The 243,793-nt window shown below is 45.2% G+C and overlaps 5 protein-coding genes and 1 non-coding gene across 13 annotated transcripts; 4 read left to right on the top strand and 2 right to left on the bottom strand.

Moving 5' to 3' along the window:
- Window positions 1-1,300: 1,300 nt before the first annotated feature.
- Window positions 1,301-7,124, bottom strand: ccdc51 (coiled-coil domain containing 51). 4 transcript variants are annotated; one of them, XM_078209818.1, is made up of 5 exons: window positions 6,877-7,070; window positions 6,334-6,839; window positions 4,783-5,134; window positions 3,595-3,759; window positions 1,301-3,259 (listed from the first exon to the last, which is right to left on the bottom strand). In XM_078209818.1, exons 3-5 carry the CDS (start codon window positions 5,071-5,073, stop codon window positions 2,486-2,488), a joined length of 1,230 nt encoding a protein of 409 aa, XP_078065944.1. In that variant the 5' UTR covers window positions 5,074-5,134; window positions 6,334-6,839; window positions 6,877-7,070; the 3' UTR covers window positions 1,301-2,485. The 4 variants fall into 4 exon arrangements, with proteins under 4 accessions (XP_078065944.1, XP_078065947.1, XP_078065946.1 ...); XM_078209821.1 differs by having other exon boundaries at window positions 1,622-3,259; window positions 6,673-6,839; window positions 6,877-7,124; XM_078209820.1 differs by having other exon boundaries at window positions 1,622-3,259; window positions 6,285-6,839; window positions 6,877-7,113.
- A 449-nt stretch (window positions 7,125-7,573) lies between these two features.
- brpf1 (bromodomain and PHD finger containing, 1) lies at window positions 7,574-50,622 on the top strand. Of its 4 annotated transcripts, XM_078209814.1 has the most exons (15): window positions 7,574-8,138; window positions 12,665-14,212; window positions 20,813-20,969; window positions 21,445-21,576; window positions 24,146-24,274; window positions 24,407-24,719; window positions 27,442-27,753; window positions 31,864-32,151; window positions 33,989-34,136; window positions 35,173-35,306; window positions 36,742-36,857; window positions 39,501-39,655; window positions 42,085-42,226; window positions 50,050-50,169; window positions 50,369-50,444. In XM_078209814.1, the coding sequence occupies exons 2-14, from the start codon at window positions 12,675-12,677 to the stop codon at window positions 50,164-50,166; spliced, it is 3,681 nt and encodes a 1,226-aa protein (XP_078065940.1). In that variant the 5' UTR covers window positions 7,574-8,138; window positions 12,665-12,674; the 3' UTR covers window positions 50,167-50,169; window positions 50,369-50,444. The 4 variants fall into 4 exon arrangements, with proteins under 4 accessions (XP_078065940.1, XP_078065939.1, XP_078065941.1 ...); XM_078209813.1 differs by having other exon boundaries at window positions 50,050-50,622; XM_078209815.1 differs by having other exon boundaries at window positions 27,445-27,753; window positions 50,050-50,616.
- A 3,418-nt stretch (window positions 50,623-54,040) lies between these two features.
- Window positions 54,041-82,860, top strand: ogg1 (8-oxoguanine DNA glycosylase). 2 transcript variants are annotated; one of them, XM_078209844.1, is made up of 8 exons: window positions 54,041-54,162; window positions 57,385-57,534; window positions 60,334-60,800; window positions 64,673-64,852; window positions 72,246-72,424; window positions 73,782-73,929; window positions 78,480-78,529; window positions 80,772-82,860. In XM_078209844.1, exons 2-8 carry the CDS (start codon window positions 57,425-57,427, stop codon window positions 80,853-80,855), a joined length of 1,218 nt encoding a protein of 405 aa, XP_078065970.1. In that variant the 5' UTR covers window positions 54,041-54,162; window positions 57,385-57,424; the 3' UTR covers window positions 80,856-82,860. The 2 variants fall into 2 exon arrangements, with proteins under 2 accessions (XP_078065970.1, XP_078065971.1); XM_078209845.1 differs by having other exon boundaries at window positions 72,246-72,367; window positions 80,772-82,377.
- trnap-ugg (transfer RNA proline (anticodon UGG)) lies at window positions 79,298-79,369 on the bottom strand. The gene has a single exon. It is a non-coding gene; the product is annotated as a tRNA-Pro (tRNA).
- LOC144491674 (elongation factor 1-alpha, oocyte form-like) lies at window positions 81,993-110,307 on the top strand. Its single transcript, XM_078209842.1, has 8 exons — window positions 81,993-82,033; window positions 101,120-101,291; window positions 102,905-103,084; window positions 104,497-104,793; window positions 106,217-106,367; window positions 106,450-106,706; window positions 107,751-107,985; window positions 110,186-110,307. The coding sequence occupies exons 2-8, from the start codon at window positions 101,148-101,150 to the stop codon at window positions 110,305-110,307; spliced, it is 1,386 nt and encodes a 461-aa protein (XP_078065968.1). The 5' UTR covers window positions 81,993-82,033; window positions 101,120-101,147.
- A 22,713-nt stretch (window positions 110,308-133,020) lies between these two features.
- LOC144485102 (uncharacterized) lies at window positions 133,021-228,086 on the top strand. Its single transcript, XM_078203376.1, has 4 exons — window positions 133,021-133,265; window positions 187,934-189,890; window positions 191,811-191,900; window positions 225,276-228,086. The coding sequence occupies exons 2-4, from the start codon at window positions 188,009-188,011 to the stop codon at window positions 227,336-227,338; spliced, it is 4,035 nt and encodes a 1,344-aa protein (XP_078059502.1). The 5' UTR covers window positions 133,021-133,265; window positions 187,934-188,008; the 3' UTR covers window positions 227,339-228,086.
- The last annotated feature ends 15,707 nt before the right edge of the window (window positions 228,087-243,793 follow it).

Raw genomic sequence — 243,793 nt, 5'->3', positions numbered from 1 at the left:
TTAAAAATACAAGAAACTGTGACTTGGCACACATTGTTCTGTCTCAGTGAAGGACATGGTGCAGAGTCCTACGATAGCAGTGCAGGCTAACTCAGCAGCATACTGCACACACATGGTACGTGCTGAAACGAAACTGGATACCATTTAAACAAAAACTAAAATATGTAAAGATCTAGGCCAGAGTTCAAAGAAGTTTAAAACAAAAAGTCAAATGAGAGTTAATTTGGATTATTCATACACATTCCCCAATGTACAGATTGGCACAAGAGGATCCAGGAGGAGATACCAGAAATATAGGGCAACCAAGAGGCTAAGAAGAGTGATGAGCTTAAGGTAATTAATATCAGCAGAGAAAAAGTATTGAACAAACTTAAGAGACTAAAAATCGACAACTTCCCAGGACCTGATAACTGATATCTTTGGGTTCTATAGGAGGTAGCTGTAGAGATAGTGGATACATAGATTATGATTTTTCAAAATTCCCGAGGTTCTAGAACAGTTTCAATGGATTGGAAGTTAGCAAATGCAATGCCACTATTCAATGAAGGAGGGAGGGGAAGATCAGGAAACTACGGGTCAGTTATCCTGGTATCAGTTGTTAGGAAGATGCTGGAATCTAGTAACAAAGTCTTGAAATTGCACTTAAAAAATCATGTCTTCAGATAAAGTCAAGGTGGATTAATGAAAGGAACATAATGTTTGACAAATTGAGGCGGCAACTAGTAGGGTAGACAAATGTGAACCAGTAGATGAAGTATACTTGAGATTTCCAAAAGGTATTCAATAAGGTGTCACACAAAAGGTTAATGTCCAAGATAAAGGTCATGGAATTGGAGGCAATATATTAGCATCGATAGAGGATTGGTTAACAGACAGGATATGGAGATGCCGGCGTTGGACAGGAAGGAGACAGGAAGCAGAGATAAGGATAAACAAGGTATTTTTCAGTTGGCAGGCTGTAATTAGCAGAGTTAGCTGGGGCCTCAGCATTTACAATTTCTATGACTCACTAAGATGAAGTGACTGAAAGTAATGAATTTAAGTTTGTTGATGATAGAAAGCGAAGTGGAAATGTACGCTCTGAGGAGGACACAAAGAGGCTGCCAAAATATATAGGCAGGTTGAGTGAGTGGGCAACAAGATGGCAGATGGAATATAATGTGGGGAAGTGTGAGGTTATTCACTTTGACAGCAAGAACGGCAGAATATTTTATAAAAGACATGAAACTTCTAAATGCTGATATTCAGAGAAACTTAGGTGTAATTGGACAAGGAACAGAAAGTTAACATGCAGGTGAAGGAAGGAAAATAGCATGTTGGTTTTTATTGCAAGAGGTTTGGAGTACAAGAATGAGGAAGCCTTGTTACAATTGTATAGTGCTTGAACAAGACCATACCATATTGGGTAACTACGTGCATTTTTGATATCCATATTTAAGGAAGGATATAATTGCCTTGGACAATGCACAGTGAAGGTTGACTTTAGTCCCTGGGATGACAGGGTTGTCCTGAGGGACTGAGTAAATTAGGTTTATACTCACTGAAGTTTAGAAGGATGAGAGGTCATTTTATTGGAACATACGAGCTTGGACGCTCCATTGTTGAGTTTATTTATTCTTTTGGTCTCTTGGGGAATCAAGGATATGAGGAAAGTGGAGTTCAGCCAGAAGATCAGTCATGATCTTACTGAATGGAGAAATAGGCTTGAGGAGCTGCATGGTCTACTCCTGCTCCTATTTCTCATGTTCTTATCTTTCATCCTTTCAGAAGAGGGTGCAAGACATGAGGCAAAACTGTTTTAAAATTCCCAACTCCCTAGCAAATTGCCAATACAAGATGTGTTTGAATGCAGAACAAGAATGAGTGATTAAATTGCCCTTTGCCTCCTTGTACCAAATGGGGTTACATTATCAACCTACTTAATGCTTTCTTAATGCCACGGAACTAAACAAGTGAATCAAGCTATGATGCTTTTGCAAAAGCCTGAAGTGAATCTCCCTGAACACAGAAGAGAAATCTCATAGAAGGGTGGAATATTCTAAAGGACAATTACTGCTCTATCATAGATGGGAAATGATGTCAAGATACAGCAGCACATGAGAATTTACATGAACGCTCCATGGACGTATTGATACATGGACGTCGGTGCTACTGAAGGACCTTTAAGAGCATTTGTATTGTGATGATCCTGGTAAGTTTAAGCAAGGTTTGGGAATGAGGACTAACGCATTCTACAAGTTATCATTTTATTCTTGGGTTTGGAGCTTTTTCCAGTGTTCAGACTGCTAGCAATATCGAATGATCTGCATAACAACAGTGTTTGCATTTCCAAGGTAATCCATTGCAGGTCAAGCACTTTCTGGTTGCCCTAATGGCATGAGATGCTATTAAAATGCAGGTTCTTTCCTTTGAGAGAGAGAAGAAAATGATCAAGACATTGGGGAAATAGTATCCTGCTTGCAGCATCCATGCAATACAGCTTCTTTCAATTTCCTTTGAAGAGCACATACAAGACAGGCAGCGTGAGGGCAAATGCAGCATACGTCAGCACTGTGTTATACACAGAATTTGCCCTGATATGAGATTCCAGCCTCTTCTCGGTCTCTGCTAATTCATCAATCATATTCTCTGTTGCAAGAATCTGCCAATCCTGCTTCGTTGCTGAAGAAACTGTTTGTGACGGCCTAACCTGTGTGACGAGTTTCACTGTCCTCATGTCAGAAGCCACTTTCCCAATAACTTGTTCCAGAGCAGTTAACTTCTGTTCCAGCCCTTCTAATGCTGTACTGGTCTGTTTCGAGGCGCTTGCTTGTTCCTTCAAAGCATTCAGGACGGGATCGGGTTTGAAACCAGATTCTGCTTTTTTAGGTTTAGCGGTGGCCTCCTTACCTGCTTGTTTCACTGTAGTGTCCTCACGCACCAGTTCTTTCAGGTTTGTTACAAGTGTATTGAGTTCCTTATTTTGAATTTGGTGTACGGAGGCCTGCTCTTTAAGGGCTTCCTGCAAGTTAAGTGGCCCTTTCTGTGCCTCAAGAAGTAATGCCTTTAGCTCCTGCAGCCGAACTCTGTTGATGTAGGTTGATCCGAGGACCCCGATCATTGCACCTAACACAGATCCCATCACAGACCAGTTTTTTGTTCTCTCTGCTCTGGTCCGCTCTTTCTCATGGCTTTCTCTCACTGCCGCTGAAAAGAGAGCAAACGTCTCACGCTCCAACTCCTCTGCACTTTCGTGAGCCGTTCGGTGTCTTCTCTCCTCCTGATTTTAGGATAGAGAAAGAAAATTACATGGAAGCTTAATTTTATTCCTGCTTTTTCCATTTAGCTGATGAAGGCAGATGACGTTAAGTCTGGAAGAACTGTAAGTAATGCAGATGAAAGCAGGGAGTTTGGCCTAGATGTTTCAAAACCTCAAGTGAAGTCTCCTTGAAGGAGCAGAACCTGAATTCTATCATGCATGACCATTATTTATTTTTAAATGTGCTGGATGAAAGTTTTGTAATATTTCTATTTACAAGCAGCTTGCATCTTACCAGCAACAGACAATTAAAAGATGACAGCAGTAAAAAGGCAAAAATATGGCTGTTTTCTCACCTGCAACAGTTTATGTTCCTGGGTGGCCAGTTCTAGATAGTGATTGTCCTCCCGTGAGACTCTGTCCAATCTGTCCCGAACCTCCTTCAATTTTAACTGTTGACTTTCAAGGGTTTCCCGGCTTTGCCGAACAACACCGCGAGCCACCATGAATGCTTTCTCTGCCTGATAGAAACAGCACATCTGTCAGTCACTCACAACACATTTGTTACGCTGAGACTTCCTGCTCTAGAACTTTGGTTGATCTTGGACAATTCCAGCATCTCGTAGAGACTAAAACATTCATCTGATGTACCAGTACCGGAATAATTTCACATTTCTCTTTAACCCTTAGTGCAGCAAAACATCTCATAGGAATATTAATAAACAAGATCTGATACTAGCCACAGGTGGCCAAACGCTTGGTAAAAAAATAATCGTGAGATAGCATTTCCTCATTTTTAGCAGTTAATAGTTGTGCAAGCTTCAAGAGATGTGGTACTCAATGACTGGCTTTCAGTTAGCTTTGACATTGAACAGTGACAAAGCTTGCTCCCGACTTCTATTATCAAAGTTTCGTTTTAACAGCTGACAGACCAGAATTCAAGGATGAAAAGTATTAACTCAATGTTTTAGTTCCAATATTGGAATGGCTATACCTGAAAAGTTAACTTATTTTGTTTCTTTCCAGATGCTATCTGATCTGCCGAGCACTTCCACCATTTTTAGTTAATTCCGACATCCACCATTAGCAGTTTTTGAAACATGCATTTGGATATGATAAAATTACCGCGGGTATACATTTTTAATGGAACCTTATGTCTACCTGATGTTTGCACACATACATATTGCAACAGGGGCCATTCAATGGAGGTAGATTATGCACAGGACCCCTGACGTTTACCCACACTTCGCAAACAGTGTTAAGAGCATTTAATATGCCTTCTCCCGAAAGCACTGAACTCAGCACAGATCAGGAATAAAACCTGGGGATTTTTCCGTTCTTTCAGTCCTTCACAGTATTAGGCAGCAATCTATTATACAGATTACCTTCTTAAAATTTTTGATTGTGCCCCTTTCCCTTTTGTCTCCAGTTAGAAGAGATTTACCCTTCTTAGGCCCTCTTCAGAGAGTCAGTGCTACCTTCACCACAACAAATATATAGCATCAGCCTATTGTTGCAAATTGCATCTGGAAACAGCACAATACCTCGGTGACTTTCAGCTGTGCCACTTGCACATCCTTGAGTCCAACAAACTCCTCGTATTTCTCCCACAAGGAATTGGTTGTAGTTCGAATATGCTCCACAGTCCTTTTGCTGAAATCCTTACTCAGTTCCACCCACTTCACCTGTGCAGCATCATTAGTCTCACTCAGAGTCTTGGTAACTGTTTTCTGCGTGGGCTGCAAGCAGTAAAGTCGCACCCGGAGGTTGGTGCTTCTTGCAATTTGGAAGTGGGAAGCACGGGAGCACATCACACCGACTAGCTGCCTCTTCATTATGGGGCGGGGGGGGATTCACTTCAAAAGTGATGTTTATTCAGCCAGTTCTGCAAACAGCCTGTAAATACAGTGACAAATGTTACTTCCAAAACTCAACAGCAATTTGAATAGTAGCCAACAACATTTTCTATAAAACCTTTAATGTGGTAAAACAACAAAAGGCACTTCACCAAAATATTATCAAATAAAATCTGGCATCACTTAAGATGATATTAAGAGAGAACCTTGGACAATGAGGGAAGCAGAAAGGAAAAAAAAAAGCAAGGTCGAGAGGTTAGGAATTCCATAGCGCAGTACCTTGACTGCTGGAAGCACAATAACCATGATGCAGTAATTAAAATTGGGGATGTTCACGAGAGCAGACAGAATTGAAGCAGATACCCGAGGGTTGTCAGGCCGAAGGAGACTATAGAGATAGGAAGGGGAGAAGTCATGGCGGGATTTGTAAACAAAAATGAGAACTTAAAAAATTGATGTGCTGCTGAAGCAGGAGCCAATGTGGTCAGTGGGCACAGGCTGTGGGGTTTTGGATGACAGCTTTATGGACGGTAGATGTGGAAGGGCAGCTGGAAGACTTTTGGAATAGTCAAGGCTAGAAAGTGTGGACAAGGGTTTCAGCACAAGAACTGAATCATAGAATCCGACAGTGCAGAAGGAGGCCATTCTGCCCATCAATTCTGCACCAACCACAATCCCACCCAGGCCCTATCCCCACAACCCCATGCATTTGCCCTAGTCCCCCTGACATTAAGGGGCAATTTAACATGGCCAATCCACCTAACACCCACATCTTTGGAGTGTGGAAGGAAACCGGAGCACCTGGTGGAAACCCACGCAGACACAGAGAGCATGTGCAAACTCCACACAGACAGTGACCCAAGACGGGAATCGAGGTCCCTGGCACTGTAAGGCAGCAGTGCTAATCATTGTGCCACCGTGCCGCCCTGAGTGATGTTACAGAGGTAGAACTAGGTGATTTAAGTGATGGCATGGATATGTGGCTGGAAGCTCATGTCGGCTTCAACCAAGGTTCCAAAAAAGTCCCTCGTCAACTGGCAGTGAAAGGCACCAATTCTCAGTTATTTTGCATTCTACATACCATTTTTCCTAAATGATCCATTCAAGGCATCATCTACCTGCAACTGAGTCGGTCTAAAAGCATGATAAACTATGTAAGTCATTCATGCATTTGCTTCAAACCATCTCACCTCCTTTTAACAGTGCCCAGTAAAAAAATGAAAACTCTTGCCCACAAACCTCACGTCCAGTCATTACAACTTAAAATCTGGTGCGGATGTTGCCCACTATCTCTGTTACAGCAATAAGCACAGAGCGATGAAAGTAGGATGATCTCTCACTTTCTCCAACGTCAGGCTTTAATTTTTTTGCCCCCCCCCCATGATCTTTCTCTACACCCTATCTATAACTGCAACACTATATTCTGCACCCTCGCCTTTCCTTCTCCCCTAGGTACTCTGTGAATGGTATGCTTTGTTTGTATAGCACTCAAAAAACATTACTTTTCACTGTGTTCCAATACATGTGGCAATAATAAATCAAATCAAATGACAGTGATCACTGCTCTCCTGCATTCACCTCTCAGTGCTCCTGGTGGGACAAGGGCAGCTTTGCTGGATGTCAATGGCAGTGAAGGGTGCGGGCTGCTGGAGAGGGTTTGGGTTTTTTTGTGATTGAGCCTCTCCCAGTGTGAGCATTGATGACTGTGTGTCTCCCCTCACCCCCCACTACCCCCTCACCCCCCACTACCCCCTCACCCCCCACTACCCCCTCACCCCCCACTACCTCTGGCCCAGTGACCTTTACTCCACTTCCCTCTGACCTTTCACCCTCGCCCCAATGGCTGCGCCTCTGGGAGACCCGATCAAACCGCCCGTTGCCCTGGAAACCGGGCCCACTTCTCCTGGCCGCCCCCCGTCCGGCCTGGCCTGGGGGATTACTGCTCTCCCCACCCCCTGCGCTCCACTGACAGACCCGGCAGCTGGCAGAGGCGGCAGGCTAAAGTTCCCCCTTATTCACACCGGCTCCTCCTCCTGCTGAACCAGTCCTCCCAACCACCTCACCATCCTCAACCGCCGATTCGTCTCATTCGGCCCTTTCAAAACGGAGAAAAATAAACACTTCCTCTTGAAAAAAAACAGTATTTTTATTTACTCCCCGGGGTGGGCCCGCTGCTGCTGCTGAATATCTTTATTGCGGGGAACGCTGGTTTGGAATGTGCCGAGCTGGAATGAGAGACCGGGTTTACTCTCGGCACTGTCACTCTGTTCTGTCGCCGGCAGATTCGCCACTCTCCCTCACTCCTAGCAGCCCAACTGCTGCTCACATATAACCGGCTGTGGGAGCTCCCAATAAATCCAACACGGCCCCTCGCCCCGCCACTGACATTTCTAGTTGGGTTCTCCTGCTCTCCCCCCTGCCTGAGTATTTTATCACAGGGGTTGGAGGCTGTGTTGAATGTGCTGTGGTCACCAAGTGCAGGCAGTTGTTGGTGGAGGAGGCGCCTTTGTTCCATCTTGTGAGTGGAACCCTGGCTTCACATTCAAACTGAGGGAGAGAGACACTGGGCAACAGTGAGGGGGCAGGAGAGGCCGGGGCTGTGCCTTGGGGGGAGGTCTGCACGGTGTGTCTGTGTGTGTGAGGGGGTGGGGGGGTCTCTGTGTGTGTGTATGTGTGTGGAGCCTTCCACCTGGACCCTGGCTTTCCTCTGTGTGGGTGAGGGTGTCTGTGTGTGGGTGAGGGTCTCTGTGTGAAGGTGTGGGGTCTCTCTCCCTCTCTCTGTGAAAGCCTTTTCTCCTGGACTCTGACTTTTCTGTGTGTGTGTGAGTGAGAGAGGGAGGGAGGGGGCTGGGGTTACCCACCCTGGCAGAGATGCTGTTGTTATGGAGCTCACAGCCTGGCTCCTTCACTGACTGCCTGCTGGTGATGGGCCTGCTCTGGAGCAGCAAACAGCAAACCCCCATCATCTAATCACACACACCATCACCCATCTGTACTGACGCCACCACAGGAGCACACCAGAAATGATCCACCCTCTTAACTTGGTAATATGCATTTTTAAAAAAAATATTCTGTTCTTTAAATGCTTAACCAGTTCAACTCGTCCCTCATAAATATTAACTGTGAAATAACCTGATAAACGTGTCACGATGAAACTTTGAAGAACAGCAGCACTGATTTTGATGCATTTTACCATTTTATTTGCAGAACTGATGTTTTGGTGAGGTTGCTTTAAAAAAAAAATGATCCAAGCGTCCAAGATTGGTTGTGGTGATTAGTAGCGACATCACAACTGAAAATCCAGATCAGATATTTATTTTACTGTTATGGTCTGTTTTGCATGCTGATTCTTGGAAGGTCAGACCATTGGCTGGCTATGCTCATGTGCTGTGCCATGGGAATTGTGGTAAACTGAGAACAATCTTCCCGATGCATCAGTGATGGAGTTAAATGTTAATTACATTAACACTTAATTAACAGCAGACTCCGTTTCCATCGGGATGATTTGTTTTCTGTCTTGTTCTCTGCCATATATACGCAAGGAGAATTGTATTTGAAGTACCATAGCAAATGTCACAATGCTTTGCAGAATGATGTCTCAACTTATTGTGTTCTGTATTTGGATGGAATTGAAAGATCTCTCTGGTTGTTGTGCTATCTGTCCAATGTTTGGTGATCACTGTGCCATGTACACGACACTGAACTTGGAAAAAGTTTGTAGTATTGCAGAACTTTCAAGAAGATGTCCAGGCATGTCAGCTCTACACAGCATTGGGTATGACATGCCTGAGTCATCGCAGTGCTGCATGCAGTGTTGGATATGATGTGCCTATGTGCTCACTGCACTTCGTGTGCAGAGTTGGTTATCACATGGAATTGCATCTGTTGCTACCCATTTGCTCAAGGAAGCATGCTTGTGTGCTAATTTTAAAAATTCCACTTGGCTCAAAAGCAAGTTCAATTTTCAAGTCTTTTATTGATTACTAGCTGATCTTCCTGTCAGTGGATATTAGTGGGGTTAACTTGTGTGTAAGAGAGGAATGGATTGAAAATGCATACTAACATCTACAAGCGACAGGCCAGAGGCTGGGCTTTCTCAAAATGTGCATTTGCTATTTGAAATCATGGTGCTGGGGTGGCCTATAGTGTGACTGGAGCTGTTTGAAATGTTCAGCTGCTGAGTCAGTCTGTGTCGGACCACTGCTGAGGTACTTCATGTTAAGAAATTGTTTCCATAGTAACACCTTTGGCGCAATTGGAACATAAGTGTTTGAGTTTTCACATAGCTGATTAACTACTGCCCTGGTGGGAAAGAATGGAAGAGGGGTGACACGGCGGCACAGTGGCTAGCACTGCTGCCTCACAGCGCCTAGCACTGCTGCCTCACAGCGCCGAGCACTGCTGCCTCACAGCGCCAGGGACCCGGGTTCAATTCCAGGCTTGGGTCACTCTCTGTGTGGAGTCTGCACATTCTCCCTGTGTCTGTGTGGGTTTCCTCTGGGTGCTCTGGTTTCCTCCCACAGTCTGAAAGATGTGCTGCTTAGGTGGATTGGCCATGCTAAATTGCCCTCAGTGTCAGGGAGACTAGCTAGGGTAAATGCATGGGGTTATGGGGATAGGGCCTGGGTGAGATTGTGGTCCATGCAGACTCGATGAGCTGAATGGCCTCCTTCTGCACTGAAGGATTCTATGATGCTAACTGGTGGGAAGAGTATTCAGTTGATATGTTTTTTGCAAAATAACATGTCTGCAATGTAATGAAAAATATGACTTTAGATGATGCACTCATGGGTATAGCCCTTCTATTAAAAAAAGGTGGATCACTGATTGTTATGTATGTCCCTATTTTTTTGTTTGCAAAGCAAGAGCTTTAGCTACCTGTGCCACGGTGATAATCTGTGATTCTGAAAAGGGTCTTACTTTCTACAGTCAAATCACTTGCTATTTTGCTCTGATGAATCTAATTGGTGTGTTCCAAAGTCTAGTCCAGTGCTCTCGTGGTCAGCCTCCTAATTTGGGCCCTTGTGAACTTGAGCTGCTGCCCGTATCCTAACTCGCAATATCCTGCTCACCATCGCTGACCAACGCTGCTTTCCAGAGCGGCAGAATCTTGATTCTTACAAGACTCATCCTTGCCTTCAAATCCATCCATGGCCTCACTCCAGCCCAATAACCCTCAGTCAGCGACGCACCCCAAATTCTTTGTCCTTCCCTAATCAAAGCTGTTCTGCATATTCTATTAGGTAACCAGTGAAATCAGAGGACCAGTTTGCACCTCATGCTCAAACGTTACTAGATGGGGCCTGGGTACATAAAGGGAGGAATAAATGTATTTTACAGAATAAAATTAAAAATTAAAATTAAGATAAAAATGCCAAAACATTTCCCTGATTTTGTAAGTGTTTGGGTTGTGTTATACTGGGGGAAGGCAGTGGCATAGTGGTATTGTCACAGGACTAGTAATCCCCAGAGCATTATCCTGGTTAATGGTAATGGGAGTTCTGGGCAATGGTAATGGGGTAAACGGGACCAAGGTTCAAATCCCACCATGGCAGATGGTGAAATTTAAACTCAGTAAAAATCTGGAATTAAAAGTCTAATGATTGTCAATTGCCATAATTCCCATCTGGTTCACTAATGTCCTTTAGGGAAGGAAATCTGCTGTCGTTACTTGGCCTGGCCTACATGTGACTCCAGATCCACTGCGATGTGGTTGTCTCTTGAATGCCTTCCGGGATGGGCAATAAATGTTGGCCTAGCCAGTGACACCCACATCCCGTGAATGATTTAAAAGAAATGAGGCAAATCCTTGTAAATTCCCTCCTTTCTTTCCTGGCAAGTGAAACTCTCCCTGGGGAATGATATGTTCAGTGACTGAGCTGTTTGTTTCATTTCGTGGCAGAAGTGTTGTATTCTGAAATGTCAGCAGCAAGCTTCCATTCCTAATTCCTGTAAGCAATCAGAACTAAAGACAGGATCAGTAAGTGGAGAAGTAGAAGACAAAATGTGGATTGTTGATGTGAGTTTAATGCTGTCTGTGGATTCATTAAATCATCCGATTGGTGCAACTTCCTGGTTCAGTCATCTTTTGGATGTCTTATACTTTGACCTCCTAAAGTGTTTTCCAGTATGAGTCAAACATACAGATTCAGGCACAGTGCTGAATGAAACTTCACTCTGTCAGACACAGTAATGAAGTGCTACATTTAACATATTTATTAAGACCCAGGTATGTACTATGGTCACCCAAGACTAAATGAAGACTAGATTATTTAGGTACTGTAGTAACATTGCTGTCATAAAGAGCTGAATATTCTCCAGTTCAGTGGTGTTCCAGATGCACAGCACTGAAAGAGCATGGGCTGGTTCAAACAGCAATTGCCACAGCTATCTGACACTGGATGAAGATTTGCTTGAATCATGGAATCCCTACAGTGGAGAAGGAGGCCATTCAGCCCATCGAATCTGCACCGACCATAATCTCACCTAGGCCCTATTCCCGTAACCCCACACATTTACCCTGCTAATCCCCTGACACTACGATCAATTTAGCATGACCAATCCATCTAACCCGCACATCTTTGGACTGTGGGAGAAAACGGGAGCACCTGGAGGAAACCCACACAGACACGGGGAGAATGTGCAAACTCCGCACAGACAATGACCCGAGGCCGGAATCGAACCCGGGCCCTTGGCGCTGTGAGGCAGCAGTGCTAACCGCTGTGAGGCAGCAGTGCTAACCACTGTGCCACCATGTTTGGTTGGACAGAGCGATGTGTTTGTATCAGACTGTGCAGAGTGAACCCCAGCTCATTTGAGAGCATCATGATGTATTTGCATTGAGCGACTTGTGGCGATTTTGTTTGTGTTCTTATCAAAGTTGCTACTTTCTATTGAGTAAGATGCGATTGTGTGATCAGCCTTGTGGCATACTGAAAATCTGTTATTAAATTGGTTACGTATTTCAAATACAATACTTTGTTTCATTTGTTTTTCCCCATGTACCTACTCAGCATGGGCAGTGAATAACTATATGTTGCCATCACATCTCCTGATGGCACTTTTGGTGGCTACGTGATGGGTATCAACATGTGGCTGAGGCAGAGTTCTGCGAATGTTTACCCCAGTGCTTTGGCTAATGACCCCACAATTTGCCATCTAAACAGACCTGTTTTGTTCTAGCATCCGTAGCTGGCACTTAACCTGTTCTCCAAATCTGTCCCCTGTAATTGTGCAGTATGCCCTGGATTTTATTTCCCCATCGGTGGGGTGGGATGGGGTGGGGGGGGGGGGGGGGGCACACGGAACTATTGATTGATGAGCTCAAGATCCAAAGAGCTCAGCTTAGAAAGGTGCATCACAGATGTCCAGAAAGGGTTACCATCTCATGAATTTCTCCTTCATGTTGGAGTCCTTTCCCTCGTGGCACAACTCCATATGTTGTACTCTGCAATACATTTAGAGCTCTGGTGAACTATACTGTCTGACGATGTTAAAGGTGTGTATCTAGTGAAGCTGTCCTGTCGATATATATAGCATTGTAACTCTGCATTTCTGTTTCTGTTTTCAGGAATAGCAGGATGGGTCTGGACTTTGATGTGAAAACATTTTGTCACAACCTGCGTGCAACCAAGCCTCCCTATGAATGCCCGGTGGAGAGCTGTCGGAAAATTTACAAAAGCTACAGTGGCATTGAGTACCACTTGTACCACTATGACCATGACAACCCAGCCCAACAGACCCCAGTGCGGAAACCTAAGAAGAAGGGGCGTAACTCGCGGACGGGCACACAGCAGTCTCCGAACCCGTCGGAGATATCACAGTCGCCGAGTCGGGAGATGCTGACGTACGCTCAGGCGCAGCGCTTGGTTGAGGTGGACATTGAAGGACGGCTGCACAGGATTAGCATTTTTGATAATCTGGAGGTGCTGTCCGAGGATGACACGACAGCGGAAGATATTGTCGAGTGCAACAGCAACAAGGAGAACGCAGAGACGCCAACGGCAACGCCGAAGGCTAACAAGCACAAAAACAAGGACAAACGCAAGGACTCCAGCCATAACAGCACTGCTTCTGCCACCAAACTGCCAGAGGTAATCTACCGTGAAATTGACCACAGTGCGTCAGATGCTCCACCCCGCCCATTGTCTTATTACCGCTACATTGAGAAGTCAGTTGAGGAACTGGATGAGGAGGTTGAATATGACATGGATGAGGAGGACTATGTGTGGCTTGACATCATGAATGAGAAAAGGAAAATTGAAGGCGTGAACTTCATCCCACAGGAGGTGTTTGAGTACCTCATGGATCGGCTGGAAAAGGAATCATACTTCGAAAGCCACAACAAGGGAGACCCGAACACGTTGATTGATGAGGATGCCGTTTGCTGTATCTGCAATGATGGTGAATGCCAGAATAGCAATGTCATTCTTTTCTGTGACATGTGTAACTTGGCCGTTCACCAGGAATGCTACGGGGTCCCCTATATCCCCGAGGGACAGTGGCTATGCCGCAGGTGTCTGCAGTCTCCATCGCGGGCTGTAGACTGTGCGCTATGCCCCAACAAGGGTGGTGCATTTAAACAGACAGACGATGGGCGATGGGCACATGTGGTCTGTGCCCTGTGGATCCCAGAAGTCTGCTTTGCAAACACTGTTTTCCTTGAGCCAATTGACAGTATTGAGCACATCCCACCAGCACGCTGGAAGTTGACTTGTTATATCTGTAAGCAGCGAGGGTCAGGGGCATGTATTCAGTGCCACAAAGCCAACTGTTACACAGCATTCCATGTAACCTGTGCGCAGCAGGCAGGACTGTACATGAAGATGGAGCCTGTGCGGGAAACTGGTGCGAATGGCACCTCGTTCAGCGTACGGAAGACGGCATACTGTGACATTCACACACCACCGGGGTCAGTACGCAAGCCCCCAGCTCTCTCCCATAGTGAAGGTGAGGAGGAGGAGGACGAGGAAGGAGAGGACGGGAAGGGGCCCAGTTCGGAGAAAGTGAAGAAAGCCAAAGCTAAGTCGAGGCTAAAAATGAAGAAAGCACGGAAGATTCTTGCAGAAAAGCGGGCGGCAGCACCTGTGGTTTCGGTGCCCTGTATTCCACCTCACAGGTAAGCCTTTTGGAGTGTGCGCTTGCTTATCACGGATACATGTTGGACTGGGGATTGGAGCTGAGTTGTAATGGGCTATGACAAAATAATACAAAGCCGTCAATGGATGTTGGACTTGTGTATGCTGATGGGAGAAGGATGGTTTGAAAATGCATTTGAACATCGCATAGGGGAGGGCACCAGATGGGTTTTCTCAAAACATGCACACACTACTCAAAATCATTCAGGCATTTGCTTAGCTAACAGTTGCTAATGATACTGATTAATAATATTTTATTAAAGCTCTATTTTACCTGCGTTGTATTTGAGGACAGAGATAATTTATGGAATGAGCATTGTATGAAACAGTTGTTCATTGCAAAGGGTGTTATCTGTGGATGGAAACTGATGGAACAGGCTCATGTTGAACAGTGACTGCATTGGGCAAAGAGACTGTGAGGAGTGACTAAATCTGACAGCATGAAAGAGACGAAGAAGCAAACACCAGCTGACGGCAATTTACCCCTGGAGACCTGGATTAATTATTGCACCTATGTTCGTGTTAACTTACTAGCTCAATAAATCCTGGCTAAATTCTCCAGAAAATATGAGTAGCAGGCAGGATAATATTCCATAATATGTCAATCATTAAGAATATTCCAAATTAGGATATTAAGATAGCAATTTAGTGATTTTTAGGGATGCATAATTGTAAAAAGGACATGGTTGTGCTGATGCAGTTATTAATTATAGGAATATAGTGGGTAGAACAAAGCCGTTGTCCCTCCAGGCTATGTTCGCACACTTCCTAGTCATTGTTACAGAACAGCAGGAAGCAGGTTGCCTGCTCATTTACGATTTGGTCAGAAATCGGATAGGATATGGATCATTGTGGAGGAAACAAACTGTATGTTCACTGTTCTTTGGGTGATGTTTGTTCGAGACTGTGGTTTAGGACTTGTCTTAGATATGGCTGTTTGTGTGAGATAAAGGTGGTAACCGATAGAAACAGGAATGGAGCTTGTGCTTTTATCTGACCCATCTCACGCCACAGCAATAGTTGCTGCTTTTAAATTTATTGCTCAGGATTTCACAGAGGCTGTGACTGTGAAACTGCCAGCGTTCGTTGCCATTACTCCGCCGAAACTGATGGCAACTCCTGGAGTCCGCATGTACGCAGAATAACGTGGAAATCCAGAAGCTGCTGTCAGTGAGTTTACCCTCCTCAATGGCATGCACTGTAGAGACTGCTACCTCCATTGCAATCGTGAATTGACGAAAACGTGCACTTCCTTCCTGTTTGTCTCATCGTCCAAAAGCTGGGGAAAGTTGCACCTTGTTGAATGAAGTGTGACTGGGTTTGTGACTGGGTTTGTAACAGTGTTATAACTTCATAATTACTGCTAAAGACAATCACAAAAAGCTAATATTATGTTCGTGGAATGTCAGATTTCTCTATAATGATAAATAACTTCCAGATATTTAAAAAGATATACAAACCTTTTCTTTTTGGAAGCTTCTAACTTAACCCAATCACAATCATTTAGTTTGCAAACTGAAAACTTGAATTAAAATGAAGGGATTTGGTGGTTTTAACAGCCTGCTTAGCTGTCTGCAAATACTTCAGTGCTCACCCTGCTTGCTAACATCACTACTTTTGCACAGCAAGGCATCCATTTGACTTGGTGGGAGAGAGGAAGACTATGTCACAGAGGTGGCTAGATCTTTATAAGCCACTTTTCTTCAGTGGGGAATGCTGTTACTTCGCTGTTAACTGCAAAATCTGGGCTGCTGTTTCAGTCTAAAAAATCTTGATGTTTAAACAAATCTGTGCTTGAGAGGAGAAACAATTCTCACTTGCAGTAATCCATTTTTTTCCCTTTTGACCTGAATGGGGTAGACTGGGCTGACTGGCCTCCAGTGAGTGGGTACTTATGACTCTATGGAAGTGTTGACTGGTGGTGCTGTGTGTTTCCAGAAGTCGGCGGCTCTCTGGTCTCCTATCCATTCAGCCTTTCTTCACTCTACAATTTATATCTAAGCTATTTAACCGTGAGGTTACAATGGGCTGCCCTGACCAGGATCCCAGGAGTAGGAAGGATGCTGAGAGCTGCCTCTTGATGGACACATCACACAAACTAGTGAATCAGCTCTTCCAACCATAGTCCCAATGGCTATGGCAGCTTCCCTCAGGTTTTCCTCACAGACTGAAGAAATTAAAAACTAGTGCAGGGCGTACTTTAAAGTAAAGTTAAAGTTTATTTATTAGTCACAAGTAAGGCTTACATTAACACTGCAATGAAATTACTGTGAAATTCCCCTAGTTGCCACACTCCGCCGCCTATTCGGGTCAATGCACCTAACCAGCATGTCTTTCAGACTGTGGGAGGAAATCGGAGCACCTAGAAGAAACCCACGCAGACACGGGGAGAATGTGCAAACTCCGCACAGACAGTGACCCAAGCCGGGAATTGAACCTGGATCCCTGGCAGTGCTAACCACTGTGCCACCCTGCTGCCTTTATAATGTCCATCACGATATTGGACTGAAGGCAGGGGACGAGAGAGAGCTAATCTTTGGCTAAATGCTCTGTTTTTATTTGCATGATCATGGTTGTAGATATTTAGCTATTTCTTGTTTGAGTGCTTCGAGTGCTTTGTGCTCACTTCAAGGAAGGCCACACCCTTTTCAGTTACTCACTTGTCCGTGCAGCCTGCAACCTCACAGCTCCGCCTTGCTGAATTGTTTCACTGATTGCAAGATTCACCTCTTCCCCATTCTTTTGGATTAGTACAATCTATTGAATTAGTAAGAAGGCCCTATTTAATATACTAACTCTTCCTGGTAGGATAGTAGAAGCAAAAAAAGGAACCGTTTAGAAGGCAGTTGGATAGTGTGATGGGAGACCAGAGGTTTCTATGTAAAATTGTCCTTAGATGTGCTCAATGGGCTTGTTGATCTTTCCTTTTGATTTGCGTTCTTTATATGTCTGTCCGTATCACTATGCTAATGACGCCAACGCTGAAAGGATTTACAGTTTTAAATTGCTCTGCGTGTCATGCTGTATCACGCTGTTTATATTGGTGAGATTTAAAATGATGCACTTTGTCAGTTACCTGTTTCTCATTGTGTCTGTAGCTGTGCTGAATCACAAGTAATTTGAATAAATAACTGTTGAAGAGACACATATTGGTGGCACAGTGGCTAGCACTGCTGCCTCACAGCGCCAGGGACACGGGTTTGATTCCCGGTTTGGGTTACTGTCTGTGTGGAGTTTGCACATTCTCCCCGTGTCTGCGTGGGTTTCCTCCTACAGTCCAAAGATGTGTGCAGGTTAGGTGAATTGGCCATGCTAAATTCTCCCTCGGTGTACCCGAACAGGCGCCGGAATGTGGCAACGAGGGGATTTTCGCAGTAACTTCATTGCAGTGTGAATGTAACCTATTTGCGACACTAATAAATTAACTTTTAAGCGATTGTTTTTCACCTTAATTCTTTCTATCCTGAAGATAGTGGCTTGTGTTGGCGTAACTTGGATGCTTCTACAGTGAGATTGATTTAAAGCATATCACTTCATTTCTATTCCAAAAAGAGCGTTTTCGGAAAAGTTGTCGTTGTAGGGTTAAATCCAGTAAAGTGATTAGATGGGAGCCAAGGTAATCTCCCATATTTTTGGCATTCGATTATAGTAGTGTAAGGGAATGACTGATATTGCAAAAGGAGGTGACAGCATAGAACATTCAGGAGGGAAATGTATTGTGTGAATGAAGGCTCCAGACACTTTGTGTTCTTGGATAGCAGCTGGGTATTGGTATTTTGTACTTTATTGTATCAGTGAAAATACCATGTTAGCTTGTGCATCTGTACATAAGGTAGTGTGGGCCAGACAAGACAGATTTTCGCTGGAAGTGAGAGCTGGTACTCACGAAACTCAATTTTGTGGTTATATTGGTCATAAATGTGTGTCCTATCTCTTTAGATTGCTTTTAATAACTATTTCTAACTTCAGCAAGCATTTTTTAAAAAAAAGTGAAACGAACAAGCGGATTCAAAGCCTGTGGTTTAAGATTTAGGAGCGCATGGTTGCCCATGCATGGATTAATTACTGCTGAATAGTCTGGTGAACAGAGTGTCTGTCTTTGTCATCGATGCTACAGATGTGGTTTCTAGTTTTGCATTGCAAACAGACAGATATTTAAAACCAGGATTTTAAAAAGATGGAGAGGCCAAGCGCAACGGGAAAGGATGTCTAAAATGGGAAAGAGTGTAATTAACTCCGAAAATGAAAGATGTGAGTTCATAGAAATAAACAAGTGCATCGTCCACAGGGCTCATCGAACATCTGAACTGTAGGGCAGTGGTAGCAACCTATCTTCTAATAGCCCGTTTTTGTTGTTCATAAGAAACCTGATCATTCGAGAAGATTAGAGAACCTGTGGTGTGGTATGTGTCATCGTGCATGCAAGGACTTGGAGAGGTGTAGCTGATTTTCTTATTTTATGCAAAATGCACTTTGGGAGGTGGAACAGAAGGGAAGCCCGGTATAAATGTATTGGTTAAAAAGACTGAAGTATTTTTTAACATGATAAATGTGTAGGGTTATGGGATGGTGGGCCTGGCTAAGATACCCTCCCAGAGATTCGGTGCAGATGCAATGGGCCAAGTGGCCTCCTTCTGCACTGTAAGGATTCCATGATATGCATGTGTTTTTGAGACATGGACTTTAATGGCAAGGATGGGTTTTACAGAATCATACAGTGCAGAAGGAGGCCATTCGGCCCATCGAGTCTGCACCGATCACAATCCCACCCAGGCCCTAATGTCCAGCTGTAGTTGTCCTGAGAAGGTGGCGGTGGCCCTTCTTCTTGAACCATGCAGTCCATGAGCTGATGCTGTTTCTGTGACGAAAGGGCTGATCTATTGCCTGATAATTGAGAGAGTATTTAACAACATGTTTCTGGGCCAACATCCAGTGTTCCAGGTGAAAGGTTTAAGTAAGAAAAGAGCTGACTGAAGGAAAATAAAAGATACAAAGTAATGGGTTATGTAAAAAAAAAAAATAGCATGATTAATAAACGCCTGCTTTGGTTATGAACCAGAACGTCGCCCAGCTTTAGCACACTGTGATCAGACCAGCAATTGTAATAATTTACTCAGCACTTCTGGTACTCCAGTGAAACAAGGGCATAATCAAAAAAGCTGAATATCTCTGAGATGTCAGGAACGTAATGGAGCAACAAGTGCAGTTAGATTGCAGGATATGTCTGTACCTTGTCTTCCCTCATAGTTCAGTGTTAGCTCAAGTATATGAATATCTGCTGTAAAAATAAAAGAGACCGCGTTCTCCCCCTTTGAATGAATGCAGAACATTAGATCAGAGATTATATAGCTGAGTAATTTGTTTAAAATGTCATTACTTTCAAACAGCTTTCTTTAAGAGTGTACTTCTGGAAAGCTGATAAAATGATGTCCCCCACACTCTATCACCCCCCACCCGCGCGTGTGCGCACACACTCTGTCACGCCCCCCTACACACTCTCCCTCTCCTCCACATAGTCTCTAATCACTTCTGATGCACCTCTGCTCTCCAGCACCTGTGCTTCCTGGGCCCTGCACCTTGGCACTTCAGCTCCCTTGGCCTTTCCCCTGGATACCAGGCCCTAGGCTCTCCGGCCCTTGGCTCCCCAGGTACTGCTCCTTAGCTCCTGCTTCTCGGCTACTTGGCCCTGAGCTCTCTGAAATCCTGCTTCTTGGTTACCCGCCCTTGGTTCCCCAGCCCAGGATATGCTGCCAATGGTGTTCACTGCTCCTCCAATCACAGATTGTTTCTCTCTCTCATTTGCCGCTGATAGGTTCACTCTGAGAAACAAACATGGGAAAGAAACGGCCTGTGATTGGACAAGCAGCTCTATGTAGATTCCTCCATTCGAACCTAGCTGTTTGACTGGCATTTTGAAAACTGGCTTGGGGGGGGCTGCAGAGTGGGGCTTTGGCTCTCTGGCTGCATGTTGGACAAGCCTGCTCTAGTTGGTAATAGACAAGTGAGATAATCAGGTAAGTAATTCTCACCCTCTCACAGTGGGAATATCTTCCTCCGCCGCCCCACAGTTTTGCCAAATAGAACTGGCATCGCTAGATAAGAAATTTGGTGGTGGATCGAAGCAGTCCCTAACATAAAGGGAAGAAAAGGATTGGGGTAATGGAGACCCCCATCGGTAGTAGGTAAAGCAGGACCACCACCACTGGGTGACCTGAGTCACAGTATGGGCTGCAGTACGCTGGGGTAAGGGAAGCAGACGGTGTTTGGAGGTCCTTTTTCTTATCATGCCCTTTCTCTCTGTCAGACTCTTGTCCTTTGTTAGGATGGTAAACTCACGTTCTCCATGACTATAGTTAAAACTAGCCTAAGGTCACGATATTCCATAGCAACGCACAACTTGATCTCTTCAGATAATCTAATCAAGACTGAGATGTTAACTTTGGTATTTTAACTAACAACACACTGTTTTTTGTATTGAAGCTTTTCACCGTCTGCTTATGCTAATGAAACTTATATGTTCCTTTCCCAGTACCGTTACCCCTTTATAGGAGTAAACATTACATCTCATTTCTTATTTTTAGGCTAAGTAAAATCACAGGTCGATTATCTATTCAGCGTAAGAGCCAGTTCATGCAGCGACTTCACAGTTATTGGACGTTAAAGCGACAGTCGAGAAATGGTGTCCCACTCCTTCGGCGATTACAGTCCCATTTACAATCTCAGCGAAACGCAGAACAGGTACATGGGTGCTTTGTGTAAATGGTTTTACGAGATAACGCACTTAAGCTTGTAATGATAGCTAGCACAACTTGTTAGAAACTAAAATGGCAAATCCAGTATATTGGGTGTTCGATTCGGAGTGTTTTGATTCCCTGGCATTAGACTCTCCTGCAGCTAACATGTTTCTTTTGTATTTGTTCATGTGCCAGTAATTATAGACAAACAGTAAAGCAGGAAGTTGAGAAAAGCTCAATCATCTTACTCGGTTTACTCATTGAGGTCCTGTTTTACAGCAAACACAGACTAATTGTCATCCCCTCCTCAGCCCAGGCGCAAAATTAATGTTCATTCAGCAAGAGATACCAAAGTTCAACTGCGCCTCCCCCGTCTAAAACAAGTTTAAATCCATTTGCCCAAGTGTTTCCTTTATCTGTTCTGTTACATGCACAGGAAGTGAGAAAGTATTTAATTCTGCTTTTCTTGCTACCTTCAGAGAGAGTCCGAGGAGAAAAACTGCGCGCTGAAGGAGCAGCTGAAATCGTGGCAGCGACTGCGACATGATTTGGAAAGAGCACGACTGCTGGTGGAGCTGATCCGTAAACGAGAAAAGTTAAAGCGAGAGGAGGTTGGACAGCTCTTCAAATTCAATTTTAAAAGTGACCTGCTGTGGTGCTAGGTTGTGATCCATTTTAGATTTAGTTATGTACCCTTCGGTTAAACGTCCTGTTTCAGGATGAACAAGCAATGAGCAATTGGGCTCATGATCTTCAATTCAGGTTAATGCCATTGAAATAAGGAGACCAGCACTGCGTATAGCATTCCAGATGTGGTCTCGCCAATGACTGAAGCATAACCTACATCCTTTTGTAATCAATTCCCTGAGAGCTGAGAGGATTTACTGATCAGGAAAGTGAGTCGGGGAATTAATAACGGAAAATAAGGAGCTGGCAGATGAATTGAACAGGTGTTTTGCTTTGGTCTTCACTCCAGGGGATACAAGTAATATCCCAGAAATAGTTGTAAATCAGGAAACGGGAGGGAGGGAGGAACTCAGGGAAAATTGCAATCACCAGGGAAGTGGTCCTGAGCAAATTGTTGGAGCTGCAGGCTGACAAGTCCCCAGGTGCTGATAAACTTCATCCTCGGGTCTTCATCAGCGAAAGAGATAGTTGATGCGTTAGTTTTAGTTTTCCAAAATTCTCTCGATTTGGGGAAGGTTCCATTAGATTGAAAAGTAGTGAATATAACTCCTTTATTCCAAAAAAGGAAGGGAGACAGAAAGCAGGCCAGTTAGCTTAGTATCTGTCATCAGGAAAAAGTTAACAAGCTATTATTAAAAACATTGTAGCAGGGAACTTGGATAAATTCAAGATAATCAGGCAGAGTCAACACAGTTCTATCATTTGGAAATCATGTTTAACCAATTTATTGGAGTTATTTGAAGAACTTAACATGTGCTGTGGATAACGGAGAACCAATGGATGTACTGTACTTAGATTTCCAGAAGACATTTCGTAAGGTGCCACATCAAACGGTTATTGCGGAAAATAAAAATTTATGATGAGAGAAGGTAATTTTCTGGTTTGCATTATGTAACAAGTGGTGCACAGGAATCCATGCTGTGGCCTCAGCATTTTACAATTTATATAAATGACTTGGATGAAAGAACCCTTGGTGTGGTTGCTAAATTTGCTGATGATACAAAAATAGATAACAAAGGAAGTTGTGAAGTGGATGTAAGGAGGTTAGATAGAAAGAGATACAGAAAGGTTAAAGTCTATTTATTATTTATTAGTCACAAGTAGGCTCACATTCACTGCCGTGAAGTTACTTTGAAAATCCCCTAGTCGCCACACTTCGGCACCTGTTCGGATACACGGAGGGAGAATTTAGCACGGCCAATCCACCTAACCAGCACATCTTTTGGACTGTGGGGGGAAACCAGTGCACCCGGAGGAAACCCACGCAGACATTGGGAGAACGTGCAGACTCCGCACGGACAGTGACCCAAGCTGGGAATCGAACCCGGGTCCCTGGTGCTGTGAGGCAGTAGTTCTAACCACTGTGCCACCATGCCACCCAAGTGAGTGGGCAAAGATCTGACAATGGAGTATTATGTGGGAAAATGGCCATATTGGTGGTGTGGGAGTGTATGACAGCTGAGGTGCAGAATGGCATACTTTGCTGTCTGTTCCCTTACCAGACAAGGATTCCAGAAGATCTAGGGAAGAATCAGTGAACTATATTATTTCCAGGGTATTGTAGCACACACAGCATTAATTCCGTGCTCCTTGCTGGAATTGTATGAAACATTTTGCAGAGAGAAAACTAATCAGACAGAGAAGACTGACATGCATTTATATTGCAATGCATGCTCCAGAAATAAATCAAAGTGCTCACCGGGTGAATTATTTTTTGAAGCTCGGTATTTTATGTGGTTACAAAAGCTCAGTCCTTGATCCCACAAACAGCAATGAGCAAAGTGGTCAATTGACAATGTTGGTTGAGAGGGAAGTGTTGTTCAGAGCGCCAAGGATCCCTTTTTTTGTGAATGGTGCCATGGGATCTTTAATATCAACTGAGGCAGTAGATGGAGCTTCTGTTTAATGTCTCATCTGAATGACAACACTTTGTACAATGCAGCACTCCTTGAGTACAGTGCTGAAAGGTCAACCGATGCAATGTGCTTGGGTCCTGAAGTGAGGTTTCAACTTGCAAATTTTGGTTCAGATATGAAATTTATAAACTACGGTAAGAAAGGCACTGAATGCTTGAACTAATAGGGGATTTGATTTATTATTGTGACATGTATTAATATGAAAAGCATTGTTTCTTGCGCGCTGTACAGACCAAGCATACCGTTCATAGAGATGGAAAGGAAAGGGTGCACAATGTAGTGTTACAGTCATAGCTAGGGTGTAGAGAAAGATCAACTTAATATAAAGTAGATCCATTCAAAACTCTGATGGCAGCAGGGAAAAAGCTGTTCTTGAGCCGGTTGGTACGTGACCTCAGACTTTTGTATCTTTTTCCCGACGGAAGAAGGTGGAAGAGAGTATGTCCGGGGTGCATGGGGTCCTTGACTATGCTGGCTGCTTTTCCGAGGATGCGTTATTTGTTACAAGAAAGATACCAATTTTATTCACTGCAAATTTTATTTCTAATTCATACCTTTCTGATTTGGTTCTGACCAGCTAAAGATACAACAGTTTGCAATGGAGCTGCAGCTGACCCCTTTCCTGATCCTTCTCCGTAAGACGCTTGAACAGCTCCAGGAGAAAGACACAGGAAACATCTTTGGCGAGCCTGTGCCACTAAAAGAGGTACGCTTTTTTGATTCTGGTAATTGCCTTTGGCGTTTGAATGAATTCCTAGCTTCAGAATGTTAATTAAATAGATGAAGTTAAATTAAATGCCATTACTTAATATTAATTTACATTTTAAATTGTGATCAGGTTCCGGATTATTTGGATCACATTAAAAAACCAATGGATTTCCAGACCATGAAGACGCAGCTTGAGGGCCATCACTATCGGACGTTTGACCAGTTTGAAGAAGATTTTAGCTTGATTGTGAACAACTGCTTACAGTACAATGCCAAGGATACAATATTTTACCGTGCAGCAATCAGGCTAAGAGACCAAGGCGGTGCAGTGCTGAAATATGCTCGCAGGCAAGCAGAGAAAATTAGCTTTGATTATGAGACAGGAATGCATGTGCCTGAACCCGTGCCAGCAGAAGATACAGGACAGCTCTTCTGGGAAGAAGGTAAGTGCAGTTTCAACATGCAGTATTATGTATTAGTTTTAATTTTTTTTTAAATCGTTCATGGGATGTTCATGGGCATCTCTCTGGCTGGGCCAGCATTTATTGCCTATGCCCAAGGGCAGTTGAGAGTCAACCACATTGCTGTGGCTGTGGAGTCGTAAGCCAGACCAGGTAAGGATGGCCTACATGTGACATTAGTGAACCAGATGGGTTTTTACAACAATTGATGATGGTTTCATACTCATTAAACTTTTAATTCCAGATTTTTATTGAATTCAGATTTCACCATCTCCATGGTGGGATTTGAACCCAGGTCCCCAGAGCATTACTCTGGGTCTCTGGATTACTAGTCCAGCGATAATGCCACTACGCCACTGCCGCTCATTATTGCTTGGGAAGAATTAGCATATCATACCCGTAAGTTTTATAATGACCTGTGATACAGTACTTTGTCGCTATCCAGCGAGCTTGTACTTTGTTCAATTCAAGAAACCAGACAAAGCTTTTGGAGTTATAAAATTGACCTTTATTCCAGCTGTAGCAGGGAAGTATGCCTTCCACAAGGTGGCGTACAGACTTCCTCAATGTTACATGGTATGAGCATTTATACCTTTGGTTATCTTACAAGTAATTTGCATATACCAATCACAAGTGTACATTTGTTCTGAAGTCATTGACATCCAATTATATCGAAGTTCTGATTACTTCACTAATGTTAGGTGAATATAGTTAACCAATTATAGCCTCTATATGCTTGTCTAATTATAATGATTAATTATTGATGAAGCACGCGTATAGGGCTACACCATCCAAGCATTCACACCTGCTGTTGTGACTACTACCTTGTGGTTACCAGAGCTCTCATCCTCTTGTCTTTTGTTCAACTTGTTTGGGCTGCCCATCTGTAGGTGTGGGAACTGCGCTGAAATGTCTTCATAGCAGCTTCCCAGGGAACTGTGCTGTACTCAATTCCCAGATAAACTCTGCTGCTCCCAGCGATGTTCACCCTTTTTACTGATTTTTAACTCTTTCAACCTGCTTTCCAAATTTGGTAGCTCATTGCATTCAGTTTTACCGTGAAGCCCAGTTTCTGTTCTCGAATCAATTTCTGCAGTCCTTCTTGTTCGTAGATTATATCCAAAACCGAGAGAAGGCAAAGGTTTGATAGTTGCAGTGGTTTTATGAATTTCAGCTATTCATTTTTCATAGTCAATGTTCTCCCTTGTTTGTCATGAAGGTTCTCGTTCATGCTGGGGCCTAATTCCATGGCAGATAAGCAGCCTGAGTGCCGAGTCTTTACATGCAATCCTAGATAGGGAGTGTTGCGCAACCTTTCCATTTTGAAGGGTATCAATACAGAGATTAATCCTGTCCTCACCTGACCTGTGGAATTCTTTACTGCAGAAGAGTGTAGAGGCTGGGTTGTTAAGTATGTTCAAGGCTGAGCTAGACAGATTTTTAATCAGTAAGGAAATCAAGAGTTATGGGGATAAGGTGGGAAAGTGGAGTTGAGGATTATCATATCAGGTCAGTCATGGTCTCATTGAATGGCGGAGCATCAGTTCACCAGATTCTCTATCATTCCTGTACCATGTCTCGTCATTGTTTGAGATCCAACCCACAACAGTGGTGTCATCGGCAAATTTGAAAATCGAGTTGGAGGGGAATTTGGCCACACAGTCATAGGTGTATAAGGAGTATAGTAAGGTGGCTGAGGACACAGCCTTGTGGAGCACCAGTGTTTAGGATGATTGTGGAGGAGGTGTTGTTGCCTATCCTTACTGACTGCAGTCTGTGGGTTAGGAAGTCTAGGATCCAGTTGCAGAGGGAGGAACCGAGCCCCAGGCCATGAGTTTGTTGATAAGTCTCGTAGGAATAATGGTGTTAAAGGCTGAGCTGTAGTCTATGAATAGGAGTCTGACATAGGTGTTTGTTATCTAGGTGTTCCAGGGTTGAGTGTAGGACCAGGGAGATGCCGTCTGCTGTGGATCTGTTGCGGTGATAGGCGAACTATAGTGGATCCAGGCAGCCTGGTAGGTAGGAATTGATTTGTGCCATGACTAACCTTACGAAGTACTTCATAACGATGAATGTCAGCCACTGGATGATAGTCATTTGAATAGATGGCAGGAACCTGCGGAACTATTCCTCAGCAAGAATCGATATTTTCCAAAGAAGGAACTCACCAAGAGAAAAATGACAAAAAAAAATTACATTGAGGTCTTTGGAGATTCATAACATTGTTACATGAGTGCCTGTCCTTCCTATATAATAATGGGGTTGGGTATTGGTGTGGCATATCTTATAACCTGCACTTGAATGTCTGTAAATTTTGTATCCTATCATTAAAATTGTTCAAGAATTGTTATATTTTAACAATTGTTATATTGAAACAAAATAGGAGCTGTTAATGTGGTGTGCATTCTTGAATCTAATTGTTGTTCTAGGTATTTACACAGTACATAAACACAAAATGTACGAACAATAATTGTCAATGAGATCTTGCCACTGCTCTATCACTTTGTCTGTACTGGTCAGTCTTAAAGATCATGATAAAATAATTGTAATGTAACTTTACAGTCATATCCATCATTAGAAACCTGATTGTGAATGTTTTCTTTGGCTTGCTTCCTTTCTATCTGTCTGTTTCTTTCTTGTTTTCCCTCTCACAAACAACTTCTCTGTTTGCCTTGGTCTTTCTCTGGTCTCCATGTCTTGCCAGAAGTGGACCGACTGCTGGTCCCTGAGAACAGATCGCATATGCCATTGGAGGAACAGTTGAAAGTACTTCTCGACAAACTGGACACAATGGGCTCCACAAAGCAGAACAATGGGCGATCACGTCGAGCCAAGCTCCTGCGGAAGGAGATCGCCATGATTCGACGGAAACTTGGTCAGCACAGAGAGGCAAATGCAGGATCAGACCGGCATGGTGCACCGGGTCGTGGGTCTGCGGCTGGACTTAACCCGTCTGCTAAAGATGGGCAGACAGACAGTGCCGCTGAGGAAAGCAGTAGCCACGAGACTGGGAAAGGTATGGATGAAACCAAGTTCCCAACAATCCTGATTTTCTTTTAACCCAGAGTCTGCAGAGAATTTTTTTCAAAAGCTGGATGAGGAACCACTAAGTTATTTTATGCTTTAAAAAATGAATTAAAAAAAAAAATCTATGGCTAGATGGCAAGTTTGGAGTATTGAGATTTATTAATTAGATTGTGGGAAGATAAGTTTTCTCCAGTGATTGGGAGTCTTCAAAAATTATTTCAGCCAATATTTCTCTCTCAACACAACGTTAGAAATTGCTGACATTTATCTCCCCAACCTTCATTTATGGTACAGGGGAACCGAATGCCTGCTTCAGTTTAACACCGAGTGTGAAGCCACACATCCCACTATCTACACAAAGCTTTGATATAAGCTTAATAAAAGGGAAGTAACACTCAGTGGGTTTTCGTATAGTCCTAAAGGTTACAAAGGGATGGTCTCATCACAATTATTAATGTCTCTTAGCTGCCCATTGTTCCAATGTTTTAGGGTTTAAAACTCCTGGCTAAGCAGCCAGGGAGCAGACAGATGACTGTGAAATTCACTGCCAAAACATTGAATGTATTCAAGAGGCAGCTGGATATAGCACTTGGGGCGAATGGGATCAAAGGATATGGGGAGAAAGCAGGATTAGGCTTTGACAAAGGGTCGTCTGGACTCGAAACGTCAGATCTTTTCTCACCTTACAGATGCTGCCGGACCTGCTGAGATTTTCCAGCATTTTCTCTTTTGGTTTTAGGCTATTGAGTTGGACGATCAGCCACAATCGTAATGAATGACAGAGCAGGCTCGAAGGGCCAAATGGCCTCCTCCTGCTCCTATCTTCTATGTTTCTATGTAAATCTCTAGCATTGTCAGTAGAATGGAGCAGGATGTGGATGTCAGCTTTTGCATGGGGTCCATCTTAACCTGGCATGGAATTGTGCCTAACACCCTATTTTTATGTAGTAATTACTATTCTTTAAGGGAGATCGGGCTGTTGGCCTAGCCATGGACAGAAAATGTCAACAGTTTTAGCTCTGGCAAACCCAGAAAATCCAGTTCTCTTTAGCCACGCTGTGTTATCTTACAGTTTGTAAAAGCAAATTAAGGTGATAAGGAGTGACCGAGAAACAATGAATATACAAATGCTTCAACTTTTGATGCGAAATTGGTACAAAGCATGCCATTAGTATTCAGCAGTTATCTTTTACAATGCGGGAAAACAAAGGAAATATATGCCTTTTGATGAAGATCTGATTTTGATGGGGAAAATATGTGTTCAAATGACAAGAGTATGTTGCCTCCATTGTGTCTTTTACTCTGGTCCCTGTTGGGGTGTTTAAACTTCATGCGTTTACTCTTTCCTGTCTCCAATTTTCCAGATTACTGGTACCATCATGCAAATGTGGTGCCAACTGCAGACTTTATCTCCATAAAGCAGCTAGTAGTGAATTAGAATTTGATCTTTTTAATAATTGAGCTGAATGTTTATTCAATGACTTGCTGATGAATTGAGATCTGTTTGGGTTTGGCTAAACTTGCAAATTCCCTGCAGTGGAAATATCAGTCAGTGACTGCTGTTCTTAGCAGAGTTCTCATTGGTGCAGAGCCTGTAAAGCATCTGCTTCCAGTCACCCCTTAGAATGTTAATTGAAATAAAAATCATTTGCGACTAAAGTTGAAGAGGATTGTCAAATGTTAGATATGGAATAATCTACAGAAAATGTGGTATGCAAATATATGCATACACTTGGGAATTAGTTATAGCTCCTGGCTGTATGATACTTGTCAAGACCCATTAGACGCCCAAGAGTATTGTCAGGATGCAATTATGTATGCTTGTGCAGAGAAGAAAATCAAGGAGGAAAGAAATTGAAGGGGGCAGGGCTTAATAAGCTCCAAGACTACGGTAAAATATTATGACCAGCTTTCTTAAGTCCTATTTGAGTCTGATTTTGGGTTTTAAGGGCCAATTTCAACTCCCAATGAGGAACAAATGGCAATCCAGTAGATAGAAAGCATGTTTGGAGTGTGGCGGGGAAAGGGGAAGGGCTGGTGGGAAGGGGAGAGTGGTGATGGGGACAAAATCTAAGAAATGAAAGATGTGCCATTACGCCATTACACTACTGGGTGCAGTCTGTAGACCATTACCTTGTGGGAATGATGTAGAGGAGCAAATTTGCAAGTAAGTTACAGAGAGATGGAAGAACTTTGGAGAAGTGAAAATGGAGGGAGGATTCAAGTTTTCCCTCTATAGACTGGGATGAAAATACTGTAAAGCCATGATGTGGAGATGCCGGCGTTGGACTGGGGAAACACAGTAAGAAGTCTCACAACACCAGGTTAAAGTTCATGAGATTTATTTGGTAGCACAAGCCACTAGCTTTCGGAGCGCTGCTCCTTCATCAGGAATCACCTGATGAAGGAGCGGCGCTCCGAAAGCTAGTGGCTTGTGCTACCAAATAAATCTCATGAACTTTAACCTGGTGTTGTGAGACTTCTTACAATGCTGTAAAGAACAGAGAGAGAGAAGAGTTTCTGGTATGTTCAATATGTTACTGGTATAACCAAGAAGGAGGCATTGCTTGATCTGGTTCTGGGAATGAGATTGGGTCAGGTGGATCCAAGTGTCTGTTGAAGCACATTTAGGGAACAGTGATCATATTATTTGTAAGGTTTAGATTAGTTAGGACAAGGGACAATCGAGAAGAAAGATTCTTCATTGGAGGAGGGCCACTTTCAGTGGCATGACAACAGACCAGTTCTGGATGAATTGGAACCAAGGATTGGAGACAATATTGTTGCTGAACAATGGGCTGCCTTTAAAAAGGAGATAGTTCAGGTACAGTCCCACGAGGGGGAAAGATAGGACAAACAAAGCCAGAGCTTCTTGGGTGATGAAAGCAATGAAGCAGAAAATGGGTGTGTATGACAAATTTCAGATTGATAATACAAGTGAGAACCAGACTGAATATAGAAAATCCAGACAGGAAGTGAAAACAAAATGAGAAGCAAAAAGGGAGTGTGGAAAGAGGTGGCATCTGAACATAAAAGAGAATCCAAAATTCTTCTAAATGCATACAAGTAATAAAGGGTAGTAAAAGGATGGGTGGGCTGATTAGGGATCAAAAAAGGGATTAATGTATCAAAAGAGATAAGCTGGTCCCATTGGCGGACAGGCCAAGAAACAGAGGACACAGATTTAAGGTCAATGGTGGAAGGATCAAAACTGACATGAGTCATAGAGATTTTACAGCACAGAAAGAGGCCCTTCAACCCATCATGTCTGTGCTCGTCATCAAGCACCTATCTATCCTAATCCCATTTTCCAGCCCTTGGTCTGTAGCCTTGGATGTTGTGGCATTTCAAGTGCTTCTTAAATGTTGCGAGGATTCTCACCTCTACCACCGTTTCAGACAGTGTGTTCCAGATTCCCACCACACTCCGGGTGAAGGGGTGTTTCCTCAAATCCTCTCTAAACCTCTTGCCCATGAACATAAATCTACACCCCCTGGCTATTGACCCGTCCACTAAAAGGAAACATTTCTTCCTAACTACTTTATCTATGTCCTTCATAATGTACTACATCTTAATCAGGTCCCCCCTTCAGCCTTCTCTGCTCTAAGGAGAACAGCCCCAGACTATCCAGCCTCTCTCGTAGCTGAAATCTACCAGCCCAGGCAACATCCTGGTGAATCTCCTCTGCACCCTTTCTAAGTGCAATCACAGGTAAAATCTTTTCACACAGCTAGTGGTTAGGATCTGGAACGCATTGCCTGCGAGTGTAGTGGAGGTAGATTGAATTCTGGCTTTCAGAAGGAAATTGGATAAACTCCTGAATGATGTTTGCAGGACAACCAGGAAAGGGCTTTTGCAGAGATCTGGCACAGACACAATGGGCCAAATGGCCTCCTTCCATGCTATAGCCATTCTATGAATTTAAAAATAATCCCTGTGCTACGACGTGAATTTGATTCTACTTAATTTAGTTTTGGAAACTTTTAGGTAGTCATTTGATTGTATATTTTTAGTGATGTAAAGGATGTTCTTCTCTCAAAGGGTCATAGAGTGTTGACTTTTATCACTTGGCCTTTATTGAAAAATGTTCCTCTTCTAGGTCTTGGCACTACCTCTTCATCAGCCTCGGCAGCAGAAGTTGGTAGACGGACAAAATTCCTTTTCACAGCAAAATCCAAAAACAAATGTGTGGGTTTGCCCAAACGTCCAGGGCGGCCACCCAAGAATCGCGACACTCAGCTCCCACCCAACCAAGGCAGTAGCCCTCAGAACCCGACAGCACCACAAACTCTGACCAAATCCAGCCAGCTGAGGAAACGAGGCCGCAGCCCAAGCACGAGCTCCGAAAGCGACAGTGACAAGTCAGCTGAAGGCGACGCGCACATAGGTAAAAATGGTGCTTCACAGCGACTTTATGTAAATTTGCCTGTCTAGATTACCACTGCTAAGCATTTAAAATTCTGACAGTGAAGCTCTGATTAAAATGCTGAAGGACCGGTTGGAACAGTCAGTTGGAATGATGGACAAAGTTAACCACCATTTATAGTCAATAGGCAGAAGGAAAATGCATCCCAATGACTTTACAACTCTGGAACCTGATGTTGTAACTACCTGGTGTTGTATCTATTCATTCCTGATGGAATGCACATCATCTTTGTATGCGGTTCATGCAGTTCCAATGTAAAGTGCATTCTTGGCAATCTCAGCCTACTTGTTAGTGAAGTTGAATTCACAGTACAAAGCTAAGAAATTGTAACTAAACCATAAGTTTAGCTTTTTAGACTGTAAATCTAGTGGCATGGATTGCTTGCATTCATAGTACTTATAAAGAGCCGGCAATATGTTTCATCAGATTGCCTTCCAAACAGTGAAGATGAAAATCTGCTCACCAATGGACTTGGAAAGGCTGCACCTTTTGAGGCAGTGTGGAGGCTATGTGTCCTGATCAAACCTGACAATATTCAGTCTGGGAGCACTTACTGTTGGCACTGCAAATAGCAGGCATGAAATAGTCCGTTTGCCAACACTGACATCTGTAATCAAGAAGACTACCTAAAAACAAAAGGTTTCTTGGCTATGTAGCTTTTAACTTGTGTTGAGAAATTGTAGTTTTCTTTTGTTCTCAGTGGAAATTACTGTCTCCCCACATAATCAATATTCCTATATTCAATGCACACTAATCGTAGAATCCCTACAGTGCAGAAGGAGGCCGTTCGGCCCATCTAGCAACAATCCCACCCATGTCCTATGCCCGTAACTCCATGTATTTACCCTGCTAATCCCATTGACAATAAGGGGCAATTTAACATGGTCAATCACCCTAACCCACATATCTTTGGACTGTGGGAGGAAACCGGAGCATCCGGAGGAAACCCACACAGACACTGGGAGAATGTGCAAACTCCACACAGACAGTGGCCCGAGTCCTTCGCGCTGTAAGGCAGCACCAAAGCAAGCTAACCACTGTGCCACCATGCCACCCTACGTGTTAAAATGTTCAATATTTTGAGCTCTTGCTGGTGTGCCTAACTGGTGTTCTAATATGCTGCAGTTGTGTTCAGACTTTCATTTGCAATTTTCACTGTGTTGTTTGTTGGTGGCAGAGAGATAATTGACTGATACTTGCGCCACAGAAAGGGAGGGAAAAATATGTTGTGGTTTGCTGTTCTCTGTCAGTCTCCAAGAGCACCATCGGAATGATGGCAAAAATATTTGGGGAGAAAGCCTTGGGTAGAACAAAGGGTAGAAAGGAAAACCATTTAGTTCATCAAACTGGGTTTTCCTTTGACCACTGGCCTGTAGGCCAAGTCAGGCCTTTTCTGTGCTGGAATGTACCCAAGCTTTAAACATTTAAGAAGGTAAAGTTCTTTGAAATGCCTTCTTAATTCCGAAATTTAATCAAGCAAAATTCTGGGATCAGGTTGCACCTCGAGATATCTGTACGATTGTGGCCCTTATTACGAGTGTGACCCAAAGTATAAAATGTTAACTCGACTTTGGTAACATGGGGGATATGATTTTGTGCTTGGTGGAACCACAGGCTTGCGAGCGAAGATCTGATTATGACGTAAAAACCGACCTGTAAGATGCTGTGGGAGAAATTAAGAGGGAAATGACCATTAACAAAACAAACTGTGCTTATTGTGTGGGTACACTGAGACATCTCACAACACCAGGTTATTATGTGGTTGGCAGATCTTTTCTAATCTGGTTTGCATTTTCAGGTTTGCCAACAAATGGGTTTGATGGGGGCAACCAACCCGTGAATGAGAGCTTCCGTGTGTATCGCAACGAGCGAAGCCTCCCACGGAGCAGTTCTGACACTGAGTCCAGTTCCAGCACCAGTAGCAGTGCAGCCTCAGACCGCACTAGGTAACTGAGTTTTCTTTTGTGCATTTATTACCAAGGTAAACAGTGTATTGGGTGTCTGTGTAGCTCAGCATCTTTCCTGTCATTTCTCATGTCTGGGTTTGCAGCCTTTTGCGAGGCAGGTTTTCTATGTATACCCATAGTTAGGGTCCTACTCAGGCAGTGTGATTTTAGTGGGCACAAGCCTATTACACTAAGATTGGGACTAAAATTTTTCTTAAAACTAATAAATTTACTAAATGAAACAAAGATTTGGCACTCAAGTGATCAGTCTTATTCAGAAAAGCTATAATAATAGCTGATTGAATTTGTACTGTTTCAGTGGGTGTGCAAAGGTTTAAGATGTGTTGTTCAAAGTATTTTCTCTGCTTTTTGGCATTGCTGTGTCTGACCTCGGTTTATTGGTGCGAAATATGTGTACCTGTACTCATTGTATAGGATAAATTGTATTGACTGTTACCTACAGTAACAGTTAGTTATATTTTTTATTGGTAAAAGTAAACTGATCAGAATAAATCAACAGAATCTAAATCACCTTCGGTACAACAGGCTGCCTTAGCTGGGTTTATGATAGCAGTGTAACAAAGTCACATTTGCTGCTCAAAGCACCAATACAGACTTAAAAAGCATCTGTTCAAAGTCTATATCCACCATATCATTGGTAGGCTTCCAGTGTTCACAATCTTCCTTGAGTCACACAGAGTTAATGACACATGCTTTCTCTGAATGGCAGTCTAGCTGGAGTGTTGAGTTATTGCGTTTTGCTCTCTGATGCTCTATTTTACTGGCTGGGTTAGATCTGCGATGTACTGGTTAGGTTAAAATGGTCCCCTATGCCTCACCATACTGCGACATATTTTGTACCACTGTTCTCTAACATAATGTCAACGTTTGCAGATGAGAGGTACATGCAAGAGTGAGTAACACCCACCTCCCCGGAGGGTGGCAAGTAGAGTGCGGGCCTAGAGGAAATTATAGCATTTTCCAAGCATTCCCCACTGGAACTTTCATCCTAAAGGAATTTTCTTTCTCGCACTAGCACAACCCCTTCGAAGCAGGGTCGAGGGAAACCTTCTTTTTCTCGAGTGAACTTCCATGAAGATAGCAGCGAGGACACTTCCTGTACAGAGAATGAGTCCTATCCAATCGGATCAAGCAGGCATGGACATGGTGGTGAGTCCACTTTTGGAGGGGGTAAAAATTTTTTAGAATTTGTCACTTAAGTTCTAAAACATTTTCCTTCTATCAAGTCATAATCACAAACGGGTGCTGTCAAGTAAGGAAGATTAAAGTGTTTTGCTAAATGAGGTATGTGAAAAGGTTGTTGTGTACTATCAAAAGTGTTGTGTGTACTATCAAGTCTGACAACAGCAGTAGCACCTGACATTTTAGTAGCAGAATAAATGAAAACATAATGTTTATACACATGTCTATGTGCATGCATATGCATGTAATACGACATTGTATAAGATGCCACCATTTGTATTAAATGTGCTGCATGTTATATTAGGACATATATTGCATCACAATGTCACACATGATATAGGAAAAATGTAAGTTCCTATAAGTAACAAAAATGGAATTGTATAAAGATTACAAAGCATTAGATCAAGGTTTGTTATGAGGCCAGAATATAATGGCAAGACAGAAAGTGTGAGAAGCGCACAATAGAAAAGAAAGGTTAACATTTTGGGTGTACACCGTCAAAAGGATAATGCATCTTTTCTTTTTGCAGCTGCTGATGGACCTGCTTTGTGTTTCCAGCATTTTCTGCTCTAATTGTAATTCCCAGCAACAGTATATTTTTTTACATTACTTTATGTTCGATAATTATATCCAGTCACCATTCAGAGGAAGGCCGGTGTTTTAATTGCTCTGATCAGTCGTGCGTGTTACATGCCTTTCAACAGGTCCTTGAATATGTCCATTGCATGCACTCTCTCTGCTATCAGTTTTTCCTCAGTTCTAATGCGGAATATAATCTTTGTGCACATCTTGCTTCAGCTCATCCCACCAGCATCACATTAGTTAATACAAATAGGTTGGACATCATCCTGTGAAAACTATTGGCAGAAATATTTGCACTTTGTTCTGGTTTTATAGCATTTCTCCCTCATGCTTGTAGAAATAACCCAGATTCCAAGTGGAAGGATCTTCTTTAGCAAACCTTAACTTGACTTCCCGTTGTATGGTATTACTTGGAAAGGAGCTTGTTCATCATAACTGTTTTTAACATTTCGAAAGTGGGCTTAGTGCCTTTTATTTTAATGTATTATTCTCCAATATCTCTTTGTCCAGTGTACTAAAGGACTTCAAACTATATAAATATGAGCTGGATTGCATGTGGGTGTGAGGGCAAGTAGCATTTTGAATGTGGCAAAGCACTTGATTTGGAATGGAAGATCAGAACCTAACTCATAATGCAATAAGTGACTTCAGTTATCTGTAAAAACAAGTTTTCTACCCTCCATGTTGAGAGAAGTTTGAATGATTCCTGAATTTCATTTGAATTTTTAAGCAGTTAGAATTCTTGCCACATGGCGCCACTGCATTCGGAACTGCCTTTCAAATCTCTACTGAATGTGCTAAATCTCTTTTTTTATAATAGTGCGCAAGGAACTGAGCCGGTCCACAGGCTGGATGTCAGATGATGAGGACAGTCCGTTGGAGTCTCTGGATTTGGTCTGGGCAAAGTGTAGGGGATACCCATCCTACCCAGCTTTGGTATGTCCTTTGACAATGGCGAACAAGCAGTTTGCCTCTGAGCAATTCCTCGCTGGTCCTTTTACTATGTGCCGCTTCTTATCATTGCCATTTAATTTCTGCAAGTTATAACATTGCACAAAGGGTGAGATGAGTGCATTTTTCACAAGATATTTTAGTGTGTTTGTTTGTGGACAGCACCTCCCATTAGGAAATAGAATGAATAAGCTAAACTCTGGTTTGTAAATCAAAGAAGAAAAAAGACTTGCATTTATATGGTGCCTTTCACAACCACAGGACATCCCAAAGCACTTTTCAAAATAAAAACTTCATCGGCTGTAGTGTGGTCATTGTTACATTGTTGTAAATGTGGCAGTCAATTTGCACCCAGCAAATGCCACAAATAGCAATGTGATCTGATAGGCAAGTTAGGTGGACCTGCGATGCTAAATTTCCCCTTAGTGTCAGAGGATTAATAGGATAAATATATGGGGTTACAGGGATAGGGTCTGGGTGGGATTATTGTCAGTGCAGGCTCGATGGGTCGAATGGCCTCCTGCACTGTGGAGATTCTATTCTATGAAAATAAACTTTCCAAATTTTCTACAACGCGCAACAAATTAAAGTGATTCTCTGCCGCATAATACTCTCACTAGAAATCTATTGCTTCCATTTGAAAAATCGGAGAGATGGCACGGCCAAGATTCAGGAAGTTACCACACAGAGAATCATTGGTGCAGTTCCATGTCTCACCACTCTGTGGTGCTGTACGTCTGTGCTCGAACATCTTGCATTGCCATTTATAAAATAGTTAAGAGCCGTCCAGGATTCCTCCAAACACACGGTGGTTGATAGACCTTAACAGGATCTAGCCACAAACATTAATATGAAGTGGCACTTACAAAGGAATTAGGCAGAGCATACTCCCGAATGCCTGCTACTACTTGCTGTTCGCTTCTAATGGGACAAACTCCAACTGATACAGAGGAATCTGGACTGAAAATGTCAAAGAACAAAGAAAATTACAGCACAGGAACAGGCCCTTCGGCCCTCCACGCCTGCACCGACCATGCTGCCCCACTGAACTAAAACCCGCTACCCTTCCGGGGACCATATCCCTCTACTCCCATCCTATTCATGTAATTGTCCAGACGCCCCTTAAAACTCATTATCGTATCTATAGCTTATTAGTCACGATCCTTGTAGGGATTGATAACTTAAAAAGATGTTTAAATTTCCAGTGTCTGACTGGAATGATCACATGATGAAATGTAAAGTTTTATGACTTATACTCCAACAAACGAACTAAAAACAACATTGACTAAACACTATTTTTATAGCCAACTTAAACTCTAGAGTACAGAAAGTTTTCCTTATTTAATTTTTAAAATGACTATAAATCCCCAGCCATGATTATACTTTACACTGTCCCTTAGATGGTCGCTCTTCTTCCAGAACCAGTCCAAAGCTATTCTCCGTTCGAATTGCCAGCTTCCTTTTTTCTTTCCCAGTCAGGTAACGTCTAATCTCAGGGCTGACTTTCATGATGAGGTTTACCCTGGAGATTCCTCATGCCAGCCAAAGATAGGCAAATCTTCCAATCTCTTTTAAATCCTCACAAGCTGGATCGCTTCAATCTGAGAGTGAGCTCCCACCTGCCTTCTGTGTGGTGAATAATGAAGACAAAAAAGTTTTCCCTGCTTTGGGTGTCGGACTGCCTCTTTGTCTCGGATCCTTGCAGACTTCCTCTTCTCTGAGTTTCAGGCATATTAGAAAATCCCTATAACCCAATTTTACAATTATTTGCTCTGGACTTTTTCCCCACTCAAAGCCAGCCTCCATGGCAATATGAATCACATGGCCTTGTATCCAAGTGGAAATGCTAATTAGCTATCCTCTGGATCCCAGTTCCATTCTAGCTTGGAATTAAATAGTCAGTTTAAAGAATCATAGAATCCTCACCGTGCTGAAGGAGGCCATTCGGCCCGTCGAGGCTGCACCAACATCAATTCCACCCAGACCCTATCCCCACAACCCCACGCATTTAACCCTGCGAATCTCCCTGACACTAAGGGGCAATTTAGCATGGCCAATCAACCTAACCCACACATCTTGGAAGTGTGGGAAGAAACCGGAGCACCCGGAGGAAATCCACGCAGACACAGGGAGAATGTGCAAACTCCACACAGACAGTCATCCAAGGCCGGAATTGAACCCGGGTCCCTGGCACCGTGAAGCAGCAGTGCTAACCACTGCGCCACCGTGCCGCCCTTAAAGTACAACAGTTCATAAAAACTGACATTCCCGACACCTCCTGGTGAGACCTGGAGACTGATGGTCTATCTACAATCAGCACGGATGCGCTTGCCATTGTCTAGAATGCACAGGTGTGAACATCTTGCATTTCCTTCCTCTTTTAACAGCCAAACCACCCAGGGCTTGTTGTGGGACAGAATTCAGAGCATGTCACATGGCCCCACTCCATGCCTCCATTTTAGCCTAAATTAAAGTTCCCAAAACATAACAAACTTTTAAGAGTTTGTATTTGTAACATTGCTGAGAAGAAAAATAAATTATTTTGAACCACCTTGTACAGAAGATCGCAAAGATTCTCAAGAATGTAGTTATTAAGATGCCGTTGTAAATCCATATCTACTTCCACAGATTATAGATCCGAAGATGCCTCGGGAAGGGCTGTACCATCACGGTGTTCCAATCCCTGTTCCACCACTGGACGTGCTCAAACTGGGAGAACAAATGACTGTGGAAGCACGGGAACACCTCTACCTCGTCCTTTTCTTTGACAACAAGAGAACATGGTAATATTGAAAGAACTGTTCCTTCTTGCTCAGCCCACAGGGTTGAAACAGATTAATTTGAGATGATGTAGATTCTGGGAAATCACCAAGTTAAAATAGTCAATGAGAGTAAGGAGAAATGTTTGGAGGAATGTATTTATCTCGAACAGTGAAAAATTTGCCACAGGAGTGACTGAGCAGAATTCACTGCATCGTTTAAGGGAACGTTAGGTAAATATTTGAAACAGGGTAAGATATCGGGAGATATAAAATAGCAAGGTAATGGGATTAAGTTCAGATTGCTCTAGCAAAGAGCACCTTGAATCATTTTATTTCCTTGTGGTTATTCACATCTCTAGGACTAAATCAATCAGTAGATTCTATAGTTGTGTAAGTTGCATATGATCTGTCAAAAGGAGAGGCCTAAGTGAATTAAGTGGCCTCTTACCTGTACATATTTTCTTACCCATTTACTCTGATGGATCACATTTCAGCTTTGTATAAGAAGTACTTGGTGAATCTGTTGAACTCTGCAACACAATGGAAATGGGAGATCAAGTCAAATATATGATTGAAGTTTTCCCTTAAACATATGGCTTTAAACTACACAAGTTAATTATATTATTAATCTTGCAGTAATATCGACCAAATACAGAGCATGCTTTGAGACTGTGAACCCCATTAATAAAGCTCCAGTTTGTACGTAGATGTTTACAAACACACAAGGGAGATATTTGGCCCATTGTATCTATACTGACTCTCTGCCAGAGCAATCTGAACATAATTCTTTCACTCTCGTATCTCCCAATATCGTGCTGTGCTTCAAATAATTATTTACTTTTCCCTGAAGAGATGCCATGCATTCTTCTTCAGTTACTCCTGTGACAAATTCTTCGCTGCTCTGGATAACTACATTTTTCCTAAATCTCTCCTTATTTTCAGTGACAATTTTAAATTGGTTAACCATCATTAGAGAGTTCTACGCACAAAGAAATTAGTATTTTCCTGTGCACGCTATCAAAATAGTTTAACAATTTTATAGTCTCGATTAAATCTCCTAGTTTCTTTATCTGTTGTAATCTCGATTTACAATCCCCCCCCCCCCCCCCCCGTCGCTCTATCTAATCAGATTAAAATTGCTTAAACATTTCAATATATTAAGAATAGATTTATTCAGTAAAACAATGAAAATGATTGTTTCTCAGATATGGGTTACCAGACAAGTAATCCAGATGCCTTCATTAATAACCCAAACAACATGATTTCTCCTCTCAGTCAGAGAATTTTAATTCCGTTTTTAAAAAGCTGGTATCAATAAAAGTTACGATGAAGTTCTCGGATTAGCACTTTAACCCAACTAGTCACTTGTTTCATTTGGAGAAGAACACTTAGCATCTTTTAACAGGTCTGGCCCCACCTTTCCAGGTGTCTTCAATTCCACTCCAGTGTGGTTGACTCTAATGTGCCCTCTGAAGGAGTTTAGCAAACCATTCAATTGTATCAAACTGGCACACAGTGGTTCAAGATGGCCCATTGCCATCTTCTCAGGATGCCGAGGAATGGACAATAACTACTGATTTTGCCATGAGTACCCATATCTGAGAATTATTTTTCCAAAAATACACACAGTGTACCGTATAAACCCCAGTAAAGGTCAATCTCATGTAAACATTGATCTCTTACTTTTGGCCAAAAAAACTCGTATTCACTAAAATAGTACTGTTCGATTATTCATTAAAACAGTACATTCTCCAATGGCGCCACCCTTCACTTCCCTCCCCTTCCCTTCCTCAACACCAAGCAGCATTGAAACTGCAGGCCCATCCGATGCCACCTCTCCTTCACCCGGGCTGTCAGGGGGGGTTGGGAAGACTTTCCAAAGTGGGAGCACCGCCTGATGAAACCGTATCACACAGCGGCCTCCAGTTTGATGCCTGTATGGGATTTTGGTGGGAGCACCGTTCACCTAACATTCAATGAGTGCAGTAAAAGCAGATCAGGCTGGATACGAGTGCCGTGCCACCTTAAAGTCCAGGTGCTCCAAATCCAGTTCAAAATCCACGGAACTGGAAAAAAGGATCTTCAGGGACTGATTAAGCCCTGGTGCTGTGTTTAGAAGCAAAGATAAGTTCCACAGTTTGGAGCTGTTCTTAGGCATGTACCCAATTCTGTACGTCTCATCGATAGCTTTCCCCCACTTTGAACTGGAACTAAGTCCCTTGAAAACATTACCCGTGTAAAAGTCCCCTAACCTTTTTGCCTAAAAATGGGTCTCAGAAATTTGACTTCGACACAAGTGTATTGACTGGTGGGAGCAGGGGGGGGAAACAGAGGAAGAGGAGATTGAATCTGAATGTTTAGTGGAAAATAAAGTGCTGGTGAAAATATTTACATATTTAAGTAGGCCACTTGTCTATAACGCTGGTACATAATGTGTTCTTATTACCCAGGCAATGGCTCCCTCGAACAAAACTTGTTCCTCTTGGTGTGGACCAGACCCTGGATAAAATGAAGATGCTGGAGGGGAGGAAATCAAACATCAGGAAATCGGTGCAGATTGCATATCATCGTGCCATGCAGCATCGAAGCAAGGTGCAGGGCGAACAGAGCAGCGATTCCAGTGACACTGACTGACCATAGAAAGCTCATTCATTTTTTTTAATGTTTTATTTTTTTAAAATAAAAATGGACCTGCAGCTCAGTGATACTGAGTGTAAAATGCAGAAGACAGCAGCGTCTCAAAAGCACTGAATTTTAAACTATAAAATATGGAGCAGAGACAGAACAGTGCTGGCCGCTAGACGTGAGCTGATGGACAGCCGAGGGTTCTGAAAGCAGGAAGCAGAGCAGCTATTCCAGCAGCACTAAAACGTGTTAAGCAAGAGTCAAACCATTCTTTAAAACACAAAATTAAAGCAAGCGACAGAGTCATCAGATCTGGCTAAACCCAAGTCTAGATTTTTTTTCTCATAAAGTTGGCAAAATCAGAAGCCATATAATTTGCTTTAATTAAATTGAGAGCATAAAAAATGAGCAATATAGAACATCGGATACTGTGAAGCCATGGATTGCCTTAATTCATTTACTTGCTTAGAATTATAAATAAGTGATATTATGGACTCGCGATTCCTGCATAAAGTCCATCTCATCACATTCACACAGTGAAAAGCCTGCTTATAGACAGGTCTATACCAGAACTTAAAACCTCTCCATTACGTTACTTATCCATAATTTTCAGTTGAAAAATATACCCTGCCAATCCAGATGACCTAAAAAAAGAAGGAAATGAGCACGGGGAGTTCTGATCAGAGGGGAGTAATAGCCGAAAACCATTGACAGTAATTAAATGGGGAGTAAAGCGACTAATAATGGAAGTGAATGAGTTCACTGCTAGATTTCAGTTCCACTTCTCAAGTACGTAAAGACAACTCTATATTTGTTTTGGGACGGTAATTGTGATTTTAAACTTGCTGCTAAATACCACACTTCAAACCATACATAATTGTGATTATATACTCGGCAACTTAATCAAAGTAAAAGTCTGCTATACCTTCCTATAAAATCAGTGAAGACTTGTGCTATTGAAGTGACAGACCCTGACTACGCTTATCTACATTGCATTCATGTTTACAGTTGCACACACTTATCTGTAACTCTGGAGTTTCTCACACGTGATCACATTTGTATGTTCAGATTTAGCCTTAGACATGCCTACTATGTTGCAGGGAAAGTGTTACTGTCTGACCTTCTGCAAAACAAACTTAAGCATAGAACTTACCTAAAGACAATAAGGTGTCCCATTCAACTTTTTCTTTTGTTAGTTGGCTTAAATTATGCTGACAGTACTTTGGAAACTGCTGGACAGAAGTGTTTTTCTCGACAGAACAGTGTGTGTGTGTGAGAGCCAGTTACCGGAGCTTTACAGACCGCTAGAGCTGCATATTGGGTTTGTGAACCGTTTGCACAGGTGGGGTGATTAAAATGATCATCTTCTGCACTCCCGTTCACAGCCGTATCCTCACCTGAGAGTGCTTTAGTGGGGTCAGGGATGTGGAATCTGCTCAGTGAAGGCACTTTAATTAATGGGGATGATTAACTGGTAAAAGTAGGCTACATAAGCCGTTGAATAAACCTATGAGCTCAATTGTTTCCTGCTCTGAGTTGGAATTTTAGTCCGTTTTTTAAAAATTAGACTGCGAGGAGCTTAGTAGAATTATTGGGTTTTTAACTCTTGCGTGCATTCCGGAAAGGCGAATTACTAAAGGGACATGGAAAGAAAGACTGTGCCACGGGTAATGTTACCTTTAAAACAATTCACAGCCACAGCTGAGCGCACAATTAATTTTGATAGAATTTTCCTGGTGTTAGATTGTTTACAATTTTCAATTAATTTGCCGCCAATTTCTGACTGAAATAGACATCATATTTGGTCATGGGTGAGTAATTTAAGGGCACTTTGTGTTGTACCAATAGCAGGCAGATGGATGCTGTCGGGCCTTCTGTTTTGAGGCAACTTCTGCACTAATAGAGGCCGAAAAGAGTAAATCAGCCAGCCCTGTGAGTAGCTAGATGGATACAGAAATCCATAGGTACAGTGCTGTGAATGGAACATGAGGCCCCCATTGAAGTAATGAGTGCTGAAAGTCTGCTTTTGTGTTACTTTAAGCGGAAATCTGTGATTGAAAGCTAAAGCTTTTTTGAAGAGCATTGGCACACTTTCTATATTTGTCTCCCCAGCAAAGAGAGGAGTACTTTTAGTGTAAAGTATTCCAATGCCCCCCAGAATAAATGGAAAATGATGAATTAGATTATTTCATTTCTTGGGTGGTCTGATATACTGAGCCGCACAAACCAAGAACGTCCCAGTTCACTCCCTGGTCTGTGCTGATTTGGTACAGTGGAGGTGGAGATGCTACAGTTGATGTCAATGTTGGGTGTTGAGTGTAAGGGGAATTATTTATCTAGGGTTTCTGCCTCTGATCTCAATCCAGTGACACGCCTGCCCTTGTCCAGCGAATCGCTATTGAAAAACACATACAGTAAATGGTGCCAATATCAATTTTTTCTGGTTGTGCCCAATAGAACGCAATAGAATAGACTTGCCATTAAAGTTTAGCAACTTATAAGGTTGTGCGTGTCTGCGGAACTCAGAAAAAGGCCTCCTGTACGGGAAAGAAGCAGAAATGAAATCCTTTCCAAGAGTAGATATTCCCATTTATATCCCTGGGAAAGCAATGTGATGATTCGTTCATTTTGGTTGTTTGTGTAGGGAAAATATCATAAGTGGGTGGCATATCCAGTCAGTTGTCCTAAGTTGTGCTGCTATGGTGGACAGGAATGGTATCTTGCTGGTCTTAGAGCGGTTGTCAATCCAATGATGCTATTAAAAGTGTCTGCCCTTGTCAGTATTTCTAATAGTAATACATGCACACAATCATGTTCAAATGCCAAAAGCTCTTCATGTTTTACTTTTTTTTGAAGTACGGTAGCAATGTCAGCTAACGTGATAGTGCCACACCAGGATTGAAATCGGAGCCTGGGAGAAATCCTGATCTCCATTCTCAGCTTTTTGCCGGGCTCCTGTGAAGGAGATGTTTTAAGTTTCGTTCTAGGTTTTCTGGGGGTCAGACTTTAAATAGGAAGTATTATCCTCTCTTCTCCACCTGGCATTATTGCTGTTTAAGGAGATCCAAAGGAGAGAGTATGGTCTCTCCATTAAGTGCTCGTGGATTCTAATGTAGAATCACTGACTGCCTTTTGAACCCTAGCTTATGTTAGACACATACCAAGGAGAAGAATTATTGGACAAAACCCCAATGCAATTTCATCCTTAAGTATTTTTCTACAAAATAAGATCCTGAATCTAATTTTTTACAAAGGTTATTTTTTAAAAGTATGAGTTTATTGATCTTTCAGTTGGGTTTATCATCATCTATTTGTTTTCCCCAGAGACTCAGCATGAAAACACTATATTTCATTGCCTAACCTGGGGTGGCATGGTGGCACAGTGATTTAGCACTGCTGCCTCACAGTGCCATGGACCCAGGTTTGATTTCTGGCTTGGGTCACTGTCTGTATGGTGTCTGCACATTCTCCCGGTGTCTGCGTGAGTTTCCTCCGGGTGTTCCGGTTTCACCCCTCAGTCCGAAAGACGTGCTGGTTAGGTGCATTGGCCATGCTAAATTCTCCCTCAGGGAACCCGAACAGGTGCCAGAGAGTGGCGACTAGGGGATTTTCACAATAACTTCATTGCAGTGTTAATGTAAGCCTACTTGTGACTATAAATGAACTTTAACCTTAATTTAGGTGACAGTTACGTCAGCGTTTAAAATCAAATGAACAAAAGTGACCATTTTTAAAAGGGCCATGACAAATAAACCTCCAAATTATAAGAAAAGTATAAGGAAAATAATAAAGTTTAAATCATTAATACTGCCACCCATATCAACAATGTACTTCAGTCCCTCCTGTGCCTATTGGTTATTGAAGGCTTCAAGCAGATGCTGCTTGCTCCCCATCTGGGGAGACCCTGGCATGGACAGGGCCATGGAAGAAAGGCAATCAGTTGGGCCAAATGACCCTTTCAGTTAGTGATATCTATACTGCAACTGCATTGGAACTTTGGAAATTGCAGCCTAGAATTTATTGCTATCAGTATTAATGCATTAATGTCCAGTATATTAATTTTATATTCCGCTGTATGTTTCTTTAGAGGAAACATTACCGTGTCTATTAGATTCCACTTTCAAATAGCAAAAACAGTACTGTATTTGTCGAGTAAGATCACCAGCAGTATTTCTAGTTTTTACAGTGCACTCATATTTTTGTCCCATTCAAGGAATCAAAGTGGAAGTGTTTGTGTCATCATTGCTTTTCTCTGAGATACCTTTAGTGTACTTGCGAATGGATGACTGAGTGTACATTCAGTCGGCCAATGACCTCTGCTAAGAATGGTGCAAGGCTTTATTTGATGACACTGAGGAACTGTGTTAACTGGTCCATTTTTATGCTTTCCACACTACCTAATTGGACTAATGGCCACTATTTGGATATCTGCCCAGATCTAGCAATTAGGTGGGTGAATGAGACATGCACAAGCCAGAACTTTAAAGATACTCTATGTAGACAGATCTTTAATAATGTGTCCACAAAAAACATTTTGCAGCATCACTTTTTCAGCTTTGATTAACAGTGTGTGTGTTTTTCTATTTTAAAAAAAACAGTGAAAAATAAAGAGAAACTTTAAAATAACTTGCTAAAACATAAGTTAGCAAATCAGATTTTTAAAAAAAAGAGGAACAGAACCAATCAAATATAGATCCTATTAATTTTTTGAGTTTCCTATCTGTACCTACTCAGTAACAGTTACTTTGTGTCTTGTTGCAAAACTAAATTACAATCAACATCAAATATTATGTTGAATTGCGATAGTGAACTTCCTTGATTGAAATATGTGGTTTTAATTCATTGTAACTTTGCTCTTTAATTTAATTTGTCCTCTTTTTCACCCCAACCTTTTTCCACGGTGGCACAGTGGTTAGCACTGTACCTCACAGCACCAGGGACCCGGGTTCGATTCCTGGCTTGGGTCACTGTCTGTGCGGAGTCTGCAAGTTCTCCCCATGTCTGCGTGGGGTTTCCTCGCACAGTCCGAAAAATGTGCTGGCTAGGTGCGTTGGCCATGCTAAATTCTCCCTCCGTGTACCCAAACAGGCGCCGGAGTGTGGCGGCTGGAGGATTTTCACAGTAACTTCATTGCAGTGTTAATGTAAGCCTACTTGTGACACTAGTAAATAAACTTAACTTTTTTTCTCTGCTGGGTCACTCTGCCCTGGGTCGCCCTCCTGAGCGTACAGTTTGGAATTTCTCAAATTTTTACATGAGAGCAGAAGGATTCTTGTTTCAAGGTGGTGGTGGGGGGGTGGGGGGTGGGGGGGGGGGGGGGGGGGGGGGTGGAGAGATGTTTACTTCCTGCTCATCGAGGTTGGAGTATCATAACGTGTAATGGCCTCGGGGTATCTAAACCAAAAAGAAGCTTGTCTTTTGGGAGCATTTGACCCTTTGGATGTTGATGGAACATTTAGTGCTTGAACGCTGAGCTTCCCCTGCCATGTTTGTTTCTAGTCACTCATTGTATATTAGACCAAATTGGAACACACATAATAATCCTCTGTTACAAAAGATCTTGTTTATATGGCGACCTTACGATGCAACACCCGCACCGAGCTTTAAATTAGGGTTAAGTAATCTAAGCCAGTTTCCTATACAGCCCAGCTCTTTTTACTTCTCACTGTTCAAGGATTTTTTTGTGGAGATAAGTTCAATCTAATTTAGTTAGACCAACAAATAAAGGATTCTGTTTGCTTAATAATGACTGCATCTCAACAGACAGGCCGCGATTTAGACTCTCAGCCGTTATTGGGGAATTGGATTGTTTAAGGTGTTTCAGATAAAGTAATCTTTCAGAACCCATAACTCCATTTGTGCCAAGTTTGTATACCATAGAGCCCATGTCGTGAATCCCCATGTTATTTAAAACTCGTTCCAGAATACACTAGGAAGGGCTGTCCTGGAATGGGGACGGGTGCCACAGTGAAGCTTTTCATAGTTTAAATTTAATTCAGGGATCTTTCACTTGCTCACGTGATTTAAGTTTGCAATTTGCTTTCCTGATATTAAAAAAAATAGTAAGAAGTTTAACAACACCAGGTTAAAGTCCAACAGGTTTATTTGGTGGCATTTGCTACCAAATAAACCTGTTGGACTTTAACCTGGTGTTGTTAAACTTCTTACTGTGTTTACCCCAGTCCAACGCCGGCATCTCCACATCATAAAAAAAATGCCAGCACACAGCAACAGCAGGAAAATTGTAAATGCTCAGACTATTGGCACTGGTTAGAGGCTGTGAAATTGGGCAGTGATTCAGAACACTAGGCTTTATGGCACTAATGTTCAGTTTATGTTTGACAGCTCAACCATTTCCTATTGAAACAATGTCATACATACTTTACAGCTGACCACAGCTAACCCTGAGTTTAACAAGATGACTCACCTTGGGTAAGAAGGAATGGTTTGATTATTTGTCTTGCAGAATAAATTTGTATGTTTTAAAGAAAAATGAAATCCATTTCTTTAATTGTTCCCATCTATTTTGTAACGTTTCCGACAATTGGTTTATTCTCACGTTGTATATCTAACTCTTAGTTTTTGTTATTTTTGTACAAGCTCAGCTTGATATAAGTGTGATGTTAGATCTCAAACGAGAGGCGGACCATGAGTGTTGCTGTTGCTGACTGTCTCTAAAGCTTTGTTGATGTTTCCGTTCTCATGGAATCTGGGCAGAATCTTCTCCCAAGTGGTCCATTTTGGAATTCCGCATTGAATGGAATTTTACTGTAACCCTAGCGATTTACAAATCCTAATCAAATCAAACTAGTGGATTCCACTTGCAGGCTTGAGCAGAATGTTGTGTTTGCTGTTTGTGGATAAGTACAAACCCTTCGCTCCAAAACAAAATGTATCTCACTAAGTTAAAAGTTTTGAAAAAAGGAGTGGTTTAGAAGGATAAGAGTGCTGAGCATGTTTTGCCACTACATGAGACTGTTTAGTGTGGTAAGTCATTCCAGGGAGAATAACCATGATCAGTGAAAGAATGAGAGGGCTAAACTGAACATCCATCTGAGGTCATTGAGCATTTTGGGAGGTTGTTAAATTGCAATTGTAACTATCAGGAGAAGTAGTTTCAGTATAAAGACATCCTGCTCCCCTGCACAGCTTATATCTTTTTAATGGAGTTGTCATGGCCATCGGTATACACCAGGAAAAATAGTTGTAAATGGGAAACTCCATTTTAAAGTTAAACCTGTACAGGAAGACAAAAGGATTTTCTTAATCTTCACCGTTCTTCCCTGAAAAATAGCCATCTACTTCAACTTTAATAGTTCACTTTTAATGTTTAGTTTGAGTGGCACTAATTTGGCAGAGTTGATGTGTACTCTTGATTCAGTGCCCTCCTCAATCTGGAAATGCTTAAGCCTGTCATTTTGCACGGTAGAAAAGTGGTTATCTCTTTCCTCTCTATCTCTTTTACCCTTTAAGAAGCCCTCTTTTCCCCCAACAAGCATACAAAAGCACTTTTCTGCATGAAGGTTCAGACAGTCGACGTAACACCCCATTTGACCAAGCTCTAAGCTATCAACAAAGTGTGATATTTTGCAGCGTCCCTCATTACATTTGCATCAGGTCTAAAATTACATTTAAATTGTAATATGGATTATATTGAATTCTGCTAGTTTTGTTGGGTAGACTTCCCCCTCCCCCCTCCCAAGTGGAGATATATTTTTTTTAATGTAATTTGCTTTCCAAAAGGAGAAGAAACATTTAAAAAAACAAACCCTCTGGTTTTTTACACACAGGACATGGGTACCAAAATTGGTGGTTCATTGGTGGAGAACAAGGACACCAAACAGTGCAATGCAGAAGGAAGTTGTCTACCTGGAAAACGCATTTTATATAAAAGCTCTGTCTGTTAACAGGTGAACATGAACGATGACTCAGTCAGCTCAAGGTTATGCCCTAGGCAAATCCATTGTAAATAATGTACATTGTTATGTTAAGGATTTTTAAATTATTTTTTGTTTGTAAACATCTCTTGACATTTCTAGGCTTTCAGCGAAAACACTTCTTTGAGTACATTAAAATGGACATCATGAAATCTTTTCTAAATTTTTGCAGGTAACTCTAGTGGGCAGCAAACTGATGTGGTGTGATAGCAGAAGCACCCTTTTAAACAAGTACATTAAAAAAAAAACAATTGTACTACAAACCCTTTCATACCTTGGGCTAGGAGCACAGTACTCCAATCCAGCAAAAAAAAACTCTAGATACTCCTTTTAATTTCTAGAATGTTTTTTCAGTTTGTATTTATTTTGGAAGAAAAAGATCTATCTGATTCTTAGGAAAATAAATAAATGGCTATTTGAAAACCTGCGTCAGCTGCCTCACATTATTCAAACTTTTCCCGAATTCTACCTCTCATTAGACCCCAAGGGTGGGGTTTTCTGGCCGTGTTCATCCCAAAACTGGAAAATTCTGCCCGAGATCAACGGACCTTTGCATGGTCCGCCCTGGGATGGGGCAGACGGGACGGGAAAATTCCCCCAAGACTCAAAGGAAGATTGATTACAACCACTTGAGAAAACCACAAATCAGAAAATACCAACATCATGTTATAATTAGTTCATATCTGATGAGGGAAAATTAACATTGGGTGTCTATGGTGCTATTTTGAATGGGCTCGAGCAGAGGGACCCGGGAGTGCAGATGCACAAATCCTTGACTGTGGCAGGACAAGTTGATAAGGTAATTAGGAAAGCATACGCACTTTGCAAATGAGGGCATTGACTACAAAAAGGAAGCCATGTTAAACCTGGGAACACTTGCATTTATTTGGCACTTTGAGACACAGGATATCCCAAAGCACTTTACATCAATGAGGTGCAGACTTGATTTGATTTATTATTGTCACATGTATTGTTTCTTGAGCGCTACACAGACAAAGCACACCGTACATAGAGAAGGAAAGGAGAGAGTGCAGAATGTAGTGTTACTGTCACAGCTGGGGTGTAGAGAAAGATCAACTTAGCGTGAGATAGGTCCATTCAAAAGTCTGATGGCAGCAGGGAAGAAGCTGTTCTTGAGTCGGTTGGTACGTGACTTCAGACTTTTGTACCTTTTTCCCAAGGGAAGAGGTGGAAGAGAGTATGTCCGGTGTACTGTAGGAAATAGTAACCAATTTGCACACCATAACTTCCCACAAACAGCAATGTGACGATTTTTCTTTTGTGACATTTTTTGAGAGAAAAATAGTGGCAAGGATACTTGCTGTTTTTCAGAATAGTGTAACAGAAGTTTTTGCACCTCCCTGAGAGTGGATGGGGCCTCAGTTAAACATCTAATCCGAGAGACAGCACACCCAACAGTTCAGTGTTCCCTCAGTACTGTACTGCATCCTCAGCTTTTGTTTTTATGTTCAAGTCCTGGAGTAGAATTTGAACCCAGGATCTTCTGATTCATGAGAGAACTACCAGCAGAACCACAGTTGGCACTGTATACAATTCTGGGCACCAAACTTTAAGAAGGATGCCAAAAGCTTGGGAGGCTTTGGAGGGCGTCTACCAGGATGGCACCAGGGACATAGTTATGTGGATAGATTGAAGAGGATTTGTTTCTCTAGACAGAGAAGGTTAAGAGGTGACCAAATAGAATGATTCAAAATTATGAAGGGTCTGGAGAGAATACCTCAGGAGATTTGTTTAGCAAATGGGTTGGTGACCGAAGGTCTTGGATATGAAACAATTGGCAAAGGAACTGGAGGAGAAATTGGCCAGAATTCTCCAGCCATTCACATCCCACTGCTGCTGCCAGTGAGGGTGGAGAATTTGGTGCCCAATCGCATTTATGGGTTCTCCAGATAGGTCATAAACACTAAAGTAGGAGTAAGTTGTCTTTTTTTTTGCTTTAGTTTCTTCTGTGTACCAATGACACCTGGGCCAATATCGAACTTCTTTAATTTTTTGATACAAGAACGTGACATAATCAGAGGGGAGATGAACATTATTTTTTATTGCATAGCTAGTTGTTACTGAATCATAGAACCCCTACTGTGCAGAAGGAGGCCATTTGGCCCATCGAGCCTGCAGCAACAACAATCCCACCCAGGCCCTATCCCTGGAACCCCATGTATTCACCCTGCTAATTCCCCTCACACTCAAGGCAATTTTAGAATGGCCAATCCACCTAACCCACACATCTTTAAAGTTTATTTATTAGCCACAAGTAACACTGCAATGAAGTTACTGTAAAATTCCCCTAGTCGTCAGTCTGACAATGCCTGTTCGGGTCAATGTACCTAACCAGCACATCTTTCAGAACGTGGGAGGAAACCAGAGCACTCGGAGGAAACCCACGCAGATACAGGGAGAACATGCAAACTCCACACAGATAGTGACCCAAGCTGAGAATCGAACCCAGGTCCCTGGCGTTGTGAAGCAGCAGTGCTAACCACTGCTACCGTGCTGCCCATCTTTGGAGTGTGTGAGGAAACCAGAGCACCCCTGAGGAAACCCATGCAGACACGGGGAGGACGTGTAGACTCCAGACAGAGTGATCCAAGGCCAGAATTGAACCCGGGTCGCTGGCACTGTGAGGCAGCAGTGCTAACCACTGAATCATAGAATCATAGAAACCCTACAGTGCAGAAGGAGGCCATTCGGCCCATCGAGTCTGCACCGACCACAATCCCACCCAGGCCCTACCCCCACATATTTACCCGCTAATCCCTCTAACTACACATCTCAGGGACAATTTTTAACCTGGCCAATGAACCTAACTCGCACATCTTTGGACTGTGGGAGGAAACCGGAGCACCCGGAGGAAACCCACGCAGACACGAGGAGAATGTGCAAACTCCACACAGACAGTGACCCGAGCCGGGAATCGAACCGGGGACCCTGGAGCTGTGAAGCAGCAGTGCTAACCACTGTGCTACCGTGCCGCCCACTGTGCCACTGCTTCAAAGAATGTGGCAAGCAGATCGAACCAATGAAGTCATCTTCCTCAAATTAATATATTTCACAAACTTTATATTGGATTGCAAGCCAAAGGAATTGCTTTAAGAAATACTCAAACTTGGACTCTCTGGGGTGTCTCCTAATATCACAATTGTGGCGGCTTTGAACACAAAATGCTTCTGAAATAGAGGGTAATGCTTCTGCTGGTAACAGTTACTGAGTCACTGGGATTTATTTATAGGAAGTACTGGAGGTGATGGTTAGGAGCTATTGGGAGTGATTATTCAGCTTCACACTTTAGAGACTATATTGAGGTTTCAAGGCAGGGCCACCACATGAGGAAACACTAATTTTCACACAGTGAAAGCTGCAATTGAAGTATTCAGAAGTAAATTAGACTGTTCCCTGAAAAGGACGAATGTGCAGAGTTACGGGATGAAGGTGGGGGAATGGCAATAGGTGTATTGTTTATTTGGAGAGCCAGTGCAGTCATGATGGGTCGAATGGCCTCATTTAGAGCTGATTTAGTGGTGGTCCAATGCAGATTCACTCTTCTTTTGAAATGAGTTATTCAGTCAGATGAGTAAGATGTTATGTTTTTAAACTAATTGAGTGTTTTTAAAAATGAATGCATCAAAAAAAGATAATTTTAAAAATAAATCACAAGTAATTTTCCTCATGGATAAATGGCCAGGCTCTTATAGAGCAGGTGCTGCTTTGAACTGCTGGATGTGGCTGGTACAAAGTGAAACTTCGGGAGACGCACACTCGGCCAACATTCATCAGCATTGCAGCCGGGTTGAAGCAGACACTCCGCAAAAAGCTTCACTCGGCCACCACGGGCTGAGGTTGTAGGGCCCAGGTAGCAGAGCGGCGGATTGCCGCTGACTCAGCACCGGAACCGGCCCGGAGATACAGCTCCGCGGCCCGGAGAGAAATACACCGAATAAAGCTTTGGTAAATGGGAACTTCACTTCAACATAATGAAGAAAGGCGGAGCCACTGAGAGCAAGTGGCAAGAACCGCGTTGATGGACAAAGGACGGGATCGATGTTGATGGACAGGGGGCGGGGTCGGTGTTGATAGTCAGGGGGTGGGGTCGGTGTTGATGGACAGGGGGCGGGGTCGGTGTTGATAGACAGGGGGTGGGGTCGATGTTGATGGATAGGAGGCGGGGTCGGTGTTGATGGACAGGAGGCGGGGTCGGTGTTGATGGACAGGAGGCGGGGTCGGTGTTGATGGACAGGGGGCGGGGTCGGTGTTGATAGACAGGGGGCGAGGTCGGTGTTGATGGACAGGAGGCGGGGTCGGTGTTGATGGACAGGGGGCGGGGTCGGTTTGATGGACAGGGGGCGGGGTCGGTTTGATGGACAGGGGGCGGGGTTAGTGTTGATGGACAGGGGGCGGGGTCAGTGTTGATGGGCAGGGGGCGGGGTCAGTGTTGATGGGCAGGGGGCGGGGTGGGTGTTGATGGACAGGGGGCGGGGTCAAACAGAACGATACAGCACAGGAACAGGCCCTTCGGCCCTCCAAGCCCGTGCTGCTCCCTGATCCAAGCTAGACCATTCTTTTGTATCCCTCCATTCCCACTCCGTTCATGTGGCTATCCAGATAAGTCTTAAACGTTCCCAGTGTGTCCGCCTCCACCACCTTGCCTGGCAGCGCATTCCAGGCCCCCACCACCCTCTGTGTAAAATATGTCCTTCTGATACCCGTGTTAAACCTCCCCCCGCCTCACCTTGAACCTATGATCCCTCGTGAACGTCACCACCGATCTGGGAAAAAGCTTCCCACCGTTCACCCTTTCCCGCCTTTCATAATTTTATACACCTCTATTAGGTCACCCCTCATCCTCTGTCTTTCCAGTGAGAACAACCCCAGTTTACCCAATCTCTCCTCATAACTAAGCCCTTCCATACCAGGCAACATCCTGGTAAACCTCCTCGGCACTCTCTCTAAAGCCTCCACGTCTTTCTGGTAGTGTGGCAAGCAGAACTGGGCGCAGTATTCCAAATGCGGCCGAACCAACGTTCTATACAACTGCAACATCAGACCCCAACTTTTATACTCTATGCCCCGTCCTATAAAGGCAAGCTTTCCATGTGCCTTATTCACTACCTTCTCCACCTGTGACGTCACCTTCAAGGATCTGTGGACTTGCACACCCAGGTCCCTCTGCGTATCTACACCCTTTATGGTTCTGCCATTTATCGTATAGCTCCCCCCTATGTTAGTTCTACCAAAATGCATCACTTGGCATTTATCTGGATTGAACTCCATCTGCCATTTCTTTGCCCAAATTTCCAGCCTATCTATATGCTTCTATAGCCTCTGACAATGTTCCTCACTATCTGCAAGTCCAGCCATTTTCGTGTCGTCCGCAAACTTACTGATCACCCCAGTTACACTTTCTTCCAGATCGTTTATATAAATCACAAACAGCAGAGGTCCCAATACAGAGCCCTGCGGAACACCACTAGTCACAAGCATCCAGCCGGAAAAAGACCCTTCCACTACCACCCTCTGTCTTCTGTGACCAAGCCAGTTCTCCACCCATCTAGCCACCTCCCCCTTTATCCCATGAGATCCAACCTTTTGCACCAACCTACCATGAGGGACTTTGTCAAACGCTTTACTAAAGTCCATATAGACGACATCCACGGCCCTTCCCTCGTCAACCATCCTAGTCACCTCTTCAAAAAACTCCACCAGGTTAGTGAGGCATGACCTCCCTCTCACAAAACTATGCTGACTATCGTTAATGAGTTTATTCCTTTCTAAATGTGCATACATCCTATCTCTAAGAATCCTCTCCAACAACTTCCCTACCACGGACATCAAGCTCACCGGCCTATAATTACCCGGGTTATCCTTCCTACCCTTCTGAAATAACGGGACCACATTAGCTATCCTCCAATCCTCTGGGACCTCACTTGTGTCCAGTGACGAGACAAAGATTTGCATCAGAGGCCCAGCAATTTCATCTCTCATCTCCCTGAGATGGTGTTGATGGACAGGGGGCGGGGGTGGTGTTGATGGACAGAGGGCGAGGGTGGTGTTGATGGACAGGGGGCGGGGTCAGTGTTGATGGGACAGGGGCGGGGTCAGTGTTGATGGACAGGGGGCGGGGTTGGTGTTGATGGACAGTGGTGGGGGCGGGGATTGTACCGTGATTGATGGCTGGACCTAATGGTGATTGACAGGGAGAGGGTTGTCCAGTCCTTCATTGGCTTCCAACATCTTGATCTTGAAATTCTCATTCTTGTTTTCAAAACCTTCCATGATCTTTCACCTCCTTATCTCTCATCCCCCCCAACCACACTAATCAGCATGTCCCCGACAACTCTCACCAACTTTTAAAGATGCACCATAGAAAGCATTCTTTCTGGTTGTATCACAGCTCGGAGAGTCCAGAACCAGGGGTCACAGTCTGAGAATTCGGGGTAGACCATTTAGGACAGAGGTGAGGAGACATTTCTTCACCCAAAGAATGGTGAGCCTGTGGAATTCATTACCACAGGAAGTAGTTGATGCCAAAACATTGAATGTATTCAGGAGGCGGCTGGATCCAGCACTTGGAGCGAATGGGATCAAAGGTTATGGGGAGAAAACAGGATTAGACTATTGAGTTAGACGATCAGCCATAATCATATTGAATGGCGGAGCAGGCTCAATGGGTCAAATGGCCTCCTCCTCCTATTGTCTATGTTTCTATGACTTGATTGATGTATGTAAGATCCTGAATGGTCTTGACAATGTGGATGTGGAAAAGATGCTTCCTCTTGTGTGTGAGTCCAGAACTAGAGGGCACTGTTTTAAAATTAGGGGTCATCCCCTTAGGAGATGAGGAGAACTTTTTTCTCTGAGGGTTGTGCAAATTTGGAACTCTCTGCCCCAGAAAGCTGTGGAGGCGGGGGTCACTGAATATTTCTTGAGTGGAGATTCTTGTTAGGCAAGGGAATCAAAGATTATCTGGGATAGGTGGGGATGTGGAATTTGAAACACAATCAGATCAACCATTAACTTATTGAATGGCAGGGCAGGCTTGAGGGGCCGAATGGCCTACTTCTTCCCCTATTTCATACCTTTATATGCTGAAACATTAACTCTGTTTCCCTGATCTGCAGTAAGCTTTCGCATTAGTTGTAGTAACATCCCTTCATTCTATGAATTTTACAGGGTCACTGGGATCATCTCTGGTCAACTTGCTGATAAAGCCATGCAGCGACACGCTATACTGAGCTCATGCCCAGCAGTGTGGCGCTCACTGCCTTGCACTCGCTCTGAGCTAAGGCTAGACATCGTGCTTTCTTGTGGTCAGTCGTTCCGGTGAGTATTCGATGTTGTTGGAAATGGGATGAGTGTGTTTTAGCATTGTAGAATTAATTCTAGTTATATACAGGCACTTGTGAGCAACGCAACTTGTTATAATCCTGAGTAACTTCTTTAAAAAAATATTCATTCACAAGATGTGGGCATCCCTGGCTTGGCCAGCATTTGTTGCCCATCTCTAATTGCCCTTGAGAAGGTGAGGTGAGACACCTTGGACCGCTGCAATCCATGTGGTGTAGATGCAGCCACAGTGCTGTTAGGGAGGTGGCTCAAAGATTTTGACGCAGTGACAGTGAAGGTGATGTTGTTCAAAGTCAGGACAGTGATTGGCTTGGAGGTGACATTGCAGGTGATGGTGTTCCCAGAAATCTGCTGCCCTTGTCCTTCTAGGTGGTAGAGGTTGTGGCTTTGGAAGGCGCTGTTTAAGGAGCCTTGGTGAGTTGCTGCATTGCATTTTGTATAGGGTACACACGCTGCCACTGTACATCGGTGGTGGAGGGAGTGAATTTTTAAGGTGATGGATGGGCTGCTTTGTCTTGTCGAACTCATTGAATGTTGTTGGAACTGCACTCATCCAGGTAAGTGGAGAGTATTCCATCACACTCCTGACTTGTAAATATTGGACAGACTTGGGGGAGTCTGGATGTGAGTTCCTTGATGCAGAATTCCCAGCCTCTTGTTGGAGATGTTCATTGCCTGGCAATTGTGTGGTTGTGAATGTTACTTGTCACTTACCAGCATGGTGCTGAACAATGTGCAATCACCAATGAATATCCTCACTACTGACCCTGTGATGGAAGGAAGGTCATTGATGAAGCAGCTGAAGATGGTTGGGCCTGGGACACTCCCCTGAGCAACTCCCACAGTGATTTCCTGGGACTGAGATGGTTGATCTCCAACAACCCACAACCATCTTCCTTTGTGCCAGGTACAAGTCCAACCAGTGGAAAGTTTTCCCCTTGATTCCCATTGACTGTAGTTTTGTTAGAACTTCCTGATGGCACACTCTGTCAAATGCTGTCCTGATGTCAATTTCAGAAAGCGAGGAGGCTTGGGTCAGATGTCGATTAGGTTTAGGGTAAAGAGCTCTCTGCTTTGTCAAGCACTCCAAAGCCAGTTATCACATGGCTCTGATGGAAAGTCACTGGATTGAATCGTGAACTCCGTTTCTAGCTCCACAGATGCTACCTGGCCTGCTGAGAATTTCCAGCATTTTCCTTCTTTACTTTAATTATAACATGGGTTGAATGTCAAGTGAAGATTTAATCTCCTTTAACACTTGCTCCACTTCACAAGACTATTCCCACTGGAACTGTTTAACATTACAGAGAATGGCAAGGTGGCACAGTGGTTAGCACTGCTGCCTCACAGTGCCAGGGATCCGAGTTCAATTCCCGGCTTAGGTCACTGTCTGTGTGGAGTCTGCACGTTTTCCCTGTGTCTGCGTGGGTTTCCTCCGGGTGCTGCAGTTTCCTCCCACGGGCCTGAAAGACGTGCTGGCTAGGTGCATTGACCATGCTAAATTCTCCCTCAGTGTACCCGAACAGGCACCGGGGTGTGGCGATTAGGGGATTTTCACAGTAATTCATTGCAGTGTTAATGTAAGACTACTTGTGACAAATAAATACATTTTAACTTCAAACTTTATTAAAATTGTAATTACAGCCATTATTTGTCTTCCCTTCTCGGCTACTGGCATTGTGCCCTCGGACTGGATTTACCTCCAAAAGCCAGGGAGGGTAAGGGGAAGAAAATGGAGCGAAACTGAGCACTAAAGCACCCTGCCCTGGGCTGAGTTTAGCTCCTAGCCCCTCCAGCAATGGGACGCTGGCATTGCCTTCCCCAGTTGCCACATATAACTGCTCGTTAGGGAAATAGGAGATAGGGGCTGGGTTAGTGGGTTAGTCTGCTAATGTGGTGATGGGGGGTGGGGGGGTTTGAGGGACCGGGGGGGGGGGGGGGGGGGGGGGGTTGGGCGGAGGGGGGGTAGGGGTAGGTCTTGGGGGAGGAGTGGAGAGATGGGTGGGAGGGGGGTGGGTGGTGTGTGGGTGGGTGAGGGGGTTGTTGGGAGACACACCAAGTAATCAGAGGTGTCCATTTCTTGGTCCTAAGTTTGAGTTGCAGCATAGATTGGAAGCCCTGCCCCTGTTACTACAGAATGGAAAAAGAGAGGTTCAGTCCGAGGGCGGCACGGTGGCACAGTGGTTAGCACTGCTGCTTCACAGCTCCAGGGACCTGGGTTCGATTCCCGGCTTGGGTCACTGTCTGTATGGAGTTTGCACATTCTCCTCGTGTCGGCGTGGGTTTCCTCCGGGTGCTCCGGCTTCCTCCCACAGTCCAAAGATGTGCGAGTTAGGTTGATTGGTTATGCTAAAATTGCCCCTTAGTGTCCTGAGATGCGTAGGTTAGAGGGATTAGTGGATAAAATATGTAGGGATATGGGGGTAGGGCCTGGGTGGGATTGTGGTCGGTGCAGACTCGATGGGCCGAATGGCCTCTTTTTGTACTGTAGGGTTTCTATGATTCGATGATTCATTTGTTCTGACCTGGGACTGGGCTGGAAGTAAGCAGGAGAAATGTGTGTTGTAAGGGTGGCTCCTGATATTTTGATCATCTGGGTGTTTCTGTGTTTGAGAGCTGAAGCTTCAGGTTCAGCTGAGGACGAGATCGCAGGATTTGTAATTGAGGTAGAGGGCAATGGAACATGAAGGTTGAGGCACCAGCAGGCAGTTGGAACTAAAAGACAGTGCCTGCATTTAATCAGCGCCAGTCTGAACACCAATCCTCTTGTTGCAGGTGGCACGAGAGGAGCCCTGGGCACTGGACCGGAGTCTTAGCCAATCGTGTGTGGACCCTGACACAGACCAAGGATAAGGTCTGGTACCGGACCTATTCCAGGGAAGAAGAAGATGTCGCCCAAACATCAACCACACGTCACAGGAAGAGGAAAGAACCTTCCACGAACATGATTGGTGTTAAAGTAAAAAAGGAAAATGGAGTGAAAACTGAATTTAAAAGTGAAGCTGAAACCTTCGCAAAAACAGAGAGGACATTGCCTGAAGTGAAAATGGAGCCAGTGGAGGAAGAGCAGCAGATTAACATTACCACGCCGGGACTGTTCAAGTCGGAATGCAGTGCCGTGGATGAAGAGGAGTGCGGGATTTTAACCGACTATTTTCAGCTGCACGTGGCTCTCTCGGAGCTGTACTCACATTGGAGTCGAGCTGACAAACACTTTGAGCGAATAGCACAGGATTTCCCTGGTGGGTGGGTTTCTGAAGGAGCTCAATATTTGAGTCATAGAAATATACAGCATGGAAACAGGCCCTTCGGCCCAACTCGTCCGTGCCGACCAGGTTTCTAAACTAGTCCCATTTGCCTGCGTTTGGCCCACATCCTTCTAAACCTTTCCTATCCTTGTACCTGTTCAAATGTCTTATAAATATTGTAATTGTGCCCGCCTCTGCCACCTCCTCTGGCAGCTCATTCCATACACGCACCACCCTCTGTGTGAAGCAGTTGCCCCTCAGGTCCCTTTTAAATCTTTCCCCTCTCACCTTAAACCTATGCCCTCTAGTTTTGGACTCCCCTACCCTGGGGAAAAGACCTTGGCTATTCACCTTATCAACGCCTGTCATGATTTTATAAACCTCTACAAGGTCACCCCTCATCCTCTTATGCTCCAGGGAAAAATGTCCCAGCCTATCCAGCCTCTCCTTATAATTCAAACCTTTATATGCTAACTGAATGACGTGGAGGTTGTGTCCGTTTGATTTGATTTATGTATGGGGATACAGTGAAAAGTATTGTTTCTTGCACAATATACAGACAAAAACATACCGTTCATAGAGTATATAGGGCAGAAGGAAAGGAGAGGGTGCAGAATGTAGTGTTGCAGTTACAGATAGGGTGAAGAGAAAGATCAACTTAATATATAAGTTTGAAGGTTCAATTGATATTTTGAAACCAGCATTGCAGACAATATTTATACAGGAGGGAAACTAATTGTTAGAAGGTGCTTCCTATTAGAAGAATGAGAGGTGATCTTATTGAAACATATAAGGTTATGAAGGAGCTTGGCAGGGCAGACACTGAGAGGATGTTTTCCCTTGCGGGTGAATCTAGAACTAGGGGGCACAGTTTCAAAATAAGCGGTCTGCCACTTAAGACAAGACATGAGGAGATTTTTTTCTCTCTCAGAGGGTTGTTGATCTTTGGAATTCTTTATCCCCTACAGCACTGGAGGTTGGGGTTATTGAATGTCTCCGAGGTTACGTTAGACAGAATTTTAACCTACAAGGGAGTTGAGGATTACGGGGGACAGGCAGTAAAATGGAGGTAAGGCCACTATCAAATCAGCCATGATCTTATTGAATGGTGGAGCAGGCTCGATGGGCTGAATAGTCTACTGCTCCTATTTCTTCTGATCCACTACACCTAGTTAGGACATTTGGTGGCTTTAATGCAGTGATTCTAATGCTTAAAAATATGACACATTTAAAATAAATTGTGGCCGATTAATGCACTTGAAGTAAAGTGGGTGGGCTCAATGAGTGTTCAGTGGTCTGATCTCTTCTGACAAACACTATTCATGTCTGGATCAGTTTAGCTCAGTTGGCTTGACAGCTGGTTTGTGATGCAGAGCAACACCAACGGTTCAATTCCCGTACTGGCTGAGGTTATTCATGAAGGTTCCACTTTCCCAACCTTGCTCCTCGCCTGAAGTATGGTGATCCTCAGGTTAAATCACCACCAGTCAGCTCTCTCCCTCAAAGGTCATCTGGTTTCTTGGCAACTTGACTTTTTTACCTTATATCTTCATGCGATAATGAATTTGATTCCTTATTACTGGTAACAGTACACAGAAGATTACTTTGTGGTTTCTATGAGCTGTCTCTGTAAGGTATAGAAACACAATTCAGGATGTATCTGAGTTTTAGCTCCTCGTGAAACAAAAGGCGGTTCTAATAAGCTAATATCAGAGGCTTTGAACTCGAGAAATAGGAGCCGGAGGAGGTTACTAGGCCTCATGAGCCAGCTCCGTCATCCAATAAGATCATGGCTGATCTACCCCAGCCTCATCTTCCCGTGCTATCCCAATATCTTTTAATTCCCTTTGTATCCAAAAATCTATCAGTCTCTGACTTGAATAATGACTGACAAAGACTGAATATCCACAGCCCCCGGGGCAGAACAATTCCAAAAGTTCACAACCCTTTGAGTGAAGCAATTTCACCTCATTTCTGTCCTAAATGGCCAACCCCTCCTGAGACTGTGACCTCCTTGTTCGTAGGAAGGGGAAATGTGGATTGCACCCATTTCATTGACCCTTGGCTAGCTGGAGGGGTGAAGCCTTAATTTCCATCGATCACATGTTTTAACTCGGAGAATGGACTGCCTGTACCATCATGATCGCCTAGCCATCTGATTTAATTATGCTCACAAGGTAGACTGAATGCTTACAAGACTTAGCTGAGGACGCAGACAAGAAAAAAAGCCACCAATTTAAGAAAAAACATGGATGGTCCAGAGATCATGAAAGATGAACTAAGAACAGCAATAAATAAGATCAGAATCAATAAAACAAAAGGCCCAGAGGAAACAGTCACCAAGCAAATGAAAAGTTTGGAAGATTTTGGAATAGACAAACTGACTTTCACCTTTAGTTAAGTTGACAACACGGGAGAAATCCCAGAAGACTGATCAATAAAAACAAGTTTATTTATTAGTCACAAGTAGGCTTACATTAACACTGCAATGAAGTTACTGTGAAAATCCCCTAGTCGCCACACTCCAGTGCCTGTTCGGGTACACTGAGGGAGAACCTCACGCTCTGGATGGGATTGTTGCCAGTGCAGACATAACCAGCACGTCTTTCAGACTGTGGGAGGAAACCCACACAGACACAGGGAGAACGTGCAGACTCCGCACAGACAGTGACCCCAGCCGGGAATCGAACCTGGGTCCCTGGTGCTGTGAGGCAGCAGTGCTAACCACTTATTGTGCTCCCTAAAAAGGCCAGAGCAATTGAATGTGAACTCCATTACACTATCAGTCCGATGACTCAAATTACTAAGATCCTTCTTTGAGAACTGATGAATAGGGCCAAGAGCAAGATAAAGCCAAAGGTTTCAGCTCTTCAATGTGGTGTTGTGGAAGATAGAGGAAGGAGGAATACTAGATATACAGTACACATGCCATTAGAAAGAGCCGTAGAGATGAAAAAAGATGTAATCATTAAGTTTAGTGTCACAAGTAAGTTTACATTAACACTGCAATGAAGTTACTCCAGCACCTGTTCGGGTACACTAAGGGAGAATTTAGCATGGCTAATGCACCTAACCAGCACGTCTTTTGGACTGTGGGAGGAAACCGGAGCACCCGGAGGAAACTCATGCAAACACGGGGAGAACGTGCAGACTCCGCACAGACAGTGACCCAAGCCGGGAATTGAACACAGGTCTCTGGCGTTGTGAGGCAGCAGTGCGAACCATTATGGAACTGTGCCTCTGAAGTGGCCTAGCAATTTACTCAGTTGGAACAAGGTACGGGCAGCGAATCCAACCTTGCCAGCAATGTCCACATTCCAAGAATGTGGGGCATGATGGCACAGTGGTTAGCACTGCTGCCTCACAGCGCCAAGGACCTGGGTTCGATTCCCGGCTTGCATGTTCTCCCTGTGTCTGTGTGGGTTTTATCCGGGTGCTCCGGTTTCCTCCCACAGTGCAAAGATGTGCGAGTTAGGTGGATTGGCCATGCTAAATTGCCCCCTAGTGTCAGGGGGATTAATAGGGTAAATGGGGATAGGGCCTGGGTGAGATTGTGGGCAGTGCAGACTTGATGGGTCGAATGGCCTCCTTCTGCACTGTAGGATTCTATGAGTCAACATGTCTTTCATAATCACTTCATCTGTTGACAGTATAGCAGGAGCTGGGGGATTGGGGGCTGCACTACCCAGCACATTTTATAAGTTCTATTCGTTTGGGGAAAAGGTCTAAATTCCAAAATACCCTGAGATACATCCCGGTTTCACAGTGTGGGAAAGAGAAAGTGCTCGATTTATTTATTCATTCAGCTGGGCAGCGAGTGATGATTTTATCTCTAACCTGTGCCCCGGTGTTGTGTTCTGTCTCAGGTGTCCGCGTCCTGCGCCAGGATCCTACTGAGTGCCTCTTTTCTTTTATCTGCACCTCCAACAACCACATCTCGCGTATCACCGGAATGATTGAGCGCCTGTGCCAGACCTACGGAGAGAGGCTGTGTAAGCTGGACTCCGACACTTACTACTCGTTCCCGAGACTGCAGGCACTGGCAGGTTGGTGTCAGAGCAGGATGAGTCTGTGGGCCGGCGCTGGCAGGGGTGGGGGTTGGAGGGGGTGATATTTGGACGCAGTGTTGCTGTGTTAAAAGAGAGGATGAAAATAAAGCCAGGGAACTCAGTCCTTTTCACTCCCCAGTGAGCTGGAGCAGGCGAGCACAGATGCGTGAGGACGTGTACAAAGCTGAATTAGGGTTGGGGTACTAACGCTCAGCATCCAGGCTTAGAGATGAGGTGTGACTACTTGGCCTGGCTGTTACAATACAACATGTAGCCTGGTGATCTGAGCTGCTGCACTAGTCACTGGACTTGCTTTGTGTGCTACCCGAGAGAGGAACCAGGCACTCCTGATTTAAAGACTTACAAATAACTGTGTCCTTCACAAACACAGGACTCATAGAAACCCCACAGTGCAGAAGGAGGTCATTTGGCCCATTAAGTCTGCACCGGCAACAATCCCACCCAGGCCTTATACCCGTAACTCGCTGATCCCTCTAACCTACACATCCCGAGACATTAAGGGACAATTTAGCGTGGCCAATCAACCTAACCTGCACATCTTCAGACTGTGGGAAGAAACCGGAGCACCCCGAGGAAACCCATGCAGACACGGGGAGAATGTGCAAACCCCACACAGACAGTGACCCAAGCCGGGAATCGAACCCAGGTCCTTGGAGCTGTGAGGCAACAGTGCTAACCACTGTGCTACCGTGCCAGCCTAAAGCATGTGACAGCCAATGAAGTATCGTCACTCTATTGTCGCAGCAGCTGATTTGTGCACAGCAAGCTCCCACAAACTGAATGTCCGAATAACCAAATAAATCTGTTTGCAGCGATATGAAAGCTGGAAATAATCAGTAGTTCAGGCAGCATCTGTGGGTCGAGGAAAAGGATTAATGTTTCAGGTCGATGACCTGTTGTTGGGTGAGGGATAAATATTAGGCAGGATGTTGAGAATAACTTCTCTGCTGTTCTTCAGAATAGTGCAGCGGCATCTTTTACATCAGCTTGAGAGAGCTGACAGGACCTCGGATTATTGTCTGGCCAAAAAGGTGGCACCTCCGGCTGTGCAGCACTCCCACATTGCAGTGCAGCACTCCCACAGTGCTGGAGTGTCAGTCTGGAGTCTTGTGCTCAAGTCTCTGGAATGGGACTTGAACCCATAATCTTCTGAGTCAAGAAGGAAGAGTGCTTCCGACGGAGACATGACTGAAACATAGATTTTTTAAAATTCTTTTACAGAATGCGGGTGTCACTGGCTAGGCCAGCATTTATTGCCCATTCCTAATTGCCCTCGAGAAGGTGGTGGTGAGCTGCCATTTTGAATCCCTGCAGCCCCTGTACGATAACACATTGGTTAGAACTGCTGCCTCACAGCGCCAGGGACCCGGGTTCGATTCCTGGCTTGGGTCACTGTGTGGAGTTTGCATGTTCTCCCCGTGTCTGCGTGGGATTCCTCCAGGTGTTCCGGTTTCCTCCCACAGTCTGAAAGACGTGCTGGTTAGGTGCATTGACCTGAACAGGCGCCGGAGTGTGGTGACTGGGGGAATTTCACAGTAACTTCATTGCAGTGTTAATGTAAACATACTTGTGACACTAATAAATAAACATTCTAAAACTTTTAAGATTCTCCCTCAGTGTACCCGAACAGGCGTCGGAGTGTGGCAACTGGGGGATTTACACAGTAATTTCATTGCAGTGTTAATGTAAGCCTGCTTGTGACACTAATTTTTTTTAAAATGTAGTATAGGTACACCTTCAGTGCTGTTAGGGAGGGAGTTCCAGGATTTTGACCCAGCGACAGTGAAGGAACGGCGATATATTTCCAAGTCAGAATGGTGTGTGGCTTGGTGGAGAATTTACATGTCCCTATGCATCTGTTGCCCTCTCCTTCTCAGTGGTTTGGAAGGTGCTGCCTAAGAAACTTTGATGAGTTGTGGCAGTGCATCTTGGAGGTACATGCTTGCTGCCACTGAATGTCAGTGGTGGAGGGAGTGAATGTTTAAGCTGTTGGATGGGGTGCCAATCAAGCAGGCTTCTTTGTCCTGGATGATGTCAAGTTTCTTGAGTGTCGTTGGAGGTAAAGGGAAAGTAATCCATCACACTCCTGACTTGTACCTTGTACGTGCTCGATAGGATTTGGGGTGTCAGGAGGTGAGTTACTCACCACAGAAATCCCAACCACGACCTGCTGGTGTCAGTAGAATTTCCCAGCATTCAAAACGTCAAATGAATCTGGGGTGCAGTGTGCAACAAAATTGATAATCTTGTATCAGACAGTTGTGTTAAGAAAAGCATGAGCTTATACAGTGAAAGAACACAAGGATAGGAGTAGACCATTCAGCCCATTGAATATGGGGAGGCTCAGGGGGAGACCTTGTTAGAGTATTGAAGATTTTAATGGATAGTAAAAGTGGACCTTAACTTGGTTTGTGCAATCAGAAATGGTATAACACAGGAGCATGGATAACGGAAGGAAGCTTAAAAGAGGGAAGGTAATCAGTTCAGATTGAACAACTTTACACAGGGAATGCTCATTATTTAGAACAGATTACCTGAGAGGAAATGGAGACATGATACTGGCAACGTCGAGAGAAAATTGTTAGATATCGTCATCGTGTGCGCTCTGCCCAAAGGCAACTCCTTGGCTCATTGTCAACATCTCTTCACCCTTGTGCCAGTTTTTTTCATTTTCCAATAATTTCCTTCAGCTTTCAAACCATCCAACATTGATATTCTCTGCCTTCCTCTCTCTTTTCTCTTGCAACCTTCCCTCCACAGTGTCTCTTACAAGTCTGTTCCCTCTTCAAATGTGTCCTTCCCCATCAGTCTGCCTTTTCCTAATTACAGTCAGCAAATTTCTTTCTCCATTCACTCTCCACAGCACTTCATTGCTTGTTACTTTTTCTGCCCAGCAGATCCTTTCCATTCTCCCCCAAACCCACGTTTCAATACTATTTATTAAATTGGTGTCCTCCTCCTGTAAGGTCCAAAGTCTCACATCCATACGAAACAACACTCTAAATCAAACTCTTTCCAAGTGGCTTTTTGTGCTGTTTGTTCAGCCTTCTGGTCAGCAATGCTACTGAAAGAAATTGAGGAGTGAAGGATCATAGAAACCCGGCAGCGCAGGAGGAGGCCGTTCGGCCCATCAAGCCTGCGCCAACAACAATCCCACCCAGCCTTATCCCTGTAACCCCACATTTACCCTGCTTATCCCCCTGACGTGGAGATGCCGGCGTTGGACTGGGGTAAGCACAGTAAGAAGTCTCACAACACCAGGTTAAAGTCCAACAGGTTTGTTTGGTAGCAAATACCAGCAATACCAGCTTATGGTATTTGCTACCAAATAAACCTGTTGGACTTTAACCTGGTGTTGTGAGACTTCTTACTGTGCTATCCCCCTGACACTATGGGGCAATTTAGCATGGCCAATCAATCTAACTCGCACGTCTTTGAAGTGCGAGAGGAAACTGGAGCACCCGGAGGAAACACACACAGACACGGGGAGAACATGCAAACTCCACACAGGCAGTGACCTGAGGCCTGAATCGAACCCGGGTCCCTGGCGCTGTGAGGCAACAGTGCTAACCATTGTGCCACCATGCTGCCCCAGGATGGAAGAAGGTTTCACCCAGTCCTGCCCTTTATATTTCTTTGTTCTTGTCTGCATTCCTCTGAATTATTTATTTCCACTGAGCCCTCAGTCACGAACAGGAAACACGGCAATGGAACACGCAAATCAAACTGTTGACCTCTCCATGTACCCCTACAGCATAATCCATTCTCCGGTCATTTCAGACCTGGCCACACACATATGTTCAGGATGTCTCTAGTTTCTGGTTGTTGCAAAGTCAGTGAGGTTCTTTTGAAACGTTTTAAAGTTTAAAGTTTGTTTATTAGTGTCACAAGTTAACATTACAATGAAGTTACTGTGAAAATCCCCTAGTCGCCACACTCTGGCGCCTGTTCGGGTACACTGAGGGAGAATGGCCAATGCACCCAACCAGCATGTCTTTCAGACTGTGGGAAGAAACTGGAGCACCCGGAGGAAACCCACGCAGACACGGGGAGAATGTGCAGACTCCACGCAGACAGTGACCTAAGCCGGGAACCGAACCTGGTCCCTGGCACTGTGAGGCAGCAGTGCTAACCACTGTGCCACCGTGTCTCTGATTCTTTAGCAAACGCCAGTTGTGAAATGTTTCTGCTGAAAAAAAATTTTTCCCATGGCTTTGCGCGTTTATCAAGTGATCAGCTGACCAGCAAGATCCCACCTTTGCCCCCTGAGTTAGGCTGACAGTAAAGATTACTACAGCGAGGCCAGTCTCTGGGAAAGGGCAATTGTTTTCAGAGCTCAATTGCTATCCCGTGACTGCCCTCTGCTGGCTTGGATGATATCTGAGGACAAGCTTGGCTATGATACTGTCCATGATCAAATGCCCTGTTGGTCCTACTGGGTTCATTTATTCACACACGGATTGGTAACTACAGTTAACAACCCTTCTGGGTTGACCTAGAGTTTTCAGAATTAAAGATTAATCTCCCAGATTTAGCTTGGCCGCTAGGATGGCAGCAAGTTTAACAATGAACGCTTCCTCCATCTACCACCAAGGCTTAGATTATTTTTAGACGGAGATGAGTTATTATCAGTTATTACATGGGGTCACAGGCATCTGCAAATCATCAGCTCAACAATTTATCTGTGTAACTGCTGCCAGCTAAACATGTAACTGCTGCTGTATCACCAGTGGGGCGATGGCCTAGTGGTATTGCCATGAGACTATCAATCCAGGAACTCAGCTAATGTTCTGGGGGACCAGGGTTCGAATCCGCCACGGCAGATGGTGGAATTTGAATTCAATAAAAAATATCTGGAATTAAGAATTTACCATTGTCGATTGTCGGAAACACCCACTAATGACCTTTAGGGAAGGAAACCTGGTCTGACCTACGTGGCCTAGCCTAGGGCAACTAGGGATGGGCAACAAATGTTGGCCAGCTAGCGACGCCCATGTCCCACGAATGAATTACAAACAAAACACCATCCTATGACCACGACAAGCTATCTGGTCGTTATTTTCTGCCGGCGTAAATCTGTGGGATTTCCTGTGGGAAATCTGGTGGAAATCTGAGGCAAACTGCCTCATCCATAGTAAATTAGATTTGAGCAGCACAGCTCTTAAAACCATTATGTTGTTGACAGAAAATGTCCAACTATTAATAAACATTTGCAGGTTAGTCGTGTTGGTGGGGGCGTTTAACCATGGACCTCAACGATGTATCAGCACCTTGAGGCGATTGGGGTGAAAAGAGAATGCAAACAAGTCCCTAGATTATTGCCAACCAAGATTCGGTTGGCACAAATCTAGGTTAATAGCAGTGGGAGAGGAAGGAGCCAGTTTTATTTTGCCTGAGTGATTTTGCCTGTAGCATTTGTCTTTTACCACTAGGTGGTGATATCAGACTATTTAAGCGCAGTGCCTTCTTTTCATAACTAAAGTGCAAATGGTATTTCCAATAAACCCTTCAGGCAACATGAACAACAATGGACCAAGCTTCAGTTCTATTCCACGGAAGAAACTGGGCAATTCTTTGGTCTGGAACTTCTGTCTTGCTGCATTAACTTCAAATGTGAAAAATAAAATAAATCTTCCTGTTTTAAAATCAGACATCAGTGATGCCCGCTAGTTGAAGTTACTTTAAACTCTGTTACGACTGAGTTTCATCAGCCTGTGTCTGAATCTTGTATTGGTGTAGTGTTTATTTGTATGAGTTTGGTTTTCTGTTAGCAGCTGGGGCTAGTTATCCTGTAGCTGCATAAGAGTGTAATAAATAAGTTTTAAACACTAAAGTGTATAAATAATCAGTGCCAGCCTTGGTTCAGTAGTAGCACTTCCAGCTTTTAAGTTATCCTCCAACCAACACCACTTTAAACAGGGGAACTGGACTTCTGTCTCACCGCAGTTTGTGGGACCTTGTCATGTACACATCAGTCATGTTTTGCTATATTACAACAGTGAGTATGCTCCACGGTACTTCATTAGCTGTGAAGTGTTCTGGGACATCCTGAGAAAGTGAAAGGTGCTCTCTCTTTATCCCTCAATAAGTCAGACCAGTAGTCATAGAGGTTTACAGCATGGAAACAGGCCCTTCAGCCCAACTTGTCCATGCTGCCCAGTTTTTACCACTAAGCTAGTCCCAATTGCCCGCGTTTGGCCCATATCCCTCTATGCCCATCTTATCCATGTAACTGTCTAAATGCTTTTTAAAAAACAAAATTGTACCTGTCTCTACTGCTGCCTCTGGCAGCTCGTTCCAGATACTCCACTCTCTGAGTGGAAAAATAGCCCCTGGATCGTCTCCCCTCTCACGTTAAACCTATGCTCTCTAGTTTTCGACTCGACTACCTTTGGGAAAAGCTGTTGACTATCTAGCTGATCTATGCCTCTCATTATTTCATAGACCTCTATAAGATCACCCCTAAGCCTCCAGGGAAAAAAGTCCCAGCCTATCCAGCCTCTCCTTATAACTCAATCCACCAAGTCCCGGTAACATCCTAGTAAATCTTTTCGCACTCTTTCTAGTTTAATAATATCCTTTCTATAATTGGGTGACCAGAACTGCACACCGTATTCCAAGTGTGGCCTCAATGTCTTGTACAACTTCAACAAGACATCCCAACTCCTGTATTCAATGTTCTGACCGATGAAACCAAGCATGCCGAATGCCTTCTTCACCACTCTGTCCAGCTGTGACTCCACTTTCAAGGAGCTATGAACATGTACCCCTAGATCTCATTGTTCTGTAACTCTCCCCAACGCCCTACCATTAACTGAGTAACAAAGAGAGAGAAAAAGGCAGATTAATAGAAGCACATTGCTTTCATGACAACTCAACGAGACATTCTAGCATTGCAACTGGGGCCACTTTAATCAACTATATTTTACTGATGATCAAGAGTAGATCGATGGAGCAGTAATTGGCAGGGTTGTATATAGAATCATAGAATCCCTACAGTGCAGAAGGAGGCCATTCAGCCCATCGAGTCTGCACCGACCACAATCCCACCCAGGTTTTATTCCAGTAACCCCTCATATTTACCCTGCTAACCCCCCTGACACTAGGGTTAATTTAGCATGGCCAACCAACCTAACCCGCACATCTGTGGACTGTGGGAGGAAACCCACGCAGACACGGGGAGAATGTGCAAACTCCACACAGACAGTGGCCCAAGGCCGAAATTGAACCCAGGTCCCTGGCGCTGTGAGGCAGCAGTGCTAACCACTGTGCCAGCGTGCCACCCATATTTTGGATATGATGTGGAGAGGGCGATTGTGAGTACCGGATTGGAGTAAAGGCAAATGATTTCTTGTGATTTCCCACGCAGGAGAGGATGTAGAAAAACAGCTGCGGGTTCTGGGATTTGGATACAGAGCAAAGTTCGTCAATCAAAGTGCAAAGATGATACTGGAGACTCATGGTACCGACTGGCTGAATTCACTTCGCCAGGTACCATATGAGGAAGCAAAACGCGCACTGTGCACCTTACCTGGCGTGGGGGCAAAGGTGAAAGACTCAGTCAATGGCTGGGGTTTTTAAAGTTTTTACTTGCTGCTAATGGGTTTAGCTCAGTTGGCTGGACGGCTGGTTTGTGATGCAGAGCGATGCTAACAGCGCGGGTTCAATTCCTGTACCGGCTGATATTATCCATGAAGTCCCTGCCTTCTCAACCTTGCCCCTCGCCTCAGGTGCGGTGATCCCCATGTTCGATCACCAACCGGGGACTATGGTAACTTTACCTCACCTCTCCCAAAGTGAAAGAAAGTTGTTTCTTTTTTTTGACTTTGAATACTCTGATTGCTCCAAACTTGGTTCAGTTTTAACTGAAAGGAGAACATTTCCAGAAAGGAGCAATAATTGCCGCTCTTGTGTGTCTATTTTTCTTTTTGGATCACGTCCTTATCACAATGAGAGGTAATAATGCTAGGGGAATGAACTCCCACTTTAGGCAAAAAGCTGCTTTTTGACATTGAAGACGGACAGGGGTTTGTTATTTGTACCAATAGAATCCCTACAGTGCAGAAGGAAGCCATTCGGCCCATCGAGTCTGCAATGACTGCAAAGTCGGGTTTAATGAGTTTTCATTTTGTTTCCACCCCACTTCTCTGGAATGGAAGTGTAAAACTGAAGCCGTGTCTTGGCTGGGTATATAGATAGATCCAACTATGTAATTACACCATAGGAACAGGCATAGGCCATTCAGCCCCGCTCCACCATTCTATCAGATCATGGTTGATCTGTATCTTTGCTATATTTACCTGCCTTTGCTCTGCACCCCTGACCGAACGAGAATCCAATCATCTCAGTCTTTGAAATTTTAATGGATCCAGAATCTGCAGCTTTTTGGGGGAGTAATTTTAGAATTCTGCTACCTTTTGTGTAGAGAATGACGCTTCCTGATTTCCCCCCTAAATGATTGAGCTCCAATTTTGAGATTATGTCCATTTGTTCTGGATTCCTCCGCCAGAGGAAATAGTTTCTGTTCTGAATCCCTTTTTAAAAAAATACACCCCGATTAGATTACCCTCAGCATTCTAAATTCAGGGGAACGCGAACCAAGTTTATATTCCTATCTTTATCAGAGTAGTTTCAAAACATATTCTTCCCTTGTGATGTCCTAACTATGTTGTGGGTTTTAACAGAAAAAAAACAACTTGGTTTTCACACGTAGATTCAAATGAACACACAACAGGCTTTATTGAAGAGCTGCTGTCTGCTCTGCATCAGGTACAACACTGAGAGTGAAACTGTAGCCTGATGATATTGCTATCAAAGCGTTGTGATCAGCTGTTAAAGCAACTTGCAAACCCTTTTAAATATATAACATCCCTGTATTTACTAAGTCTCTGATCTCTGACTCTAGGTGGCTGACTGTGTTTGCTTGATGTCTCTGGATAAGCCGGAAGTTATCCCCGTGGACACGCACGTTTGGCAGATCACTAAGCGTGATTATCGCTCCCATCTGGGGGCAGGTCAAAAGACTCTCACTGACAAAGTATACCGAGAAATTGGTAAGAGAAAGATCGACCCAGGTTGTTAATGGGGCCAATAAACTGCACTGTGACATCCTCTATTTAGACAGCTAGTTATAGAATCTCTGAATCACAGAACTGTACAGCCCGGAAAGTGGCTATTCAACCCATCGAGCCTGTGCCAGCCCTTTGAAAGAACAATTTAGTTAGCCCCACTGTCCTGCTCTTTCCCCATATCTCTGCAACATTTCCTCAAGTATTTATCCAATTTCCTTTGGAAAACTACTGTTGAATTCCCCATCAGGCAAGATCCTAACCACACGTTGCATAACAAAGGTTTTCCTCAAGTTGTCTCTGGTTCTTCTGCCAGACACCTCATTGGGTGTCAACCCTCGAACCATTGGAAGCAGTTTCTCTTTCCGTCATCTAAACCGTTCAGGGTTTTAAACACCTCTATCCAAAGCCTCTGCTATTCTTGGGAATAAATCTATCTTCTCCGGTCTAACCATGTAACTGAAACCCCTCGCCCCGAAACCATTCTAGTAAATCTTTGCTGTACCCTTCTGTAATAAGAGGTCCCTTCAGCAAAAACCCTTTATTTACAATTCCAATAGCAGTACGCAGAGAGTCAGCAGTCTACCTTCATGAGTGCCAGAGGAACTGACACTCCCAGTTAAATACAAGGAAAAGACTCGCTGATTGGCCCATCAATTGACTTCTTAATCAGGGAGTTCACATTCCAATAGGCCAACCTCAATGGCCTGATTGAAGTCATTACACATTCCTAAAGTGTGATGTCCAGAATTGGCCACAGTGCTCTAGCTAAGGTGGAACCAGGATTTGATGTGGTCTTAGTAATTTCCTGGTGTTTGTACTCAGTGTCTCTCTTTCTAAAACCCAGGATTCCGTGTGCTGTACTGGCTACTTTGTTAACCTGTCCTGTCACCTACAAAGATTAGAACAAGAACAAAGAACAATACAGCACAGGAACAGGCCCTTCGGCCCTCCAAGCCTGCGCCGCTCATGTGCCCAACTAGACCATTCGTTTGTATCCCTCTATTCCCAGTCTGTTCATGTGGTTATCTAGATAAGTCTTAAACGATCCCAGCATGTCCGCCTCAATCACCTTGCTTGGCAGTGCATTCCAGGCCCCCACCTCTGTAAAATACGTCCCCCTGACATCTGTATTGAACCTTGCCCCCCTCACCTTGAACCCGTGACCCCTTGTGTTCGTCACCTCCGACCTGGGAAAAAGCTTCCCACTGTTCACCCTATCTATGCCCTTCATAATTTTATACACCTCTATTAGGTCGCCCCTCATCCTCCGTCTTTCCAGGGAGAACAACCCCAGTTTACCCAATCTGTCCTCATAGCTAAGACCCTCCATACCAGGCAACATCCTGGTAAACCTTTTCTGTACTCTCTCCAAAGCCTCCACGTCCTTCTGGTAGTGTGGCGACCAGAACTGGAGGCAGTATTCCAAATGTGGCCTAACCAACGTTCTATACAGCTGCAACAAAATATGCCAACTTTTATATTCTATGCCCCGTCCAATAAAGGCAAGCATGCCATATGCCTTCTTGACCACCCTCTCCACCTGTGCTGCCACCTTTAAGGATCTGTGGACTTGTACACCCAGGTCCCTCTGTGTGTCTATACTCCTGATGGTTCTGCCATTTATTGTATAGTTCCCCCTTACATTAGATCTACCGAAATGCATCACTTCGCATTTATCTGGATTAAATTCCATCTGCCATTTCTCCGCCCAATGTTCCAGCCTATCTATATCCTGCTGTATTCTCTGACAATGTTCATCACTACTCCACTAACATCCTGCCTTGGCCTCTCTGTTCTTGCAACCCCTTTAAAATTATATACGTCTTTTCTCATTCTTCCTCCTGCATTGTGTCCACTCATTCTTTTGTTCTTTCATGGGATGTGAGTGTTACAGGCAAAGCCAGCATTTGTTCCCCATTCCTAATTGCCTTCGAACTGAGTGGCTTGCCAGGCCATTTCAGGGGACATTTATCAGTCAACCACATTGCTGTTAGGCTGGAGTCACATGTAGGCCAGACCGGGTAAGGACGGCAGATTTCCTTCCCTAAAGGACATTAGTGAACCAGATGGGTCTTCGCAACCATCGATGGTAGTTTCATGGTCATTACTGAGGCTGGCTTCCGGCTCAAGATTTATTAATTGAATTTACTTCCCACCAGTTGCCGTGGTGGGATTTGAACGCCATGTCTGCAGAGCATTAGCCTGGGGCCTCTGGGTTACTAATCCAGTGACATTACCACAATGCCACCATCTCCCCATTCCACCAGCCCATTTGTATCTTCTTCCTCACTATTTACTACACTTGTGTTGCTCCATCAGCACATTTTGGAATTGTGTTCTGTACCTTCGGGTCCAAATCATTAATGCATAACAAAAGCAGCATTGGCTGTGGTACTGAACCTCGGGGGATGCTGCTGCAAACCTCCCTCCAACCCGGAAAACAGACACTGTCACAACTGTTTTATATCGCATGGCAAATCTCAGAATCGCAGAATTGTTACAGCGCAGAAGGAGGCCATTCAGCCCATCGTGTCTGAAACGGTTCTCTAAATGAGCATTGCACCTACTGCCATTGCCCTGCTTTCTCCCTGTAACCCCGCACAATCATTTTGTATCTATGCTGCTACTGCCCCTTTTATTCCACAAGCTTCAATTTTGTTTACAAACACAATATGTGGTACTTTATCAAATGCCTTTTGGAAGTCCAAATCACACATCCTTTACTGCACTGCCCTCATCCACTATCTCTGTTAATTCATCAGGAAACGGAGTGAGGTTGGTCGAGCATTTTCTTTTTATTCATTCATGGGACATGGGCATCGATCGCTGGCTCGTATTTATTGCCCGTCCCTAGTTGCCCTTGGAGGGTAGTTGACAGTCAGTCAACCACATTGCTGTGGCTCTGGAATCACATAGAAACATAGAAAAACTACAGCACAATACAGGCCCTTCAGCCCACAAAGTTGTGCCGAACATGTCCCTACCTTAGCATAGGCTAGACCAGGTAATGACTGCAGATTTCCTTCCCTAAAGGGCATTAGTGAACCAGATGGGTTAATATGATTTGCCCTTAACAAATCCACAATGGTTTTCCTTTCTTAGTCCATGTGGCTGCCAATTTTCACCCAGATTATTGCTTTGAAAAACCGTCCCAGCATCCAATTACTGCACTTATCCTTGTGTCCTTTTTTTTGAGCAAGTGTGTAACATTTGCAGTGCTTGGGTTCTTTGGCATCAATCGAAGGAGGATTGGAAGAACATGATCCGCAACTCTGTATTTTTCACCCCTCAGCAACCTAGGATGTATTCTACCTGGTCCAGGTGACTTAGCTGCTTTACCGCCAACTTTTCTAGCACCTCCATTAAACAATTTTTAAAATCTCAGTCAGTATCTTAGCAACCTCGTCATTTAGCATAACTTTAGCAAAGTGTTCATTTAGTGTGCCTCAGCCTTGTGTTGTGCCTATTCAGCATACAGAATCCACTCATTACAACAAATGTTCTCTTAGGTACGGTACTGCCATTTCTAATGCACTCTCTGCTGTCTCGCATGTCCTGTCTTGCGTGCTACAGGCTTCAGTTCAGCACTTTTCCATTCCGTGATCTCTGTTACAATGCTGTTATGTCCATTCACATTCATAAGAACATAAGAAACAGGAGCAGGAGTAGGCCATCTAGCCCCTCGAGCCTGCCCCGCCATTCAATAAGATCATGGCTGATCTGAAGTGGATCAGTTCCACTTACCCGCCTGATCCCTATAACCCCTAATTCCCTTACCGATCAGGAATCCATCTATCCGTGATTTAAACATATTCAACGAGGAAGCCTCCACCACTTCAGTGGGCAGAGAATTCCAGAGATTCACCACCCTCTGAGAGAAGAAGTTCCTCCTCAACTCTGTCCTAAACTGACCCCCCTTTATTTTGAGGCTGTGCCCTCTAGTTCTAGCTTCCTTTCTAAGTGGAAAGAATCTCTCCACCTCTACCCTATCCAGCCCCTTCATTATCTTATAGGTCTCTATAAGATCCCCCCTCAGCCTTCTAAAATTCAGCGAATACAAACCCAATCTGCTCAGTCTCTCCTCATAATCAACACTCCTCATCTCCGGTATCAACCTGGTGAACCTTCTCTGCACTCCCTCCAAGGCCAATATATCCTTTCGCAAATAAGGGGAATTCTCCCCGTGTCTGCGTGGGTTTCCTCCCACAGTCCAAAGATGGGCGGGTTAGGTTGATTGGCCGGGCTGAATTGACCCTAGTGTCAGGGGGATTAGCAGGGTAAATATGTGAGGTTATAGGGATAGGGCCAAGGTGGGATTGTGGTCAGTCCTGACTTGATGGGCTGAATGGCCTCCTCCTGCACTGTAGGGGTTCTATGATGGTTGAACTTATAAGAGCATATACAGGGCATTAATGCAGAGACCCCATCACCAGAGCATCATCTGTTGAGTATCATACACAACGCTTACAGCATGGAACAGCTTTTTGGTAATATCTGGGAACCTTCCTCTAACATCTCTGTTTTTATTTCAGGTGATTATTTTCGTAGCCTGTGGGGTCCTTTTGCTGGCTGGGCACATTCTGTAAGTAGTAAAAATGCACAACTGTAGACGACTAGAAGAAACATAATGATCAAAAGATCTAAAAGGGGAATACAAAAATTCTTACAACAAGAGATACAGAATATAATACCAAGAGGTAACGATGAGCCTATCTATATAAAACCTCAGTTACACCTCAGTTAGGTAGTGTGTGTGGTATTGGGTTTCACACTAAGTAAGAATATTGAGGCTTTAGTGAGGGTACAGTGCAGATTCAATAGGAAACTGGCAGTATGGTCAAATAGACATCCAAAGATAGATCTGAAAGATTAGAGTTTTTTTGATAGAACAGTGCAGATTATGGAGCGATGTGATAGAAGTGTTTAAAATTACAGAAGGATTGATAAGAACAGATTTATTTCTAGTAGTTAAGAGACCAAGGGCCCCATCAACAAATCCAGTCAACTGGCGACCGAGGAGGTTATTTAGAGTCATAGAGGTTTACAGCACGGAACAGGCCCTCCGGTCAAACTTGTCCATGCTGCCCTTTTCTATTTAACCCTCTAAGCTAGTCCCAATTGCCCACATTTGGCCCATATCCCTCTATACCCATCTTACCCATGTAACTGTCTAAACGCTTTGTAAAAGACAAAATTGTCCTTGCCTCTACTACTACCTCTGGCAGCTCGTTCCAGACACTCACCACCCTCTGCGTGAAAAAATTGCCCCTCTAGACACTTTTGTATTTCTCCCTTCTCACCTTAAACCTATGCCCTCTAGTTTTAGATTCCCCTACCTTTGGGAAAAGTGGGGCTCGTCCGGGATTTGAACCTGGGACCTCTCACACCCAAAGCGAGAATCATACCCCTAGATCAACGAGCCACTGTTGGTCCCTGTTGACCTGACTGCGGCTGGAATTTTACCGCCCCGCCCTCTCCCCCCCCCACGGGAATCAGAGTGGGTGAGGGGCGGACCATGGAAAGATCCGTTGACCTCGGTTGGGATTTTATGGTTTTGGGACAAATGAGGCTGTAAAAGCCCATCCTGCGTGTCTCTTTTTCGCAGTTACATTTGTGCCGGGGTGCTTGGAGGGTGGGAGAATCCGGTGCCCGCCCGCCTGCCTACACACTGAGGCCTTCCGTGACTGCTGGGCCACTGCGGGGGCAGGCGGAGGTGGGGATTGGAATGCTACATCAGCACCTGACAGCAAATTTTAATTCCATTGGTTAATTTTCCTTTAAATTTTTGGTTAAGCTGCATTATGTTATTTGAGAAGAGGACACCTATATCCGTTTAATCGATTGATGACAATACCTATCGATCACGGCTAATAAAAGATTTAGAACAAGAGAATAGGTACAAGAATAAATGTAAGACTTTTAGGACAGGGAGCAAGAGAGGCAATTGAATTCCCATCCAGGGTTAAATAGTTGAGGCAGAAATTGTCAACATTAAAGATTAGATTGGACAGGTGGATGAAGGCAAAGGAGATAAAGGGATATAGGGAAAGGATGGTGAAATGTGATTCAAGCTCCTTGCCGAGTTGAGGTGAATGCCAACTTGAATTGGGTAAACTGAATGACCTTCTTCCAAGTTGGAATTCCTATATAATCTGTGCACTATAATGTGATTGATGGGTTCAGATAGAGCACGGGGGAAAGATGACGCAAAACAACAATAGAGATTATAGTATAATTCATGGGTTCAGACTTGATATTGGACCCGGCAGAGTTATGAATGTGTATAATAAGAAAGAATCTGTGCCCGGGATGAATTAGTTGTGCAGTTTGCGATATCGCACACGCATCTTGGTTGATACATTGGTGAAAATCTAACGGGTAGCAACTATACGGTGGCACAGTGGTTAGCACTGCTGCCTCACAGCACCAGGGATCCAGGTTCAATTCCCGGCTTGGGTCACTGTGCGTGCAGAGTCAGCATGTTCTCCCCATGTCCTTGTGGGTTCCCTCCGGGTGCTCCGGTTTCCTCCCACAGTCCGAAAGATGTGCTGGTGAGGTGCACTGGCCATGCTAAATTCTCCCTCAGTGTACCCAAACAGGCGCCAGAGTGTGGCGACTAGGGGATTTTCACAGCAACTTCATTGCAGTGTTAATGTAAGCCTACTTTTGACACTAATAATAAAGTAAATAAATAAAAATATAGAATTACTGTTTCCTAGTAGCAAACTAAGTCTGGCTCGGACAGTCAATATTGACTGCTTTGCTGCCATTTCTGTGTGTTCTCTGTCTCTCAATAGCTAATTATTTGTACTTCTCCCTTCCAGGTTCTGTTTTCGGCAGATTTGAAGAAGTTTCAGGTGTACAAGTCCAAGCAAGAGCCGCAGCAGAACAGAGACACCAGGAGCTGACAGTGGAACTTAGTATTAATCCCTCATAATGCAGAGGATAATGTAATTACTATTTTACACTCTTCCAGTGATGTAGCTCCTGTGACCCCAGTCCTGTTTCACTGTTTAAACTTGCACCGTCTGCGGCCAATTCTTATCCCCTGTGACGGAACATAAACCTGTCTCTTTTTCTGGCCCTTTCATCAACCCAGCTTTTACTGTGCAAATGCTTTTCAGAATTATCAAAGCCAGAGCCCTTTGATCTTTTGCGGTTTGCTGTCATGACTTTCACACTGAGGAATGATCCAGTAAGAGCAACCAGAAGGCTGTGCTGCAATAAGGTGGCAAAATGATGAATCTGCAAATACTATTTTGGACTGGGGATAATTGATTCAGTGCGCACCTTGACAGAAGGCAGCCTGGGTGTTACTGTGGAATGGGAGAATTCTGCAAAGAACTGTTAAAAATCTGTTTCAGTTACAGGTGAGCATCTAGTTACGTTACTGTACAACCCACCAGGCACCCGGTTCTGCAATCCTCCCCAGCCCAACAAAAAGTACAGGAACATGTCTTTTTGAATTTTTGAGTCTACTCCACCATTCAACAAGATCAGATCTTGGCCACATTTCCATGTACTCCATAACCCTTCACTCCCCCTTTACAATCATGGAGAAGACCGGAGAAGATGTTTCTACTTGAGGAAGCTCCCACTAGGGTGGTTAAATATAAATTAGTCGCTAATAGGTCCAGTCGGTAATTCAGGGAGAGAGCGTTGAGTATGTGGAACTTGGCACCACATGCAATAGTTGAGACATTACCATAGATGGATTAAAGAGGAAGCTAGGTATGCACATGAGAGAGAAAGCAGTAGAAGGATCTGCTGATAGGGTTGGATGAAGAGGGAGGAGGCTTGTGTGGAGCATGAATAACAGTACAGACTGAGCCAAACAGTCTATTTCTGCTCTATGGGTTCTAAGTGACTACAGTGGTGACATGTCAAGTTGCCTTGGAAGGGAAAGTTTCTGGGAAGATGTACATATTTAAATGAATTTGCTACATCCATGGATAGATAAAGATTTTATTAATGTATTTTTGTAAATCTAATAAAGAATGATGATTATTCATGTCCGATTCTGCAACACTTCAATCAAGACTGTGAGGAATCCAGCTAGAGGCTATAGTGTCATCGAGAGGTTCAGGTAAAATATTAACAACATATTACTATTGGCAACTATAAATACTTGGTTGGAGAATATTTGTAGGGCTCTGGGAAAAGAGCATGGGAGTAGAATTCCTACAGTGCAGAAGGTGGTCATTTGGCCCATCGAGTCTGCACTGACCACAATCCCACCTAGGCCTTGTCCCTATAACCCCTTGCATTTACCCCTGCTAATTCCTGTGACACTAAGGGGCAATTTAGGATGGCCAATCCACCTAACCTGCACCAAAGAGGTGGCGCAGGCACCATGGGCCGAATGGCCACCTCCTGTGTTATGTCATTCTGATGTGGAGATTATGGTATTTGCTACCAAATAGACCTGTTGGACTTTAACCTGGTGTTGTGAGACTTCTTACTTATGTCATTCTAAGCAGCATCATGGAATGGTTACTGCAGAGAATGATGCAAATGTGGCCTGATGTCTGTAAGATTCATTTAGCTCGTCGCACCCACTCCTGCCCTGTCCCTGTAGCCCTGCACATTGGATTCCTCCAGCTTCTACTGGCGTGCCTTTTTGAAAGTCGCAATTGCATTTGCCTCCGTCACACTCAGGCAGCGCATTCTGAGAATCCCATTTCACCTTTAGTTCTTTCGCCAATCACCCGAGTTTGAAATGAATTAGCAGCGGGACTTGGAGGGGATGAGCGCGTTTGCAACTCAAATCGCCATCCCCAAAAAGCCTATCAACAGAAGAAATGTGGAGAAACAGCTACCTCATACAGTGAATATGAGCTCAACTGAATCAAAAATTTGTCAGCATAAAGGAGTAACTAAGATCATAAAAACAAATGCTTAAGACTGGGTCTCAAATGGTCTGGTTTCTCTCTGATGTTCTGAAGAATTTGTCCAACTCTTTAAGCTCAGCAACTCAGAACGTACAGCTCGGATCTGGAGATTATTACAGCTCAGTGCTGGGTGAATACTTGTGTACACATTTTTCTGAAGTCATTAGTTAAGGATTTTCAAAGATCCAAGCACTGAATCCATTGCCCAACAAGTGGTTACCATAGCAGCTCCAACTCACACAGTGGAATACATGTTCCAGGGCATTGCGCTGCTGGAGTGCTTGACCTCATAAAACCACACGTTAAAACCTAAAGCCGCTGCCATAGTGTTAGTTGGCGATGTTGCACAATACATCATGTGCTTCAGCCAAGGTGCAATGGACTGCGGGGAGTTTCAGTTCACTTACAAGGAATTCAGTACTAATTGAAATGCAAAATTCTCGCTGACACTTTTAAAGTTTGTTTATAAAAGTTAAAGTTTATTTATTAGTGTCACAAGTAAGGCTGACATTAACACTGCAATGAAGTTACTGTGAAATTCCCCTAGTCGCCACTCACCGGCGCCTGTTCAGGTCAATGCACCTAACCAGCATGTCTTTCAGACTGTGGGAGGAAACTGGAGCACCCGGAGGAAACCCACGCAGGCACGGGGAGAATGTGCAGACTCCGCACAGACGGTGACCCAAGCTGGGAATTGAACCCGGGTTCCTGGCGCTGTGATGCAGCAGTGCTAACCATTACGCCGCCCAGGTATGGTTCCTAAAGATAGTAACCGTAGCTTTAAGAGGTGGATTTATTCCAGAAGAAATTTACCATTTGGAATATGAAAATTCACCATTTGGAATAGGAGCTTATGCAAAGCTCTTGTTAATTCCATTTAGTGACATTGCTGCTCGTGGTTTGTTTAATCTGGAATACTTATTAGAGGGATTCATGTGGAGGCTCCATAGACCCAGGCAGGCTGCTCTTCTCTGTAAAAGCTTTAAACTGTTACACCAGCAAGATTCTTCTGTCACAGTTGGCTTTGTTTCATCCAGGCAATTTCTTTGCAACTGACTTTTTGATGAGAGTAGATATCAATGTTACAGTATCCTCAACCCTCACCACCCCAAGCAGCCATTAGGTGGATTGGCCATGGTAAATTGCCCCGTAAAGTTTACTTATTAGTGTCACAAGTAGGCTTACATTAACACTGCAACGAAGTTACTGTGAAAATCCTCTAGTCGCCACACTCCGACGCCTATTCGGGTACACTAAGGGGCAATTTAGCATAGCCAATGCACTTAACCAGCACAACTTTCGAACTGTGGGAGGACACTGGAGCACCCGGAGGAAACCCACGCAGACACGGGGTGGACGTGCAGACTCCGCACAGACAGTGACCCAAGCCGGGAATAGAACCTGGGTTCCTGGTGCTGTGAGGCAGCAGTGCTAACCACTGTGCCACCGTGCCGCCCTTAGTGTCCCAAGATGTGTGGTTTAGATGGATTAATCATGGGAAATGTGGCGGGTTACAGGGATAGGGCCTGTGTAAAATACTCTTGTCAGGTGCAGACATGCTGGCTGGAATTTTACCGCCCTGCCCATCACGGGAATCAGAGCGGGCGAGGGGCGGACAATGGGAAAATCCATTGACCTCGGGTGGGATTTTACAGTTTCAATATAAGTGAGGCCGTATCATCCTTCCCGATGGGCTAAATGGCCTATTCTACATTTTAGGGATCCTAGGCTTCCATTGTCTGCTCCAAACCGGCTTGCAAAGAGTCCAAGCAACCCGTCTTTCAAGACTTTAACAAATGACAATTGTATTTTTAAATTAGCCAAATTGAATGGAGTATCGCACATTTCTACAAACAACTTTGAGCTTCGCAATCTTGTTTGTACATGGCCAAGTATTTGGAGCCTTTAGACTTTTCTCCACAGGATTCTTCCAATGGGTAATGTAATGAAAGCTAAAAATGTAACCTGATCTGAACCTCTGTATAAATAGAAATCAAGGAACAGCACTCTACTGATTAAACATGACACAAGGAAGCCATGCATCCTATTATTCAGTTACCCACTGCATATGAATTGGATTTATCTAATGCAGATGAAAGTGTTTTGAGTTGTCAACACAACCTTGACTATTGCTGCATTTAGGCATTTTCTTCCCCACCATTGGAGGCTACCTGTTTTTGAGGCTCAATATTCAGGTCTGCACCTCTTCATTTATTTATTCATGGGACATGGGTGCCGATGGCTAGCCAGCATTTATTGCCCATCCCTCGTTGCCCAAGGGCAGTTAAGAGTCAACCACATTGCTTTATGGCTGTGGAATTACATGTAGGCCAGACCAGGTAAGGACGGAAGATTTCTTTCCCTAAAGGACATTAGTGAAACAGATGTTTTTTCCCTGACAATCGTTTCATGGTCATCATTAGATTCTTAATTCCAGGATATTTTTATTGAATTCAAATTCCAGCATCTGCCGTGGCGGGATTCGAATCCGGTTCCCCAGAACATTAACTGAATTTCTGGATTAATAGTCTAGCAATAATACCACTAGGCTATCGCCTCCCCCACTAACGAATGCTAATGAGATGGTACTTAAATTACTGAGAAGAATTTAATAATTTGTATTCAGCACTGTTTGGTTCGAATGCCTCTGATCAGGACCAGTTTAGCAAGGATGGCATAAGAACTGAATACTCCATTTGCAATTAGCCACCAACCCCGCATTGGAACCTTCAGGAAGTTCATTAACAACATGGTAAAATACATGTGCACCCCACGTTTATCTAAAACACTTTAGGGCTATTGCCTTTGGTCAATGTTATTGAAAATCCAGGTAGGCTTTGAGAGTCTCACAGGCCTCATTTGTACAGATCAATCAGGCCCTCTCCTGAGCCCCCAACCACCTCCAATAATAATTATCAAGTGTCCACATTCCCTGCTTGAAATTACGATTGTAAAACCGCTCGAAAGGATTGATGTTACTGGAACACTTCCATCAAAAGGAAGGGAAGAGAATCTGGGTAGAAATGGATTGTGTTTGACATAAAGGACCACCTGGGCTCTGCTTGCAGAAGGGAATTAGATGGGGAGCATTACGTGCCCATGACAGTGTCTCCCTCATTGCCCTCTGTTCAATGTGCTCCAGCAATCTTTTACACAACCATAGGAAAATCTACCCTGAGGTTTCCACACATGCACTACCTTAGGATCATGACAATAGTGTAAGTGTCAACACATTTCAGACTCCTTTCATTGGCCTTCAGTTTTTTTATCACCAGATCAAGAGTTGGACTTGAATGTCCTGCTTGCAGTATTCCTCCTGTTACAGTGAATGGGAGGAAAATTACAGATGCTGAAACTGCTGGTCTCAGTCTTCTACTGGATGGCAAGCGTTATCTGCTGACCACCTAGCTCATTGCTTCAATGTGTAACTCCCGAATGTGTGTAGCCTGCAAATAATAAGACCCGCTCTATCACACAAAATGTTATCAAGCAGAACACTGGATGCTTAGGCAATGCTTCTGCCGCCTAATCACTCTTGAGGAGGCCTACAGTGTTCATCATGGTCTAGTGCATTGTGTGCAACCTTGCCATCCTGAGAGCACAACCCTTGTTGTCAGGTATCGGTAAGTAACTGAGGAGAAGGACAAGGAGGAAGTGAGGAGACAACAAAAACATGCCCTCTCTGGCTGAGCTGCCCGTGATCAGTAAGTCTGACCCCACTTCCAGTGAGTACTACCCCAATTCCCCATACAACACTCCCTCACCTTATCTCTGTTACTGACCATCATGACAGAGTGGCACAATGGTTAACACTGCTCCCTCACAGCATCAGGGATTCCAGCCTTGGGTAACTGTCTGTGTGGAGTTTGCATGTTCTCCCTGTGTCTGTGTGGCCGGATGCTCCTTACTTATGGAAGGGTGTGGTGGCATTTGAGGCAGTTCAGAGGAGGTTCACCAGATTGATTCCAGGGATGGAAGAGTTGACATACGAAGTTTGGGCTTGAACTCGCTGGAGTTTAGAAGGACGAGAGGGGATCTGATCGAAGAATGTAAATTTTTAAAAGGGATTGATAAAGTGAATGTTGATTAAATGTTTCTTATTACAGGGCAATCTAGAACAAGAGGTCACAGGTATATCTTGAGAGGCGGTAGATTTAAAACTGAGATGAGGAGGAACTACTCACAGAGGGTTTTGAATTTATCGAACTCGCTGCACCATAGCGCGATGGAGTCTGAATCATTGAATGGTTTCAAGAAGGAAAGAGATACATTTTTAATTACAAAAAGGGACAAAGGGATATGGGGAACAGGTGGGGAGGTGGATTTGAGACGAGGGAGAGATCGGCCACGATCTGATTGAATGGCGGAGCAGGCTCAAAGGGCTGAATTTGCCTACTTCTGCTCCTAGTTCCTATGTACCTTTGTTCCAGTGAGATGTATTAGGATCTTAATTGAAAGCATTATGTTGACCTAACAGTGGTCCTCCAACAAAAGGGAATTGTTGGAATGCTTACCCTGAAGCATTTTTCAACAGCGAGATTTGCTCTTCCAGTTACTTTTAAGTTCTGGTAATTGCTCTGGATCAAAAGCACAATGGGAGAGCTTGTTTTTTTTCGAACTGTGGTTGGCGTGTGAATGTTTGGAAAATCAGGTGTTTACTTTTATAGGAAATGCTGAGAGGTCGTTCAGATTGAAGTGGAAAGTCACAATAGCGTCGACAACTTTTGAATATGGTGCGGGGTTCCTTCCAAAATTCCACACTTCACCATCGTTTGCAGCTGCCACACTGAAGATAAAACGATGTCATACATTGGGGTTGGGGGGTGGAAAGAAGCTAACATTACGGGATGTGAGTGGAACTAGGGAAAATAAACTAGAAAGAATTACCAACAAGAAATGAAATAGAATAGCAGTGGGAAACATTTAGTGAGAAAAATTTGATATTCCCCCCACAAGCGGACATAGGAATTGCAACGTAGGGTAAACCCAGTTGTTCTGACGCAGCCAGCAGACAAATATTGTGCTGCTTCTTCATTTAACCGTGCTATTGAAAGGCTGCAGCCTCAGCAGGGGGCCCCCTAGTTTGTGTGAGGCCTGCACCATTTAAACATAGCCAGCATTACTTAAAGCCGGCCTGTTCCTCTGTATTCTGACTATAGCCAGTGGTGGAAGTGACTGGCTGAGTTACGTAAGCCTACCAATGCGTCAACGTTCTCAGAAAGCTGAGGAAATTTGGCATGTCCACTGTGATTCTCACCAACTTTTACTGATGCACCATAGAAAGCTTTCCAGATGTCTCACAGCTTGGTACGGCTCCTGCTCTGACCAAGACCGCAAGAAACTACAAGGAGTTGTGAACGAAGCCCAGTCCATCACGCAAATAGCCTCCCATCCATTGACTCTGTCTACACTTCCCGCTGCCTCGGCAAAGCAGCCAGCATAATCAAGGACCCTGGACATGCTCTCTTCCACCTTCTTCCATCAGAAAAAAGATACAGGAGTATGAAAACACATAACAACAGCTTCTTTTCTGCTGTCATTAGACTTTTAAGTGGGCCTATCATATATTAAGCTGATCTTTCTCTTCACCATATCTGTAACTGCAACACTATATTCTGCACCCTATCCTTTCCTTCTCCCCATGCATTCTATGCTTTGTCTGTACAAGAAACAATACTTTTCACTGTATCCCAATACGTGTGACAATAATAAATCAAATATTTCAAATATTCGCTGATAATAATGAGAAGGTGTTGGGCATTCCACACCACTCCCTGCCTTCCTTTCCCATTTTACAGGATCTCCGTAGAGGGCTGGTAAAATCTAACTCATCCCACTTAAGTCATAGATGAGGATAATTTTTTTTCTCTCTGAGAGAAATTAATCTTTGGAACTCTCTTCCACAGAGACAGCAGAGGCTGGATCTTTGAATACATTCATGGGTGAGTTAGACAGGTTTCTGATCTACCCGGGAATCAAGGGTTACGGGAGAATCAGCTGGAAGATGGAGTTAAGGTCACAATCAGATCAGCCACGACCTTATTGAACGGTGGAGCAAGGCCCAAGGAGTTGAGTGGCTTAACGCAGCTCCAATTTCTTATGTTCAGCTGAACCGGTAGCACAGTGGTTAGCAATAAAACTGTGTTTGCAACAATGTACAGAAACGAGACAAAGGATTCCATTAACAAAAAGAAACCTCTTTCAATAATCTGCAGTTGGTGACAGGATAAATCCATTGGGAAGAGGCATGAACTTTGCTCTGCACAGTTACTGGAGTTGAGCTGTAATCAACCCATTGGTGTGATTCATTGGAATTACCAGGATATCATATTATAAATGGATCGGTTGGAATTTGGAAATATAAGAACACAAGTAGGCCATTCAACCCCTCAAGGCTGTTCTGCTTTTCAGTTAGAACATGGCTGATCTCACATCTCAATTCCATTTATCTTCCTTTGTTCCTTAGCCTTTGCTAACTTCACCACAAAAAGATCTATTGACTGCAGTCTTGACAATTTAAATTTTATGGGGACTGAATTCCAGATTCGAACCAAAGTAAACAACAACTTGCATTTACATAGCGTTTTATGTGGCAAGCGTCCCAAGTCAATTTACAGGTGTGTAATCAGGCAAAAGTTAGCACTAAGTCAGAGAATGCAAGATTCAGACTGGTCAGCAAAACCTTTATGAAAAAGGCAGGGGTTCCCAAATCATGGCTCACAAACTTGTGAACAATTGGGGTCACAAACTCCAAGGCAGACACTCTGGTGGGACAGCTCTGGGACTGAATCCATGATATGTGCACGCAGTTTTTTATCTCTACCTGTGATTCGAATGATGCATCCTAAGATCATTTCCTCTGAGGCCTTATCACCACCTGCAGAATGATCACTGAAAAAACACCATCAGTCTCTTGCTGCTCCCTTTCCCACTTGTAGTGTTATGGTTCAGATCAGAAACTCCAAAATGTTTTAAGAAGCCTGCCCAAATCCTACGTTTTGCATCTTGAATTTGACTAGGACAAGTGTGAGATGTTTCACTTCAGGTGTGATTCAAATGACCCACTAGGGGGCTTTTATCAAACAAAGTTTATTTAAGAATATAGTTAACATGTATAGAAAGAAAATTAGCAAGAACTTTTATCAATTACAAACAAGAAGCAAAACAACCACAATAATGTATAACTCTTAATAAATATCTCTAATGTGTTCCAATTAAAATCAAAACCCATAGACAAGAAAAAAACCCTTTTCACAGGTTTAACACAGCACAGACTAATGCTCACTTGATATTGGGATCGAGGCCTTTAGTTGAATTCTGCAGTCCAATGCTTTAGAGACTCAGAACAGTTTGGAGGCCAGACAGCTTTCCAAAGCATCAGAGAGACTCTGGTCCAACCCCCAAGAACAATAGATTTTCACTCTTCAGGAAAACCAACAGAACTTTCAAAACAACAGAGAGAGAGGGAAAACATATTTTAGCTTACTGTCCCTTCTAAAACCCAACTCTAACTTGCAGCCCCAACTAAACACAATCCTTGTCACCCTGACCTGCACACGGTTTTTTTCTCCTCCCACCAGTAACATCACCTAAGGCTGTGAGCATGAGACACGTCGACTTTGAGAGCTGCAGAGATCATGATTTTAAAAAAACATCTCCTAAAGGTACACTAATGTCACAGTAGTGCATTAGTGTTTTAAAATTGCAATATATACACATACAGGATTGTACCAGCAGAGCGAGTCTGTAAGCAGAAGCAGAGTCGGAAGAAGCCATTTTAATAAAGGACACATGTTGCTTGTGCACTTTTAATTCTGGCTGTTTCTAGTCACAAATCCCACACCACTTTGAAGGCTCCCCCTCCTCTACTCGGACAGCTTCCCCCTCACACTAACCATGATAGGGTCATGTCAATTTTCAAGCATAACAATGGGATCAATGTGGGAAAACGTTTGGGAAGCACCATTTTATAAAGTGCGTTAAAGAAATCAAGAGAGGGAGAGAGAGGGAATTTCAGGGTTTAGAGTCTAGATGGCTGAAGCTTGCCAATGTTGGGCTGGCGGATGTGGGGGCACATTGGAGGTCAGACTTGGAGGAACACAGAGCCTGTGTAGCATTGCAGAGCTTGAGGAGGGTAGAGAGATATGGAGGATCAAGGCTATGGATGGATTTGAATACAAGGATGAGATTTTTAAATCTGGGAAATTGCTGAGTTGGTTAGTGAGAACTGGGGTGATTGGTAAATGGTATTTGGAGTGAGTTTGAATGCGAAGAGCAGAGTTTTGGCTAAGCTAAAGTTAGGGAAGATGGGAAATGTGCTAGAAGAGCATTGGGATAATTAAGTCTGGGAGTGGAAAAAGTAAGAATAACAGTCCTTTGATTGGGAAAGTGCTTCCTGATCTCACTCCTACGTGGTCTGGCACATTTTGTAAGATTATGCTTCCTTTTTCTGGATTCCCCCATCAGAGGAAATCTCTTTATCTGCCCCATTCAATTACTTTATCATTTTACATGTTTTGATTCGATCAGCATTCAACTATGTCCACTTAATGCAAGACAAATTTCTGCTACGTGATCGAATAGTTTTACCTTATAGGCCCTGGCATCATTCTGATAAATCTGTGTTCTGTGATAAATCAAACTCATTTATCAACCTGAGGTTTAGTGTCCAAAACAGAACACAATGCTCCAGATTGTATGGTGTTGGAGTTCTGTGCAGCTGAGACACTCTCATTTTAAAATTTCAACCCCCTTGAGAGAAAGGCTACCATTTCATTTGATTTTTTCACATCTGTATTACCTCTGGAATTAATTTCTTCAATATCCTTCTTGCTGGCCTTCCATTTCCCTCCCCTCAATTCAGCTGTCATAGAATCCCTACAGTGCTGAAGAGGCCATTCAGCTCATCGAGACTGTGCCAGCTCTCTGACAGAGCATCTTACCCATGCCTTCCCCCACCCCATCCCCGCAACCCTGCACATTTACCATGGCTAATCCACCTAACCTGCACATCTTTGGAGTGTGGGAGAAAATCAGAGCACCCGGAGGAACCCACACAGACATGGGGAGAATGTGCAAACTCCACACAGACAGTCACCCAAGGCTGGAATTGAACCGGGTCCCTGGCCCTGTGAGGCAGCAGTGCTAACCACTGTGCCATCCATGTCCTGTTCTGCACTGAGTCCTGCTCATTCATCAACCCTATCTCCATTGCTCTATACTGGCACCTCACCTCCCAGTACATTGCATTCAAACTTCTTCTCAACATTTTTGGCCTTGCCTCACCCTATCCTTGTAACCTCTTCCAATATTCCTCTAACTTTGCCCTTTCATGCGTTCTCGCTCATTTGGTTTTACACAAGAATGGGGAGTAGACGCTTCATCACTTTGGCCCTAGTCTGTGGAGCTCCCTCTGTAAATTCTTCACCTTCCTACTTTAAAACAGGGAGCCTGTACATAGCAAGCTGCTGTTGCCACCAATTGTCCTATAAATAGTAATTGGCTTACCATCAGAGATATGGCTGACTAAAAGAGATATGGACATCCACCGGCTGAACAGAGAATGTTCTCTTGCTTGGTTTGATACATGCAAATGAGACAGGATTGCCATTACTGGCTTATATGGACCTTCCTCATTTATTGGATAGCTAGTGGCATTCAGTGAAGTTATGTCAATCTTTGCTTGATATTTCAAACAATTGGTCAAGTTTAAGCACACAGTGTCATTTCAATGCCTCTACTTTCTCAGGAGGCTAAGGAAATTTGGCATATCCGCCATGACTCTCACCAATTTTTGCAGATGCATCATAGAAAGCATCCTTTCCGGATATATCACAGCTTGGTATGCCTCCTGTTCTGACTAAGGCTGCAAGAAAGTACAAGGGTTGTGAATGTAGCCCAGTCCATTGCGCAAACCAGCCTCCCATCCATTGAATCCATCTACACTTCCCGCTGCCTCGGAAAAGCAGCCAGCATAATTAAGGACCCCATGCACCCCAAATATTTTCTCTTCCACCATCTTCCATCGGGAAAAAGATACAAAAGTCTGAGTTCATGTACCAACTGACACAAGAACAGCTTCTTCCCTGCTGCCATCAGACTTCTGAATGGACTAACCTTATATTAAGTTGATCTTTCTCTGCACCCTAGCTGTGATTGTAACACTACATTCTGCACTCTCTCATTTCCTTCTTCCCTAAGTATTCTATGAACAATATGTTTTGTCTATATAGCGTACAAGAAAAAATACTTTTCACTGTAAACCAATGCATGTGACAATAATAAGTCAATTCAAAATCAAAAAGTAAGTCCATCTGTGCTCAACGGCAGAATGGGCGGAGGAAGATGAACCATCTGGAATATCTCAGCAGGTTTTTCAGCAGACAAAGGCAGAATGAAACCCCCAATTTCCTTGGTTCCCTTGCCGTTGGGTCAAGGTTTCGCTCTATGTAAACTGCTGTGCAATGGTTTCTCTACACTACAAGATGTGAGGCACAGGTTTCTTTCGATGGCATGACCCAGACTGAGAATACACAGGCAGACATCTCATATGACAACACATACCCTCCATGGGAGAGAGACTGTAGATCCTGAATTGGCCCCATCAGCCATCTTCGAATTCATAGAAGACAATCATCCTCATTAGCGAGGGATAGCCAATTATAATAATCTGCAATAAAAGCTATGATGGCACAGTGATTAGCACTGCTGCCTCATAGCACCAGGGACCTGGGTTCAATTCTCAGCTTGGGTCACCGTCTGTGTGGAGTTTTGTACGTTCTCCTGGTGTCTGTGTGGGTTTCCTCCGGATGCTCCGGTTTCCTCCCACAGTCTGAAAGATGTGCTGGTTAGGTGCATTAGCCAAGCTAAATTCTCCCTCAGTGTACCCGAACAGGCGCCAAAGTGTGGCGACGAGGGGATTTTCACAGTAACTTCATTGCACTGTTAATGTTAGCCTACTTGTGACACTAATAAATAAACTTTAAACTTTTAAAAACTTTACCCTGTAAATTAAGGCGTGCGGCTCCGACAGAATTAGGAGTGGGTAACAGAGAATTGGTTCACCAGTGTAAATGCAAAATTAAATGAAAATGAATTTGACATACACTTTCCTGCACTACTCAGTCTGAGTAACATTAACTGCAACCAACTGGATAAAGTACTGCGGATGCTGGAATCTGAAACAAAAGCAGAAAATGCTGGAAAATCTCAGAGATCAGACAGCATCTGTGGGGAGAGAATAGAGCTAATGGCCGGAATTCTCCGATCTTGCACACCCCGTCACCGCTAACAGTGAGAACAGAGAACTTGGCACTCAGCCAAATCTCCATTCACTGCAGCGGGACTGGAGAATCCCAGCTGTGGGCGAGACCTGAGGATTCCAACCAACGTTTCAAGTCTAACAAATGGACTCATGTTGGTGGGGAGTGACTGGCCTACAAAACGTTGAGGTCGATCTGATTTGATTTGATTTCTTATTCTCACAAGTATTGGGATACAGTGAAAAGCATTGTTTCCTGCGCGCTATACAGACAATACATACTGTTCATAGAGTACACAAGGGAGAGGGAAAGGAGAGGGGACAGAATGTGGTATTATAGTCATAGCCAGGGTGTAGAGAAAGATCAACTTAATATGAGGTAAGTCCATTCAAAAGTCTGATGGCAGCAGGGAAGAAGCTGTTCTTGAATTGGTTGGTACATGATCTCAGACTTTTGTATCTTTTTCCCTGATGGAAGAAGGTGGAAGAGAGAATGTCCGGGGTGCGTGGGGTCATTGATTATGCTGGCTGCTTTTCTGAGGCAGTGGGAAATGTAGACGGAGTCAATGAATGGGAGGCTGGTTTGCGTGATGGACTGGGCTACATTCATGACCTTTTGTAGTTTCTTGCGGTCTTGGGCAGAACAAGAGCCATACCAAGCTGATCTATGAAACCTTCTGCAGGAAACTGTTTGTGAATTTTGCTATAATTTTACCTTCCTCCTCGAGTGCAGCTGCCTGGTGTGTGGTCAGGAACACCCTCTGCCCCGACCCCATAGGGTGGCCTTGTTGAGATTGGAAAGTTGGTTAATGATGACTTTTGACTACCAAATGACATCTAGCCAACATTACGGGCAGCATGTTGGGACTCCAGTGTGCTTTTCCACTCTGCTGCTAAGGTCCCTGATATTTAGCTGTATAGGGGCGGCACAGTGGCACAGTGGTTAGCACTGCTGCCCCACAGCTCCAGGGACCCAGGTTCGATTCCCGGCTCGGGTCACTGTCTGTGCAGATTTTGTACATTCTCCCCGTGTCTGCATGGGTTTCCTCCGGGTGCTCCAGTTTCCTCCCACAGTCCAAAGATGTGCAGGTTAGGTGCATTGGCTATACTAAATTGCCCCTTAGTGTCCTGGGATGCGTAGGTTAGAGGGATTAGTGGGGTAAATATGTGGGATTATGGAAATAGGGTCTAGGTGGGATTGTCGTTGGTGCAGACTTGATGGGCTGAATGGCCTGCTTCTGCACTGAAGGATTTCTATGGTTTCTATGACGATTCTAGTCTTTCATTGGTATTCAGCCAATTTGAGTTTTGACTGAGCTATTTTAGTATGCAATTGCCAGATGATTAGTACAGTATCATTGGAAATGATGAGCATTCCATGCTATAGCAATGTGTAACCCAGCAACAAAGACATGAGGAACATTGTTAGTTCTAAGGCTTGTTTTTCAATACATGCATAAGATTACATTTCTTTTCATAAGTGGCAAGGTGCGTTTATGGATTGGAAGATTAGCATGAGTTGTGGTGTTGGGAGAAGGTGTTGACTTTAATTCCATGTGCATTTAGAGTAGGATCAGGAGTCTGAGATTATGAAGCATTTCTGATCTATGATACACCCTGGAGATGGCTTATTGACATGATCCCTCTCTTCGATTTTTAACTTACATCTGTAACAATTACTGCAGAGGTATTCTCCCGGAATAGTAATTTAGTAAATTATGAAAGCCCACAACATATTATTTTGTTTTTAAATTCATTCATGGGACATGGGCGTCGCTGGCTGGCCAGAATTTATTGCCCATCCCCAGATGCTCTTGGAGGGCAGTTGGGAGTCAACCATATTGCTGTGGCTCTGGAGTCACATGTAGGCCAGATCAGGTAAGGACTGCAGATTTCCTTCCCTAAAGGACATTAGTGAACCAGATGGTTTTTTCCAACAATCAACAATAGTTTCAAGATCATCAGTAGATTCTTAATTCCAGATATTTTTTATTGAATTCAAATACCACCATCTGCTCTGGTGGGATTCAAACCCTGATCCCCAGATACATTAACTGAATTTCTGAATTAATAGCCCAGAGGTAATACCATAAGCCATCGCCTCCCCACTATTATTTGATTTGATTTGATTTATTATTGTCACATGTATTGGTATACAGTGAAAAGTATTGTTTCTTGCGCGCTATACAGACAAAGCATACCGTTCATAGAGAAGGAAAGGAGAGAGTGCAGAATATAGTGTTACAGTCATAGCTAGGGTGTAGAGAAAGATCAACTTAATGCAAGGTAGATCTATTCAAAAATCTGATGGCAGCAGGGAAGAAGCTGTTCTTGAGTCATTTGGTACATATCCCCAGACTTTTGTATCTTTTTCCCGACGGAACATGGTGGAAAAGGATACATCTGGGGTGCATGGGGTCCTTGATTATGCTGGCTGCTTTTCCAAAGCAGCAGAAAGTGTAGACAGTGTCAATGATTGGGAGGCTGGTTTGCATGATGGACTGGACTTCGTTCACGACTCTTCGTAATTTTTTGCGGTCTTGGAAAGAGCAAGAGCCATACCAAGCTGTGATACAACCAGAAAGAATGTTTTCTATGGGGCATCTGTAAAAGTTGGTGAGAGTCGCAGCGGACATGCCATATTTCCTTAGTCTGCTGAGAAAGTAGAGGCGTTGATGGGCTTTCTTAACTGTTGCGTCGGCATGGAGGGACCAGGACAGGATGTTGGTGATCTGGACACCCAGAAACTTGAAGCTCTCGACTATTTTCACTTTGTCCACTTTGTTGGATTGCGATGTTCAGAGTCACAGATAAGGGGCAACTCCTAAAACACAGGGGGCCAGCCAGATTTACTGTACAGGACCTATATGTGGATTCACAGAGATGTCTAGCTCATTTGACAACTGTGTAAAACTCGCTACTATTGCTTTACTTCTCTCAGAGCAGTCATATCCAACATTATCATGGAATATAACATGAGTGTGTTAAATGTTAACGTGAACTTTCCAAATCGGAAATTCTACGGTATGAAACTTTATTTACTCAGACATTACACATCATTAACACACGTGCAAAAATCAATGAGGTCGTACGAAAGCACAGCTCCCTGTGGGAAGCAGAATAGCCAGGAATATATCAGCAAAGTGTAATTGCTGCCATTACCTTTAGCAGGTGTGCAAACAGAGGTGTGCTTGGTAACGTGACTCATGCTGTGATAACAGCATTACATCAATGATCGTTGTTTGCCCAGGAAACCCGTGCAGCTTCAATCCAGAAATAAAAACCTTGAATTGCAAATTTGTTGCTGCAAATGTAACGCGGTCAGGCATGGACCTCTGTCAAAGGCCAACGTGACACTCTGGCCTGTACTCAGTCCTAAACCATTGCAATATGCCCAGGAAAAACCATTTCCTTTTTGTCTCTAGATATTTTCCCCTTTTGCCTCTGTCAGCCTTCCAATAGGAATAGATATCCCATAACTCTCATTCACCCTGCTAATCCCCCTGATTTGTGTCAGATATTTGTGACAGACAGTCCAAAGATGTGTAGGTTAGGTTGATTGGCCATGCTAAATTGACCGTAGAGTTAAGGGGATTAGCAGGCTAAATATGTGGGGTTACGGGAATAGGGCTTGGGTGGGATTGTGGTCAGTGCAGCCACGATGGGCCGAATGACCTCCTTCTGCACTGTAGGGATTCTATGATATAGAATGGCCAATCAACCTAACCCGCACATCTTTAGACTATGGGAGGAAATCGGAGCACCCGGAGAAAACCCACGTAGACATGGGGAGAACGTGCAAATTCCAGACAGACAGTGACAGAGGCTGGAATTGAACCTGGGTCCCTGACGCTGTGAGACAGCAGTGCTAACCATTGTGCCACCATGCTTTTAGTTAATCAAAAGTCAAGCAGTGTTACTCACGGTTTATCCTCTAATAGCGGATAGGGGGATTTTCCATGCCCTCTCTCTAAGATCTTGTACGTTGCATTCAATTATGTAATGCCATGCCGGCCGGGGGAATCCTAACATGGGGGGAGTAATAGACTGGAGAAGCTGCTAATGGGGTTAAAATGTATGATGTGGAGTTGCTGGCGTTGGACTGGGATAGGCACAGTAAGTAGTCTCACAACACCAGGTTAAAGTCCAACAGGTTTATTTGGTAGCACATTGTATGGTCAACTTAGACCCAAGAACAGACATAGGAGGAGATATGGTTTTGGTGTTCCTGACATTTTGTGGTGGGAACCCCATTTCATGATTGGCAGGGGATGGGGACATAGACATAGACATAGAAGATCAGAGCAGGAGGAGGCCATTTGGCCCTTCGAGCCTGCTCCACCATTCATCACGATCATGGCTGATCATCCAACTCAATAGCCTAATCCTGCTTTCTGCTCATAACCTTTGATCCCATTCGCCCCCAAAAATGGGACAGTGGGAACAGGGAGTCCCCTCAGCGCAAAAGCAGTTTGAGGAGTCCTGTTGGATTCTCTGCCCCACCGGGTTTGTGCCCATCGAAAACAAGGGGTAGAGAATCCCGGCTTGTGACCTCTGTAGCCTGGGTGAGGTCTGTGTTTCACATTTACACAGGAGCTTGGAGCCCTTTTCCCTTTTTGGGGCATTGGTGTTGCTAATCCTCATCTTTTAGCTCCACTTTAGTCCCATACATCTGATCTTTGGACACCCAGTGTGGACTGATAACACCGGGAATTCATGGGACCTCCTGCTGTGCCTATTCCTGGGCCCAAGTTGGCCGTCCGTTGATCCGGGTTGGACATGACCAGTGAGATTGGCCAGTCTGACTGCTCTTCTGCATCCCGGTTGGACCTGTTTTGTTCTTTTAATGATTCAGGAGAATGTTAAATAAGAGACTAGAATTAAAGTTTTAAAAGTTTATTTATTAGTGTCTCAAGTAGGCTTACATTGACACGCAATGAAGTTAGTGTGAAAATTATATTCTCTAAACTATCATGATGGTTTATTGAAAAATAATAAACAATGTGAAAGAAATACAAGGAACGAGTTCACTGCCTTCTGCCCGTCAGAGACCGAGTACTGACGGCTGGCCTGGAGCTCAAGAGGTCCTGGCACTGTTCGCAATCCCAGTCCGAGGTGAAATCCAATGTACCCAGGTCAAAGACCCCCTTTTACAATGTGGCACAAACAACTTATTTGGAAAACAATACACAAAACTATCATAGAATTATAGAATACCTACCATGTGGAAGGAGGCCATTCAGCCCATCGAGCCTGCACCAACAACAACCCCACCCAGGCCCCATCCCCGTAATCCCACATTTTTACCCTATTAATCCCCCTGACATCCCCCTATTACTAAGGAGCAATTTAGCATGGCCAATCAACCTAACCCGCACATCTTTAGTCTGTGGGAGGAATCCGGAGCACCCGGAGGAAACCCACGCAGACACGGGGAGAACGTGCAAACTCCACACAGACAGTAACCCAAGCCGGGAATCGAACCTGGGTCTCTGGCACTGTGAGACAGCAGTGCTAACCACTGTGCCACCCATGCCACCCCACTTGAAGGTCAGGTTGTTATTGGAGTGAAGCTGCATTTTTAAGTTTTCACAGTATGAATATTGCTGAGTTGACTGATGAATACCTTAACTGGTTTCTTTCTATACATCTGAGTGGCCCTGGAGCAGGAGCACGCACTGTCTCCTGGCTTGCCTGAGGCCTTCAGCTTCTAGTTAGTAGTGCAGGGACTGGCTTTGTGATGGATATAGTAAATAAATACATTTATATGTTTTCTTTGTTTAGATTTTCTGTTGGTTGTGACCCTCTAAGGAGGCACTTGGCTTAGGTTTTTCTCATTCGATGACTCTGAGGCAACCTGTTCTTATTATTAATTAAAGAGAGGACAAACGGATTCCTGCTGTACCAGGCTGTCTGGATATGTCAGTGTTTCAGATTTATACAGAATGGGACAGGTTGTGGTCCCATTATTTGAGGGGTGTGGGGTTGCTGCTCCTCTGTTTCAGAGCCTTGTTCCTGGCTTTTGGCCGCCTGCTGTGGAGGACAGCGGGTAGGCCTGAGGACTCCCTCGTAGGTCTGCTGCTGGTCCTCGTCAACATAGCAACATGGGAATTAGGAGCAGAAGTAGGCAAATTCAGTCCTTCAAGCCTGCACCGCCATTCAATCAGATCATGGCTGATCTCTCCCTGGTTTCAAATCCACCTCCCTACCTGTTCCCCATCTCCCTTTAACCCATTAAAAAAAAAATCAGAAATATATCTATCTCCTTCTTGAAACCATTCAAGGATTCAGACTCCACCGCGCTATGGAGCAGCGAGTTCCACAAATTCACCACCCTCTGCGAGAAGTAGTTCCTCCTCATCTCAATTTGAGGTCTACCGCCTCTCAATCTATACCTGTGACCTCTTCTTCTAGATTGCCCCATAAGAGGAAACATTTGGTCGACATTTACTTTATCAATCCCTTTTTAAATTTTATATTCCTCGATCAGATCCCCTCTCATCCTTCTGAATTCCAGCGTGTACAAGCCCAACTGTTTAATCTCTCCTCATACGTCAACCTTTTCATTCCCGGAATCAATCTGGCCATTAATGGCTCCAGACTGAGTGTTACTCAGCCTGACTGCCTGCTTCTGGCCTGCAGTTCTGTCTATGCCCAGGTGACCCTGGAGAAGGAGCACACAGTGTCTGCTGGTACCTTTAAGGTTGTCTATAACTGATGGACACAGGAAGGACCAGAGTGTCAAGTAGATAAAAAGGAAGACTGCTCTACCAATCTTTTTGGCTGGAAGACTCCTCTACCTTAAGAAGATTGTCTTAGAATTTGGTCATCATTGTCTGAGCCCCTTTAAAAAGGCCTTAATCATCCTCACTGATTAGCAAGAGTGTTGTATCAAGCTGCCTAATTGAACGTTGATCAGCCCAATTTGTTTGTTCATTCTATTCAGGTGCTGTGAGGGCCAAGAAACAGCTGATATAAATGCTGCTTTTGGTAGTAGTACCATTCTTCTATTTTTTTTAAGTTATTGTATTCTCTGAGTTACCATCACCATGGGTAAAGAGAAAATTCACATCAACATTGTGGTCATTGGCCATGTGGACTCTGGTAAATCTACCACCACCGGTCACTTGATCTACAAGTGTGGTGGCATTGACAAGAGGACTATTGAAAAATTTGAGAAAGAAGCTGCTGAGGTAAATGTGAATTTTGTTTTTAATTAAAGTTCTTCCACTCTGATATAGTTGTAGTAATTGTATTTCTTTCATCTAGCCTTGTCTTATTAAAGACTGATACTGAAAAAATTCTCTCCAGTTATAATGGTTAGTATGCTTGATTTGTGAATATGTTGGCGTCTCCTTTAAGCAGTTGGATTTGAAGTTTAATATTTTTATGGTCTGCTTTTTTTGTAAACAAAAAGACAAATTGTGAAATCCTGAAAATGCTTATTTTGGCATTAGTCTTTATCTATTTATGTCTACCTGCTTGGGCAATGGGCTGTTCATTCCATATGTGTAAATAATGAATATTGTGTGGAAACCTGAGATTTGAATTGTGGGTTTTAGTCACTAGTTTTGTTGATTTTATTATTGTCACATGTATTAGCATACAGTGAAAAGTATTCTTGTATGCTATACAGACAAAGCATACTCTTAGAGAAGGAGAGGGTGCAGAATGGAATGTTACAGTCATAGCGAGGGTGTAGAGAAAGATCACCTTAATGCAAGGTAGGTCCATTCAAAAGTCTGATGGCAGCAGGGAAGAAGCTGTTCTTGAGTCGGTTGGGATGTGACCTCAAGACTTTTGTATCTTCCCAACAGGAGAAGGTGGAAGAGAGAATGCGTGGGGTCCTTAATAATGCTGGCTGCTTCGCTAAGGAAATGTAGACAGTTTTTCATTATAAAGGAGTCACTTCAATTGCAGTTGGTTGTCCAGGGCTGTAATTGGAGTCCCCATAGTTTAATTCAGACTGACTCTAATCTTGGAGCATTTGAGCTGTTGAGAGAATACACTTTCCCCCTTCTCCTGACTTTTTTTAACCAAGATAATTCTACTCTCTCCCCTTGTGCTGGTCTTGACGACAAAATCTTCAAGTTACAGATTTAATGTTACTCACTTGCAAGTTGTCTTTTGCTAAATGTATTTATTAGTTGAAGGTCACTTTGGATGATCATCCCCTATAGTTCCACACCGTGCCCATCCTGTACATTCCCGTGCCAGAGTTAGTTCTGCATTGTCATCCTGCTCACCAAGTCAGATGTATGAAATTTTAATGACTATTCACTTAACAATGCAGCCAGAGTCTTTGATGAATATAGCTCATGGCAGGCCATGATTTCCTTTCCTATGTAGCTTGTATGCATGTGATCACAACTAAAATTGCCAAGTAATGTAACTATTAACACCCATACTTGGCTAAATCCTGTATTCCAGTACTGTTGAATACTAATCAATTGACTCATTTCAATTTCCCAAGGGTGCCCCTCAGCTTGGGTCTCCAGTGAATGAATCACCTCTTCCATAACATGGAGATGTCCGTGTTGGACTGGGGTGGGCACGGTAAGAAGTCTCTCAACACCAGGTTAAAGTCCAATAGGTTTATTTGGTATCACGAGCTTTCGGAGCGCTGCTGCTTCATCAGGTGAATGGCGAGATGAAGGAGCAGCGCTCAAAGCTCGATAACAAATAAACCTGGTGTTGAGACTTCTTTCATTTATAATGGACTTTGGGGGGGGAGAACCTGAAGTGCTACATGTAGTAGATGCAGAGAGGTCCAAGTGTTTTTCAGACTATTACTTGTGCCTTACAGATGGGAAAAGGCTCCTTCAAGTATGCCTGGGTGCTGGATAAACTGAAGGCCGAGAGGGAGCGTGGTATAACTATTGATATTTCCCTGTGGAAGTTTGAAACTACCAAATACTATATCACCATCATTGATGCACCTGGACATAGGGACTTCATAAAGAACATGATCACTGGGACCTCCCAGGTAAGCTTGCAGAAAACCATCAAATGTTTTGGTGTACAATGAGCTTTGGACTTTCTAAATATCCATGTTTGGGGGCAAAAAGCAAATTGTTCATTGCAATTATAAATTTTTGAACCTTTTAATCTAGTGACAAAAATCAGATGGCCACAACACGGTCACCCTTCCAAAGAACTTTGCTAATTTACAAGTCCCTTGTGTCGGTGATGCAGTATTCTAAATGTTCCCCACCCTCTTTTACAGCCTTCAACCCATTCATAATTGCTCTCATCTCTCCTAAAACCAGTTTTAAGTTTGAATTCTTTTCACAGTCTCTATCCTGCAACTGAACTAATTTATTATTGATGGCAAAAGGCATGGGAATAGTTTCATAGAATCCCTACAGTGCAGAAGGAGGCCATTTGGTCCATTGAGTCTGCACTGACCACAATCCCATGCATTTGCCCTAGCTAGTCCCCTTGACACTAGGGGGCAATTTCGCATGGCCAATCCACCTAACCTGCACATCTTTGGACAGTGGGAAGAAACTGGAGTACCCGGAGGAAATCCATACAGACACTGGGAGAATGTGCAAACTCCACACAGTGACCCAAGCCAGGAATCGAACCTGGGTTCCTGGTGTTGCAAGGCAGCAGTGCTTGCCACTGTGCCACCCCAAAAGATAGCATTTTTCCTTCCCTGAAGGAGATTAGCGAACCTGATGTGCTTTTATGATAACTGTCATTACTGAGACTAACTTTACATTCCAGATTCAGTAACTGAATTTAAATTCCACCATGCTGTGATTTGAACCCATGTCTCCAGAGCATTAGCCTGGGCTTCTGGATTACTTGTACAGTGACATTACCTTTTTTATGTTTTTCAGCATTGGGTTTGTGGGTTCTATAATACTATAAGCGGGCACTCCATGCTCCTTCCTGCAAAGGACAATTTGTATTCTTGACACTCTGATAGTTTGGCATTAGAAACCATAGAAACCCTACAGTGCAGAAGGAGGCCATTCGGCCCATCGAGTCTGCACCGACCACAATCCCACCCAGGCCCGACCCCCACATATTTACCTGCTAATCCCTCTAACCTACACAACTTAGGATTCTAAGGGGCAATTTTTAACCTGGCCAATCAACCTAACCTGCACATCTTTGGACTGTGGGAGGAAACCGGAGCACCCGGAGGAAACCCACGCAGACACGAGGAGAATGTGCAAACTCCACACAGACAGTGACCCGAGCCGGGAATCGAACCCGGGACCCTGGAGCTGTGAAGCAGCAGTGCTAACCACTGTGCTACCGTGCCGCCCCTTATCTTGGATAGCCCAAATGAATGTGAATCCTCCTTTGGTCCAGCACCACAATTCTGTCCAATGGCTAAGTGTTTTAATTATGATATCTAACAGCATTCCCATGTGTTGTCAGGCTGACTGTGCGGTGTTGATCGTGGCTGCTGGTGTTGGTGAATTTGAGGCTGGCATTTCAAAGAATGGACAGACCAGGGAGCATGCACTCTTGGCTTTCACCTTGGGGGTCAAACAGCTCATTGTTGGAGTCAACAAGATGGATTCCACAGAGCCCCACTTCAGCAACAAGAGATACGAAGAAATTGTGAAAGAAGTGAGTGCTTACATCAAGAAAATTGGCTACAATCCTGCGGGGGTGGCCTTTGTACCAATTTCTGGATGGCATGGGGACAACATGCTGGAACCCAGCAAAAAAGTAAGTGAAATTTTCACTTTTTTTGGCTCCAATTGGAAACAGTTGTGTGTGCATATATCTTAAAATTGAGGAGTAAACATCGGACTCTGCCTAATATTTACAATGTGGAGATGCTGGCGTTGGACTGGGGTAAGCACAGTAAGAAGTCTCTCAACACCAGGTTAAAGTCCAACAGGTTTATTTGGTAGCAAATACCATAAGCTTTCGGAGCACAGTGCTCTGAAAGCTTATGGTATTTGCTACCAAATAAACCTGTTGGACTTTAACCTGGTGTTGTGAGACTTCTTACTGTAATATTTACAAGCCCATGTTGATTTGTTCTGGGTATCTAACCTCTACATCCCATGCCTTTATCTAGCAGGATAGATCAACTGGCTGTACCTGCAAGGGTAGATGCCCTCTAAAATCAGCTTGCTGGGCAATAGAATTTCATAATGCTATGTTTTAAATGAACATGGTCTGATCTCTCCAGAAGACAATTGGAGCTAACTATCCTACAATTGTTACACTTCCATTTGGTGGTACTTGTCTTTCTGCAAATCTCCTGCTTTAAGTTGTTGCAAAATTAATAACTGGAATCCATCAGTTCTGCTGTCTGATCCTTTTCTTGCAATTCCAATAATCAATCCTAGGATTTAGCAACTTTTCAAAAACTGGATTGGAAGTTTTCAGTGAGGTGAGGCTGGTATCTTTTGTACCATGTCCTGGTGACTTAGACTTCATCTGAGCAGGACTAGTATGTGGGTGGCACATTGGTTATCACTGCTGCCTCACAGCACCAGGGTCCTAAGTTCAATTCTGGCCTTGAGTCACTGTCTGGAGTTTGCACAGTCCAAAAGACATGGGTTAGGTTGATTGGGCAGACTAAATTGACCCTAGTGTCGGGGATTAGCAGGGTGAATGTGAGATTATGGGAGTAGGGCCCAGGTGGGATTGTGGTTGGTACAGACTTGATGGGCCAAATGGCCTCTTGCACTGTAGGGATTCTATAAATGAGCTTAATGAAGACACTCTTGCAGCATTAAGCAAGGTTGGCATTTGCTTACTGACTGACCTGGGGGTAGGTTGGGATGTTAGTTGGTTTGATCCTCCTGCACCCTTGGTTAAAATAATTCAACCCCTTCAAGAATTACTCTTGTGGGATGTGGGTGTCACTACTTGACCAGCATTTATTGTCCATCCCTCGTCGCAGTACTTTGATCCAGTGACCGTGAAGCAATGGTGAATAGTGACTAGAACCGATGTGTATCTCTACGTTTGCTTTAACAATCCCTTTATAGGGTTCAAGTGCATTCTCATCAGAAATGTCAATAGACACTTTCCTGCATCTAAACCTTTCAAAACTTGGGTCTGTTAATTCCTCATGTCAGTCCATCTTCCTGAGGTGGATGTGCTGTGTATCTAATAACTATTGTTATTACAGATGCCTTGGTTCAAAGGTTGGAAAATGGACCGTAAGGAAGGCAATGCTATTGGTACCACCCTCTTGGAAGCTCTAGATGCTATCCTCCCCCCAACACGTCCCACAAACAAGCCCCTCCGCCTCCCCCTGCAAGATGTCTACAAGATTGGAGGTGAGTTCACACTTCTCATCTGTATATACAAGTCTACGTATTTCGAGAGTTAGAATTTGACTTTCTACCTCCATCTATTCAGGGATTGGTACTGTGCCAGTGGGCAGAGTAGAGACAGGAATTCTGAAGGCTGGCATGGTGGTGACCTTTGCTCCTGTTAACCTTTCCACTGAAGTGAAATCTGTCGAGATGCACCACGAGGCTCTAGTAGAAGCAGTGCCTGGGGACAATGTTGGGTTCAATGTCAAGAACGTATCAATAAAAGATATTCGACGTGGAAATGTGGCTGGAGACAGCAAGAATGATCCACCTCTGGAATCTGGAAGCTTCACAGCTCAGGTGAGCCAGCAGGCCATGATTTGGCCCCTCATCCTCCATGTTGGTAGTCAGCAACCAATTGTAGTACCTTGTAACATTAGTAGGAGAGCTGGAGTAGACCATATAGCCTGCTCTAGCTGACCATTGACTCCATTTTCCTGCTCACTCCCCATAATTCAAACCCAAAAATGGGGGCAGCACAGTGGTTAGCACTGCTGCCTCAGTGCCAGGAACATGGGTTCAGTTCCCCATTTGGGTCACGAGTCTGCACATTCTCCCCATGTCTGTGTGGGTTTCCTCCCACAGTCAAACATGTGCTGGTTACATGCATTGGCTATGCTAAATTTTTCCTGTGTACCTGAACAGGTGCTGGAGTGTGGTGCCCAGGGGATTTTCACTAACTACGCTAAAATTAAGTTCCGAGGCTGAAAATATGCACATTCCAAGGCATTGTCCAAATCTCTATGCCATCAGTATCTTGGTGGCAAGTAACTAAAACCTTGATGGCTAAGATCTTCTGTGCAAGTTGAAGTCCTCTGGCTTCAAGTAAACTAAATTAATATTCATCTCCCAATTTTGGCTTGCAAATTTTTTTATTTGTCAGAAGTAAGTCTTGCTTTAACACTGCAATGAAGTTACTGTGGAAAATCGCCTAGTCGCCACATTCCAGCACCTGTTCAGGTCAATGCACCTAACCAGCAGGTCTTTCAGGCTGGGAGGAAACGGGAACGCCCAGAGGAAACCCACGCAGACATGGAGAATGTGCAAACTCCACACAGATGCAAGCTGGGATTTGAACCCAGGTCCCTGGCACTGAAGCAGTAGTGCTTGCCACTGTACCACTGTGCCATTGTAACTTGGTACATGCACTGTATTGGCATTAATGCAAATCTTACTGTATCTAGTATGTACCAGAAATGGCTCAGTTGAATCTTGTGTACTAGCTTGGATTTCATCCCCCTTTATCTTAAAATAAACACGCATATAACAGATGTAAATACAAGGTGACCAGCTGTAGGAAGAATGTTCTGTGCTCTAATTGCTGACTCTGCTGTTGATTCCCAGGTGATCATTCTGAATCACCCAGGACAGATCAATGCTGGCTACTCGCCTGTACTAGATTGCCACACTGCACACATTGCCTGCAAATTCTCTGAACTGAAGCAGAAGATTGACCGTCGATCTGGTAAGAAACTGGAGGACAACCCAAAGAGTTTGAAATCAGGAGATGCTGGCATCATTGTGATGATTCCTGGGAAGCCTATGTGTGTGGAAACCTTCTCTACATATCCTCCACTTGGTGAGAATGACTTTTTTTTTCTTCACCCTCCAGTTTTGTATCTCCTCCTTCCATCCCATGAGTACAAATTAGCCAACTGGCAAGACTTGTACTCAGAACTTATTCATAGTGGTAAGAGCACAGAAGGAGGCCATTTGGCCCACTATCAGTGCTAGCCCTCCTGAAGGAGCAATTCACTTGGTGCCACTATGCAAATTTTTCATTTTCAGACATCACTCTCTCCTCCATCTCTTTGCTTGATCTCCAGATCCTAACCACCACTACATAACAATATTTTCCTCCTCCCATTTTGAATATCTACCTTTTTTGGTTCCTGATCCTTGATTTGGGATCTTTAAGATGGATGGGAATAGTGACTGCTTAGTTTCTGGAAACTGACTGAAACCAGTGATTGGCACTGCTGCCTCACAGTTCCAGGGACCCAGGCTCAACAATGACCATCTGTAGATTTTCTTCCACTGTCCCAAGATGTGCAGGTTAGGTGGATTGGCTGTGCTGAATTGCCCCTTGGGTTAGATGGATTTCACTCACCTGAAGAAGGGGCTTGGAGCTCCGAAAGCTTGTGTGGCTTTTGCTACCAAATAAACCTGTTGGACTTTAACCTGGTGTTGTTAAACTTCTTGCATTAGATGGATTAGCCATTGGTTACAGAGAAGGCCTGGGTAAGATGCATTCCCAAGTCAGTGTAGAAGAGGCCATTCAGCCCAATCGAGATTCTAATCTTAAAGTAGTAACTGGCTTTTGGTCTTGTGGCTTTTCATTTCTCTTGCAGAGGGGAAGGGGTAGGGAGAGAGAGATTCACTGATTTTTCAAGAAGGGGAATAGGGATAGCGCAGGTAATTACCGACTGGTGAGTCTAACCTCAGTGGTTGGTAAACTGATGGAGAAGATCCTGAGGGACAGGATATATGAGCATTGAGAGGTTTAGTATGCTCAAGAATACTCAGCATGGCTTTGTCAAGGGCAGATCGTGCCTTACGAGCCTGGTGGAGTTCTTCGAAAATGTGACTAAACACATTGACAAAGGGAAGGTGGTAGGTGTGGCTTATATGGATTTTAGCAAGGTGTTCAATAAGGTCCCCCATGCAAGGCTTCTAGAAAAAGTGAGGGCATGGGATCCAAGGGGCTGCTGCCCAGTGGATCCAGAACTGGCTTGCCCAAAGGAGGCAGAGTGTGGGAATAGATGGGTCTTTTTCTAATGGAGGTCGGTCACCAGTGGTGTGCCCCAGGGATCTGTTCTGGGACCCTTGCTGTTTGGCATTTTCATAAATGACCTGGATGAGGAAGTGGAGGGATGGGTTGGTAAGTTTGCCGACGACATGAAGGTTGGTGGGGTTGTGGATAGTCTGGAGGGATGTCAGAAGTTAGAGGGACATAGATAGGATGCAAGACTGGGCGGACAAGTGGCAGATTGACTTCAACCCAGATAAATGTGTCGTGGTCCATTTTGGTAGGTCAAATGGGATGAAGGACTACAATATAAAGGGAAAGACTCTTAGTACTGTGGAGGATCAGAAGGACCTTGGGGTCCAGGTCCATAGGACTCTAAAATCGGCCCCGCAGGTGGAGGAGGTGGCTAAGAAGGCGTATGGTGTGCTGGCCTTTATCAATCGAGGGATTGAGTTTAGGAGTCCGGGGATAATGATGCAGCTATATAAGACCCTCAGACCCCACTTGGAGTACTGTGCTCTGTTCTGGTCGCCTCATTACAGGAGGGATGTGGAAAAGATTGAAAGGGTGCAGAGGAGATTTACAAGGATGTTGCCTGGATTGAGTGGCATGCCTTATGAGGATAGGCTGAGGGAGCTCGGTCTTTTCTCCTTGGAGAGACGAAGGATGAGAGGAGACATAATAGAGGTGTATAAGATGTTGAGGCATAGATCGGGTGGACTCTCGGAGGCTTTTTCCCAGGGTGGAAATGTCTGCTACGAGAGGACATGGGTTTAAGATGCTGGGGGGTAGGTACAGGGGAGATGTTAGGGGTATGTTTTTTTTCAGAGGGTGGTGGGCCAGTGGAATCAGCTGCTGTTAGTGGTGGTGGAGGTGAACTCAATAGGGTCTTTTAAGAGACTCCTGGATGAGTACATGGAGTTTAATAGGATGGAGGGTTATAGGTAGGGAAGTGTTCAGCACAACTTGTGGGCCGAAGGGCCTGTTTGTGCTGTAGTTTTTCTATGTTCTATGAAACTTTATGTTGCAGGTCGTTTCGCAGTGCGGGACATGAGGCAGACGGTTGCAGTTGGTGTAATCAAGGCAGTAGATAAGAAAACAGCTGCAGCTGGTAAAGTGACCAAGTCAGCTTCAAAAGCCATGAAGAAATGAACCCAAATTGTAATCTGTTTGAAACTAGCTGTGCAATAAAGTCTCTAACCTCTATATACAATGTTTGGCCTGTATTTGTTGTTTGAATCTTGTCTCGAAATCTGGGGTGTTGGATTTCTCTTGGACCAACATTTCTCAATCGTCTTCCCTTAATCTGCTGACCTGTTGTGATTCCTTGTACTGGTTTGCAATTAATTAATTTAAGGCTTGCATTCATTCACCTTTTTAAATCCAGGTTCATTAATGGTAAAGGTGTACTTATACCTGTCCTGGAGTTTTGCTTCCTATGATTGTGCAGTTGGTTCTGCTATTATCTCTTGGCACTTTCCTTGAGTAAATGTTCCAGGTTTGGCTGTCCAGCAGCAACTGTTGGCTTTCTACCAATCAGCAGCACATGACTAAGTGCAGCAGCAGCTTTCAAATACTTTGCCACCTACTGAGGTGACTTTCTCCCTGGAATTCATTGGCACAGTGGTAGAAAATTTTAACCTGACAACATGTTTAATGAGGTCTGGTTTCTGCGTGTACAACAAATGTGCTTTCACCTGGTTGGGAAGCATGAAAGAACTGACTTGGGTCTTGTGGCATCTAATACATCAACTGAATTGTTTTGATCAGGTAAATTGATTCTGATGTAAAATTTTAGGAACAAGATGTTTTAAAAGTGGAATATGTGATGCTTTTTCTGAAATTCCTCTTAAACCATGACAAGAGGTCACACAACCCCAGGCTATAGTCCAACAGGTTTATTTGAAATTGCAAGCACTTGGAATACTGCTTCCTGATGAAGAAGTAGTGATCAAAGCTTGTGATTTCAAATAAACCTGTTGGACTATAACCTGGTGACATGAGATCAGACATGGGAGCAGAATTGGGCCACTCAGCCCATTTGAGTCTGCTCCACCATCCAATCATGACATTTTTCTCCATTCTCTTTTCACCCATTCTCTGGCCTTTTCACCATAACTCCTGATCCCCTTTATTGGTCAAGAACCTATCTATCTTTGTCTTAAACTGCACTCAATGACCTGGCTGCCACAGCCTTCTGCAGCAGAGTTCCACAGATTCACCACTCTGGGCTGAAGAAATTCCTCCTCGTCTGTTTTAAAGGATCATCCCTTTAGCCTGAGGTTGTGCTCTCCAGTTCTAGTTTTTCCTACTAGTGGAAACATCCTCTCCACATCCACTCTATCCAGGCCTCAATATCCGGTAAGTTTCAATAAGATTCCTTCCCCCTCATCCTTCTAAACTCCAAGTACAGACCCAGAGTCCTCAACCATTCCTCGTACAAGCTCTGCATTCCAGGGATCATTCTTGTGAACCTCGAGAGCCTTTCCAAGGTCAGCACATCCTTGGATATGGGGCCCAAAACTGCTCAATACTCCAAATGGGGTCTGACCAGAGCCTTATACAGCCTCAGAAGTACATCCCTGCTCTTGTATTCTAGCCCTCTTGACATGAATGCTAACATTGCATTTGCCTTCCTAACTGCTGACTGAACCTGCACATTAACCTTAAGAGAATCTTGAACAATGACTCCCAAGTCCCTTTTGTTTCTGATTTTCCTAAGCATTTTCCCATTTTCAAAAATAGTCTATGCCTCCATTCCTCCTTCCAAAATGCGTAACCTCTCTCTTTTCCACATTATTCCATCTGCCACTTTTTTGCCCACTCTCTCCTAACTTGTCCAAGTCCTTCTGCAACCCCCATGCTTCCTCAATACTATCTGTCCCTCTATCAGTATCATCTGCAAACTTGGCAACAGTTCCTTCCTCCAAATTGTTAATGTATATTGTGAAACGTTGTGGTCCCAGCACTGACCCCTGAGGCACACCACTAATCACCGGCTGCCATCCTGAAAAATACCCCTTTATCCCCACTCTCTGCCTTCTGCCAGTCAGCCAATCCTCTATCCATGCCAGGATCTTATCCTTGTCACCATGGGCTCTTAACTTATTTAACAGCGGCACCTTGTCAAAGGCCTTTTGGAAATCTAAAATCACGTCCACTGGTTCTCCTTTATCTAGCTTCCTTGCTACCTCCCCAAAGAACTCTAACAGATTTGTCAGACATGACTTCCCCTTGACGAAGCCATGCTGACTCAGTCCTATTTTATCATGTACTTCCAAGTACTCCACAGTACTTAACAACGGACTCCAATCTTGCCAATGACCAAAGTGGGGCTAACCGGCTTATAATTTTCCCATCTGCTGCCTGCCTCCCTCCTCGACCGCGGTGTTACATTAGCTACTTTCCAGTCCTCTGGGACCCTCTCTGCCTCCAGTGATTGCTGAAAGATCACCACCAATGCCTCCCTAATATCCTCCGCTTTCTTTTAGAACCCTGGGGTGCAGTCCAGGTGACTTATCCACCTTCAGACCATTCAGTTTCCCCAGAACCACCACCTTGGTGATGGCCACTACACTCTCTCCTGTGCCCCCAACTCTCGTGGAGCTCCAGCACCCCACTGGTGTTTTCCACCATGAAGATTGATGCAAAGTAACTATTCAGTTCCTCTGCCATTGCTTTGTTTCCTATTATTACTTCTCCCATCTCCTTTTCCAGGGGTCCAATGTCTATTTTTGCTTCATTTATACATTTGGGGGGAAAAAACTCTTCCTATCTTAAGCTTACACTCTTATTTCATCTTTCTGTCACCCACCCCCACGCCAACGTTTTGCTTTTTTTTTAGTTGTCCTCTGCTCACTTTTAAAGTCATGACACCACATCTTGTCCATCCCAGTCCAACAGTAGCATCCATTTTCCTTCCATACGTGAATAGAATGGGAATAGAGGGATATCATCCCCAGAAGGGTAGGGGGTTTTAGTTCAGTCGGGCAGCATAGTCGGTGCAGGCTTGGACAGTCAAAGAGCCTGTTCCTGTGGTGTAATTTTCTTTGTTCCGTGTCATGGCTGCTAACATTCAAAAGTGAGGCAAAGAATAGAGGACAAGTTGTAAAGCTTTCACTAGTTTATGGCAGAAATACAACAGTGCAATTTACATGAGGGTGTTTGCTTACATTAGATCTCTTGTAGACAAAGTGCTAGGTTCTGGTTCACATCGCTATTCGAACTCATGCGTATGAATTAGGAGCCAAGTTGGCTGCTTAACCCCTGAAGCTCTATCTGCTATTCAATAAGGTGATGTCTGATCTGATTGTTACCTCTCCACATCCCTCCCTACCCCCATAACCTTTCATTTCAGTTGCTTATCGACCTCTGACTTGAAGGCAGTGCAAGAAGGCCTTTGAATATTCTTAAGGAAGAGAGCTCCACAGCTTCTAAACCCTGAAGAAAAAATTCCTTTGCATCTGTCTTAAACCTTCGATTTGATTTATTATTGCACGTGTTAGCATACAGTGAAAAGTATTGTTTATTGCACGCTATGCAGATAAAGCATACCGTTCATAGAGAAGGAAAGGAGAGTGCAGGATGTAGTTAGTCATAGCTAGGGTGTAGAGAAAGATCAACTTAATGCAAGATAGGTCCATTCAAAAATCTGATGGCAGCAGGGAAGAAACTGTTCTTGAGTCGGTTGGTACGCGACCTCAGACTTTTGTACCTTTTTCCCAACGGCAAAAGGTGGAAGAGAATGTCTGGGGTGCTTGGGGTCCTTAATTATGCTGGCTGCTTTGCTGAGGCAGTGGGAAGTATTGGACAGTCAATGGATGGGAAGCTGGTTTGCATGATGGATTGGGCTACATTCATGACATTTTGTAGTTCTTTGTGATCTTGGGCAGAGCAGGAGCCTTACCAAGCTGTGATACAACCAGAAATAATGCTTTGTGGTGCATTTGTAAAAGTTGGTGAGAGTCGTAGCTGACATGCCAAATTTCCTTAGTCTTCTGAGAAAGTAGAGGCGTTGGTGGGCTTTCTTAACTATAGTGTCGGTGTGGGGGGACCAGAACAGGTTGTTGGTGATCTGGACACCTTAAAAACTTGAAGCTCTCGACCATTTCTACTTCTACCTAGAGGAAACATCCTCTCCCCTTCCACCCTGTCAAGATCTTCCTTCCAACTGCCTCACTCTCTCTCACTTTAGTAGATATAAGCGGCCGTGTCTAACCTTCCCAGTTCAGATATTAGTCTAGTTAAACCTTCTGAATGGCTTCTAATGCATTTGCATCTTTAAAGATACGAATACTATATACAACAGTGCCCTGTACGGACATAACCCCCCTCCCAGTAACATGAGCTGAATTGCCTAGTTCTTGAGCCTGTTCCACCATTAATACAATCATGGCTGATCTTGTCTCTACCTCAACTCTATTGTATACCTATTACCAATTAAAAATCTATCTCCTCAAATTTATGTTCCAACATGCTCTGGGATTCAAGATTCCCTGTCTTCTAATGACCACCTGTTCTAGATTGCCCCATGAGAGAGAACCTTATCAATCCCCTTAGCATTTTATATAGCTCTATATCTCTCCATAAAACAAACCCCTCATCAATCTAATGAACGGCCTCCAATGCAACTACATCCCCCCTCAAGGGGACCAAAACTATGTGTAATACTCCAGGTGTAGTCTCGCGAATGCCTTGTCTAGTTTGCAGCAATACTTCCCAACTTTATACTCCATTCCTTAGCAATAAATGCCAAAATTCTATTTGCCTTCCTTATTACCTGCATTCTAGTTTTCTGCGATTCATACACAAGGACACCCAGATCCCTCTGCAATGAAGATCTAAAGTTTCTCTCCATTTAGCCTCCTTATGTCCGCTTCACAATTTACTTTCCTACTTAACTTTGTCATCAACAAATCATTTATAAAAAGCAGTGGCCCCAGCACTCATTGCTCAGTACACCACTCATTACATCTTGGCAACCAGAAAAAGACTCATGTATGTCAATTATTCCCTGTTAGCTAGTCAATCTTTTATACCAGTATGTTACCCCCTATACCATGAACTTTCATTTTCCGCAATAGCCTTTGATATGGCACCTTATCAAATGCCTTCTGGAAATCTAAGTGCAGTACGTCCACTGGTTCCCTACCCACAGCACATGTTACTCCTTCAAAGAATTCCCATTCCAATAAATTGATTAAACATTGAGTTCCTATTCAAAAAACCATGTTGATGCTGCCTGATTGCCTTGAATATTTCTAAGTGCCCTATTATAACATGTTTATATTAGCTTCCAACATTTTCCTTCGGATAGATATTAGACTGACCGGTCTGTAGTTTCCTGCTCTTTGTCTCCCTTTTTTGAATAAAGGGAGTCACATTTGCTCTTTTCCAATCTAATGGAACTCTTGGCTTTCCAGCTGGCTTCTCCTGCCATGCGAGGCAGGAGGTTTAGGGTGGGATGAGAGGATAAACTTTTTTGCCCTGAGAGTGGTGACGGTCTGGAATGCGCTGCCTGGGAGAGTGGTAGAGGCGGGTTGCCTCATATCCTTTAAAAAGTACCTGGATGAACACTTGGCACATCATAACATTCAGGGCTATGGGCCAAGTGCTGGCAGATGGGATTAGGTGGGAGTTCAGGTGTTTCTAATGTGTCAATGCGGAGTCGATGGGCCGAAGGGAGTCTTCTGCACTTTATGATTCTATGGATGTTTCCATTGCAGAAGTGGAGATGGACAGGGAAGTGCTACTTGCTTTGAATAGACAAACTAGGGTGGACCAAATAGTCACTTTGAAGTATGTTGCTTTCCTAATTCCAGTTGGGGTACGATTGTGCTCTCCCACTAACATTTTACCATTTACCTTGCATATATTTCGAAACCACATTACATAAAAAAGCTTGGCTTATTCTTCAGATTTCATGGAGGCTGTGATTCTGAGCCACTCAGTAAGTTTCCAATCCAGTAGTGGGAATGGCTTCAGCATTCTTGTAGCAGGAGAGGGGGTGGGGAGGGAGGGGGGATTATACTTGTTGGACAGAGGGTGAAAAGAAACACCTACTGCAGGAATGTAGATAATGGATGGAATATGCTGTCATGGCTTTTTATCTGCTATCCATCAAATGTGGTGAATTTTTAAAGTTCTTTCACGGGACATGGGTGTCACTAGTTGGGCCAGCGTTTATTGCCCACACCTAATTGCCCTTGAACTGTGACTTCCACGGCCATTTCAGAGGGCATTAAAAATGTTTTAAAGTTTTTTTTAAAATTAGTGTCACAAGCAGACTTACATTAACACTGCAATGAAGTTACTGTGCAAATCCCCTAATTGCCACACTCCTGCGCCTGTTCGGGTACAAAGAACAAAGAAAATTACAGCACAGGAACAGGCCCTTCGGCCTTCCAAGCTTGCACCAACCATGCTGCCCGACTTAACTAAAACCCCCTACTTTTCCGGGGACCATATCCCTCTATTCCCATCCTATTCATGTATTTGTCAAGACGCCCCTTAAAAGTCACTACCGTATCCACTTCCACTACCTCCCCCAGCAACGAGTTCCAGGCACTCACTACTGTGTGTATATAAAAAAAAAATCTGCCTCGTACATCTCCTTTAAACCTTGCCCCTCACACCTTAAACCTGTGCCCCCTAGTAATTGACTCTTCCACCCTGGGAAAAAGCTTCTGACTATCCACTCTGTCCATGCCTCTCATAATCTTGTAGACTTCTATCAGGTCGTCCCTCAACCTCCATCATTCCAGTGAGAACAAACCAAGTTTCTCCAACCTCTCCTCATAGCTAATGCCCTCCATACCAGGCAACATCCTGGCAACTGAAGGAGAATTTAGCATAGCCAATGTACCTAACTAGCACATCTCTTGGACTGTGGGAGGAAACTGGAGCATTCCAAAGTCAAGCACATTATTGTGGGTTTGGAGTCAGCAGGTCAGACCAAGTAAGAACAGCAAATTTCCTTTATTCAAAGGCACTTCTGAGCTAGAGGGGTTTTTAATATGACAATCAACAATGGTCTCATGGTCACCATTTTCATTCCAGATTTTGATTGAATTCAAATTTCACCACCTGCTGTGGTGGGATTCAAACCCATTACCCCGGGTCTCTGGGCCAATGACAATACCACTATCCCACCATCCACCCTTGTGAATGGTGACTCGGGGAAAAGATTCCTATAACTCAAATCACCTTTCTTTTGGAGGAATGGAGTAAGAAAATTGGGGGTGGTGTTAACACCATTACATTCTCCTTACTGTGGAGAGGATCCTTGCTACAGGTACTGGCTTTGCTCCAATGGCTTGGACAGAACCCCAGAGTGCAGTCTGGCAGCATCTTAAACTACCCGGGGCAAGCTAATATCAGCAAGTGTGCCATGAAGCTTGGACGCCATGTGGAATTAATTTGCTGCAGTTAAAAATTCTTTCCCTATATTTAAATTCAACCTGAAGTGAAATCGTGCATGAGTTTCAACAGGAACTTGTTGGAGAATTTAAGGTCTGAATGTCATCTGGTGTTTCCTGAAAGTTGGGATGGTTTACTTTTAAAAAGTCAAAAGGGAATTTCTTGCAGGGTGGTGGAACTCTGTCAATTTTATGGAATGATAATTAGACCCTGATTCAGTGAATGCAACCAGCAAAATAATGCAACCTTAACTGTCACCTTTAAGTGGTAATCCCTTTGAGAGCTTCAGGTTGCTCCCACTATTCTGCGTTTCTCTGCCTGTTTGCCCCAAGTCAGTTTTCTCTTTATCTCCCAAGTTGCAGTGGCCTACTTAATGTAATTCCCATCTAAATCCCCCTGTGTAATTTAGCATCTCCATTTTGGATTTTGTTACACAGACTGCAGTTTGTTGGCCTTAGTTTGCTGTCTCTGAAACTAGTACTGTGACGAGCTCTTAGCAACGAATCTAAAATTATGTACACCCATTCATAACGGTTCCCCTGCCACCGGCGTTGGCATGTATTCCTTGAAGGTGAATCGGAGCTCACCTCTCAAAGGACAACAGTTAATCATAGCAGTCAACTATCTTTGGAATTTTAATTAAAATGCTGATTAGTTCTCGCATTGCTGACTTGAGAGAATGAGTTGCAGCTTTTCCCTTAAGGATTGAGGAAAATGATCAACTGCAGAGATTTTGTAATTTGGGAGGGGTATTTTTTTATTCATTCGCGGGACATGTGTGTCGCTGGCTGGCCAGCATTTATTGCCCAGCCCCAGTTGAGAGTCAACCACATTGCTGTGGCTCTGGAGTCACATGTGGCCATGATGTGGAGATGCTGGCGTTGGACTGGGGTAAGCACAGTAAGAAGTCTCACAACACCAGGTTAAAATCCAACAGATTTATTTGGTAGCACAAGCTTTCGGAGTGTCACTCCTTCTTCAGGTGAGTGAGGAGCTGTGTTCATAAACAGGGCATATATAGACACTTATAGCCAGTCACTTGTAGGCCAGGCCATGTAAGGACAGCAGATTTCATTCCCGAAAGGACATGAGTAAACCAGATGGGTTTTTCCGACAATCGACAATGGTTTCATGGTCATCAGTTGATTTTTAATTCCAGACGTTTTTATTGAATTCAAATTCCACCATCTGTCATGCCAGGATTTGAACCCGGGTCCCCAGAATATTAGCTGAGTTTCTTGGATTAATAGTCTAGCAATAATACCACTAGGCCATCACCTCCCCTGTTGATGCCAGATTTGATAGACAGGGTAGATGCAAGAAGGATGTTCCCAATGGTTGGGGTGTCCAGAACCAGGGGTCACAGTCTGAGGATACAGGATAGACTGTTTGTTTAGGACAGAGATGAGGAGAAATTTCTTCATCCAGACAGTGGTAAGCCTATGGAATTCTCTATCACAGGAAGTAGTTGAGGTCAAAACATTATATGTTTTCAAGAGGCAGTTAAATTTAGCTCTTGGGGCAAAGGGGATCAAAGGATACGGGGGGAAGAGAGGATCAGGCTATTGAATTGGATGACCAGCCATGATCATAATAAATGGTGGAGCGGGCTTTCCGCTGGCCAGTTGGATGAATGCAATTTGCAGTGTGAAATAATGTCAGTCTAAAATCTGATTGTTAAAGAGTAGTGTACACAAAGCAGTCCTCAGTTCACAAGAGACCTTGAGGTGAGCGCAACAAAACCTTTCTGGTGGTGACACAGTGGCACTGTCACTGGACCAGGAATCCAGAGACCCAGTGTAATGCTCGGTGGACCTGGGTTTGAATCCCACCACGGCAGATGATGAAATTTGAATTCAATAAAATATCTGAAATTAAAAGTCTAAATGGTTGTTGTAAAATCCCACCTGTTCACTGATGCCCTTTAGGAAAGGAAACCTGTCGTTCTTACCTTGTCTGGCCTACATGTGACTCTAGACCCCACAGCAATGACTCTTAAGTGCCTTCTTAAATGGTCTAGCAATCCACTCAGTTCAAAGGCAAATAGCTGATTGTTGCAAATACTTCAGCCTTATCTCTACACTGATGCGCTCGACTTCCCCATCATTGAGGATAGGGATATTTGTGAAGCCTCCTACTTCAGTGAGTTGTTTAATTGTCCACCACCATTCATGGCTAGATGTGGCAGAAGTGCAGATCTTAAATCTGTTCCATTAGTTGTGGAATCACTTAGCTCTGTCTATCACTTGCTGCTTATACTGTTTGGCATGCAAGTAGTCCTGTGTTGTAGCTTCACCAGGTTGACACCTCATGTTTAGGTATGCCTGGTGCTACTCCTGGCATGTACTCCTGCACTCTTCATTGAGCCAGTGTTGACCCCTGGCTTGGTGGAAATGCCTAGTCATGAGTTTACGGATTATAGTTAAGTACAATTCTGCTGCTGCTGATGGCCCACAGCACCTCATGGTTGCCCAGTCTTGAGTTGCAAGATCTGTTCAAAATCTACCCCATTTAGCACGGTGATAGTGCCACACAACACAATGGAGGGTATTCTCAATGTGAAGATGGGAGTTTATCTCCCGAAGTGATGGCCTAGTGGTATTATCGCTACACTATTAATCCAGAAGCTCAGCTAATGTTCTGGGGATCTGGGTTCAAATCCCGTCATGGCAGATGGTGGAATTTGAATTCAATAAAAAATATCTGGAATTAAAAATCTACTGATGACCATGAAAACATTGTCGATTGTCAGAAAAACCCATCTGGGTCACTAATGTCCTTTACGGGGGGAAATCTGCTGTCCTTACCCGGTCTGGCTTACATGTGACTCCAGACCCACAGCAATGTGGTTGACTCTCAACTGCCCTCGGGCAACCAGGGATGGGCAATAAATGCTGGCCAGTCAGCGACGCCCATATCCCATGAATGAATAAAAAAAGATGCTGTCGCAGACAGATGTATCTGCGGCAGGCTGGTTGCTGAGGATGAGGCGAAGTACATTTTTCCCTCATGTTGGTTCCCTCACCATCTGTCGCCGTCCAAGTCTAGAAATTATGCCCTTTAGGACCCTGCCAGCTCACTTTGTGGTGGTTCTATTGAGCCACCCTTGGTGATGGACATTTAAGTGCCCCACCCAGAGTATATTCTGCGCCCTTGTCACCCTCACTGCATCCTCCAAGAGATGTTCAACATAAGGAAGGAGATACATCAAAGCAGCACAAACAGTGATACTTTACCAGATCATTGTCATGGGAAGACATGATGTTGCACCACGGAGTGTTAGGGTTGGGATCCCTGTAATCTTGTTTTATAACCTGTCTTGCAACAAGAAAACACCAATGGAGTGGTTAAGGCAGAAGTCTGAGAATTGCTTCATTATCTCTGGGCCTTAGGGATTGGTGCTTGACAAGAGGAAATGCATTTTGAAAAGAAGACCATACAAGTTTCAGCACAGGTTCAGTTCCTGAAGTCATAGTCAAGACGTGATGGAAAATTTATATATATATTTATAAAGTCAATTTTCTCCCCCGTGCTTTTCAAAATGAACAGTTGTGAGCAGATAAAGCTCTCCAGCTGGTCACCTGGTGCCTTGAAGCAGTTTCAAAGTAACAATGGCCATGGGGATGGTGACACAAAAACAGAAAATGCTGGAAAATCTCAGCAGCTCTGACAGCATCTGTGGAGAGAGAATAGAGCCAACATTTCGAGTCCAGATGACCCTTCGTCAGAGCTTTGTTTCAGATTCCAGCATCCGCAGTATTTTGCATTTATCATGGGGATGGTGAGTCTGCTCCAGGCCGCTTTGAACAAAGGCAAGCCTTTACAGGTCTTAATCTCCCATTGTGCTACTAATGGCTGAAGCTTTAGCAGTCCGAATGTAAAGGTTTCAACAAGGGAGCTTCAGTTTACCAAGCCAGAACCATTGTCTCCTCGAACAAAGCAATCCCGACTCCAATTAAACACTTAGATTCCAGCCTTGGAAATATACATCCTGTGTCCAACAGGAGAAGGTATGTCACATGACCTTCCCCAAGCTGCATTGTCATATTGTTCAGTGGCACTGAATTCAAGCGGTTAAGTTTGACCTCCAAAGTGAACAGAACTCCAGGCAACAGCCTGTGCTGAATACTATCAAGCCAGTAGCAGCAGAAAGAACTCTAACCCGCATCCAACCTGCCAACTGCTGGGACCTCAGAACTCATGCCTCCTGACTGACTCACTCACTCTACGTGCCCTTCTCCCATCGTGGAAGTCTCATTCCGGAAAGACAAATTATTCTATAATCAGCCAACCTCCCTTCAGAAGGAACATTCTAATTGACCTCTGATTCTGGACTCCAGACACATGTGAAACCCGTACTTGCATTTTATTGCGGTCATGCCCTGAATCCTCTTCCTTTTTCCTTCTCCCCCATTTATTGTGTGAGTGTAAAAGGGGTGGATGTTGTGAAACCCCACTCTCATGTTTAGAACATAGAACATAGAACAGTACAGCACAGAACAGGCCTTTCGGCCCACGATATTGTGTCGAGCTTTATCTGAAACCACTGTGCGTGTGCGTGCGTGTGCGTCAATCCACCTTACCTCAAGTTCGAAAGCAAGTTATTTATAGAAGATTAGAACATTTGCAAAATTCAGAGTTGGGGAAAATACGCCACCAATTACAAAGGGAAAATGAGAAGAAAAAAAGCACCTTCCTGCTTACAGACGCGCAGAGAATGGGAAAATCAGGGCAGGTTCAAACTGACCCCCTCCTGTCTGTGACACTGAGGTGGCATGTTGTTAAAACTGCAGTTCCTGGATCTCGAGGTTGCAGTAGACGTTTATCTGACGCATTGTCAACACTTCACATGCATGCGCGCTTTTCAATTAAACCTAACCATGAACTATTCATCTGCTTGTTTTGAAGACAAGGTGGCTTTGGTGATTTGATAAGGTAAGAAGTTTAACAACACCAGGTTAAAGTCCAACAGGTTTATTTGGTAGCAAAAGCCACACAAGCTTTCGAGGCTCTAAGCCCCTTCTTCAGGTGAGTGGGAATTCTGTTCACAAACAGAACTTATAAAGACACAGACTCAATTTACATGAATAATGGTTGGAATGCGAATACTTACAACTAATCCAGTCTTTAAGAAACAAAACAATGGGAGTGGAGAGAGCATCAAGACAGGCTAAAAAGATGTGTATTGTCTCCAGACAAGACAGCCAGTGAAACTCTGCAGGTCTACGCAACTGTGGGAGTTACAAATAGTGTGACATAAACCCAATATCCCGGTTGAGGCCGTCCTTATGTGTGCGGAACTTTGATAAGGCACAGCTGCATTTGACTGCAGGGGTTGACGGTAAAGAGGAAAACATTGAAAGCAGACCATAAGACCACCCAGAACATGGGGCAGCACAGTGGCTAGCACTGCTGCCTCAGAGCGTCAGGGCCCTGGGTTCAATTCCGGCCTTGGGTCACTGTCTGTGCAGAGTTTGCACGTTCTCCCCATGTCTGCGTGGGTTTCCTCCGGTGCTTCGATTTCTTCCAACAGTCCAAAGATGTGTGGGTTAGGTTGATTGGTCATGATAAATTTCCCCTTAGTTTCAGAGGGATTAGGAGGGTAAATATGTGGGATTATGGAGATAGGGCCTGGGTGGGATTGTTGTTGGGGCAGTCTTGATGGGCCAAGTGGCCTCCTTCTGCCCTGTAGATTCTATATTTTCTAGAGCAATTTTCCATTTTTAAGTGGTTTGCAAACTTTGATAATGGGCTTCTCTTTAAGGCTCAATCGTGTTGATTTGATTTGATTTATTATTGTCACATGTACTAGTATACAGTGAAAAGTATTGTTTCTTGTGTGCCATACAGACAAAGCATACCATTCATAGAGAAGGAAAGGAAAGGGTGCAGAGTAAAGTGTTACAGTCATGGCTAGGGTGTAGAGAAAGATCAACTTAATATGAGGTAGGTCCATTCAAAAGTCTGACAGCAGCAGGGAAGAAGCTGTTCTTGAGTCGGTTGGTACGTGACCTCAGACCTTTGTAACTTTTTCCCAATGGAAGAAGGTGGAAGAGACTATGTCTGGGGTGCTTGAAGTCCTTAATTATGCTGGCTGCTTTTCCGAGGCAGCAGGATGTGTAGACAGTGTCAATGGATGGGAGGCTGGTTTGAGTGATGGACTGGGCTTTGTCCACGACCCTTTGTAGTTTCTTGCGATCTTGGACATGGCAGGAGCCATACCAAGCTGTGAAACAACAAGAAAGAATGCTTTCTATGGTGCATCTGTAGAAGTTGGTGAGAGTTGTAGCTGACATGCCAAATTTCCTTAGTCTCCTGAGAAAGTAGAGGCATTGGTGGGCTTTCTTAACTATAGTGTCAGCATGGGGGTATCAGGGCAGGTTGTTGGTGATCTGGACACATAAAAACTTGAAACTCTCGACCCTTTCTACTCCATCCCCATTGATGTAGACAGGGGCATGCTCTCCTTTACACTTCCTGAAGTCAATGACAATCTCCTTCATTTTGTTGACTTTGAGGGGGTGATTATTGTCATCGCACCAGTTCACCAGATTCTCTATCTCTTTCCAATACTGTGTCTCGTCATTGTTTGAGATCCCACCCACAACGGTGGTGTCATCAGCAACCTTGAAAATGGAGTTGGAGGGGAATTTGGCCACACAGTCAGAGTAATATAAGGAGTATAGTAGGGGGCTGAGGACACAGCCTTGCAGAGCACTGTTGTTGAGGATGATAGGGGAGGAGATGTTGTTGCCTATCCTTACTGACCGCGGTCTAGGATCCAGTTGCAGAGGGAGGAGCTGAACCCCAGGCCACGAAGATGAGTCTCGTAGGAATAATGGTGTTAAAGGCTGAGCTGTAGTCTATGAATAGGAGTCTGACATAAGTGTCCTTGTTATCTAGGTGTTCCAGGGTTGAGTGCAGGGCCAGGGAGATGGCGTCTGCTGTGGATCTGTTGCAGTGATAGGTGAACTATACTGGATCCAGGCAGTCTGGGAGGCAGGAATTGATTTGTGCCATGACTAACCTTTCGAAGCACTTCATAATGATGGATGTCAGAGCCATAGGTTGCCTGCTGCTAGATGTGCACTCTGGTACTACGCTCCAGTCTCTCATCTCACTCCAATACAAATTGCAAACGGGTGGACATACCTTTTGACAGTCCAGTTACCAAACGACCTCCAGCAGTGATGTGCTAGGGTGGAGATGATTGGCTTCCAACAATCACAACCATCTTCCTTTGCACTGGGTATGATCCCAGTGGGTGCCTGGCAGCTTTGAAAGTAAGGATTTAGCTGAGGTCTGTATATCCGCATTCAAAGTTATCCATGGGGCGGCACGGTGACACAGTGGTTAGCACTGCTGCCTCACAGCGCCAGGGACCCGGGTTCGATCCCCAGCTTGGGTGACTCTCTGTGTGGAGTCTGCACGTTCTCCCTGTGTCTGACAGCAGTCCAAAGATGTGTGGGTTAGGTTGATTGGTCATGATAAATTTCCCCTTAGTTTCAGAGGGATTAGGAGGGTAAATATGTGGGATTATGGAGATAGGACCTGGGTGGGATTGTTGTTGGGGCAGTCTTGATGGGCCAAGTGGCCTCCTTCTGCCCTGTAGATTCTATATTTTCTGCGTGGGTTTACTCCGGTTTCCTCCACATTCCGAAAGACGTGCTGGTTAGGCGTATTGGCCACGCTAAATTCTCCCTCAGTGTACCCAACCAGGGAATTTTCACAGTAACTTCATTGCAGTTTTAGGATAGACAAGAGACAGTGGCAGATGAAGATCATTACAATTCATTTCACTTTGTGATTAACAATTATCTGGGGATTGTTTATGATATATTCTGGAAATTCCCCAGTACAAGCTCCATTTCATGCCAAATCTTGCCTTACAGGGGAAGCTGTGATTCCTCAGCCTGTCATGGCAGTCACAAACACAACCCATACAGGGTCAAGTTTAGCTGTAACTGGATTAAAGGCAAAAACTGCTGGAGGCTCGTTCTGGGGGACATCTCTCCATCAGTCTTAATCAAAGACCTCGCTTATACTGTGCCATCTGTTCTACCAGAATTAAATGGTTTATCAGTTTGGTTCAGAATTGTGAGCAGAAACCTATTCTCTGTGCCCTTTATTACTATGTTTGATGTTCAGCTTGATGCTTGGTAATGGTACATCTGTTTTATCAGCAGCTTCACACAGTCTGCCGTGTGATACAAGAAAAAGGTGGACAGCAAAGGCCATTCCAACATTACTCTCTCCACTACTCAGAAGCACATTCTATGTGAAGTGTTGCATTCAAGATGTATTTTAATAGCCTCTGTTTAAAGTTTATTTATTACTGTCACAAGTAGGCTTACATTAACACTGCAATGAGGTTACTGTGAAAATCCCCTAGTCGCCACACTCCAGCGCCTGTTCGGGTACACTGAGGGAGAATTTAGCACGGCCAATGTCAGCGCCAGGATTGGCGTATGCGCAGTAGCCCCGCACTGCCGTCCTCCCGATTGCTGGCCAGCCCTGCGATCCTCGCATCGCCGGTCCTTCGTCCACCTCACGGCCCGATTGCTGGCCCCCTTGACCATTCCTAGGCCAGCCCCGATCTCCAGCCCCCCTCTCCCCGATGTCTCGACTACCCCCCACAGTTCCGACCCCCACCCCCCCCCCCTCAAGCAGGCTGATCCGCAGCCCGCCCCAATCACTGGCCTCCGTCTTTCCCCCACCAATCCTGTCTGCAGAATGGCAGTGGGACCCCCTGCTCCCATTGGTTGGCCCACCAGTCCCCATCCACCTCCGTCAGGTCCGCTTCCCCCCAGGTCTCGCCCTGCCCTCTTGGCACTGCCCCCTTGATACTGCCCCATGCTCAATGGGCAGTGCCAAGGTGCCTCCTGGGCATTTGCACTTTGCCCCTTGGGCAGTGCCAGGGGCCCAGGCTGGCACTGTCAAGGTGCGAAAGCCCAGGGGGCACCTCCCCCACTGCCCGATCCTCTGGGGGGCTTCAATTGCCCTCCCTTTACTCCAGTGGGGTTAGACCACTGGTTCCCCGTAAGTGGGGAGCTACTGTAATCCCCCTGGTGTAAAACACTCTGGCGGGGGCAGAGGGAATGCTAGCGGGTCCAGAGACGTCAGTCCCGGCCCCCGAATCACAAATTATATTAAAATGACTATTTAAATGGTCTTGGCGCCTCCCCACCGATTTCCGGCGTGGATATGACGCTGCCAGAAATCCAGTGCTGGGAGACGCTATCGGGGTGGGAATGCATGCGCGAATCCCGCGAATCAGCCGACGCGAGAATCTCCCCTCAATGTCTCGACTGGGCTAATAACTTTCAGAACCTGTCTTACTGTTTGTCGAATCTGGAAGATTTCACACTCTGTACCAATGTCATCAACATCCTTGATAGGCAGTATGGCTTTTGACAGCATGTTGGTGATGTACATCTGCTTCTCCTCCTCCAAATGATACCGCTGCAAACAAAATAACATCATTCGCAACCGCTTTGGAGCAGATAGAAGTGGTTTGAGAAAGATGCTTTGAAGTGGCTTGTGGTCAGACTCTGCCATCACTGTGAATCTCCCAAACAGCCACAGGTTAAAATGCTCACCAGCAAAGGCCGCAGCCAGGCGCTCTCTCTCAATCTGTGCCTAGTGTCGTTCAGTCTGTGCCAACACTCTGGATGCAAAGACAACTGGTTGTCTTTGCTGCATGAGGGTTACTCTAAGCCCTGTTTCACTGGCATCACACTACAGAGTGACTTTGTCATTGACATCACAGTACCTCAGCACTAATTGTTTGACGTGAGTGAAAGATGCTTCTCATAAGATATAGGAGCAGAATTAGGCCATTCGGTCCATCGGGTCTGCTCCGCCATTCAACCTTTTTTAAATTCATTCGTGGGACCATGGGTGTCACTGGCTGGCCAGCATTTATTGCCCATCCCTAATTGCCCTTGAGAAGGTGGTGGTGAGCTGCCTTCTTGAATTGCTGCAGTCTATGTTCTGTGGGTTGACCCACAATGCCGTTAGGGAGGGAATTCCAGGATTTTGACCCATGGCTGATAAGTTTCTCAACCCCATTCTCCCGCCCGCCTTTTCCCCATAACCTTTGATCCCCTTACCAATCAAGAACCTATCTGTCTCTGTCTCAAATACACTCAATGACCTGGCCTCCGCAGACTTCTGCGGCAATGAATTCCATAGATTCACCACCCTCTAGATGAAGAAATTCCTCCCCGTCTTGGCTCTAAAGGGTTGTCCCTTTACTCTGAGGCTGTGCCCTTGGATCCTAGTCTCTCCAACTAATGGAAACATCTTCCCCACGTCCACTCTATCCAGGCCTTTGAGTATTCTGTAAGTTTCAATGAGATCCCCCCCCATCCTTCTAAACTCCATCGAGTTCAGACCCAGAGTCCTCAAACACTCCTCACACGTCAAGCTTTTCGTTCCTGGGATCATTCTCGTGAACCTCCTCTGGACCCTCTCCAAGGCCAGCACATCCTTCCTTGGATACGGGGCCCAAAATTGCTCACAATACTCCAAATGTAGTCTGACCAGAGCCTTCTAAAACCTCAGCAGTGCACACCTGTTTTTGTATTCTCGTCCTCTCGAAATGAATTCTAACATTGCATTTGCCTCCATAACGACCAACTCAACCTGCAAGTTAACCTGAAGAGAATCCTGAACTAGGACTCCCAAGTCCCTTTGCGCTTCCAATTGTTCTGTGCCCCAATACCACTGAAAATTTGGGCAGCACGGTGGCACAGTGGTTAGCACTGCTGCCTCACAGCACAAGGGATCTGGGTTCAATTCCCAGCTTGGGTCACTGTTTGTGCGGATTCTGCACATTCTCCCCATGTCGGCGTGGGTTTCCTCCAGGTGCTCTGGTTTCCTCTCACAGTCCAAAAGACGTGCTGGTTAGGTGCATTGGCCACACTAAATTCTTCCTCAGTGTACCCAAACAGGCGCCGGAGGGGATTTTCACGGTAACTTCATTGCAATGTTAATGTAAGCCTACTTGTGACAAAGAAATAAACTTTTTCTTTGCAGTGAGCTTGAGGAGAGCTCCACACTCTAATGGTAAAGACTTGGTTAGGCAGTTCACATATCCTACTCGTGATTCTACTGCTTTCAAATCTGTTGGTTGTGACCTTGCTGCCACAGCTCTCACCTTTATGAGAATCAGAGTGAAATCCTTTCGCTGTCAGTCGTCTTCAGTTCCAGCTTCAGGGCGAGCTCTCTCTAGCAGTCTCACTAGATTCTGACCATGGTCTGCGAAGGCTTCTTCAATTGTATCCCCTCATCCATAAACTAGCACAATCATTTTCACTCCTGGAAGATCATTGACTTGCTCATGCTGTCTGTGTTGCTACTCTTGCAGAGCAGGGAAAATACCAAATGGTATCTACGCCCATCTGTACCTCTCAAGTCACATCCAGAACATAATTATGTACATGCTGCTTTCACCCAATGTCTCTTGCCAGTATCCATCCTTCACATATAAGGTGGTAAAGACCTATGCCTTGACAGGTTGTGGCAACATTTCTAAACGGGGTAGTGAAATGGGGTGGCATGATGGCACAGTGGTTAGCACTGCTGCCCCACAGTGCCAGGGACCTGGGTTCAATTCCAAATTGGGTCACTGTGTGTGCGGAGTCTGCACGTTCTCCCCATGTCTGCATGGGTTTCCTCCGGGTGCTCCGGTTTCCTCCCACAGTGCAAATGATGTGCTGGTTAGGTGCATTGGCTGTGCTAAGTTCTCCCTCAGTGTACCCGAACAGGTACCAGAATGTGGTGACTGGGAGATTTTCACAGTAACTTTGTTGCAGTGTTAATGTAAGCCTATTTTGTGACACTAATAAATACACTTTAAACTTTAAAGAAATATCTTTAAGTTTTATTTATTAGTCACAAGTTGGCCTACATTAACACTGCAATGAAGTTGCTGCGAAAGTCCCCTATCTTGAAAGTTTTATTGAGATCCTGTGGATCTGCGCACGTTCTCTCCAGATTTTTTCCACTGTTACCAAGCTGCCAATCCAGCCTGTAGGAGGTGTCACTTTCTTGGTTAATCCCATCTTTTCAAGTTCCTCCTCATTGTTTCAGGCTGGACTTGAAAGCGGCTGGAACTCAACTCGGAAGATGTTGAGTTGGTCTCACACTCTCGTCCAGGAAGACATCCAAGAGCCTGTGAAAATATCTTTGTAATTTGTCAAGACATGTTCAGCAGCCAATGTCTTGGTGTTGTGCGAAACCTGCAAAGCTCTTCTGGGTTACCAATCTGAACTTTTGACTTGATCCAGTTGAGACAAGTGGATTTTTCTCAGTGGCTACTGTCTGGAACTGTAAATCTTCTTTCTTCCCATTGCATTGGACTTTCAGCTTAGTTTGTCCTCTGGGGGTGAGCATTGTGTCATCATACAGCCACAACTTTATCTTTGACGGCTTTATTTTTAAGTCACAACCTTGGGCAACTTTGTGTAGATCTGTGAAGCTCAGGATGTTATACATAGCACCGTGTCTATCTGATGCGTCACATTAACTTGATGCTGTCCTTCTGCAGTCACAATCTCAATAATCACAGACCATTTTCTACCTTGAGACTTGATGATGCCGAACTGTACAAACGAAGGTGTGAGCGCTGTCTTAAGAGGCATGCTATCCTTCTTTCTAGCAAAACACCTGTATGCAAAGTGATTCAGCTCCTTGCAGTTGGAGCGCTGCTTTCCCCACACTGGACATGCTTCCATTTCCTTTTGTATCAAATTCCCTGCAATATTTATATACAGTTCTCTGGCTTTGATCTTTCAGATGGCTCTTTTGTAAATATTTTGTTTTTCTCCATTGTCATGTGCTCGATAGGCCTGACCTGCCTCTTAGTAGAGTGTGCACCCTCGTCGGTTCTCCCAACAATACCCTTCAGCTGATGATTAACCATCTCAGAGCTTCTACTTATTTCAAAGTTTTCTTGAGTAAGTTTTCTTCTCTCAGCAGACAGGTTCTCTTAGGACAACTCTATCTCTGATCAGATCATCCTTCAGTTGCCTAGACACTCAAGATTCAGCTAGATGTCTCAGCTCAGCCAGATACTGATCAACATTCTTTCTCTCTCCATGAGCTCTAGTGTTGAATGAGTAGCATTCATAAATAACATTTGTAAAAAGTTCAAAGTGGGTCTACAGGGCCTCCAAAATTTCACACCTCTGGCTTTTCTGCTCCTCAGTGAAGTCTGGGGTTTAATACAGTGTGTAGCACTCTGTCCCCAGCACCGATAACAGTGTTGCTACTTTTATTGTTCCCGTTTCTTGCTTAACTCTATGGCAATCTTGTAATTCTGCCATTGAGACTGGAAGAATCTCCAATTCATTTTCAAATTTGCCTTCATCTCTATAGGAGCCAGTACTGGAATACTCAAAGCCATTCTGACTCACCCAGCAGTCATTGTCCTGTACAAAGTTGCAGACTGAAGTTTTAGTTATTCTCTGCTGTGTCTTACAACTGTTGGCTCTCCTCCAGCTATCAAAATCTATTCAATTTCAACTGCACATTCCTGTTTCATTTGGTGGGTAGAAATGGCGTCTGCCTCAAACCTTTGTCTGACCCAAGACGACCTCTGAGGTCATATGACTATGGTAAGCCACTGTGCACAAAAGTGAACAGCAGGGTGCTGTGATGCCAGAGGACACTGGAGCACCACTCCGGCACCTCTAACCAGGCACCTCACTATTTTTCACTCATTCCCTGACCACAGGGGAGGATTTTACAGCTCGCTCGTCCCAAAACCATAAAATCCCACCCGAGGTCAATGGACCTTTCCATTGACCCCCCCCCCTCGCCCGCTCCAATTCTCGTGGCGGGTGGGATGGTAAAATTCTGGCCTTAATGTATCAAAGGTGAGATGCCGATTCTCATTTGCAAATTCCTCCATGACATTGCCTCACTGTAGCTGGAAACATCCTCCAGCCCTATGTCCCTGTTATATATTTTAGTTATCTCAGAGTAATGCAGCCATGAAATTAGTTTTTAATTGTGCACTAGGTTTATTTGTGAGAGTTTTAAAATAGCTCTGCAATCACAAAATGTCTACACCCAAGCTTGCAGCTCCATTTCTTCTATGGTGTCTGTTTAGTTAAGCTCAGAGTCCATGCCCAGGCTTAACCAATCAAGCACAGTGAGCATAGATCAGTTACCAGGCTCACATAATTGAACACAGAATAATTGAACACTGAAGTCCCAACCAATGTCATTTGGGTAGCCTCCTCTCATTGGTAGAATCATAGAATCCCTACAGTGCAGAAGGCGGCCATTTGGCCCATCAAGTCTGCACCGACCACAATCCCACCCAGACCCTATTCCCACAAATTTACCCTGCTAATCCCCTGACACTAGGGTCAATTTAAACTTGGCCAATCAACCTAACCCGCACATCTTTGGACTGTGGGAGGAAACAGGAGCACCCAGAGGAAACCCAGGGAGAAAGTGCAAACTTCACAAACTCCACACAGAGAGTGACCCGGGGCCAGAATTGAACCCGGGTCCTTGGCGCTATGAGGCAGCAGTGCTAACCACGGTGCCACCTGATGCACTATTGGTCGAGCCGAGACTAGTTGTGAGCAAGACAAATAGGATTTTATTAGCAAGAACTTGGAGCCATCCCTGTCGGTGATCTGGTCTGTACTGAGAGCAAGGGGGAGGAGCCACCGCCTTTATACCCAGACCAGGGGGAGGAGACTTGGGCGGAACCGACAGGGATGTGCCACATATACAGGTACTGAGAAATACTAACTACGGTGGTTAACCACTACAGATAACATATAACAGTGGTTTACCACACCACCATGCAGCCCCTATCAGTCCTTCAGAACCTTCAGTCATTTTGGCCCTACTCACTGGAACTCCCTCCCTGGACTATCTCTCCTGGTCTTTAAAAAGGTTTCTCAAAACCTTGCTACCTGTCAGCTCACCTACTGATGCCCAAGTGCCTGCCTCAGCCCTGTCATTGTCACGGAATGTTTTTGACATTGAAGTCGCAATGTGAGTTATCTTCTGCCGATCATGTTTGGAGGGAGAGTGATATCAAAATAAAAGTTGCTCCGCTCACTGTCCCAAACCACAGTGTTTCCCTCCTGAAAGGAGAGAAAGCGACTTGTTTCTATTCTGAGCGAGAGTGAGAGACAGATAGACAGCAGCTGCTTTAGGGAGGGGTACTGCCCCTGCTATAAAACTCTGTTTAAATCTTACCAGAGTGAGGCATGGGGGCTGGCTCAGATCTGGGCTAGAAGCAAATTAATTCTTTGGAGTCAAAGCCCTCTGTGATGTGTGAGGCAGCCTTCAGTCAGCACCACCCCCAACACATGGAGCCTTTGCCCATATGCAAACACACGTTCCAGCTGGTTGTGCTTATCCAGCTAACAGCAGCCAAGGGGAGGGAGACTGTCCGTTTGACATGTACTATACCGCTTGGAGCCACAGGAATCTCAGTTTTATACAAGGAAGCATCGGAGTTAGAAGCACAGAAATTTATTTCAAATTCAGAGGTGGAATTGAGTCGCTGATTGCATGCTCCAGTGGATAAAAAATCAGATCTGGGTCACAGATACCTGCTGCGGGGAGATAAAAAAAGAAGACAGATATCGAACTGAGCTCCCTATCAGGGAGAGGATTTTGAAAGTCAAAGAGATTTTCTGTCTCTGCAACACCAGGTGAGTCCGAATCTACAAAGCGCTTGCTTGCCACGTTACATGCTGTGTGACAAACACAAGGCAGGTATGCCATTAACCATTTCAGAGAATTGGTGTGCAGCCGAAGAAAGTTGCCAGTGGATAGGTAACCATGGAAACTCAATGGCAGCAAGGTGACCAAGGGTATGGGAGAGTAGATGTGCAATCAAGGGAACTGAGTGATGGCTGGGTAATCAAGGCACGAGATAGAGGCTTTGGGAGTGAGAGTGTGCGGTGGTCTGTGCACAGTGGGAGAGCGGCTATGTTTAAGACAGCAGCTGTGTAGCCAAGAATACATGGAAGCGGCTGCATGATGGAGAATCAGTAAGGATATGAGGCATTGGGCGGGATTTTACGGCCATGCTCATCCCGAAACCATAAAATCCTGCCCGAGGTCAACGGAGTTTCTCATTGTTTATCCCTTGCCCTCTCCAATTCCTGTGGCGGGCGGAGAGGCAGAATTCTGTCAAATGTCAAATTTGATTTGATTTATTATTGTCACATGTATTGGAATACAGTGAAAAGTATTGTTTCTTGCGCGCTATACAGACAAAACATACCATTCATAGAGAAGGAAAGGAGAGGGTGCAGACTATTGTGTCATAGTCATAGCTAGGGTGTAGAGAAAGATCAACTTCATATGAGGTAGGTCCATTCAAAAGTCTGATGGCAGCAGGGAAGAAGCTGTTCTTGAGTCAGTTGGCGCGTGACCTCAGACTTTTACACAGTGGTGGCACGATGATGGTTGCTATGCGACTGAGGGCACATGATAGTGACCAGGTGATAGTCGCTGTAGGCAGAAGGATGGGTGACATGTGACTGAAGAGGTGTGATAGTGATAGTGCTTGGGTGACAAAGGACATGTAACAGTTGTTAACTGTGCGAGGCTGTGGATAATGAGTGTCTCAAATCTGGCAGCCCAGAGGATGAGTCGTTTGAAAACTGGACATTTTTAGAAAGTGCAATGCATTCATTTTGATACTCCCCTGGATAATTTGGCTTGGAACTGCATTGGCGCGGTGTAGCGCCGGACTGTTTATCTGCTTCATCGCTCGCGTGCCAGTCTATTTCCACCTTCCAAGTGACCCTTAACCCCCACCCGACCCAGACTGGCAAAAACCGCCCACGGCCCAATCAGCCTGACCCAGCAAGATCCAGAATCCGGTGCGGCCTCAGTCCTGAAGTTGCTGGTTTTGAATTGCCCGTACTGTAAAGGACAAAATGAGAGCTACAGGTCAAAGGAGGTTTGATATTGGCTGTAAGACAGTGAATGAACAGTGAATGGGAGCAGGGAAATCCAGGGACACAGATTCCAGTCCTCAAAACATACATTCAATGGCTAAATATGAATATTCTTCTCTACCACAGTGCAGGTTGATATTCAATGGAAGGAAATTAATTTTTATTAATACTAAAATTGAATATATTTTTTAAAATTACAAGCACGTTCACCTCAGCAAAGGCACATGTGATGCCATGGTAACAATGATGTAACATGCAAATAGCATTAATGAGGCATAATTTGTAATCTAACTGTGCTGGATAACAGGGTCTCCCACTGACTTTACATGCACACTCCAGCTTTTAAAAATTCATACGGTTTAAATGTCTCAAATTTATTAACCCTGTGAAAGTAGCAGCAACAATCTGCCCATCACAGGACTATCACTATTGATAATTTAGCGTAGAATCATAGAATTCCTACAGTGCAAAAGAAGGCCATTCGGCCCATCGAGCCTGCACTGACTGCAATCCCACCCAGATCCTATAACCCCTCATATTTACCCTGCTAATCCCCCTGATTGTAAGGGGAAATTTAGCATGGCCAATCAACCTAGCCCACATATCTTTGGACTGTGGGAGGAAACTGGAGCACCCGGAGGAAACTCACACAGACACGGGGAGAATGTGCAAACTCCACACAGACAGTGACCCGAGGCCGGAATCGGACCCAGGTCCCTGGCGCTGTGAGGCAGCAGTGCTAACCACTGTGCCACCGCGCCGCTCAATATATCCACATAGGCAAAACAGTCAATAGGTCTGACTTGTTTAGTAATCTTTTTTAATTCTTTCATGGACTGTAGGAGTCGCTGGCTAGGCCAGCACATTTATTGCCTATCCCTAATTGCTACTTGAGAAGATGTTGGTGAGCTGCCTTCTTGAACTGCTGCAGCCCATGTGGTGTAGGTACACCCACAGTGCTGGTAGGGAGGGAGTCCCAAGATTTTGACCCAACAACAGTGAAGGAATGGCGATATATTTCCAAGTCAAGGTGGTGAATGACTTGGAGGGGACTTGCAGGTGATGGTAGTCCCGTGCATCTGCTACCCTTGACCTTCTAGGTGGTAGAGGTTGCGGTTTTGGAAGTTTCTGTTGAAGGAGTCTTGGTGAGTTGCTGCAATGTACTTTCTTGCTCCTGGTGTTAAAGGCCACATACCTGATCGCCTTCCCTAACTATCCTCCCAGTTTCCGCTTGCAGTCTGATCCCTCTCTCCCAATCACCACCTTTGTAGTGTTTTAGACTATTTTGTGACCTTGAAGTTGTTTTATAAGTGCAGATTGTTCTTGGTCTGTGAATTACTAAAAAAAACGTTGAATACTTTTCATATCTGAATGGTTTAATATTGTAAAGGATATGTCATAGCAGCTGATTTATAGCATTTTTAAAATAATGTTCTTTTTAACAATTTTAAAAATGAATCTCCTTAAGGGTTTGAGAGATTATTTTGGGCCTCTTTAGAACCAGCCCAGATTTACAGTGTCAACATCTGAGTTTGTACAAGCACTTGACAGTATTGGAGTGTACATACCTGAATGGATGTACTTACAGAATTATAGAATCCCTACAATGCAAAAGAAGGCCATTCAGCCCATTCACAGAGTGTCTCATCTAGACCCTGCCCTATTCCCATAACCCTGTGCATTCACCATGGCTAACCCATCTAACCTTCACACGTTGGGACACTAAGGGGCAATTTAGCATGGCCCAATCCACCTAAACTGAACATCTTTGGAGTGTGGGAGGAAACCGGAGCACCCGGAGGAAATCCAAGTAGACACGGGGAGAACATGCAAACTCCACACAGACAGTCACCTAAGGCTGGAATCGAACCTGGGGTCTCTGGCACTGGGAGGCAGCAGTACAAACCACTCTGCCACTGTGCCGCCCAGATATGTGGCTGAATATGTGTGAGTGTGGATGTCAGAAGGGGGAGTGAGGGGATTGGGCTGGGATTCAGAAACTTTTGAATGTGGGGCTCTTTGTGTCACCTCATTACCAGGGGTTGCTACTTGACCGAAAGACGTGCTGGTTAGGTGAATTGGCCATGCTAAATTCTCCCTCAGTGTACCCGAACAGGCGCTGGAGTGTGGCGACTGGGGATTTTCACAGTAACTTCATTGCAGTGTTAATGTAAACCTACTTGTGACATTAATAAATAAATAAACTTTAACTTTAAACAGCAAGGTGGCACAGTGGTTAGCACTGCTGCCTCACAGCGCCCGGCACCTGGGTTCAATTCCGGCTTCGGGTCACTGTCTGTGTGGAGTTTGCACATTCTCCCCATGTCTGCGTGGGTTTTCTCCGGGTGCTCTGGTTTCCTCCTACAGTCCAAAGATGTGTGGATTAGGTTGATTGGCCATGCAAACTTATCCCTTAGTGGCAGGGGGACTAGCAGGGTAGATATGTGAGGTTACAGGGATAGGGCCTGGGTGGGATTGTGGTCGGTGCAGACTCAATGGGCCAAATGGCCTCCTTCTGCATTGTAGGGGTTCTATGATGCTAAATTTGGAAGCCAGTCCTCTACCTCCCCTGTAACCATATCCTCTCTGGTGAAATGAGCTTCAGAACAAGGCAGATGAAGAAACATTTTGAATTAAAGTGAAGCAAGACTGATAGCTCTTGAGAAGTGGAATTGAAGGTTATGTCCAAATTGTGACACATTATTTAATTCCTCAGTTGAGATAAGTCTGGTAATTTAAGGGTGAATTTTAAGATTTAAAGCTCTTGGTACAGTGTTCCACTTAATGAGGCGCTGATTTAGAATTTGGATGTGGAGGTCAGTGTGACCAATTTACACTCCAATTGATTTTCCATTGGGTGTTTGCTGATCTCCTTTCCGCAAGCACGTTCCTTCTGTGGTGGATACAGGGGATCAGGCTGTTGGTGCGGATCCCAAGCCCATGATGAAGTAACCATGCATGAACTATTGATGAGGCAGGTTTGATTACGCACATTACTAATTTTAGCAAATTTATTAAACCAGTTGGAATCCTGACAGACAGAGGGACCAGAACACCATAAGATATAGGAGAGGATGGAGTGTTCCTCTTAGTCGAAGGGTCAGTTACGAGTGGACACAAGTTAAAAGTGAGGGGTGAGGGGTTGAGGGGGGATTTGAAGAAAAGCTTTTTTACCCAGAGGGTGGTGACGGTCTGGAATGCGCTGCCTGGGAGGGTGGTGGAGGCGGGATGCCTCACATCCTTTAAAAAGTACTTGGACGAATACTTGGCATGCCATAACATTCAAGGCTATGGGCCAAGTGCTGGTAAGTGGGATTAGGTGGGCAGGTCAGGGCATTTCGTGCGTCAGTGAAGACTCGATGACCCGAAGGACCTCTTCTGCACTGTAGTACTCTGTGACTCTGAGGAGCATAATTAGGCCATTCAGCCCATCGAGTCTGCTCCGGCATTCAATCATGGCTGATAAGATTCTCAACCCCATTATCCCACTTTTTCCCCTTTGATCCCTTTACAAAAAAAAAACTATCCATCTCTGTCTTAAGTGCACTCAATGACCTGGCTTCCACAACCTCTGTGGCAATGAGTTGGGTTCTGCACTCCACGGCCAGTATTTAACCGTCTCCGCCTGCCCACTACGGGAATCAGAACGGGCAAGGGGTGGAGCATGGGAAGGTCCGTTGGCCTCAGGTGGGATTTTATGGTTTTGGGATGAGTGAGGCCGTAAAGTCCTGCCCCACTTGCTAAGAATGCCACTCTACCCTGAAGTGGGCTGAACTCTGTGCCCGGGTGCAGTGTTTTCTCAGAGTGATAAACTGGGACCAATTTTCTTCTGCTTTAGTGCCCTGTTTATGCATCATTCCCAAGGGTTCGGGACCTACAGCGCCAGGACTTTATCCCATTTGGAGCTAGTATCCAATTTCGGGGGCACCGCCATGTGGGTGGGAAAGTCCAACCTGGGACCAGCGAGGACATTTAAATTGTATACAAGTGCCATGGGAGTGGCATCACAATGTCCCTTCCGTCATATCTCAGGATTCAACTGAGCAGGTGGCCTGTACTCTGAGCTAACTGGCTATTTGGATGGTGCAAGGTTGCCCCCTTGGATTAGGAGGACCTTTAGGGGGCTGTTTACATTTTTATTAGCCTCAGATAAATACATTTCGATCATCTTTTGGTGCAGCAGGTACTGAACCTGGGCATGGAAGCCATTATACTCATTCTGACACTGGAGAGCAGCACAATTCAGCCTGGTCATTTACTCTGCTAATGGCCTGATGTGTTTTAGACAAGCTGAGTGAGTGGGAAAATATCTGGCAAATGCAGTATAACATGGATAAATGTGAAGTTATCCACTTTGCAGGGAGAAACATAATTGCAGAGTATTAAGTTTTATTAGTGTCACAAGTAGACTTACATTAACACTTCAATGAAGTTACTGTGAAAATCTCCTAGTTGCCACACTCCGGCGCCTGTTCGGGTACACTGAGAGAGAATTTAGCACGGCCAATGCACCTAACCAGCACGTCTTTCGGACCGTGGGGCGAAACCGGAGCACTCGGAGGAAATCCACACAGACACAGGGAGAACGTGTAGACTTCGCACAGTGACCCAAGTCAGGAATCAAACCTGGGTCCCTAATGTTGTGAGGTAGCAGTGCTAACCACTGTGCTACCGTGCCACCCTAAAAATTCATTAATCACTGATGGAGACATCTGGATTTGAACTAGGGGCCTCGTTGATCTGCAGTCTAATGCTCTACCACTGAACTATACCCCCTTCGCCCCCTTGTTATTCAAATGGTGAGAGGTTGGGAAATGTTGACATACTGAGGGACATTGGTGTCCTCGTACACCAGTCACTGAAAACAAGCAGTCAGGTACAGTAAGCAGTTAGGAAGGCAAACAGTATGTTGGCCTTCATTGCAACAGGACTTGAGTGCAGGAGCAAAGATGCAGGGCCTTGGTGAGACCACACCTGAACAGTACAAACTATGTACAGTTTTGATCTCCTTATCTTAGGATATACTTGCCATAGATGGAGTCCAGCAAATGATGGCTGGATTGCAGTATGAGGAGAGATTGGGTTGATTGGGCCTGTACCCACTGGCATTTAGAAGAATGAGAGGGGATCTAATAGAAACGTATAGATTTCTGACAGGGTTGGATAGACTGAGTGCAGGGAAGTTGTTTCCTCAGGCTGGCGGGTCTAGAACCAGGGGTCACAGTCACAGGTATGGAGCCATTTAGGACTGAGATGAGGAGAAATTTCTTCACTCAGTGGGTGGTGAACCTGTGGAATTCTCAACCACAGAAAGCGGTGGAGGCCAAATCACTGAGTTTATTTAAGATGGAAATAGATAGCTATCTAGACTCTAAACGTGTCGAGGGATATGGAGAGAGCGCTAGAGTATGGTGCTGGGAATTTTTTTATTCATGTACGGGATGTGGGCATGGCTGGCTGGGCCATGATCATGTTGAATGCTGGAGCAGGCTCAAAGGGCCAAATGGCCGTTTCCTGCTCTTATGTTTCTGCAGAGCTGAATTCCTCCTCCTTCTCCTCTCAATTTAGAATATCGGTTTGATTAACTGCATGATCCACTTTCTCTTCCTCCCCTGGAATCTCATAGAGTCATAGAATCCCTACAGTGCAGAAGGAGACCATTTGGCCCATTGAGTCTGCACCAACCACAATCGCATCCAGGCCCCTTCCCCATTACCCCAGATATTTATTCTGTAATCCCCCTGACACTAGGGTCAATTTAGCATGGCCAATCAACCTAACCCGCACACCTTTGGACGGTGGGGGGAAAACGGAGCACCCGGAAGAAACCCACGCAGACACGGGGAGAACGTGCAAACTCCACACAATGACCTGAGGCCGGAATTGAACCTGGGTCTCTGGTGCTATGAGGCAGCAGTGCTAACCACTGTGCCTCCATGCCCCCCCAATTAGTGGATCCTAACCTGACTTAAACTTGGCATTATGTATAACTAGTGAGCTGCGTGGATAGATGAACGTTTCCCAGTAAAACAATAAAATTGGAATGTTGCAAGTGACATTTCAATCCTTTAGCAGAATAGGTACTATGGTGAATCAGTCTGGGAGTTTCCTAGGCTTCTGCCCCAGGACGGTTCAACTTTAAGATTCATCTGTCTTGGCTGAGTGCTCTCGCGTCTTGCCTCAGACTTATAATAGCCAGCTGGCTATGTGAGTTTCTTCAGTTCCAGTCCTGGAGCTACTTGTCATTTCAATGTCAGATATGGAGATTTCAGAATTACTACTTGCCTTGTTCTTCCTGGTGGGTGGGGGTGGGGGGGAGGGAGGGAGGGGGGTGGGGGGTTGGTGGTGGTGGAGAGCATCCCCTGAATGGGAGGTAAACAGTGGAAGATTGATGGCACAATAAAGAGTAACACAACCAATTTGTGCCAAAAACCAATAAGAACACGTTATCCAGTTGTCTACAAGGAACACATTGTCTGTTGCGAATGTGTTAATTGCAGGAACATCCAGGCGATGAAATCATAAATGTACACAGCGATAATGACATAAGTAAATGGAAATGAAAGACCTTGTCAGGATTGCTCATTTCATCTGAAGTGTGATGGACAAGTTGCTGCAGGCATCCGCAATAAAGATAGGAGAGGGGAGAGGAGGGGCGTGGAGAAGAGGAGAGGGGAGGGAAGGAGGGAAAAAGTTATCAAAGCTGTTCCATTATCAGCGAATCCGTCAGCAAGTTCTATCTTGCATCCTTGGTGAAGCGGAGTTTATGTGTTTGCGTCACGAAAGCTGATAAGAACCTGTTTGTTGAAAACTTTATTTTCCATTTTACTTTCACCTTGATCGCAGGGTTTCCAAGCACACAGGGTGAGATGCTCTGTCTTTGTATATGTGAACATCTCACGTGGCTTCTAGCTGAGTGTAAGACCGATATAAATGGAATTGACCTTGTAGCATTCAGCTGAGACAACTACAGTCTCTCTCCAGACAGATACACAAATTGTTCAGGTTTGATAATGTAAAGCTAATACAAAAGCAAGGACGGAATGAAGCAATTCAACCCATCAAGTTAAGAGTTACTAACTATTTCAATACATGATGTGGAGATGCTGGCGTTGGACTGGGGTGGGCACAGTAAGAAGTCTCACAACACCCGGTTAAAGTCCAACAGGTTTATTTGGAATCAGGAGCTTTCTGAGTACTGCCCCGTCATCGGGTGAGGCACTCCGAAAGCTCGTGATTCCAAATAAACCTGTTGGACTTTAACCTGGTGTTGTGAGACTTCTTACGAGACCATATAGATCATAGAACCCTAAAATCCTACAGTGCAGAAGGAGGCCATTTGGCCCATCGAGTCTGCAGCGACCACAATCCCACCCAGACCCTATCCCCATAATCCCATGCAATTACCATAGTTAGTCCCCCTGACACTAAGGGACAATTTAGCATGGCCAATCCACCTAACCCGCACATCCTTTGGACTGTGGGAAGAAACCGGAGCACCCGGAAGAAACCTGTGCAGACACGGGGAGAACATGCAAACTCCACACAGACAGTCACCCAAGCCAGGAATCACGCTAACCAAAGTGCCACCATGCCGCCCATCTATTTCAATACTATCCTTGGAAGGCCTATGTCATCCAGTCTCTCTTCCTAAGTGCACTTTTATACACTTGCGTACATTAAATTCATTGTTGGGCTCACTTAAATTTTGTCCAACTCGTTCCATATTTTTTAACCTCCATCAGCACCGCTCCTCCTAGTTTTGGATCATCTGTAAACCTGACCACTTCACAATGTGTTGCGTCCCTACAGGCTTCCACAGATATCCTCCCCTTAAGCCCGCTGCCTACTTTGGTAGGAAGAGCACCCAAGGGCCCCATTAGGCACAACATGACACTCAGGAAAGAATTTTGTCCTTATGTATCATAGAATAGAATCATAGGGTGGGCTTTTTCAGCTGCGCTCACCCCAAGGCTGGAAATTCCTAACCAAAGGTCAACGAACCTTTGCATGGCCCGCCACAGGAATCGTAGCAGGCGGGACAGTAAAATTCCGCCCATAGAATCTGTGCGGAAGGAGGCCATTCGGCCCATCAAGCCTGCACCAACAACAGTGCCATCCAGGCAGTATCCCTATACCCTGGGGGTCCTTGTGCATGAGACGCAAAAACTCAGTCTGCAGGTGCAACAGGTGATCAAGAAGGCAAATGGGATGTTGGCTTATATCGCAAGGGGGATAGAATATAAAAGCAGAGATGTCTTGCTGCATCTGTATAGGGCAATGGTGAGGCCGCAGCTGGAATACTGTGTGCAGTATTGGTCCCCTTATTTGCGGAAGGATATATTGGCCTTGGAGGGAGTGCAGAGAAGGTTCACCAGGTTGATACCAGAGATGAGGGGTGTTGATTATGTGGAGAGACTGAGCAGATTGGGTTTGTACTCGTTGGAATTTAGAAGGCTGAAGGGGGGTCTTATAGAGACCTATAAGATATAAGGGGCTGGATAGGGTAGAGGTGGAGAGATTCTTTCCACTACGAAAGGAAGCTAGAACTAGAGGGCACAGCCTCAAAATAAAGGGGGGTCAGTTTAGGACAGAGTTGAGGAGGAACTTCTTCTCTCAGAGGGTGGTGAATCTCTGGAATTCTCTGCCCACTGAAGTGGTGGAGGCTACCTCGTTGAATATGTTTAAATCACGGATAGATGGATTCCTGATCGGTAAGGGAATTAGGGGTTATAGGGATCAGGCGGGTAAGTGGAACTGATCCACTTCAGATCAGCCATGATCTTATTGAATGGCGGGGCAGGCTCGAGGGACTAGATGGCCTACTCCTGCTCCTATTTCTTATGTTCTTATGTTCTCATAACCCCATTGGATAAACATATGGATGATATTGGAATAGTGTAGATTAGAGGGGCTTTAGATTGGTACCACTGGTCGGCACAACATTGAGGGCCGAAGGGCCTGTACTGCGCTGTAATGTTCTATGTTCTATGTGCTTACCCCACTAATCCCCTTGACACTAAGGGGCAATTTAGCATGGCCAATCAACCTAACCTGCACATCTTTGGACTGTGGGAGGAAACCGGAGCACCCAGAGGGGACCCATGCAGACACAGGGAGAATGTGCAAACTCCATGCAGACAGTCACCCGAGGCTGGAATTGAACCCGGGTCATTGGCACTGTGAGGTGGCAGTGCTAACCACTGTGCCACCACGCCGCCTAACTACTGTGAGCTGCACGGGCTTTTGAATTTTCAACTCCCCTCTACTCCAGCAATGTAAACAAAAGAAAGATTTGCATTTATTTAATGTCTTTCACAACCTCTGGATGTCCCAAAATGTTTTCCAGCCAACAAAGTCCTTTTGTTCGGATGAACCCACTGCTGTAACATAGAGGTTTTATTCCTAGTGCAGACTCTGATTTAACCGTGGGCAATATGGAAGATTGCCCAGTAAAATGTAAACTCCCTGTGTAATAGACTGCCTGATCTGAGCTGCTTTCCTGTACACTGATGTCACTCTCAAAACAAACAGAGCCGCAGTTAGTTTGATTTCCATTTTGAAACGAGTCCAGCTGATGTAATTTTCTGACAGGAAAATTATTCTTGAGAGGCGCAGACAAGCCGGGACATTGCTGCAAGTTGAAATTATCACACATCACTGCCACTTGCTGCAAGATATAACCGCTCATCTTAATCTATTTACCCTGATGATTGACGCTCCAGCCAAACACAAATGTTTCCTACTTGACACTCGGTGCTGGTGTTGATTATGTTGAAGCCATTTCCAATCAAGGATAAGAGCGTTGCTCGGGAACGGGAACCCCTACATTACATTAGAAATGGCCCTGAGAGTGAGGAGATTTAAACAGACAATCGGTGTCCTTCCCTCAGGATGTTTTGTAGTTGAAAAAGATTACATATAATGAAGTGCTTTTTCACATCGGTCCAGTGAGCCGGCTTCTTTCTCGAAGAATTGTGAAGAGTTGTGGATAAGTTGATGATGGGAGTTATAAATTCAAGGCATTCACACAGCATACAGAATACAGGAATGCGAAATGGATCATCAAATCAACCAGTCCTCAGCTCGCATCATCTTTCAACTGGTCAGCACGGTGGCACAGTGGTTAGCACTGCTGCCTCACAGAGCCAGGGAGCTGTATTCGATTCCTGGCTTGTCTGGGCGGAGTCTGCACATTTATTTAAAGTTTATAAATAAATAAAAACAAGTAGGCTTACATTCATACTGTGATGAAGATACTGTGAAAATTTCCTAGTCGCCACAGTCCGGTGCCCATTCGGGTACACTGAGGGAGAATTTAGCACGGCCAATGCACCTAATCCGCATATCTTTTGGACTGTGGGAGGAATCCGGAGCACCCGGAGGAAACCCACGCAGACACGGGGAGAACGTGCAGACAGTGACCCAAGCCAGGAATCGAACCCAGGTCCCTGGCGCTATGAGGCAGCAGTGCTAACCACTGTGCCACCGTGCCGCCCACATTCTCCCTGTGTCTGCGTGGGTTTCCTCCGGGTGCTCCAGTTTCCTACTTTTGACACTAGTAATGAAATAACTAAAAATATAGAATTAACGTTTTCTCGTAGCAAACTAAGTTCTATGCATTTAAAGCATTGTATGTGGCTCTCCGGAATACCGAGGCATGCACCTAGATTCAGAAAGAGTGTTCCTAATGGTGGGGGAGACCAGACTAGGGGTCATAGTTTGAGGATAAGGGGTAAACATTTTAGAACTGAGGTGAGGAGAAATTTCTTCACCCAGAGGGTGGTGAACGTGTGGAATTCACTCCCACTGAATGTAGTTGAAGCCAAAACATTGTCTGATTTCAAGAAGAGATTAGATATAGCTCTTGGGGCCACAGGGATCAAGGGATAGGGGGGAAGGAGGGGGATCAGGATATTGAATTCGATGATCAGCCATGATCACAATGAATGGCGGAGGCTCGACGGGCCGAATGGCCTATTCCCTGCTTCTAGTTTCTATGTTTCATGCTCGTTCATCACTTAGAATCTTTCTGGTAAGATCGCCCCGAGTGGATGTGAAAAGACGTGGTTCGAACTTGAGGTCAAAATTAACCTCTTCAGAAAACCACGCTGTCATTTAATTGTGACAGTTTGAAAAGATAAGAAAGCAAAGTGCCCACAATGAGATAAATATTCGACACGCGGATAGAAAACTGCCAAGCTAACAGCTCGCATTCTGAGACCATTAGGCACCAACTGCTCATTTGTTCATTCCTTTAGCTTATTGACAGCTTGTAATGCCATCAATCGTGAAGAGATTTCGAGGTGGATACATTTCTCTTTAACGTTTTTTAATTGCTTTATTAGAGTCTAGCTGCTGATTCTAAACCTGTCCATTAATTAGCACTAAAAATAGGAACCCCCAGAAAAATTCATTATTCAGGGAAACTCAGTATCGGGTTTTCCCAGAGGAATGAATCCTGTCCGGAATAGTCCCAGTAAAAATTCCCATTACTGGGTTTGTTAACAACGCTTTCGTTTCTCTTGTGTGAACATTTGAGTGGCAGCAGCAACAAGCATTGACTTGTCTGAACCTTGGCTTGAGGAGATATTGTCAGTGAAATCTCAGCGTAACACTGCTTTATGAAATCCGTAACTTGTGCACAGACCAGTGGGTTTGTTTGTTCTGTGAAATCTCATGTCGTAATTACTGAGATGTTCCTAGGACTCGCCCCAAAGCTTGCTGCTGTCCTAGCGACTCCCCAGTCTTACTTTTGAACGGAGAGAAACATTGCTGAAATGATACTATTAATGATAACAATAATGTTTTTTTTATTCATTCATGGGACATGGGTGTCACTGGCTGGCCAACATTTATTGCCCATCCCTAGTTGTCTTTGGAGGGTAGTCGAGAGTCAACCATATTGCTGTGGCTCTCGAGTTACATGTAGATCGGACCAGGTAAGGATGGCAGATTTCCTTCCCGAAAGGACATTAGTGAACCAGATGGGTTTTTCCGACACTCGACAATGGTTAGTCAGAAGCTTTTTCCCAGGGTGGAAGAGTCAATTACTAGGGGGCACAGGTTTAAGGTGCGAGGGGCAAGGTTTAAAGGAAATGTACGAGGGAGATTTTTTTACAGAGGGTGGTGGGTGCATGGAACTCGTTGCCGGGGGAGGTAGTGGAAGCGGATACGGTAATGACTTTTAAGGAGCATCTTGACAAATACATGAATAGAATGGGAATAGAGGGATATGGTCCCTGGAAGGGTAGGGGGTTTTAGTTAAGTCAGGCAGCATGGTCGGTGCAGGCTTGGAGGGCTGAAGGGCCTGTTCCTGTGCTGTAATGTTCTTTGTTTCATAGTCGTCCGTTAATTCTTAATTCCAGATTTTTTTTAAATTGAATTCAAATTTCACCACCTGCCATGGTGGGATTTGAACCCAGGTCCCCAGAACATTAGCTGAGTTTCTGGATTATTGTCTACCGATAATACCACTTGGCCATCGCCTCAGTAACAGATACAGTGGGAGTGGTTTTAACCTGTGCTGCCTGTCAAGAGACCGATGAGATTAAACAAAGAACAAAGAACAAAGAACAGTACAGCACAGGAAACAGGCCCTTCGGCCCTCCAAGCCTGTGCCGCTCCTTGGTCCAACTAGACCAATCGTTTGTATCCCTCCATTCTCAGGCTGCTCATGTGACTATCCAGGTAAGTCTTAAACAATGTCAGCGTGCCTGCCTCCACCACCCTACTTGGCAGCGCATTCCAGGCCCCCACCACCCTCTGTGTAAAAAACATCCCTCTAATATCTGAGTTATACTTTGCCCCTCTCACCTTGAGCCCGTGACCCCTCGTGAACGTCACTTCTGATCTGGGAAAAAGCTTCCCACCGTTCACCCTATCTATACCCTTCATAATCTTGTACACCTCTATTAGATCTCCCCTCATTCTCCGTCTTTCCAGGGAGAACAACCCCAGTTTACCCAATCTCTCCTCATAGCTAAGACCCTCCATACCAGGCAACATCCTGGTAAACCTTCTCTGCACTCTCTCTAACGCCTCCACGTCCTTCTGGTAGTGCGGCGACCAGAACTGGACGCAGTACTCCAAATGTGGCCTAACCAGCGTTCTGTACAGCTGCATCATCAGACTCCAGCTTTTATACTCTATACCCTGTCCTATAAAGGCAAGCATACCATATGCCTTCTTCACCACCTTCTCCACCTGTGTTGCCACCTTCAAGGATTTGTGGACTTGCACACCTAGGTCCTTCTGTGTTTCTATACTCCTGATAACTCTGCCATTTATTGTATAACTCCTCCCTACATTATTTCTTCCAAAATGCATCGCTTCACATTTATCCGGATTAAACTCCATCTGCCACCTCTCCGCCCAATTTTCCAGCCTATCTGTATCCTGCTGTATTGCCCGAAAATGCTCTTCGCTATCTGCAAGTCCAGCCATCTTCATGTCATCCGCAAACTTGCTGATTACACCAGTTACACCTTCTTCCAAATCATTTATATATATCACAAATAGCAGAGGTCCCAGTACAGAGCCCTGCGGAACACCACTGGTCACAGACCTCCAGCCGGAAAAAGACCCTTCGACCACTACCCTCTGTCTCCTATGGCCAAGCCAGTTCTCCACCCATCGAGCCACTTCTCCTTGTATCCCATGAGCCTTAACCTTCTTAACCAACCTGCCATGTGGGACTTTGTCAAATGCCTTACTGAAATCCATATAGACGGCATCCACGGCCCTTCCTTCATCAACCGTTTTTGTCACTTCCTCAAAAAACTCCACCAAATTTGTAAGGCACGACCTCCCTCTTACAAAACCATGCTGTCTGTCACTAATGAGATTGTTCCGTTCTAAATGCACATACATCCTGTCTCTAAGAATCCTCTCCAGCAACTTCCCTACCACGGACGTCAAGCTCACCGACCTATAATTTCCCGGGTTATCCCTGCTACCCTTCTTAAACAACGGGACCACATTCGCTATCCTCCAATCCTCAGGGACCTCACCCGTGTCCAAAGAAGCGACAAAGATTTCCGTCAGAGGCCCAGCAATTTCATCTCTCGTCTCCCTGAGCAGTCGAGGATAGATGCCATCAGGCCCTGGGGCTTTGTCAGTTTTAATGTTCCCTAAAAAACCTGACACTTCCTCTCTTGTAATGGAGATTTTCTCTAACGGGTCAACACCTCCCTCCGAGACACTCCCGGTTAACACGCCCCTCTCCTTCGTGAATACCAATGCAAAGTATTCATTTAGGATCTCCCCTATTCCCTTGGGTTCTAAGCATAATTCCCCTCCTTTGTCCCTGAGAGGTCCGATTTTCTCCCTGACAACTCTTTTGTTCCTAACATATGAATAGAATGCCTTAGGATTCTCCTTAATCCTGCCTGCCAAGAACATCTCGTGACCTCTTTTTGCCCTTCTAACTCCCCGTTTGAGTTCTTTCCTACTCTCTCTGTATTCCTCCAGAGCTCCATCTGTTTTCTGTGGCCTGGACTTAACGTACGTCTCCCTTTTCATTTTAATCAGATCCTCAATTTCCCTGGTTATCCACGGCTCTCGAATCCTACTTTTCCTATCTTTCCTTTTTACAGGCACATGCCTATCCTGCAGCCTTATCAATAGTTCCTTAAAAGACTCCCACATGCCAGATGCGGACTTACCCTCGAACATCCTCTCCCAATCAACATCCACCAATTCCTGCCTAATCCAGCTATAGTTAGCCTTCCCCAATTTAGCACCCTGCCCGTAGGACAGCACTCATCCTTGTCCATTACTATCCTAAAGTTAACAGAGTTGTGGTCACTATTTGCCACATGTTCCCCTACCGAAACTTTGACGACCTGACCGGGCTCATTTCCCAGAACTAGGTCCAGTATAGCCCCCTCTCTAGTCGGGCTATCTACATACTGTTCCAAAGACCCTTCCAGTACGCATTTTACAAATTCCTCCCCGTCCGGACCCCCAGCTCTAAGCACTTTCCAGTCTGTGCCAGGGAAATTAAAGTCCCCCACTACAACAACCGTATTTTTTCTGCACCTATCCAGAATCTCCTGACATATCCTTTCCTCCACTTCCCGTGGGCTGTTGGGTGGTCTGTAGTACACCCCCAGCATAGTGACTGCACCCTTCCTGTTTCTGAGTTCCACCCACAGCGACTCAGTACATGACCCCTCTAAGTTGTCTACCCTCTGCACCGCGGTAATATGCTCCTTAACTAATATCGCTACTCCCCCACCTTTTTTAGCTCCTCCTCTGTCTCGCCTAAAACACTTATACCCCGGAATATTCAGGTGCCAATCCTGTCCTTCTTTTAACCAAGTTTCCGTCACCGCAACCACATCCAAATTCTGCATAAGCATTAAGGCCCTAAATTCGTCTGTTTTACCCGTTATGCTCCTCGCATTGAAGCAGATGCACTCCAGACCTCCAGGCCCACTCAGGTCATCCTCCTCCAGAGTGCTCCTCTTCTTAGCTAGCCTTGGGTGCAACACTGGTTTTAAACCCTGCCCAAAACCATTGACATAACATGAAGAGTAAAATCAGACCGACTACAAACTAATGTTGCATCTAATCCCATCAATCCTTCAACAAGCAACTTAGGTTAATATTGCCCCCATTGTGTCAACAAATATAGACATTGGGTATCAGTAAACTGGCATTTGTCAGTATGGGTCACCGAGGAGCATCTCTGGGAGCTACTGTTTGATAACCCGAGGCTTAGATCTTTAGTATTGTGTTCAACCATAGAATCCCTACAGTGCAGGAAGAGGCCATCCACCCCATCGGGTCTGCACTGACCCTCCAAAAGAGCATCCCAACCACAGACCACTATCCCACACCCCCCACGTCCCACACCCCACCTCCCCCACCCACCCAATCCCCATAATACCATGCATTTACCATGGCTAATCCACCTAACCTACACATTTTTGGACACTAAGGCCGGAACTTTACCACCTCTTCCACCCTGGAATCGGGGCAGGCAAGGCTCGCAGAACGGAAATCTCCATTGGCCTCGGGTGGGATTTTACAAACTCATCCGAGTGAGGTCGTAAAATTCTGTCCTGAGGGTCAATTTAGCATGGCCAATCCACTTAACCTATATATGTTTGGACATTAAGGGGCAATTTAGCATGGCCAATTACCTAACCTGCGCACCTTTGGACTGTGGGTGGAAACCAGAGCACCTGGAGGAAACCCACGCAGACATGGGGAGAATGTGCAAACTCCACACAGACAGTGACCCAAGCCGGGAATCGAACCCGAGTCCCTGGCGCCGGCCCTTTTCTAGGCTGCAAACATCAAATATTTATTAGGTTACTCCAGACATCACCCCAAATAAAATAGGTCATCGGGAACCTTAGCCCCAAACATCTAGGGCCAGATTCTCTGACCTTGCCCACAGCTGGGATTTTCCAGTCCCGCTGCACATTCTCCCCGTGTCTGCGTGGGTTTCCTCCGGGTGCTCCGGCTTCCTCCCACAGTCTGAAGGACGTGCTGCTCAGGTGCATTGGCCGTGCTAAATTCTCCCCCCGTGTACCCGATCAGGCACCAGAGAGTGGTGACTAGGGGACTTTCACAGTAACTTCATTAATGTAAGCGTACTTATGATTTGGCTGAGCGGCAAATTCTCTGTTCTTGCTGGCAACCGCACCGGGGCGTGAACGGCTGGAGAATTTCAGCCCCAGAATTATTTTGAGATGGACGTATCTGAGGGAAGGAGTGCAGTGGCAGACTTTGATCCACTTTCTCTGTGGTTTCACTGAAATCCACACTGGCAACTTTGAGGCATACACTGTATGGAATGTAAGTTATTGCGAATCAGCCCGATATCAGGGATTGATATGCATCGCTTGGTATAAAAATACCTTTTGGAAAACAGTGGTCAGCACTGCTGCCTCACAGCGCCAGGGACATGGGTTCAATTCCGGCTTCGGGAGACTGTCTGTGTGGAGTCTGCACATTCTCGCCATGTCTGCGTGGGTTTCCTCCGGGTGCTCCGGTTTCCTCCCACACTCCAAAGATGTGCAAATTAGGTTGATTGTCCATGCTAAATTGTCCCTTAGTGCACCCAGATGTGCAGGTTAGGGGGATTAGCAGGGTAAATACCTGGGGTTACAGGGATAGGGTCTGGGTGGAATTGCTGTCAGTGCAGGCTCGATGGGCTGAATGGATTCCTTCTGCACTGTAGCGATTTGATCAATCTATGATTCTAACAGCAACTTTTGTTCTCTGAAATGTTTGGGTTGCCACACCTCTGGGTATTGTCCTGTCAATTAATCATTCCTGTCATTCACTGAAAGTCTGCGATGCCATCCAATCAAGGATTCGCTTCAAATTCAGTTCCAGAACATTGCCTAATAATCTGCGATAACGGTTAGATGGACAACCCACCTCAACACAGGAATTCAACCCTTTATTTTGTTGCAAAAATATACTTTATTCGTAAAATATCTGAAAGAACAAAAATGCAATGATATTCACGTTTTCTACATAGATCACATTGCACGATGAGGGAACTCAACCCTGAAAAAAAGGCAAAACTTGCAGGACTAACCCTGTGTCTAATGGGGGGAATATTACAGCCAGCCCTGGATGGTACCCAATCATTCCAAACCCACATGAACTGCCAGCATTACACTATTTTAAAGTTTATTTTATTAGTGTCATAAGTACTTTTACATTAACACTGCAATGAAGTTACTGTGAAAGTCCCCTAGTCGCCACTCTCTGGTGCCTGTTCGGGTACACTGAGGGAGAATGTAGCATGGCCAATGCACCTAAGCAGCACGTCTTTCAGACTGTGGAAGGAAGCCGGAGCACTCGGAGGAAACCTGATGCGCTATCAATCGAGTCAAGACTAGTTGTGAGCAAGACAAATAGGCTTTTATTAGCAAGAACTTGGAGCCATCCCTGTCGGAGATCTGGTCTGTACTGAAGGCTAGGGGGAGGAGCCACCGCCTTTATACCCGGACCAGGGGGAGGAGCCTTGGGCGGAACCGACAGGGATGTGCCACATATACAGGTAATAATAAACACTAACTAACAGTGGTTAACCATCACAGATAACAGATAACAGTGGTTTACCACAAAACCCACGCAGACACGGGGAGAACGTGCAAACTCCACACAGACAGCCACCCAAGCCGGGAATCGAACCTGGGTCCCTGGCACTGTGAGGCAGCAGTGCCACCCAATTTGGGGAAGTGAGCAGGGTTGGCAGTTTCACTTCCCTTGGCACAGGATTTTTCTTCAGGTTTTTGGGGGATCTGGACATAAGAACTGAAATAGTAATCAGATTGAATCTACTCTTACAATTTAGGTGTCTATATCGTTACCATGGCAGCAGGACCATATTTACCAGGTTGCAAGTGTTGTCTATTCATGTGTTGAGCTGAGAGATGATTCGGCAGGTGTTAGATGCAAAATTATTTGACGTTTTGTCTGGTGTATAATGGAGATGTGTTATTCCAATTTGATGATGAAAATGACCAGCTTGATGTAACTCTTGAAATCTCCTGAGCTGCTAGAAATGTACTAAAATAATTACTGTATTTATGAGGCTTTGCTTGAAAGGTCTCAGTGTCCGCTTTGTACATTGTATATCTGTATACCTACACTCAGTATACTTTATTGTGTCCTGTGCACTTTGAGGAAGAAATCGGACCTCAAGGCCCAATTCTTGGGCATTAATGGCCCGTATCCCAAGGGCAACTGAGCAATGTCCCACCCAAAATTGAATTGGACCATTTTTCAGGCACCTCTCGGGCCTACATAAAACAGGCATTAGGTTCCTTTTATACAGAAATGCACCTTCCTTAGACGTGATATAATCAGAAAAATTATATGAAAACAGCTTTCTTCCTTAGAATATGAAAATAAAATTAAAGTAGTACAAAGTTCAGTATCTTCACATTCAAGAAAGCTTTTGCCCCACAGAATAATGAACATGATGTCCTTTAGGGAAGGAAATCTGCCACCCTTACCTAGTCTGGCCTACATGTGACTCCAGAGCCACAGCAATGTGGTTGACTCTCAACTACCCTCGGGCAACTAGGGATGGGCAATAAATGCTGGCCAGCCAGCGACGCCCATGTACCGCGAATGAGTTAAAAAAAAGTGATACTTGCTCCGAGAAAAAGGAGTTGATTTGGAATCAATTGATATTTTTATGAGGGAGGTGGATTAATATCAATTGGGATGAGGGATACGGACATGTTACCACTGCTTGATTTTTTCTCCCAGTAGAGTTACAGGTTCCTAAACAATCGTGCATTAACAGGTGATGACAATGGAGGCTAGGGCAGGGAAGTCCCGGTTAAAATAATTGTAAATAGATCCTTTGCAGAATGGGCTTGATGGGTTCAGTGATTCTTTCTCACTCCAGATTTTCTTATGCTATGATTTTCTATAACTCGCCACTGAGTATTGCCATCAGCAGGGAATCCAAAAGGACTCCCACAGAACTCCACTACTCACTGCTTCTCCAACAGGGGCTTAATTCATACATCTTTTTATTAAACTCACTTACGGGATGTGGGTGTCGCTGGCTAAGCCAGCATTTATTGTCCATCCTTAATTGCCCTCGGGAAGATGCTGGTGAACCTGCCTTACTAAACCGCTGCAGTCCATGAGGTGTAGGTACACCCACACTGCTGTTAGGGAGGGAGTTCTCTGATTTTTCCCAGGGTGGAAAGGCCAACTACAAGAGTACACAGGTTCAAGGTGAGAAAGGGTAAGTTCAGGGGAGATGTGCGGGGAAAGTTTTTCACATGAAGAGTGGTGGGTGCCTGGAACGCACTGCCAGTGGAGGTGGTGGAAGCAGTCACATTAGCAACGTTCAACGCATATCTTGATAGACACATGAACAGGAGGTGAACAGAGGGATAGAAACTGTATATGGACAATAAGTAGTGGGTCTAAATAAGGATTAGGAATTGGAACAGGCTTGGTGGGCCAAAGGGCTGTTCCTGTGCTGTATTGGTCTTTGGTCTGTGTTATTTTAACCCAGCGACAGTGAAGGACTGATGATATGTTTCCACATCAGGTCCCTGTGCTACTTAAAAGAACATTACGAATGTTTTCTCCCTGATATTAGGTGAATGGGGTTAGAATTGATTCATACTCCACCGCTCTTTTGACTGTCTGGATTATATTATCAATCCTCCAATCCTCAAGGACAATCTCTGAAGCAGGGCTTCCCCTCATAATTTCTACTCTTATTCTTTGAAGGATTTCAGGGTGTATCAACTGGTCCAGCTGCCATTTAATGTTTGAATTATTTTCCCAGCACATTCCTTACTGACTTATGGATGGATTCCTGAACCCATTTATCGGGATCTGGAATTTGATCTATACATTTGATTCCAGTTAGATCAATGCAAAGAATTTATTTAATCCTCACCTTTGATCCTCATAATATTTATGGCCAAGTTATGACAGATTGCACCAAATAAATCTTTAGACTTTGAGCCGATTTTGTTCAAGTTTAAAAGGAAAATCTTTTGATTCCTCTTGCTGGCATCAACATCATCCTTTCTATTGATCTCTTGAATACAGTATATTATTGTGTAAGAAACAGGGCCTCCCCTCTGGCAAAACGATTTATTTCCTTCATATGCATTCCTTCATATCTTGGTGGGGGAGATCTTGTGGCACAGAGGGTTAGCTTTCCTGTCTCTGAGCCAGAAGCTCTGGGTTCAAGTCCCACTGTGTGGAGATGCCAGCGTTGGACTGGGGTAAACACAGTAAGAAGTCTCACAACACCAGGTTAAAGTCCAAAAGGTTTATTTGGTAGCTAGTGGATTTTGCTACCAAATAAACCTGTTTTTTATTTCAAAAATATACTTTATTCACACAAAAAAAAACTCTCCAATAAAACATTGCAAAATTACAGATCCAAATGTCATAAACAGTGTAAAAAAGAATCATTTTTACAGTCCAATACCGTGCTCATTTACAAAAACATTACATTCCGTTACATTTCATTTCTTAAAACTATATACATGTGTCAGAGGTTTCTGTGTGCCGTTATTTTCCAGGTTGGCACACAGTTACGCAGGCCGAGGGTATTCTGCAGTTACCCGGCCCTCGGTCTGCCTCGGTTGAGACGCTTTACACGGTGGCCTTTCCCCACTGTGCCTTGGCGGCGGCTGCCCCAAGCTTGAGCGCGTCCCTGAGCACGTAGTCCTGGACCTTGGAATGTGCCAGTCTGCAACACTCGGTCGAGGACAATTCTTTCAGCTGGAAGATCAGCGTGTTTTGGGCGGACCAAAGCGCGTCCTTCACCGAGTTGATGACCCTCCAGCAGCGGTTGATATTTGTCTCGGTGTGCGTCCCCGGAAACAGCCCGTAGAGCACAGAGTCCTGCGTCACCGAGCTGCCCGGGACGAACCGCGACAAATACCACTGCATCTTGTTCCAGACCTTCTTTGCAAAGGCACATTCCACAAGGAGGTGTGCCACCGTCTCATCAGCCCCGCAGCCGCTTCAAGGGCAGCGTGCGGTGAGGTTGAGACCTCGAGCGTGCATAAAGGATCTGACGGGGAGTGCCCTTCTCACCACCAGCCAAGCCAGGTCTTGGTGCTTGTTTGTGAGTTCTGGTGATGAGGCATTCTGCCAAATGACATTGACAGTCCGCTCAGGGAACCATCCGACAGGATCTGCCGTCTCCTTTTCTCTCAGGGCCTCAAGGACATTATGTGCTGACCACTGCTTGATAGCCATGTGGTCAAAGGTGTGTTTCCGGAAGAATTTCTCCACGAAGGACAGGTGCTGCGGTACGGTCCAACTACTTGGAGCGTTCCGCAGCAATGTGGCCAGACCCATCCTCCGCAACACTTGGGACAGGTAGAACCTCAAAAAAAAGTGGCACTTGCTGTTACTGTACCGAGGATCTACACACAGCTTGATGCAGCCGCACACAAAGGTGGCCATCAGGATGAGGGCGGCGTTGGGTACGCTTTTCCCTCCGTTCTCTGGAGATTTGTGCATCGCCTCCCTGCGGACACGATCCATCTTTGATCTCCAGATGAACTTTAACCTGGTGTTGTGAGGCTTCTTACTGTGTTCAAGCCCCACCCCAGGACTTGATGGCCAAGGAAGGTGCATTCATAACACAGTCAAACTGGTTGAGTGTCAACCCATAAGTCCTTGCTAACACACCAATGGCTGACAGTGAGAGCGGGGGAGACTCCTCGTCAGCCACACTGGCTGTGGAGTGGCGCCCCTCAAGTTATAATCTCCTAGCAACATCATAGAATCATACAGCACAGAAGAGGCCCATCGGCCCATCAACCCATTAGAAACACCTGAACTCCCACCTAATCCCAACTGCCAGCACTTGTCCCATAGCCCTGCATGTGCCAAGTGCTCATCCAGATACTTTTTAAAGAATGTGAGGCAACCCGCTTCTACCACCCTCCCAGGCAGCGCATTCCAGACTGTCACAACCCTCTGACTAAAACGTTTTTCCTCACATCCCCCTAAACCTCCTGCCCCTCACCTTGAATCCATGTCCCCTCGTGACTGACCCTTCAACTAAGGGGAACAGCTGCTCCTTATCCACCCTGTCCATACCTCTCATAATCTTGTACACCGCGATCAGGTCGCCCTTCAGTCTTCTCTGCTCCAATGAAAACAACCCAATCCTATCCATCCTCTCTTCATAACTTAAATGTTCCATCCCAGGCAGCATCCTGGTGAATCTCCTCTGCACCCCCTCCAATGACATGTTCCAGGAAGTATTAGCTATGGAAACAGTTGGAAGTCTTGGTGCACCATTAGATGCGGGAAAAGAATTGGAATATCTTTGTAGGAGGAATAAATCACCATGGGAACAATCCTGAGCCCACGTTCTCTGTCCATGGGAATGGCGGAGCGCGCACAAAATCCAGAGAGACTCAAAAAGCACGGTTCGTGTTGGCACGTTTCTGAGTTCTGATCCCCCAGCCTCCTCACCGGTGATGTTGTGAGACACACCGGGGACCTCAGGAAGCTCATTTATACATTAACCTGTCATTAGTGGGCTCTCTCTCCGGGACTCCCGCCACCGCCACCCCCCCCCCCCCCCCCCCCCCCCCCCCCGCCCCCACCCCAGCGGATATTCAGCGGGCAGTGATGTGACATCACACTGGCACTATTTATAACAGGTTCAACTCGAAGTGCACCTGTCGTGGGGGTCTCCCCAGGGACATAAAAGTGAGCATAGCTCCCAGGGCAGAGAGACATAGCCAGCCAGTGGGCTGGCCATGTCCCCTGGCACTGCCCCTTGGCATAGATCAGCACTGTCAGGTTGGCACCATGCCCATGCCAACCTGATAGTGCAAACCTGTGCCAAGGGGTGGGCCCCAGTGAGAGCCTTTGTGGGGTAGGGGCGATGGGTATTTATTCAGATTTGGTCATGGGCCTGGAGTGGATGGAGGAGCAGGAGATGCCGGTGACGGCCATTGGGGAGGGGAGTGGGGGTGGCTGATGATCGCGGGGTGGGGGGGGTGGGGGGCAGTCCGATGATTGGGGGGAGGTGAGGAGAAGGGGCAAATGATTGAGCAGGGAGGAGTGCGATTATCGGGGATGGGGGGGAGTCTGAAGATCGGTAGGTGGGGAAAGGGGTCTCTCTGCTCTGCTTTTAGGAGACTCAAAGCGCAATCGATAGCACTCTTTCCTTCAGGTTTTGTGGTTCTGGGTCTGAGAATTACTTTAGATATTTGAGCACAATAATCCAGACTGACACGCCCAGTGAGGTGCTCATACCAGCCAATCTGGTTATTTACTTCATTGCTGTCCCTGCGACCTTTCTCTACACAAATTGCAATATCGACTAGACTTCAAACATACTTTGCTGGCTTTAAAGTGCTTTGGGATGCCGAGAGGTCGCGAAATGACTTCAATGAGGCCCATGAGGTCGACCTCTTGAAGTATGAGCTCCCTGATTGAGGTAATGATTGCTTGCCCAATCAGGGAGTCTCACCTGTGGGGTATGTAATGAGGAGTGTCACAGCTGCTGGCACTCGGGATTCTGACGTTGTACCTGAAGCACTCTTAGGAGTGGAATTGAGTTGTTAAATAAAGGGAATCTGGTGAAGGGGCACCATCCTCTGAGAAGTTATTTCAGGTTGTGAGCTTTCCTTGACTAAAGTTTTGCTAGAACTTTCTTCAATAACTAGAACTTTCTTCAGGACTCCTGCATCTGGTCTTCTTTGAATTTTCCAGAAGATTCCATCCCAATACTCAAACCCATTCGGGAATCTTGGCGAATGATATAGTTTTGGTTTTGGGCTTAAAAATTTGAGACCAAACATGTTGCTTCATTCTGGTCTAAATGTTGATCTCTCCTTCCCTGTGTCAATACCCTTGGCTGATTGAATTCAATTGTTTGTTTCTGGAGAATGGCTGCAATAAAGAAGGAGAACAGGAAATCTTTTGTTTTAAAGTTTATTTATTCGTCACAAGCAGGCTTACGTTAACACTGCAATCAAGTTACTGTGAAAATCCCCTAGTCGCCACACTCCGGTGCCTGTTCGGGTACACTGAGGGAGAATTTAGCATGGCCAATGCAGCTAATCAGCGCGTCTTTCGCACTGTGGAGGAAACCGGAGCACCTGGAGGAAACCCACGCAGACAACGTGCAGACTCGCACGGTGGTTAGCACTGCTGCCTCACAGCGCCAGGACCTGAGTTCGATTCCCATCTTGGGTCACTGTCTGTGTGCAGTTTGCACATTCTCCCCGCGTCTGCGTGCGTTTCCTCCGGGTGCTCCGGTTTCTTCCCACAGTCCAAAGATGTGCGGGTTAGGTTGATTGGCCATGCTAAATTGACCCCAGTTTCAGGGGGAATTAGCAGGGTAAATATGTGGGGTTACAGGGAAAGGGTTGGATTGTTGTTGGCGCAGGCTCGGTGTGCCAAATGGCCTCCTTCTGTACTGTAGGGATTCTGTGATCCTATGACTCCACAGAGGCAGTGACCTAAGCTGGGAATTGAACCCGGGTCCCAGGTGCTGTGAGGTGGCAGTGCTAACCACTGTGCCACCATGCCACCCACAGTTGTCACATTTGTTACTCAATTAACTGGTGCGTGAAAACTTACCAAATTCAAAGCGAACCTTTGTGTTTGACACCAGTCCAGTCCAGTCCATGTTGGAGCTTTTGCAGTCTCTCTGTCTTTTCCAATATCTCAAAAAGGTCTGTGCACTTTCGTCATCACTCAGAGGCAGGTCTAGATAGAAAGGATGACATATGAAGTAAGTTATAGATTATTTGATATTACGGTATTCCAGATTGAATTCCAACATGTGTGTTTTAGACATTGGAGTTGGAGCAGTCAAAATTTTAGTTAAGGAGATTGTGAACAAAATCCTCGATGAATGTTGAATGTATCAACGGTTAAGCTACAAACCAGATCAACATGGCTGGAGGTGTAGAATTTAATACAAAGCCGATTGTCTCTGAATAGATGTAGGGTCCAATTCGCCGACCTCCTCGGATGGCCCCGGGGAAAATGGCATTGGCCAGAAATCAGGATTACCGACAGACATGAGGTCTCTCGGGATTCACCCGCCCTGCCCCGCCCTGCCCCGCCCCGCCCCGCCAGCCCCAATTGGGTTCCTATCCAGAAGGGCAGCACTCGCTAATTAAACAAGGCCACTAATTTGAATGTCATTCGTGGATTTGACAGGCAATTCACCAGCCTCCTGGAGTGCTGCAATGATTTAAAATCCTGCCAGGTGACCAGGGGGCATGGAGGTTAGAGTGACCCGGCCACTTACGAATCTGTACAGCTGGCAGTCAGGAATGCAGGCGTTCACAGGGCTGCCTGAATTCACCTTGCCAGGAGTGATCCTCTGGTCTGCCAGGGCTAGAATGGGCAGTCCAGCCACAGTACCCTCATCCTGGGGGAAGAGTGGCAAGGTCAACCCCTTGCCCCCAACCTCTAGGACCCATGAGGGACCCTTCCTCTGCAGCCTGGCAGCAGCAGAGGGGCAAATGGCCTCTTAATCCACCTCCTTGAGCCCCATGGAGCCCAAGATGCCAGACCAGGCTTTCAATGCCAAGGTTTCAGGGGACAGTGCACCATGGGCACTGCCAAGGAATGTGACCTGAAGGGAGGCTGAATGGTGGGGGGGGGGGGGGGGGGGGTGTGAAGGGGGCTGAGGGGGGAGTCTGAGGGGGGAGAGTCAGGTCGTGTCACCCTCATGCCTGCATGGTGTGTGTGTGTGTATGGGGGGGAGGGTTACCTTTTATTTGTGGGTTGTGGGGAGGAGAGTACACATCTTTGGTGAGGGGTTGGTGATGCTCCCCTGATCAGTGAGGGGGGCGGGGAGGCCACCATTTCATTTTTGTGGGGAGGGGGGTGGGGCCCGTCTCTGAGACCGGAGATTGGGCCACCCTTTAAAAATGGCGGCCAGGTTTCGGAGCAGTGGGGCTGGCCAGCGGGTTACTGAAAATGAGCACATCTGCATCCTTCAGGTGGGTAAAGCCCGCTTGACAGAGGCTGCCAGTGCCAACGGGGAACACTCTCAATATCTTGCCGGCGTGGGCAATTAGCCTCAAAATGGGAGAAGGGAACCCTAAGCTCTCCCCTCGACCTACCTTCCCTCCACACAACCTTTTACTACCTTGAAAAGTGGCCACTCTTCACAAATGAACCTGGATAATAATTCAATTATATACAGTCACGTGAGCCTCAATCTTCCCTGACTCAGTGTCAGCCATACATGATGACATTATTTAGCAGAGGTTTCTGTTTAGTGACTGGAGTAGCAACCTTGGACTCAAACTTTTGACCGAGCCTAGAATGATAGGCCCGTGATGGTAGCTGGCATGTAATGAGCCTGTGCTTCCTTACCCACTTCTTTGGAGGCTGAGGAGGTCGGTTAGCATCTGAAAAGAGGGGCTACATGACAACCCCAATGATCTGCATGGGGAATCACGAATTGACCTCCCAGTTGGGCTCATTGAATATGAGATCCCCGGGGATTGGTAATTAGTCAACCAGGTGGAGCTTATATATCGAGCCCTGTATAAAGCAAGACCCTGAGAGGGTCCATTAACCTTTTAGTCCTGGTTGGGACCTGTTGTGTTTACCACAGGCTTGTGATTATTGTTTATTTTCATTTTGTGCAACAAAAGCACGATTCTTTCACAACCAACTCCTGGTGTTATTAAAGGCGACATGGTCAAATTTCTATGCCCTTAGTTTTCCCTAACTCTGGCCAAGGAATGCGATGGGAAGTGGTCTTATTGCTGGACTATTAATCCAGAAATTCAGCTAATATTCTGGGGATCCAGGTTCATGGCAAATAGTGGAATTTGAATTCAAGAAAAATAATTGATGACCATCAAACAATAGTTGATTGTCGGAAAAACCCATCTGGTTCACGAATGTCCTTTAGGGAAGGAAATTTACCTGGTCTAGCCTACATGTGATTACAGAGCCACAACAATTGCTTCAGTTTTCCTCCAAGGGCAACTAGGGATGGGCAATAAATGCAGGCCAGCCAGTGATGCCCATGTCCCATGAACAAATAAAAAAAAATCACATTGTCTGTGATCACAATAAACAGAGGTGTTGGGAATAGTACGAAAGTTTGCGAGAACTGTCTTGACTAGGAATGCAGGCAGGGAGACGACATTTGTGAATGCTGCCAATAGTTCTGCAGCAATTTTGTTTTTCCACACCGAGACAGGCTCGACAGAGAGGAATGCCTCCCACTAGCATAGCAACCATTGCTAGGAAGGATCAGGAAAGTACAGATGAAAAGATGTCTTGTGAGTGCAGGTGCATGGGTAGGTACAATTATTTTTCATTCCTTGATCCCGTACTTGTTTCAAACCCTTCCAGGATCTTTCATGAAACACATAACCCATTTTCCTTTTGATATCATGAAGAAAAGTAACAAAAGAAAACAGTCATTAACTATTAGCACTGGCGACAGTGCCTTTGAGAAAATGTGCTCATTCCTTGGGAATGACACTCTCCAACTGGGAATGTCTCAAACTGCTGCGGTGTCTGAGCAGCTGCACTTCTGAGAAACCTAACTGAGCAGTGGATCTGTCGTAAAAATGTGTAAACTGCAAGCACTATCTGACCATGCAAGAGCTCAAGATAGGAACAGCCTACTCACAACTGCAACATGTGAATTAAGGCCAAAATACTATGGATGCTGCAATCTTAAACAAAAACAGAAAGTGCTGGAGAAACTCAGCAGGACTGACAGCATCTGTGGAGAGAAAATAGAGCCAACGGCCGGAATTCTACCGCCACGCCTGTCCCGGAACTGGGGTGGATGCGGCTCGCGGAACGGAATTATCCGTTGGCCTCGGGTAGGATTTTACAAGCCTCGCCTAAGCGAGGTCGTAAAAGACCAGCCAATGTGTCGAGTCCAGCCGGCCTTGTGAAGGCACCCAGAGCCCTGGTCCATGACTCATTCAAGTTGAGTTTATTCCCATCTTGTTAATTAGTTACCCTTGTTCATTGTGAATTAATCGCTTGGCCCTTCAACTGAATAACCCTGCTGTCGTAGCTAGGCTCCGACAATGAATGATAAACCAAGAGATGGATTTCAGACACACTAATAATTAATAAAGAGAAGATTTCTGAATCAAGTAACCAAAAGCTATGCTATAATTAGGTGGCCAACGGTTCAATTAAGGAGTTAGGCAGTGTTTTCTTTTCAGTAACTTAGAATAGAATAGATTCCCTTCAGTACAGAAGGAGCTCATTCAGCTCTTCGGGTCTGCACCGACCACAGTCCCACCCAGGCCCCACTCCTGTAACCCCACACATTTACCCTGCTAATCCCTCTGACACTAAGGGGCAATTTAGCATGGCCCCTTACCCGCACATCTTTGGAGTGTGGGAGGAAACCGGAGCACCCGGAGGAAACCCACGCAGACATGAGGAGAATGGACAAACGCCACACAGACAGTGACCCGAGGCTGGAATTGAACCTGGGACCCTGGCACTGTGAGGCAGCAGTGCTAACCGCTGTGCTACCGGGCCGCCCTTGTTTGATGAAAACAAAACATCAACATTAATGTAAAATATTTAAATAAATGTTTAAATATTTTTTCATCTGCAGCAATAAAATTTGAAATAACAACAGGAGATGTTGGGAATACTCAGCAGGTCTGGCAGCATCTGTGGAGAGAGAAAGCGAGTTCATGGCCTGAATTTCTAACCTCGAGGCGGGTAGCGGGAGTTGGGAAAATTACCACTTGGCCCGCTCACTTTGGGAGAACGTTCCCACAAAGAAGGTGGGATCTTCATTGCCCGGGAGGAAGGGGGGTTTGCAGGCTACAGTTGGGCCAGCTAGGGCAGCACAGTGGTTAGCACTGCTGCCTCACAGCACCAGCGACCCGGGTTCAATTCCAGCCTCGGGTCACTGTCTGTGTGCAGTTTGCACATTCTCCCCTTGTCTGCATGTATTTCTCCCTCCGGATGCTCCGGTTTCCTCCCAAAGTCCAAAGATGTGCAGGTTAGGTGGATTGGCCATGCTAAAAAATTGCCCCTTAGTGTTAGGGGGATTAGTGGGGTAAATACGTGGGGTTATGGAGAGAGGGCTTGGGTGGGATTGTGGTCGGTGTTGACTCGATGGGCTGAATGGCCTCCTTCTGCATTGTAGGGATTCTATGAAACTGAGAAGTACAGAAATAATCACAGGGATTGCTGGGTACTGAAACAGGCTGTTAAATGCCCCACCTCGGTGCTGTGGGACTTCATCCCAGTTGTAATAAAATATACAAGGCTTTCTAACCCTCAGTCCTTTCTCCCAAAACCACTTGCCTTGCTTTCACTGTATCTGAAAGAATTGAATGAATTGTCAGGTGTAGGATCACCTGGATGTCAGAAGCTCCAGGTATCAGCAGTCAGCATGCATTCAGAAGGGGACAATCTCCTTGACTTCTCGTGATTCATTCCTTTTACATTTCCGATATAACGAGCCGCAAAAAATATTTTCACAAGCTATTTCATAGAATCATCATAGAATCCCTACAGTGCAGGAGGAGGCCATTTGACCCATCTGCTGGAATTCTACCACCCCACCCATCATGGATTCGGAGCAGGCGATGGGCGGACAACGGAAATGTCCATTGGCCTCGGGCAAGAATTTCTGGTCTTGCTCGAGTGAGGCCGCTAAAATCCCGCCCATCGAATCTGCACCAACTCTCTGAAGAGCATCTTACCCAGGCCCACCACCCGCCTATAAGCCCACGCATTTACCCCGCTAATTCCCCTAGCCTACACATCCTTGGACACTAAGTTGTGATTTAGCATGGCCAATCAACCTAACCTACACATCCTTGGACACTAAGTTGCAATTTAAAATGGCCAATCAACCTAACCTACACATCTTCAGACTGTGGGAGGAAACCGGAGCACCCGGAGGAAACCCACGCAGACACAGGGAGAATGTGCAAACTCCACAGTCATCGAAGGCTGGAATTGAACCCAGGTCCCTGTTGCTGTGAGGCAGCAGTGCTAACCACTGTGCCACCATGCTGCTCCCTAAAAGAAAATGAAACCACTTATTACAGCTTCAAGGCGAAGGTACAAGATGAATGGAAATAACAGACAACCCACATCCTGATAGGGCTGTGAGTGCATTTGGGATGAGTCTGACATCCCACACACACACACACACAGTCCTAAATCCTGGCTGGAGTCTGCAGGAATGCTAAATAGAAATAATTTGAATAAAACTCCTCCCAATCCATTAAAGATTAAAATGCTTGGCATGCACATCTTTCTCACTGCACTCTTAGAGTAAGGAAGGATGTGGTTGTGGCAATCCCGTTAGAACTTGGAATGGCAATAACATGGTACACTCAATTTCCAAAGAACTTGGATAAAGTTCCACCTGAAAGGCTATTAAAAAAGGTTAATGATCAAATATAAGTCCAAGGAGGTCATAATCAAATGGTATTGTGCTGAGGCGTACCATGCCCCAGTTCACTGAGAAACAAGTGAAATATGCGAGAGTTTGAGGCAGTTGCGAGATGAGGCACAACTCACAAAGCTACTCTGCAGAGTGAGGGCTTTGTGTCACAAGGAAAGATACGCTTTCAGCCTGGAAAGGCCTCCTCCTGCACTGTGATTTTATAGAGGTGTGTAAGATTGTTAAACATATTGACAAAGTTAACCTAGAATATCACTTTGAATGAAACTGTAGAAGTTGAACTGGGTAGCTCAGTCAGTAGAACATCAGATTTATAATCTGTGAATTCAGGGTTCAAGTCCCTATCCGGACAATGTGCTAAGGCCAAAACATTGTGTGATTTCAAGAAGGAATTAGATATAGAGTCACAGAGGTTTATAGCATGAAAACAGGCTCTTCAGCCCAACTTGTCCATGCTGTCCTTTCTTTTAAACCCCTAAGCTAGTCCCAATTGCCCGCATTTGGCCCATATCCCTCTATACCCATCTTACCCATGTAATTGTCTAAACGCTTTTTAAAAGACAAAATTGTACCCACCTCTACTACTACCTCTGGCAACTTGTTTCAGACACTCAACACCCTCTATATGAAAAAAATGCCTCTCTGGACACTTTTGCATCTCTCCCCTCTCACCTTAAACCTATGCCCTCTAGTTTTACACTTCCCTACCTTTGGGAAAAGATGTTGACTATCTAGCTGATATATGTCCCCTCATTATTTTATAGACCTCCATAAGATCACTCCTCAGCCTTCTACGCTCCAGAGAAAAAAGTCCCAGTCTATCCAGCCTCTCCTTATAACTCAAACCATCAAGTCCCAGTAGCATCCTAGTAAATCTCTTCTGCACTCTTTCTAGTTTAATAATATCCTTTCTATAATAGGGTGACCAGAACTGTACACAGTATTCCAAGTGAGGCTTTACCAATGTCTTGTATAACTTCAACAAGACGTCCCAACTCCTGTATTCAATGTTCTGACCAGTGAAACCAAGCATGCTGAATGCCTTCTTCACCACTCTGTCCACCTGTGACTCCACTTTCAAGGAGCTATGAACATGTACCCCTAGATCTCTTTGTTCTGTAATACTCCCCAATGCCCTACCATTAACTGAATAAGTCCTACCCTGGTTCAATCTACCAAAATGCATCACCTCACATTTATCTAAATTAAACTCCATCTGCCATTTGTCAGTCCACTGGCCCAATTGATCAAGGTCCCGTTGCAATCGTGATAACCTTCTTCACTGTCCGCTATGCCACCAATCTTGGTGTCATCTGCAAACTTACTAACCATGCCTCCTATATTCTCATCCAAATCATTAATATAAATGACAAATAACAGTGGACCCAGCACCGATCCCTGAGGCACACTGCAGGTCACAGGTCTCCAGTTTGAAAAACAACCCTCTACAACCACCCTCTAGCTTCTGTCAGCAAGCCAATTTTGTATCCATTTAGGTACCTCATTCTGGATCCCGTGAGATTTACCCTTATGCAACAACCTATCATGAAGTACCTTGTCAAAGGTCTTGCTAAAGTCCATGTAGACAACATCAATTGCATTGCCCTCATCTACCTTCTTGGTGACCCCTACAAAAAACTCAATCAAATTTGTGAGACATGATTTTCCAATCACAAAGCCATGCTGACTGTTCCTAATCAGTCCTTGCGTCTCTAAGTGCCTGTAGATCCTGTCTCTCAAAATACCTTCCAACAACTTTCCCACAACAGATGTGAGGCTCACTGGCCTGTAGTTCCCAGGCTTTTCCCTGCAGCCCTTTTTAAACAAAGGCACAACATTTGCCACCCTCCAATCTTCAGGCATCTCACCTGTGACTATCGATGATTCAAATATCTCTCAATTTCCTCCCTAGCTTCCCATAATGTCCTGGGATACACTTCATCAGGTCCCGGGGATTTATCTACCTTGATGCGCTTTAAGATTTCCAGCACCTCCTTCTCTGTAATATGTACACTTCTCAAGACATCACTATTTATTTCCCCAAATCCCCTAACATCCATGCTTTTCTCAACAGTGAATACTGATGAGAAATATTTATTTAGGATCTCACCCATCTCTTGTGGATCCGCACATTGGTGACCTTGTTGATCCTGAGGAGGCCCTGCTCTCTCCCTAGTTACTCTTTTGGCCTTTATGTATTTGTAGAAGGTCTTTGGATTCTCCTTTGCCTTATCTGCCAAAACAATCTCATGTCCCCTTATTGCCCTCCTGATTTCTCTCTTAACTCTACTCCTACTATTACGTTTCAAGGGATTCACATATAACTCTTGGGCTAAAGAGATCAACGGATATGGGGGCAAAGTGGGATCAGGATATTGAATTTGATGATCAGCCATAGACCATAGAATCCCTACAGTGCAGAAGGATGCCATTCGGCCCATTAAGTCTGCACTGACCACAATCCCCCCAGGCCCTATTCCCGAAACCCCACACATTTAACCTGCTAATCCCCCTGATATTAGGGTCAATTTACCATGACCAATCAACCCAACCCGCACATCTGCATGATCATAATGAATGGCGGAGCAACCATCTAGTTCCCAACCAGATGCTACAATGGGGGAATGTTAGGACCTCTCTGGATGAATGTATTAACATGGGACGAACTGGGATTATCATGCAATCCAGTGCAACAAACTGGCAAAGGAAGAGGAAGGGTTAGCACTGCTGCCTCACAGTGCCAGCGACCCGAGTTCTATTCCCGGCTTGGGTCACTGTCTGTGTGGAGTTTGCACGTTCTCCCCGTGTCTCCGTGGGTTTCCTCCCACAGTCTGAAAGACGTGCTGGTTAGGTGCATTGGCCAGGCTGAATTCTCCCTCGGTGTACCCGAACAGGCGCCGGAGTGTGGCAACTAGGGGATTTTCACAGTAACTTCATTACAGTGTTAATGTAAGCCTTACTTGTGACTAATAAATAAACTTTACTTTTTTTTCATTTTGCCAGAGTTTCGTGAACAATAGCAACATTTAAAAAGTATTTGGATAAGGACATGGATGGGAAAGGATTAGAGGGATAAGAGCCAAAGGCGAGCAACTGGGACTAGCTGGGAGGGCACCATGGTTGGCATGGACTGGTTGGGCCGAAGGGCCTGTTTCTGTGCTATATTTTTCTCTGACTCTATGAATATTGACTACAGGGTGCAAATGAATTCAGTCAGAAATTGGGCAAGGTCACTGCAATAATCAGACAGTTCAACAAATTGGCAGTATTGGAAATAAATTGGAAATATATCACCTAATCCAGGATAAATCAACATTGCCAACAACTGGTAATAAAAGCCCACGTCCTGAGCAAGGAAGATTGCCAAGTAAGAACTGATAGTATGAAGCTGGTTTGTGCCTCGGGGTGATCCTTAGATCTCAAGATTCAGCATTGCCGCAGCAGCTTAGAGCTCTGTAATCACCTGCATGGCCTTCATTACAGCATAATCAGATGTTCTGTTATCCTCTGATTATGTCTAGCGTGACTGATTCAGACAGTGGAGAGTGGTGTGTGTTTTAGTGAAGGTTAGAGAATACAAGACTGCTCAGTAATAGGGGCTATTACCCAGGGACTGCAGAAAGCGTTTGGAGTAATTCAGACATTCTTCACTGACAGTTCATGCAGAGACCAGGACACAGGCCAGGTAAGCTTGTGCGTCTATTTTATTCTCCTTCTTTGCTGTTAAGAGTGCAGTGAGAAAGATGTGCATGCGAAGTATTTTAATCTTTAATGGATTGGGAGGAGTTTTATTCTAATTATTTCTATTTAACATTCCTGCAGTCTCCAGTCAGGATTAGGACTGTGTGTGTGTGTGTGGGATGTCAGGTTAATCCCAAATGCACTCACAGCCCTATCAGGATGTGGGTTGTCTGTTATTTCCATTCATCTTGTACCTTCACGTTGAACCTGTAATAAATGACCTGCCTTTTTATTCAGAAATAGATGGCAAAAACATTCTTGTTTTGTTGCAGTTCATTTGATAGTAACATAAAGACTGCAGCAAAGGGAGAAACCACACGAGAACACTGGCTCCCACGATATTTTGGGTGATTGTAGAGTGTCTGAATAAACTCGATCATTTCAATCCTGCAACCCAGGTTTGATGACATTTCATGCCAGATCTTTTTCACGTGGATATCTGCAGCAGTGCCACTGCAGATCTGTTCCTTCACGAAACAGCATTGTCATCATGAATCCCTGGCTTTCCGAGGTAGGGTTGTATTTTAATGCAAAATTGCCCATTTTGGCGGGTAACCAGGTTGGGCTTTGGAAAAGAGAAAGCCCTCAATAGATAATCATGCGTTTCGCGAGGAATCTAGTTTTTTTTGACAAGGTGACACCTTTGACCCAGATTGTTAATGTCACAAATTTAGCAGACTGGTTTGCTTGCCTAAATTTGGATCGTCCAACCAGCTCGCTGTAAGCAGGCAGCAATATCCGCCACAGGGAGATGGTGTTCTAAACCCTCGTGCAAAATGCCCCTGTCTAGGGTAAGGATTCAAGAAGAACTATTGCTTATGTGCTGGGTGAGTTGACAACCAGGAAGATGGGGTTTCCCCCTCACTTTTGAGCTTGCAGTCTGTGCTCAGATAATTTTGGGAGTTATGTCACAATGATGAGATATCTCCCTTAGGGAAAAAGGATGAGAAAAAAGCAACTACTTGGCATGTTTTTAAAGTTTATTTATTAGTGTCATAAATAGTGTCACACACTAACACTGCAATGAAGTTACTGTGAAAATCCCCTAGTCGCCACACTCCGGCACCCGTTCGGATACACTGAGGGAGAATTTAGCATGGCCAATGCACTAACCAGCACATCTTTTGTAATCCTGTAGTTGACAATTTATATGACAGCATTGGCAGTAAATTGTAGCAACGCTTTGCATCATTTTGAGCTGGGTGCAAAGGATCTAATATGGCAAAGAAAATATCTAAATATTACACTTTAATTTTTCCTATTGCACCACTTGGCTGCTTCCACTATATCCTCACCCTCAATTATCTGTGCTAAATCCATAATGCCATTGTTTATTTTAACCAGGGATATCCTTACCTGTAATCCAACTAATTGTCAAACATTCGCCCGAGGTCAGCATCTGTGCTTCATTATGTTCCTTTGTCTACAGAAAGGCTTTGCAACTTTTATATAACCAGTACAGGAGTGACATTCAATACATTTTGTATGCTTTCTTAAGCATTCCTTTACTTGATCCTGGGCACGTTCCTCACTTAAGAGTGCTTGTGACTGGGGAACCTTGAGTTCGAAATTCCTTGAAGCTTACTCTGTTGCAGAGAGTAAAACACTTCTGATTACCTCTCTGTCCTCATGTTGACCCTGTCCCAAATCCCAAGGAAGGAATCAGTGCAGCAAAAGGGTTAGGCCGCCCATGCCATTTATGTCACAGTGGTAAGCACTGCTGCCTCACAGTGCCGGGGATCCGGGTTCAATTCCGGCCTCGGGTCACTGTCTGAGTGGAGTTTGCACATTCTCCCTGTGTCTGCGTGGGTTTCCTCCGGGTGCTCCTATTTCCTCCCGCAGTCCAAAGATGTGTGAGTTTGGTTGATTGGCCATGCTCAATTTCCCCTTACAGTCAGGGGGACTAGCAGGATAAATATATAGGGTTACAGGGTTGGCCTGGATGGGATTGTTACTGTTGCAGGCTCGATGGGCCGAATGGCCTCCTTCAGTACTGTAGGGATTCTATGATTCTATTCGATGATAATTTCATGGTGGTTGGGCACGATTGGACTGTTACCATTGGCACATCAGTATTGTGGGCTCTAGGGTGGTATCCTAACAAAATTACTACACCTGCATCATAGTGGCACAGTTTGCAAAGGATGAGAAACTGCTGGATGTATAAGCTCCCTCATTTCGTCCTTCAATAGATGCAAAGAAGACCCACCCCCATCTGCCACTATAATTCATTAGCATTCAAAAAAGGGCAGAGATTGGCTGGACCTGGGCAAACATAAAATTCCAACCCACATCCCAGCATATTCCCAGTCTCCCAGACTCTGAATCCTTGTTTTCCCAAATTCTCTGCCATTTCTTTCCTTAAGTTAGCCATGGGAGGTGTAGCGAAGACTGCACCTTGATTGCATCTTTCTTCAGGCTGTCATGGCGATTTCTCCTGCAGCTTCAGTGAGGAGCTAGACTTGAGGTTCTTTAATTAGCAAGTTTATTTTGTATCCACCATGCAAATGTGGGTGGAATGGTGGTTAGCACTGCTGCCTCACAGTGCCAGGGAACCGGGTTCAATTCCCAGTTTGGGTCACTGTCTGTGTGGAGTTTGCACGTTCTCCCCATGTGTGGGTTTCCTCCAGGTGCTCCGGTTTCCTCCCACAGTCCGAAAGACGTGCTGGTTCGGTGCATTGGACATGCTAAATTCTCCCTCCGTGTACCTGAACAGGCGCGGGATTGTGGCAACTCGGGGATTTTCAAAGTAACTTCATTGCAGTGTTAATGTAAGATAAATAAACTTTAAATGCAGCAACTGCATCCCGTTCAGTGCATTTCAATGGGTGAGGCGGACGACAAGATGTCATTGTCAGGAAGCTGAGGGTGGAGTTGTGCAGCCCAGGTCACAACGTTTGGGAGTTTGCATTTTACCATCCATCTGAATCTTGTGGGAAGTTGTGTGAAAATACATAAATAACAGTGAGTGCGGCTCATTATTATTATGACAGCTAAACCTGCCCCAAAATATGTGTACACCCCCCCTATTTGGTGTGTGGCTGAACTTCTTAAACAATATTTGAGCCATAATTCAGACTTTGAGTTCAGCATTGCAAAATTCACGTTACTCCTTATTTCAGAACTTTAAAACATAAGTGACTCATTGGCTGGAATTTTACTGCCCCGCCCACCACGGGAATCAGAGCGGGCGAGGGGCGGACAACGGGAAGGCCCGTCGGCCTCGGGCGGGATTTTACGTTTTCGGGAGAAGCAAGGCCATAAAATCCCACCCTTCCAGACAGGTTGTTTCCTGGGCTCTGATTGCCCACAGTTGCACGGAATGCAGTTAAACTTCAAGGTGTATTTTCCTTAGTTTGCTGTTTATAACAAACAATTGCAAACTCTCTCGGTGACATAAGCGGGTGGTGAAGAACGTATCCTGGACTGGTCTGATTCAGTTTGTGGAAATGCATTTTGCCCAGCTCATTTCAGATCTCACACTTTGTGTAAAAACACCAACAAGTCGCGCCTGAATAATATTTTATAAAAACACAAGTACACACAAAGAGAAAGTCATCTCCTACACTCCAGATGCTGGAAGATTGAAAGAAAAACCAGAGAACACTCAGCAGGTCAGTCAGCCTCTTGTGAGGAAAGAAACAGCGATAACTCTCAGCTTGATGACCTTCCGGCAGAACATTTCCTGCTGTTTTTGTTTCATTAGGCTCTAACCGTGTCGAACAACTGAACAATGTGATCATCGAATCCTAGAATCTCTACAGTGCAGAAGGAGGCCATTCAGCCCATCAGGTCTACACCAACAACAATCCCACCCAAGCCCTATCCTTGTCACTCCACGTAATCCCCCTGACACTAAGGGGAAATCCCACCCAGACCTGATCCCCGTAACCCCAAGTATTTACCCCGCTAATCCCCCTAACCTACACATCTTGGGACACTAAGCGGCAATTTAGCATGGCCAATCCACCTAACTTGCATATCGTTGGACTGTGGGAGGAAACTGGAGCACCCGCAGGAAACCCACGCAGACACGGGGAGAATTTGCAAACTCCACACAGTCACCCAAGGCTGGAATTGAATCCGGGTCCCTGGCACTGTGAGGCAGCAGTGCTAACCAGTGTGTTGTCTGAATATGTCAGAAATTGCTTTTTTCTACTGCATTTCAGATTACCAGCAGCTGCAGAATTTTACATTTCTTCTGGCAATCACTTAATTTCTAGTTTTTCTCATTAACATAACCACCCACATTGACTAGTGGAGTTCGCAGGGGTCAGTGTTTATAGAATCCCTACAGTGCAGAAGAAGACCTTTCAGCCCATTCAGCCTGCACCAACAACAATCCCACCCAGGCCTATCCCCATAGGGCGTCATGGTAGCACAGTGGTTAGCACTGCTGCCTCACAGGGCCAGGGACCCGGGTTTGATTCCCGGCTTGGATCACTGACTGTGCGTAGTCTGCGCGTTCTCCCCATGTTTGCATGGGTTTCCTCCGGGTGCTCAGGTTTCCTCCCACAGTCCAAATGACGTGTTGGTTAGGTGCATTGGCCATGCTAAGTTCTCCCTCAGTGTTCCCGAACAGGCGCCGGAGTGTGGCGACTAGGGGATTTTCATAGTAACCTCATTGCAGTGTTAATGTCAGCCTACTTGTGACACTAATAAATAAACATAATCCCACATATTTACCTTGTTAATCCCCCTTACGCTAAGGGGCAATTTAGCATGGCCGATCCACCTAACCTGCACATCTTTGGAGTGTGGGGCAGTCGGAGGAAACCCACGCAGACACGGGGAGAATGTGCAAACTCCACACAGACAGAGACCCAAGACCGGAATTGAACCTGGGTCCCTGGCACTGTGAAGCAGCAGTGCTAACTACTGTGCCGTCTTGCCGCACCAAAATTGTGGTTGAGACCACAACTTTTCACTTTATACATCAGTGATCTAGATGAGGAACTGAGTGCGATGTGGCTAAGTTTGCAGATGATACAAAGATAGGTGGAGGAACAGGTAGAATTGAGGAGGCTGGGAGGTCTGCAGGAGGACTTGGACAGATTAGGAGAGTGGGCAAAGAAGTGGCAGATGGAATACAATGTGGGAAAGTGTGAGGTTATGCACTTTGGTGGGAAGAATAGCGGTGTAGACTAAATGGGGAGAGAATTCAGAAATTGGAAGCGCAAAGGGACTTGGAAGTCCTAGTTCAGGATTCTCTTCAGGTTAACTTGCAGGTTGAGTTGGTCGTTATGGAGGCAAATGCAATGTTAGAATTCATTTCGAGAGGACGAGAATACAAAAACAGGTGTGCACTGCTGAGGTTTTAGAAGGCTCTGGTCAGACTACATTTGGAGTATTGTGAGCAATTTTGGGCCCCGTATCCAAGGAAGGATGTGCTGGCCTTGGAGAGGGTCCAGAGGAGGTTCACGAGAATGATCCCAGGAATGAAAAGCTTGACGTATGAGGAGTGTTTGAGGACTCTGGGTCTGAACTCGATGGAGTTTAGAAGGATGAGGGGGGATCTCATTGAAACTTACAGAATACTCAAAGGCCTGGATAGAGTGGACGTGGGGAAGATGTTTCCATTAGTTGGAGAGACTAGGATCCAAGGGCACAGCCTCAGAGTAAAGGGACAACCCTTTGGAGCCAAGACGGGGAGGAATTTCTTCATCTAGAGGGTGGTGAATCTATGGAATTCATTGCCGCAGAAGTCTGCGGAGGCCAGGTCATTGAGTGTATTTGAGACAGAGACAGATAGGTTCTTGATTGGTAAGGGGATCAAAGGTTATGGGGAAAAGGCGGGCGGGAGAATGGGGTTGAGAAACTTATCAGCCATGGGTCAAAATCCTGGAATTCCCTCCCTAACGGCATTGTGGGTCAACCCACAGAACATAGACTGCAGCGATTCAAGAAGGCAGCTCACCACCACCTTCTCAAGGGCAACTAGGGATGGGCAATAAATGCTGGCCAGCCAGCGACACCCATGGTCCCACGAATGAATTTAAAAAAGGTTGAATGGCGGAGCAGACCCGATGGACCGAATGGCCTAATTCTGCTCCTATATCTTATGAGAAGCATCTTTCACTCACGTCAAACAATTAGTGCTGAGGTACTGTGATGTCAATGACAAAGTCACTCTGTAGTGTGATGCCAGTGAAACAGGGCTTAGAGTAACCCTCATGCAGCAAAGACAACCAGTTGTCTTTGCATCCAGAGTGTTGGCACAGACTGAACGACACTAGGCACAGATTGAGAGAGAGCGCCTGGCTGCGGCCTTTGCTGGTGAGCATTTTAACCTGTGGCTGTTTGGGAGATTCACAGTGATGGCAGAGTCTGACCACAAGCCACTTCAAAGCATCTTTCTCAAACCACTTCTATCTGCTCCAAAGCGGTTGCGAATGATGTTATTTTGTTTGCAGCGGTATCATTTGGAGGAGGAGAAGCAGATGTACATCACCAACATGCTGTCAAAAGCCATACTGCCTATCAAGGATGTTGATGACATTGGTACAGAGTGTGAAATCTTCCAGATTCGACAAACAGTAAGACAGGTTCTGAAAGTTGTTAGCCCAGTCGAGACATTGAGGGGAGATTCTCGCGTCGGCTGATTCGCGGGATTCGCGCATGCATTCCCACCCCGATAGCGTCTCCCAGCACTGGATTTCTGGCAGCGTCATATCCACGCCGGAAATCGGTGGGGAGGCGCCAAGACCATTTAAATAGTCATTTTAATATAATTTGTGATTAGGGGCTGGGACTGACGTCTCTGGACCCGCTAGCATTCCCTCTGCCCCCGCCAGAGTGTTTTACACCAGGGGGATTACAGTAGCTCCCCACTTACGGGGAACCAGTGGTCCGACCCTGCTGGAGTAAAGGGAGGGCAATTGAAGCCCCCCAGAGGATCGGGCAGTGGGGGAGGTGCCCCCTGGGCTTTCGCACCTTGACAGTGCCAGCCTGGGCCCCTGGCACTGCCCAAGGGGCAAAGTGCAAATGCCCAGGAGGCACCTTGGCACTGCCCATTGAGCATGGGGCAGTGTCAAAGGGGCAGTGCCAAGAGGGCAGGACGAGGCCTGGGGGAAGCGGACCTGATGGAGGTGGATGGGGACTGGTGGGCCAACCGATGGGAGCGGGGGGTCCCACTGCCATTCTGCAGACAGGATTGGTGGGGGAAAGACGGAGGCCAATGATTGGGACGGGCTGCGCGTCAGCCTGCTTGAGGGGGGGTTGGGGTCGGAACTGTGGAGGGTAGTCGAGACATCGGGGGGAGGGGGGCTGGAGATCGGGGCTGGCCTAGGAATGGTCGAGGGGGCCAGCGATCGGGCCGTGAGGTGGGCGAAGGACCGGCGATGCGAGGATCGCAGGGCTGGCCAGCAATCGGGAGGACGGCAGTGCGGGGCTACTGCGCATACGCCAAGGTTGAGTTGGTAGTTAGCAACGCAAATTTAATGTTGGCGTTTATTTTGAGAGGACGAGAATACAAAAGCAGGGATATACTGCTGAGGCTTTATAAGGGTCTGGTCAGACCACATTTGGAATATTGTGAGAAATTTTGGGCCCTGTATCTAAGGAAGGATGTGCTGGCCTTGGAGGGGGTCCAGAGGAGGTTCACAAGAATGATCCCAGGAATGAAAAGCTTGACGTATGAGGAGCCACTGAGGACTCTGGGTCTGTACTCAATGGAGTTTAGAAGGATGAGGGGGGATCTCATTGAAAAGTACAGAATTCTGAAAGGCCTGGATAGATTGGACATGGGGAAGATGTTTCCATTAATAGGAGGGGCTAATGGCACAGCCTCAGAGTAAAGGAACGATCCAATAGAACTAACATGAGGAGGAATTTCTTCAGCCAGAGGGTGGTGAATCTGTGGAATTCATTGCCACAGAAGGTTGTGGAGGCCGGGTCATTGAGTGTATTTAAGACAGAGATAGATTCTCGATTGGTAAGGGGATCAAAGTTATGGGGAAAAGGCGGGAGAATGGCATATCAGCCATGATTGAATGGCAGAGCAGACTCAGTGAGCCGAATGGCCTAATTCTGCTCCTATATCTTATGATCCTTTCATTAATGGCAATCTAGAGGAATTTCTCTCACTGAGAGTAGCCTATATTTGACTTAATAATCTACTTATTGATGCTGTGCCCATTAATATCATGTGGCAATGGTCTTAAAGGGACTTTCAAATTAGTATCTGCACAACGCAACTGTATCCTTGACTACCAATGAGTAATCATTGCAGATAAACTAATTGTTTTATTTTTAACCCAAAACGGATGCAGCTAATTTAATCAATTTTATTTATTTTTTAAAAATCTGAACTCAAGGAAAATAGGAAAGCCAAAAGTCAGGAAGAGCAAAAAGGATTTGGGTTTATTCAGCATTATGCGTGACCTTGGGACATTCCAAAGTGATTTTCATTCTGTGTTGCACTGTGAAAGTGCACCAAATTGTAAATATAGGAAATATGGCAACCAGTTTGCATGCAGCGAGCTCCTTGGGGCAGTGAGATAATAACCGGATAATCTGGATTTCTTTTAAAGAGATGTTAATTGAGTGATAATTATTGGTCAGGACACTGGTGATAATTCCTTGGTCCTTCTTTCAATAGTGCCAGGAGATCTTTTACATCCAGTTTAGAGAGCAGACAGGAAACAAAGAACAAAGAACAGTACAGCACAGGAACAGGCCCTTCGGCCCTCCAAGCCTGTGCCGATCATGTTGTCCTATCTAGACCAACCGCCTGCATCCCTCTGTTCCCCACCTGTTCAAGCGCCTATCCAGATAAGTCTTAAATGTCGCTAAAGTATCTGCCTCAACCATCTCACCTGGCAGTGCATTCCAGGCCACCACCACTCTCTGTGTAAAAAAACTTCCCCCGCACATCTCTACTGAACCTTTCCCCCCTCACCTTGATCTTCTGCCCCCTGTCATTTCTGCCCTGGGAAAAATCTTACAGCTGTTCACCTTATCTATGCCCCTCATAATTTCATAAACCTCTATCAGGTCACGCCTCAGCCTCCGTCTTTCCAGGGAGAACAATCTCAGTTTATTCAATCTTTCCTCATAACTAATACCTTCCATACCAGGCAACATCCTGGTAAACCTTTTCTGTGCTCTAATTATCCAGTTATAAAAACAAATGTTGCCTGTCCATTTTATGCTTGATGGCCATGTTTAATGGCCAGAATTTTACACTCACCGTCCACAGGTTCTGAGACTGGTGGTTGAGGTTCCCTCTGCGATCTTGCCTACCCCGACTCAGTCGTGATTTTTCATGGGGCAGGCGTGGCTTCAGACAGGAAGCGTGCCCATGCCCCAACTTAATGGCCATTAAGTGGCCACCTAACAGCCACATCAGGGCCTTTTCCCATCCAGCCTCAGTTTTTAGGTTGGTGGGTGCCTGATGACAGAGGGTGGGAAATAGAAAAAGCTCTCACTCTCAATCTTGGGGAGGGAGGAGTGGTGACCCCTCCATCAGAAGGTCCCTTCAGACTAAAACCTCTATGACTCTATGACTGATGTGCCTCCCCTCACAGATCAAAGACCTCCAGCTCTTCTCCCCTCCTCCCTCCCCCCACTGCCCCAGCCCAACTCCCAACAGCACAATCAGCCCCTTTGCGACACCCAAAGGCAGCCCCTCCCCGGGACCCCTGGTACTTACTAGAACTGCGGTTCCCGGGACTTAAGTTCAGGTACAGTGCTGCAGTACCTCTTCTAGCCACTTCAGTCCCGGGCCCCGCTAATCAGATTTAAATTATACTCAAATGACCATTTAAATGGTCTTTGCACCTCCCCGCCGATGTCCGGCACGGAGCAGACTCTAGCGGGGTGTGAACGCGTACCCGAACCCTGCGAATCGCCCGCCATGGGATTCTCCAGGTCCGCTGCACTTAAAAATTAGCGCAGTGGGATGGGAGAATCACCCCCATAGTTTCAAATAAAACTGTACACTGACTATCTTTAAGTCACTCATAGGGTAGTCAAAACCTCATCAGAATATTATTGTTCTGTGGGTTCTGTTGTTTTAAAGCTGATGATCACATTAAAAATGTATCCCAATCTGGTATTTATTGTGTTCACTAACAATGAAGTTTCCAGTTCTTTGTAACTTATCTCATTCCTGTTGAAATGGCTCTGTTACACCTTACGTAAAGGGAGAACATATAATGTAAGCTGAGATCACTTTAATTTATCTACTTTCAGCGTATAATAAGCACACACCAACTGGGGATTGCAGTGTTCAATGTAGTCAGCGTTTGGCGATCATTACAGAGAGTGAACTTTCTACCATAGCGATACAAACACAACAAAATGACAAGGGGAGCGATAGTGAGGGAGAGGATCTGGTGAAGAGGAAGCTGCAGGAGCAAGTGACAGATAATGACATTGTGTTAGAGAAGCTAAATGTCAATGGAATGATTAAGTTTTAGTTTAATTTATTAGTGTCACATGTAGGCTTACATTAACACTGCAATGAATTGGGGGAGTCTGTGGGAAGGCAAAGGGACGTCTGGTAAGTGGGAGGCTTTCAAAAGTGCGTTAAGCAGGGTTCAGGGTAAGCACATTCCTCTTAGAGTGATGGGCAAGGCTGGTAGAAGTAGGGAACCCTGGATGACTCGGATGTTGAGGCCCTGGTCAAGAAGAGGGAGGATGCACATGACATGCACAGGCAGCTGGGATCAATTGAATTCCTTGAAGAGTATAGGGGGTATAGGAGTAGAGTTAAGAGAGAAATCAGGAGGACAAAAAGGGGACACGAGATTGTTTTGGCAGATAAGGCAAAGGAGAATCCAAAGAGCTTCTATAAATACATAAAGGGCAAAAGAATAACTAGGGTAGGACCTCTTAAAGATCAACAAGGTCATCCATGTGCGGATCCACAAGAGATGGGTGAGATCCTAAATAAATATTTCTCATCAGTATTTACTGTTGAGAAAAGTATGGATGTTAGGAAACTTGGGGAAATAAGTAGTGATGTCTTGAGGAGTGTACATATTAAAGAGAAGGAGGTGCTGGAATTCTTAAAGCACATCAAGGTAGATAAATCCCCGGGACCTGATGAAGTTATCGCAGGACATTGTGGGAGGCTGGGGAGGATATTACAGGTCCCCAAGAAGATATTTGAATCATGGATAGTCACAGGTGAGGTGCCTGAAGATTCGAGGGTGGCAAATGTTGTGCCTTTGTTTAAAAAGGGCTGCAGGGAAAAGCCTGGGAACTATAGGCCGGTGAGCCTCACTCACATCTGTGGTGGGTAAGTTGTTGGAGGTATTTTGAGAGACAGGATCTACAGGTATTTAGGGACGCAAGGACTGATTAGGGACAGTCAGCATGGCTTTGTGAGTGGAAAATCATGTCTCACAAATTTGGTTGAGTTTTTTGAAGGGGTAATCAAGAAAGTAGATGAGGGCAGTGTAGTTGATGTTGTCTAAGTGGACTTTAGCAAGGCTTTGACAAGGTACAGCATGGTAGGTCATTGCATAAGGTTAAATCTCACGGGTTCCAGGGTGAGGTAGCTAAATGAATACAAAATTGGCTTGATGACAGAAGGTGGTTGTAGAGGGTTGATTTTCAAACTGGAGACCTGTGACCAGTGGCGTGCCTCAGGGATCGGTGCTGGGTCCACTGTTATTTGTCATTTATATTAATGATTTGGATGAGAATATAGGAGGCATGGTTAGTAAGTTTGCAGATGACACCAAGATTGGTGGCATAGTGGACAGTGAAGAAGGTTATCTTGGATTGCAATGGGATCTTGATCAATTGGGCCAGTGGGCTGATAAATGGCAAATGGAGTTTAATTTAGATAAATGCGAGATGATGCATTTTGATAGATTGAACCAGGGCAGGACTTACTCAGTTAATGGTAGGGCGTTGGGGAGAGTTACAGAACAAAGAGATCTAGGGGTACAAGTTCATAGCTCCTTGAAAGTAGAGTCACAGGTGGACAGAGTGGTGAAGAAGGCATTCAGCATGCTTGGTTTCATTGGTCAGAACATTGAATGCAGGAGTTGGGACGTCTTGTTGAAGTTGTACAAGACATTGATAAGGCCACGCTTGGAATACTGTGTACAGTTCTGGTCACCCTATTATAGAAAGGATATTATTCAACTAGAAAGAGTGCAGAAGAGATTTACTAGGATGCTACCGGGACTTGATGGTTTTTAGTTATAAGGAGAGGCTGGATAGACTGGGACTTTTTTCTCTGGAGCATAGGAAGCTGAGGGGTGATCCTATAGAGGTCTATAAAATAATGAGGGGTATAGATCAGCTAGATAGTCAATATCTTTTCCCAAAGGTAGGGAGTCTAAAACTAGAGGGCATAGATTTAAGGTGAGAGGGGAGAGATACAAAAGGGTCCAGAGGGGCAATTTTTTCACTCAGAGGGTGTTGAGTGTCTGGAACAAGCTGCTAGAGTCAGTAGTAGATGTGGGTACAATTTTGTCTTTTAAAAAGCGTTTAGACAGTTACATGGGTAAGATGGGTATAGAAGGATATGGGCCAAATGTGGGCAATCTTGGGTCACTGTCTGTGTGGAGTTTGCACATTCTCCCTGTGTCTGCCGGGAATCGAACCTGGGTCCCTGGCACTGTGAGGTAGCAGTGCTAACCACCGTGCTTGTTGCAGGATTGGAGGAAGCAAAGCAAGTCTCGGGGGAAGCTGTGACTTTACGCAAGTTCTCTCATCTGTTCATCGGTAAACCAACTTTCTGAGTGGAATTTTCCTGTCCCGCCCATCACGTAATCGTAGCGGAGGGGGGGGGGGAGTCGGAGGCAGATCATGCAAAGGTCCGTTGACCTCAGGCGGGATATTCCAGCCTTGAGGTGAGCATGGCCGGAAAAACCCATCCTTTGATTTTGCTCTTTGCCCTGTCCCGTACAGGGAAGTCCCACCGAGCCAATGCTGTAGCAACAGAGGCCACAAAGTTCACCTTTTCTGTGCCTTCATCTGACCTCATGTCCAAAAGATTAGGAGAGAGCAAGAAACTTGCAAAAATTATTTGATTGGCTCAACCCCACAATCCCTCCACCAGATTTATGAGATTGAGGCTGTCTGTGGATCCAGGATTGTGAACTTGCGAATGGAATTTCGGACCTAGATGACAGGTGTTGGGAACTGTATTGATCCAGATCTGGGAGTGACAAACACCCCCTGGGTAATGTTCTGGGGACCTGGGTTCAAATCCCGTCACGGCAGATGGTGGAATTTGAATTCAATAAAAAGTATCTGGAATTAAGAATTTACTGATGACCATGAAACCATTGTCGATTGTCGGAAAAACCCATCACTAATGTCCTTTAGGGAAGGAAATCTGGTGTCCAAAGAAGTAATCAGAACTATCCAAAAAATCCCCCATGTTCAGACTTCCTCTTACGTGTTCTGCGCACTCTAAGATTCACATAGCTAGGATTCTTTTTACTATTGTCACAAATAGGCTTACATTAACACAGCAATGAAGTTACTGTGAAAATCCCCTAGTCACCACACTCTGGCACCTGTTTGGGTACACTGAGGGAGAATTTAGTGCAGTCAATGCATCTAACCAGCACATCTTTTGGACTGTGGGAGGAAACCGGAGCACCCGGAGGAAACGCACGCAGACACGGGGAGAATGTGCAAACTCCACACAGACAGTGACCCAAGCCAGGAATCGAACCCAGATCCCTGGTGCTGTGAGGTGGCAGTGTTAACCACACTGTGCCACCCCTGCAAATAACAGATTTAGAGGGGAAGTAAAAATCAAACAAGAAAAGCAAAGAGGGAGTGTGAAAAGAAGCTGGCAACCAACATAAAAGAGAATCCCAAAGTCTTTTAAAGGCATGTGAATGGTAACATGACAATTTGTGACCAAAAATGGGAATGTACGCAACAGGAATAGCTGAGGTATTAAATAAATACCCTGCTTCAGCATTTACCAAGGAAAAAGGTGTTATCCTGGCACATTCAGGACTGAACCATGTTCATTCCGACAGTTGGTGAAGTGGGAGGGTCAGAGGGCTTCTTTCAGCTGGACTGGCCAGTCTCACGACTTTGCTTCCAGTGGGTTGATGCTCTTTGAGCCTGGGAGAGCACATTTCCACTGGAATGATCCATAAAAGTCAATGAAGAACATTTATTTTATCCTGGATAGTAAATAGTGCTTTTCCTATCACTACAGGTAGATCTGAAATAAATACATTTGTCTCTGTTCCATTGAGTCTACAGCACAGGGCCAGGTCAGTCAGTTCAGTTGGTCTAAGTCAGTATTTATGCTCCCTATGAGCCTCCACCCACCTCTCTTCACCTCCCCCCATCAGCATATCCTTCTATTCCTTTCTCCCTCATGTATGTATCTAGCTTCCCCTTCAGTGTATCCATGCTATTCACCTCAACCACTCGCTGTGGTAGTGAGTTCCACATTCTCACCACTCTCTGGGTGAAGAGGTTTCTCATTGAAATCCCTATCGGATTATTGAACCCTTTCGTAATCTTAAAGACTTCCATCAGGTCATCCTTCAATCTTCTCTTTTCTACAGAAAAGCAGCCCCAGCCTTTCCTGAGGGTCAAATGCTCTCAGTTCTGGGATTATTCTTGTGAATCTTTGTTGCTCCTTCTCCAGTGCCTCTATTTTATTTTTCTAAATGGAGATCACTAATGTTGACAGTGCTCCCAGTGTAGTCTAGCCATGGTTCCAAACAAGTTGAACAGAACCTCCCTGCTGTTCAATTCTATCCCTCTAAAATGGAACCCTATATATGGGCCTCAAACTTTAGGAAAGATGTGAAGTTCTTCGAGAGGGTGCAGAGGAGATTTATGAGAATGGCTCCAGGGATGAGGGACTTCAGTGATTTGGAGAGATTGGAACAGCTGAAATTGCTCTCTTTAGATCAGACAGGCATTAGGATTGGGAATGGGGCCATTCAGCCCATTGGAGTCCATGTCAGCTCTGTGTACACCAAACCATTGCCCTGTTCTCTCTCCATATCCCTTTAGATTTATTTCCCTGAAGTGCCCATCCAATATTACATCATCTCTGCTTCTATCGCCATTGTAGAACGTCGATTCCTGGTATTTACCACTTACTTCAAATGTAAACAAAGCTCAGAGAGCATAGAAGGAGGCCATTCTACCCATTGTGCCCAAACTGGCTCTTTGAACGTTATAAGTAATAAGGTCAAGGAAGCCATGTTTGATTTGATTTGATTTATTGTCACATGTATTAACATACAGTGAAAAGTATTGCTTCTTGTGTGCTATACAGACAAAACATACCATTCATAGAGAAGGAAATGAGAGAGTTTAGAATGTAGTGTTACAGTCATAGCTAGGGTGTAGAGAAAGATCAACTTAATGCGAGGTAGGTCCATTCAAAAGTCTGATGGCAGTAAGGAAGAAGCTGTTCTTGAGTTGGTTGGTACGTGTCCTCAGACGTATCTTTTTCCCGACGGAAGAAGGTGGAAGAGAGAATGCCCGGGGTGCGTGGGGTCCTTAATTATGCTGGCTGCTTTTCCAAAGCAATTGGAAGTATTGACAGTGTCAATGGGTGGGAGGCTGGTTTGAGTGATGGATTGGGCTTCGTTCACGACCCTTTGTAGTTTCTTGCGGTCTTGGGCAGAGCAGGAGCCATACCAAGCTGTGACACAACCAGAAAGAATGCTTTCTATGGTGCATCTGTAAAAGTTGGTGAGAGTTGTAGCTGACATGCCAAATTTCCTTCGTCTTCTGAGAAAGTAGAGGCGTTGATGGGCTTTCTTAACTATAGTGTCGGCATGGGGGGACCAGGACAGATTGTTGGTGATCTGGACACATAAAAACTTGAAGCTCTCGACCATTTCTACTTCGTCCCCATTGATGTAGACAGGGGCCTGCCCTCCACTACGCTTCCTGAAGTCAATGACAATCTCCTTCGTTTTGTTGACATTGAGGGAGAGATTATTGTTGATGCACCAGTTCACCAGATTCTTTATCTCATTCCTGTACTCTGTCTCATCATTGTTTGAGATCCGACCCACTACGGTGGTGTCGTCAGCAAACTTGAAAATCGAGTTGGAGGGGTCTTTGGCCACACAGTCATAGGTGTATAAGGAGTATAGCAGGGGGCTGAGAACACAGCCTTGTGGGGCACCGGTGTTGAGGATTATCGTGGAGGAGGTGTTGTTGCCTATCCTTACTGATTGTGGTCTGTGGGTTAGGAAGTTCAGGATCCAGTCGCAGAGGGAGGAGCTGAGCCCCAGGCCACAGAGTTTGAAGATGAATTTCGTAGGAATAATGATGTTGAAGGCTGAGCTGTATTCGTTAAATAGGAGTCAGACATAGGTGTCTTTATTATCTAGGTGTTCCAGGGTTGAGTGTAGGGCCAGGGAGATGATGTCTGCTGTGGACCTGTTGTGGCGGTAGGCAAACTGTAGTGGATCCAGGCAGTCCGGGAGGCTGGAATTGATTCGTGCCATGACTAACCTTTCGAAGCACTTCATAATGATGGATGTCAGAGCCACCAGACAATAGTCATTAAGGCACGCTGCTTGGTTTTTCTATGGTACTGGGATGATGGTCATCTTCTTGAAGCAGATAGGGACCTCAGATTGTTGTAAAGAGAGGTTGAAGATGTCTGTGAATACCCCAGCCAGCTGATCCATGCAGGATCTGAGTGCTCGTCTGGGTACCCCATCCCGGCCAGTCGCTTTCCATGGGTTCACCTTCGAGAAAGCTGCTCTGACATCTGCAGTGGTGACCCCAGATACAGCTTCATCCAAGGCTCCCAGGGTGGAGGGCATGCTCTCGCTGATCTCTAGCTTAAAACGGGCATAGAATGCATTGAGCTCATCAGGGAGGGGTGCATTGGTGCCGGCGATTTTACAAGCCTTCATCTTGTAGCCTGTTATGTCTTGCAGATCTTGTGATAGCCGGTGGGGGTCAGTGTGGCTAGCTTGGGACTCTAGCTTGGTCCCGATACTGTCTTTTGGCATCTTTGATGGATCTCCTTAGACCATATCTGGCTTTCTTCTATAGACCAGGGTCGCCTGACTTGAACGCCTCAGACCTGGATTCAACAAGCAGTGGATATCCCTGTTCATCCATGGTTTCCGGTTGGGGAACACGCGGATTTGCTTCTTTGGCACACAGTCTTCTACACACTTACTAATGAAGTCAGTTACTGTAGCGGCGTACTCATTCAGGCTGGTCGCAGAGTTTTTAAATACTGACCAGTCCACTGACTTTAAGCCGTCCCACAGGAAATCATCCGATTCCTCAGACCAACATTGCACAACTTTCTTTGACAGATTCTCCCATTTCAGTTTTCGCTTGTAAGCCGGGAGCAGGAGCACAGTCTTGTGGTCGGATTTGTCAAAGTGCGATAGAGCGGTAGGCGTGTTTGCTATTTGTGTAGAGGTGGTATAGGATGTTTGGGCCTCTGGTGGAACAGGAGATGTGTTTGTGGTGTCTTGCTAGTACGCTCTTGATCTTGGCCTGATTGAAGTCCCGGCCACGATGAATAAGGCCTCGGGATGTTTCGTCTCGAGGCTCTTTGTGGTGGTGTATATTTTGTCCAGTGCGGTCTTCACTATACGTATGCTGGATGGAAACCAAATTAGGTGAACGATTTAACCGATTATTATTAATATTGATGAGATGGGAGAGGGAACACCTACAAAGCAGAGACAACAGAAAACAGTCCATATTGCTGCACTGTTTAAGCCCAGGCCTCTCAGTCGATGAATGAAGTGGGAAGTGGTCTTTAGAGGGAGCCACCTTCACGGTCGAAGGATGGTGGATGTGATTGTGTGATCGGGGCTGTGTGAAATGTTATGTACACATCAGGTTTTAAAAGTCAAGGAATAAAAGGAGGCTGATAAGCTTATTTTTCAACTGCAAATATTTTTCGTTCTGCCTGAATGGAGATTCAAAGGTCAATGCTTCCATTATCAACATTTGGGTGTGTCTACACACTATCTCTTGGTTCAGCGCTTTCTTTGTGTTTCTAAGTAGAACACACCCGAAATAAAGTGTTACGTCACTACCACTGACTCAGAATAAAGTTCCCATTATCTGTTCCACCCCCCCATTACTAACAATATTTGTTAGTAATTGCTGTCTGAGATAAAGTAACACTTAAAAATATACCCCCATCAACACATCCTGGTTTTAGCACGTTAGCAACAATGGTAAGGTAACATTTCTTGCTTATCCCCAATTGCCCTACATCTGAATGGCTTAAGAACCAACCATATTGCTGTTGTCACATGTAGACCGCACCAAGATACTTGAACACAAAAGTCTTGGCAGATACTTCATTGCAGTACTGAAGGAGTGCTGTACTGTCAGAGCAGTTTGCACATTCTCCCCACGTCTGCGTGGGTTTCCTCCGGGTGCTCCGGTTTCCTCCCACAGTCCAAGAGAAGTGCTAGTTAGGTGCATTGGCCATGCTAAATTGCCCCGTAGTGTCCCAAGTTAGATAGATGGTAAATGTGTGGGGTTATGGGGATAGAGCGGGGAGAGGGCCTGGATAAGATAATTTGTCAGCGTATTGGTGCAGACCCAATGGGCCGAATGGCCTTCTTCTGCACAGTGGGAATTCTACAATTCTATGAACAGTCACAAAATCCATTTCCAGGTGAAAGGTCCAGAAAATGGAACCATTTTGTGGATATTTATAGCTGTTCCAAAATTGAGTGACCTCTTAAACTCTGGTATTTATTAATGTTGATCCAGACGTATAATGAGTATGTTGGTCATGAATAAAAATTACCATGTTTTAAGTAATCCCAAACCTTAATTCAGATCTCTTTGATTTCAGAGACCAGAGAATTTCACTTCAAAGAAATGAATATTTGAAACTTGAAGGGAACAGAGTTGCACGGTTCATGTGCTGATGGAGCACCGAGATGTGTTGTGGGCCTGGGGGCTTCTTCTCATCTATTCTGGTATCGCTCAAGCTATGACTTCACCTTCTGCCAAAGAATCAGCCAATAACACTTCAATACACCACAAGCTGTCAAGCAAAATGAACTCCTCTGAAGTTGACCGTGGCTTGAATGCAGTCCCTCCAAGTGGCTCTTCCACCCTCTCCCCCCAGCCTAAGCTTGAGATATCCAACAAGAACCCAACTCAAGCCAAACTGGTCTTGCCCACCCACTCCAGCTGGTCCTCTTGGCACCAGAGTGTGACACAGAGAGAAAATGCTTTTTATTTCAGTGGAGACGGTGAGGATGCAGATAGCGAGGATGATTTTGACGTTGAAGAATCTGACAAGGACATTTTTGAATCGGAACAGTTTATTTTAGGAAACACATCCATTCCATTGGCCACATCTGCTCAGGTGAATGGCAGCACTGATCACTCCTTGGCGAGTCCATTCGAAAGTGCTCCAGATTATCGAACAATCCAGATGCCTCGAGGCTCCATCAATTCTCAAGATGGCATAATTGTGGATGACGACACTTTCCTGCAAGGGCAGTCAGCGGCATCTCCGAGTGATTCTCCAGTTTTTGAGGTCACTACTCGCCACGCAATTCCAGCTCAAGCTGAGACAATGCAGGTGACGGCTGGGCCGTTGGTCGCCCTTGGAAACGTCACTCCAACAACAGCTCCAAGTCATTCAGACATGCGAGAACAACCTTCAGTCACTGGTTCATATCAGTCAACTGGAAAGGAGGAGGCTGTTGTGCAGTTTATAGGGGAACCCAGTCAAGGATTGTCTCCATCAGTTACTGACTCTTCCCTCACAAGAATGGAGGAAGCCTTGGTACAAAATGGGCCAGGTGAGAGTCACATGACTCCTGCGCCAGTGCAATCTGCTTCACCATTGATCACCACATCTAATTATTTTCCAATGACAAGAGAAAGCTCAGTCATGGTTGGCCAGCCCAGTGTTGGTGATCCAGTGCTGGACAATCAGATGGATTTACTGTACACGATTGGCTCTGCAACAACCAACAGCCAATACAATCAGCAACACACTGTGAATGTTGCAACACATGTTCTGAATTTGCCCACCTCCTCTGCTACTGAGCAGCTGGGATCTGGGCTGAAGTGGCAAGTGACTGATCAAGCTAAGCCGAGCGGGAGGCCGCTAGGTGCTGTCGACAGCGCAACTATGATACAGCGGCATAGAACCCCACCGTATGACAGCGGCAAGTCCCTGTCTGCCTATCAAACCACATACTCGTACTCTAGCTCAGAACACGGATATGACATCTACACCAACCCAGTAAATAACATGACCACAGTCATTAAGGTGCTGCAAGATGCCCGACTCCTCGGTGTTCCACTGTCTGATCTTGATGGAGGTTTTACAGCGAGGGCCGTACCTCCCACAGAAAAGGTCACCATTTCTCCAACAGCAAGGTTCCAGCACCTGACCGTGAGAGGCGGCAGAAAGGGAGTGACATCAACCGAGCCACCAAGAGCAGACACTTCGACTTACTTCTTGGCATTAACCGCACGGAGACGCATGACATCGGCAGAGGTCAACTCGATTCTTGCATCTGCTAGAACGTTGAGAGCTGAGCACACACTGAGCGCCACTTACATGGCAATGCTGCAGACGAAACCTACAGTACTACCTCAACGGCTGTCAGCAAGAGTTTTAAACAAAACAGACAATTCCGTGACCCGGCAACCTTCAACCCAGGAAGGAACTGGGGCCAAATGGACAACGACCAATCTGAGTGTGCCACAGACCACATTGAAACCCCTCTCTCCCACAACCCATCCCACCAAAGTATTTCAGACAGAGACATCAAATGGAACAGGTGAGGTTCTGTCTGATTCTATTTGTGGCCATGTGTTGCGAATGCGAATGGGATGATTTGATTTATTCTGTCTGAGTGGGCTGTGTTCATTGATGTGGTATCTCCAGCTGGCCGTGGAGGCCAGAACTGTTAACATGGAAAGATTTTTCTCAGCACTCAGGTGGTCTGTACTCATCCGGCCCGGGGGAATGTGGGGTATGCAGATGTTAACTGAGCCTTCATAAAGTCACTGGCCCCAATTCAATAGAAGGGTGTGGCTGGGGGTGAAAAGAGGACAGGAGTTTAGGTGGGCCTGTCCTCCTCAATTCCTGCCAGCATTGTCTTGAAGGGATTTCATACACGCACACGCACATGCACACGCACATATGCATGCATGCACACATACTCATGCAAGCAACACACATATGCACACATGCACGCACGCACATAGTCTGCGTGCGTTTCCTCCGGGTGCCCCAGTTTCCTCCCATAGTCCGAAAGACGTGCTGGTTAGGTGCTCAAAGAGAGAAAATGCAGGATAATCTCAGCAGGTCTGGCAGCATCTGTCAGGAGAGAAAAGAGCTGACATTTCGAGTTAGGTGGTTAGATGCATTGGCCATGCTAAATTCTCCCTCAGTGTACCCGAACAGGCGACTAGGGGATTTTCACAGTATCTTCATTGCAGTGTTAGTGTAAGCCTACTTGTCACACTAATAAATAAAATTAAACTTAACTTACACACACGCACACACACACTTTATAGAAACCACTTGCTCAGCCAGTTCTCTTTGTTTTAGAATGGAAGGATCTATATATATAAATACGCTTGTTAACCCTGTCTCCTTAACTGGGGGCAACTCACACAAACTTGTTCATCCTGTTTCCTTGTAGAGGGAATTTATGCACACGCTAATTTTGTCTCCTCACTTGGAAGTGACGATAAACATAAATTTTGTCTCTTTGTGAGTCATCTGCACACATTTTGATTTGATTTGATTTATTATTGTCACATGTATTGGGATACAGTGAAAAGTATTGTTTCTTGCATGCTATACAAAGCATACTGTATACATACATACAAAGCATACATAGAGAAGGAAAGGAGGGAGTGCAGAATGTAGTGTTACAATCATAGTTAGGGTATGGAAAAAGATCAACTTAATGTGCGGTAGGTCCATTCAAAAGTCTGATGGCAACAGGGAAGAAGCTGTTTTGGACTTGGTAGATACATGATCTCAGACTTTTGTATCTTTTTCCCAATGGAAGAAGGTGGAAGAGAGTATGTCTGGGGGGCGTGGGGTCCTTGATTATGCTGGCTGCTTTTCCAAGGCAGCGGGAAGTGTAGACAGAGTCAGTGGGTGGAGGCTGGTTTGAGTGATGAATGGGCTTCGTTCACGACCGTTTGTGGTTTCTTGCGGTCTTGGGCAGAGCAGGAACAGGAATGGCAGGATGCCACTCAATAAGCGTGTCCCCTTATTGCGATGCATCTACCCACACACACACACACACACATTTGTGGTCTAGCCCCGATCAAAGGGGTCTGCCGGCACTCACTAATCATGTCTCCTCAGTTACAGGGTCGATATGTTTTCCCCAATCCAATCCCCTCAGTTAGACAGAACCAAACACCCATGAATCATTTCTTAGCTGGCAGAGGGAACCTCTCCACTCGCCCACTAATCCAGCTGTGTCTCACAAGGGTATCCAAGCACATATTTCATATTGCTGGTTAGCAGAAGCTGGTCTTTATGTTTTAGAGAATATTAAAGATTCCTGAATCCTGTTTTAGGAATATATTATAAAAAGAGGCCACACATTAAATAACATCCAGATGAGCCAAGTGCACCGCTCTATCAGTTCTGGTTAGTTTTATTTAGTCTCGCCTGTAATCTGCGTGTTGCACACATCTTGATAAACCAGATGTTCCACGTCTCTTTCAAGGCTCTGTAACTGCGAGGACAACTCCACGGGTTACTGGGAAGCCTGGGATCCATCAGAATGTCCAGACAACAACAACGGGCAGCCAATCAGGTGAGAATTTGTCTCTTAATTGGTGCAGCACAAACCAAGCTTTACACGTTTCACTGGCAAACCTGCTCACTGTGTCTGAAATAGGATGAAGGATTTTGAGAAGCTGTACTTTATAATTACAGACCTTCGGACACACCCTTCCATCAAGAGTGACACCCTCATTATTGAATAACTGCTTGCATTGAAAACAAATACTGATACACACACTTACCTTATTACTCACTTTACTGGCGTATCGTATTTCAAAACAGCGATAGTGAAGGGAGGGTGCAGGAGTGGGGAGAGGGAGGTATAGGAGTAATTGGGAGAGAATGGTCTTGAGGATGGAGGGTTAAGCTGGGAGGGGGTATGAAGGTGTGTGGGGGTGTTGCTTGAAGGTGGTATGAAGGGATGGTGATGGCCTAGTGGTATTATCACTAGACAATTAATCCAGAAACTCAGTTAATGTTCTGGGAACCCGGGTTCGAATCCCGCCACGGCAGATGGTGAAATTTGAATTCAATGAAAAACATCTGGAATTAAGAAGCTACTGATGACCATGAAACCATTGTCGATTGTTGGAAAAACCCATCTGATCACTAATGTCCTTCAAGGAAGGAAATCTGTCGTCCTTACCCGGTCTGGCCTACCTGTGACTCCAGAGCCACAGCAATGTGGTTGACTCTCAACTGCCCCTGGGCAACTAGGGATGGGCAATAAATGCTGCCCAGCGAGTGACACCCATCTCCCACGAATGAATAAAAAAATATGAAGGTGTCAGGAGTATGAAGGTGTTTGCTGGCTGAAGCTGCGACGGAGAGACAGAAGTCACGGGTGGGAAAGGTATCCTGGGGAAGGAGGGGGTTATGGAGCAGGGAAGGTGTCTGGAGGGTGTCCAAGTGGGAAGGTGGCACAGGGGAGAATGTATAAGTGGGGAGGAAGTGAAGAGGGAGTTCGGAACGTGTCCAGTGGAAGGAGGGAGTGTGGGGGGTGGAGTGGTGAGGAAAAGCTCAGTGCGGGGAGGGGGTGCTGTCTGGGGAGGGGCAGGTGGGAATTCGGAGGGGGGGGAAGTTGTAAGAGGGGGTGTAACATCCAGGTGAATGTGCAAGAGGGGGGGGGCAGAGTTTCTGGAGTCTCTGAATCTCTTCTGGAATCTCTCCCCTGCCCCTCTAACCCTTCTAGACATCAGCACTCCTCCAAATAAGTATCCTCAATTTGAATTGGTCTACCATTGGTGGCCTTGCCTTCAGTTGGCAAGTCCCTAAGGGCTGGAATTCCACTGCCCACTTCTCTCTCTCTTTATTTAAGACACACTTTAGTTTTTAGTCACCTGGCCCTTTATCCCCTTTTGTGGCTCTGTGTCAAATGTTGTTCCTGTGAAGCTGTGGAATGTTTTTACTCTGTGAAAGACATTATATAAATAAAAGTTATTGTATTGTTGTTCAGCAAAAGGCATAATCGTTCTGGGATTCAAGCCAATTAGATCCCTCTTACTCTAATTAAACTGTAAATCACTTGTCTGAGTTATTATTGAGAAAGAAAGACTTGACATTGCGTGATACGACTAATGAGGTCACTGCGTAACCAGCTTGTCCTCCTTACATGCATGAATGTGATTCGTATTCATTGAAAAGAATAAGGTTTTGAGATCGATTTCCTGATGGTTAGGTTAACTATCAGAATGATATCCTCCTCGCTTGTAATTTGGCACTGTTGACACTAAACTGGAAGGTGCACCAGCCTTTAGTCATGTTTCCTTCAGAGGGTGTGGTTCTGAATGGGACGTGAGGTGGGGAGGTTTCTCTGTTCTCAGTTGAAGCTTGGAGCTGACTGGTTCTGCCATTTAGGTTTTGAGGTGGTGGGGGAGGGAGGGAGGAATTGTATTTCAGGTTTGTAGGTGTGGGGAACAAGCTGAGGGAGGTCTAGTCTTACCCCAGGTAGCTGAGAGGATAATTATCTTCTTTTATCATTGCCTACACTACCGCCATAAACAAAAAGAAGTGGTTTGTTACTACGGAGCCGCACTAAAACCAGGCTTTCCAACATAGCGGGCTGCGTGATTGACTAGGAACATAGGAGCAGGAGTAGGCTATTCAGCCCTTTGAGTCTGTCTCACCTTCAATAAGATCATGGCTGATCTTGTTATGGTCTCTACTCCACTTTCCAGTCTGTCCCTAAACCCATCCCTATTACTCCCTTGTTTATTAAGAACCAACTCTGCCTTGAATAAATGGAATGACCCAGTCCCCACTGCTTTCTATGAAAGAGAATTTCACATGCTAACCACCCTCTGAGAAAACATTTCTCCTCGTCTCCGTCTTAAATGGCAGACCTTTTATTCTTAAGCTGCGTCCCCTAGTCTCTCCCACAAGTGGAAACATTCTAGCATCCGCCTTATCAAATCCCCTCAGGATCTTAATAAGATCACCTGTTATTCTTCTAAACTCCAATGGGTATAGGCCCAACCTGTAAAACCTTTCTTCCTAAGATAAGATTGATTGAATTTTTTGAGGAGGTCACTAAGTGTGTTGATGGAGGTAGGGCAGTTGATGTCATATACATGGATTTTAGTAAGGCGTTTGATGAGGTCCCCCATGGTCGGCTTATGATGAAAGTAAGGAGGTGTGGGATAGAGGGAAAGTTGGCAGATTGGATAGGTAACTGGCTATCTGATCGAAGACAGAGGGTGGTGGTGGATGGAAAATTTTCGGACTGGAGGCAGGTTGCTAGCGGAGTGCCACAGGGATCAGTGCTTGATCCTCTGCTCTTTGTGATTTTTATTAATGACTTGGAGGATGGGGCTGAAGGGTGGATCAGTAAATTTGCTGATGACACCAAGATTGGTGGAGTAGTGGATGAGGTGGAGGGCTGTTGTAGGCTGCAAAGAGACATAGATAGGATGCAAAGCTGGGCTGAAAAATGGCAAATGGAGTTTAACCCTGATAAATGTGAGGTGATTCATTTTGGTAGGACTAATTTAAATGTGGACTACAGGGTCAAAGGTAGGGTTCTGAAGACTGTGGAGGAACAGAGAAATGTTGGGGTCCATATCCACAGATCTCTAAAGGTTGTCACTCAAGTGGCTAGAGCTGTGAAGAAGGCCTATAGTGTGTTAGCTTTTATTAACAGGGGGTTGGAGTTTAAGAGCCGTGGGGTTATGCTGCAACTGTACAGGACTTTGGTGAGACCACGTTTGGAATATTGTGTGCAGTTCTGGTCACCTCACTATAAGAAGGATGTGGAAGCGCTGGAAAGAGTGCAGAGGAGATTTACCAGGATGCTGCCTGGTTTAGAGGGTAGGTCTTATGAGGAAAGGTTGAGGGAGCTAGGGCTGTTCTCTCTGGAGCAGAGGAGGCTGAGGGGAGACTTAATAGAGATTTATAAAATGATGAAGGGGATAGATAGAGTGAACGTTCAAAGACTATTTCCTCGGGTGGATGGAGCTATTACAAGGGGGCATAACTATAGGGTTCATGGTGGGAGATATAGGAAGGATATCAGAGGTAGGTTCTTTACGCAGAGAGTGGTTGGGGTGTGGAATGGACTGCCTGCAGTGATAGTGGAGTCAGACACTTTAGGAACATTTAAGCGGTTATTGGATATGCACATGGAGCACACCAGGATGATAGGGAGTGGGATCGCTTGATCTTGGTTTCAGATAAAGCTCGGCACAACATCGTGGGCCGAAGGGCCTGTTCTGTGCTGTTCTATAAGCTCCTGATCCGATCCTGAATAACACTTATTTTGTGGAAGATCTAGCTCATTCAATACACATTTGTGTCTCTGAGCAGACAGTGTGTGTGTGTGTTCCGATTTTGTCATTACACGCAAGGCTCTCACTGGGAGGGGAATACCAGCAGATCTGTAAACTCCTTAGTGTCAGGGGGACTGGCTGGGGTAAATGTATGGGGTTATGGGCTTAGGGCCTGGGTGGGATTGTGGTCCGTGCAGACTCGATGGGCTGAATGGCCTTCTTCTGCACTGTATGATTCTATGATTCTATCGGAGTCTTGGCACCGTCTTGTTAGCCAATGGGTTAAAATTAAAATGTCTATTTTACAGCTAACAATTTTTTAAAAATCTCTGTTATGTGGCTGCCACTGGCAAGGCCAGAATTTACTGCCTATCCCTCTCCAACTGAATTGCTTGTGGGCCATTTCATACGGAAGTTCAAAATGAATCACATGACTGTGGGTCTGGAGACGCCAGACCAAGGGCGGCACGGTAGCACAGTGGTTAGCACTGCTGCTTCACAGCTCCAGGGACCTGGGTTCGATTCCCGGCTTGAGTCACTACCTGTGTGGAGTTTGCACATTCTCCTCGTGTCTGCGTGGATTTCCTCCGTGATGCACTATCAATCGAGTCAAGACTAGTTGTGAGCAAGACAAATAGGCTTTTATTAGCAAGGACTTGGAGCCATCCCTGTCGGTGATCTGGTCTGAACTGAGGGCAAGGGGGAGGAGCCACCGCCTTTATACCCAGACCAGGGGGAGGAGACTTGGGCGGAACCGACAGGGATGTGCCACATATACAGGTAATGAGAAATACTAACTACGGTGGTTAACCACTACAGATAACATATAACAGTGGTTTCCCACACTCCGGGTGCTCTGGTTTCCTCCCACAGTCCAAAGATGTGTGGGTTAGGTTGATTGGCCATGCTAAAATTGCCCCTTAGTGTCCTGAGATGTATAGGTTAGAGGGATTAGTGGGTAAATGTGTAGGGATAAGGGGGTAGGGCCTGGGTGGGATTGTGGTCGGTGCAGACTTGATGGGCCAGATGGCCTCTTTCTGCACTGTAGGGTTTCTATGAGGTATCGACAGTGGATTTCCTTCCCTAAAGGACATCACTAACCAGATGGGTTTTCATGTAAAACTCAAATGTTTTGTGGTTATCAACTTGAATTGTAGTATTTTTAATCCAGATTTTATGCGGTTAACTGAATTTAAATTCCCCCCAGTAATTGTGACAGGATTTGAACTCCTATCTCGAGATCCTATAAGCCAAGCCTCTGGTATACAAGTTACAATGCCACTTTATGAAAAGACCCTGCGGCGCATGGTGACATTAATGACTCAGGGAGCCAGACTGGAAAGGAACATAGTTTATTACAAAATGCTAAGTAAAACCACGACTGTAGTGTTCACACACTTGTCCCTGCCTGGAACTACAGTTCAGCAGGCCCAGTCCTGGGCCTGCCTTATAAAAAGCTCAGGTAATGAGTTCCAGCTGGGCAGGCCACTGCTTGTTACCAGGGCAACTCGTACTCAACGAGCCCCACAGGGAGATCAGTCAGTGATTCCCCATGGATCTCGTGGGGATTATCACAGTCACTTTGCCAGTAATGTGCGGTAAGTATAGGAAACCGCAATTGCAGAAGAGTGGACTCTGGAAGTGATTGACAGGAGATTTAGCCAATCATCCCCATTCCGACTGGGAATAGAGACCTGGTGAAATGTTGCCAACCTCTGCTGGATTTCCACTGCAGTGAAACTCCGAAACAACAGGAGCTTGAGTGTAGTTGGGTACCTGTCTGTCTCAGACATGGATTAGTGTGTGACACAGACGAGGCAAACTTCAAATTAAGGGGATATGAACAGAAACTGGAGAGGTTTATTTAAATGCATAAAGAAGCTTTGTTTAGAATGTGATAGTGTGAGCCTTTCTGTATTTGCCTTCTGGTGCAGAGTCCAGACCGAGAATAGGATGCAGAATCACTCAGAATCCTGGTCCAAGTAATCAGGTGCCCATCCGCTTCACTATCCATGTGGGAATGGGTCAGTCCCAGTGTCCTGGCCTGCACTCAACCGACCACTTGAGCATTCCCGATTTGTAATCACTCCCACATTGGTGGCCGTGCCTTGCGTTGCCTCGGGTGGGATTTCCAGATTGTGCCCACCCTGAGACTAGAAATTCCCTGAATCAACGGACCTTTCAAGGGTCCGTCAAATTGTCTGTCAGGCCTGCGATGATTCTCATGGTGGGCGGGACAGGAAAACCTACCCCCTAGGTGCTGAGCTCCGGAATTTCCACCTCTCTATCTCTTTTTGCTCCTTGGAGACACTTCTTAAAGTCTACCCTCTTTGATCAAGTTTTTGTTCCTTTGAACAATTCTCCTGAAATGGTTCAGCGGTATATTTTGTTCTAGTGTGCTCCTGTGGAGTACCTTGGCGTCACTTTTATGTTAAAGACACTGAATAAATATAAAGTTGTTGATTCAGGCAGAACTCCTCCCGCCTTTCATTTGATTTAATTTGATTTATCATTGTCACATGTATTAATATACACTGAAAAGTATTGTTTCTTGCGCGCTATACAGACAAAACATATCATACATGGAGTACACAGGGGAGAAGGAAGGGAGAGGGTGCAGAATGTAGTGTTGCAGTTACAAATAGGGCGTAGAGAAAGATCAGCTTAATATATAGAATCCCTACATTGCAAAAAGGCCATTCAGCCCATCGAGCCTGCACCGACAACAATCACACCCACGCCCCATCCCTGTAACCTCACGTATTTACCCTGCTAATCTCCCTGACACTCAGGGGCAATTCATCATGGCCAATCAGCCTAACCTGCACATCTTTGGACTGTGGGAGGAAACCAGAGCACCCGGAGGAAACCCACGCAGGCACGGGGAGAACGTGCAAACTCCACACAGGTCAGAATTGAACACAGGTCTCTGGTGCTCTGAGGCAGCGGTGCTCACCACTATGCCACCATGACACCCCCAGGGAAAGAATGGTATGTCCATTCAAAAGTCTGTTGGCAGCAGGGAAGAAACTGTTCTCAAGTTGGTTGTGTTCTGAGACTTTTGTATCTTTTTCCTGATGGAAGAAGGTGGAAGGGAGTATGTCCGGGGTGAATGGGGTCCTTGATTATGCTGGCTGCTTTTCCGAGGCAGCAGTAAGTGCAGACGGAGTCGATGGATGGGAGGCTGGTTTGCATGATGGGACTGGGCTACGTTGATGCTGGTTTTGAATGGCCTGAAATTTTGCAATGAAATGTTTGGGCATGTCTTGTGGATCATGCATTGCAAAGGGTCCTCAGACACTGTTAAGCTTAAACCTTCCCTTTGCAATCTGTCTGTGCGGGCGGCAGACCCCAGAATGCCCATCAATGGCCATGCTAGGCTCGCCTTACGGTTTAGACAGTTCCAGAGAGCTGGAAAGAGTTCAGTTTCCTGAAAGGGAGCCATGGCTGTGATACCTGACTCTGACTACCCGGGCCTGTAAGCCTCAGAGAACTCAGACATTTTCCAGACGTTTTTACTGTCTTAATTATAATCCTGTTAGTTTAGGAAAAGAAATGGAAGCTAGACGCGACATTCAAACTTGGCTTTGTTTAATGATTCTTGTCACCACATTGGAAATGTTTCAGAAAGGCTTTTGGCTTCACTTCTCTCAGACAGACTTTGCATGTTACTATTGCCAAGAAATAGCTAAAATCTCTTTCTCCTACATCTATCCCCTGGCTAGATATTGCACTTTGAGACTCTCAGTGGAAGTCTGGCAGTTTCCAGGGACCTGCTGAAACTCCTTCAAAACAATTCATTTTAAAACTTGTGTCTTTGCGTTATATTAATGATTGTGACTAATTTAAATTTCCAACTTCAACTTTTCTTTTCCGTCTGAAGAGCTTTAAAAGGAGCGTGTGCAGAAATTAATCCTTGCGTGCAAATGAATATATTTTTCACACTATTCTGTGATTATTGTGACAAAAAATTAATACGGTTATCTATTTCAGGGAGAAACGTTTGCGAGGTTACAGGGAAAGAGTAAGGGAGTGGGACAAATTGATTAGACCCAATAAAGCGTGGTGGCTCAGTGGTTAGTGCTGCTGTCTCACAGCGCCAGGGACCTGGGTTCAATTCCCGGCTTCTCCCTGTGTCTGCATGGGTTTCTTCCGGGTGCTCCAGTTTCCTCCCACAGTCTGAAGGACGTGCTGGTTAGCTGCATTGGCCGTGCTAAATTCTCCCTCAGTGTACCCGAACAGGTGCCGGAGTGTGGCGTTTAGGAGATTTTCACAGTCACTTCATTGAAGTGTTAATGTAAGCCTACCTGTGACACTAATAATAAACTTTAAGTGTTGGTATCAGCACAATGGGCTGAGTGGGGCTCTCTCTATGCAGTGAGGGTGACATTAAGCCCCCGCCCACCTTTAGAATGGATGGATTTGATTTATTCTTGTCACATGTATTGGGATACAGTGAAAAGTATTCCATGCTATACAGACAAAACATACCGTTCATAGAGTACATAGGGGAGAAGGAAAGGAGAGGGTGCAGAATATAGTGTTACAGTTACAGATCGGGTGCAGAGAAAGATCAACTTAACATTGGACGACATGGCGGCACAGTGGGGGTTAACACTGCTGCCTCACAGCGCCAGGGACCCGGTTTCGATTCCCAGCTTGGGTCACTGTCTGTGTGGAGCTTGCACGTTCTCCCCGTGTCTGCATGGGTTTTCTCCGGGTGCTCCGGTTTCCTCCCACATTCCTAAGATGTGCGGGTTCGGTTGATTGGCCATGATAAATTGACCTTAGTTTTAGCAGGATAAATATGTGAGGTTTTGGGGATAGGGTGGGGTTGTTGTTGTTGTTGTTGTTGTTGCAGGCTCGATGAGCCGAATGGCCTCCTGAACTGTAGGGATTCTATGAGGTAGATCCATTCAAATGTCTGGTGGCAGCAGGGAAGAAGGTGTTCTTGAGTCGGTTGGTACGTGACCTTAGACTTTTGTATCTTTTTCCTGACAGAAGAAGGTGGAAGAGAGAATGTCTGGAGTGCGTGGGGTCCTTTATTATGCTGGCTGCTTTTCCGAGGCAGCAGGAAGTGTAGGCAGAGTCAATGGATGGAACGCCAAAATTTGAAAAATTTCAAATCTGACTCCAACCCCACCTACTGCTGATCTTAAAAGCGGTGGGCAGGGCCTGGCAGGTTGATTAGTAAAACCTTTTAAGCGTCTTCCAGCTTCCAGTTATGCATGTATTTTACTTTTACTTGTTTTGGCTGGCTTTCCCAGGCCTCAGGAAATCCAATCGGTAAAAGGAGGCCAGAAGGGCTGGTTCCATGAAGTAAGTGCGTTTATTCCACAGCTTGAGGGTCAGGAGAAGCGGGATTGCGTCCTCGGGGCTTAACAAGCTTCCATCTCCATGATCATCTGACATTCCCCCCCCCATCCCTCCAAGATCTCCAACCCCTCCCCCCACCCCCGCCAACACCTTCTCCCGCCATCTCCCCATGGATCTCGAACTTCCTCGATCCCCCTACCAACTTCCCTTCCCAAGCAAAATTTCTCCTCTAATCCTTAACTGCTCCTTCACTACCTCCCAGCAAACATCAGAGCCACGATTCAAAGATTATTTTATCATTGAATCTCTGCTGTAGTTGTTTTTCCACAAGCTTAAATTAAGGATTGAGCATTCCTGTCTTGTTAGTGAGAACTGCTTTCGTAGTGGTCATTATTTAAAACATTGTTCTCCCATTGTGGATATAGACTCCATTTTAGTCTATCCTTAATGCCCTGAGGTGTATCAAACAACTGGGGGTAGATAATATGGGACAGCCTTCATTTCTGAAGGGCTATACTACAAGAGCAGGGATGCACTGCTGAGGCTGTATAAGACTCTGGTCAGACCCCATTTGGAATATTGTCAGCAGTTTTGGGCCCCATACCTAAGGAATGGATGTGCTGGCCTTGGAGGGGGTCCAGAGGAAGTTCACAAGAATGATCCCAGGAATGAAGGCTTTGTCATATGAGGAGCCGTTGAGGAGTCTGGGTCTATACTCGGAGTTTAGAAGGATGAGGGGGTGAATTAATTGAAACTTAGAGAATACTGAGAGGCCTAGATAGAGTGGACGTGGAGAGGATGTTTCCACGAGTGGGAGAGACTAGAACTTGAGGGCACAACTTCAGAGTGAAGGGACGCTCCTTTAAGACTGAGATGACGAGGAATTTCTTCAGTCAGAGGGTGGTGAATCTGTGGAACTTATTGCCACAGAGGGCTGTGGAGGCCAGGTCATTGAGTGTCTTCAAGACAGAGATTGGTAGGTTCTTGATCAATAAGGGGATCAAGGGTTATGGAGAGAAGGCAGGAGAATGAGGATGAGAATCATATCAGCCATTATTGAATGGTGGAGCAGACTCGATGGGCCGAATGATCTAATTTTGCTCGTATATCTTATGATCCTATAGGACACCATGGTGAGTCTGACCGGGTAGCAAACTATTACTGAGTCATTTGGATTTTTATAACAATACAGCTGCTTTAATGGTCAAGTATTCCCCAGTGTTAATTCACAAATGACCAGGTTTTTGGTGAGATTTGAATGCGGAACCTCAGAGTTATTGCTCTAGTCCCACAGTTCCTGCTGCCAGCTCCCAGCATGGTTGTCATTGACAACCAAAGTAAACTTCCAGGATTTACTGAGGCCAGTGACCAGCACAAGAGGTTTTCCATATGTCATGTCTGGGTCAGTTGTAGACTAATGAATGGAGATTAATAGCAATGATTAATCGACAACTTCACCATTGTCACATCATGTACCTAAGCAGGGTATTGGGAATTAAACTGGGTAGACCTCTCCAACAATCGCCACGTTCTTGTATCCAAGAGTTTCACTCCAGCACTTTGATCAATTCAGTAAAGAATTAGTCAACTCCTACTGCTGAATGTTTAAATGAAAATACTGAATTCACAGACTGTTACATGGCAATCGATGTCATAACTTCACTGGAACATATGGCTTTATTCCTCACCATAGCTCAAGATGTTGTTTGCTAAAATAGAACATAGAACAGTGCAGCAAAGGAACAGGCCCTTTAACCCATGACACCAAATTAAACTAATCCCTTCTACCTGTTCTTGGTCCATATCCCTCTATTCCTTGTGCTTACCTAGAAGGCAGCTTATCTAGTGGCACAGTTGTTAACGTTGGTGCCTCACAGCACCAGGAACCCAGGTTCAATTCCCAGCTTGGGTCACTGTCTGTGCGGAGTCTGCACGTTCTCCCCATGTCGGCGTGGGTTTCCTCCGGGTGCTCCGCTTTCCTCCCACAGTCCAAATGACGTGCTGGTTAGGTGCATTGGCCGTGCTAAATTCTCCTTCAGTTTACCTGAACAGGCGCCGGAGTGTGGCGACTAGAGGATTTTCACAATAACTTCATTGCAGTGTTAATGTAAGCCTATTTGTTACACTAATACTAATAAATTAAAGCCCTTACAAGCTCCTATCATATCTGTCTGTACCACCACCCCTAGCAGCGTGTTCCATACACCTATGGCGTGGGAGTTTCCTTCACAGAGGTCTGAGGTCTGTCTGAAGGCTGAGACTATGTGGCCCCAGTCTGGGAGGTGGGGGGGGTGGTTTGGTGTGGGGGGATCGTTGGCTGGTGGCGATGGACTGCTCAAGATTGCCACCACTCCTGTTCATGGAACCCTGCTGAAAGGGGCCTTATTTTTGGAAAATTCAGATGATAGCTTCCAGGGTGAAACAACAGCAAGGTTAAAGGAAAGATAAGGGGTGGTATACAGTAGCTAGCACTGCTGCTTCACAGCGCCAGGGACCCAGGTTCAATTCCAGCCTCGGGTGACTGTCTGTGTGGAGTTTGCACCTTCTCCCCGTGTCTGGGTTTCCTCCGGATGCTCCTGTTTCAAAGAGCCCTTCGGCCCTCCAAGCCTGCACCGACTATGCTGCCTGACTGAACTAAAACCCCCTACCCTTCCGAGGACCATATCCCTCAATTCCCATCCTATTCATGTATTTGTCCATGAAACCTCACTATCATATTTGCTTCCACTACCTCCCCCGGCAGTGAGTTCCAGGCACCCACCACCCTCTGTGTAAAAAAACTTGCCTCATACATCTCCTTTAAACCTATGCCCCCTAGTAATTGACTCTTGCACCGTGTGAAAACGCTTTCCTCCCACAGCCCAAAGATGTACGGCTTAGGTTAATTGGCCATGCTAAACTGACCCTAGGTGGGTTTCGTTTGGGTGCTCCAGTTTCCTCCCCCACTCCAAAGATGTGCAGGTTAGGTTGGTTGGCCATGTTAAATTGCCCCTTAGTGTCCCGGTGTGGTAAACCACTGTTAGCTTATTACCTGTATCTGTGACATGCCTGGACACATCCCTGCCCGCCCTACCCGAGACTCCTCCCCCCCCCCCCCGGTCCAGGTATAAAGGCGACTGCTCCCCACCCCCCTGCCTCAGTCTGGACCAGTTCATCGGCATGGGTGTGCTCCAAGTCTTTTGCTAATAAAAGCCTATTTGTTCTTGCATACAAACTAGTCTTTGCTCGATTGATGGTGCATCACCCGGGATGAGTAGGTTGGAGGGATTAGAGGGGTAAATGTGTGGGGTTGTGGGGATAGGGCCAGGGGAGGGATTGTTGTCGGTGATTCAAGACTCAATGGGCCGAGTGGCCTCCTTCTGCACTGTAGGGATTTTATGATTCTATTTCTGTGGAAAGATTTGAAATCGTGGTAACGTGGCATCAAGGCTGGCTTCTAAAAGCCAGAACATTACAGCAGGACATGAAAACAGACATGGGGAAGGTCTTTTTATGAGATCCTGGGAAAGGATGAGTTATGGCATGAAACTCTTTAAGAAGTTATTGACTCTGCTGGAATCCTGGGCCAGAATGATTAATTTCATCCGAAAAGATTTCTGGATAATACTGAAATAATACAAACATGTAAAGACTGATCTGAAATTGGGTTTTTACAACACTTGCAATGTCGCTCATGAATGCGTGCGAGTGTAGACTGACAAAAACAAATGTGATGAAAAATCATCAAGATCGCTTGACTAAAACTGGTCAACATTTCAAATGTTTGCACTTGTGGTAACCTGCACATTTCCTTTCCACATTATCGGTAACTGGGGAGGATACAATATCTTTTACCTGTGTTTAATGTTCCCTCCACCCACATTGTCTGTACCTTTAAGACCTGGCTGGCTGTAGGATTCGCATTTTAATCAGTATTCTGTAACTTGATTTTGTGTCTGTTTGCACTGTTTGAGAGCACTTTTCCACTCCATCTGACGAAGGAGCAGTGCTCCGAAAGCTTATGGTATTTGCTACCAAATAAACCTGTTGGAATTTAACCTGGTGTTGTGAGACTTCTTACTGTGTTCACCCCAGTCCAATGCCGGCATCTCCACATCGAAGATACAAGCAACAGGGAGGGTTAAAAAGTAATTGTAACTGTTCGCTGGCATGGAGGATGCACAGATAGTGTTACCAAGGTGATTAAATGTATTCCTGGAGGTTTTGTTGTATGGCTTTTCCCCCATGATCCAGCCATTAGTCGGCCAACACATCCATCCTTGTGACACACTGTCTTCCTATTTATTTATTAATTTATTAGTGTCACAAGTAGGCTTAAATCAACACAGCAATGAAATTACTGTGAAAATCCCCTAGTTGCCACACTCTAGCACCTGTTGGGGTACGCTAAGGGAGAATTTAGCACCTAACCAGCACATCTGGGAGGAATTACTAGCTGCCCTAGGTGGTAGAGATTGCGAGTGTGAAGTTTCTCTGTAGAAGACGCCTTGGCAAGTCGCTACTGTACACCTTGTGGGAGGATAAGTGTGTTCTTGTCAGTTTGAATGCACCCAATCAATTCACACCCGCTAACCTTTAAAGTTAAAGTTTATTTATTAGTCACAAGTAGGCTTACATTAACACTGCAATGACGTTACTGTGAAAATCCCCTAGTCGCCACACTCTGGTGCCTGTTTGGGACACTGAGGGAGAATTTAGCATGTTCAATCCACCTAACCTGCATGCCTTTCGGACTGTGGGAGGTACCCGGAGCACCCGGAGGAAACCCACGCAGATACGGGGAAAACGTGCAGACTCCGTACAGGCAGTGACCCAAGCCGGGAATCGAACCCGGGTCCCTGGCGCTGTGAGGCAGCAGTGCTAACCACACATGCTCGTATGATACGTGCCTATTCAATCTGACAGAAAAGGTTTGGACTTGTCCACATTCCAGTGAATTTGTAACAGGGTGATAAGTCTTAATTACTGCCAAACTACAATGGAAATTGCCTTTGAAGTTGAAGTTGAAAATTAACTTTTACAAGTTATTCAGATTTATTCTGGGTTAATAGTTATTGTTTTAAAAAATCTCTGATTCCTCTCTCTTCATCCATTTTTTTCTTTCCCTCGCTTTATTTTGCTTTCTGAACCTGAGTTAACATTGAATTAAATACTGCATTCTAACTCGCACTTCCTGGTTCAGGCTTGATCTGATTGGTTAAGAAGTTGCATGCACGGTTGACGCAGCTCCCCGATCCCTCGTGTTGGGCTCTCCAGAAGTTTGGTTCTGCAATTTGCAGTCAATTCCAATACAAAATCCCAAAGGAGGTCTGGGAGCAAACATGAGCATAATGAATGGCTGACACCATTTATTCACCATTGACAAAATCCAACCCAACAATACTGTCCCGTCCCTAACCGTCCTAACTACTGTTAACATCAGCACAGCAACAACAACCTGCATTTATACAGTGCCTTAAACATAAAAGTCACCCCAAGGCGCATTGCAGATAGGCCTCTGAAAAAAAGTAAAATGGGCAACACGGCAGCACAGTAGTTAGCACTGCTGCCTCACAGTGCCAGGGACCCGGGTTCAATTCCAGCCTCGGGTCACTGTCTGTGTGGAGTTTGCATGTTCTCTCCTTGTCTGCGTGGGTTTCCTCCGGGTGCTCCGATTTCCTCCCACAGTCCAAAGATGTGCAGGTTAGGTTGATTGGCCATGCTAAAATCCCCCTTAGTGTCAGGGGGATTAGTAGGGTAAATACCTGGGGTTATGGGGATACGGCCTGGGTGGGATTGTTGTCAGTGCAGTACGATGGCCCGAATGGTCTCCTTCTGCACTGTAGTGTTTGTTTAAAGTTTATTTATTAGTGCCACAAGTAGGCTTACATTAACACTGCAATGAAGTTACTGTGAAAATCCCCTAGTTGCCACGTTCCGGCCTCTGTTCGGGTACACTGAGGGAGAATTTAGCACAGCCAATCCACCTAATCAGCGTGTCTTTCAGACTGGAGGAAACCGGAGCACCCGGAGGAAGCCCATACAGACACGGGAAGAATGTGCAAACTCCACACAGACAGTGACCCAAGCCGGGAATTGAACCCAAGTCCCTGGCGCTGTGAGGCAGCAGCGCTAACCACCATGATAAAATCTCAGTAAAACCCGTTGGTGAATGTTTTCAGCTTATTAAACACATATGCATGGCCATTTATCTGATTATGGGACTTTTTCCATCTGAGCATTTATCTTTATCTTTAGGTTAGTTCAGCTTGCTTGGCTTCCCATTGCAAAGCCCAAGGTGTTGTGCCACTTTCAAGTTCTCCCCAAGTCACCCAAGGTCCCAATTTGGGAATATCTTGCCATTCCTTCATTGTTGCTGCTCAGAATCCTGGGACTCCATACCTAACGACAGTGTGGGAATAGCTTCACTGAATGCACGGCAGCAGTTCAAGGAGAGATCTCACATCTTCCTCTCGCGGGCAATGGATGCCAGCCTTGCTAACGGCATCCATATCAGAGAAGGTTTTTTTTTTAAGTGCAGGATTGGAGATTGCGTGAAGAAGCAGAATTGGTAGTTCTGTCCGTTTTCAGCTCTCTCTTGTCCCGCTGGCACTTTCTGATGCCGGGATATGTTTCTGGACACTCCCTGTGCCCTCTAATACGTTAATCAAGTGCAGGTCCAGACAGTGGGCGTTGGCGAGGTGGTTGCCTAGGTCTCTAGAATGACATCACAGCCAGGCCCAAACCTGCTCGATTGTGCTGTTTATTATCTCTGCATTCGAATCCTGCAGTTAAAGCTTATAGTTAATCTTGGACTGGGCCCACTGTCCACACACATATTCCAGCAAAGGGTGTCCAGATAACAAACTAGGCGTGGGCACAGGCGATGGTTGGGGTGGGTGGTTGACAAGAATTCACCCAGCACAGTCCCGAGTTGATCCAAGGTTTTTCTTTAGCAATCTGTATGACTCAGTTGACCGGCAGCTAAACCCATGGCGATTGCTCATAAGTTTCTTTGAATATGAGCGGCATTGATGAACCGAACAGCCTGTTTCTGAATGCTAAGCGAGCCACCTGAGCGGGCGTGCTGAAGGAGGTCCAAACCTCTGAATTGTGAAAGGATATTTCCTCGGGTTAATGGGATGAGGGTTCCTCAGGTTCCAATAGCCAGTAGTGGAATGAGGAGAGAGGTTAGGAGAGGGTTGGTGGAGTATGGAGGAAGCAGGGGAGATACAGGGAGAAAGCTAAGCAGTGTGGTTAGTTCTGGATTGATTTAACAAAGGGCTGGCACAAGCATGATGGATCAAATGGCCTCCTTTAGTGCGAGAAACCTGTATGGTTCGATGTTGTCGCTAACATTTCAACCAATTTTATACGTCATGGCCAGGACTTTATATTCGCAGTGGGGAATCCTGATTGTAGGTGGGTGGGCAGTGGGGGGAGGCAGGGAGGGAGAGGGGGGGGAGGGGGCGCCACAGCACACGGAGAGTGACCCCATCTTAACTGTTTCAGGACCAGTGGCTGCATTTTATTAGGGGTCAGACAACTAAAGGACAGCCAGCTGCCCTCAGGAGCTGCCAACCAATCAGAGGCCCCAGCTGGAAGGTCAGTGGGGTTGGGCGGTTTGGGGCCACTTGGGTAAATCCTGGGGAGGTTTCTTGGCGGGTGTAGGTGAGGGCAGTGGAGCATTGTTTCGGTGGGCAGCCATTGCCATCCTGTGTGAACCAAAAAAATGCCTGAATAACGAACAAACAAAGAACAGTACAGCACAGGAAACAGGCCCTTCGGTCCTCCAAGCCTGTGCCGCTCCTTGGTCCAACTAGACCAATCGTTTGTATCCCTCCATTCCCAGGCTGCTCATGTGACTATCCAGGTAAGTCTTAAACGATGTCAGCGTGTCTGCCTCCACCACCCTACTTGGCAGCACATTCCAGGCCCCCACCACCCTCTGTTTAAAAAACATCCCTCTAATATCTGAGTTATACTTCGCCCCTCTCACCTTGATGCCATGACCCCTCGTGATCGTCACCTCCGACCTGGGAAAAAGCTTCCCACCGTTCACCCTATCTATACCCTTCATAATCTTGTACACCTCTATTAGATCTCCCCTCATTCTCCATCTTTCCAGGGAGAACAACCCCAGTTTACCCAATCTCTCCTCATAGCTAAGACCCTCCATACCAGGCAACATCCTGGTAAACCTTCTCTGCACTCTCTCTAATGCCTCCACGTCCTTCTGGTAGTGCGGCGACCAGAACTGGACGCAGTACTCCAAATGTGGCCTAACCAGCGTTCTATACAGCTGCATCATCAGACTCCAGCTTTTATACTCTATACCCCATCCTATAAAGGCAAGCATACCATATGCCTTTTTCACCACCTTCTCTACCTGTGTTGCCACCTTCAAGGATTTGTGGACTTGCACACCTAGGTCCCTCTGTGTTTCTATACTCTTGATGGCTCTGCCATTTATTGTATAACTCCTCCCTACATTATTTCTTCCAAAATGCATCACTTCGCATTTATCTGGATTAAATTCCATCTGCCACCTCTCCGCCCAATTTTCCAGCCTATCTATATCCTGCTGTATTGCCCGACAATGCTCATCGCTATCTGCAAGTCCAGCCATCTTCGTGTCATCCACAAACTTGCTGATAACACCAGTTACACCTTCTTCCAAATCATTTATATATATCACAAATAGCAGAGGTCCCAGTACAGAGCCCTGCGGAACACCACTGGTCACAGACCTCCAGCCGGAAAAAGACCCTTTGACCGCTACCCTCTGTCTCCTATGGCCAAGCCAGTTCTCCACCCATCTAGCCACTTCTCCTTGTATCCCATGAGCCTTAACCTTCTTAACCAACCTGCCATGTGGGACTTTGTCAAATGACTTACTGAAATCCATATAGACGACATCCACGGCCCTTCCTTCGTCAACCGTTTTTGTCACTTCCTCAAAAAACTCCACCAAATTTGTAAGGCACGACCTCCCTCTTACAAAACCATGCTGTCTGTCACTAATGAGATTGTTCCGTTCTAAATGCACATACATCCTGTCTCTAAGAATCCTCTCCAACAACATCCCTACCACGGACGTCAAGCTCACCGACCTATAATTTCCCGGGTTATCCCTGATACCCTTCTTAAACAACGGGACCACATTCGCTATCCTCCAATCCTCAGGGACCTCACCCGTGTCCAAAGAAGCGACAAAGATTTCTGTCAGAGGCCCAGCAATTTCATCTCTCGTCTCCCTGAGCAGTCTAGGATAGATGCCATCAGGCCCTGGGGCTTTGTCAGTTTTAATGTTCCCTAAAAATAGAAGGGCCCCCTCCTGGGCCCACTGGCAGGCTGCCAAGGATCCGCTGGTGGCATCCCCATGCAGCAGAAGGCCTTCCTGTCATCGGTAAAGTACCAGCAGCAGAGGGGAGAAGCCCTTAATTGGCTACTTTTTGCTTTTTATTCGTCCATGGGACATGGGCGTCGCTGGCAGGCTGGTCAGCATTTATTGTCCATCCCTAGTTGCCCTTGAACTGAGTGGCTTGTTCAGGGGGCAGTTGAGAGTCAACCACAGATTTCCTTCCCTATAGGACATTGGTGAACTAGATGGGTTTTCCCGACAATCAACAATAGTTTCATGGTCATCAGTAGATTCTTAATTCCAGATTTTTTTTATTGAATTCAAATTCCACCAACTGCCATGGCAGGATTTGAACCCTGGCAATTAATAGTCTAGCGATAATACCACTAGGCTACTGCTTCCCCAGTGCTTCTGTTGGCTTTTGGCTGGGGTGGTCTTCTTCCACCTTCTCCACGACCCTCTTGGCAAACAAAAAGATGATGGCATGACGGGCACTAGTCGTGCCTTACTTCGACACTTTAAGGACCCCCTCTCCCAACCAGTCTCCAAATGGCTGGGAAAGTCGAGTCCCATATATAAAGATGGGCTGGTAAGATTCTGACCCGTAGCGGCCCCATTAACCTGGCCGATATGAATTGTTCAAAGAGGATCTCTTATTCTTCTAGGACAATCAGATCGCTCTCTTCTGAAAACCACAAGGTTGCAACAATATTTCCAACACCCCTTAATTCTGAGGACAACACGTTCATTTCTGAATCATCCCTCCCAATCTTTTAACATATTTGCTGGTAATGTTTTGTGAATGAATGAAAAGGTTGTGTCAGTCCAAAGCTCTAGCGACATGAAACAGCTCATTGAATCCACAGCCAATGTTGCTGCACTCTGTGTTGTTAGCCATTGACTGAGCCTTTGCGCCCCCTCCCGCCCCCCCCCCCCCCCCCACACACACACACACACACACCCCCCCCCCCCCACCGCCCCCCCTCTCCCCGTGGCATTACTGCTCATAACCTGCAGGGCTGTGCTCAGCTGGAACAAGCCCGGGAAAGGAAGCTGCCAACAGGAACCATTCCAGACAGTAAAAGCTCAGAGTGATCTTTGAGTCTTGTCGGATGCAGAAGGAAGAATCGCCCTGGACAGTTGATGGGGAGCAGCCATGCCAGCGCTGGGCTACCTTCCACCAGAGGGGCCAAGATTTCCCATCCCTTTTCTAGTCTCCGATGCCAAAGTCTTGATATCTGATCTTCCCTGGAGTGGTAATGTTAAAGTTCTTTATCCCTTTGGTTTAGGGAATGCTGCCTCGGGGTAAAGGAGTGTTTCCCATTCAGCGGAATTATTTTCCTCTTGCTTTCTAAAATAGTGCTGAAATCAGCATGTTTGGAAATTGAAATCTCACTCTGAAACGTATCGTGTGCCTGTTTGATGCTTGCACAGCATATGGGCATCGCTGGCAAAAGCCAGGAGTTGTTGCCCATCCCTAATTGCCCTTGGGAAGGTGGTGCTGAACTGCCTAAATGAACCACAGCATCTGGTGTAGGTAGCAGGCTTGTAGATTATGGATAGGCTTTGAGGAGTCAGGAGGTGAGTTACCTGTCACAGAATTCTCAACCTCTGACCTGTTCTTGTAGCCACAGTATGTGTATGGCTGGTCTACTCAAATAGGATTGTTTTACATGCCAGGTTGATTCAGGAAGTACGCCAGGATGGCACAGGGCACAGTGGTTAGCACTGCTGTCTCACAGTGGCCAGGGAACTGGGTTCAATTCCGGCCCTGGGTGACTGTCTGAGTGGGGTTTGCGTGTTCTCCCCGTGCCTGCATGGGTTTCCTCCAGGTGCTCTGGTTTCCTCCCACACTCTAAAAATGTGCAGTTAGGTGAATTGGCCACGCACAGTTACAATTTCGGTCAGATAGGTCAGCCATGAGAAAGGTATGGTGTTATGGGGATATTTTCTTCATTCATGTGGGACATGGGCGTCGCTGGCTGGTCAACATTTATTGGCCATCCCTAGTTGCCCTTGGTCAGAGGGCAGTTGAGAGTCAACCACATTGTTGCAGCTCTGGAGTCACATGTAGGCCAAACCAGGTAAGGATGGCAGATTTCCTTCCCTAAAGGACGTTAGTCAAACAGATGGGTTTTTCCGACAATTGGCAATGGTTTCATGGTCATCAGTAGATTCTTAATTCCAGATATTTTTTATTGAATTCAAGTTCCACCATCTGCCGTGGCGAGATTCAAACCTGGGTTCCCCAGAACATGAGCTGAGTTTCTGGATTAATAGTCTAGCGATAATACCACTAGGCTACCTCCTGCCTGGGGAAGAGGGCCTGGGTGAGATATTCTTGATGTGGAGATGCCGGCGTTGGACTGGGGTAAACACAGTAAGAAGTTTAACAACACCAGGTTAAAGTCCAACAGGTTTATTTGGTAGCAAAAGCCACACAAAAGTGTGGCTTTTGCTACCAAATAAACCTGTTGGACTTTAACCTGGTGTTGTTAAACTTCTTACTGAGATATTCTCTCAGAGAGTCGGTGCAGACTTGATGGGCTGAATGGACCCTTGTGCACTGTAGGGATTCTATGATCTTATGATATGAAGGTTCTTATGCCACCATCTACCCTAACTATATAGTTACCTCATTATTGGGATCTGATTAAATGGAATACACCAGAGCAATAAGAATGGCTTCTGTCCAGATTTGGAGGGTGGTTTGTCTTGGGCAAAAAACAAGTGGAGTTGCTAAAGGACCCATTGACGAGCCTTCTCTTTGCAGACAGGACAGAAGGAGGGTGAGGAGCTGTAAATAAACTGGAGAAGGACTGCATATCTTCTCCACAATGAGAATCATGAATGTTCCCATCTTAAAAACACATTCCCCAGACCCAAATCAAACGTCTCTTAAAGCATGATGACAGACAGAGCTGCAGGTGACCCTTAACATTGAACTGACTGATTTATTCAATCCTTTTTATCTGACGTTTAACATTACTGCTGTTTCTATTTAAAATAAACCGAACGCAATGTTATCTGCTGGCCAGTGTGCTATGTAATCTCAGCTTGCAGAACGTTGCCGTTGAGGCATAAAGTATCCAATAGTATTTGAGCAAACAGTTCGACTCTCCTGAAAGTGAAGTAAAGCAGCTTGCAACCCGCGAGGGGTCCCACCCCGAGGTGGAGGCCTGCTCGTTCCTGGCAGGGTTGATACAGTCGGGCAGGATTGGAACGTTGGCAGGACGGGTGATGGGCAACAGGTCCACATAAAAATGACATTTTAAACAAAGAAAGTGGAAAGGCTGCCTCCCCCCCCGCCAACCTCACTGTCCTCGCCCACCTCTTCCAGCACAGTGCTGACTAAAATACAATGGAGGAGGCCCAGATCAAACCTTGGCAGAGTTAAAGGGGAACATGTTACTGATGATTGCAGGTTGAAGTAAAATTCTAGATTTGGATAAACAATTGGAAGATTTTACTCTCCGCGCAGCCCTAAACTCTTGACTGAACGTGAAGCTAAAATACTTGGTGTGCTTCCCAGTGCATCCTTTCAGCCAAGTTGAAATTCTTTTTGACATGAGGCGCGGTGGCACAGTGGTTAGCACTGCTGCCTCACAGCGCCAAGGACCTGGGTTCAATTCCGGCCTCAGGTCACTGTCTGTGTGGAGTTTGCACATTCTCCCCGTGTCTGCATGGGTTTCTCCGGCTGCTCCGGTTTCCTCCCACATTCCAAAGATGTGCGGGTTAGGTTGATTGGCCATGCTAAATTGACCCTCGTATTAGGGGAATAGCAGGGTAAATATGTGGGGTAATGGGAATAGAGCCTGGGTGGGATTGTAGTCGGTGCAGGCTTGATGGGCTGAACGGCCTCCTTCTGCACTGTAGGGATTCAATGATTCAATGAAGTTTTTATGGAGGAAATGATCTTTCTGTTCCGGTAAGTGAACTCAGGTTGTGCCCAGACAGAGGAGGAGATATCTCCTGCTCGGTGGGCTACTGAACAATGCAACCTGTTGGTGAAGTCAGTTTTGTGCGGAGTCGGGGAGACTCCGTGGACATTTGAAAACGGTGGCCGGCAGCCGATTCTGGGATTCCTGATGATGCCATTTCTGGGGCTTCTGATTTTTAACTGTGCCTTTGAAAGGTGCGGGCTGGTTCGGGGCATGAGCCCATGCTTTGTATTCCTAACCCAGCTGGCTCCATTCTGAGAATAGTATGTCTCAGTACGCCACAATTTTCATGGAATCAGGCCAGTTTTTCAAAGAGATATTTTAGAGATGCCATGAACCATTGTCTGCATGAGGGAACCTTTGAAAGCTAAGTTCTAAAGGTCCACCATTTACTCCCCATGCCCTCGTATAGGCTCCCCAAGCACCTCCTATGGCCTCTTATGCCCGCCATGCCATCGTACATTCTTGATAAAACCCAGACATCTATTGCAGAATGGAAACACCTGGGAAAGACCCAGGGAAAACATTGCTTTACTGACAGCTCTGGCTCCCTGATCTGTGCGGGTAATTCTTTGGTGTTTATTTACACAATAAAAAGAGTTTTCAAGTGCTTACAGTTTCTGCTGTTGATAATTTAAAGGACGATTGACGTTTTTATTGGCCTGCAGAAAAATAAGTTTTGTTTAAGAAAGTGGGAAGTTATCCACTTTTTTAAACCTTTTATTTAAACACATCCAATTATCATTAGAAGGTTCATTGTTTTGAGACAGTGTGTTTTGGGTGAATGGGGGTCATGATGGGCCATGGGGAGTGGGTAGGGAAATACATTGACATGGAGGGGGATCATGTTGGGATAAGTTGAGGGCATAGCTCGTGATTTGTTTTTATTCATTGCGGGACATGGGCGTCACTGGCTGGCCAGCATTTATTGCCATTCCCTAGTTGCCCGAAGGCAGTTGAGAGTCAACCACATTGCTGTGGCTCGGGAGTCACGTGTAGGCCAGACCAGGTAAGGACGGCAGATTTCCTTCCCTAAAGGACATTAGTGAACCAGATGGGTTTTTCCGACAATCGACAATGGTTTCATGGTCATCAGTAGATTCTTAATTCCAGATATTTTTTATTGAATTCAAATTCCACCACCTGCCGTGATGGGATTTGAACCCGGGTCCCCAGAACTTTAGCTGAGTTTCTGGATTAATTGTCCAGTGATAATACCACTAGGCCATCGCCTCCCCCTCCCCACTTGTGATGGAGCGTATGCGGGATCATGTTGGGGTAGGTTGAGGGGCAGAGTTTGGTATGCAGGATAAGAAGGTCATGAATGGGGCATAGAGAGTGTGGAGGGGAATGAGGGGTTAAGGCTGGAGGGCCATTCTGCTTTCATTATAACTGGGACAAAGCTGGGCCCTCCAAACAGTGCCCTTGGCACCCAGCAGCCCCTCTGGCTGCTTCCGACCTTGTTCCCAGATCCACCACTGACCCCCCACACCCAGGAATGAAAGCTCTGTCCTTGCGGGCACTTTCTCCCAAGGCGGGTGGACCAAGGCAGGAATTCTCCCAAATCCCACTCCCAGTCTCGAGTTTGAAAATCCACCCCATATCCTCCACTGGCTACGAGGCAGTTACACCTTAAACTCAGAGCTGACACAGCAGTGTGACACTCGCCTCAAACTCTGTGTCAGGAAAAGTAAATCCGAGAAAAGCAGCCTTTGATGTTTAAAAATAACTGGTTTGTTGTCTGTTGTTGTGTCATTGACTCTGCGAAATTCGACACGTTATCAACATGAAAGCTGCAGTGAGAGCAATGGAAGGGCATTCGAACACAAGCAGCCTGCTGGGCAGTGTGCGAGTGTCGCAGTGGAAGCTTAGACTGCTGCCAGGCTAGGTCAGCATGGTGTCCACCCCCTCCCCAGGGTGGATGGCAGTGTGCAAAGTATGACCCAGTCGCCCTCTCTCAGGGTGACAGCATTTGTCGTCCCCTCGCTCCTGTCGCTGCACTGGTTTGCTTGCTGTTGCCAGCCAGCCAGCCTGGGCAGGTGCCGCCTGTGGCGAGATTGTGCAGGCTGTAGCCACTCTTTCTCGGCTCAGAGTGTTTGAGGTCATCCTCCAAGGCTATCCGCAGTCTCCTCCAGTGAAAGTCAGCACCCACCCACCCAGCACGCTGCAGCCATCGGGGTGACAGTGTTTTGTGTTAGGACAGGCAGAAAGACAGGCTCGAGGGGAATGTGTGAGGGTGATTAGTTGATTTTCGGATGCAATGTAACATTAGTTTAGGTTGCTACATTTTTTTGTGGTGCGTTTTATTTTTGCATTGTGACCACGGTAATGGTCAGTGCGGGGGAATAATAAGGTGCGAGGATCTTGGTGAATAGGGAATTGGGTTTTAGTTAAAGGCACCAGGTGAGTTCTTCATGGGCAGCTGAGGCAGAGAGGGCTGTGCAGGTTACCGCCTCCCCCACCTCTTCTTCCTCCTCTTTGTGTTCCCCTTCCTCAGCTGCTGCTTGTATCGCTGGTAACAAGTGTTGCCCCCTCATGGTGACGAGCTTGTGCAGCATGCCCACCATGACCTTTGTTGCCCACCTATCTCCCCTGTCATGCCCTGTAACAATTTTGGAAGTTTCAATGAGATTACCTCTCATTCTTTGAAACTCGATAGAAAACAGGCCCAGTTTTCTCAATCTCTCCTCATAAAACAATCCCGCCCATCCCAGGGATTAGTCTGGTGAACCCCCATTACATTCCCTCTATTGGCAAGCATATCCTTCCTTAGATAAGGGGGCCAAAACTGTTCTCCAAGTCTGCTCTCATCAAGGCTTTATACAATTGTAGCAAGACATCTTTACTCCTGTTCTCAATTCCCCTTGGAATGAAGGCCAACATAGAATTCGCTTGCTGCACCCGCATGCGCGCTTTTAGAGATTCATGAACAAGGACACAAGGGTGGTGGGTGAGTGGAATCGGCTGCCGTCAGTGGTGGTGGAGGCAAACTCGATAGGGTCTTTTAAGAGACTTCTGGATGAGTACATGGGACTGAATAGGATTGAGGGTTATAGGTAAGCCTGTATATAAGCTTAGGTAGGTAGGGACATGACTGGCGCAACTTGTGGGCCGAAGGGCCTGTTTGTGCTGTATTTTTTCTATGTCCGATGTTCTATGACACCCTGATCCCTTTACACATCAACACTTCCCAACATCTCACCATTTAAGAAATACCCTGCCTTTCTGTCTTGTTGAAAAAAGCGTTATTTTATGTGTTATGAGATCACTGTGGTTTTTAATGTTGCATCTTTAGGTAAGAAAGTGTCGGTCAGCAACACAGCAGTAATACCCTCCTCCTTCGGTATCCTCATCCCTTATCCTATCCTCATGTCGAGGTCTCCGAAATATCATTGCAAAATTCTCATTAATATTTACACGGTTTGATGATATTTCAGGAATTGGTGAGGGGAGCTTCAGAAATAATCATAAGTTGAGCAAGATCTCAATTAAATTAAACGCCGGTAAAATAATGGTGTTGGTCTGATCTTAGAACATATTTATATATAAAGTCTTTAGTTGCTAAAGTTGAGGCTAATAATACAGTCCTAAGTCAACAACATTACTCACCGCTTTCCCACTGAGGAGCGTTTTCAAGACTCCAAATCACTGCTGAGCTGTGAATGGTTCACATCTGGGCATCGGGAAGTCAAAACAGATTGCAAGCCTCGCTCAACCTGCTGAGCATCAGACTGTGCAAAAACAGAAATCTTTAACAGAGACAGGTTAATTGTGCCATTTATTAGGGCGGCACACGGTGGCACAATGTTTAGCACTGTTGCCTCACAGCGCCAGGGACCCGGGTTCGATTCCCGGCATGGGTCGCTGTCTGTGTGGAGTTTGCATGTTCTCCCCGTGTCTGCGTGGGTTTCCTCTGTGTGCTCCGTTTTCCTCCCCCACTCCAAGGATGTGCTGATTAGGTGGATTGGCCGTGCTAAATTGCCCCTTAGTGTCAGGGGGATTAGTGGGGTAAATGTGTGGGGTTACAGGGATAGGGCCTGGGTGGGATTGTTGTCAGTGCAGGCTCAATGGGCTGAATGGGCTCCTTCTGCACTCTAGGGATTTTATTCTATCACTGTTTCAAGCACAGTGACTGGTTTTAGTACAAAGGAGGCAAATGTCTGTGGGGGAGGACAGAAATATTTAATTGTGTTCCCTTCTGAGTTCGCTTAGATCGAGTTTATTTTTGCACGACCGGTTTCAAAGATGGACCTGAGTTCCTTCAAGAAATAACTTGAGGTGCCATGTCAAAGAGCTACTTTCCATTTCCATTCATACTTCAAAACTTAGAGGGTCCAATCTTTCAGGCCAAGCTCAAAGGAGGAAAATGATGTGATGCTGTGATGTTTTAATGTTAAAAGATACTGGCTAGTTTTCACAGGTTCCTGGAATGTTCCATAATAAATACTGTGCAGGCAGCAAAATGCCAGATATTTCCAAGACTAAGCTGTGAAGACTTACAGTTTACCTGTTACACTGGCCTTTGAATATTAGTACTGCATGTACAATCTGGGGAAATTGATTTGTCCACTAGTTGATAGACCTCATCAGAGGAGGAAAAATTGCTTTTGACAATCTGGGGGACTTAGCTGCCTCTGGCTTATTGGGTTAAAATTCAATCAGGTAAAGGGATGACAATCCTAGAGTTATTAATTCTCTCCCATTTTGGGCACAAGTTCAGCATTATCAACCCCTAGGCATGGGGTGGAGGGACAGAGTAGAAATTTGGACCTTATTTGGGTGGCACAGTGGTTAACACTGCTGCCTCACAGCTCCAGGGACCTGGGTTCGATTCCCGTCTTGGGTCACTGTCTGTGTGGAGTTTTAACGTTCTCCCCGTGTCTGCGTGGGTTTCCTCCAGGTCCTCCGGTTTCCTCCCACAGTCCAAAGGTGCGCAGGTTAGCTTCACTGGGCAGGGAATTCCACAGATTCACAACCCTTTGTGTGAAGAAGTTCCTCCTCAACTCAGTCCTAAATCTGCTTCCCCTTATTTTGAGGCCATGCCCCTAGTTCTGGTTTCACCCGCCAGTGGAAACAACCTCCCTGCTTCTAGCTTATCTATTCCCTTCATAATTTTATATGTTTCTATAAGATCCCCCCTCATTCTTTTAAATTCCAATTAGTCCCAATCTACTCAGTCTCCTCATAAGCCAACCCTCTCAACTCCGGAATCAACCTAGTGAATCTCCTCTGCACCCCCTCCAGCGCCAGTACATCCTTTCTCAAGTAAGGAGACCAAATCTGTAGTCAGTACTCCAGGTGTGGCCTCACCTGCATCTTATACAGCTGCAACATAACCTCCCTGTTTTTAAACCCCATCCCTCTAGCAATGAAGGACAAAATTCCATTTGCCTTCTTAATTCCCTGCTGCACCTGCAAACCAACTTTTTAATGATTCAAGGACACCCAGATCCCTCTGCACAGCAACATGATGCAATTTTTTTACCACTTAAATAATAGTCCATTTTGCTGTTATTCCTACCAAAATGGATGACCTCACATTTACCAACATTGTACTCCATCTGCCAGACCCTTGTCCAGACCCTCCTCAGCTCTGTCTTAAATGGACTCCTTACTCTGAGATTATGCCCTCTGGTCCTAGACACTCTCACAAGAGGAAACAACTTCTCAGCATCTACCCTGTCAAGCCTGTCAATATCCTGAGACAACTCAAAGATAAAAAGTATTTTAAGGTACAATGATAAAAAAATCATGTAAGGTAGGGTCAGCACGGGGTGGCACAGTGGTTACACTGCTGCCTCACAGCACCAGGGTCCTGGGTTCAATTCCAGTCTTGGTTGACTGTCTATCTGGAGTTTGCACGTTCTCCCCGTGTATGCGTGGGTTTCCTCCGGGTGTTCCGATTTCCTCCCACAGCCCAAAGATGGGTGGATTGGCCATGCTATATTGAGCCTTAGTGTCACAAGATGTGTAGGTTAGGGAGATTAGCGGGATAAATGTATGGGGTTATGGCTATAGGGTAAGATGCTTTTTGGAGAGCCGGTTCAGACTCGACGGGCTGAATGGCCTCCTTATGTGCTGTCGGGATTCTATCGCTGAGGCATTTTTCTTGTAAAACTCAGTAATCTCTGCTCCATATCTGATCCATCTTCTTTGGCAAGCATGAATTACGGCGGCCCACATTCAAATATTGTTTGGAATTATCTTGGCAGCTGTATGCATACGTGGATAACACAGTGCTATGTTTAGTGCTTGGTTGCTAAAACTCACATTTCTATCAGTTGCGGAATATTATTGAGATCTTCAGTTATGATGTCTTCATTATCAACTATGTCCTCATTCATTGGAGATCAATATTAATGAGGTGGCAGTATTATGGTTGTCAAATGTTATCTTTATTTCTCTTGTTGCAGTAACATGACTTGCAGCAATGTGACTACAAACACTTTCCCCTCTGACCTTGTCAATGAGAGGCTGAGGGAGCCTATATTTAGTTTGAAGGTGAGCTCTCCTGCAGTAGACAGGGAGGATGAATCCTGGTTTAGTAATATAATACAACTTCATCACCACACGGAGAATTGAACCTCCTTCTTTCAAAACTGAGCCAATGTATAGAGTTGTGTTTAATCGGAATGTTCATCTTTCCCCAACCACCCCAAGCTTGTGACATCCAGTCAGTACTAGTAGCTGAGCCTGAATTTTTATTCCTGTCCCCTCCAGTGACACCGGTTCTTTCAATCCCTTATTCAGAATCACAGCATTGTTACACTGCAGAGGAGGCCATTTGGCCCATCGTGTCGGCACTGGCTCTCCAAACGAGCATTATGACTTAGTGCCATTTTCCTGCCTTTTCCCCATACCCCTGCACATTGTTTCTATTCAGTTAATCATCTAATGCTCTCCTAAATGCCTCGATTGAAGCTGCCTCCACCACATTCCCAGGCAGTGCATTCCAGACCCAAACCACTCGTTGTGTGGGGAAAGGTTTTTCTCACATCACATTTGCTCCTTTTGCAAATCACCTTCAATCTGTGCCCTCTTGATTTTGATCCTTTTACAAGTGTCCTCCTGATCCATTCTGTCCAGCCCCCTCATAATTTTGAACACCTCTATCAAATCACCTCTTAGCCTTCTCCTCTCCAAGGAGAACAGTCCCAGCCTCTCCCATCTATCCTTATAACTAAAGTTTCTCATCCCTGGAGCTATTCTTGTGAACCTCTTCTGCACTCTCTCCAATGCCTTCATATCGTTCCTACAGTGCGTCTCCCAGAATTGTACATAACATTGCAGCTGAGGTCTAACCAGTGTCTTGCATAAGTTCCCATGATGTGGAGATGCCGGTGTTGGACTAGGGTAGGCACAGTAAGAAGTCTCACAACACCAGGTTAAAGATCAACAGGTTCATATGGAATTACGAGCATTCGGAGCGCTGCTCCTTCATCAGCTGTGGAGCGGAGTGGAGAGACCTCCACTCACCTGATGAAGGAGCAGCGCTCCGATAGCTCGTGATTCCAAATAAACCTGTTGGACTTTAACCTGGTGTTGTGAGACTTCTCATTGTACAGGTTCAGCATAACCACCTTGCTCTTGTATGCCCCTATTAATAAAGCCTAGGATACCATATACTTTATTAACTGCTCTCTAAAATAAAGTTAAAGTAAAATAAAGTGTATTTTTTAGTCACAAGTAGGCTTACATTAACACTGCAATGAAATTACTGTGAAAATCCCCTAGTCGCCACACTCTGACACCTGTTCAGATACACTGAGGGAGAATTTAGCATGGCCAATGCACCTAACCAGCACGTCTTTGGAGTGTGGGAGGAAACCAGAGTACCCGGAGGAAACCCAGGCAGACACAGGGAGAACGTGCAAACTCCACACAGACAGGGACCCAAGCCGGGAATCCAACCTGGGTCCCTGGCGCTGTGAGGCAGCCGTGCTAACCACTGTGCAACTGTGCTGCCCTTCCTTAACAATTGCAACAATTCTGTGATTCTGAGTAATGGATTGAGAGAGTCGGTGTCACTGGAGGTGACAGGAATATGTAAAACTTCAGGCGCAGCTCCCAGTATCGACTGAATGTCACAAGGTTGGGGGGTGGGGAGGGATGAACAGTACAATTAAACACAACTCTCTATACATTTGCTCAGTTTTGAAAGAAGGAATTGTGGAAGTTCAGTTCTCGCCTGTTCAGCCATCTTCAATGATTGTTGCACCCAGATCCCTCTGCTACCTGCAGCCCCTTAAGAATTTTACCCTTTATTTAAATGACTCTCTATTTTCTTCCTGCCAAAATGCATACTCATCTCTGAATTTCTGATAACAGAAGGGAGACCCTCACTCACATTTGCCACAATGCAATCTTTGAATGGACCATGGTGTCTTTTTCCAAGTCTGCATCATAAGCAATGAGCCTTATTGTCAACTACATTTATTGTGGGATTGTGATCATCCATTTAACAAAGTGTGAAACGATCCCAAGAGTTGGAGGAAAGATTTTGGGCTGGTTCACTTCACCTGTTCAAGGTGTGCAGTACTTTGTGGAAAGTACTGTTACTCAGGCAGAAGAGCGCTTTAGGGCAGCTGCGGAAAGTTTCACTGCTGCAATGCATCTGTTGGAACAGTTTGTTCAGGCAACTTGCCCAATCACTAAGTATCATTGTGAGAGGTACAGAATAATACTGAGGGAGGGATACCCCAACAAATTACCACAGACAAGAGGACAATCTAGAGAATAATCCAGATTTTAAATCAATAGTTAGGAACAAAATTATCTAAAATAATTTCACTAGACTAGGGGACCGATTTTACTAAAACTTCGCACCCGTTTTCGGGCACGAAAGCGCGGTAAAGTTCGGCGTCTGGCCTATACCGCGATCCGCACCCGATTCCAAGCAGATCGCAGCTTTACCGACAGCCGATTCAGGTGTGGGCCCGGTCCGCGCCCAAATCGGACGGCCCGACGATTTAAATGCATTAGCATGCATTTAAATCGACTTAATGAACCGCGCGCCCAACTCTACCGCCAAATCCCACTTTACCATCTTCTGGCCTGTTCTGAATCTGCACTTTTAGCGACCTGCAGAATAAAAGTCCGAAGCGGATTTCTATTCTGAAGGGGAACCTCCGAAGCCCAACCTTCGCGGACCCCCCCCCGCTAACCACCCCGGCAGAACTCCCCCGCCCCCCCCCCCCCCCCCCCCCCCCCGGATCAGAACCCCCTGGGAGGCAGGCCCCCCTCGGCAGAGCACACCCCCGACCTACCGTGATCGCTGGTCTCCCTCCACCATCCTTCCGTTAGCAAGATAAGCTGTATGTTCCTCAGCTAGGTCCACTTTGGTCAACACAAAGATGGTTCTTCTGCCTTGTGGTTCCATCTGGCTCAGCAAATCAGTTACAATCCTGCGTTCAGCATCTACTGAACCATCTTGGATACAAAGGATAATGAATGGTATTGGTCGATCTTCCTGGTGTTATCAGTACTGTAACATCAGGAATGGCTGCCGACACCAAGGATATAATTTTTAGCACAAGCAAGGCTTACATGCAGAACGCTAATGCCATTATCCTTTGTATCCAAGATGGTTCAGTAGATGCTGAACGCAGGATTGTAACTGATTTGCTGAGCCAGATGGAACCACAAGGCAGAAGAACCATCTTTGTGTTGACCAAAGTGGATCTAGCTGAGGAACATACAGCTTATCTTGCTAACGGAAGGATGTGGGGTGGGGTGGGGTGGGGTGGGGCTGGGGGGGGTGGGGGGGGTGGGAGGAGGAGAGGGGGCGGGACCCGTCACACCCCCTCTCCTCCTCCCACCCCCCACCCTCCTAGAGGGTGATCTGGGCCCCGCCCCCTCTCCTCCTCCCACCCCCCCAGCCCCCCCCCCCCCCACCCCACCCCACCCCACACCCCCCCTCAGATGATCTGGGTCAGAGAGCCGCTCTCTCTGCTTTTTTCTCCCCGCCCAGGCACGCTGCTTCGGATTTTTTTTCGAACTGCGCAAGCGCAGTTCAGAGCTCCGATCATTCCGGCAGCGCTAAGCCCCGCCCATAGCGCGAATCGGACCGGAGCCGGCAAAATGCGTATGGGCGCGCTGGAAAGCGGATTCCAGGCGCGGATCTATTTGACGCCCAGATTCAGCACTTAGACTCAAAATGGTAAAATCAGGCCCCTAGGTGTCCAATGATCTTGAAGCTACTAATGTGAATACTGAGTATAAATGTGAACATATTAATTATTATATGTAACTTTTTTTTATTCATTCGTGGGACATGGGCGTCACTGGCTGGCCAGCATTTATTGCCCATCTCCATTTGCCCTTGGAGGGCAGTTGAGAGTCAACCACATTGCTGTGGCTCTGGAGTCACTTGTAGGCCAGACCAGGTAAGGACGACAGATTTCCTTGCATAGAATCCCTACAATACCGAAGAAGGCCATCAGGCCCATCGAGTCTGTACCAACCACATCCTACCCAGGCTCTATTCCCATAACCCCACACATTTATTGCTAATCCCCCTGTCACTAGGTCAATTTAGCATGGCCAATCCACCCAACCCGCACATCTGTGGGAGGAAACTAGAGCACCCGGAGGAAACCAATGCAAAGAAGGGGAGAAAGTGCAAACTCCACACAGACTGTTACCCGAGGCCGGAATTGAACCTGGGTCCTTGGCGCTGTGAGGCAGCAGTGCTAACCACTGTGCCGCCTAATCCTGAAGGATATTAGTGAACCAGATGGGTTTTTCCAACAATTGACAATGGTTTCATGGTCATCAGTAGATTCTTAATTCCAGATTTTTAAAATTGAATTCAAATTCTACCATTTGCCGTGGCAGGATTTGAACCCAAGTCTCCAGAACATTAGCTGAGTTTCTGGATTAACAGTCTAGCGATAATACCACTAGGCCATCGCCTCCCTCACATGTGATTCTTTGCCAGTGTACAGTTAGCTTTGAAAGATGCTCTACCCATGCTGTATGCCATGATTTGTAGAAAGCTCCAAAATGATGTGACCGATGTCCTCTTCCTATATCTTTTACAGGGAACAACGGACAAAGTCCAACCATGAAGATAGCATCCAATACTTCAATTGGTGTCAACGCTTCTTCTTCCAAAGAACAGGACATTCAGCAAGGACCAGGACGGAAAAATGTCATACCAGACAATGCCCAGAAACCAGACCACCCGCCAGACACAAAGGCTGCCATTGGCAATCATTCCGATGAAAATAAATCTTATTCCCAACTGTGCTCCTCATGGGATAGAGAGTGCGTCTCCAATAAAACTTTAGCTCAGTGGAATGATTTGAAACGGACTTTGGGCTTTGTTTGGGAAATGCATGTGTATGGGGCGGGAATACTGTTCGTTATCCTCATGTTGCTGTCTCTTATTAATTTGATAGGCTCTCCTATTTTGTACACTCCAGATGTTGGTTACCTCATGGCGGCTAACGGCCTACTATTTGCACTGGCCCTCTTGAGAGCTGTGTACTTGTTCTTTGATCCCTATGGCAGCAAGTCCAAGCTTCCTCCGGTCGGTAGCTTGGTGTTGTATAACGTTACGTTTCCCCTTCTCATCACCACCTTTGGCATTCTTATACTGCTTCTGCTGAAGACGGGTAAGCTGCAAATGCTCTCCTCAAAAATCCAGAGCCCGGCCTTATTGGCAGTGATTGCGGTCATCCATTTTGTTGTGCTGATAAGTGGGGATCTCCTGTACTCCCTGCTGAATCCTGCTGTGAACATAGTCCTCCATATCTTCTCGGTTTCATGGGGGTCATTTCTAATCTTTGCATTTTTTCTCACCTATCGTAAACTCAAGAGTCGCTCTGAAGCCACAATTGGGCAAATCCAAAAACCTACCATCCGCAACGAAGAATCCTTGGATCTTCAGAATCAGGAGCGGGCCCTAAAGCGGCTTTTGATCTCCTCTCGAGTGATGGCGATCGGTGGTGTCTTTGGGTTCCTTTGCTGTGCCCTACAGGTCTATGCTATCTTATGGATTTATGGAATACTGGGAGAGAAGGGACATTTCTACTGGTCTTGGTGGTTCCTCCAGTTTTGGTATCGAAGTTTTGAGATTGCAATATCATTCGCCATGTGCTTTGTGACCTCCTATGCGTTCTGTCAGCAACAAGGCCGGCCTGATTACATCTGTTGGAGCAAGATCGTTCAATACTTCCACCACTACCGGAAGAGGGAAGTGCCAGAGTACCCGAACAACTGCTATGATTGGTCTTCCACAACCCAGGACAGGATAACCAGTAATGACATTTGCAAGAACCTGATACGGAACCAGCCAGAGTGCATGCCTCTTAAAACATTGAATGAAATGAACGAGCCTAAACCCAACAAAAGTTACTGCAACAACGATGGCTCCATGATCTCCCTGAATCACCGGCCCAGAATACCGGTCCTGGGACCCAAATCGCACAACTTAATGATGGGTCGTTCCTTTACCAGCATCTGCATTGAGAAGGAGTCGGTGATGTCCCTCAATGTCTTCGACTTGCGTCCGCCTTCACCCATCAATCTTAGCCGTAGTATTGACGAAGCTCTTTTCAGGGAGCACATTGTCAGAGACAGCTTGTTTCACACTTCTAGCCTTCGATGCCCCAGCTACTTATCCATGGAAGACTCCTGCTCCTCTCTGAGAACACACAAAGCTCTCGATCAGGGTAATGTTGCGGTGGCGTCGTCGGACTTCACGCGTCGGAAGAGCGACCCAGACTTTTTGTACAGCGTTGCCAAATGCAGCTCGCTAAATAACGTCCAGATGGATATGCCCAGACACTCCACCCAGGATCTCGAGCGCACTCAGGCATCCAGTAGATTGCACAGGTCAGCCTCCAGCAGCTCCTTGGATAGCGCTTCTAAAACATCCTTTGGAATCCACTGGTACTCATGGACTCGTAATCCCTCCTCTGGAGAGAGTGTCCCCTCTGTTGACCCGGCTAGTGAGAGCCTTCTCCCACAGAACAAGAGTTTGGACAATTCTGAAGTAACATTGAAGGCAGAAGACGCTGACATTGAGGCACAAAAAAGTTTTATAGAAATAAGAGTGATTGACGATGTCAGTCTTTCTAGTGATACCATTGAACTTTAATCTTCGGACAGACATCGATTTCTTTAACAGTATTGGGGGAAAATACCAGGTTGAAGATAAAGGTATTTTGCATTATTTTTAATAAAAGGCTCATGCTTACTTTATCATTGATTGAAAGGAGAACTACAGGTCATGCAGAAAAAGGACCAGCAATACTTCATCCTCATTCTATGAGACTTGGTTAGTGTGATTCTGAGGCGAATGGGCCGGGATTCACCGACTATGTTCATCCCATCGCTGCCAGCGGGAATGGAGAATTTGGCGCTCAACCAGGACTCCGTTCACCGTAGCAGCACCGGAGAATCCCAGCCGCGGACGAGGCCGGGGGTGTCCGGAGAATGTTTACTTCATACGACCAAGCCTTTTATTTTGTGACTTATTAGTGTGTTGCCTTTCAAAACTCACTCGCTGTCACTGATTATTCATTTGAACACGAAACAAAAGTCACTTTTAAAGATAAGGGTTGCATCTGAAACAAATGCCAATCTTAAAATCCCCAACTGTGGTGAAAAGAGATTAACCAAAAATCTGTTAAAAGGAGGTGGTTTTTGATCATGAGCAGATTAATTCTTATTGCAAAGGAAATACTGTTTATCTCGGTTAAAAAAAAAATCCGTCACATGTGCTTTTAGTTTGAAGGAACATGTTGTATGATTAAATAGCACTTTATTGGTCTGTGTCACGGAGACTAACATGCCACGTTTCCCGAGGACACCTCAGCACGGGTCCAGGAAAATATCAAGCATTCATATTATTCACCATGATGTGGAGATGCCGCCGTTGGACTGGGGTGGGCACAGTAAGAAGTCTCACAACACCAGGTTAAAGTCCAACAGGTTTATTTGGTATCACGAGCTTTCGGAGCACTGCTCCTTCATCAGGTGAGTGAAGGAGCAGTGCTCCGAAAGCTCATGATTCCAAATAAACCTGTTGGACTTTAACCTGGTGTTGTGAGGCTTCATATTATTCACCATCAGTCACCTAAATCTTGTATACCCTTGTTATGGAACACGGCATTGACTCCGTCCAAAGAGCAAATGGTTGCCTCAGAAAGTCACCTCTGTGGTAAAATAGGATCATAGAATGATCCAACACAGGAAGATGCTGTTTGGGACACCTTCTCTGTGCCAGATGGGGACACAGGCATGAGAGAGGCAAAAAGAACAAAAGGAAGACTTGTAGAGTGTCTTTTACACCCTTAGGATGTCCGAAAGCCCCTCACCGACAATGAAGCAGTTCGGAAGTGTTGTAATGTAGGAAAGATAGGCAGGGGGAGAGAAATAGGGGCAGAGAGAGAGGGAGAAAGAGAAAGAAACAGACATAGAGGCAGAGGGAAAGAAATAAATTCTACCCGTGGCAGAGAGAGAGAGGGAGAAAGAGAAACAGATATAGAGGCAGAGGGAAAGAAATACATTCTACCCACAGCAGAGAGAGAGAGGGAGAAAGAGAGAGAAACAGCAATAGAGGCAGAGGGAAAGAGACCCATTCTACTTATTTTACAGAACTGCAACAAGTGTCCTCTGCACTATGGACCTCTCCTGGTCTGGGGAATCTCAGAGCTGGAGGGAAACAGTTACAGAGTTTCGCTTCTCAGTTAATCAAGCTTATTATTTGATGGGCTCGCCAGCTGTGACGAGTTTTGCAATACAGTGTTTGTTCAGTTCTCTTGTTTGTAACAGTGCTCACTGTGTTCCTGATTGAATACAGTAAGAAGTCTCACAACACCAGGTTAAAGTCCAACAGGTTTATTTGGTAGCAAAAGCCACACAAGCTTTCGAGGCTCTGAGCCCCTTCTTCAGGTGAGTGGGAATTCTGTTCACAAACAGAACTTATAAAGACACAGACTCAATTTACATGAATAATGGTTGGAATGCGAATACTTACAACTAATCCAGTCTTTAAGAAACAAAACAATGGGAGTGGAGAGAGCATCAAGATGCAGATCCACTGATATTAACTGAGAGCCTTTTGCTACCAAATAAACCTGTTGGACTTTAACCTGGTGTTGTTAAACTTCTTACTGTGTTTACCCCAGTCCAACGCCGGCATCTCCACATCATTCCTGATTGAAACCACTAGATCTGTTTTCACAGATACATTTTGAGATGGAAGAGCTTGGAAAGGCTAATCTTTTTATTTACCCAATTCAGAGAATCCTTTTGCTTCCTCCCCGCCCATCAATCATCATCTTTGAACATTATGTTGACGTGTGATGACTCGATGCTGTAAATAGTCTCTCCCTTGCTACCAGCCTCTCAACCGCTAATAGTGAAACAGTTTTTCAACCCATTGCTCTTTAATGAATGGCAAACTCTCGATTAGCCTATTTACATCCACATTTTATGAGTTGATTTTTATTAACTGAGAGCCTTTTGCCCAAGTTGTAATGTGTAAGAGAGTGAGAAAGAGCAAAAGGGGAGAAAGCAGATTGGAAATTTACCAGAGGAGAAAAATGTCCCAGCGTAAAACTAACAGAAGCAATTCAATATCAACATATCTGCCCTTGTTATTGGTCAAATTATTTCCAGTGGATCTGTATCAGATCATGTGGTTTAAGATGAGATGGAGTGTGTCTTAATGGATTCTATTCACACTTATTCACACTTATTGAAGCTTGCAACTTAGTAATTCACTTGGGTTCAATATTAAATGAAGAAGGATACAATTCTAAAGGGGGCAAAAGGACTGGGTGTCTATGTGTACAAATCATTGAAGGTTGAGGAATTTGGTAATTAGGCATATGGAATCCTCTGCTTTATAAATAAAGGCATTTATTTAACATTGAAGTTAAAGTAAACCTTTGGAAAATACTGGTTGGTCCACAACTGGAATATGGACTGGGATTTTACAACCTAGCTACGGGTGAGGCTCGTAAAATCCCACCCGAGGCCAACGGAGAATCGGGTGGGCGTGCTGGTAAAATTCCAGCTATGGTGTCCAATTTTGGGCCCTCCACTTATGTGAAGGCATTAGAGAAGCTGCAGATAAGATTTATGAGAATGATTCCAGAGATGAGGAATTCCAGAGATGAGGGACTCCAGTTCTGTGAACGGATTGGAGAACCTGGGGCTGTTCTCCGTCCCGAAGAGAAGGTTGAGAGGAGATTTGATAGTGTGGTGTTCACAGTGTAGGTGAATCTGGGACAGGGTAGATGGAGAGAAACTGTGACCCACTGGTGGGAGGGTTGAGAACCTGAGGGCACTGATTTAAGGTGAATGGCCAAAAGAATGAAAGGTGAGTTGCTGAAAGACTGTTCTTCACACGGCGGGTGGTCAGGATTGGGAATGTTTGAGGTTGTGGTGGAAGCAGATTTATTTGTGGTTTTCAAAAGGGAATCGGATTATCACCCGCAGAGAAAAGATTTGAACGACTATGGGCAAAGGGCATGGAATGGGATTAGCTGGGTTGTTTTTGCAGAGAGGAGGCACACACTGACCCTCATTCTGCACTGTAATTGTTCAAATGATCCCATGAAAAGGTGGTAAAGATAAGAAAATGGTGAGAAAACCAGTACAGTCACACGGCTGGATTGTAGCATAGGAGCTGTTAGAAAGAGAGGGTTTTTTTTGTCTCTTTGGCATGCTCAGCATCAAGAAGGTTTTCTGCTAAAGCTTTTTCCAGCCCCCAATGGGCGGAATTTTACCGGCATGTCTGCTCGAGGTTTGTACGATCCCGCCCAAACCCAACGGAGAATGCCATTCTCCGAACCTCGCCCTCCCCGGAATTGGGCCGGGCGTGTCAGTAAAATTCTGGCCTATGTCCTGACATTTGTGCTGTTGATGGTCTTAACTAGCTCGAAGCAGAGGAAACACCACTTTCTACACTTGCTGTCCGTCATTCCCTACAACAAATAAACTGCCCAGTTTAAGGACCAAGTTTCACCCACTCCCCTTAAAACATTGCTGCGTCATTTGGGCGTTAACGTGTATATAATTGCACTTCAGGCCTGTGTTTGGAAAATAAAATGACATCATATTGTTGAGTTGCCAGAGAATGTATGAACACATTACCTCTGGATTTGACGTGGTAATTATTCAGAGGAGTTGAGAGATAAATGCACTACTCAACAGGTTCATGCAGTGAAGATTGAAGACTTCTCTCCGGCTACACTCAAAATTGAACTTGGACATAAGATTAAAAGGAAAAGTCAATAGCAGGGTAACACTTTTCCAACAAGAAATGACTTGATTTCAAATTCATTTTTTAAAAATCGAAACTGTTTGCGAGAAACACAATCAGTATGAGGTGGTACAGAAGGAATGAGGTTGGGGTCCATTATTGAACTGTGGAGAGGAGCCAAGAGAACTGAGGAATCTCTCAGATCTGGAGGATTCTCGCGATCTCCTGATATAAGAACAAAGTGACACTGCTAATTGAGGTTTAAGCAGCATTGTATTTAAACAGATCTATCTGCATTTTTCTGCCTACCATTATTTGTATAATAATTCTGTATTTTATTATGAGCAGTTTTTTTCTTCTGTATGTTTACCCCGTCCGTGAACACTTCTGATTTCGATGACATTGTGAATCCCTCTAAAGCAAACATTATCCACAATTCAGTGTCAGAAATACCCAGTCAGACAGAATATCACTGACTATGACCGCACTGACTGCATCTGCACAAGTACTGGTGGCGCTTCCACACCCCCCCCCACCCCCGCCCCCCCCCCCTCCCCCCGGCCCCTCCACCCCCCCCCCCCCCCCCCCCCCCGTGTTCGAGTGTCAATAGACGCAACAATGATCATTTCTAGTTACAGTATTTCCAAGTCACAATATTTGCAGCTACAGCCTTAAAACAAATGCATTTGCTTGCCTCTGAATTATAATATTACACTGGTTGATATCAGATCCACCAGTGTCAATGTAATGGATGGGTTACTAGTGAAATAACTTATTTTCTAAGGATTCCCTGGGACAGAGATAATGCATCGTTTGCACAGTGCATACACTTGTTTGCACTCATTTTAACTAACACCATCGCTGCACAAGTTAGAACAAAGAACAGTACAGGAACAGGCCCTTCGGCCCACCAAGCCTGCACCGACACATGATGCCTTTCCAAACTAAAGACCTCTTGCCTCTATGCGGTCCGTATCCCTCTGTTCCCTGCCTATTCATGTATCTGTAAAGATGCCTCTTAAGTGTTGCTATTGTATCTGCTTCTACCACCTTCTCTGGCAGCGCCTTCCAGGCACTTACCTCCCTCTGTGTAAAATACTTGCCTCGCACATCTGTTTTAAACTTTCCCCCTTTTACCTTTAACCTATATCCCCTAGTAATTGACATTTCTATCCTGGGAGTTATCTGCTAGGAACAGATCCTATTCTGCACTGCCACAGTAAATATGCACCAATTTTCTTGCCAAGATTAGCAACTTAAATGGGGAATGTGTAATGGGATCAGTAGCAGAAATTTTTGGAAGCTTGTATTTGTGCAACATTGTCTTTGGCAGATGAAGTGTCATTGCGTGCATATTATTCAGGGAGAGAAGAAAATGTATGTTTAGGGGAGGGTGCATGTGCATGTGCAGTTGTCTGTGGAATATATGGAAAATGTATACAAGTTTATAAAGAATGAAGACAGAAAGGGCTTGAAACACTAGGAGCACATTTGTGAAGAATGCAACAGTTTTTTTTTACCATAATTTCAGCAGCTGCCAACATTTGCTTTTAAATTAATAGTGAGATGGGTGTATGTGTGTACAGGTTGACAGGGACAGGGTATGTTTGTGGGTATGACTGTGCGGGGTGGTCGTTGGATAGGAGGCATATAAAAAAGGTGAGAAGAATGTGTATTGTCTTCCATATTTGGGATATGTTCATGATGCAAGCAAAGGGAAGAGTAATTCCTTTCAGTATCTTCCTGAAACTACAGGGTATCTTTGATGGCACGGTGGCACAGTGGTTAGCATTGCTGTCTCACAGTGCCAAGGACCCGGCTTTGATTCCAGCCTTGGGTCACTGTCTGTGTGGAGTTTGCACCTTCTCCCCGCATCTGCGTGGGTTTCCTCTTGGTGCTCTGGTTCCCTCCCACACTCCAAAGATGTGCAGGTTAGGTGGATTGGCCAGGCTAAATTGACCCTTGATAAACGTAAATTACTGCGGATGCTGGAATCTGAAACCATAAGAGAAAATGCTGGAAAGTCTCAGCAGGTCTGGCAGCATCTGTAAGGAGAGAAAAGAGCTGATGTTTCAAGTCCAGATGAAAGCCAGACCTGCTGAGATTTTCCAGCGTTTTCTCTTTTGCTTACTAAATTGACCCTTCGATCCAAAGGTGTGTAGTTTAGGGGGATTAGCCATGGTAAATGCGCAGGATTATGGGGATAGGGAGGGGGAGTAGGCCTGGGTAAGATGCTCTTTCGGAGAATCAGTGCAGACTCGATGGGCCAAATGGTCTCCTTCTGCACTGTAGGGATTCTATGACCAGGAGGGGTGAGTAACTCCTGGAACCCAAACAATATGATGTGATATTCAAATATTGTGAGATTTAAACGTGCACCTTACAAGCCCTTTGCGTTAGATTGGTGAGTGCTATTACTTGTGAACATTTTTCTCTCACCGTATTCTCATGAGCCTGTTCACAATTGATTTACTGAAGGTCATTAAGGCCAAATATTCTATCCTGATACATACTCCAGTATCTTGATGGTTAATCTGGCAAGCATTTGCTAAAACCACTGGGGTCCATTTAAGACACTCATTAAGGATAGATTAGAAAAATATTTTAAAGACAGGAATCATGTGATTGCCTGATAGCATAACTCTATTTTATTAAGGTTAGTTTTAATAAAAGGCCTGTCCATTTCCTGCCCTATATGAACTGAAAGGAAGACTTATCTTATATTTTAATTCTTCGCATTGCAGTACTTTGGCCAAAGTGACCAAGTTGGCCTTAACATTTTTTAACCTCTTACATGCCAGTATAACCGAGGTTCGTGGCTTCTAGTTAAATAAAATATTACAGGTGAATTAATGAGACAGTATCTTTATATGTTTTTTTCTTCATCTTTGAGCTATGTGCCCTGTAGATTTGACCACAAGACACTACCAATGTCTTGCTACGGTGGCACAGCGGTTGGCACTGCTGCCTCACAGCACCAGGGACCCGGGTTCGATTCCCGGCTGCGCGGAGTCTGCACATTCTCCCCGTGTCTGCGTGGGTTTCCTCCGGGTGCTCCGATTTCCTCCCACAGTCCAAAAGACATGCTGATTTAGTGCATTGGCCATGCTAAATTCTCCCTCAGTGTACCCAAACAGGCGCCGGGGTGTGGCGACTAGGGGATTTTCACAGTAACTTCATTGCAGTATTAATGTAAGCCTACTTGTGACACTAATAAATAAACTAAACTGAACCGTTTAATACTAACCCAACTACCACAAATGGCTGTCAGGTCTGTTGCTCATTGACAGACTGTAAATGGTCTCCATTCTGAGACTGACGGGCACACTAGGCATGGCTGCCAGTCTGGACAATTGCAGTGTTTAAAGCATGTTTTGAGATTTGTGTGGTGTACACGGCTGGCGAAGCTCTATCAAAGAGGGACAATTGGCCTGGAAAAGTCTAAAGTGCTGAAATGGATTAGCACAAATGATGTATATTAAAATGCGTTGCTGATGGTATATCTGTATGATACACGTTGTACAGCCAAAGCATAGCAGTAATTGTTTAAATCCCCTTGTAATTTTATTCTACATGTTGCTTTTGATGTTATTTTATAGCAAATTTATACTTTTAATTTTTTTAACGTTTTGTTCGTATAATAAACCAAATGTTTGTTTTTGCTTGTTCTGCGGTCTCCTTCTCCTCACTGAAATGCTTCTAAATGGTGCAGGTTATGATCCATGGAAATAGGATGGAAGCTATCATGTACTGAAAGATGAGGTGGGCGCAAGCCAATTCCACCTCCTTACATTTTAGACAATACATAAATAGAATCTCTATCTGTGGTGGAATGTAACAATGATATGTACCTCCAGTTAGTACTTAGACTAACCTCGATACAAAAATTTAATTAGATAAATATCTCCATGTGATTGCAGGATAGGTAAAGCCACAAAAAAAGTAAATGGTATTCTGGGTCTTACAATTGGATGTGATATAAAGGTCTCCATACTGGACTAAAACTCAGAATTTGTGGGTTAAAATTCCACTGTGGCAAGTTGTCAAACTGAATTCAATAATTCTCAGAAAAAAGGCACCATAAAAGCTATCAGGTTGTCACGGAAACATCTCTATCTCCTTTTCTGAATAGCCGGCTTATATTAGCTACCCTCCAATCTGTAGGAACCAGTCTAGAGTACAAAGAATTTTGGAAAATAACCACCAATGGATCTACTATTTCCAGGGCCACTTCCTTAAGTACTCTGGGATGAAGATTATCAGGATCTGGAGATTTATCCACCTTCAATCCAATCAATTTCCCCAAATCCATTCCTCTACTAATGCTGATTTCCTTCAGCTCCTCACTAAAACTTGTTTCTCTCAGCACTTCTGGTGCATTATTCATGTTTTCCTTTGTGAAGACTGAAGCAAAGTTCAAATTTAATTCCTCGGACATTTCTTTATTCCCCATTATGAATTCTCCCGTTTCTGACTGTAAGGGGCCTACATTCATGTCTGTCAAGGTTGCAGAAGGAACTGGAAGAGCTAACACAACAAATATCTATCAACTTTGGCTTAGAAGCTTCAATTAATCCAATGTCTGTTTTTGGGAGCGAGTTAACCTTGTCTGAGGAAATGCTTACAGGTTTCATTGCTGAATGGCCTTAGTTTAAGATTAGAACCATAGAACCACAGAAAATTACAGCTCAGAAACAGGCCTTTTGGCCCTTCTTGTCTGTGCCGAACCATTTTTTGCCTAGTCCCACTGACCTGCACTTGGACCATATCCCTCCACACCCCTCTCATCCATGAACCTGTCCAAGTTTTTCTTAAATGTTAAAAGTGACCCCGCATTTACCACTTTATCTGGCAGCTCATTCCACACTCCCACCACTCTCTACGTGAAGAAGCCCCCCCTAATATTCCCTTTAAACTTTTCTCCTTTCACCCTTAACCCATGCCCTCTGGTTTTTTTCTCCCCTAGCCTTAACCGGAAAAGCCTGCTTGCATTCACTCTATCTATACCCATCAAAATCTTATACACCTCTATCAAATCTCCCCTCAATCTTCTACGCTCCAGGGAATAAAGTCCCAACCTATTCAATCTCTCTCTGTAACTCAGCTTCTCAAGTCCCGGCAACATCCTTGTGAACCTTCTCTGCACTCTTTCAATCTTATTTACATCCTTCCTGTAACTAGGTGACCAAAACTGTACACAATACTCCAAATTCGGCCTCACTAATGTCTTATATAACCTTACCATAACACTCCAACTTTTATACTCGATACTCCGATTTATAAAGGCCAATGTACCAAAGGCACTCTTTATGACCCTATCCACCTGTGACGTCACTTTTAGGGAATTCTGTACCTGCATTCCCAGATCCCTCTGTTCAACTGCACTTTATGCAGGGATTATGACCCCTTTTAGATTTCTCCAACAGAGTAAATAGATTTTTTAAAAATGTTTTAAACACCTTGATTAGATCACCATTCACGCTTCTAGGCTTAAGCAATACAAGCCAGGTTTATACAACTTTTCCTAGTAGCTAAATCTCCCAAATCATTTTGGTGAATTTGCGCTGCACTTCCTCCAAAACCAACATGTCCCTCTCGAGAAATGGAACTCAGGCCTGAACACGGTGTGGCACGGTGGCACAGTGGCTAGCACTGCTGCCTCACAGCGTCAGGGACCCAGGTTCAATTCCGGCCTTGGGTAACTGACCGTGTGGAGTTTGCACATTCTCCTCGTGTCTGCGTGGGTTTTCTCCGGGTGCTCTGGTTTCCTCCCACAGTCCAAAGATGTGCGGGTTAGGTTGATTGGCCACGCTAAATTCCCCCTTAGTGTCAGGGGGACTAGCTAGGGTAGGCCCCTTACAGGGTTATGTGGATAGGGCCTGGGTGGGATTGTGGTCAGTGCAGACTTGATGGACCAAATGGCCTCCTTCTGCACTGTATGATTCTATGAGCACTAGTTTCCAGATGGAATCTATACAACTGAAGCATAATTTCCTCCCTTGTTGTATTCCTGCATCCTTGAGTTCTCAATCTGGAACATTGCCCAGTAGAAAATTGAGCTACAATTCTTGAAGCTGAGACCAAAGCAGAAGAAGTTAGGGTGGGAAAGGGACGGGCAAGTAAGGTGATGAGTAACAGGGAAACCTGGACTTGAAAATAAAATGGAAATGTTCAGTAAAGAGTTCACCTCATCTGTGTTGTGTCTCCAGAATGCAGGGCGGACCGCACCATGAACTTGCCATACTAACTTGAAGACTACACAGGTGAATGTTTGCCATAAATAGGAAACTCTGACCAAGGACGTGAATAGGAAAATAGAATCGTGTTGCATTTGCTTTGGTGAAACAAGAAGGGACATAGACAAGGATGTCTGGAAGTAGAAGTAGTTCAACAATGTGGCGTATAGAGAGGTGAATCACACTGGGAAATACAGGGGGAGGGGGAGGAAAATCTGTTTGGAGCTGGGATTGCGTCTCCCTCTTTGTCCAATGCAAGTTGATGCAAGTTTCTGGAGACTCTGCAACCCTCTGTCTGAACATTAACTTCAGCAACGACAGTATAGTTTTCAGGTTGGTTGAAGAGTACACATCTGCAATGTCATTATCTACCTCTTCTCTATGCAAATGCTGGCACACCTGCTGTGTATTTCCAGTGTTATCTATTTCTTTTTGCATTTGCAAGAGCTAAAATATGGATTTGACTGCTTGGCTCCTGCAGTGTCCTGAATTACTGTCCTGATATCAGCCTGTGGAGACATTGGAATGGTATTTTTAAAGTTAAAGTTTATTTAACAGTCACAAGTAAAATTTACATTAACGCTGCAATGAAGTTACTGTGAAATTCCCCTAGTCGCCACACTCCGGCACCTGCTCGGCTCAATGCACCTAACCAGCGCGTCTTTCAGACTGTGGGAGGAAACCGGAGCACCCAGAGGAAACCCATGCAGACACGAGGAGAATGTGCAAACTCCACACTGACAGTGACCCAAGCCGGGAATCAAACCCGGGTCCCTGGCGCTGTGAGGCAGCAGTGCTAACCATTGTGCCACCGTGCCACCCCCATTATCTTCCTTGTCCATTGGTTAAAGTGAGCCAGAAATCCTGATCCTGACTGCTATCCGTGCCCATTGTAGGAAAATGTAAATGGGAGGTGATATTATTACTGGATTATTAATCCAGAAACTCAGCTAATGTTCTGGGGACCTGGGTTCGAATCCCGCCACGGCAGATGGCGGAATTTGAATTCAATAAAAAATACCTGGAATTAAGGATCTACTGATGACCATGAAAACATTGTCAAATGTTGGAAAAACCCATCTGGTTCATTCATGTCAGGGGAACCTGGTTTGGTCTACATGTGACTCCAGAGCCACAGCAATGTGGTTGACTCTCAACTGCCCTCGGCAAACTAAGGATGGGCAATAAATACTGGCCAGCCAGCGACGCCCATGTCCCATGAATGGATTTTAAAAAAAACTCAGTTGTGATGCTTTCAACAGGTAATCAGCCTGAGTTTTTTAAATATTCTTTCATGGGATGTGGGCATCGCTGACTGGGCCAGTATTTGTTCCCATCCCTAATTGCCCTTGAACTGAATGACTTGCTAGGGCCATTTCAGAGGGTGTTTGAGAGTCAACCACATTCCTGTGGTTCTGGAGTTACATGTAGGCCAGACCAGATTATAATGGCAGATTTCCTTCTCTAAAGGATATTAGTGAACCAGTTGGGTTTTTACAACAATCGACAATGATCATTATTAGACACATAATTCCAGATTTTCATCAAATTCAAATTTCACCATCTGCCATGATGGAATTCGAAACCAGGTCCCCAAAGAATTACCCTGGGTCTCTGGATTACTAGTCCAATGACAATATCACCATGCAACTGCCTCCCCAATGAATATGGAACAGCATTTTGTATTTGCACAGCATCATTGGTGTGGTCAAAGATCCCAAGGCTGGTCACAGGAGCGTAATCAGACAAAATCCAGTTGAAGAATTAGGAGAGAATGCCAAACATTCGGTCAAAGATAGAGGTTTTAAGCAGCATGGTAAAAGAGGATGGAGCTGAAGACATCTTAGGAACAACTCGGAATCGAGAACTAACAAAGAGTGACTTCCTGGGTGCAGTATGGGAAGTAATCCATCTGAGCAGGAATCAGAAATGTCAGGTGAAGCAGAGAGAGAATGCTGGCAATTGAAGCTCGGTCAGAGTATTGAGTACAGGAGTTGGGATGTTATGTTTAAAGTTTATTTATTAGTGTCGCAAGTAGGCTTACATTCACACTGCAATGAAGTTACTGTGAAAATCCCCTAGTCGCCACACTACGGCATCTGTTCAGGTACACTGAGGGAGAATTTAGCATGGCCAATCCACCTAACCAGTACGTCTTTCGGACCGTGGGAGGAAACCGGAGCACCCAGAGGAAACCATGCAGACACGGGGAGAATGTGCAGTCTCAGTACAGACAGTGACCCAGGCCTGGAATCGAGCCCGGGTCCCTGGCGCTGTGAGGCAGCACTGCTGGCCACTGTACCACCCGCACAACATTACAGCTGCACAAGACATTGGTAAGGCCACATCTGGAGTACTGCATACAATTCTGATCGTCATGTTATGGGAAGGATGTTATCAAACTGGAAAGGGTGCAATAAACATTTACAAGGATGTTACTGGAGCCGGAAGGTTTGAATTATAAGGAAAGGCTGGATAGGCTGGGGCTTTTTTCCCTGGAGCGTAGGAGGATAAGGAGTGACCTAATAGAGGTCTATAAAATCACGAGGGGCGGAGATAAGGTGAATGGTCAAGCTATTTTCCCCAGGGTAGGGAAGGCCAAATCTAGAGGGCATAGGTTTAAGGTGAGAGGGGAAAGATTTAAAGGGGACCCAAGGGGCATCTTTTACACACAGAGGGTGGTGCGTGTATGGAATGGGCTGCCAGAGGAGGTGGTAGAGGCGGGTACAATTACAACATTTAAAATACATTTGAACAGGTACATGGATAGGAAAGGTTTAGAGGGATTTGGGCCAAACACAGCAAATGGGACTAGTTCAGTTTAGGAAACTTGGTCGGCATGGACGAGTTGGGCCGAAGGGCCTGTTTCCGTGCTGTATATGTCTATGATTCACAAAATAAACCCAACAGTTAATAATGGAAGGTATTTCTGATTAGGCTTGCAGTCAGCAGAAATCCAGCTGATGCGTGCAAATTTACAAGGCCTGGAAGTGTATATTTAACATTTTCCTTGCGAGCAAACCTTCTGTTTTAGCATCTGTGGTGAGGAGAACACAGAGAGGCAAGAGACATCTGGTTTCAACAGCTAAGTAGTACATGGGCTGGATAAATAAATCTGAAAAGTGCCCCCTGATTATGAGGAATTCACACAGCTGGAATCTCATCCCCCGAGGACAAGACTAGAGCCATAAAGAAACAGCAGAACCTCTTAAGAAAACAATTCAAATGAAGTTTAAGGCTATTATTTTTATTCTCTCATATTTGTTTTTATGTTAGAATATCAGGAACAGATTTAGCAGTGATCCCTGCTGTTTAACATAATACATTGAAACAAGTGGAAAATTGGCAATAAATTACCACTGAATGTGGTTAATGCCATTGATAGTTTAGATAGTACGGATATTATTAAGGGGGGGGGGAATAACCACTGATCCCTTTGCCCCCTAACACGTTTGCACATGATCTCGAATCTTCGCCAATGGTCTCCACCATTTTTCGTTTCCTCATTATTCAAAATTATGAATGGTTAAAGGGGTCGATGTGGAGAGAATGTATCCACTTGTCAGAGAATCCAAAACAAGGTCTGTAAATGCAAGACATTACTAACAACCTCTTCCTGAGTTCTCCGGCCAAAGCCAGGTCTGATCCATAGCGCCTCAACCTCCACCACAGGTAAGGCAAAGAGACAGATCCCAATTCACCCCCCTCCCCCCTACCCACCAGCCAAAATGGGGATGGACCACTGTTCTGTTGGCACTAATCTGATCTAGTCAACTGACACCCTGCGCCCCGCCTTCAGCCAAGGAGTCTGAGTTGCTATGGCAACATGCCCTTTGTAATAAGTCTTTGGAGACCGAAATCCCTTCACCAAAATCCCTTTATTTACAATTCCAACAAAGTACACAGAGTGCTATCAGTCAGCAGACTACCTTCAGGAGTGCCAGAGGAACTGACACTCCCTGTTAAATACAAAGAAAAGACTCTCTGATTGGCCCATCAATTGACACCTTAATCAGGGATATCTTTTCTTTATTACAAACAATTATTACAAAACAATTACAAAATACAAATTACAAAATACTGTTGCAAAAGTTACATTATTCAAAATTACCGACAGCTAACACCATCCGTTTACCAATAACCACCAAGTACTACCTTTCATTAAGAAAGGGTTCGGTGTAGGTTATAGTTTTCCAGGGCATTGCCTTCTAAATACACCCCATAAATTATAATTCAACAAATAACATTAGCACAGTATAACAAACCAATCTCTCTAGGAAAAATAAACATTGAAGCTTATCTGTTGCCCTCCAGCGCATTGCCTCCCGGGTTTTTCCCCTGCCAGGGGCAACCTTCCAGAGGTACTTAAGTCTGGGGGGGTTACACCTTACAGATGTTTGGCCAGAGAGATGGGAACTACTCTGTCCGAACGATCCCTCTCCTTAATCGGGGAGTTCATATTCCAATAGGCCAACCTCAATGGCCTGATTGAAGTCATTACAACCTTTTACATACAAAAGGGTAGAGCTAACGTTTTGAGTCTGGGTGACCCTTCTCTCTCCACAGCTGCTGTCAGACCTGCTGAGATTTTCCAGCATTTTCTGTTTTGGTTTCAGATTCCAGCTTCTGCAGTCATTTTGATTTGATGCCCTTTTACATGCATGTTGCAGTCTGGAGCTACGGATTGTCGAGTCTCCAATTTCTTTCCATCACACAGCTGACCGGGAATGTCTCCGGTGCTTACTCTCTGCCATTGGAATATTCGGGATATTCAACCTGTTCGGCCAAGTTATGAACCTTGGCAACCGAGTTCTGGGGTGCAATTTGAACCCAGCGCTCCTTGCTCAGAGGTGGGGACACAGCCACAAGACTCCTTTTATTAATAGCCCCTGACTTGTGTTTTGTAGCTGGTGGATAGGCTTTGGAGAATCAGAGGGTGACTTACCTGCCACAGGATTCCTAGCCTCTGACCCGCTGTTGCAGCCATACTATTTATTTGACTAGTCCAGTTCATAGAATCCTAGAATCGCTACAGTGCAGAAGGAGGCCATTCGGCCCATCGAGTCTGCACTGACCACAATCCCACCCAGGCCCTATCCTCGTAATCCCACATATTTACCCTGCCAATCCCTCTAACCCATGCATCCCGGGACACTAATTCACCATTCTCCGTGAACAGCACTGCTCTTTCCCGCTGCCTTGTGTCTCCTGTTCTCTGCGTACAGTTCTAATCTCTTCTCTAGAATCCCTACAGTGCAGAAGGAGGCCATTTGACCCATCGAGGCTGCACCGACAACAATCCCACCTAGGCGCTATCCCCGTAAACTCACGCATTAACCCGCTAGACCCCTTGACACTCGGGGCAAATTAGCATGGCCCATCAACCTAACCTGCACATCTTTGGACTGTGGGAGGAAGCCGGAGCACCCGGAGCAAACCCACACAGACACAGGGAGAATGTGCAAACTCCACACAGGCAATGACCCAAGACGGGAATCGAACCCAGGTCCCTGGCGCTGTGAGGCAGCAGTGCTAACCACTGTGCCACCCAAAATGCTAACCCCCAGGTTGTTCTTAGTGGGAGACACAGCAGTGGTAATGCTGTGAAATGATGTGGAGATGCCGGCATTGGACTGGGGTAAACACGGTAAGAAGTCTCACAACACCAGGTTAAAGTCCAACAGGTTTATTTGGTAGCAAAAGCCACTAGCTTTTGGAGCGCTGCTCCTTCGTCAGTTAAGTGGGAGTTCTGAACAGGGGCAATTTAGCATGGCCAATCAACCCAACCCGCACATCTTGGGTTGGGTGGGAGGAAACTGGAGCATCCCATGCAGACACGGGGAGAATGTGCAGACTCCACACAGACAGTTATCTGAAGCTGGAATTGAACCTGGGACCCTGGCGCTGTGAGGCAGCAGAGACAGAAACTGTTCCACTGTGCTGCCCATGTCTGTCTCTGCCTTGTGTCTCCTGTTCTCTGTGCACAGTCCTGAACTCTCTCTCTGTCTCTGCCTGTGACCTTTCCTCTGTACACAGTACTGCTCTCTCTCTCTCTATCCGGGATAGTCAGCACGGATTTGTGAAGGGCAAGTCTTGCCTC

The sequence above is a fragment of the Mustelus asterias genome, chromosome 3 (assembly GCF_964213995.1).
Source record: "Mustelus asterias chromosome 3, sMusAst1.hap1.1, whole genome shotgun sequence".
NCBI lineage: Eukaryota > Metazoa > Chordata > Chondrichthyes > Carcharhiniformes > Triakidae > Mustelus > Mustelus asterias.
The sequence above is the reverse complement of the archived record's forward strand: the minus strand, read 5'-3'. Positions and strand labels throughout refer to the sequence as shown.

What these genes read in the sequence shown, in the direction of transcription:
- brpf1 (XM_078209813.1), top strand. Translation starts at nt 12,675, where the DNA reads ATGGGTCTGGACTTTGATGTGAAAACATTTTGTCACAACCTGCGTGCA. An exon ending in TGAAGGCGACGCGCACATAG is followed by an intron (nt 32,152 to 33,988) that starts GTAAAAATGGTG and finishes TTGCATTTTCAG; the next exon opens with GTTTGCCAACAAATGGGTTT. An exon ending in AAGCAGGCATGGACATGGTG is followed by an intron (nt 35,307 to 36,741) that starts GTGAGTCCACTT and finishes TTTTTATAATAG; the next exon opens with TGCGCAAGGAACTGAGCCGG.
- ogg1 (XM_078209844.1), top strand. Translation starts at nt 57,425, where the DNA reads ATGCAGCGACACGCTATACTGAGCTCATGCCCAGCAGTGTGGCGCTCA. An exon ending in GAGACTGCAGGCACTGGCAG is followed by an intron (nt 64,853 to 72,245) that starts GTTGGTGTCAGA and finishes TTTCCCACGCAG; the next exon opens with GAGAGGATGTAGAAAAACAG. An exon ending in CAAAGTATACCGAGAAATTG is followed by an intron (nt 73,930 to 78,479) that starts GTAAGAGAAAGA and finishes TTTTTATTTCAG; the next exon opens with GTGATTATTTTCGTAGCCTG.
- LOC144491674 (XM_078209842.1), top strand. Translation starts at nt 101,148, where the DNA reads ATGGGTAAAGAGAAAATTCACATCAACATTGTGGTCATTGGCCATGTG. An exon ending in TGATCACTGGGACCTCCCAG is followed by an intron (nt 103,085 to 104,496) that starts GTAAGCTTGCAG and finishes ATGTGTTGTCAG; the next exon opens with GCTGACTGTGCGGTGTTGAT. An exon ending in CTGGAAGCTTCACAGCTCAG is followed by an intron (nt 106,707 to 107,750) that starts GTGAGCCAGCAG and finishes GTTGATTCCCAG; the next exon opens with GTGATCATTCTGAATCACCC.
- ccdc51 (XM_078209821.1), bottom strand. Translation starts at nt 5,073, where the DNA reads ATGAAGAGGCAGCTAGTCGGTGTGATGTGCTCCCGTGCTTCCCACTTC. An exon ending in CACAGCTGAAAGTCACCGAG is followed by an intron (nt 3,760 to 4,782) that starts GTATTGTGCTGT and finishes TGTTTCTATCAG; the next exon opens with GCAGAGAAAGCATTCATGGT. An exon ending in AGGAACATAAACTGTTGCAG is followed by an intron (nt 3,260 to 3,594) that starts GTGAGAAAACAG and finishes TCCTAAAATCAG; the next exon opens with GAGGAGAGAAGACACCGAAC.
- LOC144485102 (XM_078203376.1), top strand. Translation starts at nt 188,009, where the DNA reads ATGGAGCACCGAGATGTGTTGTGGGCCTGGGGGCTTCTTCTCATCTAT. An exon ending in AGAGACATCAAATGGAACAG is followed by an intron (nt 189,891 to 191,810) that starts GTGAGGTTCTGT and finishes GTCTCTTTCAAG; the next exon opens with GCTCTGTAACTGCGAGGACA. An exon ending in AACAACGGGCAGCCAATCAG is followed by an intron (nt 191,901 to 225,275) that starts GTGAGAATTTGT and finishes TATCTTTTACAG; the next exon opens with GGAACAACGGACAAAGTCCA.